Source organism: Lygodium microphyllum, chromosome 10, assembly GCF_053477565.2.
Source record: "Lygodium microphyllum isolate KBCC chromosome 10, Lygodium_microphyllum_v1.1.10, whole genome shotgun sequence".
In the NCBI taxonomy this organism is placed as follows: domain Eukaryota; kingdom Viridiplantae; phylum Streptophyta; class Polypodiopsida; order Schizaeales; family Lygodiaceae; genus Lygodium; species Lygodium microphyllum.
Genome location: NC_141144.1, coordinates 42,403,073 through 42,691,430, shown reverse-complemented (window position 1 = coordinate 42,691,430; position 288,358 = coordinate 42,403,073). Strand labels below are relative to the sequence as shown.

The 288,358-nt window shown below is 42.3% G+C and overlaps 3 protein-coding genes and 2 pseudogenes across 3 annotated transcripts; 2 read left to right on the top strand and 3 right to left on the bottom strand.

Annotated features, from left to right (window-relative positions):
- Positions 1 to 92,972: 92,972 nt before the first annotated feature.
- LOC148029936 (uncharacterized) lies at positions 92,973 to 226,851 on the bottom strand. The gene is made up of 24 exons (XM_087686218.1): positions 226,203 to 226,851; positions 224,923 to 225,329; positions 224,635 to 224,786; positions 224,203 to 224,418; positions 200,203 to 200,312; positions 200,020 to 200,097; positions 199,814 to 199,920; positions 199,116 to 199,210; positions 198,906 to 199,024; positions 165,140 to 165,243; positions 164,968 to 165,048; positions 132,278 to 132,356; positions 132,030 to 132,195; positions 130,907 to 130,977; positions 111,158 to 111,238; positions 110,991 to 111,061; positions 110,442 to 110,538; positions 110,292 to 110,351; positions 110,152 to 110,206; positions 109,622 to 110,067; positions 107,301 to 109,535; positions 106,575 to 107,168; positions 106,430 to 106,488; positions 92,973 to 94,193 (listed from the first exon to the last, which is right to left on the bottom strand). Exons 2-24 carry the CDS (start codon positions 225,288 to 225,290, stop codon positions 94,016 to 94,018), a joined length of 5,622 nt encoding a protein of 1,873 aa, XP_087542344.1. The 5' UTR covers positions 225,291 to 225,329; positions 226,203 to 226,851; the 3' UTR covers positions 92,973 to 94,015.
- LOC148029939 (uncharacterized) lies at positions 123,107 to 123,795 on the bottom strand (annotated as a pseudogene).
- On the top strand, positions 145,939 to 146,940 carry LOC148029938 (uncharacterized). Its single transcript, XM_087687090.1, has one exon. It carries the CDS (start codon positions 146,140 to 146,142, stop codon positions 146,938 to 146,940), a length of 801 nt encoding a protein of 266 aa, XP_087543216.1. The 5' UTR covers positions 145,939 to 146,139.
- On the top strand, positions 147,379 to 148,834 carry LOC148029937 (uncharacterized; annotated as a pseudogene).
- A 39,476-nt stretch (positions 226,852 to 266,327) lies between the features above and the next one.
- On the bottom strand, positions 266,328 to 267,816 carry LOC148029935 (carboxylesterase 1-like). The gene has a single exon (XM_087687155.1). The coding sequence runs from the start codon at positions 267,735 to 267,737 to the stop codon at positions 266,670 to 266,672; it is 1,068 nt and encodes a 355-aa protein (XP_087543281.1). The 5' UTR covers positions 267,738 to 267,816; the 3' UTR covers positions 266,328 to 266,669.
- Between the last annotated feature and the right edge of the window lie 20,542 nt (positions 267,817 to 288,358).

Sequence of the window (288,358 nt, the reverse complement as noted above, 5' to 3'; positions counted from 1 at the left end):
ATCACCTAATTGGCTAAAAAAGCAACTAACTTTTTGCATGCCATCCTAATCTAGAAGCTTTTTCTAACTTTTTTAGATTTTTACAATAAATAATATAAAAAATAGACTAAAATGATCCAAAAATCTAGTATTTTCAGATAATCCATATAACTCACACTAGTACTAATGGCTCAGATCACATTGATCTCTAGATCAATAGAGAAGTCAGATGATGATGCATTCCATACTTTTTCACACTGTGTCCTCATAACATCACGACAACGTGGTACTGGTTTGGGAGTAGCAGGCTGAGATTTGGGCCGATAGACTTGGTCGGTCTTCATGGGTATAATCAGTTGTGAGTCAAAGGGCTTGGTGTCTCAAGGCTTATGCGGTTTTAGGCCTTGACAGGTTGTATGGCTGGGTACGATTAAGAGTGAGGATGATGTTTGATTGGTGCCTTTGGATATTTTAGCCTTAGGGATCCATATCCAAACATTACCCTCATAATAGCCTTACACTTGCAATAGGGTCTTAGAAACCCATCATGGCTTAAATGTACATTGCTGTTTGTAGCTTTGTCTTGGTCTCCTAGGTTTTGAGGTTGCGTTCTTAGCCTTGCGAAGGCATGGCCAATTGCTCCTCAATGGAAGGCTCTGATGTTTAGGTACCCATCTAAACTAGGGTTCATGGGCATTGGCTTTGGCCTTAGCGGGTTGTTGGTGTAGAGGCTTGGCGGGTTGTAACAAGTCACAACCCCCCTCCTTAGACTTGGCTGCATGTATCTCTACCAGTGTCTTTGTGGATCTCGTAGGAGTCATGTAGCCCTTGTTGAAAGCTGCTACTATGCAGACATTGCCAATGGCTAGGTGGATACGATGCAACTCATAATGGACATTGCAGTGAGCTTGCTTTTTAAAGAGTAGTGATGCCGTGTCTACATCTTTAGTGTTTGCTAACATATAAAAGATCATTGGTATGCTCTCAGACTAGATAGAAACTGCGGCCCTACACTTCCCTAGGAGTGCATATGATCAGTCTTTGCATGGGCTTAGTTTGGTGGTAGTGTGCTATAATTGTGGTTTGCCAATGTGGGTCCAATGATAGTGGGTTAAGACATTGAAGTCTGCTCCCTCATCGATCAACGCGTTGAAAGTGCATGTCTACTTGGCAGTGACTGTGATGTGGAGGTAAGCAGGTTCTACAACTTCCTCATCTTCATTGTCAATCTCCGTGATTGTGGCTAGTCATACCTTGACAGGGGGTTCTAATATTGGTGGTTCATGCAAAGGATGTGTGGGAGGGTAGTACTTCTTGATGCGACTACCATTGAAGAAGCCTATGCACTCGCCTTCCAGAGTCTCGAGTTCGACATTACCAGTTCGGCTGTTGGCATGAACCTTGAAAGGCCCTAGACCTTTAAACTTCATTTTCTATTTATGCCCCTTAACGGAGTACAAGAGCACCAAGTCTCCTTGTTCAAAGTCATGTTGCTTGACATGCTTGTCAAACCAGCTTTTGCAACGTGCTTTCTTGCATATGAGTGCATGGGTAGCTAGAAGTCGAGTTTTCAAGAGGCGTTTGAGTTCAACTAGATGTTCTGTCTATGCTTTCTTCCCTTCCCATCATTCGTGAAGTGTGATCCTCAGGCTAGGAATGAAGAACTCTACAGGTAGAATTGCTTCAATTCCATAGGTCAACCTAAAAGTCATCTGGCCTACAGCCGTTTTATAGGCTGTGCGGTAAGCCCACAAGGATGCCATCAACTTGTTATCCCAGTCACTGTACGAAGCAAAGACTACCTTGGTCAGGACGTTACTAGAATTTTATTTGTGGATTCTGCCTGGCCATTTGCCTGAGGGTAGTATGGCAAGGATTTCCGATGGATAATTAGAAAGGTGGATAGAAGATGCGCAATCACTTCATTAATGAAGTGTGTGCCCTGGTCGCTAACCAATTCGATGGGGCAGTCAAATTGTGAGATTACCTGCTCCCATAGGAACTTGGCAGTCGTTCTAGCGTCATTCTTTCTTGTAGCTCTTGCTTCTGCCCATTTCGTTAGATAGTCAGCGGTGGCTACATTGATGTACTTGGCTTGTGAGTATTGTGCCATAGGACTAATGGGTTCTATGAAGCCAATTCCCCATTTTTTGAAGGGTTGTCATGCAATAATTGGGGTTAGCTCCATCTGATCCTTGTGAATCGAGACCTTTGTCCACTGACACTCGTCACAGTGCTTAACGAATCGTGCCTATCATATCTCCACTAAAGTGTCCTCCAACGATTCCGTTGTGTGCTTTTGAGAGTGTATCATGCAGCTCATGCTTGCATACACATCTACATAACAATCCATCTTGCCCTAGCCTATATAGCTGGCATGCTATTAGCTGATAGGGTTGGATCTTGAGGATAAGTCACCTAAGTTAGGCTTTCTCTATCGGTCGTTTATGTAGTCCATGCTCAAGCACTTGGACTATGTCGTCTGCCCAATATGGCATCAAGTTGGCTCGAAATAAATTTCTCTCACTAGATAGGCTAAACCGGTGCGAGTTTGGCAACTCATCGGTGATGCCTTGTCTATTGGCCTCTCCCGTGGGGATGCGCGACATGTGGTCAGCCATGTAGTGTTGCTTTCCTTGTCGTACAACCACGGAGAAGTTGAATTCTAAAAGCAAAAGGAGCCATTGAGCTATGCATCCTGTAGCAACACAATATTAGTGAGTTTGGGAATCTACTAATTCCCATTTTTTGAATAGTAAAAAGGTGGCACCCAGATAACATGACTATAAGTTTCTCAAAACCATATGATGTGACCTATCATTGGAAAGCGCTTGAAAAATGGAATCTATTGAGCTATAGAGTGCTTGATTTGGAGTTATAGTGTTCAAGTTATGACAAATCCAAATATTTGACCATTTGTCCCAAACTTATGGGAAATTTCCATATTCCCCAATATGGTGTTTATCACAAGGTTTGTTTACTAAATATGGCAAGGCTTGATGGTCCACAAGGAAAGTGAAAGGCGTGGCTAATAAACAATGTTGAAATTTCTTCACGGCAAATACCATGGCCAGACCTTCTCTTTCTGTCGTCCAGTAGTTCATCTCGATCTTAGTGAGTTGTTTACTAGCAAAGCTCACTAGATAGTCGAGATTGTGTTCACCAGGTTGGCACAACACTTCCCCCACAACGAATTTTGAAGCATCAATATGCACATGGAAGGTAATGGTCCAATCTAGGGCTCATAGAATTGGTGTTGTGGTTAGAGCCTTTTTTAATTTCTCTTATGCATGTTGGCATTCTTCAATCCATTCGAATATAATCAATAGCTTGTACTATAGAGGTCCAACAATCAATGCATAATCTAGCACGAATCGCCGATAATACCCTGTAGTATGACCTAAGAAGCATTGAGCTCCCTTATAGTTGATTGGGGGTAGAAGATCAACAATGACCCTAACTTTCGAAAAGTCCATGTGGCAATGTCGTTCTTTGACACCACGTGCCCTAGGATGCATTTGTGCTTTACCCAGAACTGGCACTTCGAGGGATTCAGAGAGAGACGATATAGGCGACACCGTTCAAAGACTGCTCAAAGTTTGTTTAAGTGTTCTCTCTAGGTTGAGTGAACACACAAGTCATCTACGAAGACTTATAACTCTTTCTTGAGCATGTCTTTAAATATAGTGCACATAAGGCATTGAAAGGTGGCTGGAGCATTAGTCAACCCGAAGGGCATGACTATGTAGGCAAAGACCCTCCACTTAGTGGCGAATGCAGTCTTATGCCAATTGTCAGGATGCGTCTGCACCTGATTGCATCCAGAGAAACCATCTAGAAAACTGTAGGCCTCTTTTCCCACCACTCTCTTGAGCATGTGCTTGGTGTATGGTGATGGGTAGTTGTCCTTCTTAGTGGCACCGTTCACCTTCTTGTAATTGACGCACACTCTAATCTTTTCTTTTTTCTTTATTACAATGACTATGGGTGACACCTAGTCTGTGTGCTCAATTTCGTAGATGAATCCCACTCTCACCAGCTTTTCAATCTCTTCCTTGACTGCATGAGCATGTTTTGGATTCATAGGGTATGGTCATTGCTTGACCGGCATTGCGTTTGGTGTCATGGGTATGTTATGAGTCACTACACTTGGATCTACCCCTTAAGCTCTTCTAAGGACCAAGCAAATACGTCTATATACTCTCGCAAGAGAGCAACGAGACTTGTCTCCTCTTCCTCTGTCAAGTCATCGGAAATAAAGACAGGTCGGGGTATCTCCCCATCCTGGGATAGGTTCACCTCCTTGACTTTGGTAGGTTCCTCGATGGCTTCACTTGCTTGCCCTTGACATTTGGCACCCAACAGGATCACTACCCTATCACCCTTCTTAAACTTCATAAATCTCTTAGGGAGGTCCTGTGGTTTTCGTTGTTCGTCTGCTCGTGCGTTCTTAGGCTATTTTGCCCTTTCTTCCTTTAACCGTCTGTGCCTCAGGTGGACAGGTAGGTCCCCCTTGATACGTCTAGTCTTGGGAGGCCTAGGTATTTCTAGGTCGCTCTCCAAACTCACTTCTGACTTAGAATCGAACTCCCCGTTTTTGCTAGAAGAGGTAGTCTCTCTCGGTGGGCAGCTCAGAGGGTGACTTAGTTCTAAGTACTGGCATGGTACTTGGTTGGGTTAGGCTTGCTTGTTCAAAGTCTATGGCTCCTGTATGTTCCAATCAAGCACATTCACAATCCACATGCATGACCCCTCACTCTGTCTTGAAGGTGTTCTTTCTCTCTGGCTTGGAATCTGCTCATATCTATTCTATCCCTCATCCTTCAGTGTTGTATTCTATGGTATCTATCTCACCCTCACTCTCGTCACACTGAAGGAGTGTTTGACTACTCATCGTCTCCTAGGTCATTGTATGTCTCGTGTCTTTGATCGGGGACTAGAGCCCAATTGTACATGAGGTTTAGGTCATGCACCTTAGTCCATTGCCACCTTGGTTCATCTAAGAGATCTTGGAGTGGCTTGAAATTTGCTATTGGATTGCTAGGTAGCTTGTCGGTCAAATACTCTAAAATCTCATGGAGTTCCCTCTCGTTGTTTGGCACTTTGAAAGTGACACAGCTGGGTCTTTTGCAAAGATTTCATGCCATCATGCAGATTGACACTGAGGGTATACCCTTGGGATTGCCAATCATTTTAGTGGCCTGTTTGTACTCCTCATTGTCTGAGAACGGCAGGTCAATGGTAGCAAGGATGTGCATCCAATCTCGCTCGTCTTCAGGACATAGGATATACTTAGTCAGGGGCCCATAGGATTTCTTAATTTGAGCATCACCCTTAAGCATCATAGAAATGGTGTCAAGGTCGACTGGTGTTGTCTTCTAGGAGTCCATTTCTAGCCTTATGGATTCTGTTCTATTGCCTAGAAAGATGAGACCATTCCCCCAATCTTCGATCACTCTGTCATTCTGCATCCAGGGTCACCCCATTAGGATATCGTAGTCCACTCCCTTCACGACTATAAAGTCAACTGAGAATTGGACTCCTGCGATTTTCACTGGCCAATTTTTTAGCACCCCGAATGGCTTCACTTTCATTCCGTTAGCTAATGTGACATTGAACCTAGCAGTCTCGACCAGTGGGTTGCCCGAAGTCCCGAGCACCGCGTGGCTTAGTACACTAACTCCCACCCCTATGTCTAAAATCCCTTTCCTTGTGTCGCCTAGGGATAAGACTGGTAAGACTGCATGCATCTTGGTGCCTTCCCAAAATGTATTAATGTGCAAGGACTTAGGCAAGGAGTGCAACATCAAACTCGGTATTTGCATCTCTACATCATGTTCTTGTAGGTTTGTAGCAGCTTGCTATCATGATCCTTCAACCCATTGCTTCAAGTTTGCCATAGGATCGGATGTTGCCTAAGCAGATCTCCCAGGCTTAGCGTCACAAGGGTGGTCACTAGAGTGGTTGACAAGGTCATTGGATGCTTGTCTTTCTCCTATTCTAGATTGTCTTGGCCAATGGCTGTGATTGATTTGCTGGCCCATAGCATTAAGGATTTGCCTAAGCGGTACTGCTTGTGGCATAGTCGCATCTCTTGATTTTGGTCGAAGGGATGAGACTGGCGTGCTTATGTTGGAGAGATCCTCGATCTCATCCTCTAAGATGGGCTCAACATCTTTCAGGTGTTCTTGGGCCTCCTTTACCCACTCCTTCACCTTCTTGATGGCCTCTAGTTGTCACTTCGGATTGGGGTACTCCTCGACCTTAGCACTTCCCTTTTCAACTGTCTTTGGGACTGATGTCTTTGCCTTAGTGTCAATGACTTTCTTCCTAGTAGGTAGCGTTGTGGCACTCAGTTTTGAGCATGACTTTAGGTTCGGGCCTCTTCTTTCTTCGCCTATGGCTCTTCTTTCCTATTGAGGCTGCATCAAGATTGCTAGGACCTGGCAGTGATATGCTGGCCTACTTCGTTTGTGCATGGGTCATGACATGCAATGGGATAGATATAGCCTCCCCATTGTGATTCTCGACACCGAACAACCTCAATGGGACGGATGGCATGTTAGCCAAGCTCAAGGATGGTTTTCACTTTGGACAATCAATGACGAGATGAGTGATTCTGCACTCAAGGCACCTTAGGTTAGCCTTGTCTCTATTTTGTTGCTCCCTTTCAAGACAGTGCGATGAGACGTGTCTTGGGTGATTGCAAGTCCAACACATGATTGGTTCTTGGGTCTGCTCTCCTAGGCATCTACCTCATCCCCTACCTAACACCATCACCAATACTGGTCTATAGTCCATAAGGGCTGCGTTGCCCTCATTGTTGTGCGAGATGTAAGGGTATACATAAGTCTCTTCCTCAATTGGCTCTTCCGGATTGGAGCGTCGCTTGGGTGGATGGGTCACATAGGGACCAGGTGGTCTAGGTATTCCAGTAGGATTTATGTCCATTCTAGGAATAGTAGGCTTAACGTCATTTGGCACAGGAAGCACCAATGGGGCTCACCTTTTAAAGAATTGTTGCAGCCTATTCACTAGATAAGGTTGACCGTATGGTTGTGAGTACAAAAGTTTTCTAGGAAATCTACAATGCGCAATGTCATGACCAAACCTACCGCAATTAACGCAAGGTTGTGACCTAGGGTCTTGACACTTGGCTAGTAAGTGGTTTCTGCCACAGTATGCGCACTGAACATGTGGGCGCGTTGGTCATCTCAGCATCTCTTGCATCATGGCTATTTCCATTTTCATATCAACTAATTCCTGGTTGGTGTCCATGGCCTTTCCCTTATCTTGGGTACTTGTGCCTGATTGCTCGTTGGATGCTGAAGCTCTCTCCAAACTTCTAGGGTTGATCTCTCCTTTCTTTGAGTTCCTGGAGCTCCTCTCCTTCAGCTGTTTGTCTACTCGAATGGCTTCTTTGAACACCCTAGCTAGCATGTCTCACTGCAAGCTTGAGTCGCTTGCCAAGGCTTTGTAAAGCTCCTTATTTTGTATTCCATTGATGAACACCGTCGACATTGCTCTTTCAGTTGGTTGTTTTCCCATTGGGATTCACTTGAAGAGACTCCTCACATGGGTCACATAGTTGTGGATGTCCTCTTTTTCTTTCTGCTTGACATTCATAAGCCGTACTAGTAGGTTGTCAAAGTACCCGGGCTCAAAAAATCTCTTAATGAAGAGGTTTTTGACGCCTTTGAAGTTCGCTCGCTCTATGGCATCTAAACTCCTGTACCAAGTCCGACCCTTGTTGCCTAAGCAAAGCCCGAATGAATGAGAGCATTGAGTCAAGTCGATGAGACCGTTGGCCTGGTAGACCGGCTCGAATTGCTTTATGAAGCTGTATGGACCGTCATGGGGCTAGTACTTATTGAGCTGCTTAGCAACAACTCGTATCTTAGGCTGGCTCTTGGAGCCTTAGTTTACCCCTAACCCTACTAATAGTGACGTGGCTAACGCTGCAATGCTATGCTCTACTGTTGTGTTGTCTAGCAATCGCTTCATGAGAAGCTCACTCAGCTTCAAGTCTCCTTCTAGCGCTCTCTCATGGTCAGTTTGATTCCTACCTACTAGGCAGCACTCGCTATATCTCTCGCATCTCTGCATTCTACCTCAGTCTCCTAGTCTGCTAGTCTTGGTTGTATTCCACTATGCCTTGCAATGCTTTGTGGGCTAGCTTCCTTTCCTCCTCTAGGTCAGCTATGATGGCTTTTGCTATTCTACCATGGTGCTCATACTGAGCATGAGAATCATAGATGTTCACCAACTACTTGATCTCTTCTAGCTAAGTCGAGTTCCTCGTTCTGCATGTGGTCTGAGCTCTCTTCTAACATGGTTGTATTCTTGTGCTCCACCAAGCTATCGATAAGGTTAAACAGGTCGGGTAGATCCACGTCTCTGTCGCTGTTCACTTGGTCCTACACTAGGCTCCGATTGCCCATTTATGTCTTGGGATCTTCTATTGGTGGGTTCCTTCAAGTTCTTTTATCTGAATGAGCTCCTTAATTATTGCATACAATCCTCAAATTACCTCCACTCAGTGTATGTGCATGTGTGTGTTCTTTTTCATGCACTTATGCTCAATCAAGCTTTCGGTTGTTCTTGGGTGTACTTGTTGAAGTGTCCATGCGACTTATACACCCTTGTTTCTTCTTAGGCTTGATAGGCTTGTTCAATTAATTTTTGGCCATCTTGATAGGTTTTAGGGTTCCTTACTATGTCATCTTACTCATTTTAGGTTTGTTTTGGGGTTTATGACTCTATTTACTGCCATTAAGGTGCTAACTCTCTCAATCACCTACTACTGAAGCTGCTAAGTAGATGCATCTTGCAAATTTACCTATTCCTTGTGCCAGAATCAAGTTCTGGGCTTTGAGATGGCTCACAAAGGTTTGCGTTGTTGAGATCTAGCTAGGTTTGGTGCAAATTTCCAAAAAATTTGCAAGACTCTAACTCGATCCAACTTGTCCGAATTGCAGGGGCGGAGTGGTGAACTCAAACAGGCTGAGGGCCAAATGGGAATAGCGGCTGAATTCGCAACTTAGATGGTTGAATGGACATGGCCGAGGGCCAAGTCAGGTTAGAGGGACGAGTCGATCGTTTGGATGGGCCGAGTAAAAAAGGGCCGAGTGGAAATGGCCGAGTGGTTTGGGCCAAATCAAGTTGGCCAAAGGCCAATCCAAACAAGGCCGAATGGTATGTTCAGACGGGGCCGATGCATGAGGGCCGAGGGTTGAATTTAAAGGTGTTGGCCAAGTTGTCCATTTGGATGGGATGAATTGACCAGATGTAAGAGGGCCGAGGGTCAATTCTAGGACTCGACAAGCCACTCAGACGGGCCGAGTTGCGCACGACGACACAACCCCGAGGATGATTTCGTTAAATCTAGCGATCCAAGAAATCACAAGGCACACCAACTTCCAAATCACAACAATGATATAGGAGGAAGGGTTTGATATACCTGACGCATGCATCTCTTTTTATTGTTGGCATTAGTGATGTCAGTCTATAGTTTTCTTGTAGAGGCAACCGCCAAGACCCATGGACCACTTATTTTTCAAGCATTTCAAGCGAACACCTATGGCTATCTCTCACTTAGCCAATGCACCTTTGATCCTACCGGGGTGTTGTGAGCTTACCTCGATGCCCAAATGAGTTGCCTCCTCCCTCAAGCACACTGGTAGCTCCACCTCCATGATCCATCCTCCATAGCTGTGCGCAAGAGAAGAAAAGAAGAGAGGAGATGATGGAGATCTTCACCTTCAAGGTCCCTCACCCTCACACACTCACTTTCTTACACTCTCACACTCCCTCTCTCAAGCACACATGAGCAAGCAAGAAGAGGAGAGAAGAATACGAGTCCACTTTGCCACACACCAAATAATGAGCTTCTCATTCACTTTTTGAGTTTATATACAAAATCCTAATTCCTTTTGGGAAGTCATCCCCTTTTTTACATGGCCTAGGCCCTCTTTCCCACTGTCCTCCTATCTTCTTAGCTTCCTTTCTACCATCCATCTATCCTTACAATTTGCATAATGGTGCTCTTTTATAAACGTTTCAGGGGTGTCTTGCATTTAAAAATGCACTTTTGCCTTTGACTTGGCTTTTGAGGCCACCCTTGCACTTTTGGCCATTTCCCTTTCGTTGTGTTTACTTTTCTTCTTGGCTGCCTCTTTTAGCTCCCAACTTATGCTTTTCCACTTTTTTTCTTTTTCTTGTGCTGAGGTTAACATTACCCCCCTCCTAGCCTAGTGCCAGTCCCATGGCACTGATGGTAGTAGTTGGAAGGTGGGATGGGTGGAGCCAAATGGCTTTTTGAGTTTATATACAAGCCATTGCGACGGATGGTGTTGGATGGATCAGCCCTTGAAATTGAAGATAGTGTTGGGGCTGGTCCCTCCTTGAAGCTGACGGTGGGTGGATCGGTCCTTTGAAATTGCAGATGGTATTGGACAGATCCGTTTTTGGAGAATGACAGGTGGGCGGATCTATCTTTGAAATTTAAGATGGTGTTGAATGGATCCCCCTTGGAGGATGGGGGGTGGGTGGATCTGTCTTTGAAATTGACGATGGTGTTAGATGGATCCCTCCTCTTGCTCTCTGAGGTTACTACAACGAGATCCTAACATGACTTTTCCTATTCCCTTCAAGTTGCCTTATACCTTCACCTATGTCTGTTTAGATTTTACCACTTGCAGAGGAGGAAACCTAGCAATCTTATAAAGTGAATTACATTGTGCCTCACGCTTTCCTTATGAGAGCCTTCGGAGGTTCTCCCTCATCCTTGAGAGAGCATCCTTCATCCTTGACAGGACCTCCCTCATCCTCGAGAAGGCCTAGTCAAAATATTCGGAGCTCCCCCACTTTTTTCTGAGCTTGCCATCTCCTACACTTTTCCTGCCTGAGCAGAATGAACTTCTTTATTCACTTTTGGACTTGGGCTTCCATGGTCTTCCTTTGCTTCATTTTGGTTGCATGGTGACATGTTGTACAACATCGTTCGTGTAAGTCAATGATGATGGGGTTTCGTGGGGATTGGTCTTGGGAAGAAGTTGATCAATTGGTTGAGGTGGTGGGGGATGAGAGTGAATTGAGTGGATAATAGGGCCTTCAAAGTTGGTGGGTTGCAACAGTTGTATTTACCTGTAAAGAAAAGAAAGTGCACTATTTGGGGGTGTGTCTACCTTACTGTGTGGTGCATTGTGCTCATGGTAGTGGAATTGGGAGTTGGGTCACGAACCACATGCAAGCTTGGGTGCTGTCCCACACTTGAGGACCCAATTCATGCATCGTTATAGGTGCATTGTGCGACTTAGGGAGACAAGTCTGGAAATCTTGCCCTTGAAGTGCCCTAAGCATGAAGTGGGGAATCAAAATGGGCTAGGGGGTCAAGGATGGAGTCGGTCGATTGAAGCCACCAAACGTTTCTAACTTGAAGACCCCTAGGTGCAGTGACTGTGACCTACATGCACTCTTTTGTTTGCCACACATTGATCTAGCCATTGCATAGGTATCTTTGCTGGCGTTGAGGTAAAAAAGAGTGGTGGGGGGCGACAATCTTGCGAAGTAGGGTCTTGTCCTAAAAACCTCCCACTAAGGAGCCGTAGATCATTAGGACCAAAAAATGTTAAAAATGGCACTTTTGTTAATCTGTGGATTAAGGAAAGGGCCAAAGAGATTTTGCCACGTGGACAAAAATATGGTTTTCTTGTCTCCTCTGCTTTTGAGATAGTAGAGTTCACTTTGTGGTTCTCCCCTCCTATTTAGCCAAAATATTCAAACCCTAACAAGTTTTGGTAGTCCCAACGGCCCCTATTAACTAATAAAAGCTGACAAAACCTCTGACAAAGACATGACAAAGTTAAGTTAATCAAGACCATTTTGAGAATCGAGAGAATTTTCAAAGTTCTTGGCGCTAGTAGTATTTTTAATCTGTCTCCTTGACCTCTCTCTTTAGGTTTCTTTCTCTGCACATTGTTTGCATACTCGTTGTCTTTTACATGGCATCCACAAGATATCCTTCTCGGGAGAAATTTCAAAGTTCTTGGCACTCGTAGTATTTTTAATATGTCTCCTTGACCTCTCTCTTTAGGTTTCTTTCTCTGCACATTGTCTGCATACTCGTCTTTTACATGGCATCCACAAGATATCCTTCTCGGGAGAATTTTCAAAGTTCTTGGCAGTCTTAGTATTTTTAATCTATCTCCTTGACCTCTCTCTTTAGGTTTCTTTCTCTGCACATTGTTTGCATACTTATTGTCTTTTACATGACATCCACAAGACGTCCTTCTCATTCTATAAACTCTTGCGCCATGTATAGCAAGAGCGTAAATGGAGAATGGGACCTCAAAACATTTACTATGAATGATTGGGTTACCATGCTACCATCTTGCAGGGATTCTCATAGAGTGAAAAAAACAAAACAAGGGGATATCAAATATCATTGGAAGGGATGTATCTTTGCCTTCAAAACCACGCCTCAAGGTTGGTTTTCTTCGGTGCAACATGTTTACATGGCTAGAGATATGCACTTAGCTCCACGGGAATGTTTTTTCCAACAAGTACACTATAAGTTTGAGTTGTAAAATATACGTGAGTATATGGTTTTGTTTGAATGATATGCTAAATAATGGATTATTGGTTGTAGATATCTTTCCATCAACAAGTTTCGAGTGGTAACCTGTGGAGAGCCTCAATGGAACATTCCATGCCATTCATAAAGAATTTGTAGACATTATTTATGCTAATCACACCATGAGTTTTTTTCATGAAAGTGAAATTTTTGTGCATTATGCACAATATCTGGTTCCTTCAAGAGCAGGTATGTATGGATACCTTGAAGATCTGCAGTTACCAAGCCTCTCATCTTTGGATTGGGAGATGCCTGATGAAGCAACAATGGAGAGTTTTAAACTCAAAATTGCTCAAGATATTCAAAAGGCTATGACTCTTGGAAGGATCTCAAGAAGAGTATGCTTATCATGGTATTTACCCTTGCATGTTTTTTGTAGCTTGCTTTAAAACATCATGTTTAAACATAATGTTTTTAGAGGAAGATTTGGACAAAATTTTAGGTCTATGTTGGAAAGTCAAGGAATCTGACCACAAAGGTGACTTTATAAGTGCAATGTGTGCCCTCAATCATTGGGTTTATCCTATAATATATCTCGACAATCTCTTATCATAGGTTTTGATTATAGAAGATACAAACTTAGATTGGGCACTTGGGTTCTTCTAGATTCAGATATTGATTGTAAGACATTGAAATTTACACTGCAAGTTACCGCACAAGAAGTAAAGGAGGTGAACATTACTTCAAAGTGGAGTCTTAAGGATGTAAGAGACACCTTGGAGTTTCTAGACAATGTTACTCCTAGATATAAGTTCAAGGCAAATGGTGTTGTAATTGGAAAAAGAGCTGAGAGCTCTGTATCATGTATGAGCTGTTTGCCTCTTAGTGTTGTGAGTTTTGGACCATAAATATTCATGTACAAATAATTCTAAATCTTTCTTTTACTCACAAATATTGCTGCCAGAAACATGGAATTATACACATTGAGAAATACTATCATAAAAAAAGTTTTGCAATGATTCTATGAATAACAAATCATCGTTTGTGGACCAAAATGATTTCATTATATCATGAGTTACAAAATTGCAGTACAATTTAATAAGAAAGAATTGGTACAAGCTTTATAATTCTCTATGATTCTATGAACAAAAAATCGTCTTTCATGGGTAAGATTAATATGACATATCATTACATTTTGGGTCAAAATATTGCACTACAGATGTATATACAAGGGGAATGTTACTTCAGTACAAATAGACAAATTGATAATTATAAGGCTATTCTTTAGCTTCTCCATCCTTAAGATTTTTCTCCTTCATCCATCATCACTAGTTTCCTCTTAGGTATTTTCTTTCATTGCTCAAAGAACTTAATTACCTCAGGCACTCTTTTCTCCTTAGGCTTTAGAGGAGATGGATTGAATTTCAATGGGGAAAGCTTAGGCATGCCCTTCATTTTGTGCCCCTTTTCTTTGGACCTTGGAGACTTCTTTTTCTTGGTGGTTGCCATTTTCTTGCCTTTGCCCTTCGTTATTGCGTGTCCTTTGGAAATTTTAGCTACTAGGAGAGGGGAATTTGGGTCCACCTGTGTAATTGCCCTATCTAAAACTAGTTCAATACACCTCTCCCGTAACCACCATATGTATGCCTCAGGGTAGTCTCTACACTGTAACAAAGCACACAAGTTATTTGAAGTAGCAAGAGACTTTCACTATAAAAAGGATAAAGCACAGGAGACTTACATTCACCCCCTTTACATTCAGTAACTTTGAATCTATTATCCTTGAAGCATTTGAAACCACTCTCCAGCCACAACTATGTACGTCATTTTGCAATGGGACCTCTTGAAGTAGAAACTTGCAAGGTCTCTAAGGATCAACAATGCTTTCAAAGCTAGTGTCCAAGTGGGTAGTAACAAGTCTAGCATCACTGCATATATTAACTTATTAGCGAATATTATAAAGTTTATCCAATAAAGATAAAATAAAAAGTTTTATTGACAATACATCTTTGATTGGCCATGGATTCCTGAAAGAGAATTCATAAAAATGACCTCTCTTGCAGGAATGTTGATATAGATTAGACTCTAGTGACCTCTGCAAACCAAAACTCAAGTGAGCAATAATAACCCTAAAGACAAATCATCAAGAGATAGAATGTTGAAGAAAGTACCTTTCAATATATGGAAAAAAAAAAGATGGTTTGTGACACTATTGAAGTCCTTTAAAAACCTTGCAGTATTTGAATCAGATTTTGAAAACAAATCCACTGAGAGAAGTGGATCAATAACAAACATACTCTTAGCAATATTAATGCTAAGAGAAGCAACATATGCCATGTATACAAAGTTAAAGACTGAATAAGAAAATGAGTACAATATAAGGACCCTAGGAAAAATTCATTATAAATAAAGAGAAGCGAAAGACCTTATCTCAAACATTAATAAACTACTGAATATGTAAGTTGAGTATCCTTTTTCTCAAATAAGATCTTATCCTCTGGAGAAATGCTGAGGTAGTCTTCTTTCTCAGGACTAATAGAAACATTCATGACCATTTGGCCGTACACTTTCCCCATCCTCTCGTTGTTCACTAGGCCAAGAGTCAAAATCTTTCTTTGGTAGATCAAATCCTCATTTTCTATTACATCTTTCCTTTTCTCTTCCATGACAAATTCTTGCTCACTTGCAAATCTTGTAGGATACAAATGGGTAACCTCTTCAATCTTGGGTGCTGGTGGCTCTTTCTGCTTTCTCTTGGGTGGAACATTGAGGATTTCAAATGCCTTTTGATTAGTCAATGGAAGAGGCTTCAAAACTTTTTCAAACCTATATCTAAGTCTGCTAACCATACTGAAGTCTTTATTCATTAATGTAATTCGATGTGCATGGGCAGCTACAATATAATCATCATTCATAAAATCTATCAAAAATTCATTTGCTGCCTCTTGCAAGCATAGGAGGGCAAACAACTGCCATCTCTTGTTGAGGCCATCCACAGAAGCAATAAGGGACAACCTATCAGATATCTCCTTGACCAGTCTAAAAAATGCAGCCTTAGGAATGAGGTGCATGGTTGACTTTTGAGCTTTCCTGATCTCTACAAAACACCTTTGCATGTAAAACCATCTTGACTTTCTCTTTTTCCTCATAGGGGCTTCCTTGGCAGGCTGAGAATGAGGAGAAGAGGAGGGCTCAAACTCACCAAATGACTTGTTCTTTGAGGGAAATTCACCTGAACTACTAGCTGGTGCAATAGGGACAACAATATTTTCAACTATCTCCTCAACAGTTAGCTCAACACCTTCTTCAAAAAATTTCTTCACCAATACCTTCCTTGGAGTTTGTTTTGTCCTTGCCATTGAAACCAACACAGCGTGATCAGGAAGCTAAATACAAAGGTGACTTGCTCCTTTCGCGAGATATGAAAGGCGAAATTATGATTGGCCCAATACAATGCGATAGTGTTGATCTGAGGTCTATCCTTTGACCTTATCACTTCGTATCGAAGCCGCAAGGATGCTGTCCCTTGAACCCATTCTCCCTGCTTTTGATTTCCAATATAACGCAATTAAGAAGATTTGACACCTTGCATTGACGTTATCGCTTCGTATAAGGCCTTGGACTTGTCTTCCTTCCTTTGCAAAAAATTGCCCAATACAACGTGATTTGGCGAATTTGATTTCCTTCTTTCTTCTAATCGCTTTGTATTGGGGGACTTCCAACAAACCGAGAGTGAATGAGAAGCACGGACATACGATACCTCTATTGATGGGATACGCCAGTACTGTCGGTTGTACGATAGTCATGACATAAGGTTTTGTCAGACGAACGACAGTGGTGATGTAAGTTTTGAATTTGTGCTCCTGCCAAATGAGAAGTTCTTATATACTTGGGTTGCTGATGTCCACGTGTCACATTCTCATTCACCTTGAAATTAGAGTTTCTCTGAAAAGTTCATTCTTCCCCCTTGCACCTATTTAAGCCCACTCAAAAAATTTCGCACCTTTTTCCTCCCAATTTCCTCCTGTGCTAAATTTCTTCCTCTCTCCTCGACTCCTTTCCCTTCCTAATCATAGACGCCCATCTCCATCTCTGTCCCCTTAAGGCTTAATCACAAACTCCCATCCATCCATTATCCCATTCCCCTGACGCCACCCACTCCGTCACCCCCACATTTTGCACTCCGTCCATAATCCATGTCCAATATCGTTCCCAACCCGCACGCCATTTGGTACACAATCTGCCGTAGAACTTCCTCATCCTCCACCCCTGTCAAAGTAACCTTCCATGTATGCCCGAGAAGATTCCCAAAGTCCATCCCCAAGGCAACGTATGGAAAAACAACGTGAGTTCAGGAAGGTAAAGTTCTTCCTCAATTTCCAAAATAACGCGATAAGGTGAATAAAAAGGCTTTTATCTTTCTCTTCTCATGTCATTTTGATTTTCCCTTTATCACATCGTATTCGGGTCTCGTCCTCCACCGCGTCATCCTCCACTCACATCGTCCTCCACCAAAACAATGCGATAGGGTTAATAGCAAGCCTTTCATTTCATCCTCCACTCGCGTCGTTAATAGCAAGGCTTTCATTTCTCTCCGCTCGCGTCGTATTGGCCAGACCTTGCTCAAGGTTTTTATTTCTCTCACAAGGTTTTCTCACACATGTGTCTTTGTTTTGCATTGTGTGTGTAGAATCCCAATCGACTTTTGAACCGAAACGGTGCGATGGTGTTTTTTGAGGCTCGTAAATGCTTCTACTTGCGTCGTAAAAATTGATCTTCCAACACAGAGTGAGGGTTGCACTTCAAGAGCTCTATACGTTTATATTCGCTTTGTGTAGGCAAGTAGTCTTGAAAGCTATTGATTCAAGATGTCAAGAATGGAAATGTCACACATATCTGCCTCCACATCTATAAAGGGGAAAAGAGTCCTTGAGCCCATCCCCCCCCCCCCCCCCCCCCCTGTTGCTGCAGATGCCACCATCCTGTCCAGCAACCCTAGCGCCCATAGGCCCCCTAAGTGATGATAGACAACGCCCCCTTGTGATTGTGTATGAAGGAGTGGGGAAGAGAAGGAGGAGGGAAGAGGAAGGAGGGAGAGAGAGAAGAGGTAGAAGAGGGAGAGAAGGAAAAGGAGAGAAGAGAAAGGAGGGAGAGAGAGAAGAGTAAGAAAAGGGAGAGAAGGAGAAGGAGAGAAGAGAAAGAAGGAGGGACAGCGAAAGGTAAGGAGGGAAGAGAAGGGAAGAAGAAGGAGTGGGGAAGAGAAGGGAAGAAGAGGGAGAGAAGAGAGAAGAGGGAAGAGAGAGAAGAGGGAGAGAAGAAGAGAAGGATAAGAAAAGAAGGAGAAGAGAAGAAGGAAGAGGAGAGGGAGAGAGAAGAGAAGTGAAGATGAGGGGATAAGGAGAGAGAGAAGAGAGAAGGAAAAGAAGAAGGAGAAGAAGAGGGAAGAGAGAGAAGAGGCAGAGAAGAAGAGAAGGAGAAGAGAAGGAAGAGGAGAGGGAGAGAGAAGAGAAGAAGTGAAGATGAAGGGGTAAGGAGAGAGAGAAGAGAGAAGGAGAAGAAGAGGGAGAGAAGAGAGAGAAGAGAGAAGAGAGAAGGAGAAGAAGAAGAAGAAGAAGGGGAAGAAGAGGGAAGAGAGAGAAGAGGGGGAGAAGAAGAGAAGGATAAGAAAAGAAGGAGAAGAGAAGAAGGAAGAGGAGAGGGAGAGAAGAGAAGAAGAGGGAGAGAAGGAGAAGGAGAGAAGAAGAAGGAGTGGGAGAGAGAAGAGAAGAGGGAGAGGAAAAGGGAAGGAGAGAGAGAAGGGAAAGAGGAGAAGGGGAGAAGAAGAGAACAAGAAGAAGAGAGAAAGAGAGAGAGAAGGGAGAAAGAGAGGGAGCGGGAGCTAGTGAGTAACTTTAAGGAGCCACACTCAAACCTTTCCCCCTCGGCGAAGGACCCCCATCCAACGATCTTTCCTACCGAACCTGTCGTCCTTGAAATCCATCGAACTGCCCGATCTCCACAAGGCAAATGGCTCCCAAGAAGAAAGTCGCGGGAAGAGTAGGCACCCAAGCTACCGGTAATGTTGGAGTGGTGAGCGGAGCGACCAACGCAACAAACACGAATCAAACCCAGGTTCTAAGTTTTAAAATTGATTGGGTATTATTTCTCATGGAAGAGATGAAAGGGTTGGTGATGTGCATGGAACAAGAACGAGTCTTAGGTTTTTGTTTGCTCTAAGCACTAAGTTGTATGCGTGAAATGGTAGAGTATGGAATTCGCATAAGATTATATGCATGAAATGATAGCTTTTATGCACATAAAATGATAAGGCCTTCGCATTATTTCACATAAAATAATAGCTTTTAACCCAGATCAGTGCATGAATAGTCATTTAGAATTCATGTTTCACAAACATGATTTAAAGAAACACATGAAATGATAGTTCCGATGAATAGAGACCTATACCTTCGTGAGATCCAGTGCATTAGGAATAAGTATAGTTGCCTGCGGATTGTTTTATTGGTCTTGCCGTAGACTATTGCAAATGGATACGCTCCTAGCCTAATTGAAGCTGGTGACCTGACCCTAAATGGATTGTTAACACACGTTATACTTGGCGGTTTGAAAAGGTTGTAGATCCCTTAAGCAAGTGTTTTGATACATCCAGTTAAAATTCTGATTGTGCATGCAATGGGATTGCAATGCCTTGAAGCAAGAGGTTGTGCATTCAACTATTTGTTAATGTGGTTTTGGATGTTAACCCAAGTGGGGAGTTTTTGATGATTTCATGGCCGGGTCTGAGATGACCGATTGCCATGGAAACGAAAGGGATGTTTTCCCTAGCAAATTGTTATTATGCTGGTTGCTTCAACTATGGTTGATTTCCTAAAGGGATAATTAAGGAAGGATGGAGCTAGCTACCCCCCACGAGCTGCCAAACCCTAACCAAGGGGGTTATGAATCCGCATCGGGAATGTGGACCGAACCCGCTGCGAGAGATCTCTCCAGGAAATCACTTGGCATAGGAGGACACTTGGGTTCTAGTGGGGGCTCTGGCTGTAAATCCCAATGCCTCTGGGCCCTACACAAGTGTTCTATGTGACTCGAGATAGGATCTCGAGGTCTTGATACTAGTTACAAGGCGAAATCTTGGAAGGATAAACCCTTGAGTTTTATTGCCGGAAGGCGGAAGGATTTTTCTGTGGAGGCAGAAAGGAGCACTTAATTCTCATGTATGGGCAAGAGACACACATTAATCCGAAGATAAGTTAAGGAAGTGTTTGATCTTGTTTTATCTTGTCTTCATGTCCGTGGCCCAAATTACGTAAATGAACTTGTGATTAACAGGTTAATTAAGGAAGCTCCCTTTTTATGTCAAACATAATGTGGTAGGTAATTAGATAACTAAGACAACCCTCAAGGGAAGAGTGGTGGATGTGACCAATTGGGTCTATCCTACAGAAGGGTGGTCTTGGTTAGCCGAGAGCTTTCCTCAAAGGAAATGTTAATGAGGAATGTTAGGAAAGGTCAGATGATGTCCTTAGATAATGTTGGCCAGGACCCTGGTCTTCAAGTCGATCCTAGCGGGAATGGTCGGATAAGTTCGGTTGTGGGGCAGACTCGAGAGACCCTAGTTGGCAAAACCCGTGTCATTCCTTGAGAGTGCCGGGCGGCATCTTCTAGATAAACCTCTCGATAGGCTACTAAGATGTGTCCCACAATTTGAGGAGCGGGCATGTTACAGTTGGTACAAAGGAGTCAGTTGCTTTAGATGTTTCAATAGCATCTCATATGTCAGTGATGACAGGTGAAGGTTTAAGGAAGGCTTCAAAGAAGGGAAAGGCTTCAAAGTCTCCTGTGAGGGTCCCAAGACTTTCTCAAATTATAGATGTTATAGCCTCTAAGAAGCTCTTGGATTTTCTCATAGAAAATAATATTGACCTTACATTCTATCAAACAGCTAGTCAATCCAGAGTGGGATCTTGATCAAGTTCTTAATTTCTCAAAGGACTTTTGCAATGAAGATTTTGCAGAGTTGGCATATCCTGTTGTTCAGTTGGATTCCAAGGAGTATGTTCACACCCCTGTTGGAAGGTCAGGCACTAAGAAGTCCTTGTTTACCAAGAAATGTGGTTATCATCCTCTTGATAGATCTTATGCAGCTAAGTTATGTTCTTTACACCCAAAAAAATGCAGGCTTATACTTAAGTCTACTGCATTCATTGTATTTGCCCTTGTGAAATACCCTCTAAAATCTGATGAAAAGCATAAAGAAACCTCAAAATTATCTAGTTGTTGCCTTCTTAAAGAGATAGTAGATGAAGTTGATATTGAGGAGCAACTAGACACCCAGATGGAAGCACTAGTTGCAAAGGACCTAGATGTTGCTTAATTTAAAGTAGAGATTGTAATTGAAGAAACCACTGTAGAGGTTGATGAGCCATCTGACAGTCCTTCAAGCCTTATTGTTCCATCTTTGCCTACTTTCCCAATTAAAGATAAGGAATACACATTATTGTCTGATCTCCAAACTCTTTTCAATTTGAGAGAAGATTATTGCTTGGTAGTTATTGCAGAGGTATCTGTAGATGCAAAAGGCATAGTGGATGTTGAAAATGAGTCCAAGGAGGACTTACTTAAATTAGATACTCAAATGTCCGATGATATGTTTATAGATGCATCAAATGCTTTATCCTTATGTTTAAGCAAGGTTAAAGATGCTAAGAGAGAGTTACTAGTTGCTGTTGACAAAGAGTTTGACCAATTTCAAGAGAAGCTTGGAATCTCCAATTTTGGAAGGGAGGAGTTAGAAGATGTAAAGGAGCTCAAGGATATCAAAGAGACATCAATCACTTATGGAATCCAAGAAAACTTGAGAGTGATGAAAATCAAATGGTAATGCATTCTTTTGTTTTTGTGGAATCACATACATAATTTCATTTTTTTCATTGTGACTGTTGCTTTTACAGTTGGAGATTGCAGACGAGGATAATTTCTTGGGAAGAGCCAAAGGATCAAGAGTTGGTGGTAGTTCCCTAAAGGATGTTGCACTTGGGCATTACATATCGAGGATTGATCCCAATATTTTGTTGGTTTTTCATAGCACTTTCTCAGAGAAGGCCTCATGACCAATTGTCTGTGTTAAAACACTTACAAGGCTTCTTGGATACTCAGTTTTGCAATACAATGCGCACAAAGTTATGTTTTGGAAAAGACAATAGCCAATCTTATGTTTTAGCAGCAAACAAAATAGATATCAAATCCATAGCTGGATACAATAGAAGAAAGTTTTTACGTTATAGAGGACAAATGCTTGAGGAGGAAGAGGATGTAAAGGCTCTTAAAAGTTAGCCATGTATATAACATTTTGAAAATAGTATCGGTATTTTAGATTCCACCGTATTTATTGTGTTCTTTGAAGTTGTATTTGAACAAACCAATTGAATAACTCCTGAAGGGCATTGGTTTTTGTTGCTCCTCCTCCATGTCTAGTGCTTCGAAAGAAACACATGCATGTTTGGTAGTGAGATTTCTCCATACCTTGGCTACTATAAGTTGCTAGGGGCCCTTGCTCTTGCACAAAAAAAGGCCCATGAATAAGAAGAATATGCTATGAAAACCCAACAAGCAATAATCAGTTTAAATCACTAAACCTTGTTTTCAAAATAGAAAGGTTCAAATTTATGTCCATTTCCCCAAGTAGAAAGTAATATCCTTTTCTCCCCAAGCTTCCTTGATTGCTTGAATAAGATTCACAATTGAACCTTTGTACTCTTCCGAATAGTTAGATGTTATCTTTTGTTCCCTGAGAAATTTTAAAAATGTGTCAAGGTGTCTCCAAACCTCCATTCGTAGGAATGCAATTTGTGGCCACATTTGTTGTGATTGCAGAAAACTCTCTCAAACACTCCCAGAATGCATTCATTTGTTTACCAATATGATTTCTTGGAAATCGTCTAGCTTTTGCATAGAGACATCTGCTAAGACCTCTCTTGTTTTCCCTAAGGCTTTTGGATCCTTTCTCATGTGAACTTGACCTCCATGAAAACCCATTTTTGATAGTAAAGCCTCACATTTATCAATATAGTCATCTGACAAAGATACTAGTTTTATTGAATATGAATAGTCAAGATGCAATCTACGCAACTTATCAATTATTCTAATCTCTGCATGTGATGTACAAATATGAATGTTCCTTAGAGAGATTGAGAGAATAGGATCCCATAAGCCATCCACGTTTTTGAACTTACTCAAATCTATAGAGTTTCGAATTAGGGCTCTTCTTGCTGGCCGCAAAGTACTCCATTCTTTGGATCCCAAACTCTCCATGCACTAAATACAAGGATATTTTGTATTGGCCCCATTACTAACTCCAAGCATACATTTGATAGTTTTTAAGTCAGCTCATATGCCATTCAACATTAAAACAACCAACACCATCAACTATCAACATTTCACCTTCACTTTGAGACTTTATATTATCAGGAATACCTGTATGAGAGAATAACCATTTCAAGATTTCATGACTTTCAATTGGTACTTGGGCCGCACCAATCCACCAAAGCTCCATCTCGGATTGTATCTTGAATTGTTGTTCTGGCTCCCTGCCCCGCCGGTACTGTAATCCAATGCCCTATTCATGATACAGATGCTGACTCTTTCCATCTTTTGTCCCTTTTGAATCTATGCTTCATCCAATTTTAGTGCAAACTTCAAAATACCACAACATTCTTGGACAATAAATTTATACATATGGACCATTGCAATCTGGACTCTTTTAAGATCAATTAAAATATTACTAAATGTGTTGTATTCAACAAAGGCCTTTGTTTTATGTTTTTCATAGGGCATGGATCCTTCTACATGAATATACTCCCCAAAAAATATGGAATCCTATGATTCATAGCTGTCCTAGCAATTGAAACTGCAAGAGGCCAAGGCAAACCAAATGCACTTATTCTATGATATTTAAGATTTGTAAACCACAATTTAGAGAGAGCACGATGACTGATACCCATACTGTCACATGTATACACTATTTCATCAGGTTTAACTATTCCTTTTAAAGCTTTCACTAACTCTTTTAGAGTTTGGCTTCTCAAGTCTACATTTTCAGGTGATTTAAGAATCCTTATAATGTCCTTCTTTGTCATGGTTTCTTTAATAAGCTTAATCCTCTCATTGTTCTCTCGAATATTAATACCTGAAATATTAAAGACACATCTCTTTGCAAGATTTAGTCTCCTTTTCTTCACCCGACTACACAAGTCCATTATATTTTTAAGTGGTCTTTTTCTTTGTCTAGACCCTATTGGAGTTTCTTGCAAGTGCAATAATTTTTCTTGCAATGACTGATTAGAGTTTTCTAGATTATCAACCTTGTCCATTAGCTCAGAAATAGTTTTTTGTGCCAATGTTAATACTTCCTTCATTTTGTGCATTTGTTCTGTAAATGTAAAAGATGCAGAATATAACCTCATGCAATAGCCAAGCATCCCATCACAATCATCTCCAACATACCTTATGAAGTTGTGAATATTGTAAAAAGGAGGATGCTTACATGTAGAAGGGTCCGGAGGATAAATATTACCATCCATCCATAAGTCTTGTAATTGCAACCTGTTAGCTTCATCCTTGTCCAACAATGCTCGATGGTGTATACTCCTCCAAGATGAATAGACAAGATCTAACTGAATAGTAAGTTTATACTTGCGTGGTGGGGATGTGCTTGTATTGCTAGAAGAGGTACTGGTAAACATTTTGGTAGGGAACCCTAAATGGGACAACAATATCATAGAGAAGGAAATAAGAACCACAGGAAAGAGAGGTGCAGAAAATGAACGTCGAGGAATACAAACGAGCGATGTCTTTTGGTGCGAAAATTCAAAAATACAAGATTTTGCAATTTTCAAGAGATTTAGATTGAAAAGGTGGCACTTAACATCCATTAAAGATTGAACATATTTAATACCCGACCTCTTAAATGAATCATATATTCTCTCATTAATCACGTCCAGGCAGCCAAATTTGGAGGGTTTTTCTTTTCTAAACCTCTTCTAATTAGCAACTTAAACATTTTCTTACGAGTGCCGTTTTGAAATGTTTTTGGCCCTAATGTGATGTCCCCTTTCAAAACTTGGCCCTATGCCTTTAGTTGGCCTTTGCCTCTATTCTCCCCTGTGCTCTAGTGGCTCTACTTCTTTGGGCTATGAAACTTACGATTGGACGTGTAGCCCATGCCTTAGAGCCTTGCGGGTGATCTCCAAATTTTTCCTTAACGACTCAATGGCCTTCTCTTCCTTAGATTGCATGGCATCCAAGAGAGTGTGGAGGAAGGCATGTTGTTGGGCTTCCAAAGTCACCTGTGCGGCCTTCGCCCTGCTCTCTACTAACACCCTGTCACCTTCTGCAAGGGCTAGCCGGTGCACTAAGTCGCTCACTTTTTCCTTGCTCCTCTCCACCCATTCATATGCTTTTTTCTTCATTTCTTCTAGGCTTTTGTTGTGCCTGCAGGAGGCTAATGCCCTTAGCCTCTTCTCATGTTCCTCGATTTCTCTTTCCAAGCATTGTTGCTCTCCAAGCTCCGAGGCTATCCTTTGTTCTAGATTTTCTATATGCTTTTGGTGCCGTCGGCCTACTCTTCTTCTATCGCTACTAGCTGTTTCGTAGCATTTCAGATCTTTTTATTTTCCTTTTGCAGGTCTTTATACAGCACCACCAACTCATCAAAATTGTGTTGTAGGCTCATGAGGTGTTGTGTTTCCGCCGTGAGTTTTGCTTTTGCCACCTCTCTTCTTCTCCTCCCCTGGCCTTGAGCTTCTCATTTAGCTCCTTGATCTCTCTTTGATACATGGCCACTTGACGAGTTCTCTCTAATTGAGAGACTGACATCTTCTCCCTTTTAGCCTCGAGCTCAAATCAACTACAGTTATTTTCTTGTCTTCCTTTTCCCGCTCTAGCTATGACAGGAGTTCTTATACATAGTCATCGTAGTTTGTGGACAATGGCAGTGCAATGAGACCAGTGGTTGTAGATGCTTCTATCTTCTACCTTTTAGGGTCTCGTGTCTAGATTTCACATCTGTAGTAGCTGCTTGTCTTTTTGCTCCCATCATAGGGGTTCCTGCACTTGCACCTTGAGTTGCCTCTTTATTGACCTAGGAATTGCACCCATGCCACAAGATTGCTGGCATCCACCGTGGTAGAGGACTCTTGGGTGGGTGCAATGATTGGGGTGGCGGGCAGTAGGACAGGTGGGATGGGGTTGATTAGAGTGTTGCTCTTTCCCTCGGTTTTATTGGGTGTGGCAAGCTTTTGAGTGTTTTGGAGCCGGTGCTTGCTGAGTGGACTCATAGCTGCCAACTCTTCTTGCCTTGAAGGTTTCTCCACTAAGAGGTAGATGGCTAGGGATATGTCTTCTCCCTCTTTCTTCCTGAGCTCTGCATCTTCCTCCTCAGCTCTTCTCTTTCTCTCCTTCTCAGCTTTTCTAGATTCCTCTTTTATTTTCTTTGCCTCATCCCTTTCTTTTCTCGTGCTTTTGGACTTGCTTTGGGCTCAGTGTAGGTCTGCTTGCTCTTTCTTCCCACTCTATTGTTTGGCCTTCTTCTACGGAGTCTCTTTCTTTGATTTCTTGGCCCTTTATTGGCCAAATTGTGCTTGTCGCTCTCCTTCTTCCTCACCCACAGAACCTTTGCTGGATTGCTCTTGTCCTTGGCATGGAGGTGACCTGTCTGGTGTCTCACTGAATGCCTCATCTTCTTGTGCTTTCCCCAGTGCCTCTCTTATGATGGCCATCAAAACCCCTCTGAAGCCAATGGTAGAGGCCTTTGACAATGACAACTTCCTAGCTTTGGAGTTCGAGGACTCTTTGCTCGTGGGTCTTCTGCTAGTGGCCAATGCTTTTGAAGATGTTTCTATCATCTTCCTCACGAAGCCATTTAGGTTTACCTCGTTGAAGGACTAGGCAACGATACTCTCTAGCATTGGCATGTTGATTCTATTCATCAATGGGTTGTACCTTTGGCTAGAGAATAGGGAGTGCATCATTTTGGCATGAATTTTGTTGAGATATTTGCAATCACATCTACTTCAGTCCCTTTGTGAGAACAGTGAGGGCTCGGGACCAGAATCCCATATGCATAGTAGGAGAAAGTACCACCACTCAAATCCGATAAAGCATTGTACTTGCACTCTTTTTCTAATGCAATGATAGTACTCTTTTCTTTCCAGTAAAGTGTCATGTCACTGTCAATACACAAGATTGTGTTTATGAGTCCAAGTCTCAATCTTGGAACGTAATTCACTTGTGTAACAATTTGTCCTAGTCAGGGTCAATGTCTTCATGAGTTTCTTTTTCCTCTTTCAACCTCCATAGCTTCCGCATCTGCCATGCTCTAGATCCCATGTATTTCACATGGTATCATAGCTCAGTTGAGCATGGCCTAGCTCTCCTTTCACTCCTCTTAGCTCCTTTCCATCTTTGCTCAGCTCAATTTGAGTACTAGACCCTATCTCCAACTTCATTTGCATTCCTACCTTCAATGAAGCTTCCATGGCAGCCATAGCCAGCAGCACCCTGTCAGCTTGAAGCTTTCATATCTCTCTCCATAGGCCAAATCTCTTTGAACTTTCTTCTAGAGAAGTGTTTCTCTACTTCTAGAGCTTATCCTTGGCACCTCAATCATTGAGATTGGGCAACTATAGCTTTAGCATTGCCTCTTTTCAGAGTTGCTGCCATAACTGTGTCTGTGGACAGCACCTACCTACCTCTATTGGAGGAGCCATATCTCTTTGAGCTTTCTTCTCGAGAGTTGTTCTTCAGGTCAAGGCACAACTTCTTGGCACAAAAAGCAAGGAGATTGATGCACACCATGCCTGGCATTTGCATTTTCCCAAATCTGGGTGCAGTTTTGACAATGACCAATTTGAAGGCTTAGATCTCTCAACTCGGGAAAAATGAGTACAAACCCTCTGAGGGGGGGTTAGAGCCATTAGTGAGGGTCCCCCATCTCAAAGGGTTTGAGAAGATTTGACCTGTGGAGCTCGTGGGACCTCATTTACTAGTCGCTGGTCCCTATTGTGACAAGACAGCCATAGCCAAACTTCACCAAGCTTAAAAATCTCATCATTTTCTCTCAACCCACTGCCACTCAGACCTGAAGGTCCCAACATCAAATCAAGAAGGGGAAGATTTGGATCTAAAAGAACTTGAAGGATTTTTGCAGGTTTGAAAGACTCAGGGAAGAAACATAATGTCTATTGACACTCATTTTTAGTGATCTAAACACTTATGTCTCTTGACACATCTCAACCAACTATTCTACTACTTAAATTTGATAAGTCTGAAGCTAATTTGGTGCTGGTCTCTCAAGTCGAACATGTGCAAAGTTTCTCCAACTTCCCATTTCAAAGGAGTTGGGTTTTATACCTGGCAGACCCGCATCAAACTGATCTTGATGAAGAAGGGCCTCTGGGCCATTACCACTGGAAAAGAAAAGAAGCCTCGTGATGCGGATCTTGCTATCACTTGGTAAAAGAACGATGATAAGGCTCAGGCCATTATCAAATTGGAGCTAGACGACAGCTATATCCACCATGTGGATAACTGTGAGACTTTACAGGATACATGGAAGAGACTTGACACTTTGTTTGGTGCACAATCTAAATCATCAAAGTATGGTCTCCTGATTGAGTTTTTCAAGCTTGAAATAAAGTCCAGCACATCACTTGCCACACATCTAAATTACATGGAAGGACTTCTAATCCAACTTGCAGGAATCAACATTAAAATGGAAGAAGATGTTTACATCGGTCTTCTACTTAAGAGTTTGCCTCTTGAATATAATAATGTATAAACAACTCTAATTAATATGCTGTGGGAGCTTTCGCTCAACCGCCAAGACCGACAGACCGCTTATTGTTTAAGCGTTCCAAGCGAGCTCTCATGGCCGACGCGCCGTCGATCCTACGAATGCAGTGAACTTACCTTGATGCTTGATCGAGTGCCCTCCTCTCTCTCACACTTTGGTAGCTCCACGATTTTTGATGCTAGCTCAAGCATCCTCAAGCCTCCTCCTTCGCCAAGCCTCATCCTTCATAGCCGCACGCGCAAGAGAAGAGAAGGAAGGAGAAGAGGAGAAGGGGGGAGGAGATGGTGGAGAGCTTCATCCTCTTGATTCCTCACTCTCTCACGTGCTCACTCCCTCACACTCTCACACTCCCTCTCTCAAGAGCACACACAAGCAAGAGGAAGGAGAGAAGAAGAGAGGAAGAAGAAGACTAGTTTTGCCACACCAAAGAATGAGCTCTTCATTCACTTTTCAACTTTATATACAAAACCCTACTTCCCTTTTGGGCGGTCATTCCCTTTTTCCCTTTTTTACATGGCCGGTCATAGCCCATAGCCCAGGCCCTTTTTTCCATTGTTCTTTTCTCTTCCTTGCTTTCTTTCCACTACCCTTCTATCTTTACAAATAGCACGGGTGAGAGCCCGGCACTCTTTTACAAGATTTTAGAGTGCGCTTTTTATGCGCCTTTCCCTTTTTATGGTTGCCTTGGTCTTTGACGGTTGTCCTTGCGCTTTTGGGCTTTTCTCCTTCTTTTCCTTCCGTCGGGCTACCTTCTTTTTGCCTTTGCCCTGCGTCTTCTCTGCCTTCTTTCGCTCTTGTCGTGTTGGGGTTAACATTGCCCCCCTCCTAGACGAGTGCCAGTCCCATGGCACTTACTAGCGGAGGGAGCAAGTGGTGGTAGGCGCTGAGGACGTCGGGGGAATCGGGGCTTGGGGTCTGCACTGGCGCCTGGGTATGCGGGGGTTGGTTGGGGATGCCGCGTTGGGTGATTTTGCCAGCTCGCTGGATGCTGGGTGGGCAATTAGAATGGGAGGTGGATGAAGAATGAATGCCACTTGGGTTGTGGTTGTCGATACCTGCAATTGAAAACCTGTCACGTGGTCTCTCCCTAGGGGTGGTGCTAGTCTCTGTATTGTGCACAAGACTTAGTTTGGGAGACAGGTCGAACTCTGAGCAAGCTGAGAGTGTTGTCCTGCACTTGAGGACCCAAACTGTGAATTAGTTCTGTGTAGGCATTATATGAGTGCCGTGTGTGTGCATACTTAAGTATTACGTAGTTAGGAGACTGGGCGACGGGGGCCGCGTGGAGCGGAAGGGTGGTAATGGGGAGATAAAGTACACCTTTGACTGTGTTCAGGTTTTTTTTTTTTTTTTTTTTTGCCATGGTTACATGGGGGCAGCAATACAAGGGATAATGGGAGTTCTACCCCTCATCATCCGAATTATGGGGAAGGGTGGGTGGAGGCCGTGGGGCCTTGTTGAGGAACTTCCGGCTTAGCAAGTAGCCTTTAGTATGGAGGCGGGTTTTAAGGGTGGTGGTGGAGAGAAAGGGGTGATTACACTATGTGAACTTGCTGTCATTCATGTCCTCCAGCAGTGCAACACAAAAGGATGGCAAAAGGGCAGCATGCATCATGAAACGAGTCATGGTGGTGCTGTTTATGGCGTTGGGATCAAAATAAAGGGGCGGAAGGTGGCACTCTTGGGGTGCAGGTTCCTGGTGTACTAGTATTCTAATTAATCTAAGGTAGTTACAGGTGGTGATGAAGGCTGGGTCAGGACAAGAAGAGAATTTAGTAAGGAATTTATTTATGGAGCTATACAAGTGGGGCAGGGTGAAGAGAAGGGCGCTCCTATGGGAAGTGGAGTTGGCATTGTAAATAATGGGAAAGTCAAACCTGCCGTGGATGGACGGGTTAAAATCCACTCCTACCCTTCGAGGAAACGGCATAAATGTGGGGTCGTTCCTTTTCGAAGGGAGGGTGTTGCAAAACGCCATCCACGCCTCCAGGTTGACATAAAAAATGCCCTGCCTCCAGGTAGGTTGGGAACTATATCCTTCCACGGTGCGGGGTATGTGGAGGACTTTGTCCTACCAAAATTCGCGGTCCTCGGTCCCCCAAGCAGTTGGGTGGGCCTCACGCTCTTCTAACTATCTAGCCTTGAGCCGGGCCCCCATGGCGATGACATCCTCCACCAACTGAATGGGCAGCACCCTATTCAGAGCGGTGGGCAACTCGAAGCGTAGGTCGAAGGGGTCCCGACTATACTCCTGCTGCTCCCAGATGATCATCTCAGCACGGTACTTAGCGGGTGAGTCTTGGGTGCGCAGCGGGAAAGGGGCGGGCTGTTTCAGGGCGGGTCTGGCCTTGAGTTTTCTTCTTGCCTTCTCCACTAGTTGCTTCCTTCGAGTGGTGTGGGCCACTCTTCGTTCGGCGGGTGGATCATGGGGTGGCACTTCGGTTTGTTGGGGTTGAGGGGGTGGCGGGGCATATTCCTCATCCTGAGGCCCTAATTCAAGCTCAGGCTCACCCCCTTCCGCTTGCTCCTCCTGTGTTTTTTCTTCAGTGAACCCCAGATCATCCATTTCCTGTGTTGTCAGTCCTGCTTGTGCCAGACATTTCCTTTGTTCCTCCAGGCTCTGCGGAGGGCCTCCTAGTTGCAGTGGTACGTGCAGGCCTGCCGCAAGGGCCTTGCGCGCAGTGGTTAGCTTTCTCTACAACTGATCATTGGTCTCTCCTGTTTCTGAGTGAGTGGTGTGGAGTAGCGTGTTGATGAAAGTGTGCTGCTGAGCCATCATAGCAAGTTGGGTTGCCTCTGCTTGGTTTTCAGCCATCACTTTGTCGCCCTCAGCTTTGGCCAGCCGGCGTGCTAGGTCTCGCACTCTCTGCTCGTTGTGATTTGCCCACTCCTTTGCCCGCTTCTCCATGTCTTCCAGGCTCTCTCCTTGTCGGAGGGTCATTGCCATGAGCTACTGTTGTTGGGCTTCGAGCTCCTGGTGCAAATGGGACTGCTCTTGGTGCTGCTCTGCAATCTGCTCGTTGAGTTGGTCCCGTGTCGCCTGTAACCTGCGCACCTGTTCTGCCCTCAATTGATCCAGCTCTGCAACGTCTTCTCTAATTTTTTCGAGCTGGCTCTACGCCTCCAAGTTAGTTGCAAATAGCTGGTCATTTCTGCACTGAAGGTGGGCATTTGTCTCCCTTTCCCTGGTGAGACGCTCCACCAGAATTTTCCTTCGTCCTTCCCAAGTAGCATCGCGCTCCTTCAGGGTTTTCAGCTCCTCCACCTCCTTGGTGCTGGCTTCCTCCTTAAGCACATCAATTTATTTTTGATATTTTGTTATTTGTCTTACTCTGTCCAGTTGGAGGGCAGCTTGAGATTCGCGCTCCGCTGCCAGCTCTTCCACCGCCACCCTCCTTTCCTTCCTGTTGTTTGCAACTGCGCGAGCAGCTCCTTTACATAGTCATCATAGTGGCCTGCTGGGGGTGGGGAGTGGGGCGTGATCGTAGTAGTGGCAGTCTCCTCCACCTTTTGTCTTTTCTCCTCCGGCCCCTGCTCTAGCTCGGTTGTCGCTGCCCTTTTGGCCCCTGAGACTGGGGTGGCCTTGGCTGCTTCCCTTGCCAACTCTCGTTCCACTAAGAATTGTAGCCAGGTAACTATATTGCTTTCATCTACCTTTGCGGTGTGCATCAGGGCAGCCGTGTCAGGGGGCGTCACCTTGAGGGGAGTGGCTTGCGTGGTTGGTGCGGGGGGAGGGGAGACGGGTCTGACCGGGTCTTTTCCCTTCCCTTCTGTAGGAGGCGGCGGCACGGGTTCCGGTGCACCAGTGCTGGGGCCGGGTGCTTCAGATTCGGATTGGTATGCCCTGCCCGCTCCCTCTATTTCTTTCCTACGCTGTTCCTCAATGGAGCGACGCGTTGCCAGCTCCAATTCTTCTTCTTCTCTCCTCCTCAGCTCTTCCTCAGCTCTTTTTCTTCTTTCCTCTTCTTCTCTTACCGACTCTCTTCGGGCCCATTCAAGCTCCTCTTGCTCTTTTCTCCTTCGCTCCTCCTCTCTCTTTCCATGCAGGGCTTTGGTCCATTACTCCACTTCCCTTTCTGGTGCAGCCTGGCGCTCTTCTTCCTTGTCAGTGTCCATCTCTGTTTCATCCGACTGTTCCTCCGGCCGGGGCTGGGACTGCGATGGCGATTCGCCTCCTTTTTCGTCACCTCCTTGTTTGTCCTCTTCAGCACGTCCCTGCCCTATTGCCTCGTGGAGGATCGCAGTGAGGACACCTCCAAACCCCACGGTGGAGGCCTTGGAGGACGAGGCCTTGCGGGTCGATCGAGGCGAGGGGGATTCTCCTGCCCCGGCCCTTCCTCCTGTTGCCAAGGCCTTTGCTGAGGCCTCGATTGTCCTTCTCATGAAGCCATTGAGGTTTACCTCATCCAGTGCCTAAGCCGCGATGCTTTCGAGTAAAGGCACATTTATCCTGGACATGATGCTATTATACCGTTGACTCAAAAATAGGGCATGCATCATTTTTGCCTGCAGCTGGATCTCTGGATCAGGGATGTCGGCCAAGTTGACTCCATCGTTGGTGTGGACTTTCACCTTGTCCATTCCCAACATGGCGTAGACGTCCCTTTTCGGCTTCTTCTCCACCTTGTTCGGAAGTTCCAGAGCTCGTTCTACCAGTTCAGGGGTTTGCTCAACCTGCACCTGTTTGGTGGCTCCTGTGTCCCGTACTGTGATGGTGCCTCTGTTTTTGTTGAAGGTGCGTAGGAACTCTGCGCACAGGGCATAGTCCATTCTCCGGCCCACTGCTTCCAGGTACCGTTGTAAGTGGCATTGTTCTATGATCCGTCGTACCACCGGTTCCTCAATAACCACATCCTCCAAGTTGAATATATGGCGGAACTTCAGCTGATTGAATGCTCTAGTTTCCACCGTGAGGCCGTACCGCGCCTGTTCCTCCTCCGAAAAAGGGAGTTTGCCCACTTTATCTTGGCCTGCCATGGTCACTACCTGTACATCCAGTCAACTCGCTCCTTAGTATTTTTGGCAACCACTTTGTAGGACAACCATAACAGATTTCATCATTTATAATCATGATTTATTTTTATTTTTTTTCAACTTCTATCACCTGTTCCTGCATGGCATTTTAATTTGGAGCTTTTTCATGCGTGGTTCACTTTTAGTTTTAACTTTCATGCTTGGTTTGCTTTTTAGATTTACTGATTTACTGCCCCACTGATTTCCTGCCCACCTTGCCCCGGAGGAAAAGAAAAATCCGTCCCAGGATTGGGGTGTGGGCTCCAGGTGTTCAGGTTGTTTTGTGGAGGAGCCAATTGTAGAAGTTGGGGTTATATTCGAGGTGTGCAGCGTGGTCCAGGTCACAGGGTCGGATGCCTACGTGGGTGATGTATGTGAGGACATCGGTAAGGAAATCTCTGGAGTTGATCCGACTTGCGATGTGGAGCTCTTCTTCTGTCAGGATGCGATCGAGATAGGGGTGTCCTAGGATATGATTGTCCATGGTTCGACCTCGAAGAGTGGTTAACACTCGATACGAGGTGGGCGTGACGTATGTGGGATCATACTCGACTGTCTTGATGGCTCGGCGTTGTTCGGCGTTGGTCATTGTGTGGCATCCTTCTGTTGCCTACTTTAATCGAAGAGTGTACCATTGCTTCAAGAAGGGAGATTCGGTGTCCGCGAGGTGGGACAACCTTGCTGTTTCTTGGTTAGTGAGGCTGGACATCGTGCGTGGGTCAAACGATGGGATGAGGCGTTGCCTAATGGCTTGCTCTTGGGAGACCTCGCGAGCGAGTAGCTTAGCGGGCAGAGCATGAAGCTTGTGCGAAGGCGAATTCGAAAGTCTCCCAAGAGCAAGGCATAGTGCGCACGTTCGTTGCAAGGGGTTCCGCTAACAGTTCCAAGTCTAGGCGGTCATAGCTAAGGGCCAGTGCCACAAAAGTGGCGTCGAGTTGTTTGATGCAGTCCACAACGTCAACCCCCGTGTCCTCCGCGAGGTCCGCGGCCAGCGTTAGGAATGACTTCCGTTCATAGGAAGGCTTAAGGCCGTCGGGTGGTTGAGGTTTGCTGGGGCTAGAGGTTCGATCGGCACAGAGCTGCCCGTGGGGGCCTATTTGAGTCAGCCGCTCGGCCAACGGTTGAATGGATGGGTCGGGGTTGATCTTAGGAACCGTGCTAGGGCGGTTGGCAGGGCTGCTGGGTTGCGGGCAAGGGTGGTTGGGTGATACCGCCGGCAGTAGTGGCCGGTGCTTGGGCCGTTGGGCGTGTATGACGCCTGTGGGATGACTCTCAAAGGAGTCGGACGACTGGGATGGATTGTGCGGTTCGTGGTCTTGAAGTGTCAAAGGACCGGACTTGGCGATTGATGTAGGAGCAGGGCCTGTGTTAGTTGGGACCTTGGGGATCCATAGCAAGGCATTCCCTTCATAGTAGCCTTGTGCACGCAGCAGGGTTTTGGGGACCCATATTTTCTTAACCACGCGGCGCTTGTGATGATGGCGTTTCGATCTTCTAGGTTTAGGTTTGTATGTGTTTCGCGGATCCACGCGTTTAGTTGTAGACTGATCCCGCGGCTTTTTCGGCACCCAGTGCAAGCGAGTCTGTTGGGACTTTGCCATAGGTTTGGCGGGTTGCGGTGCACGGGGATCTGGGTGTAGTAGATATGCACGGCCCTCTTTCTTAGTCCTGTGTGCAACTATTTCTAATGGTGGTCCGTTGAGCAATGCTGGGGTTATGAGGCGCTGGTTGAAAGTCGTGACAATTGCCACATTTCCGATTGTTAGGTGGATGCGTTGTAGCTCATAATCAACATTGCAGCGGGTCTGCTTTTTAAAAGTTCGCCCGAGCAGTGACTCTGCGCTTGCCTCCCTGGCATCGGGTAGGACATAGAACAACATGGGAATAGTTTCAGTCTCGATAGAAACTGTAACCCTGCATGTGCCCAGGAGCGGGTAGGATTGGGCCCCATATGGGTTCAATCTGGCTGCTGTGGGATGAAGTGTTGGAGCGCCAAGTTGGGTCCAATGCTCATGCGTCAAGATGTTAAAATCCGCCCCCTCGTCGATCAGGGCGTTGAAGGAGCACGTTTGCTTGGCCGTGACCGTGATGCGGAGGTAGGCGGGTTCTACGAGCTTGTCCTCATTTTCTTCGATTTCTGTAAGTGTGGCTACTCGTATTTTAACAAGCGTTTCCACCATTGGTTGTTCATGCAGTGGGTGCGTGGGTGGATAGTACTTTTTGATTCGACTACCGTTAAAGAAGCCGATTCCCTCTCCATCCAGTGTTTCCAGTTCGACATTACCAGTACGGCTGATTGCGCGGACCTTAAAGGGCCCAAGACCTCTGAATTTCATCTTCTGTTTATGTTCTTTAACTGAATAGAGGAGCACTAGGTCGCCCGGCTCAAACTCTCGTTGCTTGACGTGCTTGTCAAACCAGGTTTTGCGTCTAGCTTTCTCACAAATAAGCGCATGGGTGGCTAGCAGACGTACCTCCGATAGGCGTTCTAGCTCGACTAAGCGTTGCGTCCATGCCTCCCTCCCCTCCCATCATTCTTGTAGTACTATCCGCAAGCTAGGGACAAAGAATTCTAGGGGGAGAATAGCTTCGGTCCCATAGGTCTGAAAGGCGTTTGTCCGACGGCCGTCTTATAAGCTATTCGGTAAGCCCACAGGGCCGCCATCAACTTGTTATCCCAGTCACTTCGTGAGGTTGAGACAACTTTGGTCAGGACAGTGATGAGAATTTTGTTGGTTGACTCAGCCTGGCCATTAGCCTGAGGGTAGTATGGTGAGGATTTGCGATGGATGATGAGGAATGTGGATAGGAGATGGACTATCACTTCGTTGATGAAGTGCGTTCCCTGGTCGCTGACCAATACGATGGGGCACCCAAAACGCGAGATCACTCGTTCCCATAAAAACTTGGCAGTTGTCCTAGCGTCGTTTTTCCGTGTGGCTCTCGCCTCCGCCCATTTGGTGAGGTAGTCCGTGGCTACCACTATATATCTAGCCTGTGAATATTGTGCCGCAGGGCTGATGGGTCCTATGAAGTCAATACCCCACTTTCGAAAGGTTGGCGAGCGATGACCGGGGTTAACTCCATCTGATCTTTATGGATTGGGACCCTCATCCATTGGCACGCATCGCAGTGTTTGACAAATTGTGAGGCATCCCGGAAGAGCGTGGGCCACCATAGTTGGGACTGCAACACCTTCCATGCTGTCGTATCCCCGCTAAAGTGTCCTCCTGCAATGCCGCTGTGCGCCTCTGAGAGCACATCGTGCATCTCATGCTCACATATGCATCTACGTAGCAGACCGTCTTGCCCCAGCCTATAGAGCTGGCCTGCAATCAACTGATAAGGCTGGATTTTCAGGATTAATCGCCTAAGTCGTGCCCGTTCCATTGGTCGTTCGGGCAGCCCATGCTCGAGTATTTGGACTATGTCGTCTGCCCAATATGGTGTCAGGTCGGCTCTGAATAGGTCTTTTTCACTGGACATGTGGAATAAGTGGTTGTCAGGTAATTCGTCCACTATGCCTTGCCCAACAGCTTCTCCTGTGGGTATTCGGGACAGATGGTCAGCCATGTAGTGTTGTTTTCCCTTCCGTACTACCACTGAGAAGTCGAACTCTAGGAGTAGGAGAAGCCATCGTGCTATACGTCCTGTAGCACAAGGTTTGTTGACTAGGTAGAGCAGAGCTTGATGGTCGACAAAGAAGGTGAAGGGGGTGGCAAGCAGGTAATGCCGGAACTTCTTCACGGCGAACACCATAGCTAATCCCTCCCTTTCTGTTGTCGAATAGTTCATCTCTGTTTCTGTGAGCTGCCTACTTGCAAAACTCACTGGGTAATCTAAGTTATGCTCACCCGGTTGGCACAGCACCGCCCCCACGGCGAACTTAGAAGCGTCGATGTGTACGTGGAACGGCATGGTCCAATCTGGGGGTCGTAGGATAGGTGCTGTCGTTAGGGCTTTTTTCAGTTCCTCGTAGGCTCGCTGGCAGGCTTCGGTCCACTCGAAGGCAATTAACAGCTTGTACAATGGCCTAGCGATCAATGCGTAGTTTAGTACAAACCGCCGGTAGTATCCTATGTGACCTAAGAAGCATTGAACCCCCCTATAATTACTTGGGGGTGGGAGGTCCACGATAACCTTGACCTTTGAGAAGTCTGTGGCAATGCCGTTCTTGGACACCACATGTCCCAGGATGCAACCGTGCTTTACCCAAAATTGACATTTCAGGGGGTTGAGAGAGAGACGATATAAACGGCATCGTTCAAAGACCGCGTGGAGTTTTTCGAGATGCTGGTTCCAAGCCGAATGGACACACAGGTCATCGACAAAGACCTCCAACTCCTTGCGAAGCATATCCTTGAATATGGTGCACATGAGGCGTTGAAAGGTGGCTGGGGCATTGGTTAGCCCGAATGGCATGACTACATAGGCAAAGACGCCCCACTCAGTGGCGAAGGCGGTCTTGTGCCTATCTGCAGGGTGCACTTGCACCTAATTGTATCCCGAGAAGCCATCCAGGAAACTGTAGGCTTCCTCACCTGCCACCCTCTCAAGCATGTGCTTAGTGTATGGTAAGGGGTAGTTGTCTCTCTTTGTCGTTGTGTTTACTTTCTTATAATTGACGCACACTCGAATCTTGCCGTTTTTCTTCATCACAATGACTATGGGTGATACCCAGTCCGTGTGCTCAATTTCGTAAATGAACCCGGCTCGCATTAACTTGTCAATTTCCTCCTTGACAGCATGGGCGTGCTTGGGATTCATGGGGTATGGTCGCTGCTTGACCGGCATTGCATCCGTCGTCATGGGTATGTTGTGAGTCACCACACTCGGGTCCACCCCTCATAGCTCGTCTAGGGACCAAGCAAACACATCTCGGTACTCCCGCAAAAGAGTGATGAGGTTGGATTCTTCCTCCGTGGTCAGGTCCTCGGCAATGAACACCGGTCGGGGTGTTTCCCGTTCCAGGGCTAGGTTTATCTCCTTGACCTTGGCTGGCCCTTCGATGGGTTCGCGGATTTGCCCTTGGCGTTTGGCACTTAGCAGAACCACCACCTTGTCCCCTTTTTTGAATTTCGAAAAGCGCTTAGGGAGGTCTCGCGGCTTTCGTTGTTCTTCCGATCGCACGTCGTTGGAGCGCTCTGTTTTATTCTGTCGTAGTCGTTGGTGCGTCAGGTGGATGGACAGATCTCCCCTGGTGCGTCTGGCCATGGGTGGCCTAGGGATTTCCGGGCCATCCTCCAAAGTAACTTCAGATTCAGAGTCGAATTCCTCATTCTCACTAGGGGAGGTGGTCTCTCCTGGCGGCCGCAGTTCGGAGGGCGACTCGGTTCTAAGCAGGGCTGCCGCTTTTGGTTGGGTCAGGCCGGCCTGCTTAAAATCCACAGCCCCCATTTGTTCCAACCATGCATGATCGCATTTCGCACACATGACCCCTTGGTCCATCCAAAGGGCCGGCCTCGGCTGTGGTTTTGCATCCGCTCGGATTTGTTCAATCTCTCGCCCTTCGGTATCATATTCTACCGTGTCCATCTCACCCTCACTTTCTTCATCGAAGGGTTGGCAATCTTCGTATTTGTCGCCGGAATCCGCCTCATTGGACTGCACATCATTCTCCAAGGCCTGTTCTGCCTCATTTTGTTGGTCAAGGACCAATGCCCAGTTGTATCTGAGATTTAGTTCGTGCACTCTGGTCCACTTCCATTCGGGTTGTTCCAAGAGGTCTTGGAGCGGCTTGAGATTGGCGGCTGCGTTGCGCTCCAGTCGGTTCGTTAGGTGTCCCAGTATCCCTTGAAGTTCTCTCCTATTGGTTGGTACCTGGAAGGCAACAGGTTTAGGTCCGTCATGGAGGCTTGCTGCCATCATGTAGACAGGTGTGGGCTGTGTTTCTCTTGGCTTGCCAACTGTTTTGACAGCCTGCTCGTACGCTTCCTGATCTGAGAATGGCAAATCAAGCGTAGCGAGAACGTGCATCCAATCCCGCTCGTCCTCCGGGCAAGGGATATACTTCGTCAAGGACCCGCGGGGTTCCTTGTTATGGTCGGTTCCTTTGAGTAGAGTGGAGATGGTATCTAGGTCGACTCGTGAGGTCTTCCAAGTGTCCATCTCTATTCTCATAGCGTCAGCTCGATTGCCCAAGAAGATTAGGTTGTTACCCCAGTCTTTGATAACTCTGGCATTGCGCATCCAGGGTCGACCCAATAAGATGTCATAGTCTACTCCCTTCATGACGATGAAGTCGACAGAGAACTGGATTCCTGCAATCTTCACTGGCCAATTCTTCAAGACCCCGAATGGTCTTACTCACATGCCATTTGCTAGTGTGACGTTAAACCGGGTAGTTTCGACGGGCGGGTTTCCCCACTTCTGTAGCACTGCATAGTTGAGCACACTGACTCCTGCGCCTGTGTCCACGATCCCCCTTCTCGTTGTGTCCCCTAGGGCTAGGACTGGTAGGACTGCGTGCATTTCTGAGCCCTCCCAGAAGGCGTTGATGTGCAAGGACTTAGGGCTTGAGTGTAGCGTCAAACTCGGCAAGTGCGTTTCCGCATCCTGGTCTTGAGCATTTCCTGGCGTTTGCTCGTGCGGTCTGTCGATCCACCGATTGAGATCCTGCCACAGGGTCGAGTGCTGCCTGAGCAGCTCTCCCAGCTCAACTGTTACAGGGGTGGTCACTAGTGTGGTTAGGAGATTGCTAAACCCCTGTCCTGCTCTGTGTTCAGACTGTCCGGGCCAATGACCAGGGCTGTCCTGTGGTTCTGTTACGTCTAGGCCTGGCCTTGTCCTTGTCGGTACTGCTTGTGGCGTAGCCGCCTCGGCAGACTTAGGGTGGGGTAGCGATGATGGTGCACTCATGCTGGAGAGGTCCTCAATCTCATCCTCCGTGATGGGCTCGACGTCCTTGAGGTGCTGTTGAGCCTCCCTCACCCATTTCTTTACCTTTTCTATGACTTCCAATTGCCGCCTGGGGTGTGGGTATTCCCCCACCTTAGCGCTCTCTGGTTGTGCAGTTCTAGGGGCTGAAGTTTCTGCCTCTGCGTCTGAGACTTTCTTGCCGTGGGGCAAGGTCATGATGCTGTCTGTTTTTAGTGCAACCTTAGCCTCTGACCTCTTCTTTTTCCGCCTACGACTTTTCTTTCCTACAGAGACAACGTTGAGGTTGCTAGGTCCTGGCAGAGAGACGCCGGCCTACTTCGTTTGTGCTCGGGTCATCACTCGTAGAGGGATAGGTGTGGCCTCCCCATCGGGGTTTTCAACACCAAACAGTCCCAGCGGGACGGACGGCAAATTAGCTGTCCCAGAAGGCGGCTTCCGATTTGGGCAATCTATAAAAAGATGAGTGATTCCGCACTCTGCACACCTTTGGTCGGCTTTGTCCCTATTTTGCTGCTCTCTTTCTGGGCATCTTGACGAGACGTGGCCGGGATGTCCACATGTCCAACAAGTGACTGGATCCGGTGGCTGCCCTCCCAGGCCTCTACCCCGTCCTCGTCCTAGTGCCATCACCGGTACTGGTCGATAATCCATGAGGATTGCATTGCCCTCGTCGTTATGCGAGATGTGCGGGTATATGTAGGTTTCTTCGTCATTGGGCTCCTCTACGTAATGCACAGGAGCATTGCTCGGTGGGTGGGTCACATAGGGACTAGGCGGCCTAGGGATACCGGTAGGGTTTATGTCCAGCCTAGGGACCGCTGGCTTCATATCGTTAGGTGCTGGTAGGGCAAGAGGAGCCCCCCTTCCATAGAATGGCTGTGGCCAGTTAGCCGGATAGAGCTGGTCGTAGGGTTGCGTGTACGGTAGTCTTCGTGGTAGTCTGAAGTGTGCGGCATCATGGCCGGACCTTCCGCAGTTGGTGCAGGGTCTCGACCTAGGGTCCTGACATTCTGTTGGTAGGTGGTTTCCTCCGCAGTACACACACTGGGTATGCTGACGCGTAGGTTGCCTTAACATGTCCTGTATTTTGGCCAGTTCTGTCTTGACCTCGGCGACTGCCTCGGCGGACTTCCCCCTATCGTGGGATGACATGTTGGATCGCTCGCTAGAGGTTGGCGTTCGTTCTAAACTCCGTGGGTTGACTTCTTCTGGGTTCGAGCTCCTGGAGCTCCGCTCCCTCAGCTGGTCATTGACCCTAATGGCCTCCTCAAAAACTCTAGCCACCACGTCCCTTTGCAAGCTCGAGTTGCCCGCTAGTGCTTTGTATAATTCTTCATCCCGAATCCCGCTGATGAACACGGTTGACACTGCCCTGTCGGTCGGTCTTTCGCCCAAGGGGATTCTCTTAAGGAGACTTCTAACGTGGGTGATGTAGTCGCGGATGCCCTCCTTCTCCTTCTGCTTGACGTTCATCAGACGCACTAGCAGGTTGTCAGAGTATCCGGGTTTGGCAAATCTCTTAACGAAGAGATCCTTGAGGTTATTGAAGTTGGCTCATTCTACATTATCTAGACTTGTATACCACGTCCTACCCTTATCGGTTAAGCAAAGTCCGAATGCTTGCGAACGCTAGGTCTGGTCATTGAGGCCATTGGCTTCGCAGACCTGCTCAAACTGCTCGAAAGCTGTACGGGTCGTCCGGTGGTTGGTACTTGTCAAGTTGCTTAGCGACAATAGGTATTTTGGCCTGGCTCTTTGAGCCTTGGGTTGCCCCTAGTCCTGTAAGTAGCGAGGTTGCTAGTGCAGCGGCATTTTGTTCAGCCGCGGTGTTATCGAACAGCCGTTTCATGAGGAGCTCGCCCAGCGTCAGGTCTCCCTCGAGTGCTCTCTCCTGATCTGTTTGGTTTCGGCCAGCCAAGTTCAGTACTCGCTGCACCTCATGCAGCTCCATGCTTTGCCTTAGGCTCATGGCTTGTTGGTCCCTATTATAGTCTGCTATGCCCTGCAATGCCTTGCGGGCTAGCCTCCTCTCCTCCTCTAGGTCTGCAATAATTGCCTCCGCTGTCCTGCCATGGTGTTCGTACCGGGTGTGCGCATCGTAACTGCTCACCATTTGCTGTATGGCTTCCGGAAACGTGCTAACATCTAGCTCCCCCGCAAACCGATGATCTGGAACTCCCTCTGTCATGGTGAAATCCTCACGCCTGGTTGTCAGTCAAATCCTTGTCGTTGTTGCTCCTTGCTTGATCCTGCCCTGCGCTCTGTGCGTCTGTCACGCTTGGGTTTTCTCCTAGTGGTTTTGGCAATTTATCTGAGTGAGTTCTTTTTAATTTTTGAATGCAGTGCTCAACTTAAGGCCACTCGTAATTGTGCTATCCTTGTGTACTTGTGCTCAAATAGGCTTTCGACTTTCCTAAGTGTTCTTCAAGTGAGGAAATTTGATCAAAGTGCTGTGAGTGCTTTCCCTGTGTCTTGCCCACTCTTGTTCGTTTTGGGCCTAACAGGCCGTACTACTCTATTCGTGGCCGCCTCATGGGTCACAGTGCCCCATGCTGCTTCCTGTTGCGCACGTGGGGGGTGGACCACTGGGGAAGCGCCCCAGTGTGCTCCTAGATGGGTCAGGTTTTGTTCTGGGTTGACTCTGGGAATCGGACGTCCAATTTACTAGTGGTCCGATTTACCAGTGTTCTGATTGTGGGGATTGGACCAGGTATGTCCGGGCGAAGTGGGGGTCTTAGGGTCCGCGTGTCCGATTCTCAAGAATCGCCCGGGTGAGTGTGCGAGGAATCAGTCCGATTCTAGGAGGTCCGATTCTAGGGGGTCTGATTCTAGGGGGTCCGATCCTAGGAGGTCCAATCCTAGGAGGTCCGATCGGACATGGTTCGACTGGTGACGTGTATTACTCCGTCCGATCAGACTGGGTGGGTCCGAGTCAGGGCGTCCGAGTGGTCTGAGTGGTTGAGTAGGACGAGTTGGTCCGAGTGTCCGATTTTAACAAAAGGGACTGGTCGGTCCGAGTGCCACGTGGCACGTCCGATCGGACCAGTTAGTCCGAGTTAGTGATTGAACGGGAGGTCCGATCGGACGATTGTCCGTGTGTCCGATTCTGGGAATCGGACACTGGGCCGGCCGTCCGATTCCGCCAGTCCGATGGGTCGCGCACACCGATTTGCTCGATTTTCACTAGGTGTATTATCCTATTGGTCGTGCGATTACCCCGCGATAGAGTTGGAGTGGGGCGGACGAGATCGATTACCTGAAGTCGCCGAATGCAATGTCCTCCTAGCTCCAGTCGATCGGACAGCTGCCCGGCTCGCTCACTCTCTCACTCTCTGTCTCTTTCGCTCTCTGTTGGTTGGAAATGGGGTCCTCCTGCCCCCCCCCCCCAGAGTTTTATACTCTGCTAGTTCTGCCCTACACCCTCCAGGTTCCTTCCCTGGTGTTCCTTATGCCGTTACCTTGCATCTACTCCATTTTTTCCCTTTGTTCATGTGATTTCTCCCTTATTTCACAGCAGCATCCCTCTGCCTCTTCGTGTGTGATTTCCTATTGCTAATCTATCCTAAATACATCCTGAATCGAAAACAAAACACTGAACCAATTTCTCCATGTTTTCTAGTCATTAATAACCAGATTGTTCAAAAACACTTACCTATTCTGAAGATAAAAAACACCAGACTTCCTACCTACCTCAAGCTCCGTTTCAGGGTGAATGCCCTACTTCGGTGCTTGATATGGGGGGCGCGAGTGCTCGAGCTTGAATCCGATGTCCCAGCAATGGAACCAAAATGTGGGAGCTTTCGCTCAACCGCCAAGACCCACGGACTGCTTATTGTTCAAGCGTTCCAAGCGAGCTCTCATGGCTATCTCTCACCTAGCCGACGCGCCGTCGATCCTACGAATGCAGTGAACTTACCTTAATGCTTGATCGAGTGCCCTCCTCTCTCTCACACTTTGGTAGCTCCACGATTCTTGATGCTAGCTCAAGTATTCTCAAGCCTCCTCCTTCGCCAAGCCTCATCCTCCATAGCCGCGCGCGCAAGAGAAGAGAAGGAAGTAGAAGAGGAGAAGGGGGGAGGAGATGGTGGAGAGCTTCACCCTCTTGATTCCTCACTCTCTCACGTGCTCACTCCCTCACACTCTCACACTCCCTCTCTCAAGAGCACACACAAGCAAGAGGAAGGAGAGAAGAAGAGAGGAAGAAGAAGACTAGTTTTGCCACACCGAAGAATGAGCTCTTCATTCACTTTTCAACTTTATATACAAAACCCTACTTCCCTTTTGGGCGGTCATTCCCTTTTTCCCTTTTTTACATGGCCGGTCATAGCCCAGGCCCTTTTTTCCATTGTTCTTTTCTCTTCCTTGCTTTCTTTCCACTACCCTTCTATCTTTACAAATAGCACGGGTGAGAGCCCGGCACTCTTTTACAAGATTTTAGAGTGCGCTTTTTATGCGCCTTTCCCTTTTTATGGTTGCCTTGGTCTTTGACGGTTGTCCTTGCGCTTTTGGGCTTTTCTCCTTCTTTTCCTTCCGTCGGGCTACCTTCTTTTCGCCTTTGCCCTGCGTCTTCTCTGCCTTCTTTCGCTCTTGTTGTGTTGGGGTTAACATATGCCAAAACCTAAACTTGTTGATATCCAGGCATCACTGTTAGAGGAGGAAAAGAAGCTAAAAACTAAGGAAGAACCAAGTACCTCTAGAGATGAGCATGCATTATATGTTGGCAATAGGTACAAAGGCAAGAAGGATCAGCTCTTCTGTGATTTCTGCAGAAGGACCGGACACACCGAGAATTTTTGCCACTCTAGAAAGAGGTCCCAAAAGACCTATCTAGTGGCAATCAAAGAAGAAGAAGAAAACGGAGAAAAGGAAGAAGAATAAGAAGACCACCAGGAGAAGGACAAACCTCATCAGTTCTTCTATTTAGACATACTTTTTTAGTTGTGTATTTCCTAGCCCTAATGCCTTAGACATAAAATTGTAAACTCCTCAATTATCCTTGTACTACAGCCTTTGTACACTTTGTGAGGCCCCTGCTATAGCCTCTGGATGTCCATCATGTTTGTGGTATCCACACTTAGCCTTTTCTGCGACAGCCTCTGGTGTTTTGCCATGTTTATGGTGTGCCCACACTTTGCAGGTGTTGCTTTCACTAAAGCCTCTACACACTTTGTAATTTTGGTTGTGATTGAGGAGGGGTGTTGAGATATTTGCAATCACACCTACTTCAGTCCCTTTGTGAGGAACAATGAGGGCTCAGGACTAGAATCCCATATGCACAGTAAGAGAAAGTACCACCACTCAAATCCTATAAAGCATTGTACTTGCACTCTTTTTCTAATGCAATAATAGTACTCTTTTCTTTCCAGTAAAGTGTCATGTCACTGTCAATACACAAGATTGTGTTTATGAGTCCAAGTCTCAATCTTGGAACCTAATTCACTTGTGTAACAATTTGTCCTAGTCAGGGTCAATGTCTTCATAAGTTTCTTTTTCCTCTTTCAACCTCCATAGCTTTTGCATCTGTCATGCTCTAGATCCCGCATATTTCACAAATTTGGACTTCAGTGTCGGGGAAGCTAGCCAAGATGATGTCATCATTGGTGGACTATCACTTTTTTCATGTTCAACATGTCGTACACAGCCAAGATGATGTCATCATTGGTGTGGACTATCACTTTTTCCATGTTCAACATGTCGTACACATCCCTTTTTGGCCGTCTTTCCACTTTTTTGCGTAGGCCTAGTGCTTTCTATACCAACTTAGGGCTCAGCTCAAGGCGGGCTTTTTGGCTGTCTTTCCACTTTGTTGCGTAGGCCTAGTGCTTTCTATACCAACTCAAGGCTCAGCTCGAGAGGGATTTTTTCTCTAGATGTACCATGATGGTGCTGCGGTTTGTATTGAAGGTCTACCAAAGGAATCCTGAGCACTTCTCATAGTTGACGGCTTGGCCCACCTTCTCCATGTACTTCTACAGCTTGCATTGCTTCACCAATCGCTTGATGGCTAGCTCTTCCATTATGATGTCTTGCAAATTCAGGATGTGCTTGAATTTGAATTGAGGTAGGCCCTTGTTTCCACTGAGAGGCCGTACTTGACCTGCTCCTCCTCCGAGAATGGAAGTTTATTGCTTTTCTCTTGACTTAGTAAGTGGACTAGTTTTAGTTGGAATTAATTGTACGGGCAGATGATTTTGTTGTTGCTATGCTGTTGGCTAGCCAAATGGCCCCACTAAATAATGAAAACCAAATGACAAATTGTAATGTCATGCCAACTAATCTATGGTAGGTGATCAATCACTAATCAGATGGTTAGGCTAGTTGAATGACAAGTGGATGATCATGGCTATGAGTCTACTGCATCAAATGTTCTTAGCAAAGTTAAGGATATGATGAAGCATTATACTGATATGATAATGGAATATCATAAAAAAATAACCGTAGATGTTAATTTCATAAAGAAACAACAAAACTTGATAGGAAGTCAATGTCTTGAAGAGGGTAGTCCATCAAGATTTAGTTGTAAGTGGTGTGGTGGTTAGCACTTTTCAAGAAATTTCCCTAATGTCAAATGCAATATATGTGGGAAGTTTGGCCATTTAGCTAGTACTTGCTAGAGTAAGATAAGCTCTCTTTAGTAAGGGAGTAAGAAGCCAGGTCTGATTAATCATCAAGCATAAGGGAATAACCTTCAACAAGAATAGGGGACTAAATCAAATATTATAGAGAGGGAAAGCTATCATAGAAAAGCTACCTACTAGTAGTGGCATCAGTCTTATTAAAGCTGTGCATGTCAACACCACTGAGGCTTCCAATTTACAAGCCATTACAAGAGGATAGAAGGTTAAAGAAGGTAATAGTGATAATATAAAACCTCTTGAGGTAAACCCTAAACATGATGATAAGGGGACACAAGTCCTTAACCCCGATGTGGAAGCCTATCCTCTAAAAGTTGTTGATGATAAAGTTGACTCCAATAAGGAGCTGCCAAAGAAGAAGGTAAAAGCCAAGAAAGAGGCACCTAAGCCTGTTCAATGTGACCAAAAGAAAGAATGGTCTGGCGGGAGAAGAGAACCATTGCTAATTATCATGAATTTAACTTAGCCAATTATCCTTGCAAGGTAAAGCCTAATGTGAATCTCCTTGCAAAGTATTATTAGAAAGGCCATGGATCTTACAACTCAATTGTCAAGTTGATATGCCCACCTGCTGGTCATTGGATTTTTGGTAGAGGTGTGAGACGATGTGTCATAGTGGATGCATATCCCGAATCTCCTCAAAGTGAGAGAGTACCCTTATCTTTGACAGAATTAGATGCATTAGAAGATCCTTCTCTGGCAGTGAGACTTTGTTTAAGCGATGAATTAAGAGAGGGGTCCACAACAAAAGATGTCTACTAGGTGACTTTAAATGAGCCGATAGAAGCTCAAGTCATAATTAGAGATTCATATGTGATTGAGCTAGATCTCGATACATTGAATGATTTACGATAAATTAAAGTAGGATTTATACTTAATCTGAAAGAGAGAAAGGAATACCTATCCTTGATCCAAGAATTGTGTGAGATTTTTGTTTAGAGCTACGATGAGCTGAGGGGCATTCCTCCTTGTCTGGCTTTGCATACTATTTCCCTAGAGGAGGGTATTCATCATGTTTGGAAAAAAGTGAGGCATATGCCTTTTGAGCTAAGGGACATACTATTTGACGAGCTACACAAATTGCATAAGACTGGCCTAATATTTCCTATACAACATAGAGTAGTATTCACCATAATTATTAGGAAAAAAAAACGAATCCGAATTTGTCTAGATTTTAGGAAGCTTAATAAACATACAATCAAAGATTACTATCCACTACCATTTATTGATCAAATTTTAGATTAGTTAGTGATGGGTAGGGATATCTATTCATTTGTGGATTGCTTTGTCGGTTATAACCAAATAGCTATCGCGCAGAGGAAGATAAGTTGTAAATGACATTTATCACTATATTTGGCACCTTTGTGTATCATGTTATGGATCTTGAATTATGCAATCTGCTAGGGCCTTGGCAACATATGGTTGATAAAACTTTTAGTAATAGTTTCCTAGAGGAGTTGAAAGTCTTCATTGATGATGTGGGGGTAGCTACCACAAGCTTAGGGAGAGACAACTGATTATTTTGAGAAAATGTTTTGAGCATTGCAGGCAGTTGTGCATTGCTCTCAATCTACAAAGTGTGTATTTGGAGTGGCCTATGGATTGCTAATTGGGCCATGCGGTTAGCTCGACTGGTACTGCAACTCGATCCTGAAAAGATAAAGGTTATCATCGCTACGAGTCTGCCGTATAGTCCTAAAGAAGTGCATAAATCTTTGTTGCCAGTAATCGAATATTATCAACAATTTATTAATACATTGGTGGGGTTGAGAGAATATTGCCATTAAAAAATCTATTGTCCTTTAATTGTATGTTTGTTTGAAGTGATTTGTGTCAAGTATCCTTTGAGGATGTGAAGCAAGAATCAGCAAAAGGGCTAGTCTTGAAAGCATCTAAAAGGGGTGAGTTATTATATATATATTTTAGGTCTACAATGTACAATATCAACTAATTTTTAGCCCAAATTTGGGAGGAAAAGTGGTACCATTTGATTGCATTTACCAGTCATCGCAAATTGGGGGTATTCAAGATTAATTATACTTACATGGAGAAATTGTGCCTTGGGATGGTCTTTGCAATGAAGAAATTTAGGCACTATATCCTGTATGAAAATGTCTTTTTTTATATGAAGGTAGAGGGGTTGAGGCTATTGATGCATAAGTTGTAGCCGCCTAATCGCCTCTAGTGCAGTGGTTGATCATTTTGCAAGAGTTCAACTATGAAATTAGGAGTAAGCCCACCGAAGTTGTAGGGTATTGTTGAATGTCTTGTGGATTTCGTGGAGCCGAAGGAAGTTTTGGCTGACAGTATTGAACTCAAGGGTCTATTCAAAATTGATACAACTTTCATTCCATCTTGGGGTACTGCCATAATTGTAAAAATTACACGGTGTAGCAAATAGAATCTGAGAAAGAGATAGAGAGTACACAACAGATAAGAGGAGAATCAGTAAATTCTTTAGCTCCAAACAATTGATACAAAGATGGCTCTGTCCACCCATGCGCTTCCACTGTGTGAAGCTTAGATGGCGATCTAGACAAAAGATAGATGAAGAGCTTAAGGCTAGCTGGAACAACAACTCTGACTGGGTGAAAGATGAATGATCGATGGCTGTGAAGGGGTTTAGCTTTTATAGCCTGCGAAGGTCATTAAGTCAGCTTGACCGACCTACCATATGAGCCTCCACTAGTCAGCCAGGGAATATTCCAGGGAATATTTCCTTTACCATCGGGCCGGGGGCACTACCCCCGAACCCTCGCCAGGGGGGCCGTTGGCCCCCTTGGGACTCCCCAGCTAGGGGCCGCTTCCACGGACCTTGGACCCCAAAATAGGGGCCCCTTTTAACTCTCTTACCCCGCAACTCGATGCAATGTGCCTCGAGTTGCTACCAGCTTAATCACTCCATCTAACCCAAAGATTAGACCCACAACGGTCACCTTTTTGCCATCCGGTCACATAGACCTCATCTAATATACAAGTCAGGACTCAACCAATGTCCGGGCTCACATTTGGCTTCTCCTCATAATGGGGGCCTTACAACTTTGAGCACCATGGATCATTGGTGGCACCTAATGAGGGTGGGGCATTGATCATATCTAACACCCCCCCCTCAATGTCCACCCATAGGTGAACTATCTCCTCGGCCCAATGCCGAGTCTCTGAAGATGAACTTGAAGCGGATCCTTTGTAAGTGCTTTGGTGAAGATATCTGCTCCATTCTCCTCTATTGGACAGTAGACTAGTTCCACTATCCCATCCTCTATCAAATCACTCACATAGTGATACTGGATCTCTATATGTTTGGTGCGTGCATGAAACACTGGATTTTTGGCAATGGCGATGCAACTCTGATTGTCACATCTCAACACAGTTGGTTCTTCATCCTGTACTCCCATATGCCATAGAATCCTTCTCAACCATACTGCTTCACTTGCAGCAAAACAAGCTGCCTTGTACTCTGCTTCTGTAGAAGACAATGCCACTATTGGCTGCTTCTTACTAATCCAAGAGAAAATTCCTGAACCCAAAGAGAAACAATAACCAAAAACTGACTTCCTGGAATCACTGTCTCCTGCCCTGTCTCCTGCCCAATCTGAGTCACAGTTCCCCATAAGAGAAGTTCTGAAACTGTATGTGATACCATAGTCAAGAGTTTCCTTCAAGTATCTGAGCACCCACATCCCAGCCTTCCAATGACTCTCATGAGGTTTGTTAGAGAACCTGCTCAAAACACCAACAGCAAAATTGATATCTGGTATGGTGTTACACAAGTAGATCAGAGTGCCGACCAACCTCCTATACCTCCGAATGTTTGCTAGTGCTGATGTATCCTTGACGGATAACTTTGCATTCATCTCCATAGGTGTAGCTATCTCCTTGCACTCGGTCATGCCAAATGCCTTCAAGATCTCCCATGCATACTTCTTCTAAGAGATGAAGATCTTTCTTGGCTCTTGCCAGACTTCAATCCCCAAACAATAGTGCAGCAAGACCAAGTCTGTCATTTCAAACTCAGAACTCAAAGCCTTTTGAGTTTGATTGATCATACCTTCATAGTCACCTGTAATAAGAAGGTCGTCCACATATAGAACAATCACTACAGAATTTTTACCATCCTTGTAAACATACAAGTTAGCATCTGAGGCACATCTTTTGAAGTTTAGGTTTCAAAAAAACTTATCTATCCGCTAGTACCATGCTCTGGGGGCTTGTTTCAACCCATACAATGCCTTCTTCACCTTACACACTTTGTTCCCTGAATGGGGGGCCTCAAACCCTGGTGGCTAAGCCACGTACACCTCCTCCTTGAGGTCACCATTTAAGAACACTGACTTAACATCCATTTGGTACACTGGCCACTTCTTGTGGGCAGCCACTGCAAGTACCGTGCGAATAGTGGTCATTCTGGCAGTTGGGGCAAATGACTCTTGAATATCAAACCCTTCAACTTGTGAAAATCATTGGGCAACCAGTCTAGCTTTGTACTTTTCTAAGGTACATCAGCCTTGTACTTTACCTTCTAGATCCACTTGGTGCCAATAACCTTCCGCTTTGTTGGTCGATCCACTAGCTCCCAAGTGTCATTCTTCATTATGCTGTCATACTCCGCTTGCATAGCAGCCTTCCATGATGGATCTGCAAGTGCTTCTTCTAAGTCAGTTGGCTCCTTTACTTCTCTCATAATCTCAACCATCAAGGCCATATTGACTATGTGAGCAGAAGCCCGCCTTTGCTCCTCTATTCTGTAAGACCTCCTTGGTCCATCTGCCTTCTCCTCAATGTAGGCATAGGATTATTGTGGTCATAGAGCTGCTTCACCCAGCGTGGCAATGGCTTTTCCGGTGGGGTAATGTCAAGTTGGTGAACTTTTTTCTCATCATCTGAAGATGATGCTTCCTCCTCCTTAAGGATAGGGACAGCTCTTGGGACAGGTTCATAGTGGACTACTTCTTCACTTGATGATAAAGTGGAAGAACTTTCCTTCTTCTCCTCCACTGTATGCGGCTCCTCCTTGAACACCACATCACGGCTCGCGATGATCTTCTTTGCCTCTTGGTCATATAATTTGTAAGCCTTCTGCTCATCACTATAACCCAAGAATAGACATTTTCTGCTTTTTGGTTTTAGCTTGTTTCTCTTCTCATCTGGAACATGTGCGTAACATTCACATCCAAAAATTCTGAAATGTGAGATAGATGGTTTCTTACCAGTGTAAGCCTCATGAGGTGTTTTTCCCTTGAGAGCCTTTGTGTAGCTCCGATTTAAAATGCAGACTGCAGTATTAACAACCTTAGCCCAAAAATGGTTAGGCAATCCCTTGCCCTTTAGCATGCATCTTGCCATCTCCACAATGGTGTGATTCCTGCATTCCACAACACCGTTCTGCTGAGGTGTGTGAGCTTGATCTCTTTGCTCTTGCAAAAGTCTTCAAACTCTTTTGAGTTGAACTCACCACCCCCATCTGTTCTAAATTTCTTCACACTTTTCCCGGTTTCATTCTCAACAAGTTTTAGCCATTCTTTAAACTTACCAAAAGCTTGAGCCTTATCACGAAGGAAGTACACCCACATCTTCCTACTGTAGTCATCGACAATCAACATAAAATAAGAAGATCCCCCCAAGGCCTGTGTAGGCATCTTACCACACAAGTCAGCATGCACCAACTCTAGAGGAGCCTGTGCTCTATTCTTGCTTTCTTGTGGAAATGCCTTTCTTTGTTGCTTGCCCATTATACAAGCTTCACATGGTTCCTTCAATTTAGTTATTGTAGGCAGGTGAGCAACCATACCTTGCTTTTTCATCTCCTTCAACACTGCAAATCCGATGTGTCCAAACCTTTCATGCCAAAGCTTACTTGTACCCACTCCAGCAATGGCTATAAGAGCACTTAGCTCATACAGGTTGTTCTTTCTTTCTCCTTTGCCAACAATTGTGCCAGCACTATCAAGAATTTCTCCACCTGTCTTCTTGAACCTCACTTCATGACCAAGATTAGTTATGGCAGCAAAACTGATAACAGATTTCTCTTGATTTCGGGAACATACAACACATTTGAAAGCTTTTTGACTTCACCATTTGCAGCAACAAAAGAAATAGTACATGTGCCCGCAACAGGGCATTTAGCATCATTTCCAACCGTCACAGTGATGGATTCTTGTAGAGGCTGCATAGAACTGTATAGACCTTTCTTGTTGGTCATGTGATGGGAGGCCCCACTATCCAACACCCATGAGTCAGTGGTAGATTCTTCTTGCGCCGAGGAGCACGCTTCCTCAATGGTCACCATGAATAATTCCAGCTCTGCTTCAGCCGTATTGGCTGTCTCTTTCCCTTTACTTTTAAGGGTACCATTCTTTTCATCTGCCTTCTTGACACGACAATCTGCAATTGCATGTCCTTTCTTCTTGCAGTAGAAGCACTCTCCTTGAAACTTCTTCTTGCCGCCCTTCTTCTTTTTGTCACCATCATTTTTGGTGGAGGAACCACCTTTGCCTTTTGCATTGGCAGAGAATGCAACATCTCCATTGTTGCTTCCTTCTTGGGCTTTCAGCCTCAACTCCTCCTCCATTAGTAATGCACAAAACTCCTCAAAAGTCAAAGCTTGAGGTCTTACCTGAGTATTAAGGGCAGTTAGTAGTCCATCAAACTTTTGTGGACAAATCCGAAGACACCTCCGAGCTAGCTCTTCGCTAGTCTTTTATATCCCAGTGCTAGCCATCTGATCGTGCAGATTCTTAATTCGAGTGATGAATGCTTCAACTGTCTCTCCTTCAGCAAACTTCTCCGCTGCTAGTTGATTCTCCAAGTTTTGAATCCTTGTTTGGTTTTGTGTTTCATACTGACTCCTTAGTACATTCCAAGCCTCTGACACTTTGGTTGTATGCTGAATCAAAGTCAGAACAGCTTGTAACTAAGGCACACAATGCATCTGCATTCCTTCGTTTCCAAGCTCGTAGAAGATCTGCATTCGGAGGAATCATCACACTAGAATTTGATGGGTCGAGGGTAGGCTGTGGTTTTGCATCAGTCCCCAGCACAATCTCCAGAAGCTCATAAGAATCAAGGATAGTTGTAAATTTGAACTTCCACAAGGTGTAGTTTGTACCATCTAACTTGCCTTTTCTGAAGGTTGGTGGATGAATCCTCGGTGTTTGAATAGCCGGTACAGCAGCACCACCTCCTGCACCGCTTCTTGATGTGCCAAAACCGCTTCCGGAAGTCGACATAGTTTCTCTTTGTTGTTGAAGCCTTCGCCTCTTGCACACTCTTCAATCTCTAGATCCCCTTGGGCTCTGATACCATGTAAAAATTACACGGCGCAGTGAACAGAATCTAAGCAAGAGATAGAGAGTACACAACAGATAAGAGGAGGATCAGTGAATTCTTTAGCTCCAAACAACTGATACAAAGATGGCTTTGTCCACCCGTGCGCTTCCACTATGTGAAGCTTAGATGGCGATCTAGACAGAAGATAGGTGAAGAGCTTAAGGCTAGCTGGAACAACAACTCCGACTGGGTGAAAGATGAATGATCGATGGCTGTGAAGGGGTTTAGCTTTTATAGCCTGCGAAGGTCGTTAGGTCAGCCTGATTGACCTACCATATGAGCCTCCACTAGTCGGCTAGGGAATATTCCAGGGAATATTCCCTTTACCATTGGGCCGGGGGCGCTGCCCTCGAACCCCCGCGGCCCCCCTGGGATCCCCCAGCCAGGGACCACTTCCGCAGCCCCCGGACCCCAAAATAGGGGCCTCTTTTAACTCCCTTACCTTGCAACTCAATGCAATGTGCCTCAATTTGCTACCAGCTTAACCACTCCATCTAACCCAAAGATTAGACCCACAACGGTCACCTTTTTGCCATCTGGTCACATAGACCTCATCTGATATACAAGTCAGGACTCAACCAATGTCCAGGCTCACATTTGGCTTCTCCTCATAATGGGGGCCTTACAACTTTGAGCACTATGGATCATTGGTGGCACCTAATGAGGGTGGGGCACTGATCATATCTAACAATAATGCATTGTTTATCCACTAAGATAGGCTAGAGTCACTTTGTCAAAGGCTAAAAAGAGAAAAATTAGGTAGCAACACTTGAAATTTTCCTTGATTTGCAGGAACACTATATCGGTAAAGGAGAGGCTAGAGCCGCTTTGTCAAAGGCTAGAAAGAGGAAAATTAGGTAGCAAGACTTGAAAATTTCCTTGATTTGAAGGATCACTATATCGGCAAAGGGTGAATGATATTTATTTTGTTGACATTTTATGCCTGATGAGGTTTAATTTATCTTAGAAGAGTGTCATGACTTTGGTTGTGAGAGGCACTTTGCTGGATGGTTGACTACACAAAACTTTGAGAGCCAAATATTGGTGGTCGTCCATTTTCAAGGATACATTTGCATATATCAAGAGATGTGATATATGTCAGAGACATGATAATAGGGAGAATAGGAAGCACCCACTGACTCCTATCATGGATATACTACAATTTGAGAAGTGGGGCATTGATTTCATTGAACCTATACATCCTTCATCAAACAACTATATGAAAGCGTTATATCATTATGGTGACATACTATTTCACAAAGTGATTTGAAGGGTGTGTTATGATGAAGGATAATGCCAATGAAACATCTAGTTTTATTTTGGAATAGATTGTTTGCCATTTTAGTCCACCTAAGGAGCTTGTGTCTAACCATGGGACACATTTTTTGAATAAAGTGATTGAGGCTTTGATGGAAGCTTTGAAGATTAAACATAATAAGACCATACCTTACAACCCCAAGCTAATAGGTAAGTAGAGAGTACTAGTAAGCAACTTGTGGGGATTTATCTAAGATTGTATCCGAAAGTAAGCGTGATTGGGATAAGAAATTGTATGTGGCTATTTGGGCTTACGAGATTTAAAAGGGCTACATGTCACACCCCTTTTAAATCACTATATGGAAAATAGTATGTTTTACCTTTGGAGATTGAGCTGCCTATAGTAAGGTTTGCTCTAAACCATTCTTTGGGTGAATAAAAAGCATTGCAAGAAAGGCTCACTTCCCTTGCACATCTTGATGAGATTAGATTACAAGCATTGTTACATCAAGAAATACAGAAGAAGTGGATGAAAGAGCTCCATGACCTTTGGGCTAAGAAGTATAAATTTGCTAAGGGTCAATTGATTCTATATTATGATGCTCATTGTGAGATCTTTCCAAGAAAGTTGAAATCCAAATGGGATGGTCCTTATAAGACTGTATGTATAGGAAAGAATGGCTCTATAGCCCTTTTAGCAGATTTCCAAGGGGTAGATCTCAAAACTAAAGTAAACTTAAATAAACTAAAGCCTTATTATGTGTAGGGGTCAGCATTGGACTTGGTGTCTTTGTAGGTCCTTCAAGATCCAGCTTAAACTTGCAAAGGGTACCAAGAAATTGGATGGGAAAAGTCATTCCTTATCTTGAGCATTCATAATTAGAGCAACGTTACCACCAAGGTAAAGTGATTTGGTGGAGTAAGGGTTATCACATTATTGAGTAGCAATACGACTTTTTCACATGGGATATTTGAGTCTATTGCCATCATTGTCATAGAGTTCTTACTAGCATCCCTATTGAGTCTATTGCCATCATTGTCATAGAGTTCTTACTAGCATCCCTATTGAGTTTAGTGAGGAAGAAGGGATTGTACCTATCTTACAACCCATCTCTCGATTAGACTTTGAGTATCATAAGTACAAATATGTTGATTATCATAGTAGGTTACATTAATGAAGCTGTGGTTTACATACTATATTTTGATGGAGTTTCTTGAGGACCTGCTAAGCACGCGAGTGTAAAGGTTATCGTAAAAGACCCATCATCGAGCAGTTTTAAAAAAGGGAGTGTATTTAGGCACTGCTTTTATGAATAATATGGTGGAATAAAAGGCCTTGCTTATGGGATTAAATCTAGCTAAATGTGGTGGTATTCACTGATTATTAGTGAAAGGCGACTCACAGTTAGTGATCAACCAATTGAATGGGACCTATAGTGTGAGGAATCCCTTTCTAAGGATGTATCATTACGTAACCTCAACAACCTTGAGATCTTTGAGGTAGTGACTTGCCAAATGATTCCCCGATAGTGGAATCGTTTTGCAAACTCTTTGGCTAATTATGCCTTTGTTGAAGATGTATTTCTTAGCTGTGGTCCTGAGGGGATTTTACAATTCCCTCTTGATGTTAGTCTAGGGTTATTGTGGGGACTACTTGTTGACATGTCCTGTTTTGGTTGTCGATGGTTAGTATGGGATATGGGCTAGGTAGCACAATTGATCATCTTCCTATTTTGTCATGGACACATTAGATTATTCAATGGTATATCTATCAAACACCCGTTGCCATTTATGCAAGGCAATTAGCTAATAATTTGATGCACATTTAGTGTAGGGCTTGAATAGCCATCCCCTTGGTCTAGTTTTGTGCTCCAGTAAGATTTATGTGGGGACCAAGGGTTTTCTTTTAGCAGTAGGTTGTTGAATGGTGTACTTCATGGTTACATTTCATTAAGATAAGAGGGCCATTTGTTTGTTTGGTGGGGGTGCCGTTAATGGGTTTTATTTTAGTGCTGCACTAAATAGATTTGATGAAGTACTTGGAGGGAGTCTCTTGCTGTGCAGAAGCTTCTTGTGGCCAACTCCAAGTGATATATATCATTTACAGTTCTTTCCCTTTATGCTATATATATATATGCAATGGGAAATTTTTCTTTTGTTGGGAACTGACATTCAAGGCATGAAGTCCCAGGGTTAGGTTTGTTAGGCACTCTAAGAGTTGTTTTGAGGGTAGCTGCAATGACCTTGTTTTGCTAGCCTACTAGATATCTGTTCTTAGGAATCCTTGTTAGTTGTGAGGTAGCTAGGGAAGCTTGCCAAATAAAAGAGAAAAAAAACATGAATATATTTGAAATATATATAATATAGAGATGTGTAAAAAGAGATTCTCATGGTCTAGTTGTCTTAGGTTAGGTACACAGGTCATTTAGGTTAACTCCTTTGAGAGTTTTTTTAGTCGATTTGTGCTGGAGCATTTGGTTAATGACTAGCTCCAAATCTTTATCACTATGCTTGTCCTATCCCCTGGTGGAATTCATGCCTTGCTTGTTTTAGGGGGATTGTGTTGTGCTATGTTGTGTATTTTTATTTGAAGTAGCTTGATACTCTTTATGATTTATATTTAAGCAGATTAGCTCATGGGTTTGATGAGCTAAGTCACCCTATCTCGTGGTCACAAATGAGAGTTGAATTTAAACTTCAAAAGTGGCCAAAGAGCCGTAAAAGAGGTATTTTTGGTAAAACATGTGTTGATCATCATAGATCAAGGAGCTGGAGTTTTACTAGATGTATTTTGATATAGAGAATCCAATGCAAGTGTTTGTTCATCGATAAGAGTTTGTTTGATCCCCCATTTAATGGTGGTTGCAAGGTTTAGCATTATGAAGAAACTACATGTTTCAAAAGCCAGAAAGTAAGTGACGGATGCTAGTATAATAGATTTTGATGCTAGAAAGTTGCATGTCTAATTAGATCATGAATCCAATATTGTCTGCCTCTCCGTCCGGTCCGAAACCACTTGTGAGATACTGTGAATGCATGAGGGTGAAGTGACTTTTTTGCAAGTTAAGGCTTAAGCAAGTTAGAAGAAGCTTATGAACCAAAAAACATGATGAAGGAGGGGAGTGCCACTTTTTTGGTGCCTCTCCAATTCATTAAAAATTTGAATTTTGAGACTCTCTGCATCAGCTTCATGCTCCTGGCCATGGAATCCCTAAATTATTTGTTCCCCATCACAAAAAAGAGCAAGCAATTTGATGCATTGAATGAAAAGATAACAATTCAAACTTTCTCTCTCCTCTTTCTCTCTTGCCCCCATGGACATTGTTCATATGAATTGAGAGGATGGGGAGGGTGGGGAATGGGTATTGGTTTTTTAGGAGACATAAAGAATGAAACAAGGAAGTGAAAATAGGTCATTGATTGTAAATTAGCATCAACGGCTTCTCATTTTCGAAATACAATACGTGTGTATACAGATTGTAGAGTAATCAATCTTTTATTAACTTTTATGATGAATCTTTAATTCTTATTATAGAATGATTTGAAATGGTTGAATATGCTTGAATATGTCTAAAATTAAAGAATAACTAGTAATTTCTAGCAATTCATGTAATAAAAATCATAAAAGCCGCAATGTGGGATTTAGTAGAAAAATGATAATTTCATGGGTTTTCATTATTCAAATGGTGTTCCTTTATGGAGTTATATTGAATATAATGTTGAATCACAATCCACATAAGCTTTTATATGCAATTAATATTAAAGTAAATGAAAATAGAAAAAAACTAGCAATTAATATTAAAGTAAATGATAAAAAAATAATGAAAAATGTATTTTTTGATGGAAAAATGTAGTTTTTATATGCAAAAAATAACAATAAATTAGGTATATATGTGTGGATGTATGGTGAAGGTAGGGCATAGGGATTTTCCTCGGTCTATCTCCATCTTTATGTAAAAGTGTGTTTATCACTTTTCTACATGAAAAATAACACGAAATACCCTCTTAAACTAGTGCACAATTGCAAAATCAAAACAGTAGTAGGGAGAAAGGGGTTGTGGAAAGTTAAATATCAATTAAATTCTAATTTCCATACATATCATGATATATAGGACTCACTTCATTTAAGTTTAAAGGGACAATAGTAGGGATTAGTTCCGTGTTGTTTCTAAGCAATGCAACACCTCGTTATTAGAAATGAAATTATTGAAAGAATATTTTTTCACACGACACATTGCCTCATTTATAGTTAATTTGTTTGAGCACTATATGGCATTACACCTTGCATTTGCATTTTTACACATGGTATCAAGAAAGAGGAAGTCTCCTGAATGCATTGTAATTGGTTGCTAAAACTTTTGACTAATGATGAGAGTGTGAGAATCCTTGAGCTATAATACACTTTCCTTTGGGGACTGATTAAGTGAGGAAACAAAAGTATCTCCTAGAACATGTAGCTTAGAAAAGGGGGGACAATATTATGATTGTGTTTTATGCTTAGATGGTGCATCCTGGGGCCAATCCCTAGGGTGTAGGAGAAATGTAGGAGCCACAACGACTCAACTAGGGGATGCTCTGTATGTGTGTGCAATGAGGTGTTAGTCACTTGTATGTGTGGGGTACTCCCTTTGTTAGAGTTGGGAAGTGGCAAAATCATTGGACTACAAATCGATACAAACATATGATTTATTTAGAGTAGTGTGTAGCCTCCAAATACTCTTGGGGCTGCCAGGCTATGAGGGTGGTTTGGTGTGCATAGGAGCCTGTTGGCTAGAGCCTTAGAGCCAGTATCGGGCCCATTTTTTGTCTCAACACCTCCTCTTAATTCTTGATATTGCATCTTTCCCTTCTTAACCTTAGCATTTCTAGCTTGGTGACTTCTTCTTTCTCTTCATGAGCTTCCCTTTTTTGGACTACATCATCGGATTTGAAACGATGCCTTGAACATGTTGGTGCCATCTTTCTTGCCTAAATTTTTACAGTGAGCCAAGTTGACATAAATCGTCATGCAATAGATAGTCATGTGGCTTTTGTTGAGTGCCATTTAGCTTGCATGATGTCCTTCTTCTTCTTTTTTGAGTTTCCCCTCCATTATCTTTTTCCTCTACTTTTTCTTGCATAGCACTTGATCATTGCATGCATTTCTTGTTCCCCTAAAAGTGTGAACTCCCCTCCCCTAATGCTTTCTTTGTCCATATCATATAGAAAAAGCCATCTAGAAAGCATGGCTGCATGTGCTTAAAGTATGCTTTTTCTCCTCACACTCATCCATAAGCTCTCCTTTCTTGTTTCCAGTCACATTCGTCTACATCTTTCAAAGTGCCATATATGAGTTGAGTTCCTTGATTAAAAACTGCTTCTTCTCATTGAATTGTTTATTGAGATGTGAAGGATACTTTGAATCTTTCTCTTTAATCTCCTAATCAAAGTCTTTGATGAGGACGAGCCTTTAAAGTTTGAGATGTTTGTGCACCTACATTGATGGTATCTTCCACTACCTTTTTTTATCTTTCAGTTTCTTGGTTTATTTCATCCATGATCTTGTTTTTAGATTCAATCAATTCATGATTCGCCATTGTTGAGGCCATTTGAACATTTTTCTTCAACCAAAGGCTCTCATCCATCATACCCCAACTCTTCCTTTGGCTCTTACTCAAGCAGAAACATTTGTTAAAGCATTGAGAGATCCCTATCACCTAGACTTAATCATTCAATATATAGAGTAGCAATCAATCTTCTACAAACTCACACACTAGTCAAACTAAAACATATGAAAAGAATGCTAAGCTAATCAATCGATAAACATCCTTCTTTTGTAGCTTTTTAGGAGAATGCACAGTGTCACAACATTCACCCCCTCTAAACTTGCTTATCCTCTGGATAGGCCACATCTACCCATTCTCATCTGCTCTGAGTTTTACAAACAACTCGAGCTCCTTATCCTTAGTATCCAAAGTATCGTCATCCTCTTCTACACCATTCATTGTCTCTTCTTCAATCTCTCTAGCCATATGATCATCCTCTCCTAAACTTTCTATTGCATTTATGTCATCATCTCTCTTCTTGAAGATTTTGATCCTCTTTTCCATAATAGGTACCCTCAAGACTGTCCCATCAAGCTCAATCAACTCATAAGTAGCATTGGTGTATGCATGTTTCACCATGTAAGGCCCAAACCATCTTTTTGCCATCTTCCAAATAGTGCTATGTTAATTGTTTAGACTGCTATTATAAACCAATATCCGATCTCCCTCCTCCACTACTCTTGGCTATAGACTATGCCTACTATCAAACCTATCCTTATTTCTACATATATACATCCTTTGACCTTTAGTCAAGTCAGCAAATGTGGAGAGCTAAGAGCTACTCCCTAGACATATCCTCTTGCCAAGGTAAAACACTCCAAGTAAGTGTGCAAGTATTTGTTGGTATAACTGGCTTTTGGCCATACATCAACTCCGCAAAAGCATATATCAAGTGGTAACACTATGCGTATTGTAGTCCACCTAGAAAGCATAGGGCAATATGCTCAACCAATCCCTAATCTTGCCACCACAAGCTTTGGCTAAAGCCTTCACTATAGGTGGATGATCTCTCTCACTCTTTCCATTTCCTTCCAGATTATATGCTGAAGTCAAATCTAGTTTAATACCATGTTTAGAGAAGATTTATCTAGCCTCATCTACATCCAACTCTCCTCAATATCTAGTAATCTTTCCCACATATCCATAATTTCAAAAGCCCTGCTTAAGTATAAACTTGCATATGACACTAGTAGCCTTCATTCTTAATGCTCTTCCCTCAACCTGATTGATCTTCCCTTGCAAGGACTATAAACCTCATATATCAAATCCCAATACACAATAATCAAATCAACAACCCACTTGTAGTGTATACAAAGTGGATACATCGGATGAAGCTCATCCTTATGCCACACTGAAGAATACAACTATCACTCCTTGGATGTCTCTACATAACAAAATACATCTTTGTACATCCCTTTCCCTTGATTTTCTCATATGTAGCCTATACACCTCATGTATCCAGCCCATAGACTTTCATGAAAAAAAATCTGCAATTGCATATTCTTGTCATAAACTCCTTGTAAGGGAATCCCACCTCTCTCTTTTGGGATGCTTCTATAGCAACCCATCCCTCAAGAAATAACAATAGTTCTTATGCCTTATCTTCTTGTACTCCACATTGGACCATTCAACCCTCTTAGTTAGTGTGCTTAAATACCATTCAATCTGTAACTAGTCTCTTGTATAGAGCTCCTTTAAAAATGCCTCAAAAGAAGAGATATGACACATGCGATCAACCATAGTAGAAATCTTAGCTTCTTCATCCTCCACAAGAATTTAATCGTCATCCTCAAACCTAGCTCTAGAAAGCATATTAGCCATTCGATTGTCCCTCCTTGCAATATGCCTAATTTCTAGGTTCATAGACTTAATGTATGCAATCCATCAAAGCATTGCAATATCCGGGGTAGAACAACTAATGGTCATTCCCAATAGAGGCAAACGATTAGTTTTCACCACAACTGAAGCATTGGCAAAGTATTACTTCACATCAAGAGTAGCCATAATACCCCAAAACTCTCTTTTGATTTGTGGATACTTTCATTGCCTCTCATTTAAAATGTTTGCTCCAAAGCGAATAGTGTACCTCTATCCCATCATTATCTTGACCAATAGCCCAACCAATCCAATAGGGCTAGTGTCAATTGTGATCATAATAGAACTTCCACAAGTATAATTTGCCTTCCTCATAGCTCTAGCATGCCTCTCATCCCAAAAGAAAAAATTTCCCTTATGAAGCAACTGATACAACACATTCACCACATGGGCGAAATGCGAAATCCATTTCAGGTAAAACATACATGCTCTAAGAAACCTTCTTACCTCCAAATCTAAAGTACAAACCTCTATAATATTCTTAATAGCATCCACCTTAGTAGGGAAGGTTTATTGCCATAGTACCTACACATATATCCAACAATAAGCACTTTGTTCACTCCAAAAATCGATTTCAGCCCTGATAAGGTCAAATTCACCTCTTCTAATCTAGAAAAAATCTTCTCATAATCCATAGTATGGTCAGCAATAAAGCATCTACATCCATGAGCATCCAATGTCTCATTCTTTTCCTCTTTTATGCAACCTTTAATAGGCACATCATCTAGAAATGGCATGGTAAATTGAGAGACATACTCATGTAATACCCTGTTCATAGTATTCATCATATATTGAATTTGTAGCTCCATGTAGTAAAGTGCACATCCTAATAAGGCCCAACAAAGTTCTCATGGTGGACACGCCTCTACTCTCCAATGCAAGTTGAAACTAATCATACTATGAATACATATAACCAAGAGAATAGATAGCTTGACCTATAAAAGCCTTAGTAAAATCATCCACAACTAGACTTGCACCAACATTCTTGATAGTCACCAAGTTCACTAGTGGCTACAAATCCTAAATAAATCTAAGAGAACCATTCTTCTTATGCACTGTAAACTATCAATTTGAATAAGATGCTAAAGATGGCTTAAGGATCCCTATCCAAATCCTCTCATTTCACAACTCAACCAATTTCACTAGATGCACTTTAGGCATTGGAATAGGCCATAAATTCCAAGGAATGTGGGGAATCGTAAAGATAACCATCGATGCCACAACTTGAAGATCAACACACCCAATCTCCTACATGGGTAAAATGCAAATGCTCTACCATCCTTCTCCAACATATCCACAAAGCACTACCTTTTTGCAAGTAGCAATAACTCATCATTCCCAATCTTCAACACAGCTAAATGTAAAGACAACCATTGGTGCCACAATCTCAAGATCAACACACCCAATCTCATGTGGGTAAAATGCAAATGCTCTACTATGCTTCTCCAACATATCCACAAAGCAAAACCTTTTTGTAGAAAGCAAGAACTCATCATTCCAAATCTTCCATTCCATTAATGTTTCTATTGAAAACTTGTGATCAACATGTGCAAGATCCCTCAAGCTTGACTACTTTATGGCCCTCCTCATCTACTCATCGCTATCCAAATCTAATGGACCTATAATTGGCTTAACTTTCTTGTCCATAATTTTTTACTTAGTGTCAATCTTGGCCTCTTTTTGCTCTCTTGAAAAAATCAAATCATGTTGCGTATGCACGATACTAAACTTTGTAGGCTGAAAATAATCAACCTTCCACTCTTCAGACTACATAGAATTAGCTATACACTCTATTGGTTGATATATCTTAGCCCTCAAAAACTTTGTTGTTGGGGCTAAAAATAATTAGCCATCTCTCCTCTTTGTTGAAATATTTCATCACTCAACTCTATTTGTTGAGATGCCTCAACCTTTCACTACATAAATGCAGAAATCATACAATACATATCCAAGGAATGCACTAAGACAACACTAGAACAACTCAAATCCTCAGTTTTTGGCATCTCCTCAAATTTTGCCATAGTATTTGCACAAGTCAAACCATCATACATACCATCTATATACTCATCATCATGCAATATGCGTTTCTCCCTTAATGCTTTCATTCTCTTACATATGTATTGTGCCTAGCGGCTCTAAGCATATATGAAACTCTCTAATAAGAAATAGAACTAATAGTACAAAGTCCAACAAAATTAGAAGGAAAAACTCTACTACCAGGAGGCAAGAATTGATCCCACCCCATATCACCATCATCTTGCAAGGCAGTGTACCTAATAAAAATCTATATTTGCCACAAGTAGAGGAACATCTAGTAAAGAATCTTAGTTTCTAAGATGGTTAACACGCTATCATGAACTGAATTTCTCTTATCCCATCCTTGTTATGAACTCGTGCACAAGCAGAGCCATCATCCACCACTTTTATCTCCATACATGCCTTTGTAATAAATGCTGACCCAATAAAACATCATATGAGTAAGTATCTAGCAAAAAGAAATTAAAATCCTCTTGTACATCACCTATAGATATTGTGATATTCATGCATGCAACATACCATTTCCCTAAAATATTGTTAGTGGCTCTCATTCATCAATCGTGATCCACATCAACTAGCCACTTTTCACTCTCATAGACTCTGTGTAATTAATTTTTGACCCATGGTCTAGCAAAGCAATATATGGACTAGCCTTCTCACCTATTTTGATCATGGTCTCTGTGGTTGCACAACCCCAACAAGACCTCAAACAGTGACTAGGAGATATTAGGATAGGTATATCATCATCCACATAACACACTAGTTGAACTTCTTTTCAATATCCAAACATACTGTAGCATTCTCTTCATGAGCCTCATCCTTACATTCATCAAACAACTCATCAATCTGGATACCCTATCCTTCTACAGTTTGCACTCCTTGACTCTTCCTCTTTATGATATTAATGATCTCCTCATGGAATTCCTTGTTAGTTGTTCCCAAGATTTTGCCTAGAATGAGCTCCACTTTACTATTTAAAATCCAATCTTGAAGCACTCTCTTGAGTTCAATAGCATTCTTAATATCTGCAAAGAACTTATAGCTAGGCTATTTCTTGGGTCGCACATCCTACTTCCTGTTTCTTCTCTTTTATTCGTGCATCATTTATAACATGATCAAGAACTAGTATAGGAGGAAGAGCTATAGACTCACCCTCTCTAGTCTTTTTAGATGTACTAGGAGCATTATCATCCCATCTTCTCTTCTCTTCAACAAGTATCTCAGTCCCCTGGGTCTTTGACAAGTATAGACAAAATATCCACTGGTGCATCCCATCCAATCTCTTTTCATATACTCTTCTCTCACTAAACAACTCTTACTACTATATTTTTCCCTTATCTGTTGTATCTAATACAAAAGCCCATAGTTCTGACTTACTCTCTATGATCCCCTCTTAATCTGCATACCATGGACAAAAGCATCACATCTAGCCACATATGAGGTCCACATAGCCATGTCCTCAAGAGTCTGCTTCATCCCTCCTCTATGAAATTTAAGAGTCATAGGCATACCAGTCTCTATCAAGAATATTCTATTTTTCAAGCCCCTAGAATACCAAATTCTTTCTCTTTGCATCCCTGAATAAAAATTTGGGGAGTTTTGAGGTATCAAAAATGCCATGTAAACGATCCTAGAGAGAGAACACATTTTAAGAAATAAAATGATTTTTAGATTTTTAAAAACTTTTATATTTTGGTAAGTAAATATATAAAAATGGTTAATAAGTCATTGTGGTGATATTCTCATGTGGTCACATCAAACCTAGAAATCTAGGCTACCATAAAGGTGGCAAAGATTGTCATAATTAAGATCTTACTCATTCTCATTAAAGTCAAAACTACAATTCAATTTGAATTTTGTTCGATGTTTGATTACTTCTCTCCATTCTCACCCCTTTCTTTCCCATCCTTACTAGTTTCTTCTCATGTTCCTTCTTGTTTCTAATTCGCATAGTTTTTCAATCCAATCTTCTAATCACATCCTTAGCTATGGATCAATCATCCAATAATCTCTATATCTCTAATAAAAAACCTCTATATTATCTTCATATTGAGTTGGATAGTGAGTATGAACTAATAAGGAAGAGAATAGAACCCATTACTATTATAGAGTCTACAAAACATATATTCATGTTTGAAGGAAAGAATAATCTTGATCTTTGGTTAGATGGCAGGTTATATCCCAAAGATCCTAGCAAAAATAGCACTCTGTCTTTCTATAATAGCTCTTCATTGATGAGGTTCGTTGGTGATGGTTATAAAAAGTTTCTAGGTACACACTTAACTTGGTTGTAGAAAAGGATGTCCTCGGATTGGATTGCAGCTTCAATGGCATTGAGCCCTTGGCTCTTCCAAGAAAGTTGTCTACATCTTCAATTTCTATCTGCACAAAAAACCACAAGTATAAGATGTCAATAGATAAATATCCAATAATATTTGTCTATAATGCATAAGATACTTTGATATAAATCACAATCAATATCTTAGAATTATATTCCATACCTTAGGGTTTTCATCTTCTTCAAGAAGACTATCATTATAAAGATTTATTGAACTACTTTAAGATAGAGGTTTGTTGCAAAATAGTCCATTGATGATAATAATATAGTCAATTGTAAAAAAATCGCAATGAAATAAAAATCTTTTCTTACAAATGTATGACCGTTTACAAGGGATTTCTATACAAGTGAGCATGTTTGGTATATAAGAGCAAAGGTCATGAATGATCATTGTATGCAACCGACAAGAAAGGATAATAGTGGGGGCTTGGACATTGAAGGAGAGGAGGTGCATGTAACTGCAATAGGTGAAGCTATGCCTTCAATACCCAAGGCAACCCCTAGAAAATAAAAGAAAGGTGAAATGACTCCTAGAAAAGATGTTCCTTTCCCTAAGAAAAGTTCTCAAAAAATGAAGTAACTTTGCCTCATTGCTTGTAAGCCCTTATGTGTATAAGTCATGGAGATGGTGGTTGACAAAAATTTACCACAAAATTTGTACATGTATTTTATATTGATAGTAAAGAGATATTTTCTTCAATATCATTGCATTCTATATTCTTCTCTCTCCTCATTGATATCCGTAAAAAACATGTTATAAATATTTATTAATCAGGAAGTGGAATAAGATATACACGTAAGTGGATATAATATGATATAAAAACTTACTCGTCTGTTATTAAGTTGGAATACAAATAAGCATGGTAATTTAATATCTTCATTTTGTAGATCCACCCTCACTTGATATAGCATATATGATGATCTAACCTTTAGGATTGCAATAATATCCTGATTGAACCAAACATCAAGATCCACTATAGGATCTTTGCTAAAATTATCAAGATTTTGGTCTAAAACAACTATACTATCACCAACATAATGCCGTCTACTATAATAGAAGCTAAGGATGAAATTTTGAGTAGCAAGCATATATTTACAAGCTATAGAGTCTTGATCTATCTTACATATAATTTTTTCTTCTATCATCTTAGTGTCCCATCCTACATCAACAAATTGTATGATATGATCATATGTTATTCTCTTCACTGAAAGTATGGCCTTTGATCTTCTTATCTCAGCATTAGAAATAAGCCAACAAATATATTAATAGGCATAAGAAAGCATTAGAAAATAAGTCAACAAATATATTAATAGGCATAAGAAAGCATTAGAAAATAAGTCAACAAATAAGTCAAATTCTTACAATTTGGTCTATGCATTGGAAGATTTGAAGTTCGAGGTTCCAAATATAGCTTTCTATGAATAAACACATGTTGCAATAGTACCTCTTTTATGTTATTCTTATATACTTCAAGCTTGAAATATTGGATTCCACCCTTCCAAGCAGAGATGAACGAGCTCTCATATCTTTACCTTTTCCCACGTTTTGCCTATTGCATGGTGATCCAACAACCTTTCCTAATGATTGTAGGAATCCATCTTCCATCTTTTTGGAATTAGTCAAACACTGATATGGATGTGATTTGGAAGCTTGGATGACTTGTTGAAGGTCGAATTTTTGTATCCATGGCAAACAGAGAGAGAGAGAGAGAGAGAGAGAGAGAGAGAGAGAGAGAGAGAGAGAGAGAGAGAGAGAGAGAGAGAGAGAGAGAGAGAGAGAGAGAGAGAGAGAGAGAGAGAGAGAGAGAGAGAGAGAGAGAGGACTAGGCTACCACAAAGGACAAAAAAACACGAGAGGGATAAATGAAACGAGAGAAAAAAATAAGTGCCAAGCTTTTTACTAATTTGAATATAGATTAAACCTGTCATTATCATTAATCCAAAAATATCATTAAATAAAAATGGTCGAGATTGTATATCATTAATGCAAAGAATGTCATAATCATGAATACAAGTGGATAAAAATAGATATTGATAATATAAATTTATAATATTATTATATATATCTTTTTGTAAAATAATTTTTTACCTTTTGAAAAATAGAAGTTACGTTATGGAGGCTTTGCTCTATTGGTCTAGAGCACTCTCTCTCTATATCCTAAAAGGCATTTTTAAGACCTCAAAACTCCCTTAATGTCACAATCCTTACACTGGTTCTTAGGATTGTTACACCAAATACATCTCCTAACATAGCCCTTCTAGGAGGTGCCTGTGAAGGGCTTGCTCTTTTAGGTGTAGTAGATGGCCTTGCAATTTCAGAAACATCAAGCTTTAGATCTCTTAAAGTTTTATTTACTTCATCCATATCATCATTCTAGAGTGGCGGAGTCGTAGAAGTTGGTGGCATAGCCATAGGTAGTAGCACTTGCATAGGCATAGAGACACGTGTAGGTATAGAGGTAGATGTAGGCAAGACAAGTGTAGGCATAATAGGTGTAGGCATCATAGGTGTAGGCATCACAAGTGTAGGCATAGAGATAGGAGTCAAGGCTGGGATAATATAAGGCATAGAAATAGGAGGAATCATAGGAGATACAATACCATTCTGCAGTCTAAACTTCCACATCTGTTGCTTCACCAAAGTAGTGATAGCATCCTTTGCATCCTACCAATTAATCCTCGAGATCCATAGGTTGCAATTTATCTTCAAGAGCTCTCCTACTTGTAATTGAAGCATTGGATCCACTGCTTTCAGGAATAACTCCACCTTCTCAGGCTCTAAGGCCGCTTGACCTATAACATTCATCTCATTAAACATGGACTCAAACTCTCGTAGTAGCTTTGTTGTCACCAATACCTTATTGAGCTTGTGTATCCACTCATGGAAGCTGGATCTTGTATCCATTGCAGTATCTTCTATGAAATACCCTTCCTTCAAGGATTTCTTAAAGGCATGCTAAGGAGGACTCAAAGCATAAAGCTTGTTAATGCATGGCTTAAGGGATGAAGTTACTAGCTGCACAAAGTACTGGCTCATCATATGCACACACTCACACACACCAAAGAACTCAATCTTCGATTCATAAAGTTTCAGATAGCTTGAGACATCCCGACCTTGAAAGAGTTTCTTTTAGTTTTCCACCGCTTCCATAGCCTTGGTAGTCGCAACCGCGTACTATGCGTTACCTTGTAGCTACATCTATTGCAACTTTTGTTGCTGATGGTGTTGTTGCTATTGCTACATGTATGCATTAAAGGTCCATAGAAGCTACTTCATCTCATTACTAGAATTTGATACACCAATTGAAAGAGGTGGTTTTCCCATCTTATTGACAATCTGGATGTGGCTTTCATGTTGAGTTCACTAACAATGTCAAAGGGCAATCATGTTAAGCCACAAATCCATGGACGATAAGAAGTGAAGCAAGATAGAAGAAGATACATAATTAGCACTAAGAGAGATTCCTTAATAATTATGGCTACAAAGCTTAGAGAAAATAAGTTAATCATCTAGGTAATACATGAAGTTCAAGTCAAGCTCATCTTCCAACATATAGAAATCATGAAGTGATGCTCTTAAGGGATATCAATTAAGGCTTCATTAAGATTTGTACTCAAAGGTTTCATAAAAGAATAAGAATCACCTCTAAACTACTAGGAAAAAGGAGAGGTGTTGTTATGCAAGAGAAAGAGCCATTGCTGAGAGTAAGAGTAGACGAGGAGCTACAACTGTTACATTTGTGACCAAGGTATGAATTTATTGTGGCAAATCCTTCGAAACTTAAGATTTGTGTAGTTTCTATCATTGATTTATTGGGACGGGAGGAGTGCTAAATTGAAGAGAATGGGAGCACCACTTGACACCTTGGCATTTTTGACTCCCACCCTATTCATCGCAAGGGGGGAGGAGAGAGAAGATTTGATGGGTGGAGGGTGGCCAGTAATGCATTGATGACAATCACTAAATGGTGAATACTGTTTAATTGATTATGGTGATTTCAATTCTTGGATTTTTAAAATCACATCTAATGCATAGTGCATAACAGAAGTCAATATTCTCTAGTTGGTTGTGGTGCTTTAAATTCTTAACCTTTTCTTATCACTGTCCAATGCATAGTGTAGAGCACGCATGCGTGTGCACACACACACACACATGCGCATGCACACGCACGCACGCACGCACACCCGCACACACACGCACACGCGCACACGCACACGCACACGCACACGCACACGCACACGCACACGCACACGCACACGCACACGCACGCACGCACGCACGCACACACACACACACACACACACACACACACACACACACACACACACACACACACACACACACACACACACACACACACACACACACACACACATGCACAATGAATTTTTGCACACCCTACATGTACTATGCACACCATAATGCACTAGCCCTATCCTAGTGCACACGCACACAAAAAAAACCTCTTGGCACTAAGGATAACAATGCACTTGGCACTAAGGATAAAAACCTCTTGGCACTAAGGATAACAATGCACTTGTGCACTCATTGTTGCTTCTATTTTTTGCTCTCACTTTATGCATGCCCTATTATAAGGGGGAGATCAAGGAAAGGATAAGGAAGGAATGTGGCACCTTGTAATGCACCTTATTGCAATAGTACACCACCATACACTTGTCCCATCCTTAGACACTAAACCTATTCCATTGCATCACTTCACATATATACATGTGCACAATGTACAGTGCATTGGTGCACTACACCACTACACATCATATGTGCAGTAGTGTATAGCATAGTAGATTATCCACGCTCGTGCATTGAAATAGTACATAAAATACACCATACCTTATTGTACTACAGTTAGAATAAGTGCCATCCTTAAATACTAGCCCTCGTGCATAGTGCATGGAATTGGTACACACATACATGCTCACAGCCTAGCATGCATGCACTATCAAGTGTACTATCTCCTTTTGCATTGCACCTTTCATCCTAATTCACTTCATAATATATGGGACATAGCCATCCACCCTAATTTAACCCTTGTGTGCACTAACCCTTGTGCACTCACCCTAGTGTACATACATCAAATCCACTTGGAATACCATCTTGCACATCATCGTGCACATGGTTGTGTACCTATCATACATCTTTCATTGTTAGGATACCCCGACCATATTACACTATGTTGGGATAAAGGCTAATGGCCTATAGTTGGGTGGATACCCCTCTATATATAGACACTAGATATTTATATATAATTGAAGATAACAAAGAATTAGGGTACCATTCATTTTGCACCCACATAACTCTCTTGTGTTCCTCTTTTTCTCAACTCTCTTGTACTCCATAGCTTCTATCTCACATCCCACCATTGTTTACCTCTCAACTAATATTAGAATGGTATTTGGTATTCATGGGAGCTTATGCTTGGATCAAGGATTGTGAGGAGTGAAGCTTTGTTGTGAAGGTCAAGGATTTAAGCTTCTTCTTTGACATTGGTGCTTAAAGTCCGCATCTTGACAAAGAACTATTCTCATAACTGAGCTCTACATCTAATATAAATAGTTGATTTGTCTTGAGAAGCATTGAGGCTCGATTTGGGGGCTTTTGTAGCCCAATTTGATTGTATTTGGGCAAACCATTAGTAGCTAGAATTGATGAAAAAAATTTGGCCTTGAATGCTCAAAGAAAGCTCTTGGATGCTTAGAGAGATTGAGCACTACTAAAACTTTTCAAGAGAAGAGAGATTAGTATTCTCTTATGTTTTTCTATTCTTTGATGTATGCACAACAGAGGAGAAAGTGAGGATACATTTCAAGCATTCACTTTGGAGCCATTGTATTCACTTTGAATGAATAAAGAGCATCTTATAGAAGTCATGGACAACTATGGTAGTTTGATAGCAATTTAGTATTTTGGCCATAAGTTTTACATCTAATCTAATATTAGATTAAGGTGTTCTATAGATTGAACCAAAGATGTGATGAGAGATACAAATCAGGATAATTACAGAATTGATTTTGTGTAATGTTAAGTTTTCTACTTCACAAAGAACTAAACTATTTTGGTTTGGATAACACTTTTGGATAGCAACTCGTAGTTGGAGGTTCCTAGATTACTTTAACTTGGAAGTGCATATAGATTTCGATGGATTTGTTAACTTGAAGAAAAATGTACTAAGACACATATCATTTTAAACATTTTCTAGCTTTCGCTACCGCATCTATTAGAAGCAAAATGTAATAGATAAGTTACCATGCTAGCTTATACTCATTTTAAAGAGATTATATGGGCTAAAATTGATTTGTGAATGAATTTTCCATATACTTGGTCTCTGGTAGTCGTTTTATACTTAGAAAATAGATAGATTACTTAGAAAAGAAAGAAAAAATCCATATGTCTTTAGGAATATTGAAATATTATTTTTGCATTAGTTTTATGCTAGTTTCATATTTGGAAAGCCATTGCCTAGGCTTTGTGAGGCCCTCAGTTTGCAATCCATTGATCTATTTTGAGCTTGTAATTGGATATATCTTGCTAATTTTGGCATGCATACATACTTTTGTTATTATGCCTTCTTCATTGGGTCTAGATAATGCATTATTTAATATCACAAGACTTGATTGGACAAATATTTCATACTAAAAAAAACAAAACTATAATGTATTAGTCATGAAGAAGCAAGTCAAGCCAATCAAATGTAGTGGGATTAAAGCTAAGGACATGGGAGGAATTGGATAAGCTAGTATACTCCATTATTAGGATGACATTGTTAAAGTTTGTGTGGTTTAATATGAAAAATAGGGAAGGTGCATATGGTGTATGGAAAAATCTTAGTAACTTATATAAGAAAGAAAGTGCAGCCCTATAGGTTTATTTGGCTGAAAAAACTCATTGACCTCCACATGGGGAGAGCGGGGGGGGGGGGGGGGGGCCACTTTGATGTCTAATGAATTCAATGCTATTTCGTCCAACTAATATATCAAAATGATTATCTTTCATAATTTAGTGCAAACCATGCTCTTGTTCGTCACATTACTTGAGAGTTGGAATACTTTAAGAATTGCCATTAGTAAGTGTGCACCACAAGTGGTCTTAGAAGTGCTATTGTTGGGAGCAGTTTGCTCTTATTGAGAAGGTGAGCAAAAAGAACAATGCAAGGTCAAAGAGCTCTAGTGCACTTAGAGTGAGAGGAATGTCAAATGCTAGGGGGTACTCTTGTGAGAGACATAAGTCAAGGAGCAAGTCATGTAGCAAAAATAATGTAATTTTGTAAAAAGAAGAGACATATTTTAAAAAATACTACAAGTGGAAAAACAAGCGAAAAGGCAAATGAGGATGATGGAAAAATGAAAGAGAAAAGCAAGACAAAGATAGAGGAGTTAAATACGCATAGCAATAACAATGATGATGTTTTGTATGTATCCCCTTTTGGTGCTGCATTCTTGATTGCCATGGATAATGACATCTCTCAAAACTAGCTTTTGGATTCTAGAGCATCATTTCATATCACTCTGCATAGAGAGTGGTTTACTACCTATGATGCTAGAATGAGAGGATGAGTTTTTTTTGGAAATAACTATGCATGCAACTTTGTTGGCATTAGGGACATATACTTGTCATTGCCAAACATTTCTTCTTTAGTCTTGTAAAATGTATATTATTTTACATACTTAACAAAAAATTTAATTAGTACATGATAGCTTAATGATGGTGGTTATGTAGTGATCATGTGTAGAAGTTTTGCAAGGGATCTCTTGTTATGGACAAAGAGCCAAAATCTAGCACTTTGTATCCTTTGCACGATTCTAGTGTTAAAGAACATGTTATAACAACCCCATCAATTTCTTTATGGATTGTTTTTTAGAGCATATGTCAATCACATTGGAACGAAAGCATTATGCTATTAGAATTTTCCTTGTCTAGTTTTTTTGACCTTGATAATTGTGAGCATTGTCTCTATGGAAGCAAAGTAAAATGTTGTATAAGAGAGGTAGTGGGAGTAGAAGATTATAATGTCTTGATTTGGTTCATAATGATATGTGTGGGCTAAAACCCACGGTTTCATAGAGCAGAGCATCATAATTTGTCATTTTTATAGATGATGCCACAAGGAAGGTTTGGGCTTATCCTCTTCACAAGAAGAGTGATATGTTGGATGCATTTCAAAAGTTCTTGGTATTTGCAAATAATCAGTCAAGTAAGAAGCTTAAGTACTTGAGGAATGATAATGGTGGAGAGTGTACCTTACATAACTTTATGAACTTTTGTGCAAGTCATGATATCAAGAAGCTTAAGTACTTGACTAATAATGGAGAGTACACCTCACATGCCTTAATGAACTTTTGTGCAAGCCATGGTATCAAGAGAGAGTTTACAATTCCAAAGAATCTTGCTCAAAAAATAGTGTGGCTAAGAAGATGAATAGAATCATTTAGGAAAGGGTCCATAGCATGCTCTCTAATGCTAGTTTTACTAATGAATTTTGGATTGAAGCTGTAAACATGGCAATGCATTTGTTCAAAGGTCTCCTAGCAAGCCATTGGATGACAAGATATCAAAGGAGTTATGCTTTGGCAAGAGACCTAGTTTCAATCACTTGCATTTTTTTGCATGTAAGACATTTATGTATATACATAGGCACAAGTAGATTAAGATTGATTCTAAGTTTGAGAAATACACTTTTCTTTGCTATGGAGAGTTAGCTAAAATAGTCTATTGCTTTTGGGATCCTGAATAAAAGAAGGTAGTACATAGCATAGTAAGATGCATAAGCAACCTGTCAAAACTATTGAGATTTGTAAAGTGGTATTTCAAGAGGATGGGTAGCCAACACATGAACATAATCTATTGCTTGACATGAAGGACTTGAGGAATGTTGGTCGCATTTTTTATATGCATGCTATGTGAGATTGAGATAAAAAGATACTCTATTTGTCTCAAAAGGAATGTATTGAAAAGGTATTGGACCATTTCAATATAAAGAGGAGGAGAGCTGTCGGTGTTTCATTGCCTCTATATTTGAAACTTAGGTAGGAGGATATCCCCAAGTTAAATGAGAAAAATGATGAAATGGCCAAGGTTCATTATGCATCCACAATTGGTAGCTTGATGTATGCCATGATTGTTATACATCCAAATATTGTTAAGTTGTTAGCATATATATGGCCAGGTATATGGAAAACCCTACGAAAAAAGCATTGGGAGGTAGTTAAGAGTATCATGAGATACTTGAATGGAACTAGATCTATGTGCTAAAAAGTAGGTTACCACAATGTGTAGTTTTGGATAGCTTTAATGTTCTATCATATGGTGTTGATTGGGGAGCATCTAATGATACACAATATATCCAAGATACGTTCACACCTAAGGAAGATCCTTACCAAGTTTGGTAGCCAATGGAGTAAGTAAGCAGGAGGTACAAGCTTTGAAAGGTCAATGTCTATAGTAGATTGTGCACAAGAAAATAATACAGTAGGCTATGCAAAGTTTTTTTGGGGTAGAAGCTTATAGAATTTCTCTCTTGTCTTTATGTCATTATAATTTTGAATTGGGTAACAATTGGAAAGTTATGAGTAGTTTTATACATGGCTGTCCTAATTAACAAGTTTTTGAGAGCGGGGAGTGACTAATCATGGTGGGTGAAATGTAATGACTAGAAAGCATTAACCTTGAGATTGAGTAGTGTGGCACATACTAGATTATGTTGGTTAGGAGGGGGCAGATGTTGTGTGGTATCATGTTCGATGGATGAAATAGTGAAAGAGTTTGCCTTTATGGGGAGTTCACTTATACACCTACTTATAACTTTTGAGTCGTCTACATGAGGACTTGAGTTAGTTTAGTGACTAGACATGGATATTTAACAAGTGGCTTACATACTCAATGTAACTTTAGCTTTCTACATGTTACTTGACAAGTTCATGTGATTCATGCTTAAGTTTAAATGTTTGTACGACGCCTTACACATGAAGTGTTTTACCTAGTCTTAATATATGCTTTTGGGGACTTTAGAAATGACTTTGTGTGCTAAAGTTGGACAAGAATAAGTGTACATAATTTAGCACAACTTCAAGGAGAAAAAGGGCGCTATCGGTAGGGAATTTTCTTATAAAATATGGGAAGTAAAGGGAGTTATCTCATGCTTTTTCTTCATGAAGAGAGGCAACTGATAGCGAGATAACACCAAGAGAGAGAAAAGATTTACAAGAAAGAGATATTGGAGGTCTTTTATGGACTAATTTATAATAGCTCACGGGTCAAAATAGAGTGTAATAGGGGCAACACCACATCTGCCCTTATTTCCTTCAAATTTATATGCATTTTGGTGACGATATTAAGCATTTGATAGCAAGGAATCACTAAGAGAGCACAAGATTTGATGGAAGAGATTTCTTTGATGACTTTTGTGGCCTAATCAATTGTTTGAAAATTTCTTGATTTATCGCTGAAGTCTTGATGCAATAATCTATTTTGGGCTAAAATTAGTGTCTTTTCAAAGCTAACAAAGGCCTTTTGGATTTATGCGGGTTGCTTTGTCTTGAATGAAATCTATGTATATTTGAGTTTTGTTCATGGCAAAGGGGTCTATATCTTGAGTTTGGATCATATGTATAATAGCTAAATTGATACATTTAGAGTATTATTTGAGCTATTGCCTCAGGTTGAGCTATCGTCTTAGTGAATATACCATGAGCTAGAGTCTTAAACTTGTTTAAAATGAATACACCTAAGTTGTATAAGATTTGAATCAAAGACTTCACCAGAACCGAATGACAATATTTCTTGTGTCTCTATTATTGTATACTACATTCTTTCTTTTGTGGTTTGGTATCTCCTCTCTATGACTCTTCTCTACAAAATCCCCATGATCTAGGCCTTAGACTTTAATCCTCCAACCATGGTTGGATCATCCCATGCCCCCTTCCATATCCCAACATCATGATTGGCACTGGACTATATTCTATGAGGATGGGATGGCCTAGTTTATTGTAGAAGACAATAGGATTGGTGTACTTCTTATCTTTGATTGGTTTTTTAATGTATGTATCAAAAATGGAATTTTCCTTTATAATGGTGGCACCCATCAGCTATAACCCCACTTCCATGTAATGGTTGAGGAGTCCTCTCAATCATTCCTAGTCAAGTTGCAACTACATGTCTAAGTCTTACTTTGCATGTTATTAAGCTCTCATGAATCGTTTACTTTTGATACCCTATCATCCAAATCTCAAGGTGTTTGGGTGGGGAGAAGAGGGAGGTCATGACCCATAAGTATGTAGGTGTATCACAAGGGTCATCCAAATCTTGGGGGGGGGGGGGGGGGTTTACTCATAAATAGGTAAGTATATCATGTGGATTCAAAAAAAGAGATATTTTCAACAAATTTAACACCATTTTTACATATAGAAGGGTGCCATATAAAGGATAAGTTATAGAAATAGAAAAATTTTGTATTTTATTTAGGGAAAATTGGCGAATAAGGATATTTTTAAAAAGGCCTTGAACATATGTGACATAGAGGGTTTACATGTAGTGAACCATCTGAGTTATCTAATGTGACTTCCAAAATGATATTACCATATTACAAAAGTACATTTCAAGATCTTTCAACATGTAGTGAACCCGTGAGATCCAAATGCAACATCCAAAACGATATTTCAATATGCAATGAACTCTTCAAGATCCAATGTATCTTCCACTATAATATTACTATATTAAATAATACATTTTAGGATTTCGAATATTCGAGAAAGCCACTTGATTTTATGCTACTAATCCCATGTTTTGGAAATCGAGAAATAAGCAAAAAAAGTAGATAAGGGTAACTTGTGACTCTTTGGCATTGTATCACATTATGAAGCTCATGCATTGTGAATCTAGAGGCTATAATTCTAAACATTGTAAAGAGCTATGCCATTTGCATATAGCATGACATTTTTTAATTGTAGAGGTCTCTTCAATTATGTTTAATCTTCTTGGGGTTGTACTAGCACATTGACTGGTGCGCAGATCGGTCGCTGTATGCTCATGTAGTGAATCCCGGAAGGTCCCCAAGAACAATGAACTTTACTTTTTGCACAAGTTACAAGGTAAAAAGCATGAACGACAAGAGCAAGAGACCAATTGGATTCAATCTTCCCCCCATGCCTTGTGTGAGCGCTTCACAAAGCATGTATTTTATGTATATTTCTTCTTCATGCTCAATAATAGCCCAATTTACAAAAATATATCAAGCTTTTAGCTTTTGAGTTTGCTTTTACAAAAATAGGAATAAAGCTAATAGACGGTGCCCAAAAAGTCTGGCACGCCCAATACAATGTCCAAATAGAAATAACATATCCGTGCACATAGGCACATACAAAATAATGATAAATAATCGATGCCTCAATAGACATAACAAAATATAGGCGTGGCGCCTATCAAAATAAGATCCATAGGTCGAATACTCGCTAAACTCCAATGCTTTCCTCCGCCACTGCTGCTATCTCTACACATCAACTGAAGCATTCACAATCGTTAGTAAAATAATACAATTAAACCGACAAAAGTGAATACCTAGCAGTCTTCAGCTACATAAATAAATCAACTAGTTAGAAATAAATCCTAACCTTAATTTATTACGAGTGCGCACTCTAAACTCATAAACGTTTATTAATTTAATATGCATTTTGCGGAATCACCCGCTATGGAATCACCCATGTACACACTAAATTAATGAAACGCCCGAAATGGACAGGCGTCCCCATCAACTTCTAGCAGAAAGAATCCACTTTGTGTATGAGCCCCGGTCATCAACGTTTACGGAATCCACCGTAAAACCTCACGGAATCCATCATGGCACGAAATCCACCGTGGAATATGCCTCCTGGTATCATACCCCCGGGGTGGGATAGCAATTGACCTCAATTGCTATTAGCTCAATGTGGAGCTAACAGAGTGGGGAAAGCATTTAAATCTCTAAAGTGCATCCATTGTGCTTCCTCTACAGGATGGTTCTTAAATTTAACTAGATATCTAGAATACCTTCAGCCAGTTCTAGTGGTCATAAAGTCAATGTCTATGATAGCTTCTGGTTCAAGTATGTCAGTCTCTTCCTCTAATAAAGGTGGGTTTTCATAAACAGGGTGTACCGATAATTGGCCTCTAAATGGTCTCAATAAACTAATGTGAAATGTATTGTGAATTTTCCAATGAGATGGTAATTCTAACTTGAATGCATTGTCATTAACTTTATGAATGATTCTAAATGGTCCATAGAATCTGGGAGCTAATTTGACAACTGGATGTCTATCTACACTTTATAGTCTACGTTTTTCTATTCTCAGCCAAACATAATCATCAACTTTGAAATTTATGGCTTGTCTTTTCTTGTTGGCTTGTTTGGTATATGATTGCTGGGCTTTAGCAATCATATCTTTAACTTCATCAAATATACTGTTATGCATACTAGCAATATCATCAGCACTCTGAATTCTATTAGACAAAGATGCAATAGGTGTAGATAATCTATATCCATAAATGACTTCAAACGGTGCTTTCCTTGTAGATGTGTGCGGTGTATTGTTATATGTAAACTGTAATAAATGCAAATGAGTGTCCCATGTCTGAGGTGTAGAGATAGTATATGCATGTAAAAGATCTAGAATGGTGCTGTTTGTGGCTTCTGTTTGTCCATTAGTTTCTGGATGAAATGCAGATGAGAAATCAATCTTTGTGCCTAGGTTAGCAAATAGAGTAATCCAAAAGTTGTTACAAAATCTAGAATCACGATCTGAAATAATAACTTTTGGCAATCCATGGTTAGTAAAAACAATTTTCAAAAACAATTGTGCTGCTTGTAATGCTGTTAAAGTTTTCTTACATGGAATGAAATATGCTTGTTTACTAAATCTATCTACAACTGTCCAAATCATATCATGGTTAGATTTAGTATTTGGTAAACCAGTAATGAAATCCATAGAAATTTGTTCCCAACGTTTAGATGGAATAGACAAATGCATAAGTAATCCATACTGTTTACCATGATGTCTCTTAACTCTTTGACAAATCAAACATTTAGAAACAAAGTTAGATACATCAGCATCCATATGCGGCCAATAAAAATATTCAGTTAACATACGTAAGGTAGATATGATACATCTATGACCTTGATATGGGGGACAATGAATTTCATTCAAAACAAAAGATCGGAATGGAATGGTAACACACAGTCTCTTTTCATAAAACATAAATCCATCATTGTATGACAATGAATCAACAGGAATGAAATTATTTTGAACTAATTTATTCCAATCAGAATGAAAAGTAATATCCTGGTGATATGTATCTTTCATAGCAATCAAAGAATCAAAAGATATGACAGAAATATTATGAATGGCAGGTCTTCTACTCAATGCATCAGCCACTACATTTTCTTTTCCAGGTTGGTATTGAATGATAGGATGAAAACTTTGAATAAAGGAAGCCCATTTGATATGGTGGTCAGAAATTTGGGGTTGGCTAAGTAAATGTCTAATACTTTGCTGATCGGTCTTTATCATAAATTCTGAACCCATTAAGTAGTGTTTCCACTCTCTTAATGCTTGTACAACTGCTAATAGTTCTTTGTCATATGTGGAATATTTCAGCTTAGAGGGTTTCAGCTTACAACTAGAATATGCTATAGGATGATTGTCTTGCATAAGTACGGCTCCTATTCCTGATCCACTAGCATCGGTCACTACTAGAAAGAATGGTCTATTAAAGTCAGGCAACTGTAGAATAGGGGCATTGGTTAATGCATGTTTCAGTAAGTCAAAGGATTTCTGTTGATTTTCAGTCCATTGATAAATAATTCCTTTCTTCAGAAGTTTGGTTAATGGTAAAGCAAGTAATGAAAAATTACGTACAAACTTCCTATAGAAACTAGCAAGACCAAGGAATGAGCGTAACTCATGCACGTTTTTAGAAACATGCCAATTCAATATTGCATCAATTTTCTTAGGATCAACTTTAATTTCTTCAGATGATACAATATGACCTAAATACTCAATTTCTATCTTAAAGAATTCACTCTTTTCATGATTTGCATACAGTTGATTTTCTTTCAATAGCTGAAAAACTAATGACAAATGCTCATAATGTTCTTTCTCATTTTGACTAAACACCAAAATATCATCAAAGAAAACAATTACACAATACTAATATTTCAAAAAGATACGGTTCATCATTCTACTAAAGGTAGCAGGTGCATTAGTCAATCCAAAGGGCATGACCAAAAATTCGTAATGACCAAACTGTGTTCTGAATGCAGTCTTGAATATGTCAGACTTATCTAGCCTCACCTGATGATAACCAGACTTAAGGTCAATTTTACTAAATATAGAAGATCCTTGCAGTTTTTCCATAAGGTCATCAACTCTAGGAATAGGGTACCTATTTTTTACAGTGATCTTATTTAAAGCTCGATAGTCAATACACATACGATAGGTATTATTCTTTTTCTTTACTAACAATACAGGTGCACCGAATGGAGAACTGCTAGGTCGAATTAAACCTCTATTTAGTAATTCCTCATTTTGACTCTGGATTTCTTTTTGCTCTATCTGGTTATGCCTATATGGTGCTTTGCAAGGTGGTTGTGTACCAAGGATCAAATCTATCTTATGGTCTTCTGGATGTGAAGGAGGTAAACCTGGTGGTAGGTCTTCTGCAAAACAGTCCTTAAAATATGCAAGAAATTCTTTATGCCTAGGATGCATATGTTTTTCCTTTACTTGCGATTCATTCACCCAAATGAGATAAGATTTACTACTCTTGCATAATGCACGTTTAGCTTGAGTATGCGAAAGCAGTGCAAAAACATTAGATGCATGCATACTATATAATATAATAGATTTTCCTTTAAAATTAATATTCATTGTGTGTATGGAATAATCTATATCTGGGTTATGCTGGTGTCGCCAAGGCATACCTAAAATAATGTCACTCGACTGTAATGGAACAACTAAGAAATTTCTTCTTTTAGTGTATGAACCAATTTGAATCTCTAAGTCTTGCACTTCTTGTGTACCATTATACCTAGTGCCTAAAAATGTAGCTTTTATGCGATAATACGTAGGTACAGTCTGTAATTTCAATTCCTTTACCAATTTTGCTGAAATAAAATCATGAGTACTACCGTCATCATGCAAAATAGTCTTTTCCTTTCCATGCACCAAACATTTCATAGTCAATAAAGAATGTGGAGTAGGCATACCTGGTAAAGTATCGGAAGTAATAGTAGTGTCGCCCTCATCTTGAGTGAAATCAGGCATATCCTCATGTTCGTCTTCGTCCATGGCTCCAAGATAGTTGATATGAGCTGGTGGCTTCTTTGAATGACAATTTGCTGCTAGATGTCCAGGCTGGTGGCATTTATAGCATACTATTGGCTTGGCTTTGGTTACATTATTTGCAATGGCGAGAAGTCTAGGTACATTTGGATTTGGCTGTGGAATAGGCTTAGGGTTTTGATTGACATTGGATGGTAATGCAGGTGGTTTTGCCCAATTCTTGCAGAAAGATGGTGAAGAGAAACGACCTGGATTAAATCTTCTAAAATTGGAATTGAATTGTTTAGATCCATAATTACCATTGGCTTGGAATTGCTGTGGTCGTCTGTCTCTACCGCGTAGCTTATCTTCAGTGTCGTGAGCTAGTGAAATGGCGTCTTCAAGAGTAGCAGGCTTGAACATGTTAACTTCAGCGTAGTAATGCCCAAGGAGTCTAGACAAATACTTCCGCTTATGTGTCGTCTCTGGTACGTCTTCAAGCATGCGTAGCTGGAGAAGTGCATTCCAAAAATGCTCTGTATACTGAGGTATAGGCTCACAATCCCGTTGCTGGAGTAGATCCCATTGCTTGATAGCTTTCTCATGAAATTGCGGTGGAAGGAAATTCTGCATGAACTTCTTCTTGAAATCTTCCCAAGTAGCAGGACATTCTATGCTCTTGTGTACTACAGTCCACCAAAGTGATGCTCTATCTACCAAATGATTAGTAACACACTTGATTTTATCTTTTTCTGCATAGGTTTCCTCATGGAAATAGTCATCAAACTGACTAATGAATGCTAGAACAGTCTTTCCTTCTCGTATGCCATTGAAAGTACGAAATTTGAAACTTCGTTTACTTATCTTTGATTCCTTGCGAATGGTTTGAGCTTCAAGAGTGGCGTCGATGGTACGTCGAATCAAATCTTCAGCTTGAGGTTCTTCTTTGTCGATAGACGCTCTTTGTAATTTTGCCAATTGCGCTTGCAATGCTTGCCTAGCCCTTCGTTCTTCTTCCAATTGCATCATGATTAAGTCCAGCTTTTGCTCCATCGTAGGCTCAAGTAGGTCGTCTTCAGCCATAAGATCATCCATATGTGATTCCGTCATCCTGTAAAACTCAAAAGATCTTTCTCACTCAAAATCAAGTTAGCGGGATGAGCATAGTTCAAATTCGGGGTTACAAGGCTTATGTGTTTTTGGGTATTTCTTTCTCAATCTTCAGAAAATCTGCGATTTTTCCTTCTTCGTATGCTGAAAATGCTTCAGCAAACCTGCGTATGGATAGAATACCTTCCAACGAACAACTTTGCAGTTCGGAGTTTCTGCGCAGGAATAGCCCTTTTAAGAGTTTTGAGCACAAGTCAGTTCTGACTCCAGTTGACTAGTCTGACTTACAGAGTTGCAGAGTTGCAGAGTTGCAGAGTTGCAGAACTTAGCCGACTTAGTGAACTTGCAGAACTTGATCACAGATTACTTGCAGAACTTGATTTCTTTGGTGTGGGACCTGGAGTTGTTGACTTACAGAGAGAGAGATCACTTGTCTTACTTGATTTGAGTAAGCTTAATGGATTAAGCTTAGTGGGGGGGGGGGGGGACTAATCAGAAAACGGCACAGATTTCGTGGGGAGGGGGGGGGCGTTTTTTTCGCTGCCCGAAAAAATCGGAGGCCCCTCTGAGACCTCGATGACAATTTATGAAGCTTTTAAGCTTCTTTTAAAGCTTATAAGCTTTAGGATTAAACTTTTGAAGAGATAAGATATGGAGTTTCTCACTGTTTGCCCACGACTTGATAATGGAGATGAAGGAGTGATCCTCCGCCTGTACAGCCCGGCCCTTCGCGATCTGATGACAAAAACAAGGGTTCTTCATCGCCATAAGTCTGCATGTATCGACGGTTCGCGACGAGATTGACCGTAGAGCCCGATTGTTCCAGGAGCTCCGCCTTCGCACGAGATGGGTAGCGATTGGAAGCTCTTGATCTCAGCTCCGCTCTGATACCACTGGTGCACAGATCGGTCGCTGTATGCTCACGTAGTGAATCCCGAAAGGTCCCCAAGAACAATAAACTCCACTTTTTGCACAAGTTACAAGGTAAAAAGCATGAACGACAAGAGCAAGAGACTAATTGGGTTCAATCTTCCCCCCATGCCTTGTGTGAGTGCTTCACAAAGTATGTATTTTATGTATATTTCTTCTTCATGCTCAATAATAGCCCAATTTACAAAAATATATCAAGCTTTTAGCTTTTGAGTTTGCTTTTACAAAAATAGGAATAAAGCTAATGGACGGTGCCCAAAAAGTCTGGCACGCCCAATACAATGTCCAAATAGAAATAACATATCCGTGCACATAGGCGCATACAAAATAATGATAAATAATCGATGCCTCAATAGACATAACAAAATATAGGCGTGGTGCCTATCAAAATATAATCCATAGGTCGAATACTCGCTAAACTCCAATGATTTCCTCCGCCACTGTTGCTATCTCTACACATCAACTGAAGCATTCACAATCGTTAGTAAAATAATACAATTAAACCGACAAAAGTGAATACCTAGCAGTCTTCAGCTACATAAATAAATCAACTAGTTAGAAATAAATCCTAACCTTAATTTATTACGAGTGCGCACTCTAAACTCATAAACGTTTATTAATTTAATATGCATTTTGTGGAATCACCCGCTATGGAATCACCCATGTACACACTAAATTAATGAAACGCCCGAAACAGACATGCGTCCCCATCAACTTCTCGCACAAAAAATCTACTTTGTGTATGAGCCCCGGTCATCAAAGTTTACGGAATCCACCGTAAAATCTCACGAAATCCACCGTGGCACGGAATCCACCGTGAAATATGCCTCCTGGCATCATTGACATATAAGTACAAGTATGATTACATCATACCTTAAGATTTACATTTAAACCTAATGTCTTCACCCTATGCCTTTATATTTATCCATTGTTTGAATCAAGAATGATCATCTACCAATCATAGAATAAAAACTCTATATAAACATGTGAAGGGTGGCAATCCTCTACTATTGAGAGCAATAGTTAACACATGTAAGGGCATAACAATTAGTGATCTCTTAAACTCAAACCAAGGTCATTGTTGAATTGGGAAGTTGAGAACAATTGTAAGGTTCACATGATCGGTAATGTCCCAATATCGATGACATATCAAGTCTATAGCCCTAGGAGATATGGAAAGCATCCAATGTACAATTGAAAGCTATGCCTACCCTTACGATGCTCCATCATGGAGGCAATCTTTCATACATGCAAAAAAAATTACATCCTACACATCATGGTGCATCCTCCTCTCACCTTCTGCACATACATATGCATGTATGTGTACATAAGAAAGCACGTATATACAAATTCTCACATATTCAACTCTTATATCTCTTGGATGAATCCATCCATGTTAGTACCTTGCATAGTCTCTTTTATGTGGGTGAAAGAGCAGCCTAGGTTTGTGAGAGGTCTTTATGTAGGGCAAGAAGGCTATCATAGAGCGAGCTTAATTAAGGTGAAGGAGAGAGGGTTACGAAGAAGTGTGGCGGCAGATCTCATTGTTGTATTTAGAGTTCAGGATGTCGCATTTGAGAAGAGAGAGATTGTGTGCGATAGAAGGCATTTGAGCATGTATGCATGCGCGTGCTTACGTGTGCATGCACCTGTGCAATTACACGTGCGTGTGTGGAATCGGACAAAGCACGAGATCAGGGCGTGCCACAGATCTACACGCTTGCCTCTGGAGTCGGTAGGGATCGCCGTGACACGATCGTTTTGTGGGAGTTTTGGAGTGTGAATAAAGCCCTTTTGGAGGATGTACGCATATGACCTTCACCAATCTAGGTACATGACTTAATGTGTGATTATCTCACTTGCATCTCGAGATAATACTTAAAGGCTTAGCAAGGCTTCGCAAAGAGGTAGGCTGCCCATCCAAATTTTTGTCAAACTTCCAAGAAATTTGATACCTCTCTTGATCACATATTTCTATTGACGTCATTAGGCCACTTCACCTAAGTTGCCTTGAAACATGAAGGGTTGTACACCTTCCACTCTCACATTTGAGCACTCAGCTGACACAAACCCTTGGTACACGGAGCTACACTAATCACCGATGCCTTGCGAGTGTTTTATGTATACAAATTATAGGGCATTAGACTCGATAGCACAATAAATGAATTGGACTACTCTCAATTCTACATTTGCAAACATAGTTGTTGCTCGTTCAAACTTTGGTTAAGCTTCCAAAACATTAGGTGGCCTTGTTAAATACCATTAGCTCTCTTATTAAAGATAACATTAGATGGTCTTGTTCAATGTCATTAGCTCTCTAATTAAGCAATGTGCGCCATGGATGCTCAATGACTTGATGTTTCTTGTAAATGCACGTCCAAAAGTACACCTTTAGCCTTAGGAAATTTGGAATTTCAATTGGATGGATGGATGGGTGCAGGCTGTAGGAGATTTCATCTTCAACTCTGTTGACTCAAACAACGCATTGTAGCAGCCTATCAAGGCAAAAACCCAAAAAGAGTCTTCATGCGCATGAAGAAGATGGCAATCGAGGCCTTCCCTCATCGTCCAAGCCCAAGAACAAACCACAGAATGGACTATTATGAGTTACTCCCTAAAGAACCGGGCCAATCTACTGACATCTCATTGCATCCATCCATGTGAATGTATATTACAAGTTTGGACAATCTTGGGGCATATCAATAAAGCAAGCATCTATGCTAATTATTGTCTTAGTCGAATACACACAAAAAAATCTCACTTCTTTCATTTTCCAAACACTTACATTTGATTGCCAAACACTAACACTAGTCCAATAAGTGTGGACTTTTACTTTCAGAAGGGTTTTTTTCATTCAATTCTATTGGTTCTCAATGAAGTGTACCTCAATCATAAGATGGTATAGGAATGCAGTTTTATGCAATGCTAGCTAGCTAGATAATTGTGAGCTTTTTATTCTATGACATCCATGCTTTGATGGGTTCACTCTCCTCTCCAAGAATAGGGTGGTACGGAGTGTTACCAGTGAGAGTGGGAGACATATATGTGGTGTGTATTAGTAGAGCAGCAATAGGAAGTTAATGGGTTAGATGCGACCTTTTACATTTCAAGTTTTCCTATCATTGTCTTGCTTATGATGTCTCTTCCACGGTGGAGTATTCTTGCATCACTTTTGTCATAGTATTTTTCGTTGGCAAGGAAATCTTTGTCATTTCCTTGCTTATGATGTCTCTTTTATATGGTGGAGGATTGTTACATAACTTTGTGAGAAGTTATTTTTTTGGCCTTCGAGAGCTTGAAAAATTTGAAACCATTAAAACTATTCACGCCATGCATTGGCACCACCATTTCAAACCTTGTTACATAGTTACTAAGGATTAGAGAATCTAGCTACAAAAACGTTTCTAGCATTACTTGGATACTTGACCTCACTCCCTCACTGTTGGAGCAAATTGCTAATTGACTCAAAATGCTCATAATAATATTTAGATGTGAAATACCCCTTATTTTGTGTTTTAGCATCTTTTTTGTAACCCCAATAGCTATGACTAATGACACATGTAGGTCAATTGACTTGCTTGAGTCAATGTAATTGTAATGTATGGATGGGTGCTACAATATAGTAGGGAGCACATTCAACATGACTTCTTGGGGAATAATTGGAGTACCCTCCCTTAAAAACAAGGGTAGTACTCTTCAAGGAATCACCCCACATGGCTTGCACATTGACATGAATTTATGAGTCCTCTCTCTCTCTCTCTCTCTCTCTCTCTCTCTCTCTCTCTTTGTGTGTGTGTGTGTGCATGCGCGTGCGCGCGCGCAAACGGACTTAGAAGAGTATTGAGAGGCTACTAGTGATGATGATTGCTCGTATGATACGAAGCAAACCATTGGTACCTTATGAGATTATTATAGTAGAGATTGGAGTAGCACCTATTTGTCACAATGGCAATATTTTACTTTAGTAGCTTGCCTATAGAGAATATGGGAGCTCCCTAGAGATAGGTATCCACAATTGGCATTGACTTTCTCTAGACAATCAACAGAGAGTGTGGACACACATTACTTGTATGTAAAGGTGTAGTCATGGTTTAAGACATATGGATTATATGGATATACTCCCACCACTCCAATACAATTGGATTGTCATACTTTGATCCTACTCATATAGAGTGGAATCAATTTATCAAATTAGACATTGTGAAGACTGATATAGATTATAGATGTGTGCATCCCTTAAGAGCACCTTGGTATGAAGATGATGTAGTATTAATGTCATTTCCTACATGTGTCAGTGGAGGGTTTCATTGTGGGTAATGGAGTAGGAGGACCAAATATGCCTAGGACTACTTTTATTGGAGCTCCAAGCATATAGATATAAGCTTCTAAGTAGTAGGACAAAAACAAAGGTAGAGTCAACAAGCCAACAGGTTCTTATAAAAATTTTCGGTGCTAGCTCACTAAATGCTATAATGAAGATGTTACCACTACAATAATGCTACCACATACCATCCATGAGTCAGAGGAATCACATGTGACCATGCAACCACACTTCCTACAACATGCACCTACCACCCCGTTGATGTGTGCAACCCCTTACCTCTAGTTGATTTGAGCCATCATCACTCACCATTAGCAACAACTATCTCCCCTTAGTGGAAATGAGGTCATGACACATGTTCTTGCCTTCACGAGAGTACATTGTTTTAAGAGAGTCATGTTGATTAGGGTGGAACCCTCAAGTTAGTTGAAGGATGATCGAGAGATCATTTTGTACACGATGATAGCTTGTACTTGTAGTAGTCATAGTTAATCCTTTCATTTTCATCGTTCTTCAATGGAGACATGGTCAAATGTACTCATTTCTTTGTCCCATAGACTATTTTGCCTCTATATATAAACTAGACTTGCATGTGCCATCCAATTGTAATGATGGGCACATACAAGGCCATTGTAGGGCTTGTACCAATATCTATCCTTGCCCCATCCTGAGGTGGAGAAAGTAGATTTACAAGCATTGATGGATCTTTAGGTGTGATCCTTTTTTATCAACATGCTAAGCCATGCAAAGCTAGATATAGAGGCATATGTATCAATAGGGTGGGGAGAGCGCAAGCTAGAGAGAAGAAGAAGAGTACATGTAGGAGTTTTTTGTGAAGAGAAGAGCTACTTTATGGAAGTTTTATTGATGTGAAGAAAATGGACTATACCTTTGACTTGCAAATATACATTGAGACAATGTGTGAGAGAAATTGTAGTTGTTGCTTGAATATCTAAGCATGTGGTTCAAGATCATGACTATTCTAATTTTGTGAGATAGGTGGAGGCTTCTTGAAGGTGATTAGATGACTTCACTAGTTGTAAGCTTTGATCTACAAAGAGATAGTGACTTCTTGCTTTTCTTTGCACCTTGAAAGCATGAATGTAAATTTTTGCATCATTGGATCACCTTCAAAAAGAAAATCATTTGGAAGTTTGGATCATCCTCTCAAAAAGCAAAAACTACACTATTGTCTGATAAGGAAATGTGTTGCAAAATACCTTGGATATCAACCTTAATGAGACAAATCAAAGCATGGAATGGGAGAGATCCAAATTATTTTAAAATTCTACCCCATCATTGCTCACAAACTATACCATACATTATATCATCACATGGTTGGCTCCCTTTCCTCATGTGCCCAATCACATAAATTAAGAAACAAATTGATGGCACATGTAGCATAAAAGACACATTGACATGATCAATCTTACATCATCACACCATGTCACAAACATACAAATTTCCACTAAGAACTACATGCATGAAGAACCTTACAATGATAGATGATCTTGACCTTCCATAATGATAACTCAAATGTACACCCTTGACAAGAATCTAAATAAATCATGGACAACAATGAATGACATATGGTTGTTTTCTACTATGTTTTGAACTTTTGCAAGAATCAAATGTCAAGAATCAAACATTTGGACAATGGAACTTTGCCTTAAATGATTAGGATTTTTTTTTTCAATCTATGAGCCTTCATAATAAATACATAACTATAACATGGTTCTTGGAAAATTTAAGTGAGCTTCATGAACATGATAACCTTTCAATGAGACCTAGTACAAAACTAATGTCCAAGCAACATGTTTTAATTAAAGAACTTACTGCATATATTAAAAAAACAACTCAACCGAAAGCAAAATCTTTCAAAGCCTCCTCTCCTGATGCAATATAATGATAGGGTAAACGAACACTTCTTCCTGCACACACATTATTTACTTATTTCCATCTACATAGGGTAAAGGGACCAATAGATTGTCATCTAACAATCCTCCATTACAATTTATTTTTCCAAGTGAGTTTGCCTAAATGTTTTTTAATGGTCAAACTATTTATATTATATAGAGCTCAAAGAAAAAATATTAGGATATTTTGATATTTTTATGAAGTAGCCTTAGTTACAAATGAAAGATTCATAAAAGAGGGACAACAAGGGGCCAATAGAGTGACACTCGAGGATGCATTGCTTTAGGGTTTTACAAAATCTAAAATATAAAAAACTTTACATGGCTCAATCGTTTGACTTAAGTTAAAGCTCATTTGTAATTTTAAAAAATTCATATTATATTGTTAAGTGGCTTAAAAAACCACATCTTTCTTGTAAAATTGTCACTCAATTGGGGTGGGGTGTGTTTTCCTTTTGGAGGGCGCTACTTTATTGGCCCCTTTACCTTATTGTTTCTTTCCATGTTCATGTTACTTCTTTCCACCTATATGGTTTTGAGTTTGCCAAAGCACCAATATTTGGTTGAGAATGCTACCCTTACTCTTAAGGTATGCAACATGGAACTACATGTACTATTTCAAAGCTGAAATCACCAATGCATCCAGGCTTGGTTCTCAGAACCATCTGTGCTTGGTGCTCAAAACCATGCATCACAATTTTTTGAACCATATATGGACCCAAATAAATACATTTTCATCACACCAATTTTTTTTTGCTCTCTTGCTGAATTAGGAGCATAACCACCTATCAAATAAGTTGCATTCTCAGCATCAGTAACAATAAAAGCATCAATATCTTATCCGATATAAGAAGCCTGCAACAATAATCAGAAAGCAAACATACCAGCCAATACGAATTCCATGGTAAAAAACACTGTTATCCTTATGAAAGGGAATGCTTCTCATATACTGTGTTATTTATGCTCAACAGAATGAAAACATTCAATTTCCTTTAAAGACTATGCCACACCTTAAGCTACTACCTTCCAGAGAAAACACTGGCAGCATTGCATTGTACAATAATGCTCAAACCTAGTTGCTTCAAACTTTCCAAGCTTTTTTGCCTATGTAAAAACATTGCTTGCCAGGCTCAACCTTCTTCATGTCCATCATAACTACTTGTGTCAGACTTTCCTTCATAGCCACCTCTTGTTGCCTCCATGAATATACATTAGGTGAAACGAAAACCATTTGAGTAATCATAAGTGATGAGAATGATCTAAGTTGTCACAGATCTACCTCCACAATCACACAACTTAGAAACACTACCTTGACCTTTCACATAATGCCCATGAAAATGGGGTTGATGTTGCTCCATCGAATACCCTATGCACTTCAAGAAAATAGTGCCCCCAGTGTCAGCTCCTGAGAGCATGGAATTGTTGGTTAGAGGCTGATAATTGAAGCTGCAATCATGTCTCCTAGCTCTATTCCTCCACGCACAAGATTTGATGAAATGTTGGGTGACAGCACAAGAAGCTGTAACTGCAAATCTTTTACAAACATCCTAAGATCGCATGACCAATGGTTTCAAAAAACTCCGCTCTGCACATGATGTGGCATAAAAACCATTATGTGACAGATAACCCTCTGATGTGGTTACTGTTATACTTTGATCCTTTAAAACTGAACTTGAGATGCTGCGGTACAACTTTTAAGAAAACACATTGCCGAGTAAGAAGAATCACAGAACGAGACATTTCACCAATAGCCAGACCTTATATACACATGGTTTCACAATCATGGTGGCTACCATTTGCAGCAGTCTCCAATGTTCATCCTTTAATCAATGGTAACACCAACTTCTCTTGGCTTACTTTTGAAACTGTGAATTTGAACATGATTGACTATGAGACAAACTGGTATAATGTCATGCCACATAAACATCAGTGTGGCATGGTAAGCTTTTCTACAAGAGAATGAACGAAAAAATGCTTTCAGCCAGCTTTGCTGGAATAAATTAAAGGGATTTTCAAATACAAAGCAATGGACTGCACTACAAAATTGAGCAGCCTCGTAGTGAAGCTTGCTGGGTTTACACCAATGAAGGATCATCCTTCATCTCCTAAGAGACGGCTCGCCAACTTCTGAACCTTTGAAGAGAGCTCAGCATCAAATGTCACATTTGTAACAAGGAGTTCAATGTCATGATGCAGCGCCTCCAGGCTACGATAGTAATTATTCTCAAGCCTGGCCTTGATGGTTTCCAATGACAAAGGAACAAGGGTTCTGTATGGAGTAACAAAAGGTCAGAAATCTGTAACAGTATACTTCTCAAATAACAAGAGTGAAGTTCTCTGAAAATATAGCACTGGTGAAAGAGTGGACAAAATGCTTAGTTACACTAGTGATTTGATAATAAGAGAGCTGTGAAAGGAAGTAACTGAAAGAGCCCCTGCATCCCATGCCTTTCCCAGCAGCTTTTCCTCGCCTCTTGTGCCCAATTTAATGCAAGACAGGAGAAAGATTTATGAGGATCCCAAAACTAATAAAGTACTTGGTCAAACCCAGACATCAACAGGTACCAGGCCCTGCATCTACATCAATATAGTCCAAATACGAGTTTTTTCAACCAGAGTTGTTGTTCCTTAGACATACCTCATCTAATGGCATTAGGATTGATCCCAAAAAGGTGAAAATAATGCTCAATTTGCCTAATCTTTGAGCCGTTGTGCAAGTGAAATTGGTTTGGGTCTTTCCAAATTATTTTGGAAGTTTATAAAGCACTATGCTGATTGTAAAGTCCTTGAACCCTTGGCTTAAGGGCATCCAACGAAAACAAAACTAGTGAGGTTGATCCATGTTTTCAAACATTGAAATGGTTGGTCATGACTAAACCAATGTTGCAGATAGTTGGTCTGATTAGAGCTTACAAGGTTCATACAAAGGCCAGTAATTATGCCATAGGTGCCGCCTTATGTCAAATGAATCCCTGATGGATGCCCTAAGCTTACCAATACCCAGACACATTGTGAGGTTTTTCCCTAAGAGACTAAATGGGTCTAAAGGGATAGTGACACATGGACTAGCCATAACAAGAAAAGAAAGGGAATGCTTTGTGCCCTAAGGCCGGCAAGATGTAGAAAGCACTTGCTACTAGAAGATTTTGTTTACTAGGATAGTGTGGCATGGTTTTCCCTATTGGCTAGCAAAGGTTTTGCCTACCACTACAACAGTTGTGAGTTAAAAGTTGGTGTATCATCATGAAGTTGGCTTCGATAGCATAAAGGTCAATTTGACAGGCATAGAAGATCTGGTGTTTATCCAGGTACTATATCTAAAAAATATCTTGTATAGAGAACGCTTTTAGCTGCCTTGGAATGATCAGGATATAAGGATCTGTATGTTTTCTGGATCGAGATACAAAGGACCAGAAGCTATCTGATTAGGGGCATGAAACATCAGTTTTTGAGAGCATGTAGATGGGGTCTTACTAAGGAAGAAAACACTATGGTTAAAGATGATGTAAACCTATGTGAGGTGGCAAAAATGGCTACCCATGACATGCTTTAACTAAATGCCAATAAAGGTGGATGGCCATTTTTTTCAAGAATGTGGAGTACATGTTGTAATGGAAAATCAAAGGTGCTTTGGTGAGGTGACTGCAGCCAGAATAGCTGTCATTGCTACAAAAGCAGAAGTGTTGCAGTGCAGCCATGACAGGCGAAAGAATAAGAAATAATGAGTTGCTTCAAATCTCTAAAGAGCTTATGTCAAGGGTTGAAGGTGCTAATAGGGAAAGGAGAATTACAAAGGTGTGGAAGAATCGCTGGCTGTAAGCGAAGGGGATGTGGTGGTGCAAAGACAAAAGGAGAGCAGAGGGATGGTTGTGAAGGTGCTACTTTGGAGGTATTGAAGCTAGGTCTGTGGAGGCAGAGGATCTGAGATGGTTGTACTTGCAAAGAAAGACAGTGGAGAGGCTGTGAAGACAATGATAGAAAGGTGACAAAAGTGGAAGATAAGGGTAACAAATAAGCTAGTATCAAAGGTCCGACAACTTCAAAAGTGTGTTCGTGGAGATGTGGAGCCAGCTCATGGATTGAGATTGCCCTTGTGGATTGACGAGACTTTGCAGTTGAGGTCTCCCCAAAGGATTGTTTCAGAACTTCTAAACTACCTTGCAAGATCGAATAGAGAATTGTCATGCTGATGCTATTGCTTTGTCAACCCTGGGTAGAAAGTGTGATCTACTTGGATGAAGACCATGAGTACAGAGCTATCAAGTCTGAAAGAGAAAAATGTATTGTGTTTACAATGCTTGAGGTGATGTCCCTACCTTTTATTTTTGCAAGTGTGGCTAATTATATTACTAAAAAAAACTGATTATAACGGAGTGCTCATGCTCAACATACTAGCTGGAGCTGATGCAAAGTCACAAATACATAATGTATACAAGCCTCTCAAGGCAGTCTGGGGGGGATGGCGACAAGAAGCCATGGAGGGAGGGTGTATCGCCATCTGGGGCTGCCCGCCTGCATCATGAAGAAGAGGTCCTGGCCGCCCCAAGTGTGCAGGAAGTGAAAATGGAGCTCCTAACAAGCTCGAGACTCGCGCTGCACCTAGTCCCACAGTGGAAAGCTATGCCAAAGTCGTCTGTACTAAAAGGCTCTCCCCGCCGAAAACCTCCTGACAGCGTAGCGTACCTTCCAGATGTGCCATCTAGTAAGACCCCCTACAATCTCCCATACCTCAGAACAGTCTGCTATGGGCTCTAGTACCTGGTGGCTGGATAAAGCCTCCAAGCTGACCACTACGCAAGACCCATCGTCAATTATGAAAATCGTGTACTGCATCCCGGCCTCGTACAAAAGGTGACAGCCCTGATTGACTGCCTGCCAGCAAAAAGCTCCCCACGAGATATATCCAAGGTTGGGTGCTAGACAGCGGAGGATGCGGCATGCTCCTCTCCACACGAGATGTGCCGCCTCGCATGACCAAAGACAGTGCTTTGCAGTTTCCAAAAGCTGTTGTGGGTAGCGTTTACACCCTCCATCCTACTGCATCAAAGCTAGCCAACTCCCCACTACTAGACCTCCATGTGCCAAAAGCCATAGGAAATATGATATCCTCCTCGGCCTCCAGCTGTCCCATAGGCAACGCCAGAAAGTCCAACGGAAGGCATCCGTGATGCTCTGCTCCACCCAGTATCTGCTATGCGAAGGCGCCTAGTCCATGTCCTCCTACATCAGTACATGTCTCCCAATCCTAGTCGTGTACTCTAAGAATCTCAGTGGCTTCTTGGCAACCGCAATGGCCGGCCATAGCTACTCTCCAAGGTCTCACTCCAACTCATCAAGTGGCTTGCTCTCCCATATCCAGAGGTGCCACTCCCGAAACTCCTCCCAAAACACATAAGGGTCCAAATGCCATGTCTTCCCCTAAAGACCAACCACACGAATCCTCCTCCAAGGAAGGGCAACAATCTCCTCATCCTGCTACCCTCTCTCAAGGACCAAATGCCCCCCCTCCTGCACCATGAAGAAAATCCCATAGGGGGCGCCGCCCACTCTACCTGTCACACTTGTAGGGGGATACCTGCCGCTGAAAATCTAGCAGCCCATACCTCGCCAAGCTCTCGAATCAAGGGGTCAAGCCACCCCTGAGGTATCGCTACATTAATCTCTCTTCTCCTCAGCTCAGTTCCTCTCTAACAACCTGATGCCTACTGAAACACCTCTTGGTTCACCATCCTGTACACCTCCCGCCATGTCCTGATAGTATGAGCAGGGGCGGCGGCCTCCCAACCAGCCCATTGGATGTGGGGATACTCGCCAATCTGTATCTGTATCCCGTCTCGATATTTGATCTGGGGGTTCTAAACCACCGGCTAGCAGTCTATCTTCTCCTCGCATCCTAGGGAGCTTTGAATTAGGGCCTTACGGAGGCCTTGCCACACACGAAGTAGGCTGCGAAGGAAGGAGGATCTAGGGGGCGTGATCTGGACCGTCGTAAAGATCCATCTCAAGGATGGCCTCCAATCACCACCAAGCATCTGCACTCTTGGAAACCCTCTTGTAGTAGGACCTTCTAGGTCTGCCCTCCTAGTGTGAACCCGTGGACTACTAGCTTGCCCAAACGGGCCAGACTCTGGAACTCTGGGTCTATGATCCCAAGCCCTCCCTCAGACCGATGCTGGATAATGGTCACCCACGCCACCTTGGCCCGAGAATCCTTGGAAACGTCTGAACCAGCCAAGAGAAAATTCTCCACTCAGCGGCAAAGCTAAACTACATAAGACGAGGAAAAGCACCAACATGAGGCGATGTACAAAGCCATCACTAGGAGGACCTAGTTGATCACCAGGACTCAGCCACGAAAGGCGGGAAATACTCCAGTAGGTCAGCTTCTGCCTGATAGAGTCGAGAATTGGAAGAAACTACTGGGCAGGAGTGATGTCGAGTCCCACTTGGAACCCTAGGTATTGGACGGTCTGCCCACTGCACACCCATCCGAATCCCAAGTGGACGCCCCACTCCATGCTAGAGTCCGTGTCCGTAAGAAAACCGACTTTCACCAATTGATTTTCACTCCCGCTACAGTGCAAAACACCTCCAGAGCTAGTCTCACTCTCTCCAGTATTAGCTCATAGACCTCTATAAAAAAAGTGTTGTATCATCTGCATACTTTGAATTTAACAGCTCCGTCTCCTCTCTCATCGAAAGTCGAAGGCCATGTAGCCTGCTCACATGTGACTGGAGGAAGTAAGGCATTGCCTCTGCAAAGAGTAGGAACAGATACGAGGCCAGAGAACAACCCTATTGGACCGATCTCTCCAGCCGAAACTCCTGCCACCTATGAGAACCCTGCTGGTAGCCATCTGTAAACTGCAGAGACCTTGCGGATCCATGCCTGGGGGAAGTCCAACCTCACCATGGTGCCTTCTAAGAAGTCCCAATCAACCCTATCATAGGCTTTCTTGAAGTCCAGGAGAAGTATAGCCAATCCCTAACCACTGTGCTGGGCCCACTCAGTCACCTCGAAGAAGGTGAAGACATTGTCTAGGATGCTCCTATCCTAGACAACTTGTTTGTGTGTCATGAATGATGTCTGGAAGCACGGAGCGAAGTCACCTACCAATCATCTTGGCCAGTGCCTTATAGGCCACTGACAATAGGGTGATTGGTCTCCACCGGGATAGCTCCAACTGGTACTGGTCTCCCTTTCCCTTTTTGGGAAGGAGGCTGATAAGACCTGCCGATAGACTCCCTGGCATCCGTCCTAAGCTGAAAATCTCCTGAAAAGGCCAGCAGTAAGGGGTCCTTCACTTCCTCCTAGTAGGTAATGAAGAAGACCTTAGAAAGACCTCCCGGGCTTTTCTATCGGTCCTATGCATGGAAAGCCTCCTCTAGTTCCTTCTCTGTGAAGGAGCGTCCCATCTCCTCTATGACGAGGGACGGGATGTGGTCCCAGACCTGTTGTCTACAACGTTGTCCTCTAGCTGAGATTGCCTCCTGTTGGAAAAGGTGCCTGTAGTAGTTAGTGGCAATCTCCATCACCTCATCTAGGCAAGAGCGAATCCTCCCATACTAATCCTGGAGGTTGCAAATCAGATCTCTTGAGGTGCAAGACTAATGCACTTGGAAAAACTCCCTGCACATTGTGTTCCCCTTTCGCGCCCAAAAAACTCCTAAGGTACGAAAGGAAAACTCCGAGCGCCTGTCCTCGAGGCCGGCGAGGGCTGCCGGTGCGTGCACCTCCTGTGCGTGGAGAGTGGGATCCCGTGGTGCCTCTTGAAGTAGTCTCTGCGTGGCTGCTAGGTCTCGCTGGAGTGCTCTCTCCTCCTCCCAACTCTGCTATCCGGCCTGTAGGGCTGCCTCTTGGCAAATCCTGCTCGACTCGACTAGGACCTTTGCAACCTCCTTTGCGATCCGGTCCCTCTTGTCCCTCTCCCTAGTCCATAGCTGCTCCATCTGCCTCCTCACCTCCTCCCTCCTGTAGATCGAGTCAAAGATCCAATAGGATCGTGTGTCTAGGGCTAAAACTGGGGCATCAAGTGTTAGGAGAATCGGGCAGTGACCAGACAAAGTGGTGCCGGCCAACTACCCTACCTAGCCTCCGTGAGAGCACCCCCACTCTCCCACATAGAACCTGTCCAGCCGCTCCAACAAAACTCCACCTAGCCGCTTGTATCCCCAAGAGAAGTCCAGCGATGTCTCCCTCCCGTGGAAAGCCGGGTCCCTCCAAGCATCACATGCTCCTATTGCGAGGAGGAAGACTTGCCATGCCTCCTGCTCCTCCCCTGCCATACCCTAGTAATTTCTGCCTCTGCCCTGCTAGTCCTCTAAGGCTTCCAGGTTGTTGAAGTCTCCTCCAACAATCCAAGAGTCCACCTCTTGGGAGTCCAACTGCGATCTCCACCCAGAAACCTATTGCGTGCCCTAACCTCAATAGGGGAATAAACATTGAGGACTCCAAGGAACGAGTCCCCAATATCCAATCTAATCCATAGAACCCTCGTTGAAGTCTCCTCCAACAATCCAAGAGTCCACCTCTGGGAGTCCAACTGCGATCTCCACCCAGAACCTATTGCGTGCCCTAACCTCAATAGGGAAATAAACATTGAGGACTCCAAGGAACGAGTCCCCAATATCCAATCTGATCCATAGAGCCCTCCCTGCCACAATCATCCCGTGGTCACGTACACAGGCGGTGAGGGTCGAGCTAATAGAGGTGCATACGCCTCCACTCCTGCCATAGGCGCTGATGGCATACTCCCATTGTGTGAACTGCCTGGAAGTACCTTCCCTACTCGATGGGCCTGGGCGGGGGTGAGCTTATGCTCCTACAGAAGTAAGATGTTGATCTGTCCACCGGCAAGGGCAGGCTACAACTCCTACCAAACAATCAACTTCTTGGAACCACATGCCCCACCATAGTGGAGGCTATTCACATTCTAGGATGCAAGATGTAGACTCATAGGAAAACTTGTGACTGACCGAACAGGCATCTATTCGGTGTGGAAGTTGCTGAATAAGAAGAAGAGCTATGGGACATGCGAATACGCTTTGTCATAGGCTTGGACGGTGAACTCCATTCCCCCATGGTGGCCCTTGGGCGAACCATGGGGGTGATAGATGCTCCAGGTGGTAGCATCAAGGCATCTATCAGCCAAGCTAAGAGGCATGACTCTGTACATCGATAGACCACTCAATCACATCCATCGGTGCTCTGCACCTGTCTTAGGAAAGTGTGACGGACGGCAGGGACAAATGAGCTGGTGGCTGTGTCGGGAGGGGGGGGGGACTAGGCTGTTGGTGAGTGGAGGATGTAGGCATATGGGGCTCATCACCTCCTGTGGGAAGGGGGGGATGGGCGGGGGGATCACTCGTACTGGTGGGTGAGGATCAGGGGGACTAATGGGCGAGAGGGAGATGGTGGGAGGAGGAAGATCGAGGGATGGTGGGGTGGTTGGAGGTACGAGGTGGGTGTTGGGGAGGAGGGGGGGAGGCCAATGGCCCTAGAAGGGGTGGGCTATAGGCTAGGGTCGGGGGGCGGGGGGGGGAGAGGCATGTGGGGGATGTGGGATCTCATGTGAGGTAGCCTATGACGCCTCCATGGGTGGTGGATGTGGAGAAAAGTGGTCCTGCCGGGTGCGACAAGCACGAGGAGCTGCGGGATGCTCCGTCGCTCCACCCTGCTACTCCCTGCTATCATGGTTGTGTCTGAGGGGTTGACTAAGGCCCCCCTGCTGTCTCCCTCTCTGCATCTTTGGACCCATGTAAAACCATCAGCGTCCACCTACGGGCTTGTCACTAGAGCCGCCTTGGCTCCGAAGCATGTGCAATCTGCTACCTGGTGCGGAAAGTCATGGCGATGCAGGTACTGCCCTAGCTGCCCAGTCACAATAACCTGCTGCCTGAAGGAGTGTCTGCCTGCCTCAATCTCCAAAAACTTTAGTATATTCTTTGTATCTTTCAAAGCCGTCCATAACTTTGGGACTCCTACGGCTGTCACTGCATCTGCAAAAGGAGGCAGGAAGAATTGTGCCAAAGAGCCGTCCAAAGTCCACTAATTGGCGATACTCTACAGCCAGTGTTCGGAGAAAAGTAAGGTGACCGAATGTCTAAGAAACTTGTTATGGAGCGCAAATGCCTCCACTGTGAAGCCACTGTAACAAGGAACCATGTAAATGACCCCCTTCGTTGAGACATAGGGTGAGCTATCCACTAGCTCACGAGCTATGTCCATAGAGGTGAGTCGAACCATGAAGATCCCTTGACCCATGAGAACTGCCTCTGTGATATGCGTTGTGCCAATGCGCAGCGTGGAGTGAAGCCAATCCTGAAGCTGGGCCCTACATTGTTTCTTTCAGCTCCAGCTCTGTGGCACGAACAACTAAGAGCTATTCCTCAAAGAGAACAATGCACAAGGTGTTTGACTGGCACTCGCAGAATGCACTAGCGTCTGACCAGAGGTTTCCATTGCACGTCCTTGCTAAGAACCTACCGATCACACTGTTATGCTATCCAAGGGGGGAAAGTTACTGCAGAGGGAGGGAGCAACTCGAGAAAGGGAGGGGCAGGGGGCGGGTGATGGCAAGAAGGGGGAGATGTTGTTTTCTAATGGTGGGGAAGGTGTTGGACGCCACGGATGGCCGGCTCACGATGGACATAGTGTGGGTGGTGGGTCTATCAGACGAGGCCAGGGCCGCAAGGTGAAGGAGGCGGGGGCAGCACGCGGGGAATTAGGGTGAGGGAGAGCTGGCGCAGGAACTTGCCTGGCGGGGGGGGAAACAGTAGGGCGGGGACAGCGCGCCGCAGGGCAGGGGGGGGAGAACTAGGCGGGGGGACAGCATGCTACGGGGGCAGGAGGCGGGGGAGAGCTGGCGCGATGGCGGGGCGAGGCAGGGCAACAATGCGACGCGACAGGCAAGAGCTACCAAAATTAGAGGACAAGATTGATGTCCCTACCTAGGCGTTTCCCCCCGAGGTTATTGACATCAATTTCACATCTAAGCGAATTGTATGGTGGGCACACCCTTATATACCATATGCAAATGATCCTAGTCTAAAGACTAATGTTGTACCCAATTTTGAGCTATGAGGCTATATTTTCTATTCTATATGTGCACTAACCCTTTTTGGCTATCTTCAAAGCTGTGGTGTGGTGTGTTTTCTTGTGGATTTAGAGTTTCTTGCATGTGCTACTACTTTGGGGTTCTGCTTTGGTTTCTCTTTCTTTTTAGTGTCACATCTTTTGGTACCCTCAATTGAGGATCTTTTTCCAAGGTTCAAGTGGAAAAGATGGCCATGGAATTCAAAATGTTTTTTGGAAATAAGGAAGAAGATGTCATGCGGTTTATAGAAGACTTTGAGATAGCATAAAGGATGAGTAGATTGGACAAGAAGAGCCATTTGTAAATCTCTTATAACAAGATCTTTGAAGTGGCTAAATAATGGTCAGCTATGCATGTGGCCCAACAAGCTATGTTGGCCTGAAACCAATCTTCCTTCTTGGAAAGGGTGGTAATTCCCTAATATTACACAACTTTCATGTATTGAATTCAATATTCAATGCCTTCACCAATTGGCATGGGTCCTAAGATGGCTGTCAAACCCTAATTTCTGCAAAATTTAGGGTTTACAGCAGAGCTCTCTCTGCCATCCACCAAATTTGGCTGAGGTTTGCTCAAAATGGTTGAGAAATGTTGAGATCTCCTGAGAATGGGTTGGAGAAGGTGAGAGAAAGACAAGATGAGAGAGAAATCTAATTTCTTCGTGAGAAGATCCTAAATTCTGCCTACTGCCTACTGTCTACTCCAACCTATCTTTAATGCAATTACCTACTGCCAAACACCTCCAAGATGTTGTCACCTGATAACCAATGCTATTGCGGCCCTTGGAAGGTGACTCCTTGCTATTCCCTACTTGGTGAGGCCCCCCGATGGCTATCTTCTAGAGCAAATTGTTGTTCTCTGATCAAAAAATGGACTAGCAGCTCGCTCTCTCTCTCTCTCTCCCCCCCAAAGCTGTAAACTAACCGAATGGTGGGGACCCAACCCCCAAAAACGTTTTCACAATTTGCATGGACATTTTTGCCAAGTGGCAACCTTCTAAACCCATTTTTCAGCATTATCCAACCTTTTAATTAATTTTCAGAATTAAATAATCCTGAAAATTAATTTCAGCCCTTTCCACATAGAATGGGATTCCTCATAAGTCCCATTGAATTGATTGATCACTAACTGCGAGTAACAACTATCCCCATTTGCCTTGAAGAGGATATATGTATCCATGCTCCAAGAAAAAGAAAGCTCTTTGAGACAAAGGAATAAGCGAGCTGCTCAAGGAGAAATGAGTAGGGCACAAAAGAAGAGGACTAGGAGAAAGTTCAAGATGGGGGATTTGCCATTAGGGAAAGGACAAGAAAGCTATGACTTAAGGAGAGGCTTCCAACAAGGAGGTGGATTTGATGTATGGCCAGCTCATGGAATTATGCCCCAAGTTGCAGACTTTTTGGAAGAGGTTGGTGAATTAAGCCAACACAAAACCAAAAAAGAGATAGCACATATGCACAACTTGGAGAATCTTCTAGACATGTCATATAGTGGAAGCCTAGCATACTAGAGAGAACATTAGGGAAGTGTATATTGATGGTGGTGCTCAATGGTGTGTGATAGCACAACCTTGTGTGCAAATACTAGATTAGGAGATGACAAGCCTTTCAAGATTTTAGATCAAGCTCGCCAATCATCCGAAGATTGAATGCTTGGGGATTGTCCAATATTTTCAAGTAGAAGTTTTTGATGTTTCCACAATAATAAATTGTCATGTGATGCCTATAGGTTTGGGAGACTTTCTGTTGATTTTGGAAAGACCATGGCTAAGACTGGCAAATGCCATTCAAGATTAGGAACAAGGTTTGGGAGACTTTTTTTAAATTTTGAAACAACCATGGCTAAGACCGGTTAGTGCCATTCAAGATTAGGAATGAGGTCTTATTACTCTCTATGATAGGAAGGGATTGAGAAGGGAGATAGCATGATAACTAGAAAGCCAACAAAAGAAATGGAAAGTGAAACATCCATTTCAAAGGAGACAAAAGAAGAAGAGACATCACGATCAAAATTTGATTTCAAACATTGGGTATCTACTAGTTTCTTGACTTGACTCAGGAAGAGGAGAAGGCCTACGAAGATATGTGCTTAGCAAGTACCCGAACTTGCTCATCACTTCTTATGAGGCGATTCAATGAAATAAAGGAAAGGAATAACACATAGATATAAAGATGAAGCCAAGCATGTGTATCAAAGATTGGGACCCTTATATCAAACAAACAAGCTTCCGTATTGAAGGAGGAGGTGAGCAAACTTCTCAAGACGAGGTTTATCCTCATAATGGGTAAGTCCCATTGTTATTCAAGCCAAGTGGATTGCGAAGCTTTGAATGTGGCCACTCAAAGGGATCACTATCCTCTTATCATTCATTGATCTAATTTTGGAAGAAGTAACTAGTTATGAAAAGTATAGTTTGTGTGACAGATATTCAGGGTATACCCAATCTATTGCTCCTAAAGGTCGACCTTCATTACTCCATGGGGCTGTTTTTGTTATAGGGTCTTGCCTTTTGGTTTATCGAATGGGCTTGCATGGTATTTTGGGAAGTTCATAGTTCATTGATGATTTCTATATCTACAGGTCAAGAGCTACTCATTCTGCGAAATTGGACTTAGCTTTTAGCAGATTGGATAACTAAGGTTTCCAGTTTGAACATGAAGAGCTGCAAGCCAGCATAAGGTAGATAAAAGTCGTTTGGTCATGTGGTTTCTAAGAATGGAATAGAAGCAAATCCTGATAAGGTGAAGGATGTGATGTTGCTCCCTTCTCCTAAGGATATGAAACAACTAATAACTTTCATACAGAAGGTGAAGTACCTATACAAGTTTATTCCATTGGCAACGAAACTTTTATTCCCTCTTCAACAAGCAGTTAAGGTTGGATCCTTTGGTATGGATGGACGAGTGTGAGGAGGTGTTTCTCAAAGCAAAAGAGGTGTTGGGAAGTTTGGATAGTTTTGGGAAAAAAACTTGTGTGAATCTTTTGGTGGAAACAGGTGCAGTTGGGTCACTTTTATTACAAAAAGGGAAGGTTTGTCAATACATGAGGCTGACTTCTTACGCAAGCAGGGTGATAAGCAAAGCAGAAAAAGATTTTCTCAAAAGCGAGCAGATTATGGTTAGCATGATGTTTGCTTATCGAAGATTTCAAGCATATCTCTTACCCAAACCTTTTGTTGTTGGCAAGTTATTCCTTATTACCCCGATTGATGAGCAATACCATGCTGTCAAGAAGACGCATAAAGTGGGTGGAAGAAAATGGAAGAATTTCAATTCTCTTCTATTGTGGGAGAAAGTACCAGGGAAACTTTGGCGATATGCTCACTTACCTAGCAAACACTATAATGATTAAGGAGGTAAGGTTATTTATGCGACCATTCCATATTTTAAAAGTTGAAGAGAGCTCTCACTTGCTCAAAAAATCAACCCGATGCAGCAGTTTGCCAAGTCGATTTAGACCATAGTCATCCTGTGTGAAAATCCCAGCATAAGTCTCCCAACTTCAGCATTTAAACTGGTCAATTACATACTGGATCTCTTGAGATGGAAATATACCTCGCTGCTCCTGCAAGAGTCTTCCACCTCTTCAATAACAGACAAAACCTTATGCTTTTTAGAATCATCCAAATGTGCTGAAGTGACCTCAGAGCTTTCAATGTCAAACAGCTCCCAAGGGCTGTGTCGGTGTGGTCCTGTATTATCTCCCTTATACTGCACAATGCACTCTTCCCATGGACTGTCTGAAAATTGTTCTGATTTGGGTGTAACAGCCACAACTCTCCCTATGTACCACTCACCTGCTTTCTCGTCCCTGTTTTCGTCTACTGTGTTTGTCCTCCACCAGACCTTGCACTTATCTCTCTTTGTCCAATGCCTTCGCATACCAGCTTCATATCTACTTCTTTCAATCAAGAAATCTGGGAAATCTATTAACTCTGGAAGCGATAACATGAAGGTTTTTCCACAAGCTTTACATTCTTCATCAATCAATTTCAGGGTGAGCTTGCAAGTTACACCATTAAACCCTGCAAGACTTGCATACTCAAGCCCGACAACACGGCAAATTTCAACAGATCGCAATCGTACCCTCAAAGCCTTGGGGGGACCCTTGTCTTCAAGATGCCTTATATCAGGAAATTCATCCTGTCCCTGTTTTAAAAAAAAAAGAGAGAAATAGACTGTGTCATGCAAAGCATTAGATGCTTGAAGTTTGAATTTCTAGAACCTTCCAAAAGTACATCATGAATGTGTATAAGGGCTGAATTGCAGTAGAATGTAAACCTGTAGCACATATGCAACTTCATCACCTAGTTGAGGTATGTAGCGTGTGCCTTCTTCCACCTTTGTTAGCATTACCCAGGATGCTTTCTTTTTGCTACGTTTTTTCCCTTTCCATGAAAGGTCATCCAATGCTTTGTTACTATCCTTGTGCAGAGTCCCATCTTTCCAACTCGCATCACCCCTTGGCCTCAGTGAGAACCTTGACTCTTTTTTATCCACTCCAAATCCGTGATTGCCAGCATGAGTTCTATCATAATGCTGAGCAGTCCCACTAGTAGTTGCTTCTGCTGTCCTCCTTGTTCTGAATATGATTTTGGTCTTCTTCGGATCTAGGAGCCGCCCAATTTCTTCTGCCGCATATGCAGTATTTCTTACAGAATTTTCATTTAGTTTCTGCCCATTTTGCAGGGCTCCGGGTTCTATACTGCCTCCCTTTATGCACTTCAATGTTTTCCTCCCACTCCTCCTCAAGGTTGTTATCTTAGTACCTTCATCACTGGCTTCACCTTGTTCAGTCTTGTCGAGCAATTTTTCACCATCTGAGCTACCATCCAAAGATGGAGTCTGTTCTGCTACTTGAGCTTCAGTGTGCTGTCTTAGCCAAAGACACGTAGGGGAATCCCTTTGCCAACTTGTTCCTCTCATTTGATTCCTTCGGAAGTATACTGATGGAGTTTTATTCTTTTCAAAACTTCTTAGATAAGTATTGGAAAGCAATAGATCCTCCCCTTTAGGCACCACATGTTCTCTACGACTGTAGAACTTTTCTACTGTGTTGTTCGTTGCTATAGGAGTTCTTTCTTGGGACACTGTTGCTTCACTATGTGAAAATCCTTGCTCACCTTCAAGAAAACCCAACTCTTCTTTTAACAGAGTATCTTCTTCAGAGGGGCAGCCTTCCAGTTCAGTCCCAAGCTGTCTTTCCTCTCCAATGCTATCACTGTGACCAAGAAACTCATGCTGATTATGCTTGAGATAAGTATTTGTGATTCCCTCCAATCCTCCGTCTATATTGACCCCATTAGCCTCCTTTTCTAACCGGCTTCCAGGTTCTTGAACTGATTGTTCATCTGAACATAAACCAGAATGATTGAACATCCTTTCCACCTTGCTGGATACTTCCTCTTCTTCTGTATTGCAAATATCCTTTGCAGGTGCATGATCATAGCTGTTTACAACTTTATGTCTTATCTCTCCCTTTTCAGTGTCAAAATGATCACCTGCATCTGCTTGCAAACTTTGCACTGCTTCTTGGTTAACTCTTCTTGCTATCTCCGATGCCTCAAGAATACATTGATTTTTCCCCTGCTGATTACCTTTGTCCGATTGCTCTGAAGATCCAGCAGTTGATTGGGTCAAATCTGCCGGTATCCCCATGCCATTAGCATATTCCTTACTCTTTCCATGTGCCTTCTGACAATGATCATCAGAACGGCTACTTGAGGGCCCATCTTCATTAAACTGGCTAAATCTCTTCATTGAATCATTCATTCTAGCACGTTTCTTCAGCTTCCAATTAACATCTCCGGATGCTCTTTTACCAAGTAAAAATTCACCCTCAATTTCTATTATTTGTTCCCCATGTTTGCTGTCTCCAGAGTGAAGTGAGTCTCCTGAATGTTCTACAGTCTCTTTTACCTTTTCATTGCAAACAGTACTTGTGGCTTTTTCCTTAGGACTAGATTGATATAAAGCCGTAGATGTCAATGCAGACCCATGAACTGCCTGCAAAATACTTAATGGGGAGCTTGCAGCTCCTTCTGTGACTTTATCCAAAGCTGATTCTGTGTTCAAACTCTTGTGTCCTTCGATGTTGCCATATTTTGACTTACTTGATGACTTTGACCTTGTACGTCGACTGTAATCAACCTCTGAAGGATCCGTCTCTGCTGTTATGGCATGCTCATCTTTCTGGATTCCTTCGGACTCCTTTTCAGAACAGTCTGCTCTAGAAACCTGCTCCTCTCCTGAACTCTGAAAATTTTCAGATGAATCAGATGGAGTGTCCTGCCAAGGTGACACTTGATCATCCTCATCAGCACTAATCTGTGAGAAAATGAGACGAGCATTTCTGGCTGCCAATCTCTTGGGCCGCTTCGGTTGTTCATCATCTGACGAATTTCTTGAAGATCTTCTGCTCAATGACTTTCTTTTAAGACGTCGCTTTGACCTTCTAAGTGAATATTCTCCTCTTTCTTTGCATTTCCTCTTGGCTAACCTACCACTGGATGTACTCTGCATAAGACCAAAAAAAAATTTCTTAGATCTAAAATCATGGAAGTACAACATGTAATTTTAAGTGCAAATGGAATAGCAACTACCTCCGCTTTTCGCTTGTTCCTTTCTGATCGGCGAAGATGAGTCCTTTGATTTGTCTCTTCATCATCACTGGAATCTTCCTCTTCCAAACTATCCAAAAGTTCTTCAGTGGAAGAGAGACTGCCATCTCTTTCATCTTCATCGGTTGCATTTTCGTGACTAAGGGTGTAATCTGAACCAGCATCATCTACAGAATCTTGCTCCCACTCCATCACATCTTCATCAACTGGTTGTTCCACCCATCTGTTGCCGCCTTGATGAGCTCCTAATCGACTGTCCTCTTCATCAGGTGGCAGCAGCATTCCTGGCAGAATGGTTGGTACATAGCTACTATCATCCATTGTGCCTACTGCAAATGGAACTGATGGTGGTTGCCAGCTGATTCCTATTGCTCCAAGACGCCTTTGTTGGTACATGCTCTGATAAGGTTCTGCATATGGAACCATACCTGCAATCAAGCATTCAAGTTAATCAGACAATCACCTGATATATGCAGCTTGATAGACCCATCTTTAAGTCCATAAACACTTACTTGCATCGCAAAGCAAATCTTGTAGATTCCTTTGATGTGGTGGAAGTTGTGTTTCCTGCAATTAGATGAGAAGGTCAGCTATCCTTCATAAGCGCAATGGAAAACCTATGGAATTAGCATTTTCAAACCTATTTGATAACCTGATCCAAGACATTGCCATGCATGTCCCGCATTAATGGACGGTAATCCCCCAAGAAGAACTGGATGGGCATGAAAATATGGAGATCAGATAATTGTCATGCGTAAAATAATGATTTGAATAATGAAAAGAAAAAGTCTCTGCAGCCAACCTGATCATATTTTGCATCCTTCTGGGATTCTCCCTCCCCTGTTGCAAGAAGATAAATCTGTCCTACTTCATCAGAAACCACAATTGAGGTGCCATCTCTGCGAACATGCAATAAACACCACAGCTTGAGTGCTGCTGAAAAATCACTAGAAAAATGGACTGCTTGTGCATTTAAGTTCACACAATGTTGCAACACACAGACAATTCAAAGATCATCATTGAGGCATCCATCACATCAGTCAGCACATGCACATGCATACATAGACTTTCCTGCAAGAATGAAAACCCACATTCAGAAACATTAACTGCATGCCATAATTGTGCATTGGTGCTTCATGTGGAAAGAGGACTGCACATGCAGGGACAGTGACATAATCATCCCTTCTTTTTCTCCACCAGAAAAAAATTAGGCAAAAAAGGGACAAATTTCTGCTTAAATTCAGTAAAATCTTCCACTTTGAACTGGATGAGAGAGTATCCTGAAATGGAATGTCCTTTTCTTTCTGTTGACAGAAACAAGAAACATACAGAACTGGTGAGTGATACTTACGGAGAAAACTTTCCATCAACAAGATGGAACTCTCCAATCTCATACACATGTATTGTACAGCCCTCCCATATCTGTAAGACCCATTGCCGGTAGTCAGCAGAACATTCTTACCACATATGGACCATATCAATAAATAAACAAGTGCAAGCTTCAACCATACAACTTACATCCCAGATGATGACCCGCCCATCATATCCCGCACTCATAGCTAATCTTGGATCATATGGATGCACATCCAAAACAAATGTCTACAAAAATTTATTGACTATTGAATTGTTAGCAGTAAGCATGCCTTGGAAATTAAAAGGGCTCCTTGAAGTGTTAATGCAGTAATCCTTACCAGTAAATATTCGAAAGTAGAAAACAAACAATCATCTAGATTCATAACATAAAGAGAACTAAAAATAATGAGAAACATAAACTATCTGAAAATGTCATGCATTGACTCTCCTATATTCCATCATTTTATCTTATTCCTACATTTACCTGCATTGAATCAATGCTCTCTAGTCACGCACATTTCACTGCTGTGACTATGATTTCTTCCTCCTCCATTTCCAAACCTTCACTTTTAAGTACAAGAAGACTAAAAGGTAGGCGAAATATCAATCAAAATTGCAGTAGTGTATAATGATGTTACAGCTTTGCTTTGGCACTTTCTGTCAATTAAAGAAGTAACAAGTAACCATTTCCTGTATGTAGGTAACAATCAGGCCAAGTTGTGGTTATAAACAAGTCGCACACCGGGCCTTACATACCTAGTCTTGTCTTTTATAATGGTTCTTATTTTTCTTTGTTTATCATGATAAGGCTTCCTATGGATTAATTGTACTAAGGCATTTCATCTAGTCTAATTGTGCCAAGGTCCCTAATATTTGAGTATCTCAAAGGCCAACCTGAAATGTGCTTGCGCGAAGCAGCAAACAGCCATCCAAACACCCAAGTCGGTGGGTAAACACACTCACTAGCTAGCTAGGCCCAAACCAGTGACAAAAAGGACCAAATATGATGCACTACAAGGTGTGCAATAAGTTTATGGTGAAGGGACTTCCAGCTTGCAACACAAAAGAAGCTTGTCCAGCAAAGCACATCCCCAGTTGGTAACCACCCACCAAGTTCTCCATATAAAAACCTTAGCTTTGAATAGTAATAGGGAATGCCAGCCACAAAAAATTATTGTCTTCCTCCATGAGACCAACTTACGTTAGTCCCATGCTTTGTTAGCCTTGTTGTCCACCCATTTATTTGCTCTAATCAGCACATCGTAAATGTTATTAGTCGAAGTTGTGTCATATCAAAGCAGCCCTCAAGTATCCAACATCCATGGTTGAATAAAATCAAAACGTACGATGACTAAATGAACTCAAGCTACCTTGGAGCTTGCCACCAAAATGAGAAATGAACTTAATGATTTAATAGAACTCCACGAGGATTTTAAATTAAAATTAACTTTAATTCTAGTATCCCTAGCTCTTGGCATGGTGACCATTACACTGGTAGTGTGAAGGATTTGACACTGCGCATGTCGTGGACAAGTGTATAGGCTATGTGGTACAAGACCAAGGCACAAGTAACAAGGTGCAATGTGAATTGAAAGTTTGCACCTTAGAATTAAATTACATTGAAAGTTTTGCCCCGTAAGCATATCTTGGCTATTTGGGGCTCCTCCTCTCTCATTTGGAGCAGCCCAAGTTAGAGACAGCCATCCTTCTCTTCTTTGCTACAAAAGATTGCAAGTTTCAACCATTGAATATAAGCTCACAACATGGATGAGTGTGGGCAGTAGCCAATCTTCTCATCATGGCATGGAGAATCCATTGGGCAGCTTTGCAACTCTGTTTACAGCAAGGTACGCTACTATTTTTCAACTAAATATTAGAAAAAACGAGTTGTTACAGCACTATGGACTGAGATCCTTTCTTCTCCTCTAAGATTTGAAGCCTAGTGCAGTTTCTAGGAAACTTTATCACCACGCAAGTGATATTCTCACTGTTTCATCATGAGAAATCTCTCTATTTATGAGAGAAATGGCCTAGAATTGCATGGAAACTATGTAGAACATTTATCTAAGTGAATGCTCTACAAAAATGGGTTCAATGATGGTTGTAATATTTAGGATTTCGCAGGATGTAAGTCTTCATTCGCATTTTTTAACATTCCATACTTGGTTGGAGGCTAGTAGGAGTAGGTGGAGAAATTTGTACAAGCTGAAAAATTGCAGTAAAAAGTTGGGGATTTTCAGCATTAAGTTGCTGCATTTAATGTTTGGCACACATCTCGAGGGACATGCAATGGTACAACCCTGAATTGCTCTAAATTGCAGATTGGGTACTATTTTGTGCAAAGAGCACCCTTTTCAAGGAGATTGATAGCCAATCTACTTGTTGCAAAGGATCTTTGGGATTACATCACAAGTGATTTGCAAAGACCGGGTGAGCTTGCATCTCAGACACCTCAGCAGCATGGTGCTAGAGGATAGTTAGTTGCTGAATTTGGAATTCACTCCTAGAGTCTTATCTTGGCTTCCACACCTCGCTGAATTTATCCTTTTGGGGGGGAGGGAGTGGGGGCGTGTGCAGCAGCCCCTTTCATTTGTGGAATTAGGAGGCCTCTTATTACAAGAGGAACAAACTCAAAGGAATGTTGCTATGCATTCAGGGTTTGTAGTCATGCTCTCTAAATATAAAGGCAAGGGAAAAGCAAAGCAGTATGGAAAAAATCGCCCCAAGGCTGATATGGGACAGCCATCTAACAAGGCTGCCCAAAAGGCAAAAAAAGGGAAATGTACACTCATGGAGATGACCAAACATATGCTTAAGAGCAAAGGACTACCACATAAGTTTTGGTTAGAAGGACTTCAGTGCACTAATCATGTCTTGAATTGTACACCAACAAAGGCACTAAAGACTATCACACCTTTGAGACTTGGCATGGAAAAAACAAAGGTTGATTATTTCCGAGTGTTTGGATGCATAGCTTATGCATATATATCGAGGGAGCTTTGTGGCAAGCTTGATAATAAGGCCAGGAAATGCATTTTTATTAGCTATACTTCAAAAAGCAAAGGCTATCAGTTGTATGATCCATGCACAAAGAAAGTATTTGTTAGTAGAGATGTAATCTTTGCTGAAAATGCAGCTATTTTTTGCATGATCAGTTTGAAATGCCAACCACCTATGACTCGAGCAATATAGTTGAAGGCCTCTTACCACTTTCTTTGGGGTCCGAGCCTGCTGTAAATGGCCAGACTGACTTATTACAACAAGTTGTTGCTGCACCATGTGCTTCCAAACAGCAAGCACTTGATGATGCTTTGACTCCAACAGTGGAACATGCGATATAGCAAGAAAGGGTTGCTATGAATGCAGCAATAAGAGTCCCAAGATGGTTGTTACAAACTCTCCATGAGAGTCAAATGGATGCTCCTTTGCCCCATTGCACTAGAAGGGTTGCTAGACATATAGCATAGCATGCAGTGGTGGCTCATTTGGCTGATCTTTCACAAGTAGATTCTTGTGATGAATATGCATTTATGAGCTCTCTATTAGATGATGATAAGCCTACTTCTTTGTAAGAAGCCAACAAGATGTACATTGGATGCAAGCCATGCAAGAAAAATTGGATTCTATTACCACCAACAATACTTGGGATCTTGTTGAGTTGCCACTTGGCAAGAAAGCCATTGGAACCAAATGGATCTATAAACTGAAGTGCAAGGTTGATGGTTCTATAGATAGGTACAAGGCACGTTTGGTGGCCAAAGACTATGCATAGAAAAATGGCATTGACTATGAGAATGCATTTGCTCCTACATCTCGTATGAGTACAACGAAGTCTGTCATTGCTATAGCTGCAAATTCGAGTTGGAAGGTACATCAGTTGAACATCAAGATAGCATTTTTGAATGGTGACCTATATGAGGATGTTTATGTGTCACAACCCCTAGGATTTGTGGTGAAAGCCAAAGAGCACATGGTTTGCAAATTGCATAAAGCTCATTATGGCTTAAAACAAGCTCCTCGTGCATGGTATGCTAAGATTGATGCTTATTTGGCTATTATTGGTTTCACAAATAGTCCAACTACACCCACTCTCTACATTAACAATAAAGGGGGAACCTACTGATTATCATTCTATATGTAGATGATATGCAGCTCACCAAACCAAAAGAGCATAAAATTGCAGATTTCAAGGCTGAACTAAAACACATTTTTGATACGTTGGATACGGGCTATTTACACTACTATTTGGGAATTCAATTCACCTAAAATCAGCATGGAATCATCATGTCACAATCCCAATATATGGATAAGATTTTGCATAGGTTTAATATGCAAGATTGGAAACCTATGTGCATTTTTATGGAGCTACGGGTCAAGTTGTCCACACGTGATGATGAAGAGATCTCTAATGTTCCAATTTACAGCCATGCTATTGGTTATCTTATTTACCTTTGCAACATACGTCCTAATATACAATTGTAGTATCCTAGGTGAGCAGGTTTATGCATAGTCCACTAACAATACATTGGCAAGCTGTCAAGCGGATCTTCAAATATTTGCAAGGTACTCAATCATATGCTTTATTTTTTCCTAGGGGAAAGATTACACTTACACACTTACAATGATTTAGATTCGGTTGGTGATGCAAACACTAGGCAGTCTACTAGTGGACATTGCTTCTTTTAGGGCCCCTCATGCATTTCGTGTCTAAGTAAGAAACAACCTACAGTGTGGCTACCTCATTTACAACAACAATGGAATGTGTAAGGCTATGTAGATTGTTATCTAATCTACAAATTTCTTCAAAGGGTCCTACACCCATTCTTTTTGACAGACTATTGTGGTGGCATGGAATCATATGTATCATGCTTGCACGAAATACATTGAAGCACATTACCATTATGTCAGAGAGATATGCTATGTAGAAGAGATCAGTTTGACGTATGTTCCTACACAAGAAAATATTACTAACATTTTCACCAAAGAATCACATCGGCATTGCAAGGAGGTATTAGAAGCCAATTCTATGGGAAGTGCCCAATGTTTTAGTTAGTTAGTTTTTAGTACACAACTAAGTTAATAAGTTGTGTCACTACATTTAGAATTAGTTCTAGAGTTAGCTAACTTCAGTTGAGTTAGGGGTTTTGTCTACCTTAGACCTAAGGCCGTAGTTTCATTCGATCACTTTTAGTTTAGTAAGTACACTATCGTTTCAGCTCATACTATCTACTCTCTCTCAATCTCTAGTTTCTCTCCTCCATAGCTGTTCTATTTTCAAAAATGAGTGGTTCGAGGTGTGGATTTTTTTCTTGTTGAATTTACTATTAAGTTGAATTAAGTGTTTGTTAAAATGTGGTCTACTACCCTTTGGGCTCCAAAGGCTGATTTTAGAGCTAGCTCTGCGCCTAAAATGTGGCATGTTGAACAAAAAGACAGCCGCATGTTCCTTCTAGGAAGTAACACATTGGAGAGACTCACAATGCAAAGTCCTCACATGAATTGACTATGCATAAGATGTTTATCCATCTATGCAATCACTTTGGAAGATGCCAAAATTTTGAGTTGCACTAGGTTGGCATCTTTTTCTGGCAGTTTCCCAATGTTACATCCTTCTACATTGGGATGGGCACTAGCAACGCATCCACGGAAATCCGAATACTCAAGGATATAATATCAAGGAAACATCTAGATAGGCACTAGCAATGCATCCATGGACATCTAGATGCCCACAAATGTAACACCGAGCAAGCCTTTGCAAAATTTCTTGCCATGACTTGACAATGCACTGAGCAAAATAGAATTGAGATTCGAACTTTCTAATCAGCATTGATAACATGTTACCAAGAAGCTTGAATGCATCTGTTCCCATGTCTTTCAATGAGGTGAACAACAATATCCACCCATAGTTCCTTATCCTTACATATGGCTTGGAGCAAGGCCCACTTTGAAGCAAGTGTAGAAATGTGTATCAAGAATGCCCCCCTCCCTTTCCTCTTAAGAAATAATAGGGATATCTTTTTGTGTTTATGATGTTGCTTTTGCCAACATTCACTTGCCTAGGCTCTATTGGATTTCCCTTTTGCTCCATTAGCTTCAAGTTACAATGGCAAAACACAAGTCACTCCAACTATGCAGTAGAGAGCTTGTTTTCTTCTTTATATGAAACAAAGTCCATGTACTATAGTTCCTCTCACAAGGACCAAAACTATAATTCTATGAGAGAACCCTTATAGCAATACGTCTCTGCAATATCATTGGTACAAGCATTAGAATAACATACCTTCAATGCAAAAAAGTAAGTACATCATGCATCTTAATTCTTGATTATAAAATTACCATGGTAGGAGCTCAAGCTCGAAGTCCTATATTTCTCCCACCATGACATAGTTTGCAGCTATGTCCCCCTAAGTAATGCAATTGGCCATCCAAATAGCTGATTGCCATTGCAAAAAAAAACGCAGCTCATCTTCAAGCTTCACCATGAGTTATAAGTTATCACCCACAAATCTCTCAATGTACTCTATCCATCCTACTTCCAGTTCTCAATTTACAATAAGTGGGCAACTGCATGAATAGGCCTATGAAACCAATCCCAACAATTGTTCCATATCTGTTTTATGGCTTCAACTCTATGAAAACTCCAAAAGCATTCCAAGTTAAAACATGTATTATGCACATGTTTTAAATTATAAATTGAGATTAACAAATATCTATCAACAAACAAATAGGTGCATGTAGGTCTTCACCAATCTTGTCCATAAACCCATACAGAAGTCCAAGTGTACTACCCTCCATATATGTAATACGAAGGACACTATAGGTGTGTTGCAATGCCTTCACAAGTGTTTCTGCATCAATCCACTGATCATTCCCTAATACCATGTGTGCAAATACAAGAGACTTTGACTTTTCTCCATCTTCCCATTCATCCCATTCGCAACTAACCATGGTACATAGGAGTCCTTCGCATACTCTGATCAGCCTCTCCACAACAATGAATATAAAGGCAAATTGAGTTTGGGATGGCTTCAAGAGCTCCAAGTCATATTTTCCCTATATATGCTTGGGACCTTTGGTCTTTTCATAACAAAATTGACTATGCTTGTTGCAATCCAAAAAATCTTGGATGCCCAAGGTAAGTTCCCAATGTCCTAAATCATCAAATCCAAAAAAGGTGCTGCACAAGGAATCCAAACAATCTTTGGGAACTCATCTTCTAGCATCCTGCCCATTGAGAGACAATTTGAACCATTATCAGACAATCACTGCCTACACACCATTCTATAGACCTATCTCTTGGATACTCTCACGAATGTGATGCATAATGTGTTTAGTCTTCCAAGCCTTGAATGGCTCATAAACATGTTTGAGAACAGCTGAGCAATTTTCAATACCAAATCCCTTCATATGGGTGAGATGTGCCTTCAAATAATCAAAGGCTCAACATACTCATTGGCACAGTACTTGCACATCCACTTTGATGTACCGGAACCTGCAAACTTTTCCAACAATGTCACATGGCTCAAAAGGTTATCAAACTTTCAAGGTGTGGTGATCTTGCAATTCGGAAAGTTGCTACAAGCCACAGAAAAACACAATATAAAACAGCATACTAAGGGAGAAAGAGAGAAATTTTTGCTATATACAACAGTATTTACTGAAGAGTTCAGACTGCAGATTGTGGTCAATTAGAGGGGGGGGGGGGGGGGGGGGGGGGGGGGTGAGAAAGAAAGATATATTAACGTCTACATAAGGCCAATGTGGCCTATGAGACAAAATCCAGAGTACATCCATGTCTAATGTCATCTCATCAGTAAGGTAAAGATAACATTACAAATAAGTGGGTGGCCTATGAAACAATACTGAAAATAACTATACGATGGGACTATACTAGGGTTGAACCATGTGTAGTGTTGTTTCATCGATAGAAAAGAAAAGGAAAGGAAAGGAGAACCATATCTAATAGAACCATGTACAAAAGTGTGGTGGAGACTATGGGCTGTAGCTGATCTCAAGATTTGTACACAATCTCAGCTATGATGCGGTCCCTAGGTGCTTCACTGACATGCCTGGTGGTGAGTCTTCGGTGTCTCGTGATAATGGCTCTAATCCAACTGTGGTGTGGCCTCCTCGAACGTGGTCCTAGTAGACGGGGTTGTCGTGCTCGATGAAGGGAAATGGCTCTATCCAATGTGACTCCACGGTGTGGCCTGTAAGGTGTCTAGCGGGGTGGCTCTGTCTTTGCTAGGCTGGCAGTGTCAGTAGGGTCGGCTCTGTAGAAGAAGTCTATCACTGCTCTTAATGTGTGTCCCTCTGGGTGAGCTGGCCTCCTATCTCACAGTAGTGCAGTTCGGCACCTCTCAAGTTCCAGGAGGAAAAGTCCTGGGCATCTCTGGTCCTCATATACCATGATGCGACGAAGGGGTCCAAATCCATCACGGAAAAGGCAGTGGTACCATCCTCGTATGTCATAGTATACTATGCATCTACATATGTAGTGCTCCTCCATCTCAGACTCTCGACCACAAAGCTGGCAAGTCCTATCCTCTGCTAGGGTGTTTATCCATCTGCCTGTCTCCATCTGAAGCCTATGTGAGGAGGTGCAAATCTATCCGATAGCAACCCTACACTATGGGAGAGATGGATGTCCATATATGCTGGCCAAATAGTGAAACCATCATCAGAGAGACAAGAAATGACTCTTGTTGAACTCCATCCTCGATCCTAGAGGGAGTGGTGGATAGATCCATGTCCTTGCTGTCTCAATCCTCAAGATATCAGTTCTGATCACCTGGTTCAACTCTGATTGATTGAGAGAAAGTGTAGGGCAGTCAAGGCTATAATCCAAAGGTGGAAGACGAGCAATATCCAAACCATGTAGGCTCATCCAAATAGCCATCTGTGAAAACCAACAATTCTTCTCACCTCCTGTTGCTAGTTGTCTAGATGAGGTTAGTACCAATCTAGAGTATTCTATGGCATGGAAGTTCCCATAGTCTATGCCAAAAGGTCACTGCCCTAAAGAGTGCCTTTGTAACTATAGGTTTTGCCCCTAGCTCTATTCTGACAATGGGATGTGGGGTGGAGGGCTTACTCCTAATCATGCGTGCTATCATCATGATCAATGGCCTTTCCATGCTATCCCAATCATCGTAATAATCCCTCTCTACTCCAATCTCATCAGTGAGTGGGCTAAGACACGTATGGTACAAGCTGCAACCCCATACCTCTGCTCCATGTAGTAATGTAGGTGTGACTAGGGTGTCAAACAACCAGAGTTTGGTGTGAGGCTCCTGGAATTGTATGTGAGCACATTGACTCTCGAGTGCCCCTAGTGCTACGTATCCACATGCCAGACGTGCCTCTAATACCCCTCCCAACGAAAAACGTGGGCCGGAGAAGGTGACTCCCAAATAGACATATTTCCTGACTTGCTCCAGTATGTCTCTCCCAAATGTGAACTGGTACATAGATCTAGTCACCCATGCTGCCGAAGTATTGAAAACCATGGTTTTGGTCTTCCCAAGGTTCACTGTGAGGTCTTTATCTCTACAAAAGATGTGCAAAGAGTCTAGATGGCACTCAATCCCTCCGGTGAATCTGAAATGCGAACAATATCATCTGCATACAGTAATATCGGTATCAACACCCTTGCCAAGTTGGCTCCAGCTCCTCCTCCCCCGTCTATGTAATCAGTCACTTCATCTATGTAAAAACCAAACAATGTGGGTGAAAGTGAGCATCCTTGGTTCACTCCTATAGTACTGTCAATCCTCTCTGATCACCTCCCAAGTGCCCATACATGACCTATCATTGTCTCATATAATGCATAGACACCCCATCGTATACCCTTTGGTACTTCAATGTCCTGCAATCTTTGCATGATGCGTGTACGAGGCACTGTATCAAAAGCTTTGAGAAAGTCTACAAAACAACAATAGATCCTCTTGTCTTGGACTCAACCCTCCTCAATAATGGCTCTAAGTGTGAGAATATGGTCTAGCATGGTATATCCTCATCTGAAACCTATCTGTCCTTGTGCTCTCTTGCCTTGCATTTCAGCCCACTTACTGAGTTCATGCTGTAATATAGATCCATATATCTTGGCCAAAGTATGACCGATCATGATAGTCTTGTAGTTGCTAGGAATCAGGGGATCACAACCTTAAATAGCGGAATTATAGTGTTGTCCGACCAACTCATAGGGAAACCTTCATATACTGCTCTATTGAACATATGTGCTAATATGGCTGCTAATATGTCACAAGCATGTGAGAAATGTTCTGCTACTAGTCCATCCTTATCATGTGCCCTCCCACTTTGTAATCTATAAATTGCATTCCTAATCATTTTCCATGTGAAGAAAGACGACTGTTTTGGCCTACAAGCTTATGGGGGCTGCATAGGTGGCTGTCCTACCAGGTCATACAACTGTCTCCCATAGTCAAGCCAAGCATCTGGTGATGTAATCTATATGGGGGGCTGTCTTTCATGAAACATCTTCCATGCACTCTTGCTATCCCGCCCCAAAAATAGCTGATACATCTCTACTTTTGCTTTCGCTAAGTAGTCTCATTTCTTATTCTGCACAAGGCGTTTGAAGAACGCCTTTGCTTAGCGATGTGTGTGAGTGCCTAGCTCCACTTTGTTGAGATATCGAGCTCCACTCGTGATACGCCAGGGTGACCGTTGTGTATTTATGTCACCGACTTGTCAGTTGCAGACGCGGTTGGTACACCGCCCATGAATAATAGCTACATGATAGCTATCCTTATCTACTCTAGTTCGTGGCTCAGTTAGTATGCCACCTTAGTTAGTTGAGTTTGGTTTGAGACCCATATATAGGGTTCTTCTATTTCTTTGTACTTGAGTTCTTTTGGCTTACACAACTAAGAAGAGGAAAACTGTTTTCAGCCTCCACCCTTGTGTGTCTTCCCCCATTGTGCAAGCAAGAAAGCTTCAAGCGAGACTCCTTTCTTCTCTCCCACAATCTTGACACACTTCTCTCTGTAAGTGAGCTCGGGTGACTCTACACTCATCATCATACCAGCTATTTTGGGGAGTAGTAGATCATGTGGGTCTACATCAGGGCAAGGTGTGTGGGAATGCATACATGGCTGATCCATGTATGGCCTCTGCTAAATCCCTTGTACATTCTTCCAACAATCGACTCAAGTCCAATGTATGTAAACTGGTTTGTAGAGAACCACTGTAGATGTGTGAGGTGTCATCTGTAAAGTAGTATTTGGGATGTTTAGGGAGGCATGGTGTTTCATGTTTCATATGTACACACGAGAGCATAAATGTCAAAATAGCATGATCTGCTGCTATGCCAATTGGTCTCTTAGATATCTTAAAGTTTTGGATGTCTGGTATCAATGCTGGTGAGCCTATCAAGTAGTCCACAGTACTTGCCCCTCTTTTGTGATTCCAACATGTCAAATTGTCAGATCTTGGCCATTGTGGCAGACCATTAAAGATGGCTAGTCTATGTGCACTTCCCAAAGCCAATAGGTGTATCCCATAGGTACTCACTTCTTTATCCTAGGCTTTCCTGCATAGGCCTATTTCATCTATGTCGATCTCTTTGAACATGGCATTATCATGCATATAAAAGTCACTCTGTCTATCTCCAGTGCGTGCATTGAAATCTCCTACTAGTAATGTCCCCAATGCTAGCATATCTCATGATATCCTCATAAAGTACATCAAAGGGAGATCCATCTCGTGTGGCATAGGTAGAATTTGCAGGAGGGAAGTAGCATATTGCGATGAATATATCCCGTGGTCTTCCTGTATATATCCTAATCCATAAATATCGTGCATCATCATCTCTTTTCATTACTTGCACTATCCCTTTGAGGTCTTCTTGGTATAGCATGGCCACACCTCCAAAACCCTAGTGCTTCCTAGTTTTCTAGCTACTGGACGAAATGCACTTTCCCACCTGTATCCCTGCATGTCTAGTAGTCAGCTACCTTTACATTGGTGTGTTTCTGTGTACATTGCTATATCTATGTTTCGGAAGCTATCTTCAAAGTAACCAGCATCCAAGCATAGGGCTCCATTACAATTCCATATTGGCATCCAAAGTGTCTCATAGGCCTCATACCATCATGAAGTCCTTTTGTTAGTGATGATGACTCATCTATCCCTATAAATAGCCCACTTTCCCTCTTTGCAAGCCTCCAATACCTTGGGCATGTGTTCTCTGCGATGCGCTATTTGTGTTGGGGTAAGGTCCTCATCCAAATAAATCTTCTCACCCTTGAGGGCTCTCCTCTTGGAGAGGAAGGCCTTTTTTTTCTCTATGTCCCCAAAGCGAAGAATTAGAGCCTTGGACTTAGAGTCCTCTTTCACCACTCTCCAAGCACTAACGATAGGTACGTCTGAAGCCCCAATTTGTCAGCAAGTGTCTTAGCATCTTCCTGTGGACTGCTCTTCTCCTCCCATCCTACTACCCGTACATGTAAAACCCTAGCCCGTCTCCTAGCCTCTTTTTCCAAGGTAGCATTCATTACTTCAGTCTTGTTCACTGATGTTCCCTTATTCTTTTTTACTACCTCAATCCATGGGCTGGCTTCTTCTATCTGCTTCTGTGTTATCTTTGCCACTTCTGCCCATGAGTGAACCTTCCTTTCACATGCCTTCAAAGCCTGTTTCTCTTTTTGTAGTTCTTCTTGCACGTTCATTTCTTTTTTCTTAAATGTATTCAATTCTTTCCCCAGTTCTAAGATTTCAGATTTGTAGGCATCTACCACTTTCAGCATTTCAGTTTTCAGCGTCTGCATTTTGAACAGCATTTATGCCTATAAGTCATTCTTAATCTTTATCTGCATGTCTTGCATTTCTGCCCTATGGCTTACTATCAGTTCGGCTTTGACCTGCTCTTGTATTTCTTTCTCCAGTTATTGTCTCATAATTCGTAGTTCAGAGTGAATCATGAGATGAATTTCTTCGTATTTCTTTTCATTCATGGTGCATGAGGTCTTTCCATGCCTGTCAGATGCTAGGGAGACGGTCCAATCACAGACCCTATAACCATATGTCTTGTACCATGTGGAGTAAACCCTTCTAGACCCTGCCTATCCACATGCCCGATATTGGTGCTTCTCTACCCATCTGCTTAGCTCATGCTCTAGTATTGATTCATAAAGCTTGGCTAGCACATTGCCAACCATGACCATCCTATGGTTTGTAGGAACCATGGGGTCTCCAGCTTTCACAATTAGTACTATAGTATTAGCTAATCAACTAGTAGGGAAGCCTTCACATAGGATCCTATTGAATAGGTGGGCTAAAAGGGGTGCTAGGATGTCTCTGGCATGTGACAAGTGCTCTGCTACTAGTCCATCATGGTCTTGGACCCGGCCGTTCTGGAGTTGATCAATGGCATCGTGAACCATCATTGTGTTGAAGAAGGTAGATGATATGGGTGTCTATCCTTTGGTGGTAGGGGCAATGGGGGCTGCCCATGTACTCGGTATAATGAGGTAGCATATGCATTCCTTGTGTTTGGGGAGGTGATGGGTGTATGGGCTCGGGGTGCTTGAAATGCTTTCCACGCCTCTTGCAATCATGTCCCAAGAATAGCTAATAAAACGTATGCTCCAATCAGGATAGAAATACCCTCTTCTCTTGCTGCACTAGGTGGTGAAAGATCAAGCATATCCGGTTGTGCTTCCTTGCATTCCTCATCATACAAGCTATTCTATGGGACATTCTTGCTTGGGGGGGTGGTAGAGGTGTGTGTGTGGGAAAAATACATAGCAGCTGAGGTGTGAAGTGCTCTTGCAAGCTATCATAAAATCCTCCAGGGGTATGTGAGGATCCATCTCCTACAAGCTCCGATAGAGATGATCTGAGTAAGCACTCGCCATCACTATGGTGAAGTGGTATCTGGGGAATCTTGGGTGGCTGCTCACTGAAGGAATCACCCCATCTTTGTAGGTGATTGATAAACTATAGGTAGGTGTGGTTGGCTGCCACTACCAGGGGACGAGAGAGGGACTCTGAAGGATTGTATGTCAGGAATGAGGGATAAGGGCCCTACGAGATAGTCCACCATGCTTACCCCTAGTCTCTAATGGATCCTAGAGAGGGGACTCCTCTTGGACATCTAGATACATGCTTATGTGGAAAGCATGTGAGAGCATCCGATCCAAGCCATCTAGCCAACAAGCCCTTAAGGATGGCTACTCCATATGCGCCTCCCAAGACTAGGAGGCGGTCACCATAATCTATGCACTCAGCTATGTCTTGTGATGTTGGACCCCCATCTCCTTTGGTGCTATCTCCCTGTACATGTGATCCTCACTCTCAAATAAGGGAATTTGTCTTTGTGTTGTGCGAGCATTGAAATCTCCCACCAACAACACATCTCCAATGTTGGAATAGTGCATAATGTCTACATATAATGGTAAATATGATGACTCTCCCCCCTACGGTGCATATGGAGAATGTGCTGGGAAAAAGTAGCACATTGCCATGTATATATCACCGGGGCAATCTATATGTATCTAGGTCCACATGAAGCGAGCCTCCTCGTCTCTCCTCATGACCTTTACCATGTGTTGTAGCTCCTCCCAATACAACATAGCTACTCCTCCCAAACCTTTGATCCCCCCTCGTGATCTAGCTCCAGGGTAGTATGCAATCTCCCATCTATATCCTCTCATCTTTGGCAAGTGTGTGTTTCTTTGTATATAAGATAATGTCCCTATCAGTGAAGGTCTCCTGGAATAGCCTTGCATCCGTCCTCATGGCTCCATTATAGTTCCACATTGTAAACTTCAAGTATGTCTCATAGGCCACGCCCCATCATTGGCACCTCTTTGTGATAATGATGCGCCAATGAGAGAGAGAGAAAGAGATCTTGAAAAGGCATTTGATCATGTCAGCTAGTCTTTCTTGCAATAGCTAATGTCTACCATGGGCTATGGTCCTCGCATGACTTCTCTTGTTGATACCATTAGTCAGGATGTTTTGGCATGTATTATACTTAATGGGGGAATCATTGATGAAACTCCCTTGTCTCGTTCTCTTTGGTAAGGCTGCCCTCTCAGTCCTTTCCTATTTGCCTTAGTCACTCACCCTATGCTCTCTTTGTTGGATAAGTTGGCTGATAGAGGCAAGATTGTTGGTTTGTCTCTTCCCAATGGTGCCCAACTTTTGGGTCAATCTTTGGCTGATGATTCATTTATGTTTCTCAAGACTGATCAACCTAATTTGAATTGGGCAATGGTTACATGGAATCTCTTTGCTTTAGCTTCAAGGCTTCATATTAATGCTTAGAAATCTACATTGATTTTTTGTACGGAGAGTGATTTGCAAGCTTTGGATTGGTAAGGAGCTGTGATTTCTAAAGGAGATATTACCTGACACTTGGATTATCCTATTGGTGTGGATATAGCTCCTCGTGCCTTGCTTGATTGGATATCATCCCGCATACATGATCGGTTTATGTACCGCAAATCTCAAGGCTGGCCTCTTCATGTGAGACTTAAAGTTGCTCAGTATGGTCTGGTTTTTTCTACCCTTACTTCCTTGGACTAAGAAGTCTCTTTTGGAACTAGTTCAACCTATCTGCTTCATATTGTGGAAAAAGAAAATGAATCGTTTGGGCTAGGTGTGGATTTCTTGGCAACATGTGAATACTTCTAAAAGGATGGGGGGAGCAGCTTTATTGGATATTAGTTTGCATATGGTTGCTTTGATATTGGCACTTTTGTAGGCTTTATGTGTGCAAAGTCGTCCCTCAACAGATATTGCAAAATTTTTCATTGAAAAGACTGGTATCTCACATGGTCGCATAGTTATTCAAGATTCTTGGTGGCATGTGCTGAATTCCATGAGGCATGTTAAGGTCTCCCAGTCTTTTCTCCTTTCTCATTTGATTGCATCCTGACAAGAGATTTTGCGTTTTGAAGTTTGGCACCCTCCTAATCTTCGTAAGGAGGAGAATTCGCTGCAAGGAGAACTGCTAGCTATCTCCAAGTTGTTGGACTGGCTTGATAAAGATATGCAATGAGATAAGTTTAATCGGATGGCTCACTTGGGGTTGCAAACAGTCCATGACGGTGTCATTCCTGGGCAGTCCCGTCTTTATCCTTTCCGGCACATTCATCAATACTTTCGGGTGCCTCATGGCTATCATGACATTTAGTCATCCTTATAGGAGCAACTTTTGAGGTACTCTCCATTGCCAACTTTACAACCCTTGTCTCCTTGGCAGGATTGGATGTTTGTGCTACCTGATGATTTCGAGAACAAGTCAACTAATCAAATTTATCATCAAATGGTCAAGGTCAAGAGATAGGTCACTGGAAATGCCAATAAAATATGGCATATTCGAGAAAGAAAAAAGAAGTGGCACGAAAGATTTCTCCAACTCTGGAAGTCTAAGATTCCTTATCAAGGTAGAGTTTTCATATGGATGTTGCTTATTAGGGGTATTCCAACTAGGGATGTGTTGCGTACGTGCAAGATCTCCTGTGGTCGGTGTGTTTTTGCACTATATGCGATGAGACATAGCTTCATCTCTTCGTCTCTTGCCCTCTTGCTCGACAGATTTTTGGAGTTTTGTTTCCCCTGTGTGGTCATCGGTGACTCAGCAGTGGATATCAACTCATTCATGGATTATGGGAAGGATGCCTTCTATGTTCACCTTGCAATTAGATCATTTATGCCTTTTCCATTTCCTTCATTGGAAAGCTTTATAGCATATTTGGCATACTCGGAATGCCTTCATTTTTTATTCTACCTTGGGTATCCTTAGTCATGTGGCCCGTGTTCGTGGTTTATTGTTATGGCAGATCTCCTCTATGGTTTCAGCTAACCTGGTTCTTCCTGACATTGCTGCTCCTTGGCTGGATATTGTTCACCCCACTCAAGCTGTCCTTTTAGTGTGATATTTGTGTGTAATGGTCTTAGAAGCCTTTCGGCTTGATTTGTGTTTGTTCTATTTTTCTTAGCTAACCTAATGGTTTGATGTAAATATTGTCATTTAATTCAATCATCTTCATGGAAGAGAAAAAGAAAGAAAGAGTATATTAACGTCTCTAAAAGGCCAATGTGGCCTATCAAACTGAAATCAAACTGAAGCAATACATACAATGATGGTGTGTTTCTCATTTGGAACAAGAAAATATTAAAAGCATGCCTACAAGACTGAAAAGTGAAATAGTGTCCTCTAAAAAGAAAAGAAAACATGTCAATGAACTGAAAGTAAAAGTAGAAAAAGAAAACTCTCCATCCATGAGATGTTTGACCTCTAAGAAGATGTATCTCTACATGGCTGAGGTGTCTTGGCATCTCTCCTGTGGCACTCAATGATGACTCTAATTTGTCTGTGATGAGGATGTCTAGGCCTTCGTCTGTGTGGACGTGGGCACCTAGACCGATTGCAACTTCTCCAAAAGGACACCTACAGAAGATGAGGTCCAATGATGATGTACTCCTGTAAGCTATGTGGAAGTAGTAGTGGTATGTGCCATACTTGGTTGTGTAGCAATGAAAAAGTTAGTGATTGCTCTCTATTTATGTGAGCTGAGCTGTGGGGGCCTCCTACTTCGTAGAATAGCTGTTATGCGCCTCTAGAGCTCCAAGAGGAGAAACCCAAGCATCGCTAATCCTCAAACTGCATGATTCGTCTCAAGGGTCCAAAACCCTCTCAAAATAGACTATGGTATATGCCTTGTATATCATAATATATCGTGCATTGGTAGATATGGTGTTCCTCTGTCTCTAGCTCTCTGTCACATAGTGGGCATATGCATTCCTCTGTTTGTATGCCTTCCCATCTACCTGTCTCAATCCTCAAGTGGTGGGATGAGGTGCGGATCTGACCAATATAACTGTGTGTAATCCATGAGGTCGTTGCGTATCCATGTAACTGGGTCGAGTGATAAAACCATCCTCAAATACATGAAGGAAGTGGGTCTGGTAGTGTGCCATCCTTGTGTCACGGGGGGAGGGGGATTGGGGATCCAAGTCTTCTCCATATCTAAGGCCAATGTGGCCTGTGAAACTAAATTCAGGGTACATAGATGTATTATGTCATCTCATCAGTAAGGTGAAAATAACAGTAAAATATGCAGCCTATGAAACAATGCTGAGAATAACCATATGATGGAGTTATGTGAGAGTATAGCCATGTCCAGCATTGTCCCGTCGGTGGAATGAAAAAAGAGACCTAATTTGACAAAAGCTATTTATAGAAATTGTGGTGGGGATGATCTCGAGATCTACACATGACGTCAACTATGATGCGCCCCCTCACTGGTTGACTAATATGTTTGGTGGTGAGTTTCCAGTGTCTCATGATGATGGCTCTAATCTAGCTATGATGCAGCTTCCTTGTATGTGATCCTAGTAGAAACAGTCATAGTGCTCCGTGAAGTGAAACGGCTCTGTCCAGAGTGACTCCATGGCGTGGAGTGGAAGGTGTTTGGCAGGGTGGCTCTATCTCTACTAGGCTAGAAGTGTTAGTAGGCTCTAATCTATGAAAAAACTCTGTCACCAATCTCTGTGTGGATCCCTTTGAGTGAACTGGCCTCCTATCTCTGTGTGGCACCCTTGGAGCTCTAGGAGGAAGAGGCCTGGCCCTCATACGCTATAACACGATGAAGAGGTCCAAAACCATCATGGAAGAGGCAGTGGTACCATCCTCGTATGTCATAGTATACTGTACATCTGCATATGTAGTGTTCCTCTATCTCAAGCTCTGTGTTACAAAGCTGGCAAGTTCTATCCTCCACTAGAGTATCTCTACATCTGCCTATCTCCACTTGTAGCTTGTGAGTCTGTCCAATAGCATCCCGTATGTTGTGGGAGAGATGAGTGTCCAAGTAAGTATGGTGGCCTAATAGTGAAAACATCATCAAAGAGATGCAAGAAGTTCCTCCGCTAGAACTCCATCCTTGATCCTAACGGAAGTGGTGGGTGGGTCCATGTCCTCACTGTCTCAGTTCTCAAAATAATAACCAGTTAAGCTTGCACATTGACATACTAAATGGCAGGATCGTCATGCAAACCATACAGTTACTGCTCCACCATATCAAGCATATTAAGAAGATCAAATATATGGGCATGGCAGCACTCCAGAACATTTGTGAAACACAATTTACAAGACTGAGAAATGGAAAACATAAAGAAACCATGAATAACCTGTGTGGCAAGGTAATAAAACATATTTAGAAAGAAATGCACACAAACTACAATTTCAGCATAGTCTAGATGCGCTCCACTATCTAGGTCAGCCACATTGAGCTGAACCACATAACAGGATGGACATCAGTTAGAAATGAAAGTGCATGGGATTTCCCAAGCAGACCCATGGCATGAAGACGGCCTTCTATAAATACCATCTTCTCCAGCTCAAGTAAAGTTGGAAGTGAGCAAAGGTCATGCGTGTGCAAGTACTTTCAGTATCTAGGAGAAAGGAGTCATCTCGCTGTTGGGCATGTGGTAAAAGGGGGCATTTCACTTGAGAATCTCCTCACAAAAATATGTCAATTATTTCCACCAGAAATATTTGATGCCTACATCTTGAGGGTGCCTTCATATCTTGTTTTCATTGTGATGCATGGGCCCTCAAGGGGCGTCTCATTAGAGAGTTTCCTTGGAGAACCCACCGGAAATATCTGACAACCATGTCTTGAGAGTGCCTTGAATGAATCTTTTGATGCATGGGTCCTCATGGTTGTGGCCATAATAGATGCACAATGCAAGAAAAAGGCTTGACATCTCTTAGGTTGTGGCCATAATAGATACACAATGCAAGAAAAAGGCTTGACATCTCTCAGGGTAAATGGAGAACGTTTATTTCAAACAGCAAAGGAAGATCAACATATCAGAATATGTGTTGCTAAGAAATCAATCTTTTGTTTAAACCAGAATAAGACTTGTACACACCGATTTTGTATGGCCAGTTAATGAATGAACTAGGCTTCCATCAACTGCATTCCACACGCAGATTCTGCAATCTGAACAACCCAAAGCATATGTAATGCACAAGATTCACACAATCCTATGATTGAAAAGACAACAACAAGCAGTCATTTTAACTTGCACTATATATTTTAAACCATGCATATGTTGTTTCATCTTGTACTTGCTTTAGCACTGCTACCGTTATGAAACTACAGCATATTTCAAACATAAAATCCAGCTTTCACGATCAGACAGAATCTTATTATAGGAAAGATATATCTAACATACATTAATTGCTTTAGACTTGCAACATCATTAAGCAACCTTAGGACAAACTACTAACATTTCCAAAAAATCATAGGCAAACACTGTTACACCTTCCCATAGGACCTTTCTCTGATTATGTTCCATCCGTTCCCCCCCTTTTACTGAATACTTCCTATGCATTACTCGCTTTGAAGGTGACAAATGAGATACCTGTTAGGATCTCTATCTTTGTAGAGGAAGTATAAGCTCTAACTTTCTGTGAAACCTTTTGTGTATCCTTCATAAACTGTATGTCTGAGAATCTTTAACACTACCATCAAGATCTCAGTCTTTCTGCTTGAAGGAGGATAAATATCTAAGTCTCTAAAGTATATAGACCTTAATGCAACTTACTACTTGATATTTCCTTTATGTTCTCCTGAAAAACACATCATTATTGTTTGTTGACTACAAGTGCCTTCTCAACCATCTGAACTTGATTCTTACAACTTTTCAATGTCAGCAATGTCAAGCCACTAGCTTTTCTTACCAATATATTCTTTGTATTCTTGATGTTCAATGTTACCACCCCTGTCGTTATATCTATTGCATCTAGGCAAGAAAGATGTACAATGTATGCAACAGCAGAAGTATCTCTATAAATGACTAGAGGAGCTGAAACATTAGAGAGAGAGAGAGAGAGAGAGAGAGAGAGAGAGAAAATTAAGACTAAGGTTTTTCCTATAAGTATTTGTCTTCCATAAGCCAAAAAAAAGATTGACAGTTTCATGATGTCTAACTATTACTTTGTCAGTTGAACATCACAAAATCCTCGACTATTGATCCCTTGAAAACCTACCCATAATTGCTGCCAGCACGTAACGGTTGTCCAAGCTCCAAACAATCATGTTCACTCCACGGGGAGTTGGAAGTAGCCTTTGACGTGGAACACCTCTAGGTGGTTGCGGTGGCATGGGTGGTGGCGGAACACGCAAATGATATGCTTTCGTCCATTTGCTCTTCCCCTAATGTTGGCAAGGAATAAATACTATGTATAGAATCACATAAAAAATCGAACTTGAGAACCATTGTCAAGTGCTAACTTACATGATACTTTCGAGGACGAGGACCCCAAATAATTGCACTGCCATCACGAGAACAAGTAACTATGCTCTCATATCCATACCTGACAACAGCAGAATTTCAGTTATACAAACTCCCAAATCTGTCAAAAGAGCTTATGGACTTGATAAGTGAAAAAATATGCACTTCTCAGCCTGTCATATCAAGAACCTAAATAAACTACAACAAGGAATTTAGTAAACCCAGAATTTAAAAAAACAGAGAGAATTATTTGGGCACGTGTCCATGTGTGTGCATCACATGGTAACTCTGAAAGGCATTTCGCTGGCACTAAAATGCGAAATGCTTGAAACGTTTCATCGAAATGTGTCATGCCATTAGTGAAACAGTTGACTGGAACATGATTTTTAAATGGAATTTTTTTCTTTTTTCTTGCTTTTTTTAGCGTTTTTGCACACACTGCATACAGACTACTATTTGAAAAGAGACCTTATTTATTGACATGAAAGAATTTGTCACGAGAATGTGAAATTTTATTGCTTTGCTCAGCATTTGATTAAAAGTTAATCAAATGTGCTAATGTGACTTGCACATGTTTCACAGTGTGGGTCCCAAGACCTCGAGATATCAATTGTGGTGACATTAGAGACTAGGCATTATTTAATTAATTAATTAATGTCTAAGGGTCAATAACTGGTCAAGGATACTTGGAAGACAAATTGGCTTAGCCACTTTAATAATTGGTTGGTGAAATTGATTTTTTGAGCATTGGAAAAGTTATTAAGTTGATTTTCAAAATTAATATTCTTAAAATCAATTTAATAAGCTCGATAATGCTAGAAAATGGGATTAAAAGGCTGCCACTTGGCAAAACTTGCCCATGCAAGTTGGGGTTGGTAGAGTCTATTCCAACCATTGTGAGAGAGAATGAGGTTGTTAATGAGTAAGGAGAGATTGTTAGTGTGATTTCAGCCACCAAGGATCAGTCCTACAGCATGTGACTGCAGTTTGAAGCCCTCCAAGACCATGTGATACCAGCCCAAGGTCCTTCTAGTGCGGATGGCAACATATAGGATGGGGTAGCACTCTTTCTAGTGGTCCTAAGCTATAGGTGACAGCTTTCATGGCTATTTGAGTAGGGCAACAATAGCTGTTCAGCGTTTCTTGCAATGAAACTTTGAAATTTCTCTACACCATTCTCTCTCATCCCCCAACCATCTCTCAAGTTATCTCAACATTTCTTGGTGCTTGAGCCATCAAAGGAAGAGATTTCAGTCAATCTCTATTGTAAACCCTAATTTACACCAAAAACTAGGATTTTGACAGCCGCCACAGGATGTGTGCTGAGAATTGAGGGCCTAGGACTTGAATTCTAGCAGTTGAAATTGACAAATTTCAAGGAGATTCAAGAGGCCAGCCAGCCAATATTAGATTTGGGGATGAATTTGTCTTTCAAGGAGTAGGGTGAAGGCTAATCCCCAAGCAAACCAAGGTGCAAATTGCTTTGGAGACTTGCCAATCAATTTTGATAGCAAGAGGCACTTGGATTAGTGGAGAAGATCAGAGGATCTCAATTGTACTTCTTCCATTTGCAATATAAGATAAAGAAATACCAAGGGACACCAGTTTTGCAACCACCCCAGTATCCAATATCCAAGATTAAAGAGATAAAGTGTGCATTTTCAATTTATGTGAATTTTATACTTGCTGCAATTAGTACTTAATCAGGTTATTTACCACCCTATCCGAGGAAGAAGGCTGATTTCAAGGTTCCATCGCCAAGATACCACCAATTCCCTCAAATTGGTGGGCCCGAGGTACCTGATTGAAGGTCAAAAGCTTTGCTCTAGTGTTGAAATTGTATTCAACTGAGCATTACGACAAGAATGTGTTTAGATAGTGAGATGGAATCAAGCAAAGATGATGCCTCTCAATTTGAAAAATCACAAAGTGTTGGGAAAAATGCAATGCTTAATATTGGACAAGGCACGTAGCATGGACAGCAAGCTGATAATGTTGGTTTATACCAAAATGTGGGCCCTTGTAAACCTTTAGAAGCTGATGATCGGCAAGAGGAAGAGGAATTTGATGACGAGTTTAAAGATCAACTAAGGATAGCAGCTGAAATGTTTATACACTTGGCAAATGATCCTCAATTCATGCACTTTTTGAAGCCTTAAAGAAGGGTAGCAAAGGCAAAAAGAGAGGAGCATAGATAGCTCTTTCCTCGATCGGCCTTCTCCAACAGTCACGTCGCGCTGCTGTCCCCCCGCCCCGACTATGCACGCCCGTCCGATCACGCCATCCAACTAATCGCCCGTTGTCCGATCACTCACCCCGCCCAGACTGATCACCCTCCTGCCCCGACTGATCGTGGTCGTCCCAGCACTGTTCGCACCTCCCAGCTCTATTCGCGCGCCCCCGCCCCAACGTTGTGCAACGGCTGCCTGTCTACCATTTCTCCCTCTTGCCTGGCTGTCCCCTTGATTGGCCGTCCCCCCCCCCCCCTTGCCATCGACAGCCACCTGCGCCCAACCCCCCCCCCCCCCGGCCTATCTTTGCTCCCCCCTCCCAACTCCCCCCCTCCCAACTCCCCCCCCCCCCCTCGAGTGCTGCCTTGACGGGAGGACTGGCCCGCTATCAGGCTGCAACACCACCACCATTGAAAACAGAAAACCCCTCCCCCCTTTTTTTTTCTCCTCCAGTTGCTCCCTTCCCCTGCAGCAACTCCCCATTCAGCAACACAGCAGCGCGATAGGTAGGTTCTCCCAAAAGGGACACGCAATGGAAACCTTTGGTCAGACGCCGGCGCACTCACCGAGTGCCCCCCAGTCGAACACCTTGCGCGTAGTCCTCTTTGAGGAGCAGCTCTTAGCCGTCCAAGCTAAGGAGTTGGAGCTAATGAAAACAGCAATTGATGGTCAAGTAGTAGAACATTCCCCAGCCAAGGCTCAGCTTCGGGACTAGCTCCACTCCACGCTGAACATCGACACGGCGCAGATCATGGAGGCGGTCCTGTTGGGCCAAGGGATCTTCACGGTCCGCCTCAGTTCGGCAGTCGCAGCTCACGAGCTACTAGCCAGTTCACCATATACATCCACGAAGGGGGTCATATACATGGTCCCTTGATACAGTGGCTTCGCTATGGAGGCATTTGCACTCCACAACAGGCTTCTTCGGCACCTGGTCACCCTTCTCTTCCCCGGCCTGGCGATTGAGTACCGCCAGTTGGTGGAAGATTTTGGGAGGCTCTTCGGCACTGTCCTTCCCGCGTCCTTCGCGGATGCAGTGACAGCGGCAAGGGTCCCAAAGATACGAGTGGCAGTGAAGGAGGTCAAGAATATCCCACAGTTCCTAGAGATTGAGGCAGGCGGGCATTCCTTTAGACAGCAGATCATTGTGGCTGGGCAACCAGGGCAGTGCTTGCGCTGCCACGACTTTGGGCATCAGGCAGCAGTTTGTACACGGTTTGAAGCCAAGGCGGCTTCGCCCACAGGTCCGCAGGTGGATGCTGACGGTTTCACAAGGATCCAGAGACGACAGAGAGGGAAACGGCAAGGGGGGGCGCAGCCAGCCCCTCAGGCCCAGCCTCGTCAGCAGGGTGATGGCAAACGAGTGGCCCCCTTTCAGCAGAGCACTCCACAACTCCCCCTATCTGCCCCACCCGACAGGACTGATCCCCCCCCATTTTCTCCACATGCACCACAAACTGCCTCGCCTGAGCCCCCACAGGCCCCTCACCCACCCAGCCCCCCCCCCCACATCCCATTCCCCCCCCCCCCTCCACTGACCTTGGCCCACAACCCCCCCTTACCAGGGCTACCACCCCGCCCCCACACCCATCATGCATCTCTAGCCATCCCATCATAGCTCGATCCACCCCACATCCCATCCCCCCCCCTCCCTCCATTGACCTTGGCCCACATCCCCCCCTTGCCAGGGCTACCACCCCCCCCCCCCCCCCACACCCACCATGCATCTCTAGCCATCCCACCATAGCTTGATCCACTCCACCCCCATCACCCCCCCTACCAAGCAACCCCCCCTGATCCGCACCCAAGTCAGGTGAGCCCCCCACACCCACCATGCATCTCTAGCCATCCCACCATAGCTTGATCCACTCCACCCCCATCACCCCCCCACCAAGCAACCCCCCCTGATCCGCACCCAAGTCAGGTGAGCCCCCCAGACCCACCCCCCCCTCCTCCCACAGGAGGTGATGAGCCACACACACCTGCCTCCTCTGCACACCAACAGTTCCCCCCCATCCACACAACCACCAGCTCATCTGCCCCTGCCACCCGCCATACTTTCCCGAGACAAGCACAACTGCTACCACAAGAGTTTTTCCACACTGGCCCATGGTCTTACTTGCGAGTTGCGGAGCGCAGAGAGTTCCCACTACCTCTAGAGGTGGGGATCTTTGTGGTTCGTAAGTCAAGGAGGGGCAAGGTCCACCTACTAGCACCATAGGATGGACCAAACTACGCTTTCTTTTTTCAGTCATCTTTCTCAGAGGAGTGGACGACTATACAGATTGAGGAGGAATTGAAGAGTCAGGTGGCCGATCGCATCTCTTAGTGGATGGGAGATGAAGGACTAGCACTGTTCGCACAACAATGGCCAGGTTGCATGATGGACATTAACTGATGGGCTGGCGCCAACGTCCCGCATTTGAGCATTATCTTTCGAGCCCCCCCACAGTGGAGAGCGCCAAGGGACGTGATCAAGTGGCCCCCGGCACAGGCGGCCCGCTTCTACCAGTGTACAGAGTCACATTTTTAAGCATGGCTGATAGATGCATTGATAGTACCACCTGGAGCATCTATCACCTCTATGGTCCGGCCACCATGGGGGACTAGAGCTCACCATCCAGACCGGCGGCAAAACGCACCTGCATGCTTCGCAGTCTCTCTTCCTCATCTGTAGCTTCCACACCGAACAGATGCCTGTTCGGTCAGTCACAGGTTTCCCCATGAGCCTACATCTTGCATCCTGGAATATGAACAGTCTCCACTACAGTAGGACGAGTGGCTCGAGGAAGCTGATTGTTCGGTAGAAACTGTAGCCTGCCCTCGCCGGATGGATAGACATCTTGCTACTGCAGGAGCACAAGCTCACCCTCGCCCAGGCTCAGCAGGTTGGGAAGGTACTTCTGGGCAGCTCGCATACTTATTGGGAGCAAGCCATAGGTGCCCACAATAGGAGCGGAGGCGTATGCACATCTATTGGCCCGAGTCTCACCACCTATGTACGAGACCACGCGACGATAGTGGCAAGAAGGGCTCTATGGATCAGATTGGATATTGGGGACTCATGTGTTGGAGTCCTCAATGTCTATGCCCCTACGGAGGTTAGGACACACACCAGGTTCTGGGTGGAGATTGTAGATGGACTCTTAGAAGTGGACTCCTGGATTGTTGGAGGAGATTTCAACAATCTGGAGGCTTTGGAGGACCAGCAGGGCAGAGGAAGAAACTACCAAAGCATGGCTGGGGAGGAGCAGGAGGCATGGGAGGTCTTTTTGCTTGCAATCGAAGCACAGGATGCCTGGAAAGACCCTGCCTTCCACAGGAGAGAGAGAGGTCGTTGGACTTTTCCTGGGGTTACAGGCGGCTAGGTAGAGCCTTGCTGGAGCGGTTGGACAGGTTTTATGTGGGAGAGTGGGGAGGTTCTCGTGGAGGCCAGATTGAGCAGTTGGCAGGCATCACATTATCCGATCACTGCCCGGTTCTCCTGGCACTTGATCCCCCAGCATCCACCCTAGATACACGATCCTGTCGGATCCCTGACTCGATCTATAGGAGGGAGGAGGTGTCGAGACAAATAGAGCAGATCTGGACCAAAGAGTGGGTCAGGAGGGACAGGATAGCAGAGGAGGTTGCAGAGGTCCTAGCCGAGTCAAGCAGAATTTGCCAAGAGGCAGCCCTACAGGCCAGGCAACAGTGCTCGGAGGAGGAGAGAGCACTCCGGCGGGACCTGGCAGCTACGTAGAGATTGTTGCAGAAGGCACCAGGGGACCCCATCCTCCACGCACAGCAGGTGCGCGCGCGTGCAGCCATTGCTAGCCTAGAGGACAGGCGCTCGGAGTTCTCTTTCCGCACTTCAGCAGCCTTTTGGGCGCGGAAGGGAGACACGATGTGCAGGGAGTTCTTCCAAGTGCACCAGCCCTGCACCGCGAGAGAGCAGATACGCAACCTTAGGGACCAGTATGGGAGGACCCGTTCTAGCCCTGATGAGGTGATGGAGATTGCCACCGACTATTACACGCGCCTCTTCTAGCAGGAGACAGCTTCAATTAGAGGACAGAGATGCAGACAGCAAGTATGGGATCACATCTTGTACCTCGTCACAAAGGAGACAGGACACGCCCTCCTAGTCCCCTTCATAGAGAAGGAACTAGAGGAGGCTTTCCATACACAGGATGGGCAAAAATGCCCGGGGAAGGATGGCCTCTCTAAGGCCTTCTTCACTACCTACTGGGAGGTGGTGAAGGATCCCCAACTGAGGGCTTTCCAAGAGATATTCACCTCAGGACAGATGCCAAGGAAGCTCTCGGCAGACCTTATCAGTCTTCTCCCCAAAGGGGGAGACCGGTTGGAGCTATCCGAGTGGAGACAGATCACCTTATTGTCAGTGGCCTATAAGGCTCTGGCAAAGATGATTGGTAGACGATTACGCCATGTGCTTCCAGATATCATTCATGACACACATACAGGCTTTGTCCAGGATAGGAGCATCCTAGACAATGTATTTACATTCTTTGAGGCGACAGAGTGGGCTCAGCACAATGGGCAAAGACTAGCAGTACTACTCTTGGACTTCGAGAAAGCCTATGACAAGGTGGACTGGGATTTCCTAGAGGGTGCCATGGTGAAGTTAGGATTTCCCCACGCTTGGATTTGCAGGGTCTCCGGCCTGTACAGATCAGCCACCAGCAGGGTTCTCATAGGGGGAAGGCGAGGAGAGGAGTTCTAGCTAGAGAGATCGGTCCGACACGGCTGTCCCCTGGCCCCATACCTGTTCCCACTCTTTGCAAAGGCGATGTCTCACTTCCTCAAGTCACATGTGAGCGGACTACGCGGCCTCAGACTTCCAGTGAGAGAGGAGACTGAATTGTTAGACTCAGAGTACGCAGACGACACAGAACTCTACATAGAGGACGATGAGGTGATGCTGGAAAGAATGAGGCTGGCTCTTGATGTGTTCTATGTTGCAGCGGATGCGAAAATCAACTGGCGAAAGTCGGTTGGTTTCCTCATAGACCGGGACTCCAATACGGAGTGGGGAGTCCACTTGGGATTTAGATGGGTGAGCAGAGGGCAGACCGTCCGATACCTAGGGTTCCAGGTGGGACTTGATATCACTCCTACCCAACAGTTTCTTCCTGTTCTAGATTCTAATAGGAGGAAACTGACCTACTGGAGCACGGTTCGCCTCTCACTAGCCGGTCGAGCCCTGGTGGTTAACCAGATCCTCCTAGCAACGGCCTAGTACATCACCTCGTGTTGGTGTTTCTCCTCATCATGCGTAGGGCAGCTTCGCCGCCTGGTGCAGAATTTCCTTTGGTTGGGGTCTAATGGCTCCAGAGACTCCAGGACCAAGGTGGCGTGGGCGACCATCATACGACATCAATCAGAGGGAGGCCTTGGGATCATAGACCCAAAATATCAGAGTATGGCCCTCTTGGGCAAGCTAGTTGTCCGCGGTCTCACTCCAGGCGGGCAGACCTGGAAGGTCTTACTACAAAAGGGCCTTCAGGACTGTAAACCGAGGCTTTGCGGGGAGTGGAGGCCGTCCCTGAGATGGATCTTCACTTCAGCCCAGGTTACCCCGCCCAGATCACCTTTCCTGCAGAGCCTACTCCGCGTGTGGCAAGGCCTCCGTAAGGCCCTAATCCAGAGCCTCCCAGGTTGCCAAGATGAAATAGACCGCCAGCCGGTGATCTGGAACCTCCAGGTCAAAGATAGGGAAGGGGTATAGATAGGTGAGCGCCCCCACATCCAGTGGGCTGGGTGGGAGGCCGGCCCGGCTTGTTCCATCAAGACATGGCGGGAGGTGTATAGGATGGCAGATGAGGTGCTACAGCGAGTATCAGGGTACACGAGAGGAGTGGAGTTGAGAAGAAGAGAGATAGACGCAGCAATACCTCCGAAGTGGCTTGACCCCCCGATACGAGAACCGATAGAGGCCGGGGAGGTATGGGCAGCTAGGTTCTCTCCAGCAGGCATCCCTCTTTGGGAGGCAGGTAGAGTGGGTGGCGCCCCCCAGGGGACCTTCTTTGCCGTTCAGGAGGGGGGACGTCTGGCCCTTGAGAGAGGGCAATAGGATGAGGGGATTGTCACTCTTTCATGGAGAAGGATTTGGGTGGTGGGTCTTTAGGGGAAGACTTGGCGACTAGACCCCTATGTTTTCTAGATGGAGCTCAAGGAGTGGCGCATTTGGATCTGGGAGGGTAGACCACTTGATGAGCTGGAGTGGGATCCAGGAGAGTGGCTATGGCCGGCCTCTGCGGTTGCCAAAAAGCCACCCAGGTTCCTAGAATACACTGCTAGGATTGGCAGACATGTACTGATGTAGGAGGATATGGACTGGACGCCGTCACGCAGCAGGCACTGGGCAGAGAACAACATCACGAAGCCCTTCTGACGGACCTTCTGGCGCCGCCTATGGGATAGCTAGAGGCCGAGGAGGGTGTCGTATTTTTTTTGGCTAGTGGCACATGGAGATTTAGCAGTGGGAAGCTGGCTTGCCCAGATGCAGAAGGAGGGAGGTTGTAAGCGTTGCACACAGCAGCCTCTAGAAACCCCAAAGCACTGCCTTTGGTCTTGTAAGGAGGCGCAGCTAGTGTGGAGAGGAGCATGCCGTATCCTTCGACATATAGCACTAGTCATGAGGCAAAATCAGCTAGTAATGCTTGCATGAGGAAAAATGCAGCTAGTAATGTATGCAATGTACGAAAAATGTATCTTGGTATGGCTGGTAGTATGCAAATTCCCATGCAAGGTCACATTGCAATGGTCCAAAGTATGCAAACAAAAATGTTTCCTATTGCATCTGGTGCTCCTAGAATGTCAGGTACAAATGAGAGGCTAGTCAACTGGATGTAATGTTGCATCTTAGTTAAGTTGTAATTGCACCAATGTGAAAGTATAAAGCATCGCAATGCTCAAGGAAAAGAAAAGCCTACAACCTAGAGGACGTTTCAAGACAAGTAAAGTTAGAGGTACAGTTTCCATATGGTTCTTAGGGAAGCTTTAGCATTGTTTCACCAATAGATGCAAAGTGGATGAAAAAGGATGACTTGGCAGAGCATCCTCAGTTATTGCAACTTTACCGAGATGCCTTTAAGCTAGAGCCAACTTTAGTTCAGGCTCAATCAGGTTCAGTAGAGCAAGGGTCTAGAGCCTTGCCTGATGCTCAAGGGGGTGATAGCACTTCCACTCCGCTAGTTATGGATAGCTCTCGTATGTAGTGGATCTCGGATATATTTAATATGCATCCAAGATACTATGCTAACAGTATGTCTGCCATGAGATCACTACTTAGTGTATTAGTTATTTTGAGATATATGCAGATAAGTATGAGTTTCATCCTCGCACTGAAACTATACTTTTGTATCTATTTATGATCTGCTTCGCATGAGTTTTTGCCTCAGTTTTAAGACAAAAATTCTAATTAGTTTCAACTCAGTTTTTTATCCGTTTGAGAACAGTATATGGTGACTTTTGGAATCAGCTTTGCATCGGTTTTTGCATTAGTTTACTGATCAGTATTTGCAATCAGTTTAGAGTCCCATTTGCAGCGATTTGTGATCAGTTCTCAGATCAGAAAATGATTAGTTTATTATCAAATCATGCTTAGTTTTCAATGGTTTACAGCTGGTTCCATGACAACAACATGTTGGTAAATGCCATTGATAGTTTTAGCCATGGTTTATGCTAAGAATATGCTTTCCTATGGTTCAAGAGTCAAAACAATTGAGAAACATGAGTTATGGATACATCCAATGGGTTTCTAGCAACAGTTCTGGACTGATTTGTAGTTTCATGTTATGTGTATGTTGGCTGGAAATTTTCAGCTGGTTTGGGACACATGGCATAATTGGATAATAGTGGCCAATATTGTGATTGTAATGCCTTATGGAAATTCTAGTACAGTATGCTTTTCCTTTGGCACAATGTAGTGCAATCGAGGACGATTGCAAATATTTCAAGAAGGTGGTCTGTTACGAGGACGTGAACTTTTATTGCTTTGCTTAGCATTTGATTAGAAGTTAATCAATGTGCTAATGTGACTTGCACATGTGAGGTGCAAAATAATTATTTCACAGTATGGGATTCAAGACCTTGAGATATCAATTGATGCCAACAGCAAAAATTGTAATAAGTTATGTCTAACAAGTACTAGGTGGTACCTAGTGTCAGATTTGGGCCTAGACCAATTTATTACCCACTAATGTTAGTGGTGCCATCAAAGACTAGGTATTAATTAATTAATTAATACCAGTCTCAGGGTCAATAACTGCTCAGGGATACTTGGAAGACAAATTGGCCTAGTCAATTTAATTATTGGTTAGGAAAATTGATTTTTTAGCACTAGAATAATTATTAAGATCATTTTCAAAATTAATTTAATAAGTTGGATAATGCTGAGAATTTGGATTAGAAGATTGCCACTTGGCAAAACTTGCCCATGCAAGTGGAAAAAACGTTTTTAAGGACTAATGGAGTCTATTCCAACAATTATGAGAGAAAAGGATATTGTTAGAGAGAAAGGAGAGACTGTTGATGTGATCTGCAGCCACGAAGGATCAGTTCTACAACATTGACAGCAATTTGGAGCCCTCCAAGAGTAGGCAACAACAGCCCAAGGTCCTTTTGGTGTAGATGACAGCATAAAGGATAGGGCAATAGTCTTTCTAATGGTCCTAAGCTATAGATGACAACTTCCATGGCTGTTTGAGCAAGGCAGCAATAGTTTTTCAATGTTTCTCTCATGAAACTCTCAAATTTCTCTCTCTACAATATTCTCTCTCATTTCGTAGCCATATCTCAAGTTCTCTCAGTATTTTCCAGCAATTTGAGCCATCAAAGGAAGAGATTCTAGTCAATCTCTATTGTAAACCCTAATTTACAGCAAAAATTAGGATTGTGATAGCTACCTTGAGATGTGTGCTCATAATTAAGGGCCTAGGACTTGAATTCCAATAGTTGAAATTGAGGAATTTTAAGGAGATTCAAAAGATGAGTCAACCAATATTAGATTTGGAGTCGAATTTGTCTTTCAAGAAGCAAAGTGAAGGCCAATTCCTAAACAAACCAAGGAGCAAAGTGGTTTTGACGCTTGCTGGTTAATTTTAACAGCAAGAGATACTTGGATTAGCGAAGGAGATCAGAGAATCTCACTTGTACTTCTTCCATTTGCAATATAAGATAAAGAAATAATGCAAGGGACTTCAACTTTGGGGACAACCGGGTGTCGAATGTCCAAGATTAAAGTGGTAATGTGTGCATTTTCAGTTTATATGAATTTTATGCTTGTTGCAATTAGTGCTTAATCAGGTTATTTACCACCCTATCCGAGAAGGAAGGCTGGTTACAATTTGCATGGTATAAATATATAAGTTAAAACTAATTGTTTATAAATAATCTATCTCATATACATTACTCAATCTTGTCACTAGGCATTTCGCTTGGGACTTACGTGTCCAACCTTTTGCATATAAATTGCTACCAAGACATACTGGCTCAACGATTCAAATTAATTTGATGCTCATATACTTTGAAAGGCGATTTGTATTACGTGAGTGTTTTAAAATATGGATATTCTTTAGAGCAGAAAGAGTGTCGTTGTTAAAACCCTGTCACAGGTGAGTTTAGAGTGAGCAGGGAATTATTTTTTATGAGATAAGCAGTTGGTATGCACCTATTGGTAATGTATTAGATGATGATAATGATCGTGATAGCTATTTGCAAAAGGAAACGTAAGAATCACGGAGTCTTAGTGGACTAGAAACATCATCTTGTACTACACCTATAGTGAGCCCTAGGTCCGGGAGACTAAGGAGTAGCCCCACATCTTTTGTAACCCACTTGTTCCCTTCAGGGTACGTCTTAGCTGTCCATTGGAAAGGAGGTCTAGAAAGTTCCGCCCAACACTCCCATGGAATGTTACAGGATTTGCGATCTAGGACTTTCTGCGTCTACTACGTAGCGGAAGTATTCTGGCCGTTCCCACTTAGGACCAACCTGAATCAGTGTTTTCCCTAATGGTCATTTCCTAAACGGCAACTAGTGTCGAACCCCGAGCGAACTACTTTACGCAGAAACTCTAGGGCCGAAGTGGATTCACAGTGCACTTCGTTCAAGGAGAATGGGAAACGAGAGGGATGCAAGGCTCGACCTCTTTGCCATAAGGCATAGTCCGACTCCGTTCCCCTAAAACAGCGTAAATCCGGGATTATTATCACCTAGACTCTAGGTCAATGCCCTTGCTATTCATTTTCCTTGAAACAATCTCCTTGCTGTCCATTATGGTTGAGAAAAGTTCCCGGCCAACCGGGACCACCCATCTGTAGGACGGACCCATGGCCACATCCACCGCACTTTCCTCAAGTTGTTTTAGTTTTCTAATTACCTACCACATTTAGTTGGACGTGCATCAAGCAGCTTCCTTAATTAGCCCACTAGGCACCAATTCCTTCACATAATCTTAGCACTCGACATAGAAAAGTAGTGTCAAACCAGTTCCTTTTCAACAGTTTATCATATTTATCTTTGGAATACATTTATAAAGTCCAGCCCATAGGTTTATATCCATAATCCGCCCAAAGGATTTCCAGCAATCTACAGGGATTACTAATCCAAGATTCCGCCCGTAGACTAGTATACGGGTCTCGCGATCCAATCCCGAGTCACATTGGCCTCTTGTGCAGGGCCCGAAAGGCGAGGGATTTACGGCCAGAACCCCCTGGCACCCAAGCGTCCTCTTGCTCAAAGTAGCGCTCAATGGAGAGACCTCACGCGGCGGGTTTGGTCCACCTTCCCGGCACAGCTAACAACCCCCTTGGTTAGGGTCAGGCAGTCAATCGGAGGTAACTGAGGCTGTGGCTCCCTTCAGGCCTTCAACTTGAAGCATTAGATATCTTTTCATCCTTTAGTTCATTGAGCAAACAAAGTAAACAGTGCTCTTTAAACTGTTACAAGCACAATCATTTCCAGTGGTCGTTATTTGGCCAACTGCTAATGAGGAGGAACAAAAAAAGAAAATGAGAGCACTCCATGTTCGGGTGACAGGGCTGAAGATGCATGAAAAGGTGGATGAGGACACCAAGGTGCTATACATGTTAATGAATATTAAGAAAGACAAGCATATCTCCGAGAGTGAGCAAGAAAAGCACAAAAGGGAAGAGCTCAAAAGAGTGTGCACTCATTCTCCGCTTCCCCACCATGGAGGCTAGGAGAGACTTCCTAGCTCAACGCCGTACATTGAAGGGGACCGGTGTGTTTTTGGGAGACGATCTCACACCAACCCAACTAGCCCACATGAGAGAGTGCATGCCAAAAATTAAGACAGCCAAGGAGGAGGGCAAACTCGCCTTCTACAGAGAAGGGAGAGTGGTAATCATGGAGAGGCGCCACAAATGACAGTGTGAGACCTATGGAACCAGCCTTGCAGTGGCAGTTTGGAACTGTAATGGAGTCCTCCGATTGGATGTGGGAGCTTTTAAGGACACAATCAGAGGGAGAGATATAGTGTTCTACTCCGAGACACATCAGGGACCACATACTACATTTCCATGGGTGACAGGCTATAGGTGAAAGTCAACTTGCAGGAAGGAGACACGTACAAACCACAGTAATCGCGTGTCGGGAGGAGTGGCAATGTTATTCAGGGAGGAGCTACAACAGATGATCCAGGTAGTCCGCAGAGATGGGCAGGCCAGATACATGTGGGTGAGAGTGCGTGGTGAGGAACACACTTTGTATGTTGCCATATGCTATTTCCCCCCTCTGACGTCCCGATACGCCCCACCCAAGGGGCAATCACCATATGTGGCTTTGGATGAGGATATTTGGGAGTTCTCGAAGGAGGGAAAGGTTATCTTACTAGGAGACTTTAATGCCAAGACAGCCTCCCATCAAGTGTCTTTCTTTGATGCATCTGAAGAGATGCTACAAGAGCAGGATGTGTTAGAGCTACAGCTGGAGAGGACATCTCAAGATATGGGGGAAGTCACCGAATATGGGAGATACCTTGTGGAGATGGGCACAACACACAGGTTGGCCATTCTCAATGGCATGGCTAGATACCCCCTATCCAGCGCCTTCACATGTTATCCTCACCGACACGGTGCCAGCACAGTAGACTGTGTTCTTACCCCACCAATGCTGATATCTCACATCCAGGACCTCTCAGTATCCCCACACCTTCTCGGAGTTGCAGTGGATCATGCCTACCTATTATTCACCATTGACCCATTTGAACCTTGTCCAGAGACCACCACTTTCTTTACAGAAAGTAGGGTTCGAGAGGCCATTGATAGACTTAGCAGAGGAAAGACACAAGATCATGATGGACTAGTAGCTGAGCACTCGATCCATGCTAGAGATTTGGTGGCACGATTCCTAGCTTACATGTTTAAGAGAGCCATGTGTGAAGGCCTACCAAAAGCTGGAGCATGAACACTATTGTGCCTATCCTCAAGTCAGGGGACCCTACTCTACCCAGTAACTATCGAACTATCATGGTTGGGCATACATTGGCTAAGTTATATGCTTTCATCCTTAAGCATGAGTTAAGCAGGTGGGCAGAGATGTGGGGTCTTAGAGCACAATGGCTTTAGGAGAGGCTTCTCCACGTTGGATCACATCCTCACACTCCGAGCGATCATTGAGGAGGGAAGGGACCCATGGTCAACGGACCTACTGCTGCTTTGTGGACTTCCACAAAGCCTTTGACACAGTACCGAGAGATAGGATGATACATAGATTACATAACATGGGAGTACCAAAAGAGCTCAGTTGAGGTATTTTGGCACTATATGAGAGAGTTGTAGGCAGAATCCGGACGCCTGAGGGCATTTCAGCACCTATTTACTTCACCATTGGGGTGAAGCAGGGATGCCCCCTCTCTCCACATTATTTGGCTTGTACATTGATGGGATTGCTGATTATATTTCACAGGAAGGAGATAGAGGAGCTCCACTAGCTAGCACTTGGATACCTCTCATGTTGTATGTAGATGACATTGTATTGATAGTTGACTCTCCAGAGGGTCTACAGAGACACTTGGATGCATTACACTCCTATACTTTGGACAGTGGGCTTTCAGTGAACCTTGGTAAAACCAAGGTGATGGTATTTAACACTACACCACAGTGGGTTAGGAGATCAGTACCTCAATTCACATATGGATCTAAGGAGCTGGAGTTTGTGGATTCTTATACATACCTGGGAGTCTTATTCACAAGGCCCACCTTTTCTATGCGAGAGGCAGCACACACTAGACTGACTCACGGATACACAACACTAGGTGGTTTGGAGAGGATGTGCTCACAGGTGCAATTCCAAAAACCCCGTACCAAGCTATGGCTCTTCGATACACTGGTCACATCCACACTAGTTTATGGAGTACAGATATGGGGGCCCAATCTTGACCACCATATCAGATCAAGGCGCACTTATGACAAATGGAGGTCAATGGAGAAACCCCTAGTGTCCATGATATCTAGGATGATCAAATGTAAGGCCTCAGTGCCACATGAGATCATCAGAGCCGAGCTAGCAGCTACACGGATTGTGGTAGAGGCCCTCACCCGATCGGTCACATACATACATAGCCTATGGGACTTACCCAAACACAGCCCTTGAGTCCTCCAAGCAGCTTGCCAGAGAGGGTGATACTTCATGCTGGTATGCACAGATGTCGTCCTGGTTTGAGCTACATGGCTTTAGCATGGACAAGTTACCACCCTTCCACTACTCCCTTGAAGCACCATCTCTTGATATGAGCAGGTTAGAGATTCGCAAGATCATCAGGATGCATCTTACCCAGTTGGATATCAAGTGGACATGGTTTATGCCATAGAAGGAGCTAGGGACAAAGATGGCTTTCTACTGCAAGCATTTCCTTCATACCACAAATGATGGATTTATTGTTCGCCCGAGATACATGGACACCCACCTTTCCAATGGGATCAGATGTACTATTGGCCAGTTGTGCACCTCCTCACATCAGCTAGAAATTGAAACTGGCAAATATAAATCCATCCCACCAGAGGAGTGCGTATGCCAGATATGCCAATTAGAGCCAGAGACAAAGGAGCATTATATCTGTCGTTGCCCAGCGTATTATAAGGTCCGTGGTCGTTTCAACTGTCTCTTTAGAGATAGATTTGGACCACTATCCAGAGTCATGGATTTTACCGATCAGCGATGCCTTGGTCTCTTTCTTCTCGAGATACGACGGCTTCGTGACATGCACCTCAGGAGTACAGCTGCTCCAAGACACCGAGGCCCTTCACAGAGGCAGCTTACAGACTTCTTTGCAAAGGAGACTCAGAAGACTTCAATGTAGTTACAGCCACAGTCCACACGAGAGCCTCTCTCACTGCCACAGTCCACACATAGACAAGTAGTACTGAGTGATCGAGTCGTTCAGCTTAGCCGATCCAAATGTCCCAGGCCTTGACACAGACACCGACGACACCTTCATAGGCGGATACAAGGGATTATTACTCAGGCTAGAGCTAGGCCCTCCATACCCACATGAGATTGTACCGTTTTGAAGCTCATTGTTATTAGATAGAGCTCTATGTTTTACACATAGCCATAGTTAGCTTCCTTTCTTATTCTGCTTGTGCTACATATTTTGCCCAAACAGTTGTACCATCATACACATGATTGTAACTCATGGTCTCATAGGTCATTTTGGCCTTTTGTAGACATTAATATATCATTTCATCTCTCTCTCTCTCTCTCTCTCTCTCTCCTAATTTTCATAGTGAAAATTGATCGAGTTGGTTAGTTCAAAGAATTGTCATTTGTTTTTCGTCGTGTTTACAATGGTATCAAAGCAAGGACTTCTTCTTCTTTGCAAGAACTTTTCTCGGGTGACAAGATCTTTAGGCCCAACTTTCTCAACATGTCAAAAGGCAAAGAGAGAGAAATTTGGTGAACAATCGGAAGCCTCCCGCCACTCTTTATCTGTTTGCTTCTTTGATTATGAGAAGATACAAAGATACAAGGAGTTGGAAGCCGATCCAGAAATTTAAGCGTTGATGGAGTTAAATATATAGGAGTGTTGGTGTAACCATGGTGTCAAAAAGCCATAGTTTGGTACGCAGTTCATGAAACTATATGTGAGCACATTGCCTCTCCAATGCACCTAAGGCTACATATACTTTTGCCAAATGAGCCTCTAATGTCTCTCTCCAAGAGAACTGTGGTCCCTTCAATGTGACCCCCAAATAAACATACTGCCCGACCATCTCCAATGGCTCTCCATTAAAAGTAAATTGGTGCTCAGCTCTTATCACCCAAGCTGCTGAGATGTTAAATATCATAACTTTAGTTTTCCCAAGGTTCACCTTAAAGTCTCTATCTCTGCAAAAAGCTGCTAATGCATCCGAGTGTCTATTTAGTCCCTCAAGTGAGTATCATTTGCATAAACCAGTAATGGTATCAGCACTCAAGCCAAGCGGCCCCAGTAGTTCTGTCCACATAAAGTAGTACTGGTATCAGCACTCCAGTCAAGGCTGCTCCGGCCCCACTAGTTTTGTTCACATATTCTGAAATTTCGCCTATATACAGCTCAAGAAGTGTCAGTGAAAGTGCGCAACCTTGTTTCACCCCAATGGTACTATTGACTGTATCTGAGATGCCTCAGGTGACCATACTCTATCTGTCATTGTCTCATACAAGGCATAGATACTCCACTATATCTCTACGGGCACATCAATGTCTTGCATTCTTCTCATGACTCTAGCACATCGCACTATGTCAATGAAAGTCCACAAAACAGCAATAGAGCTTTTTCTTGAATGCCTTGCCTTCTTCAATGATTGCCCTCAATGTAAAGATATAGTCTAGAGTTGTATATACCCTTCTAAAGCCAGCCTGGCCTTTTGATCTCAAGCCATTCATCTCGGCCCATTCACTCAATGCTTGTTCCACAATAGAGCCATATATTTTGGCCAGTATGTATGCAATCGTGATAGTTTGATACTTACTAGGTAGCGATGTGTCTTTTACTAGACAATTTGATGCTATTTTTGATGGTGAAGATTATATAGAAAAATCAAAGATTAGAATGGTTAAAATGAATCTAAAAGATGTTGCTTTGAATCGGTCGCTCAAAGTTGTTCAAGAGAGAAAGGAACCCAAGTCTTGGAAAGAGTTTAAGGAGACGTTCAACAAGAAGTTTCTACCTTCATCCTTTGAAGCCAATGTGCAACAAAAATGAGATGAGATGAAGTAAAGTCATGGAGACAATATTGAAACATATATCAACAGGTTTGCAGTTGTTTCTATTAAATTTACATCTCTTAATGAAGTCCCATCCAATATGGAGATGAGAAAGTTTATCCATGGATTACATCCAACAATACAACGAGACGTCAAGATGACAAAGCTTGATACTCACGAAGCAGCACAAGATGTAGCCCTAGAAGCTGAAGGACTACATATGCCATGGATGCTTGGTAAAGCCTCAAAAGAAAAACCACAAAGGAAGAAGACCCAGATATTTGACCAAAAGAAGTCAAATAAACAAGAACCAAAGCATAAGGATGGAGGTATACCACCTTTGCCATCCAAAAAGAAGCTAACATATCAGCAGTTAGCAGAATATACAAGAGAAGGAGAATATTTCTCTTGTGGTGAAAAAGGACACATGGCTGGTCAATGTCCTAATAAGGCAAAGAAAGAAAACCAGCCCCAAAAGACACCTCAAGAGAATGTTTTATCTAAGGAATCCTTGCAACAGGATAAAACTCCATCAGAGAAAAAGAAGCTTTTTATGGCTTGGGGTAAGATCACTAATCAACCTTTTCTCATTCATTTCGATACAGGGACTACACATCATTATATCCATCCTCATATTGTTGAAGCTCTACATCTACCAAAGGAGAGGTTCGAAACACTAGAAATGTTAGGTGCTACTTTTTAAGGAATTGAGTCTGAAGTTACTCCCATTCTTGGAAAAGTACAAATTGAGATAGGAGATTATGTAGATCATGAGAGTTTTGTCATGGGAGATCTTGGTCATTGTGATGTTGTATTAGGAATACCTTGGCATAGAAAAATAGATCCAGCCATTGATTGGAATCAAAATAAGTTTAGATTCCCTTTCAAGGGTAAAAATATATCTTTTGATGTGAAAGTGGAAGGAAACTCTATTTCCATCTTATCCCATGTACAAATTTGTAATGCAATGAAAAAACCTATTTCCTCGTACTTGATTTTAGTCAAAGATTCTAACAAAGAGTCTAGAATTGAAGAGTCCATCTCACATATGAATAAATAGTGAATGAGATTCTTAAAGGAGTATGAAGATTTTTTTGCATACACTTGACCTGAGAAGTTACCACCACAGAGGCCAGTAGATCATTGCATTGATCTCATTCCTAGGAGATTATGAAGCAAGTGAATGATGATAGCCGCTGGGACAACTAGCGACCCATCTTCTTCATCTCAGCTAGGCCAAGTGTTAGGTTCATACAACCCCTTTGAGTCATATGAATCAAAACTCCCTTGTGTTTCTCCATTTGGTGTGTAGGATCCGGATCATTTTCAATATATAAACTTCAATAGAGAGGGCTCTTGAATCAAACATCCTTTCATCACGTATATCTACATCTTCTATTTCATTTGAGCATGTAAACCACTCTTCTCAAATCCCTCCCATCCCATCCTCTTTTGATCCACACCTCAATTTCCTCTCTTCTTCATTCCACCATCGCATGTAAGCTTATCAAAGTTGCCACTTGTGAGTACCAACATTCCCTCTCATCCCCCTTTGCTAGCTGTTTGAAGAAAGTCAATGCCGATTTGGGATATCTTTTGTGCGACAACTCCCATATCCTGTGTAAGAAAGTTACTAGTCTGAAGAGTGCCTCTAGAACCATCGGGACTGCTCCTAACTATGCTTTGATGATAGGGAGTGGGTTGGAGGGTTTACTCCTAATCACGTGTGATATCATCATTGTCAATGGCCTCTCTATGCATTTCTAACCATTGTACTGGTCTCTCTCTAGGCCACTCTAGTCAGTGAGCGGACTTAACCCCAAACCTCAGTTCCATACAAAAGAGTAGGTATGACTAGAGCGTCAAACAACCATAGTTTGGTGCAAGGTTCCTTAAACTGTATGTGGACACATTGTCTCTCAAGGGCCCCAAGGTTGCATAGCCTCACACTAGTCAGGCATCAACCCTCCTCACTGAAAATCTTGTACTGGAGAAAGTGACTCCCACGTATACATATTCTCCTCACTGAAAATCTTGTACTGGAGAAAGTGACTCCCACGTATACATATTCTCTCACATACTCCACTACATCTCTCCCAAATGCGAACTGATAAATAGATTGGGTCACTAGTATACGTGAAGTGTTGAATACCATAACTTTAATTTTTCCAAGGTTTACTATGAGATCTCTATCTTTGCAAAAGGTATATAGTGCATCCAAGTGGCGTTGCAAGCCCTCTGGTGAGTTTGAAATGAATATAATATCATCATCATATAATAGTGTTGGTATTAACTCTCTAGCTAGGCTAGCTCTAGCTCTACCTCCCCTATCAATGTAGTTGGAGACCTTCTCCATGTATAGTAGAAATAGTGTGGCCGAAAGTGGGCATCCCTATTTTACTATTTTGGTGTTGTGGATCCTCTCAAACATCCCCTTAGGTATGTACATACGGCATGTAACTTTCTCGTACAATGCATAAATATCCCATTGCGTATCCTTTGGCACTCCAATCTTCTACAGTCTCTATATGAAACATACTTAAGGTATTGCATCAAATGCCTTATGGAAATCCATAAAGCAACAATAGATCCTCACATCTTGGGCTCAACCCTCCTCAATGATAGTCTTGAGTGTAAGGATATGATTCAATGTGGCATATTCATGTCTAAACTACCTTGTCTCTATGCTCTTCCGCCATGCTTTGAGATCAGGCTCTAGTATTGATCTATCTATCTTAGCCAGTGTGTGGTTGATCATGATGATCGTGTAGTTACCGGAGACCAAAGCATTGCCACTCTTAAAGAGTGGGAGTATAGTATTGTTTGACCATGTTTCCACCCGAGGTGCCGCGGCGGCCCGGGGGGGCGGCTGCTACATATATACGTACACTATTATGAGGACATGTATTTTTGAAATCTTAACATGTGGATTAATTTTTCATCACATGATTAAGTAAATGTTGCACATGCGAGATGTAGTTGGGGTAAGAGTAAATTTATGAGGTCGAGAATGGAGGAAATCACAGGATGTCAAAGGCAAAAGTTGCTATACGTTATGTTGTACAGGTACTTGGTGGTATCTCTAGTGCCAGTTGTTTACCTAGGTCATTCATTTGGCCATAAGTGTAAGTTGGTGACACTAGAGAAGTGATGTTTAATGGTACCTAACGCCAATCTGATGGTCAAAGATGGCGCAGAGACACTCAGGAATGGAAGTTGCCTAGCCAATTTAATTATGGCTAGTTAAATTATTTTTTGGGCACCAAAATAATTACTAGATTAATTATGGATAATGCTGGAAAAACCATTTGGGAAGGTTGTTGGAAAACTTGCCTATAAAGGCTAGTGGGAAGTTGAAGAAGAGAAAAAACGTGACCAATATGCTGTTGTGAATCGTGGGGAGCTGTTGGAGCTGATAGAGATTATTTGTCCTCCATTTCCTAGCACAAAACAACAAATTGGCTACAAGTGACAACTCCTAGGGATCCCCAAACTGCAAGCGATAGCATCTCGGCTGCTCACAGCATCATTTATTGCAAGCGACACCAGGGAGAGGATTCCCAATAACAAGTGATAGCATCTACGTGCTGTTGAGACAAGGCAACAACAATAAATGACTGATTTTCTTCAGTTCTTCGTGAAGAAAGTCTAAATTTTCTCTCTCCTCAGCATTCTCTCTCATCTCTCAGCCTTTCTACAGCCTTGCTCTGAAGATTATAGCATTGAGGTCACCAGAGGCTGAGAAATTTCAGATTTCTCTATTATAAACCCTAATCTACAAAGCAAAAATTAGGGTTTAGTAGCAGCCCTTGGGAAGTGTGCTAGAAATTGAAAGCTACAAAACTCGGATTCAACAGGGCTAAAGCTATTTTCAGTAAAATTCAAGTGGAGGGACCAGCAAATCAATGAATTTGGGGCATTTTCCATCTCCATCAAAGAGGGTGAAGGCCAATTGATTGGGCAAATCAAGGTGCAAATCAGATTGAAGACTTGTGGTCATTTTGGACAGCAAGGGAAGTTGAAATACCAAAAGGGATTGGAAAGATCCCATTGTGCATCAACTTCTTATTTAATTAAGTTAAAATTTTATTGAAAGGAGCGTCAGTTCTGAGACCAACAAGGTGTTCATTGTCCACAATTATGAGTTAATTTGCATTTCTAAGTTTTGTAATAAATGTTGCTGTTGTAACTAAGTTATAATCAGGAAATTACCACCCATCCACGGAAGGAATGTTGGTTTCAACTGACAATACCATAGTAGCGAAATAAGGATATCCACTTTCACCCACATTATTTGGTTTATATATAGATGAAGTATTTGATTGCATTGACCAAGGAAGAAAAGCCAACGAAGCTAGCCTAACAAAGGTCTTGATACCGATATTAATGTATGGAGATGATATTATTCTCATTTCAAATTCACCAGAGGGATTATAGCGCCACCTAGATGCTTTGCACGTCTTTTATTGAGACAAAGACCTCACAGTAAACCTTGGGAATACCAAAACCATGGACTTCAATACTTCAGCACAGCATAGGTGACTAGATCTTTCACGAGAATGTGAAATTTCAAGATGCTTTAATCTTGTCGATAACATTTGATTAAGTTATTAATCAAATGTGCAAGATTTTTTAGCACATGTGACGCATATGGCAAATATTTCCTAGTAACAAGCCAAGGATCCCAAAGATACAGTGGTTGTCAAAAGCAGAAGTTGTAATAAGTTATGCCTGACAAATACTAGGTGGTACTCAGTATTAGACTTGGCCCTAGACTAATTTATTGGCCACCAATATCAATGGTGACATTAGATACTAGACATTGATTAAATAATTAATGTCAATCTAAGAGTCAATAACTGCTCAGGGATACTTGGAAGACAAATTGGCCTAGCCAATTTCATTATTGGCTTGTGGAATTAATTTTCTCAGCACTAGAAAATTTATTTAATTAATTTTCAGAATTAACATTCTGAAAATTAATTTAATAAGCTAGATAATTAGATTAGAAGGCTACCACTTAGCAAAACTTGCCCATGCAAGTGGAAAAAACGTTTTTAGGTCCCGATGGAGTCTATTCCAGCCATTGTGAGAGAAAAAGAGGCTATTAGAGAGCAAGGAGAGGTTGATGATATAATTTGCAACCAACAGGGATCAATCCTACAGCATGTGACAGCCGTTTGGAGCCCTCCAGGAGTAGGTGACAGCAACCCAAGGTCCTTCTTGTGCAGATGACAACATATAGGATAGGGCAGCAGTCTTTGCGGTGGTCATAAGTTGTAGGTGACAGCTTCCATGGCTGTTTGAGCAGGGCAGTAACAATTTTTCAGTGTTTCTCATGATGAAACTCTAAAATTTCTCTCTCTACAACATTCTCTCTCATCCCCTAGCCATCTCTCAAGTTCTCTCAAGATTTTCTAGTAATTCAAACCATCGGAGGAAGAGATTTTAGTCAATCTCTACTGTAAATCCTAATTTATAGCAAAGATTAGGGTTTTGACAGTCTTCCTAGGATACGTACTCAAAATTGAGGGATTGGGACTTGAATTCCAGAAGCTAAAATTGAGGAATTCCAGGAAGATTCAAGATGCCAGCCAGGCAATATCTGATTTGGGGCTAAATTTATCTTTCAAGGAGCAAGGTGAGGGCCAATTCCCAAGCAAACCAAGGGGCAAATTGGTTTGGAGACTTGCTCATCAGTTTTGACAGCAAGAAGCACTTGGATTAGCAGAGAAGATCAAAGGATCTCAGTTGTACTCCTTCCATTTGCAATATAAGTAATAGAAATACCGAAAGGGGTACCGGTTTTGGAACAACAGGTTGTCCAATGACCAAGATTGTATGGTAAAGTGTTTTGGTTTTGTGAATTTGTGAATTTGTTAATTTTTGTAATTAAGTGCTTAATCAAGTTTCGCTACCCTCTCGGAGGAGGAAGGCTGGTTTCACGGTTCTATTGCCAAGATACCACTCAATTCCTTTACTTGGCGTCCCCGAGGCACCTTATTGAAGGTCAAAAGCTTTGTTCTAGTGTTGAAATTGTATTCAACTGAGCATTACAACAAGAATGTCTTTAGATAGTGAAATGGGATCAAGCAGAAATGATGCCTCTCGATCTAAAAATTAACAAAGTATTGGGAAAAATGCAATGCCTAATCTTGGACAAGGCATATAGCATGGACAGCAAGCTCATAATCTTGGTTTAGACCAAAATGTGGGTCCTTCTAGGCCACCTTTGGAAACTGATGATCAACAAGAGAAAGAGGAATTTGATGACCAATTTAAAGATTAGCTAAGAACAGCAGCCGAAATGTTTATGCAATTGGCAAATGGTCCTCAATTCATGCGCTTTTTGAACCCTTCGAGGAGGGCGGGCAGCAAAGGCAAGAAGAGGAAATCGTCTTCAAGAGCTTCAAGACAACAAGATGCATCGGAGAAAAAGCCAATATAGCAGCATGATATTTCAAATATGGGTAGTGACCATCAGCAAATGATGCCAATGGGGCAATTTATGCATATACAAGGCCAACTTGCAAGTACCAATCCAATATTTTTAGAATACCAAGGCATGCATGCATTTATGGGGCAGCCATGATACTTTAGTGGTGGCATTGGTTTCCATGCTATGGTGGGTCAGGGACCGCATATGAGGATATATGGCACAACTCATTATGGTATGTAGCAACCAATGTGTGGTGTGCAAGACCCAATGTATCCAGATATGGCTGGTTATATACATAACCCTATGTATAACAATGTTAGCATGATGTCGGGGCACAAAGTGGCAAGTTTAGCAATGCATACGTGCAACCCACTGTATTGGGACTCATGATATTAATGTTGGTCATGTACATGAAGGGCTAGTCAACTAGATGCAATGTTGAATATTAGTTAAGTTGAAATTGCAACAATGTAAAAATATAAAGAATTGCAATGCTTAAGGGGAAGAAAGCCCTACAACCTAGTGGAGGTTTGAGGCAAGTTAGAGGTAAAGTCTCCATATGCTTCTTGGTGAAGTTTCGGCATTGTTTCACCAATAGATGCAAAGTGGATGGAAGAGGATGACTTGACAAACCATCCTCAGTTATTGCAACTTCACCTAGATGCCTTTCAGGTAGAGCCGACTTTAGTTTATCGGGCTCAATCAGGTTCAATAGAGCAAGGGTTTGGAGTATTGCTTGATACTCAAGGGGGGAGGTAGCAATTCCACTTCTCTAGTTATGGATAGCTCTTGTATGTAGTGGATCTCAGATGTATTAAGAATGCATCCAAGGTATTATGCTAACAATATGTCTACCATGAGGTCACTACTAAGTGTACGAGTCACTATAAGATGTATGTAGATGAGTATGGTTGCTACCGCGGCTCGGGGACTACACCTTTGTATCAGTTTGCGATCGGTTTATGATGAGTTTGACATGAGTTTTTGCCTCAGTTTAGAGACAAAAATTCAGATCAGTTTCAGCTCAGTCTTTGATAAATTTGAGAATCGTTTATGGTCACTTTTGGGATTAGTTTTGTATCAGTTTTTTGCATTAGTTACTGATCACCTTTTACAATCAGTTTGGGATCGCATTTGCCGCAGTTTGTGATCAATTCTCAGATTCGAACGTGATTAGTTTATGATCAACTGATACTTAGTTTTCAATGGTTTATAGCTAGTTCCATGGACAGCAGCATGTTAGTAAATGCCATTGAAAATCTCAGCCATGGTTTATGCTGAGACTATGCTTTACTATGGTTGTGAAGTCAGAACAGATGAGAAACATGAGTTATGGATGCATTCAATGGGCTTCTACCAATAGTTCTAGACTAATTTTCAGTTTTATGTCATATTTATGCTGGCTGGAAATTTTCAGCAAGGTTCAAGGCATATAGCATGGTTAAACAACAATGGCCAATGTTGTGGCTATGATGCCTTATGGAAATTTCAATGCAATATGCTTTTCCTTTGGCACAATGCATTGCAATCAAGGATGATTGCAAGGATTTCAAGGGGAAGGACTGTAATGGGGACATGAAATTTTAAGATGATTTAATCTTGTCGATAACATCTAATTAAGTTATAAATCAAATGTGTAAGGTTGTTTAGCACATGTGATACACATGGCAATTATTTCATGGTAACAGGCCAAGGACCTCAAGGATGCAGTGGGTGTCAAAGGCAAAAATCCCCAAGGACCCCAATGATCTTCATTAAGAGGGGTATCAAAGGCACGTCTAGAATGAGGTTATGTAGAACTAGGGGCACTTGAGAGTCAATGTGCTCACATACAATTCCAGGAGCCTCGCACCAAACTATGGTCGTTTAACACCCTAGTCACACCTACACTACTGTATGGAGCAGAGATGTGGAGCTGCAGCTTATATCATAGGTGTATTAGCCTACTCATTGATCAGACCAGAACAAACAGAGATTATTATGATGGTTGGGATAGCATGAAAAGGCCATTGATCATGATGATAGCACGAATGATTAGGAGTAAGCTCACCACCCCACATCCCATTGTCAACGGATGAGCCTACACGGTCACTATTCAGCCAGCATGCATGGACATCCATCTCTTCTATAGCATATGGGCTGCTATAGAACAAAATTGCACCTCTCATAGGCTACAAATGGAGATATATTGATGGACAAATACTCTAGCAAAGGATAGGACTTTCCAGCTTGGTGGCTAAGAGCCTAAGAGACAGAGGAGCACTATATATGCAAATGTACAGTGTACGATAACATATGAGAACGGTATCACTACATCTTCCGTGATGGTTTTGGACCTCTTCGTCGTGTCATGGAGTACGAGGACTAGAGATGCCTCGGTCTTTTCCTCTTGGAGATCCAATGGCACAGCACAACACTCGTACAAATAGGAGACTAGCTCATCCAAAGGAACCCACACAGAGAGCAGTGACACTTTTGTCACAGATTAGACCCTACCGAATTAGCCTAGCAAAGACAGCGCCACCCCACCAAACACCTCCCATTTCACGCCGTTGAGTCACATTGGATAGAGCCATTTCACTTTGTTGAGCATGATGACCCTGTCTACTAGATTCATATCCTAGGAGACTACACCATAGCTAGATCAAAGCCATTATCACGAGACGCCAAAGACTCACCACCAAGCATATCAATGGAGCAATTAGGAAATGCATCATGGCTGAAATCATGTGCAAATCTTGAGATTAGCTAGAGCCTATAGTCTCCATGACAATTTCTGTGAATAGTTCCATTAAATTAAACCTCTTTCCATCTTTTTTGTCTTTTCTTTTCTTTCTATTGATGGGACAACATTAGACATGTTTCGACTCTAGCTCAGTTTCATAGGCCACTTACTTATTTTAATGTTATCTTCACCTTACTGATGAGATGACATTAGACATAGATGTACTCTAGATTTTGTCTCATAGGCCACATTGGCATAAAGACAAATAAACGCATATGCCCACTATGCAACAAACAGCCAGAGACAGACGAACACTACATTTGCTGATGCACACTATATTTATGATATACGACGTAGATACCACCGTCTATTGTTCGAGACGGTTTTGGACCCTTGAGACAAATCATGCAGTTTAAGGATCAAAGATGCTTGGTTTCTTCCTCTTGAAGCTCCAAAGGTGTAGAGCAGCTATTCTAGAAAACAGGAGGCCCCCACAACTTGGCTCACAAAGACAAAGAGTGGTCACTGACTTTTTCATTGCTATACGATTGAGTGTGGCACATATTGCTACTACTATCATAAAGCCTACAGGAGAACATCATCATTGGACCTCATCTTCTTTAGTAGGTGTCCCTTTGGATATAGCAATGGCACTCAGTTGGTCTAGGAGTCCATGTCCACCAGGATGAAGACCTAGATATCCATGCCATCATTGTACACCATTAGAGACAAATACTGAGATGCCTCCATCATGCACAAATACATCTCCTTAGAGGACTAATATCTCATTGATGGAGAGTTTCCTTTTCCTAATTTTACTTTTAGATCATTGATATATTTTTCGTTTTATAGAACACTTTCACTTTTCAATCTTATAGGCATGGTTTTTCATCTTTTCTCGTTCCAAATGAGAAACACACTATCATTGTATATATTGCTCTGGTCTAATAGCATTGGCCTTTTAGAGACATTAATACTCTCTCTCTCTCTCTTTTTCTTTTTCGTAAAAGGTACTCTCTCTCTCTCTCTCTCTCTCTCTCTCTCTCTCTCTCTCTCTTTTTCGTAAAAGGTACTCTCTCTCTCTCTCTCTCTCTCTCTCTTTTTTCGTAAATCTCTCTCTCTCTCTCTCTCTCTCTCTCTCTCTCTCTCTCTCTCTCTCTCTCTCTCACACACACACACACACATTCTATACACACTGGCAGACCCACCCAACCTGGGACCATGCCTCAAAATAGGTAGTATGATGACCATACAGCCACCAATTCCTCACCACCCAATGCTTTGCCCCACCACATCCACTTTCTTTACACGTGATATGGTGAGAAGAGTGATAGAGTACCTACAACATCGACAATCGATGAATCACACAAGTATATAGGGTGAGCACATCATTTATGCAAATGACATTTTTGGCTCCTCTCCTTGCTTTTATGTTTAATAGGGCCCTAGCCATAGTTGAGTGAAATAGGGAAACAAAAACGGAAATGGAAACAGAAATTTTCGAGAAGGGGGAGGCAAACGCCACGTCATCGTGAGAGAGAGAGAGAGAGAGAGAGAGAGAGAGAGAGAGAGAGAGAGAGCCTAGAGCTTAGGTACTTAGAAGTTATAACATAGATTACAAGTTTCATACTCCAAATGAAAGTTTTTTATTTTCCAAGTTTTGAAAGAGTTCTACAAAAGGCATAAGCTCAAAGGAGCTTTCTAATGTATACAAGGATTTTGAAAACATAATCCATATACTAGTTACAAAAAAGAAACAATTCTAAATAAGTACATAATTCAAAAAAAAAGTAATCGATAACTAATTATCATCTCTTAGTTTCTCTTCCTCTCCATCTCCCTCATCCTCATCCATTTCACAATCTTCAATTCTTATAGACAAATCTTCTTCATCCTCCTCATCCCCTGCATTTCACAGACCCAGAATCCTACTCACTTTAATGAAAGCCTATATACACATCTTTGGAATACATTGACTTTATTTTTATCAATAAGCGTAGGTTTCTATTAACAAAAATAAGATCATCTGCTCTTTGAAGCCCTAGGTGATTCCTTTTCTTTGTGTGGATGTGACTGAAGATACTGCAAAGCCTCTCTAATGATGATGAGTAAACTTAGCTAAAAATCATAATAGCTAAGTTTTTAAGCTCAAGTGAGTCTGTTCCATAGTCCTCCCATCAAGTCATAATATGAATATGAATCTACAAGACAAAAACATCATTGAAAATGATGATGTATGGTATGCTGAGTCAAGTGCATCTAATCATACGACCAACCATGTTGAATGATTTGGAAAGATGGAGGATTTACAAAATTCAAGTTATGTGTAGATTTGTGATGATTCATACCACCCAATTTCACACATTGGAAAAGTTCCCTTGTCCTTACATAATGGTCAGATAAAGAGTCAATCAGATGTATTACATGTGCTATCCATCACAAAGAATTTAGGATCTATTGACCAAATAATAGAGAAAGAGTTGCAAGTTCAATTTAATGCAAAATATTATTTTTCAAAAGACGTTAATGATAAATGTAAGTTGATCACGAAAGGAAGTAGAGTTGGCCATATGTTCACACTTTAAATATTGAAATTCCTACTATAAATAGTACTATGTATGGTAAAGAAAAAAGAGTGGTTAAAAACATTGAAATATGACACAACCATATTAGACATGCAAATGTGCAAAGGTTGAAATTAATGCAGTCCAAAGGATTGGTTACAAGGTTGCCTGCTTTTAGAGTTGCAAAATTTCATAAAGTGTGTGAAGCATGTCAATTTGGTAAGTAGACAAGATTACATTTTCCGCATGATCAAAATGTGAGCATGAATATACTTGATGTTATGCATATAGATGTTTAGGGGTCTACACAAAACACATCTCTTAGTGATAGCAAATATTTTATCATGTTTATTAATAATTGTTCAAGAAAGCTATGGATATATTTCATGAAGGAAAAGAGTAAAGTTAGAATAGATATTCTAGCAACTTTGGTAATATTTGTCATTATTGTGGCAAAACAAATCATATTGCAACCCACTGTTATACTAGGAATGATGATATTCATAGTGATAAATTGCAGCAAGGAAACTATGTATCGTTTTCATGATAGAATAAAAACAAAAATGATAATTTGTTTGCTATGCATCATATGATGATTTGTTACAGGAGATTCATGGTCAAAATGGCGAACCAGCAAAGATTGAGACCACTTGGTATCATACATTTTGTACTTTTGGAAATTACTATAATTCAATTATTGGTTTCATTAGTTGTATTAAATATAAAGCATGTAGGAAAAGATTACCCCCTATTGTTGGGAAGGCCTTGGCTCCACCCAACAAGAGTAACCCATAATTAGGATAAAGACAAACTCACAATCCACAAGAATTAGCATAAAATGACTATTCTTGAAAAATATTACCCCTCCCTCGCCACAATACAAACCGTGGTTATGGCCGAAATAGTCAATATGGTAGAAGGCTTATGCAATGAGGAGGAGGACATAAGCCGCCCCCGCCCCCCCCCCCCCCTACACACAGTGACCTTGTGGTCACTAGCCTAAGATGCAACATAGGCAAAGGAGGATTGTGGCAAGAGAGCGGCAGTTGATGTTTGAAACAAATGACTTCAGTGGAGAGTGACAGCTGGACAATAGCCCAAGTCTTGGGCTTGAGCTTGCCCAATCATTAAGACTGCATCTGGAGTCATGACATTTAGCAAGTTGGAAGGAGATGATGATGATGATCAAAGTGCAGAGTAATGATTGGGATGAAGAGTGGCTAATCCTCTTGAGTCTTCACCCATTTAGTAGAGTTTTTGGAGACTTTTGTCGTACCAAAACTGAAATTTAAAAACTATTATTGGAATATGTCAATTTGCCCTTTGAGGCTGTTCTAGAGCCAAAAAAATTGGCCAATAATCTCAGAATGGATTATGGCCTAATTTTCCATTGCTCAACACTGCTCCCGTCCCTGCGGCTATCTCCTGGTGCCATCTTTCTCTTCTTTGCCTGTTTTTAATTTATGAAGCAGCATGTCACTTGCAGCAGTCTAACCATTGTATGTACACCTTGTACCTTCAAGTACAGTTCTATCTACATCGTTTTTTTGTGCTCAGTATATGAAGCATTGAACAGCAAAGTTGCATTCGGTTTTGGTGCCTTTCATTACATGTTAAATCTTTACAAGATCATAAAAAGATTCCTTGCACATGCAGTGGACAAGTCTGTGAGACACACTTATAAGTGGAACCTATGCCCACAGGTTGAGCTGCTAGACAGTTCTTTATACTCCATCAGTTTAAAGTAGATATTTGTGAACAAGACTTTTCTGGACAGTCCCATACAGAAACTGACTTCTCTCAAAAATGAACTGTGTTTATTTTAGAACAATCTGCATGCAAGTTGAAAAGAGGAAGCATTGCAGTCACAGGGTGACAGATTAGGAATGGGGTAAAAGTTTGGCAAGTGACTTAGATCAATTCTGGGTAAGAAAAGCAATTATCAAAAAAAGCAAATCCCTAGAACTGATTAAGCTTCAATCAAGGGCTTTTAAACTCTTCCCAGTGCTGATTGAAGCTTGTGCTGCTAGAGACAGATTAGGAACAGGGTAATGTTTTGGAGAGCAATTTCGATGGACTCTGGATTAGAAAACCAATTATCAAACAATGCACTTCCTTAGCACTCATTAAGCTTCAAGCAAGGTCCAATTCTGCACAGACAATCAGTTTCCTAAAACACAGTTGATTAAACAAGGCACTTTCCTACTGCTGCTCTTCCTCTTCCACCACAGTGCTGAAGAGCATGTCTTCGCATCGTACACCTTGTGAGGACTTCCAAATAGTCACTCAGCCACCAACATCAGGTCCCCTACTATCCTTTCACAACATATAGACTGTTTTGGCTGCCCACATATTTGTCCTACTTCAGCATGTCTATTTGTTCCTATGTACATACACATAAGGAGTACAAAACACACCCATAAGACTGGCTGCCAATTATGCTAGCCTCATTTGGTGAATTATAATATGTTCATGCTCAGTCCACTAAAAAGTTTCATGGCAGAAGAATCACACACCAGGAATTCCGAAACCTTGAAATCCGTTCGTCTTTTGTTGGAGCATCAGTATTTATAGGTCTGGATGGGCCTGCACAACCACTTACAGATGCGAAAATATGTATTCAAACATCTGCTTATTCCAAGTCAAAAGTGTGCTTAATCAGGGATGGAAATCAGTTAACACACTCACCTGAATTGAACATAATTCACATCATCTTCATGCCCCTTCAAAGTGTCAAGTTCATGATTAGGAGCCCCATGGTGTTCATCCGTCCATTTACAAGCATCCCAAACCTGTACAGGTATGGCAAAAGGGATGACATCTATCTTAGCACCTGCTAAAAGAACAACTTGTGCTAAGGTACACCTTAAAAATATGAAGAGATAGGATAATAAATCATAACTTAACAGATCCACCAGATTATTTAATCAGAAGACCGTAAAACTTGAATGTTAACATAAGCACATAGAAACAAATATGAAGCAGCAAAAATTATTAGCATATTATGCCGGAAAGAAACTGCATTGACAAATAGGAAAACTGCTATTTTCATATCCCACATTGAAGAGCTATTGAACTACCATTGTAATTATCAATGTGGAAAGAGTGCAGCCAGTTTTGCCTTATGTTACTAGCATAGCTAACATCCAAAGGTCTGGTTGATTATGTGGGCAGCTACACCAGACCTCGAATTTCCAAGATTAATACAAATTATCTAAAAAACCACCATTGTAAGTACATAAGTAAACGAAACCTTTTAGTAGTAATTGTTCTTTGCATTTGAAGCAATTGTCATGGAAGAAGTTTGAATCTTCTTTATACCTACTCTATATGTCGTGGTTAAAGCTCCCATATAATGTATTTCTTCTAATATCATACTTTGGCTGGGCAATCCAGTCACTTTGTTATTTATGACATCTATTATTTTGGTCTAGATCATTCTTCTAGTCTTGCAATGCTGGTAAATCATAACCTTAATGTTGGTTTTAAAAAAGGGGCTGTATACTTGCATTCTTTCAATGGTCAATCTCACCTCTTTTGTTTGTTGAAGGAAGAAGGAATGTCATTAACTTTTCAAGTTGCTAAACTCCTTATGGAAGAGTAAAACAAAATATCCTACTCTAGTTGTTATTTTTGGGAAGAGGGGTTCCTTTTTCAAATGAAGGGAGAATACCCAAGTCCTTATGTCAATTTGAAGGACTTGTTCAACTAATCATGTGGGCAATAAAACCACCTTGTATGATAAGAAGACAAAGGACTTATGTATCTTGTAGTGTGTCTTGAACTGTTACAAGAATTCACCATAGCTTAAACAATTATTGAAGAAAATTGAGAAATAAACAAATTACAAGAGAGAAGAGTTGAGAGAAAAATCATGCACCAAATACCAATTGGATACAATCTTCCCCCATCATTGGGAGGGTACTCTTTAATGTATGTATTTGTAATTTTAGATTATCTTCTAGCCCAAGATACATGCTAAGCCTCACTTTAGATCTCAGCATTTGGACCCTTGGAAATTGCGGAATTTCAGTTTTCTCTATTGTAAACCCTAATTTAGGGCAGAAATTATGATTCAACACTACCTCAAGTAGCGTGCCAGACATTGAAGACTCCAAGACCTGAATTATTCACGGCTGAAGGTAATTTTCAACTAAAACTAGGTGAAGGTCGAACCAACCATCAAATTCGGGGCATTTCCACTCTTCTCAAAGTGGGTGAAGGCCAACTGACTGCCAGAATCAAGAGGCAAACCAGATTGAAGACTTGCTGGTCACATTAGATAGCAAGGGGAGTTTGGATTGCAAAGGGGATTGGGAGAATCCCATTGTGAATCAACCTCTACTTCAATAAAGCTAAAGAAATACTAAAAGGGGTGCTAGTTCTGGGGCCAACCGGGTGTCTATTGTCCAAAGATTAGTAGGTAAATTTGTATTTTCAATTTTGCAATAAATGCTTAGCGCTGTAATTAAGTGTAATTAGGGAAGTACCACCCATCCATTGAAGGAAGGCTGGTTTCAACAGCCCACATACGTACTCTTTCCCTTGCTCATGAAGGGGTACCGGACAATAAGAAGTGACCAATAGCACTACATCCCAAAACTTCTTTTTGTATTGCTTTAAATTCTTGCATTCCTTTGCATCAAGCTTGTTCCAAGCGGCCATGATGTCCACCTCAAAGGGGCTTGTGGACCAATTTGATGCAAACATTTGCTTAAATTGTATCCATGTTGATGGTGCTCTACCTTGCATCAAGAGTGTGGACCACCCTGCAATGCATTCCTCTTCAAGAAAGTGATTGCCTTCCAAATCTTAGACGATTCAGTGAAGTTTCCCCCTGAATAGGCTGCATCAAACTATTGAACGAAAGTCAAAGCTTTCAGCCTATCTTATGCACCACCGAAGAACTCAACCTTCACTTCTTTTCCACCCTCATCATTGTCTTTTGCTACCCCTTTTGGGAGTCAAGTTGTCATACACTAGCTGCTGCAAAAAGGGTGCATTTGCCATATTTACATAATGACCAAGCCCAAACGAAGCATTTGCATGACCAATACTCATTCCTTGAGCCCCGTACACATTCCGGGGTGCAAATGCATTATTCAACATGCCACTTTGTGGCCCGGGCATCAAACCAATGATCCCATATATAGAATTATGCACATTACCAACCATACCCGAATACATTTGGGCCTTGCACACCATGCATTGGCTACTACATATCATAGAGAGTTGTGCCATACATTCCTATAGGGGGTCCTTGTTCAACCATTGCATGAAAAATAGTGCTACCACCGAAGTATCCTAGCTGCCCCATCATAGCATGCATGTCCGGATGTCCAAAATCCATTGGATTGGCACTTCCATGAAGGCCTTGCATTTGCACACCTTGCGCCATAGATACCAACTGTTTCTCTTCATTGCCTTCTTTGAGAGCTTCAAGTAAAGGCTTTGACACTACATTCAGTGCACGGTGTTGTCTCGAAGGCGTAGAAAATGACTTCTTCTTCTTGCCCTTGCTGTCCTTCTTTGGAGCATTCAAAAATCCAACAAACTGAGAGTCCTTTGCAATTTAGCAAAAAGATTTGCTGCTGTCCTCATCCGATTTTTGAACTGGTCATCAAATACCTCTTCCTCTTGCTAGTCATGAGACTCATTTTGCCTTGAAGGCCTTGCATCTTGTCCAGCAACAACATTTTCAGTTTGTTGTCCATCCTGTGAGCCTTGTCCAAGATCAAGTATTGCACTTCCAACTTCCCCATGTGAATGTCCATACTAAGAAGCATCATCACTACTTGATTCCATCTCACTATATGAAGACATATTGATGCAATTTCTCAGCTGAGCACAAAAAACAGCACTAGCACAAAGCTTTGTCTTGCAATCACATGCCTCATGCCCACCAAATCAAAGGATTGAGTGATGTCCCAGCAATGGAACCATAAAACCAGCCTTTGTTCTCCAATAGGGTGAAAATACCTAATCAAGCATTTAATTATAGCAATTAATAAAAGAGTATAAACCGAAATGCACACTTTACCTCACAATCTTGAACGTCGATCCAAAAACCTGCACCCTTGCAGTATTTCTTTAACTTAAATTGATAATGGATTCAATACAAGCTGAGATTCTACAATATCCTTTGCTAATCCAAAAGCCTCTTGCTATACAAACAATCAGCAAGTACTTCGAGCCAATCGCCCCTTGATTTTCACCCAAGACTTGTACAAATGGAAACCTCAACTAGCCAAATGCTGCCCCAATTCAACATGGATGAACCAGCGTTTGAAATCCCTGATAATTCCTTGAATTTCACGCACTGATTTCAATGTATGATGCCCTTAACTGATACCACAAGTCCCAAGGTGGCTATTAAACCCTAATTTCTGTAAATATTTAGGGTTTACAGCAATTCTACAATCTCCTTCGCAGATCCAAAAGCTCCTTGTTGTACAAACAATCAACAAGCACTTCGAGCCAATTGCCCCTTGATTTTCACCCAAGACTTACACAAATGGAAACCTCAACTAGCCAAATGCTTCCCCAATTCACAATGGATGAGCCGGCATCTGAAATCCCTAACAATTCCCTGAATTTCAGGTGCTGATTTCAATATATGATCCCTTAATTGATACCACAAGTCCCAAGGTGGCTGTAAAGCCTAATTTCTGCAAAAATTTAGGGTTTACAGCAGAATTCTCCTTGATGTTCATCAAATCTCATTGCGAACACCTTCAATTGGCTAAGAAATGCTGAGCACAAGCTGGAAAAGGTGAGAGAATGCTAAGACGAGAGAGAAATCTTAGATTCTTCACAAGGAAATGCCCAAAACGGATTGTTAGTCTATCAATTCTACAATTAATGTAGTTGCCTGCTCTCTTTGAGGCATGCTATCGCATAATTAGCCATGTTGTCACTAGCCCCTACAGAGAGTCTCTCTATTGTCGCTTGCCTCTTGAAGCCCTGTGATGGCTGTCGCCTGCAACAAAGCTGATTTGCTCTCTTCCATAGCCTGCATACACCAAATGGCTCTCCACCAACCCCAAACAGCCTTCTCTCCCATTGCATGGTAATTTTGCCAAGTAGCAGCCTTCTAATCCCATTTTCCAACAATTTTCAGCCATCAATTCTAAAAATTAATTTCAGCCCTTTTGACCTTGTCCAAAATTAAATGTGCCCATCCATAATTAAATAGTCCAGGCAATTTGCACCTTGGAGTGGTCCCAAATCATCTTAATTGACCCTTAGACTTGCATTAATTAATATACTAATGCCTAGTTCCTAGTGTCACCACTAACACTTAATGGTCAAATGACTATCTTCCAGTCAAAATTGACACCAACTAAGAACCAAAGCCCAACTGGCGTAAGTTACAACTTTTACCTTTGACTTCCACTGACTCCTCGAGGTCCTTAGTCTGTTACCATGAAGTAACTGCCATGTGCATCACATGTCCCTTACAACCTTGCACATGCCTTACAATCTTGCACATTTGATTATTAAAGTAATCAAATGTTACCAACAAGATTAAAGCATTTCACAAATTTCGTTTCCCCTTGACACTACTTATCCTCTTGGTAATCTAGAAAAGAACCACAATACCTTGAAGATAATTTATAGCACTTGTTGGTAGTCATTGAATCGAATTCCTTTGACCCATATGCCTCCCCAGAGCTCCCTAGGAGTTGATTACTATAAAACCTGGCACGATCCTGGGTCGTTTTAATGCTTTCCCTCACTACATAAGCATAAACGAGTTATAACCAATGGCCGAATGCTCAACACTATTATAAGCAAACTAAATCTGAGGAAGATAATGCTCCCAATTAAATTGTCTACGAGAGACATATGCACAAAGAATATCCTCCATGGTTTGATTCGTCTATTCAGTCTACCCATCAGTTTCAAGATGTTTTGAGGAAGACATGGACAATTGGGTTTCCATTTTTTAAAAGACCGTTAACCAAAAATGGTTAGTGAACTTAGAATCCCAACCACTAACTATTTCATCGAGCAAACCATAAAGTCTATAAAGATATTCAACAAAGAGATCAACCAATTCATAGCTTTTCACGGTTGTCTTTGTAGGAATGAATCAAGCCATTTTCGTCAATCGATCGACCACGACCCAAACTGTATCATGACCTCAATTTGTACAGGCAATCCTACTAAAAATCCATAGAAATGCTACTCCATTTCCTATTAGGGATTTGTAAAGCATGCAACATCCCCGACTGTTTGTGGCATTCAGCTTTGTTATGCTGACATTGCGACACTCATGCATATAAGACTCAACTATAGTCTTAATATACAGCCAATCAAAATACACGTGACCAAGGCCAAAGTCTAGTGTATGCCAAGGTGTCCAGCACTCGGTGCATCATGACACTCCTATGAAATTTTCTTGCAAATATCTTGATCATCGAACACACATACTTCGTCTTGTTTAAAAAGTAATACATTCTAAATGGAATACTTTTTCACCATCTTTATCTCCATAGGCAGCCTTCAGGCGTCTAGACCACCTAAGCTTCCTACACTACCAGTTTCCTCTTAAACTAGTTTGAAGATCTTACCAAAGTGAAGATCATTTTGGCAACACCCTTTAAGAGAAAAATAGAAATCAATCGGAACTCTGGAGAAAGATAAAGCATTGACTTTAGGAATTCGACTAAGAGCATCGGCAACCAAATTAGTTGTGCCCTTCTTGTAGTGAATTTCAAAGTCAAACTCTTGCATAAGCTCTGTCTATCTCGCCTTAGGGAGATGGAGATCAGTTTGATCACATAGGTATTTCAACGAATGGTAGTTTGTCCAAAGAATAAATCATACGACGTACAAATAATGACCCCATACTTTAAGCACATGAATGACCACCAACAATTGCTTCTCTTAGGTGGTATAACGTGTTTAGGCATCGACGCGAGCTTACAGCTCTCAAATGCAATAGGCCGGCCATCCTAATAAAGGACAACACCTAAAGCATAGTCACTCACATCTATATGAATTTCAAAAGGTTTATTTGAATTGATAATCTACAATATCTATGCAATGGTAGCAAGCTCTTTCAATATTTGAAAACATTAATCGAGCTCACTAGTCAATAACTGGTCAACTAAAGTGCTCCTTCCTACTTCAAATACCCTTAAGCAAACGTGTTAAAGGTTTAGCAATATAAGCATAGTCCTTAATGAATTTTAGAAAAAAAACCCGTAAAATCTTAAAAAGATTTAACTTGCTTTATGGTCCCTAGAATAGGTCAATCGAGCACTATTGGTATCTTGCTAAAATCAATCTAAATGTTATCAATCGAGATGACATGACCATGGTATAAGAGCTTCATACGAAAAAATTTGCACTTAATAGTTTAGCAAACAATTGCCCTCGACTCACTATAAATAAGGATATCATTGAGAAAAACAACTATCCACTTTCCAATATACGAACAAAATAAATCATTCATCATATATTGAAAAGTTGTGCAAGCATAAATACAATGTGTCATAAATCTCATCTATAAGGTCATTCAACCCAGCCACATATATTTATTCTTGATGGTCATCTTATTAGGACCTCTGTAATCGACACAGAAGCTTATGCCATCCTTTTTGCTAGCAAGAAGGACAAGTGCACCCCATAGAAACATATTCGGCTCAATATAACCCTTAAGCAAATAGTCTTGAAAATGTCTAGCTATCTCCTCCTCCTCTTTCGGGCTAAACCTATAAGGTAGTCAAGAGACAAGATGGCTACTGGGCAAGGTTTCAATCCTATGGTTTAAGATTCTGTGAGAAGGTGGAAGTCCATTAGAAAGCTCGGACGGAACAGTCAGCATACTCATATCATATCGGATCTAAATACTCACTTACATTTAAATTTATATTAAGATTATTGCTTTTTTTTAAATTACATTGATAATCAAATAATTGAACTTTTTTAATGAAACAAATATAAGTAGTAACAGTTGGATTGGAAAAACAATGAGTTAACTCCATTGTTGAAATCATATATACATTATTTTCTATAATTCCCAAGTGTAAATAACCCTCTATCACATGAAAATGACCATCAAGCTCAAAAGAAAATACATGATTTTTATAATCAAGATATAAGGAGTATTTTTTAAAGAATCATGGCATGCCAAGAATGACATCAACATGGTCAAGGCTCACAAATCCATAATCTAATGGTACTATTGAATTGAAAGATCCAAGTCCCCTATCACGTGATCCCAACAATCCACTGTAGGGCCCTTCCTCAGATACAATATACTCAGTCAGCGCCACATATCATGTGCAATCTGTCAAGATAACAAGTATGCTCTGATACCATATCAACATATTCAATGGTGCAGAGAGACAGTAGGGTTTGCGGGGAGAAACACAGTGTGTATGGCAAACACTGGGAGAGAATAGAAAGTCAAAAACACAAGAACATAATGATGATACACTGAATCATGCTATGAGAAGAAAAGCTGATACAATAGAGCCAAAGCTTAAAAGGTGGCTACACTATCCTGTCTAACTCAAGCGGCAACACCTATGGGGAATATGCACAATGAAGGGAGTGAAACGCGGTCCTCCACGCAATGAGCCATCAAAGTAATCACTAGAAGGTGAAGGACAGATATTAAGGGAGCGAACTGCGGTCCTCATATGCTATCAAAGATGAGCAAGTTGATAATCAAATATCGAGGAAGCGAAGTATAGTCCTCAGACTCCAAGAAGATGGCTTGGGCAGCAAACAAAAATTCCAAAGGCCTGAATGCTAACAACACTTACTGTAGGAACCTGGATGTTGATGCCCATATGGAAGATCACCAAATGTGGAGGCAATGCTAGATGATGACAAACACAAGATATAGACACTTCTTGTCTGCCAAAATGCAATGGTGTATGATGACATCAGCTAGTGAAGCAAACACAAGTTGTACATGTGCCGACATGTAACAATGATGGCACCAAATTGAGGGGAACACTCCAAGAGATGAACGCAAGTGTGAAGAAGTGACGCCAAGTGTGTAGGACTGATACCTGATATGGTAGATGTGGTTGCTAATTGTAGGAGAGAGATAGATGCCCATCATGAACCACAATTGCCACCTGAAGGTGTATGAGGGCACTAGAGAGGTAGGAGAGAAGAGGGAGGAACATCATAGTGATAGAAAAAAAGGAATGAAGAATAACTAATGTGGTGAAGAATGAATGAAGTCACGGCCTATTTATAGGCCTCAACTATCTAGGATGGTGCACCATTGTGTGGGAGCCCACTAATGAAATGGCCAAACATGGACAGCATCCCTTTTTGAGGCTATGAGTATGAAACCCAACGAAAGTGTGGCAACTGAAGGAGTGGTTTCTCAGCACCCCCTCTCACGCCCAAAAAGGAGCAAAGAGAGATTTGAAGATGTAGAGGATCCCAGAGATCCAAGATTTTCATCTAAAAGGTAACCTATAGTAAGAAAAAGTAGACGGGATGAACTGTACAACCCAACTCCATCTCGAGAGAGAAGCCACCAACTCTGTAACTCCATCCTAGAAGGAAATCAAAGGCCTCATCACCAAGTCATGACTGAACCTCCAAGGCCTTGATCTACGTGGTCTCGGAAGATCTTAGATATCAATAGGAGAAATGGCTACTTGAAGACAGTCATCCCTAAAGAGTATATGATGGGGAATAACTTCATGATGAGTAGATGCCCCCCCGAAGGATGGTGGGGAAGAAGTGTCCCTCTAAAGCTGAAGAAGAAGTAGGAGCCCCCTCTGAGAACAACGAGAGTACATCCCCCTCTAAATCCCCCCGACGAGAAATAGGAAATCTAAAAACTAATGAATCACAAACTTTGAATTATTTGATGAAGAAGGAAGTGCCGCCAGTCGTGCTGAAGAAGATATCTGGGGTGTCAAAGATGTCAGAGAACTCCCAGAGGTAGCCTCTCGAACTAGAGTAGTCGAGGATGAGGAAAGGTAAGGCTCATGTTGAGCCAAGGGTGTGGGCAACAATCAACGTCTCTCAATGGAGTGGACTGCGAAGCCGAGGTAATGGAAGGTGTTCAGTAGCCATTGTCTCTCGAAGGAGAGAACTACCAAGAGAACGGTAGCCAACAATCACCGTCTCTTGGTGAAGCAAACTGCAGAACCGCGGGTTGTCGAGGTGGCATTCCTTAAACCCTAGAAGAAGTAAAAGCAACCTCCGTAGCACATTGCAACAGTCGCAAGGAGACCATGATGCCTGATGATCCTTCTATTGCTTGAGAGGACTTAGGGTGCATCATACGCCTCTTATTGCCTTGAGCATAAGAATCTGAAAGCTGGTGCAGAATAAACTCTGTGCCCCAAAAGGGAGAGGTGACACGAGTGCCTAGGGTTAGATGCATGTACTGCGGCGATGTAGGGAGCAAAGGTCCATATCAGCAAGGATCAGTCAGAGTTCCAGTAACGCCGAAATAAGAGCACCCAATGGTCTATCCATCTGCCTATGGAGAAGGCATAGCACCAAAGGATCAACCTGTAAAAGGAAGGGTGGGTCGTAGAGGAAGAGAAGGGTATCTCTATCTCCCTAGTAATATAGCAAAAGGGAGAAAATCAATAGATGATGCCGAAGCCACAACCTGCCTTTGCCTTCTCTCATGAACAAGGTCTTTAGCTCTCTGAGCTCTTGTGCTTTGATACCATGTCAAGCTATCAAGTATGCTATGATACCATGTCAAAATATGCGACAATATACAGAGACAGTAAGGCTTGTACTAAATCGTACTATGAGAAGAAAAGTTGATACAGCGAAGCCGAAGCTCAAAACATGATTGCACTCTCCTGTCTGACTCAAGCAGCAATACATGCGGGGGAAATCTGCACAGTGAAGGGAGCGAGACGTAGTACTCCGGGCAATGGGCTATAGAAGTAATCACTAGAAGATGAAGGACAACTGTCGAGGGAGCGAACAAAAGTCCTCAGATGTCATCATGAGGGAGATGATCGCTAGTTGTCGAGGGAGCAAAACGCAATCCTCGGACCCCAAGAAGATGACATAAGCACCAAACACAAATCCTGGAGGCCTAAATGCTGAAAACGCAAACTATAGCAACTTGGATATTGAAGCCCGTGTGGAAGAAGATCACCAGATGTGGAGGTGACGCTAGATGATGACAAACACAAGATACAAATGCCTCCTGATTGCTAAAGCACAATGGAGACTGTTACCTAAGTGAGGAAAGCTAACGCCTATGCCCCTAATCAGTAAATGCAAGTTGAAGATGTGCTGCTAGGTAACAATGATGATGCCAGATTAAAGGAAGCACTCTAGAAGATGTACTCAAGTATGAAGAGGTGACACCAAATGTGTAGGATTGATACTTGATGTGGTAGATGTAGTCGCTAGCTATAGGATAGAGATAGATGCCCACCACGAACCACAATGTCCACCTAAAGGGATGTGAGGGCAATGGAGAGGCAAGAGAGAAGAGGGAGGAATGTTGGAGTGACGAAAGAAAAGGGGTGAAGAATGACTAAAGTGGTTAAGAATAAATGAAGTGATGGCATATTTATAGGCCCCGACTATCTAGGGTGGTGCACCAATGTGTGGACCCACACTAAACGAAATGACCAAAATATGGACACCATCCCTTTTTGGGATTGTCAATGTGAAACCCTAACTAAAATGTGGAAACTAAAGGAGTGGTTTATCAATAGAGTCGCAGTCTCTACATCAAGTGAGAAGAAATAAATTATGAGTAGAACTGTTATCAAATAAAACTATAACCTCTTGGCCATTTATACACCCAGTGACCTTTAGAAGATCATGCAAGCCAAAAATAGTTTTACTAATGAGACTATTATTGCTATTGCTAGCATTAACAAAACATTTTTCGAATAAAATGTCAAAAGAAATACCTAGAGCCTCAAGAGTATTCATCGAAGTCTTGGAAGTAGAATTTACCTTTTTGTTCTGGGAGCACTCACAATCACCACCACAATGACATGTCTGATGGCAAGGGAAACAAGTGCCCTTTGAGCAATACTCGCTACGAGTAACCTTACACTTGTCATCCCTTTTCTTATGCAACTCCAAAGTCGGCTTACAAGTTACTGCCGAGGTAGACTTCTTTGACTTAAAGATTGAGGCAACTCCATGGGAATCCCTAGTCGATTGGCTGCTTCTACTTGCAACCAAAGTGTTATCAAAATTTTTTGCATACATATAATCGTCCTTGACCAAATTAAGAGGATTGTGGACCACCTCATTCTCGTAGCCTTGTGGCAATGCAAAAAAGTATCACATGTAGAGCAACGCTTGAGAATTGTCCAAGGCCTTTGTTTTATGCAATAGATCTTTAAGTACATATCGAAGCTCTTCTTCCCTATATCAAGCTCAAATAATTTTTGAAATTTCTCAATCCGATCATCGGTCATGAAACATTTCCAAAAAGACATTGAAAATCAGCCCCAAGTCACCGGCTTAGGGTGTAAATCCATCCATTAAGCATACGCCTTTCCCTATAACATGATTTATATCTACTCAATGTACTGGGCGTCATCAAATTGATACAAATTAAAATACACCATCCATTTAGCCAGCCATGAATCAATGTTCATCTCATCGCATTCCTTTTCCCCTTCAAAGGGATCAGGTTGAACTTGAAGAGACAACGTTCTCATGGCTCCAGGCACAAATGAATGGGGAGTACGGAGCTCAATCAATTGGCACTGCATTGGAGAATCGCCACAATGGACAAATCTCCTTCAAATTTGAAGCAAGAAGAGGTTTCGGGATGCTGCACCTGCATGCATTCAGATTCAAGGGAAGCCGAACAAGCATCCTCCATGTGCTAAGGTTCAATGGGAATGGACGTATCAAAGGAAGATACTTCGCGAGAAGACATGATGGATAAGAGAATATATTAAGAGAGATTAAGAAATTTGAGAGAGCGCACAAAAACTTGTGCAATTTAGACTTGAGAGAGAAACAGAGAACTGAAGGAAATAAGACTGTAAACAGAGTACATTAAATGCAGATCTGTTCAATTCTCTCTTCTTTTTTCTTTGTTTTTGGGTGAAGTGTAAGGTTGGGGGTAGCTTAAGGGATCAGCCCATTCGTCTCTATCCACTCCTTCCTACACATTCCGTCGTCATTATATGTCACCCTGTTTGAATGTATTCAACCCCCCCTCATTTCAATTCTCACCAATGACTAAAATCTTTAACATTGTGCCTTCTATTGAAGACACCTTTTTTTCTCTATCACTTCCCCTTAATCACGATCGTTTTCTCTCTCTCCACAACTACCAAACATCTTCCCTCTCTCCACGATTATCAATAGTCATCTTCCTATCTAACCTTTTGGAGTCAGTAGGAATCGATCACAATTACCAATCGTCATCTTCTCCCTCCCTGATGCCCACATTCACTACAATACTAACAATGTTTAAGTAACATTTAAAGCTAATGTTAAGATTTAAATAAATGCTAACCTTAAATGATAAAATAACAATAACATTTAATGTTATACAGACATTTAACATTAACTTTGAATGCTAATACAATAGGAATTACTATCAACCAAAACTCTGATGCTTATCATAGCTACAAAATTTCAGCCTCCAATAGCACTTTGCCATAGCATCAACTCGACACAAAACCCAAGCACGGGTACAAAACAAAAACATACCTTGCTTTCGTACTATCCACCCGCAACACGTGCCCCCCATGCACGCCTCTCCTGCCAATAGTGTCCCATACCACCCTTAACAACAAGGTGCACCTCATCTCTTAGCCATAGAGCCAAATAGGCTCATCCCTAAGCCTAGGAGCTAGCAACACTCTAAATCACAACCACATCCCAAGGGTTGGTGTCCCATACCACCAACCCACACAATCCATGTGTACAGATGCTTCATCCAACGAGCCAAGAGTCCAAGAGTGGTTATCACACAATAATGAATGTGCACAACAGGGCCTTGAGTCCTATTTATAGGACTCGCCTGCCCTAACCCCCAAGTGCCCTTAGTGCATTCACACTAAGTCACTTCATAACCACAATGATCCATGCTATAGCACCCATCCGAGTATCCAAAGACATAACAAATTTGGCTTGGAATCCTATTTGTCAAAAAGATGTGGGATTGTATCCACAACGCACTAATGAATTGTTATCAACGGTGACATTGCCCCTCTATCATGGAGATCCTAGATCCAATTACGACAGTATGTCATATGAGAGGACATGTCGCTATGGCTTCTCTAAAGAATAAGCTAAAGTTGTGTCTTCCACCTCATAGAGATAGACGAATATGGACTCTGTAGTCATGGACAATATAGCCTTTGCTCCAAGCCAAAGATGGGGATACCTCTTTCAACACTTCTCTTTTGGGTCGTCTTCCCATAGTGTACACACTTGGGATGACCCTTGGAATTCTTGTCCTTCCTCTTCTACTCTTTCTTGCCTTTCTTTTCCTTGTGACTACCACCCCCTATAGATGTCCTAGCTGCAAAAGCATGGTTGGGGGTTCTAGCTACATCAATATTGGTCTCCCTATGGCGCCCTGTTAGAGTTCATAGCCTGTTTTTTAGGCAGCAGCACAGTCGGTCCAGCAATCGGACCAGCTGCACAGTCGGACTGTGCAGTCGGACTGCCACGTGGCAGTCCGACTGCCTGCAGCCATTTTTATCAGGCTGCGCCCCATTTTTGAGCCCCGTTCTAGGTGATTTTTCGCCTATTTATTGCTGACGTTTTCAGCAGTCTGGCCATTCTTCTCTGTCGCAGATTACAGACCGGTGCCGTGCAGATTTCTGTCTCTGTTCACAGATTTCAGACAGCAGACAGTGCAGACTGCAGCAGACTTCGAGGTGGACAGCAGGTCGCATCGTCGAGGTGGAGACACGCAGTCCAGCGCACTGCGCCCGTGTATATCTTTGTATTCAGCATTCTTTATACAGCAGATCTTCATTGTACACTGTCTCTTTCTCTCCCTTTTCTCTCTGCGTTCTCTCTCTCTCAGTCCTACGCTTCCGCACCGCTGCACTCTGACATGGTATCAGAGCAGTGTTTGAGGGCTGACTGAGCGCAGAATCAACCTGAAAAGGAGTTTCCATCGCGACACAAATTTGCGTTTTTTGCGTTTAAGGGCAGACAGGAGGGCTGCGCCTTGGAACAAGGCTGAAACGAGTGTGGGCGCACAGGAAAGGAGTACAGGTGGTGGATTTGCTGCTGTTTACTGCTGTTTTACGCAGAGAAAGTTTGAGTTTTCAACCTAAAAGTGCAGGTTTTGCTTTTTCATCGCCTCCGGCGGGTGAAGAAGCTTCGGGACGCGGAAGAGCCTTAGCAGGCTGAGTTTACCCAGTCAGAGGGGGCTGCTTTTGCGTTTGAGAAGGCATTGCAGGTGAAGATGTCTACAGAGATGGACTTGGAGTTCCAGGCGATTATGGACCGGAAGGTGCCTGTCCTACCGGCTCTTCCTACAGATCAGAAGCTCGACGGCGACAACTACCGCATTTGGCGCGTTATGATGTTGGCTATTCTTGAGTCCTATGATTTGGCGGAGTTGGTACAGGAAGATATTGACCGGCCTTCGGTAAGAGATGAGTCCAAACTCTCTTCCGATGCTCGTGCGGAGTTGGCCAGGGCCCAGTCTCATTGGGACAAACTGAATGCCAAGATTCGATCCTTTCTCTTTCTATCATGCACTACAGCCGTGATCGCTCACATCGAGCACTTGACGGTGGCTCGTGAGATATGGCTGGAGCTTGATCAAATGTACAATCGGATGACCCTGATGAAGAGGGTTTCTTTGGAGGTACAGATGCGGACCTTGTCCGTAAATAAGTCTTCTTCGCTAAGGGAACACATTAACAAGCTAAGGCAGCTACAGATGCAGGTTCAGAATGCGGGGAAGCCGATTTCCTCCGAAGACATGGCGATCACACTACTGTCCCAGTTGCCGCCACGATTCGGTACATTTTACTCTGCCCTTATTGCTTCGGGGCGAGAGTCTACTCTTCGGTGGGAAGAGTTGGTTCCTATGGTCCTGGACCAAGAGGAACAGTTAAAGGGACAGAATGCTTCCAAGACGGAGGCGTTGACAGGTCAAGCCTCTCAGAAGAAGGGGAAGGACCAAAAGAAGAAGAAGGGGGATAACAAGTCCAAGAAGGACAAGGAGAAGGACAAGGACAAAGACTCCACATGCCATATTTGTGGAAAGACTGGCCATTGGAAGAAGGATTGCCCTGACAAAGACTCGAAGGACACCAAGAAGAAGGAAACCAAGGATTCTGGAGTGGTGGCTGCACCCTCATCAGCTGCATTTCTACATTTAGTTGTCATTGAGGACGCTTCACCGAATGCTTCTGATGCTGCGATGGCGGCTCCCCAATCTCGAGAGTGGATTATTGATAGTGGTGCCTCACGGCACATGACTCCTTCATCAGATGGTGTTGCCCAGCTGCGACCTTCGCGTGGGCAAGTTCTCATTGGAGACAGCTCTTCAGTTTCTATTGCAGGTCGGGGTAAGATGCAGCTTATTCCGGATGGACGAGGTGGCACCCATACCTCAGAGGTTTTGCATGTATCAGGATTGGGGTGCCATCTCCTTTCAGTTCATAAGATTTGCTCCCTTGGTCTTTTGGTGGAATTTGACAGTTCTACTGTGCGAATCCTTGATCGTGAATCGAGGAAGGTTCTATCATCTGGATATGAGGAGAACGGCATTTACAAACTGAAGTCTTCCACTGCCCTCTGTTCTCTTCTTCTTACCTCACAGTCACAGTCTGAATTATGGCATGCTCGGTTTGGTCACCTGAACTATGACTATCTTCGGAAGGCGTCACGTGGACAGCTTGTTCGAGGGTTGCCGGATATACTGGTGGGCCAGCAGCCATGTGTCTCCTGCATACGGGGGAAGCAGCATCGGGATGCCATTCCCCACACAGCTTCGCGGCGGTCTACTTCACCGATGGAGCTAGTATCTACGGATCTATGTGGCCCTATGAGGAATGAGTCCCTGCGTGGGAGCTCGTACTTCATGCTGATCGTGGATGACTACGGCAGGATGACATGGGCCTACTTTTTAGCACTAAAATCAGAAGCTTTCTCGCACTTCAAGGATTGGCTTCTCTTTGAGGAGAACCGATCAGGCCGGAAGTTGAAGACCTTGCGATCCGACAAGGGAGGTGAATTTGTGTCTAATGAATTTGCTCGGTTTTGTGCAGATAGAGGAATTCACCAGGAGTTTGCCAATACCAATACTCCTCAAGAAAATGGTATTCTAGAACGGAAGAACCGCAGTGTGATCGAGATGGCGGGCACCATGATGGAGCACCGACAGACCCCTCAGGTTCTGTGGGCCGAGGCTGTGGCTACTGCAGTCCACATCCTTAATCGATCTCCTACTTCGGCCGTGGAAGGGATGACTCCATTTGAGGCTTATTTTGGGACGAAGCCAGATGTTTCTTACTTTCGGGTCTTTGGGTGTGATGCCTATGTTCACATTCCCAAGGCTCACCGTGACAAATTTGAAGCGGCTTCCCGAAAACAGGTATTTGTTGGCTACAGCTCCCAGTCCCAAGGCTACCAACTGTATGATCCCATCAAGCGGGATGTATATACTAGCCGTGATGTGCGGTTTGTGGAGGTTCCGGCTTCTTCAACGGGTGAGGAGCATCCCGTTCTTGGAGATCCAGGGGAGAGTTTGGCTCCTTCTACAGTTCCGCTGGAGCCTGTGCCGTTTGATTATGATTCTGTTTCTGACACAAAGTCTACTGTTCCACCGGATCCTTCTGAGGAGTTACCACCGGTGGACATTCCAGAGTCTTCTACTGATGGAGAACGACGAGGGGAGGTTCGGCCTCCTCCTCGCTGGGCCCGTGACACACTCCGTGATTCAGGGATCGAGGGGGTTCCTGAGGAGTGGGGACTGCAGGATGGTCCGCGGCGGTCACGGAGGCACCAGGCGCATTCTTCGGAGCTTGTTTGCTCCAATTATTATTTGATGTCCCGAGTTATGCAGGATCGAGAGCCCACCTCCGTGAAGGAGGCTTTACAGTCCGCCCCATGGAAGAAAGCTATGGAAGCTGAGTTGGAGGCTATTGAGAGGAATGGCACTTGGTCACTTGTGCCACGCCCCCCGAAGAAGAAGGTGATTGGAGTCAAGTGGGTCTTCAAGACCAAATATCTCAGTGATGGTACTTTGGATAAGCACAAGGCTCGCCTTGTTGCTAAGGGTTTTGCCCAGCGCCCAGGGATTGACTGTCATGACACCTTTGCCCCTACAGCTCGTATGGCAACCATTAGAGCTGTTCTTGCTTTGGCTGGCCATAGGAGATGGCCTGTTTATCAGCTGGATGTGAAGTCGGCCTTCCTGAATGGTGATTTGAAGGAGGAGATCTACGTTGAGCAGCCTCCTGGCTTTGGTTCTTCGGATGGGAAAGTCTACAGGTTGAAGAAGGCCCTGTATGGTCTCAAGCAGGCCCCGCGAGCTTGGAACGAGAAGATTGATTCGTTCCTCCAGACTCAGTTGGGATATCGGCGGTCCAAGGCCGATCCGCAGCTGTATGTTCACACTTCCGGGGAAGGTTGTGTGCTGTTTGTATTATATGTTGATGATTTGATTGTCACAGGTGATGATGCACAGCAGGTCCAGGAGACAAAGTCAGCTTTACATCGGACGTTCGAGATGACGGATTTGGGGCTATTCCATTTCTTTTTAGGACATGAGATTTATCAGTCTCAGAGGGGGATTTTTCTCTCCCAACAGAGATATGTACAGGAGCTCTTGGTATCTTTTGAGATGGAAGATTGTCGGACCCTCTCTACTCCTATGGATCCGAACTGGAAGGCCACTTCCCACTCAGCTTCTCCTTTGGCGGATGCTTCCCGCTATCGACAGTTGATAGGGTCCTTGATTTGGCTTCTCAACACGAGGGTTGATCTATGTTTTGCTGTTGGGCTCTTGGCAGGGTTCATGAGTGAACCTAAGACGGTGCATTGGCAGGCTGCTCAGAGGATACTTCGGTATCTGAGGGGGACGTCTGATTTGGGGATTCATTACCCCGCAGGGACAGATGGGTCAGATCTTGTACTTGCAGGTTGGAGCGACTCGGATTGGGCCGGTAACGTGGACCACAGGCGGTCTACAACAGGTTACTGCTTTACTTTGGGTGCAGGTGTTATTTCATGGAGTAGCAAGAAGCAGCCCACGGTAGCCCTTTCGTCTACTGAGGCGGAGTATCGGGCCGCATCTTCCACCACATGCGAGGTAGTGTGGCTTCGGAGATTGTTGGAGGAGCTTGGGTGCCCCCAGACTCGTCCTACATTGCTGCGATGTGACAATGAGAGTTGCATTGCCTTGGCAAGGAACCCTGTTTTTCATGCCCGGACGAAGCACATTGAGATTCAGTACCACTTCATCCGAGAAAAGCTTCTGGATGAGACCATCACTGTGGAGTATTGCAAGACGGAGGATAATCTTGCGGATTTGTTTACGAAGGCGCTTCCTCAGGCTCTACTTCGGCAACATTCCAGATCCCTCAGGCTTCTGCCCTGTCCAGGCTCTGAGAGGGGGTGTTAGAGTTCATAGCCTGTTTTTTAGGCAGCAGCACAGTCGGTCCAGCAGTCGGACCAGCTGCACAGTCGGACTGTGCAGTCCGACTGCCACGTGGCAGTCCGACTGCCTGCAGCCATTTTTATCAGGCTGCGCCCCATTTTTGAGCCCCGTTCTAGGTGATTTTTCGCCTATTTATTGCTGACGTTTTCAACAGTCTGGCCATTCTTCTCTGTCGCAGATTACAGACCGGTGCCGTACAGATTTCTGTCTCTGTTCACAGATTTCAGACAGCAGACAGTGCAAACTGCAGCAGACTTCGAGGTGGACAGCAGGTCGCATCGTCGAGGTGGAGACACGCAGTCCAGCGCACTGCGCCCGTGTATATCTTTGTATTCAGCATTCTTTATACAGCAGATCTTCATTGTACACTGTCTCTTTCTCTCCCTTTTCTCTCTGCGTTCTCTCTCTCTCAGTCCTACGCTTCCGCACCACTGCACTCTGACATGGTATCAGAGCAGTGTTTGAGGGCTGACTGAGCGCAGAATCAACCTGAAAAGGAGTTTCCATCGCGACACAAATTTGCGTTTTTTGCGTTTAAGGGCAGACAGGAGGGCTGCGCCTTGGAACAAGGCTGAAACGAGTGTGGGCGCACAGGAAAGGAGTACAGGTGGTGGATTTGCTGCTGTTTACTGCTGTTTTACGCAGAGAAAGTTTGAGTTTTCAACCTAAAAGTGCAGGTTTTGCTTTTTCATCGCCTCCGACGGGTGAAGAAGCTTCGGGACGCGGAAGAGCCTTAGCAGGCTGAGTTTACCCAGTCAGAGGGGGCTGCTTTTGCGTTTGAGAAGGCATTGCAGGTGAAGATGTCTACAGAGATGGACTTGGAGTTCCAGGCGATTATGGACCGGAAGGTGCCTGTCCTACCGGCTCTTCCTACAGATCAGAAGCTCGACGGCGACAACTACCGCATTTGGCGCGTTATGATGTTGGCTATTCTTGAGTCCTATGATTTGGCGGAGTTGGTACAGGAAGATATTGACCGGCCTTCGGTAAGACATGAGTCCAAACTCTCTTTCGATGCTCGTGCGGAGTTGGCCAGGGCCCAGTCTCATTGGGACAAACTGAATGCCAAGATTCGATCCTTTCTCTTTCTATCATGCACTACAGCCGTGATCGCTCACATCGAGCACTTGACGGTGGCTCGTGAGATATGGCTGGAGCTTGATCAAATGTACAATCGGATGACCCTGATGAAGAGGGTTTCTTTGGAGGTACAGATGCGGACCTTGTCCGTAAATAAGTCTTCTTCGCTAAGGGAACACATTAACAAGCTAAGGCAGCTACAGATGCAGGTTCAGAATGCGGGGAAGCCGATTTCCTCCGAAGACATGGCGATCACACTACTGTCCTAGTTGCCGCCACGATTCGGTACATTTTACTCTGCCCTTATTGCTTCGGGGCGAGAGTCTACTCTTCGGTGGGAAGAGTTGGTTCCTATGGTCCTGGACCAAGAGGAACAGTTAAAGGGACAGAATGCTTCCAAGACGGAGGCGTTGACAGGTCAAGCCTCTCAGAAGAAAGGGAAGGACCAAAAGAAGAAGAAGGGGGATAACAAGTCCAAGAAGGACAAGGAGAAGGACAAGGACAAAGACTCCACATGCCATATTTGTGGAAAGACTGGCCATTGGAAGAAGGATTGCCCTGACAAAGACTCGAAGGACACCAAGAAGAAGGAAACCAAGGATTCTGGAGTGGTGGCTGCACCCTCATCAGCTGCATTTCTACATTTAGTTGTCATTGAGGACGCTTCACCGAATGCTTCTGATGCTGCGATGGCGGCTCCCCAATCTCGAGAGTGGATTATTGATAGTGGTGCCTCACGGCACATGACTCCTTCATCAGATGGTGTTGCCCAGCTGCGACCTTCGCGTGGGCAAGTTCTCATTGGAGACAGCTCTTCAGTTTCTATTGCAGGTCGGGGTAAGATGCAGCTTATTCCGGATGGACGAGGTGGCACCCATACCTCAGAGGTTTTGCATGTATCAGGATTGGGGTGCCATCTCCTTTCAGTTCATAAGATTTGCTCCCTTGGTCTTTTGGTGGAATTTGACAGTTCTACTGTGCGAATCCTTGATCGTGAATCGAGGAAGGTTCTATCATCTGGATATGAGGAGAACGGCATTTACAAACTGAAGTCTTCCACTGCCCTCTGTTCTCTTCTTCTTACCTCACAGTCACAGTCTGAATTATGGCATGCTCGGTTTGGTCACCTGAACTATGACTATCTTCGGAAGGCGTCACGTGGACAGCTTGTTCGAGGGTTGCCGGATATAGTGGTGGGCCAGCAGCCATGTGTCTCCTGCATACGGGGGAAGCAGCATCGGGATGCCATTCCCCACACAGCTTCGCGGCGGTCTACTTCACCGATGGAGCTAGTATCTACGGATCTATGTGGCCCTATGAGGAATGAGTCCCTGCGTGGGAGCTCGTACTTCATGCTGATCGTGGATGACTACGGCAGGATGACATGGGCCTACTTTTTAGCACTAAAATCAGAAGCTTTCTCGCACTTCAAGGATTGGCTTCTCTTTGAGGAGAACCGATCAGGCCGGAAGTTGAAGACCTTGCGATCCGACAAGGGAGGTGAATTTGTGTCTAATGAATTTGCTCGGTTTTGTGCAGATAGAGGAATTCACCAGGAGTTTGCCAATACCAATACTCCTCAAGAAAATGGTATTCTAGAACGGAAGAACCGCAGTGTGATCGAGATGGCGGGCACCATGATGGAGCACCGACAGACCCCTCAGGTTCTGTGGGCCGAGGCTGTGGCTACTACAGTCCACATCCTTAATCGATCTCCTACTTCGGCCGTGGAAGGGATGACTCCATTTGAGGCTTATTTTGGGACGAAGCCAGATGTTTCTTACTTTCGGGTCTTTGGGTGTGATGCCTATGTTCACATTCCCAAGGCTCACCGTGACAAATTTGAAGCGGCTTCCCGAAAACAGGTATTTGTTGGCTACAGCTCCCAGTCCCAAGGCTACCGACTGTATGATCCCGTCAAGCGGGATGTATATACTAGCCGTGATGTGCGGTTTGTGGAGGTTCCGGCTTCTTCAACGGGTGAGGAGCATCCCGTTCTTGGAGATCCAGGGGAGAGTTTGGCTCCTTCTACAGTTCCGCTGGAGCCTGTGCCGTTTGATTATGATTCTGTTTCTGACACAGAGTCTACTGTTCCACCGGATCCTTCTGAGGAGTTACCACCGGTGGACATTCCAGAGTCTTCTACTGATGGAGAACGACGAGGGGAGGTTCGGCCTCCTCCTCGCTGGGCCCGTGACACACTCCGTGATTCAGGGATCGAGGGGGTTCCTGAGGAGTGGGGACTGCAGGATGGTCCGCGGCGGTCACGGAGGCACCAGGCGCATTCTTCGGAGCTTGTTTGCTCCAATTATTGTTTGATGTCCCGAGTTATGCAGGATCGAGAGCCCACCTCCGTGAAGGAGGCTTTACAGTCCGCCCCATGGAAGAAAGCTATGGAAGCTGAGTTGGAGGCTATTGAGAGGAATGGCACTTGGTCACTTGTGCCACGCCCCCCGAAGAAGAAGGTGATTGGAGTCAAGTGGGTCTTCAAGACCAAATATCTCAGTGATGGTACTTTGGATAAGCACAAGGCTCGCCTTGTTGCTAAGGGTTTTGCCCAGCGCCCAGGGATTGACTGTCATGACACCTTTGCCCCTACAGCTCGTATGGCAACCATTAGAGCTGTTCTTGCTTTGGCTGGCCATAGGAGATGGCCTGTTTATCAGCTGGATGTGAAGTCGGCCTTCCTGAATGGTGATTTGAAGGAGGAGATCTACGTTGAGCAGCCTCCTGGCTTTGGTTCTTCGGATGGGAAAGTCTACAGGTTGAAGAAGGCCCTGTATGGTCTCAAGCAGGCCCCGCGAGCTTGGAACGAGAAGATTGATTCGTTCCTCCAGACTCAGTTGGGATATCGGCGGTCCAAGGCCGATCCGCAGCTGTATGTTCACACTTCCGGGGAAGGTTGTGTGCTGTTTGCATTATATGTTGATGATTTGATTGTCACAGGTGATGATGCACAGCAGGTCCAGGAGACAAAGTCAGCTTTACATCGGACGTTCGAGATGACGGATTTGGGGCTACTCCATTTCTTTTTAGGACATGAGATTTATCAGTCTCAGAGGGGGATTTTTCTCTCCCAACAGAGATATGTACAGGAGCTCTTGGTGTCTTTTGAGATGGAAGATTGTTGGACCCTCTCTACTCCTATGGATCCGAACTGGAAGGCCACTTCCCACTCAGCTTCTCCTTTGGCGGATGCTTCCCGCTATCGACAGTTGATAGGGTCCTTGATTTGGTTTCTCAACACGAGGGTTGATCTATGTTTTGCTGTTGGGCTCTTGGCAGGGTTCATGAGTGAACCTAAGACGGTGCATTGGCAGGCTGCTCAGAGGATACTTCGGTATCTGAGGGGGACGTCTGATTTGGGGATTCATTACCCCGCAGGGACAGATGGGTCAGATCTTGTACTTGCAGGTTGGAGCGACTCGGATTGGGCCGGTAACGTGGACCACAGGCGGTCTACAACAGGTTACTGCTTTACTTTGGGTGCAGGTGTTATTTCATGGAGTAGCAAGAAGCAGCCCACGGTAGCCCTTTCGTCTACTGAGGCGGAGTATCGGGCCGCATCTTCCACCACATGCGAGGTAGTGTGGCTTCGGAGATTGTTGGAGGAGCTTGGGTGCCCCCAGACTCGTCCTACATTGCTGCGATGTGACAATGAGAGTTGCATTGCCTTGGCAAGGAACCCTGTTTTTCATGCCCGGACGAAGCACATTGAGATTCAGTACCACTTCATCCGAGAAAAGCTTCTGGATGAGACCATCACTGTGGAGTATTGCAAGACGGAGGATAATCTTGCGGATTTGTTTACGAAGGCGCTTCCTCAGGCTCTACTTCGGCAACATTCCAGATCCCTCAGGCTTCTGCCCTGTCCAGGCTCTGAGAGGGGGTGTTAGAGTTCATAGCCTGTTTTTTAGGCAGCAGCACAGTCGGTCCAGCAGTCGGACCAGCTGCACAGTCGGACTGTGCAGTCCGACTGCCACGTGGCAGTCCGACTGCCTGCAGCCATTTTTATCAGGCTGCGCCCCATTTTTGAGCCCCGTTCTAGGTGATTTTTCGCCTATTTATTGCTGACGTTTTCAACAGTCTGGCCATTCTTCTCTGTCGCAGATTACAAACCGGTGCCGTGCAGATTTCTGTCTCTGTTCACAGATTTCAGACAGCAGACAGTGCAAACTGCAGCAGACTTCGAGGTGGACAGCAGGTCGCATCGTCGAGGTGGAGACACGCAGTCCAGCGCACTGCGCCCGTGTATATCTTTGTATTCAGCATTCTTTATACAGCAGATCTTCATTGTACACTGTCTCTTTCTCTCCCTTTTCTCTCTGCGTTCTCTCTCTCTCAGTCCTACGCTTCCGCACCGCTGCACTCTGACACGCCCTACTCCAATTTTATGGGCAAGAGCTCCTCCCATGTGATCGTGTCTTGAACTCTAGAGGTGCAAAGGCTAGTATAGAAAACATCATATTTGGAAGACGGGAGATGTAACAAGAGTGTTACAAATCATATCTTCAAATTTTGCCAAAATATGCTAACTCATCCTGAATCTCCTCCATCTTACTGATATTTTCCTTCATATTCGGGGAGTTAGCTATAGAAAGCTAATGCAGCCTCATCTGGAGGGTCATGCGATCACAAAAGTACCAACTTGGTAGAGAGATGCCGATGGAGTCCATACCTTTGCTTTGCAGAGTGGATTCTTCTTACATACATAGTGACCAAATCAAGGCAGCTCATGAATAGAAAGGAACGGGCTCAAGAATCGAGGCTATCCCAAAAGGATGCCTGATCAACAAAAGAATCAATAAGGGGATCACAAAAGGACAATGGATAAGGATGGTGATGAAGTCCCATAAATCAAATGTATCCAGTATACACTTTACTTTGCATGATCAAAGGCAGTAGTAGTTAGAACCATCCAAATGCTCTTTCTCAAGGAGAAAAGGAAGTACATGCACTTGCACGGATAGTGCCATGATAGCCAGGCAAGGTCCCTCGGTAGCTATAAGGGTAGAAACATGAAGGGATGGGGGTGTGGATAGTGCCTAATCATGATTTGAAGCTCATTCCAATCTTTGATCTCCTTCCAAACTCCAATTTCTTTGAGGTCTCCAATCTCTTTTGCATCTCAAACCTTGTTCAGATCTCTAATCTCTTTCACCTTCACCACAATCCTTGCCATCTTCACAATCCTAATAGGCTTCACGATGATCATCTTGACGTTTGTATCATCAATCTTCACAATCATAATCATGGCTTCTTCAGTCATCATGGTCAAGGTAACTATGAAACATTTCATCCCTAAAACATTCCCCCTTGAAAAGTTGTGTTTCCTCCTAAAACATTTCACCCTTGGGTACATCCTAAGTGAAATGCCACATGAAATGGCAAAATAATATATTTAAAATACTATATTCAGTGAATATTTCGTAGAGCTATTCTTTTTTCTTGTAGTGAAACGGATAGGCGAAATGTTGCATACTGAAACATTTTAGTAGTGAAACATGTTTCAATCCTAGTGAAACATGTTTCATGGTTGCCATGCTCACAGTCATCATCTAAGTATCTCGCCAATCGTACCAGTTTGCCAATTGTCCCTTACTAATACATGCAAAAAATGCAAAACAAACAGAAAAGAAACTGTTGTGTTTTGTTGTCAGCACACTCAGGAAAGTGAAGAAGACTACTGTCAAGGCTGTGCTTTGTGGGCAGCAGGCTGTAGAAGCTTTGTCAAGGCCAAAACACTTGAATTCATTGCAAAGAATCCTGCATTTTGATGTTTCCCTGTTTATAGGTGCTGTGGATGCAGCAAATCTGATCATGAATCAGCAAAGAATCATGAACACAAAGAAAGAAGGGAAGAGAGAGACAAGAGAATGCAGAGAATGAAGGAATGGGACTGTAACTGATTTGAAAATGATACTTGACACAAGGCTGGCCAGATTAGCTCCTATACACAGCCGCTATGTATCACTGGGGGTGCCGGAATAGGCAGAAGAGAGTACAGCAGGCTCTGTGTATGTGTCTGTGTGTGTGTTGGCAAAGACTGACTGAGTGAGCAACTTCAAACCTATTTCTACTTCCAATTTCACAACCAAGTGTTTAAAGTGCATAAATACATCCGATTTGGCCTTCAAACCATACACCCAAGTGTACCTAGAGTAGTCATCAATAAATGTAACAAAATACAAATGACCACCGAGTGCTCTCATCCACATTGGACCACACACATCAAAGTGTATGAGCTGCATTTTTAAGACAGCACACACTGCACCATCCCTTTGAAAGCAAATCTATGTATTTTTCCAAGAATGCAACCCTCAAAAGCATGGGGAGGTGGAGTATCCAAAGGAGGCAAAGCATCTACCATCCAACACCTCTAGAGAGTCATGAGACTACTAAAGCTCATGTGACCACAATGAGTATGCCAAAGCTCCACATTTTGCATAGCAAGTGTAGGAGTGCTAACAGCCAGAGCATCATGGGAACTCATCTCATATGTGTCCAACGTAATAGGTCCTTATATAAGGTACTTGACAATTGAAGAGCATATGTGGTCCTTATATAAGCCACTTCTCTTCCAAAATAACAGCTCCTCCTTCCAAAACTGCAGCTCCTCTTCCTTTGTCGGCTAAGTAGACTTCACGTGGGTGGCACCAACTGGAGCGATGGAGACAGAACCCACGTGTCTAGCTCTGATACCAACTATTGGAAATGGAGAGAGAGAGAGAGAGAGAGAGAGAGAGTGTGTGTGTGTGTGTGTGTGTGTGTGTGTGTGGACAGTGTGAGCTGAAAACAATAGATTGTACTTGTTGAACTGAAAGTGATAGAGTGGAAATACTACCTTAGGACTAAGGTAGACAAAAACCCCTAACTTAACTCGAGTTAGCTAACTCTAGAACCAACTCTAGAAGTGGTGACACAACTTATTAATGTAGTTGTGTTCACACTACAAACCAACGAACTAAAGCTAAAAAAACTGACTGACTAAACTGGAAACTGAAATGCAAATGTACTAATGGCTATCAGAGCTCCTCTGTTTCTGTCACACTTTGATGGAGATCGCAACCAGAAGATAACTAACATGAATACAAGAAATGTTAACAAATGTTAGCATCATAATATGTAGATAATTAGAAGTGTTGATACCGATACTATTATATGTCAATGATATTGTACTCATTTGAGACTTACTGAAGAGCTTGCACAGCCACTTGGATGCACTATATGCCTTTTCCACAAATACAGAACAGCACTCTTTAGAGTACTGACCTACTTACACAAGTTATAGGAGATCTTGTACCAAAGAAATCCCAAATTGGCATTGACCTCCTCCAAACAATTAGCTACAAAGGGTGAGAGTGAATGTTGGTACTCGCATATGGTGACTTGGATAAGCTTGCATGGACTGGATATCAACCTTTTGACTAAAGTCTGGACTGTCCCATGCTCCCCCTCAACCAAGTGAGCTAAGCTGAATTCAGTCATCATGACCAGCGATCTGAGAGTTGAGATGGGAAGGACTTGGATCCAGCTGCATCTTCCTGTTGGACAGAAGATGGAGTTCTACAGTATCCAGTTCCCACCTCGTCCAACCACAATATGTGGATGGGCACCTCTCCCACGGTACTGGGGCTGCTTTCAACAAATTTTCACCTCCTCCCATAGACTAAGGACAAAGACAAGCAAATAAACAAACATTCTAGCACAGGACAAGATATGTCACTCTATGGACGAGAGCCCGAGACCAGAGGTGCACCACATATGCAGAAGTAGAGCGTACTATGGCATACAAGGAAGAACCACTACCTCTTCCGTGAGGGCTTTGGACCTCTCCACCATCTCATGGCATACGAGGACTGTAAGTGTAAGCTTTTCCTCTTGGAGCTTCAAAGGTACCACATGGCACTACTACAAGACAAGAGACCAACTCACCTAGAGGGACCCATGCAAAGAGCAATGACAAGTTATTTCCACAACATAGAGACTAGGGGTACTAGTAGGTCAATAGACACACAGTCATTCTGCCAAACTACACCTATCCCAAATTACACTGCATGCATCTAGCAAGAATGACCTCTCTCCAGCCCTTAGCCAGCCCCAAAAGCCTCCGACAAACTTGCATGGCAGGTTCTCTCTCTATTTGAAAAGTGGCACACCTTCCAATGCAATGTTGGCCTCTACACTCTAATTTCCAGCAATTAATATTATGGAAATTAAAAATCCTATTGTCCCTACCCATAAAATTGCCTGCAGCCCATACACTTTTAATGTGCTAGGCCCTTTGAACTTGAAAGTTGTTCTAACTTACAATAACCTTAGTCTAGGCATTAAATGTTTAATTCTTCCTAGCCCAAATAACACCACAAGTCATTTCTAAGGGCCCATTTAATGTCCAAGACCAAGATTGTCACCAAGCACCCACCAGTACCTGTCCAGCATAGCCTAACACAACTTTTGACAATGTCCCCTACTGTCCAACTTGGCTTTGGACTGTCATCGTGCCCCAAATAACTTGCACTTCACATGTACACAACTTATTTATGGCAAAGCAAAACAATAAAAATACAAGCCCCCATCCAAATCTACATAAAGTGAGACTCCTCATCATGACTTGCACAATATGATGTAGTTCCTCCCCATATTACAAAAACAACTCCTAGCCCTCTAGTCCCTCCTCTCATAATGGTGCCCTTGTATGTCATCTCTTATCTATAACCCTCACCTCCAATAGACTGGTGCTTGGGCTCTAGTGTGTCTTGGCACATAGTATGATGTCCCTCCCTCTAAAGGTCTCCTCAAACAAGCCCATACCTATCCTTATTGCTCCATTGTAGTTCATTGTCCCACACTACAAATCTCCAATGTGCATTAAGTGTCCCCAATGTTAAGAAACCATGTCATTCGATACATTTTCCCCTCCATTGGTTTCCATTTACAGCACCAAAAAAGGCTTTCTAGGTGCCTACCAAGAGAGTCAGGGGGCCAACCGTGAGACTTCAATGGGCAAGACTCTAGAGTCAAAACACCACCCAAGAGACGCTCTAGACAACATATTAAGGCATCGACTCCACCCATTTACATACCCCCCACTCTTTCCTTCCAATATTCTCTCTCCATCATCTCTCTCCAACCTCTCCATTGCTGTTCACACCCCTGCCCAAAGGACATTACAGTTCATGGCCCCACTCACCTGTCATCAGGTGCCCTATCTCCATCAACTCCAAGCTTGCATTTTGGTGGCAGCTCCTGCTCGCGTCAACATCCATCACTTGGCGACAACTTTCCTCTACTCGCTAACCATCTTCTAAAGTCGGTGTCAACATTTTGGCTATAGGCATTTGTATTTTGCACCTTCGCCGTTCCACCTCTATCTAGCAACAACATCTACCCACCTTGTGTCAATTTGTTGGCCGTGTTTTGTAGCTTGCACTCTCCCAAGCTTCCAGATCAGCTTCAACAAACACTCTACACCCTTCTAGAGGCTGTGTTTTTGTAGCTACTAGGCTTCTACTGGTTGCATTCACACTTCCTCCTAGCCGCCCTGCTACTAGTACACTCCAGAGATCGACTATTGCTAGTGATCGTCTTCCTCCTCTCAAAAAGAGATTTGAGGATTGTTTGAGATCTGAGGACTGTGTTCCACGCCCTCGACAACTTTTCTTCACCTTAAGCATACATCTTCGACATCTTTCTGCCCAGAGGATTGCATTTCACTCCCTTCACTATGCAAGTTTCTACAAGTGCTACGGCTTGATTCACACAAGTCAGTCTAGTCATCTTTAGAGCTTCGGCTCCACTATATCAACTTTGTTCACTTAGCATGATTCAGTGCTTCATCATCTTCTTCTTCTATGTTTTCTAAGTTTTTCTTCTCTCTCAGTGTTTGCCGTACAGACATTGTGTTTCTCCCACAAACCCTACTGTCTCTCTAGTTTGCTTTCACAGGCAATCATTTCTTGACATGGTATCAGAGCCAAAGGTACTCAAAGAGCCGCAAAGATCCTTTGCATCACAGAAGGCAAAGACAAGTTGCAAGTTCAGCATCATCTTCTTATTTCCCTCCTTATTTCCACTGTATTATTGGGAGATACATTTCTCTTCTTCTCCCTCTCACCCTCTCTCTTCCAAGTTGACACACTAGTACCATGGCTTCTCTATTGACATATGGTAAGTCTACTAGGTGCTCCTACTACGACAAGAACAATCATACCACTAAAGACTATCAACATTGACCTTTGCTTCCCACACCCCCAAAGTATATGCATCTACCACTAGGCACTCTTTGTGCCACATCTCCCTTCTAGGCCACAGAGATTGTCTTGCATCAGCTATCAAAGTATTATGCTCAAAGCAATAAGACACATCCAATGTGCACTAAGTCTTTCCAAGAAAAAGTAGAATCATCAGACACCACGGCCTCCTAAAGACTGCTGCAATGTGCTACGGAGGTTTCCCATGCCTATTTTCAAGTCCAATGGCTTCCACAGCCACAGCGTGCGGTTCTACAGTCCGGTCCATCAAGAGAGAATGATTGTTGCATAACGTCCTCTCGTCAGTCTGCTCCTTGGAGCGACAAAGTCTGTTTGACTTCTTTCTCTTCTTCCGCTATGCAATCCGCTCCGCTAAGAGACAGTGATTGTTGTCCACCCATGGCTCCACAAGAGATATCTATTACCTATCCTCCCTTGTCTTGCTCCATGGACAACAACTCCAATACAAGCATCGAGAAGATTCTGTGTGCTACCCCTCCATCCACTTCCTCTTCTACTCAAGTTCAAGAGGCCACCTCTAAGAGTTACCATGCCTCTATTCCATTGGAGCCCCAAATACCTTCTTCAACACTGTTGGCAACATTTCCTTCGTCTTTCAATGTTTTGAAGGCCAAGATCCATGGGTTTCTTGATTCCCTACCTCTCTCCAAGGGGGATTTAGAGGCGGCTCATCTTTCTCCTTCAAAGGTGGATCCCATTTCTTCAACTTCAAAGGGGTTCCCTCCTCATCCTACAGTTCTTCTCGCACCCTTTACCTTCTTGAGGTGGTTAACATCTCCCCATCATTTCATCCATTAGTTTCCCTTCCCCTTACTTTCCAATGCTACCTAGGATCTACAAGTTCCTCCTAGTTCAGGGCTTTGGATGTTTCAACCATGGCTTGGTGGCTAGGCCTGCATATACCTTCCAATATGGAGTAACGGGGCTTGTGGCTTCTCTCTCGAGGTTGAGTTTTGGGTTCTATCAGCTCATCATGTCTACTGTTCTTCACTACAAGTTACCTTACTGGTGGAATACTAGGATTTCCATATTGATCTTCTTCTCTATCTCACTCCTCTTTTGTGCTCCTTTTTGGGCCTGCGAAGGGTGTTGAGAAACCAAGTCATTCAGTACACTTTTTCCTCCATTCCTATTTTGGTTTCCATATACAGCCCCAAAAAAGGCTTTCTAGGTGCCTTCCGAGAGAGTCGTGGCACCACCCAAGAGACTTCAATGGGCAACACAAGCACTCCAATGTTGTTCACACCCCTACCCGGAGGACATTACAATTCGTGGTTGGCTCTTCTTCTACCCACCTATCATCACCCATCTTGTCTCCATCAGCTCCATGCTTGCGTTTTGGTGGCAACTCCTACTGGCGTCAACATTCATCACTTGGCAACAACTTTCCTCTACCTGGTGACCATCCTCTATAGTTGTCATCATTCTCGCTACAGGTATCTGCATTTTGCAACCTTGCCCTTCCACCTTTACCTGGCAATAGCAGCTACCCACCTGGCATCAATTTGTTGGTTGTGTTTTGTAGATGGCACTCTCCCCGGCTTCGGATCGGCTTCAGCAGACACCACACATTGCATTTTGCAGTTACTGGGCTTCTACTAGCTGCGATCACACTTCCTGCTGGCCGCCTTGCTGTCTAGCACACTACAGACTGTTGCTGATGATCATCTTCCCTCTCTCAGACAGCATCTAAGGACTGTATTCTGCTCCCTCAACTACTATTCTTCACCTTCAGCATACATCTTCAACATCCTACTGCTCGGAGGACTCCATTTCGCTCCCTTCACTGTGCAGTGTCCCTACAGGTGCTGCCGACTGATTTAGACAGGACAGTGCAATCATCTTGAGAGATTTAGCTCCGCTGTATCAGCTTTGTTCACTCAGCATGATTCAGTGCTTCATCATCTTCTTCTTCTGTGTTTTCTAAGTTTTTCTTCTCCCTCAGTGTTTGCCGTACACACTCTGTGCTGCCCCCTGCAAACCCTACTGTCTCTCTGGTTTGTTTTCACAAAAGTCATTTCTTGACACCCAATTGATCTCAACAATTAGTATTTAGTTTCTTGGGACTCCATGTGATCGTGTAACAAAATAACTTCATAGTGATTGTAGCACAATCGATTGCATGTTGCAAGAGGCATGCGAGAGAATGTACATGAAAGAGGTTCAACCAAAATATATACACTATGGAGATGTACAATTTTGGAACTTCAAGTGTTTAGTCATATCTTTCAAGGGATCGCTTACCAAACATGTTGCGGGAATACCTATTACTAACTTGCAAGTGGAAGAAGCAAGTGCTAAGCTGCAAATGACATGACATTTCCTATGGCTCTATTGGTTGTGGCATAATGGGTCGCAGGTTGCAAGTAGCATGGGAGAGGTTCAACCCATATACATACAAATCACATGGTCATGCTCCCTTGGACCCATTGAAGATATGTTCACCTTGATATGGCATTACTTGGTGGATTACAATCCCGAACCTTCTTTAAGCAATAAGATGACATATCTAGCATGAGGACTTCATAATAATGCTTCCAGATTACAAGCAAGAAGAAGTTTTATCTCCTAGCAAGAAGACGTTTTGTCTCCTGAACTTGCAGTGTGTAGCTTAAAATAATGGTGTGAGTCAACCAGTGATCAGCGACTGCTCAGTTCTCCCTGCTGGAAAAAAATGCATTTTAAGAAAGCTTTACCTGCCCACTCCATTGTTGAGGAGGATCTTTATTCAACTCTACACCCTGGTTTAGTGAACTGGATTTGTGAACTCCTCTTGCCTTTTTATGATGGGTTTTCAGCTTTAAGGTTTCCCAACTGTAATATATTGTACCAAACAAAAAGAAGTGTGTTGGCATGTATGTGCATGCACCATACCCACACAAGCATCTGCATGCAAAAGTGCACCCCCCCTTTTTTTGCAGTTCTTTATGTTACCATGTGGGGAACCTCAACAGGATGGGAAACCATCATGCTTACAAAAACACAATTTACAGGTGCCTACACACACGTTATTCTTACTTATCAAGATGCATATTTATGCAACTCTATCCATGTATATACTTTAACTGGTCCATATGGACACACAATGCATATACATAGCATTTGTGTTTTGAATGTGTAAACTAGAAAGAACATTTCACTGCTTTTGAAACAACTAATTGGCAGATCTTACAGAAACTTGAGTGCATTTTAATTGCAATTAGAAAAGGCCGTTAGAGAAAACTCATATATTCTATTTTCATGCGTGGCATTTTCTGTCAGTGATCAGATCTGTAAGCACAACATTTGCCATAAGAAATACACTGAACAACAAGACAAGCTGCAACTTTAGTTCCAGGAACCAGAAAACTTGTTGGCTACCAACAATAACAGTTTGTGACTTCTTGGCAGTAAATTCACACCATCTAATAATTTCTGATTCATTATGTCTAAATATAAATATGACTCAATCATCAAGCCCACCATCACAAAGAAAAAACGTTATTGGATAAAGGATGAGGAAAATTACTCTCGCAAGTTTGTCTGCACTCCCAGTGACAAACACAGTACCACTAGCATTAAAAGCACAGCAGAGGATTTGAGTTCCTGATTGAGAATTTTGTGGACCAGAAGTGGAAACCTTTGATCCTGTTCAGAAACATGCAATCATCTCATTTAACGAAAATGAACTCATGAGAGCAGCTGAAAATGTCAAGCTATCCGCTTTCCAGAGACTTGCCAGTTTCCTGACCCTCTGACTTTGGTGCATAAATCCGTGCATTTACCGATGAATCGCGTGCATCCCAAATGCGACAAGTGCCATCATCAGAAGTTCTGATAAGGATCATTGATGGTTAAAACCCTGAAATTTCAGTGCCTTTGAAAACAGAAACATAATCAAATACAATTTAGCTGATAAATAAGCCTTATATTCAAGTAGTGTCACAAATATGCTCAGCTAAAACAATAACTCGGGGGGTAGCACAGATGTTTTTAAAAGAAGGCAAGGAAAGAAAATGGTGCCGCCAGTGTGGTGGGGGGTAAGAAGGGGATTGAACATCTACTAAATGCCCTACATGTTGATTGGCACGCTTACTTCTGAGTCAGATAGATATGAAGCACCTACTAATCAAACATCATCTATCTAGAGAAGTGAGCAAAGAGTATGACTGTCAAGTGCACTTTTTATTGCAAAACAATCAAGCATTCATAGGCAAGAAGGAAGATACAGTGAGGGTAGGATATGCAGTGAAGCAAGCTTCCTTTCTTTTCCATTTTATGTGGCGGAAGAGAAGAGAAGGCAGGGGGCCCCTAAACAGTAAAGACCATACCATCTTCACCTATCCATAGCTATGCAGAGGCAGAGAAACATAGATTTGCCCCACTGACGTAAGACCAAACATACATCTATAATATCTTAATGTTAAGGGTACTCACGAGAGAAGATGATGCTCACAACCCAGACGTGGACTAAAAGCAATTGCTGTCACTGCACTTGTATGACCCTTCAGGACAGATACAGGTAACCCATCTGGAAATCGCCACTAGAAAATGACAGTTTTGGTACAGCTAGTTAGCTACAGTTGTTAAGTTCAATAAAGGTAACACTGTTTGGATTTTGAACCATTAAAGTAGAAGCTTACCACGCGTATGAAACAATCATTAGATGCAGATGCCACAAGAGCATTGTTTGCACTAACAGCAAGGTCAGTAATGTCACCCTGGAGAACATTGGGTTATATTAAGACTCTCAAATTTTCTCACATTCTGAAATCAGAAGGAAACCATGCCAAGCATAAAAAATGTAAAGAAGAGAAGTGCAACACCTCATGACCACGACAGCTCCGAAGACAAAAGCCTGTTGCTGTAGACCAGATTTTGACCAACCGGTCATCAGAACCAGTTATAATATATTCTCCAGACTTGTCAAAAATAGCTGTCAGATCTCAGAACATGTCAGTACCTTTAGCCTCTCCAAAAAGTCAAGTCAGTTGATAAATAAGAAATATTCTAGCATAAACAAAAAAGATGCAACTTGAAAAGACATGGAAAACTTTTGTTCTTAGTGAACCATTTTGAACAAAAACCTTGAAATGAAGGAAACCAATCAACATGTACATCAGACAGTACAATTCCAGAATTAACTGGGTAAATGCCATCTATCAAAGGGGATAGAGGCACATTCATGGAAGGATGGAAATATCCTCTTAGCGGTTTAATTAAAACATTTCTGTTTTTCCAACTTGATCCAATGAACTTGGAAGCACATGCTCACTATTGGAGCATTGGTTCATTGTAATTCCCATTTTCCTAACATTTATAAATCCCTATAGGGATTAGATCGCCTCCATGGCGGCATCACAAAGCCCTCAATACTGAGCCTCAATGGAGGACGGTGGAAAATCATCCTCAGTATTGTACTTTAACTTGATACGTCTCAATCAGAGCCTACTTTGGATCAGGTTCATCCAAAATCAGCAAAGCAAGAGGGTTCACAGTATTGCCTAAAACTCAAGGTGGAGGTAGCACCTCCACTCCTCTAGCAATGGACAGCTCGGTTATGTGCTGATCTTGGATGCATTTGGTTATGTAGTGATCTTGGATGCGCTTGGTTTGCTTCCAAGGTGTCACAAGGACGTAACTTTTAACTTACTACCCTTTGCATATTTAAATTGTGCACATATGAAGTGCACAGGTGAGATTAAGTTGCATGTGTATATCAATGGCAGTGGGGGATACTGCTACTATTTGTGGACACGTGCCAATGGGATACCTAGGAGAGATCTTGATCAAGGACATTGAATTTTCCCTTGTAAATGGCTTCTAGTGTCATGGGTGTTGGGTTTGACTCACACCTACGCTCACATAGAAGTGTCAGTGATCTGCATTAGGACACTGGGGCACTTTTTACTCTCTGTAAGAGAGGTTTCTTCCCCCAGTTACATTATTTTCTATTTGTGTATTTATGTTACATAGTTCAGTCACTTACCGCACTTCCGGGTGTGGACGCACCTTAAGGCACTTACACAACCCTAAGGTCTAAGGGTTGTACTTTGTACTTGTCTTACACACTTGTGGATCAATCGTGTGTGTTGAGGTATCTCTACACTCTTACTCTCTCTCTACTGTTCACACTGTGTACTAAGCTTGGAGCTGCCATCTCCATCTTCAACATTTGATATCAAAGCTCAAGGTTCGTCAAGCGAGCCTCCGTCAATTGAAACATTCTCATTAGCCTCATCAGGCTCGCCCAGTCCAGCTCCTCCTGCTGACAAGGATGGCCAACTAGCACCTACCCAGCCCAGTCCGCCACTAGGCTCGCCAGCCCTGCACCTGTGCCTACAGCACCGCCCTGTTCAGCACCGCCCTGTTCAGCGCCGCCTCCCTATCCAACAGCGCCACCCCTCTGCTCCAGCAGTCGCCGCCTGACTGCTTCACCTCCACCACCCCTTGCTCCACCTGTGCCGCCGTGTTCTACCTCCTATCTACCCTCAGCCAGCTTCGCCACCAGCTCGGGCAGTTCCACTTGCAAATGGACAGTGGGATCAAGAGGTGTGGCCACAAGCCGTGTCTAATCTGTGCAATACCGTTCCACCAAAGCTAAAGGGCATACTTCTGCAATGAGCTACAAATACTTCCCCTAGAATGAACTACCTCCATCCCCAAGAAATAAGATAACAGAGACTGAGGTCAGTCATCTCAAAGGTAGCACAAAGCTTGGCCTTAATTTTTGCTATGCAGCAAAATCTGAGCCAGTGATAAGTAAGTCATCAACGTACAACAGGATATAGCTGAACCCCCCAACACATGTAGTGCAAACATAGAGATTTGAATCATAGGGGGTAGAATGATATCCATGAGTCTGTGAGAACTCATCCATCCTCTGGAACCAAGACCTCGGAGCTTGCTTTAGCCCATACAAAGCTTTCTGCAAATGGAACACCTTATCCAAACAATCAAAAGGACACCCATGTGGTTGCTCCACATAGACTTCCTCCTTCAAATAACCATTCAAAAAGGAGCTCTTAACATCCATCTAGTTTAGCGGCCAACTGTGGTGAGCGGCAAGTGCAACTAGCAAACAGAAAGATGTCATCCGAGCAGTGGATGCGAAGGTCTCCTCATAATCAATACCTTGCTTCTGACGAAAACCTTGCACTACAAGGCAAGTCTTGTACTTGTCTAGAGCCCCATCAGCCTTTAGCTTGGTCCTAAAAATCCCCTTTCTCCCAATGATCTTCTTATGACTAGGACGCTCCACCAAGGTCTAAATCTCATTCCAGTCAATACTATCCAGTTCCTTCTCCACAGTCTCACGCCACAGGAGGGTCCTAGAGAGCCTCCTGCTAATTGTTCAGCTTGAAATGTGCAATATAATCAGCCGTAAAGATTAAAGCATATTAAGGGGCAAGCAGAGCACATCTTCTAGGGCCCTTTGCAGAGCAATCCGATGGAAGGATCCCGTAATCCCGCATAGTCTACTGGTACCACCGAGGTAATGGGTCTCACCAAGGGGGCCTGGAAGTGGAAGAATCTACAGAAAGGTCAAGAGGGGGTAGTAGACCTGGCTCAGAAGGCACAATGTCAGATGATGTGGGCTGAGGTAAGGACTCTTAAGTCCGGTGCATAAGACTGCACACTGTGCCTATCATCAAAGACAATAACCGGCCTTACCATCACCTTGTTAGCCTGAGGATCAAACAAACGATAGGCTTTTGCTTCCGAAGAATAACCCACAAAGGTCAACAAATCAGCTCGGGGAGTGAGCTTTCCTATCTTATGGTCAGGCATGCACGACTCCCAAAGACTCTAAAGTGGAAAATAGCAGGCCTCTTGCCAAAGAATCCTCGTAGGGAATCCGCTAAGAGACTGTTGCGGCCGAGCATCAATTGAGGATGTACACTGCAGTGCTAACAACCTCAACCCATAGACGATCGGGAAGCTTTGCTCCAAATGACATAGAGCGTGCCATGTTCACTATTCGGTTCCTACACTCTACAACACCATTCTGAGAAGAGGAGTTGGTAGAGGTCAGCTGGCGAGAAATGCCATGCTCTTGTAGAAACTCAAAAAACTCATGGGAGATAAACTCGCCACCACTGTCACTCCTCATGGTACCTACACGACGTCCAATCTAGTTATGAACCAACATCACCCAAGCACCGAAATAGGTGAAAGCATCAGACTTGTGCTTGAGAAAGTACACCCACATGTATCGAGAGAAATCATCCACTATCAAAAAGAAGTAAAGCATGCCATTTAAGGCGGCTATGGGCATTGAGCCACAAATATCAACGTGAATCAATCTCAATGGAGCCTCAACTCTATGAGTGGACTACAGTGAGAATGGGGTATAGTGTTGTTTACCTAGCTAACATGCTTTAAAGACCTCTCAAGATAGCTTCAGGTGGGGAATGCCATCAACCATCTAGGGATGTGACAACTCATAAAGAGAGTCATATCCAAGATGTCCCAAGCGGTAATGCCAAAGATGCTCAATGCTCAAGGGCTCCCATGCAGTGGCTAAAGCCTGGATGTGATGAAACTCCAAGTTCTCGACTATCAGCACGGTAAGAAAGTGCGTTAGGTGATAGAGGCCATTAGGCTATGCCTTCTTGCAAGCAACGACTAAACCAGTCTTGTCATCGATGACTTCAATTGCAATCGACATAAAGAAGATTGCTCGCCCCAACTGGCAAAGCTATTGAACAGACAACAAGTTCACCCCGAGCTGGGGGACACGATAAACATCGTCCAACATAGCGCGATCCTAGCCCTCATCAATGGCAAAACTAATGCGACCACAAGCCTAGATCTTGAATAAGGAGTTATTCCCTACTTTGACTCTCCGAGCTGCAGGATGTCTGGTGAGAAAAATGTCATCTATAGGGATCATGCGATGAGTAGCTCCACTGTCCACAATTCACGTAGGAGCAAAAGTGCTCGGCTGTGACAAGTGAGCCTTTGCAACCGTCTTCGCGGAAGACAGCTCACATATATGGATGAGACTCATATCTAATACCTCTAAAGAGATGATGTGGACCTCTGCAAACCAATTAGACAAGCCCTCTAGCATCGAGAACGTTGTCAACTGTGATGGCTGACTGGTGGCAACGTGAGACTGAGCTTTCCATGGCCCCTGAGATTGATTGCCACCACCCTGCTTCCCTTGCTGGGGGTTACCATATTGGGGTGCAGGAGGTCTAAGACTTGGATTTTGGCTATGTACCTCTTGCCTTAGATCAATGCTCATCATCAAAATGGCCAGCCTTCTAATAATATTAACAATACCTATTTTGCTTAGGTAGATTCTGTCACCCTGGTTTAAGAGAGAATTGGTTGTTCCCCTAGGTCTCACTAGATGAGGTCTAAGTGGAATTTTGAGGCTTCTTACCCTTTCCTTGCTACGCCTTCTAAGAAGTGGCAACAAGAGCCCCTGCTATAAGAGATGGCCCATGAAACTCATTGAACAATCTAGCATAATGCAAGAGCTAACACTCAAATTCATAGAACGTGGGCATAGTGGGCTCTAAGATGACCTACTGCACAAAGTTAAAGTATTTCCCTAGAGGCTTGTTTAGGAACAGCGTGACCTAGTCATCAAAGGACTTAGGAGCCCCCGTCGTAGAGAACTTAGCGAGAAGTCACCAATACTCAGATAACTTGACCTTAAGGTCATCGTTATTATTAAAGGTGAAAATCTTAAGTGTTGAGAAACATGGATCCTTCAGCAAGGTCTAGCTATGGAAGAAGGAAGTCAATGACAAGAAGCATAATGACTGAGACTAGACACACTGACTATTACTCAAGTGAATTAGGTTCCAAGATAGATTGGCTTGGACTCATTAACATAATCTTGAGTAGAGAGGTAAGACTGAAAGTACAAAGTAAAATAGTATCCATCCATTTAACTCAATGTGAAGTACATGCTTTTATAGTTGTAGGATGGTTCCCCTTTTCTCACTGTGCCTATGGGATTCAAGCAACTTCTCCTAGGTTGTTACATGTCCCTTTCCCTTCTGCTCCATACAAAGAGGCTGTCTTAGGAGTGTGATTGCATAAATCTCAACATCCCTCCTCAATCATAACCATAAAAAGCACTTTGTATACAAAGTTGTCATGAGTAGAATCTTACTAAGTGTAGACATGGAAAAAACCAACCATATAAAGCTAGAGGCTATCACAAGGCCTCACTAAATGTGCAGAGGCTATAGTGCGTGTTGAGCTAAAATATGCATTACTTGCTGATTAGCCTCTTAAACAGCCCTAAAACACACTAAAAAATACTCTTTTTGAGTAAAAACCCTAAAACAGGGAGCGGTTCGAGAGAGTTCAGTGGAGACCCTAAAACGGGGAGCACTTCGAGAGAGTTTAGCGAAAACCCCAAAACACACTAAAAAATGCTCTTTTAGAGTAAATACCCTAAAACGGGGAGCGGTTCGAGAGAGTTCAGTGGAAACCCTAAAACGGAGGGCGGTTCGAGAGAGTTTAGTGAAAACCTTAAATTTTGGGACACCCTCCCACATCTATAAATAGATAAATTGCCCCCATTCAAATTTATTCCATCTGTGCAGGTTTCTCACTCCACATGCAGATTTCAGCTATCAACCTCCTCCCACGTGGCTATCCAACCCTCAAGACTACTGCCACTCCATCCGTGTTTGCTCCAGCTGCTGGCGCCTTCATCCATGCTGACATCAGCAGTTGCTGGCGACATCATCATCTACTATGATCTGATTATCCAATCATCACTAGCCACATCTGACATTGTTTCAGCCTGTTGTTTACAGGAGACTGTGCGCAGTTTCTAGCCTCCGATCGACAGTACACTGCTGCATTTACCAGTTTCCAACCTCTAGACTGCTGTATTTTGGTGACCAGCCTGCTGCCATTCGCTATTCAGCACTCCTACATTCAAACTGGTAGTCACAGACTTGGGATCCGTCTCCAGTGGACGTCACACTCCGACATTGCTTTGCCTTTGAGCACACTGTACACTCTTACATTCATTTACACTGTATAGCATTCATTCACTTCAGAGTTGTGTTCTCTCCCTTCGTTCTTTTGTTTGTGTTTGAGTTTCTGTATTTGAGTTTTGAGTTTTTGCGTTTAGGGTTTGAGTTTTGAGTTGTGTGTTTAGAGTTTGGAAAAAACCCTTTGTGTCTGTGTCTGTTCTATCTCTCTGTGTTTCTGTTGTGGTCGTACACTCTGTGTGTCCTCAATGCAAACCCTAGCAATTTTTTTCATAGTGCGTAGGTTACATAAGGATTACAAAGCTCATGATTGTAGCATGCAAGTATATACAAGGCTTAAAAAAGTCGGTTTGAATAGTGGGAATAGATGGATTGATGAGGCTTGTCCTTCTACTCTTGAGTGTCTTCTTCTTCTTCTTCTTCATGGTCTTCTTCTCCTTTGACTACTTTGATCTTCTTTCCATTGTTCTTCTTCTCCACTTTGCTTGCTTTGATCTTCTGGTCCCCCTCAAGCAAAGAGGTCACACACTTAGAAATTGGCATGTTGAGTAGAGTGGCTAAAACATCTTCAAGGTCTTCAGATAAAATCATTGATTGCACTTGGATGTAGGCAACTTCATTTTCTGCTGCAAATAGAGCAAAAACATCTTCTATGTAGTACTAGTGAGCAAGAAGTGTTATGTTATTCTTCATAACAGGTATCCATATCAAAAACTTCATTCCCATGACTAAGGATCGGCCTCAAATCTCTGAGTTTTAACCAGCAAAAGAGTTGAAAGCAATTGTGTCAAAGGACACAAGTAATGGCAATGTCAGATAACACTATGTAGTATCAAAAGATACTAGCTTGGATCTTAATGTTGGATTTTTATGCTTGATCTTCAACTTGAATCTTCTTCTTGCTAATGTTGAGGGTTGCACTTGTTGGAACTTCAACGGTACAGTGGATCAAAGTTGCAGTGGGCTGTTTGAGTTAAGGGAGTGAGAAAAATGAAGTAATTTTTTAGCTTGAGATCAAAATGGCTATGGTTGTCGTGTCAAAATAGGGACCAACAACTGGTAAATCAGCACCTACAAGCTCCACAGGTCGAATCTGCTCAAACCCTTTGAGATGGAGAACCCTCACTAATGGGTCTAAGTCTCCCTAAGAGGGTTTGTACCCGTTTTGCCCGAGTTGAGAGATCTAAGCCTTCAAAGTAATCGCCGTCAAAACTACGCCCATATTTGGAAAAATGAAAATACAAGGCATGATGCGCATCAATCTCCTCAATTTTCGTGCCATAAAGTTGCACCTTGACCTAAAGAACAACTCTTGAGGAGAAAGCTCAAAGAGATATGGCCTGGTTGAAGAGATATGGCTGTTCCAACAGAGGTAGTTGCTGTTAGCTATGGAGATCAAAAATGGTAGAGTGAAAATGAAGTGAGAGATGAAATATTTTTATGGAGCTGAGCTAAACACAGGTTGTGGAGAGTTGGAGAAGCCATGAGCTGAGCTAAACCGAGCTCACCATGGCTCTAATACCATGTTGAGAAACACAGATCCTTGAGTAAGGTCTAGCTATGGAGGACGGAAGTCAATGACAAAAAGCATGATGACTAAGTGTCATGAGGACATGTATTTTTGAAACCTCACTTAACATGTGGATTAATTTTCAATCACATGATTAGGTAAATGTTGCACATGTAAGGTGCAACTAGGGTTAAAGTAAATTTACAAGCCCGGGACCCGAAGAAGTCATGGGATGTCAAGGCAAAAGTTGCTATAAGTTATGCCGCATAGGTACTTGGTAGTATCTAGTGCCAGTTGTTGCCCTAGGTTGGCCATAAGTGTCACTTGGTGACACTAGAGAAGTGGCGTTTAATGGTACATAACGCCAATCTGATGGTCAAAGGTGGCACAGAGACACTCGAGAATGAAAGTTGCCTAGCCAATTTAATTATTGGCTAGTCAAATTATTTTTCAGGGCATCGAAATAATTATTAGATTAATTTTCATTATTTAAAGGCTGAAAACTAATATTTAATTATGAAAAATGTTGGAAAAATCATTTGGGAAGGCTGCCACTTGTCAAAAATGCCCATGCAAGACTAAAAAACGTCTTTAGAGGCTGGAGAGAGGCATTTTTATAAATTCAGCTTGCAAGAGAGAGGGAGGGGAGGTTGTTGGTCTGATTTACAGCCGTTGGATCTTCTGAGGCTGCCAAGGGCAGGAGAAGACCAATCAACAGCAAGAGACAACATCTACAGGCTGTTGAAATAGGTCAGCAACAATAAATGACTGATTTTCTTCAGTTCTTTGCATCTACAAGCTCTGATTTGCAACCATTGGAGGACCTTCTAAGGCTGCCAAGGGCAGGAGAAGACCAATCAACAGCACGAAACAGCATCTACAGGATGTTGAGACAGGGTAGCAGCAATAAATGACTAATTTTCTTCAGTTCTTTACATCTACAAGCTGTTGTGGCAGGGCAGCAGCAACTGCATTTAACTGATTTTCAATCATTCTCTTTGTAACAAAACTCTGAATTTTCTCTCTCTACAGCTTTCCCTCTCATCTCCCAGCCATTTCACAACCTTGCTTCGAAGATCTCAACATTTGGACCCCTGGAGACTGAGAAATTTCAGATTTCTCTGTTGTAAACCCTAATCTGCGCAGAAATTATGGTTTAGCAACAGCCTCAGGAAGCGTGCCACAAATTGAAAGCTCCAAGACTTGGATTCAATAAGACTAAAGCTGTTTTTAGCCTATTCAAGTAGAGGAACTAGCAAATAATTGAATTTGGGGCATTTTTCATCTCCATCAAAGCGGGTGAAGGTCAATTGATTGCCCAAATTAAGAGGCAAATCAGGTTAACGACTTGCTGGTGATTTTGAACAGCAAGGGGAGTTGGAATACCAAAAGGGATTGGGAGAATCCCATTGTAAATCAACTTCTTCTTTAATAAAGCTAAAGAAATACCAAAAGAGGCACCAATTTTAGGGCCAATCGGGTGTGCATTGTCCAAGATCAATAGATAAATTTGTATTTTCAGATTTGCATTAACTGTTGCTGCTGTAACTAAGTTGTAATCAGGGATTTACCATCCATCCACAGAAGGAAGGCTGTGCAGCAAAGCATCGGCTTAGAAAAAGGGTTGATTCAGCCCAGCTCATCTCCTTTTTGTTCTCTAGTGCTTTTGGTGCAAAAAAAGGATGGTTCATGGCATATGTGCATTGATTATCGTGTTCTGAACAAGATCACAATAAAGAATCACTTTCCGATTCCTCGGATCGATGATGTTATGGACAGATTGCAAGGGGCAGCCATATTTAGCCGTATAGATTTGAAAAGTGGGTATCATCAGATACGCATTAGACCAGAAGATGTGCCTAAGACAACTTTTAGGACATCTTTTGGATTGTATGAGTTTCTTGTTATGCCTTTTGGATTTACAAATGCTCCTGCCACTTTTAATTGGATGAGAGATCGTATCTTCAGGCCACATAGAGGATTTGTGGACACTTTCTTTTTTTTACATGATTGTCTATTCAAAGAACGAGAAGAGCATAGAAAACACTTGGACATTGTGTTCAATGAACTGCGTGAGCATAGACTGGTTATCAATGACAAGAAAAGTGAATTCTTATTGCATGAAATCCACTTTTTGGCGCATATTGTATCAGTCGATGGTATTCGCATGGACCCTGCAAAGGTTGAAGCAATATGATCATGGCCACCTTTGAGGAATGTGCATGAGATCCGCAACTTCTTGGGTTTATGTTCTTACTACAGGAAGTATGTACGCGGGTTTGCTGAAATTGCATCTCCATTGCATGCCTTGCAAAAGAAACATGTGCCATTTAGATGGACAGCAATGGAAATTTCAGCATTTGAAAAGTTGAGGGAAATGATGACTTCAGACCCTGTGCTTTTGTTGCCCGATCTGAGTCATTCATAGTTCGATGTGATGCATGTGGTAACAGCATCGGGGCAGTTCTTATGCAAGACAGCCGAGTTGTGGTTTATGAGAGCCGAATTCTCTACAATGCAGAAAAGAATTTGCAGGTCTAGGAGAAAGAGCTCTTGGCTGTAATTCATGCACTGTCTACATGGAAACATTATTTGTTGAGGGCTGATTTTACAATGCAGACAGACCATCAAACTTTGAGGTACTTTCTGACACAGACAAAGTTGTCGGAGAAGCATACGAGATGGGTAAATTTTCTCTCTATGTTTCATTTTCAGATTGTACATATCAATGGCAAAAAGAATGTTGTGGCTGATGCACTGTCACATAAGCCACAAATTTCAGCCGTCAGCATGGTTTATCACACTAAGTTAGATGCCATGAAAGAGCAATATGTTGCTGATTCGGACTTTGCTAATGTTTATGATCAACTTTGCAATGGCCAAAGGCATGAATACTTTTTTGTGCTAAGAGATGGATTTCTGATGATGCATGGATGACTATGTGTCACAAAGCAGTTAAGGCCTAGAGTTATCACTAAAAGTCATATTCCTCCGTATGTAGGACACAGAGGTATTGATGCCACAGTCAAGGCAGTGGAGCATTTCAGAGATAGGCCTCGACAAAGCATTGCAATGAACTTTATTTTTGAGCTTCCTAAGACACCTACAGGGAATGATGGGATATGGACTCTCATTTGCAGGCTTAGCAAACAAGCCAATTTCATTCTGGTAAGGAAGAAAATAAAGGCTCATCATATGGCACGATTGTTTTTGCATCACATCTTTAAGTATCATGGTATGCCAGAGTCAATCATCAGTGATGGAGACCCCGAATGACCAATTTATTTTGGAAGGGCTTGTTTGAGAATATGGGTACCACGTTGAAATTCTCATCATCCTTCCATCTGCAAACAGATGGTCAGTTTGAGGAAGAAAATTCCATCGTGTTAGATCTTTTGAGGTGCTATGTTTCAGACCACAAGACACAGTGGCAACAGTATTTGCCCTTGGTTGAGTTTCCTTACAACAACACAGTGCATAGTTCTACGGGCAAAGCTCCATTTGAAGTGGTTGAGGGTGGCAAGAAGGTACCACCTATTCTGCAAACTAAGGATAAGATCTTTGAGGCTGATCGTTATGTAGAAAACTTGGATGTAGCCTATGCAAAGATAAAATATGCACTTCAGAGATCGCAAGAAAAGCAAAAGAGAACAACTAATCACCATAGACGTGCTTTGCAGTTTGCAGGGGGTGATTATGTATTGCTGCATTTTGAAAAGGAAAGGCTGAAAAAGATGAAAGGAAGTGAAAGATTATATCCGAAGTTGAGTACGAGATACTATGGGCCCTTCCAAGTATTGGAGAAGATCAATGATGTGGCATATCGGCTGAAACTACCTCCATATTGGCGGATCCACAATGCCTTTCGTGCCAGTTTATTAAGGCCTTTTCATGGTGATATGCCAGAGAATATGCCTACTGAAATTCAACCTAAGGTTGAGGAGCTAGATGAGATTTTGGTACTTGAGCATATTTTGGCACATAAGGAAAGAAAGGTCAAAGGTAAAGTTTTTAGGAGATACTTGGTGAAATTTCAAAATTATTCACCAATGAATGGAAGAGGATGACTTGGCAGACCATCCTCAGTTGTTGTAGCTTTACCTAGATGCCTTTCACTTAGAGCCGACGCTCAGGTTCAGCAAAGCAAGGGTTCGGAGTATTACCTGATGCTCAAGGGGGAGGTAGCACTTCCACTCCTCCGGTTATGGACAGCTCTTATATGTAGTGGATCTCGGATGTATTCAGCATGCATCCAAGGTATTGTGTTGACAGTATGTTTGCCATGAGATCACTACTTAGTGTACTAGTCACTGTTAGATGTATGCAGATGAGTATGAGTTTCACCCGGGCACTGAAACTATACTTTTGCATCAGCTTATGATCAATTTAGCATGAATTTTGCCTCAATTTTGAGACAAAAATTATGATCAGTTTTTCATTAGTTTGAGAACTGGCTATGGTCACTTTTTGGATTAGTTGTGCATCAGCTTTTGCACTGATTGCTGGTCAGTTTTGGCAATGAGTTTGTGATCAGTTTGGGGTCACTTTGGCAGCAGTTTTTGTGATTTCTCAGATTAGCAAGCAAGTGATCAGATTATGCTCAATTTTCAATGGTTTATATCTAGGTTCATGGACAACAACATATGTTATGATGCAATTGATGTTTTAGCCATGGTTTATGCTTGGTTATGCTATACTATGGGTTGGTTTCGCCATATGAGTTGAGCTCATGAGAAATGGCCATGTCACATGATAATCTAGCAATGTTTTTAAGATTCTTTGTGAGTCTTATGCTATGTTATTTTGGCTAGTAATTTTCAGCATATGTTGGGCATAGAAATGGTTGAACAACAGTGCGCAATGTTGTGTTGACTATGATGCCCAATGGAAATTCCAATGTAGTACTTTACTTTTGATGCATTTGGCAGTGCAATCGAGAACAATTGCAAGGATTTCAAGGGGAAGGGCTGTCATGAGGACATGTACTTTTGAAACCTCACTTAACATGTGGATTAATTTTCAATCACATGATTCGGTAAATGTTGCACATGTGAGGTGCAACTTGGGTTAAAGTAAATTTACGAGCCCAAGACCCGAAGAAATCATGGGATGCCAAAGGCAAAAGTTGCTATAAGTTATACCGCATAGGTACTTGGTAGTATCTGGTGCCAGTTGTTGGCCTAGGTCATATATTTAGCCATAAGTGTCAGTTGATGACACTAGAGAAGTGGCGTTTACTGGTGTCATGAGGACATGTATTTTTGAAACCTCACATAACATGTGGATTAATTTCTAATCACATGATTAAGTAAATATTGCACATGTGAGGTGCAATTGGGATTAAAGTAAATTTACGAGCCCGAGATCCGAAAAAATCACGAGATATCAAAGGCAAAAGTTACTATAAGTTATGCCGCACAGGTACTTAGTGATATCTGGTGCTAGTTGTTAGCCTAGGTCATCCATTTGGCCATAAGTATCAGTTGGTGACACTAGAGAAGTGGCGTTTAATGGTACCTAACGCCAATCTAATGGTCAAAGATGGCGCAAAGACACTCAGGAATGCAAGTTGCCTAACCAATTTAATTATTGACTAGTCAAATTATTTTTTAGGGCACCGAAATAATTATTAGATTAAGCAGAAAAAACCATTTGGAAGACTGCCACTTGTCAAAAATGCCCATACAAGACTGAAAAACGTCTTTAAAGGCTGGAGAGAAGCATTTTTATAAATTCAACCTGCAAGAGAGAGAGGAGAGGCTACTGGTTTGATTTGCAGCCATTGGAGGACCTTCTAAGGCTGCCAAGGGTAGGAGAAGACCAATCAACAACAGGAGGCAGCATCTACAGGCTGTTGAGACAGGACAGCAGCTGTAAATGACTGATTTTTTTCAGTTCTTTGAATCTATAAGCTGTTGTGGCAAGGCAGCAACTGCATTTAACTGATTTTCAGTCATTCTTCGCGACAAAACTCTGAATTTTCTCTCTCTACAGCTTTCCCTCTCATCTCCCAACCATTTCACAGCCTTGCTCCGAAGATCTCAGCATTTGGACCCGTGGAGGCTGAGAAATTGCAAATTTCTCTGCTCTAAACCCTAATTTACAGCAGAAATTAGACTTTAGCAACAATCTGGGGAAGCATGCCAGAAATAGGAAGCTTCAAGACTTGGATTCAACAAGGCTGAAGGTGAATTTCAGCTGAATTCAGGTGGAGGACTAGCCAGCCATTGAATTTGGAACATGTCCATCGTCTATGAAAGGTGAAGGCCAATTGAGTGCCCGAATCAAGAGACAAAATAGATTGAAGACTTACTGGTCACTTTGGACAGCAAGGGGAGTTGAAATACCGAAAGGGATTGGAAGAATCACATTGTAAGTCAACTTTTTCTTCAATAAAGCTAAAGAAATACCGAAAGGGGCGCCAATTTCGGGGCCAATCGGATGTGCATTGTCCAAGATCAATAGGTAAATTTGTATTTTCAGATTTGCATTTATTGTTTGTTGCTGTAATTAAGTTGTAATCAAGGACTTACCACCCATCCACGCAAGGAAGATTGGTTTCAACTAATACCTAATGCCAATCTAATGGTCAAAGATGGCGCAGAGACACTCGGGAATGGAAGTTGCCTAGCCAATTTAATTATTGGCCAGTCAAATTATTTTTTAGGGTACCGAAATAATTATTAGATTAATTTTCAGTATTTAAAGGCTGAAAATTAATATTTAATTATGAAAAATGCTGCAAAAATCATTTGGGAAGGTTGCCACTTGTCAAAAATGCCCATGCAAGACTAAAAAACGTCTTTAGAGGCTGGAGAGAGACAATTTATAAATTCAGCCTGCAAGAGAGAGGGAGGGGAGGTTGTTGGTCTGATTTGCAGCCGTTGGAGGACCTTTTGAGGCTGCCAAGGGCAGGAGAAGACCAATCAACAACAAGAGACAGCATCTACAGGCTGTTGAAACAGGGCAGCAACAATAAATGACTGATTTTCTTCAGTTCTTTGCATCTATAAGCTGTTGTGGCAGAGCAGTAGCTGCATTTGACTGATTTTCAGTCATTCTTCGCGACAAAACTCTGAATTTTCTCTCTCTAGAGCTTTCCCTCTCATCTCCCAACCATTTCACAGCCTTGCTCTGAAGATCTCAGCATTTGGATCCCTGGAGGCTGAGAAACTTTCTCTGCTGTAAACCCTAATCTGCAGCAGAAATTAGAGTTTAGTAGCAGCCTCGGGAAGCATGCCAAAAATTGGAAGCTCCAAGACTTGGATTCAGCAGGGCTAAAGCTGTTTTTAGCCTATTTAAGTGGAGGGACCAGCAGATAATTGAATTTAGGGCATTTTCCATCTCCATTAAAGCAGGTGAAGGCCAATTGATTGCCCAAATCAAAGGGCAAATCAAGTTAAAGACTTGCTGGTGATTTTGAACAGCAAGGGGAGTTGGAATACCAAAAGAGGAGCCAATTTTGGGACCAATCGGGTGTGCATTGTCCAAGATCAGTGGGTAAATTTGTATTTTCAGATTTGCATTAACTGTTTGCTGCTGTAATTAAGTTGTAATCAGGGATTTACTACCCATTCACGGAAGGAAGGCTGATTACACTGAGACTAGATACACTGACTGTTACTCAAGTGAATTAGGTTCCAAGATAAATTAGCTTGGACTCATAAACACAATCTTGAGTAGAGAGACAAGACTAAAAGTACAAAGTACGATAGCATTCATCCATTTATCTCAATGTCAAGTACATGCTTTTATAGTTGTAGGATGGTTCCCCTTTTCTCATTGTGCCTATGGGATTCAGGCAGCTTCTCCTAGGCTATTATATATCCCTTGCCCTACTGCTCCATATAAAGAGATTGTCTTAGGAGTGTGATTGCAAAAATCTCAACATTAATCTCATGGTCAACATTAATGCGATGGGTCCTATCTCAAGCCACATGGCGGTTAGTCAATTGTGCCCAACACTCTTTAGGATCATTTTGCTTTGCTAAAAGCATCTTTGGAGATTCGGCTACCATGAAAATAGCTAGTTCTTTGACTTTCTCCGTACCCTTCTCCATGGAGGGATTCTTGGGACAAGAGTAGGCAACTTGTGTATGATGAGACTTTGAAGTCACCACTGGGGTGAATCTTCGAATGATAGGTGATATGATACCTTTCATAGACTTAGTTGCATTAAAAATATTGATACCTTTCATGCTGAGATAGGCCTTTGCAGCCATAATACCATCTATCTCAAGAGCCTTATCCCTAAGGAAATCTTTAAAGACCTTTGCTTCAGCCCATGATTTAGCCATTCTCTTCATTAAAGCTTGAATTTCTGAATCGGCTTTCAAGTCCTTGTATGTTTGTATCTTCTCATAATCAGAGAAACATACAAATACAAAGTGTCGGAAGCCTTCCGGTTGTTCACCAAATTTCTCCTCTTAGCCTACTAACATGGTACTCATGAGGGCTTAGGATTTTAAATGAGAGTTTATGTTTAGTTATTGGACTGTGTTACTCTAGTATCTATTCTTGTCTCAAGAGTTGATCATTGTCTCAAGAGTTGATCATTATATGGCTTTGGTCTCATTTATGAGTTATTTATGATACATTATAATTCATTTTGGATTTTGACATTTTGTCATTTTGTCATTTTGCTTTGGAATTAGAATCATGATGTTGCAACTTGACCCATTCCATACTATACATGGGCTATTAACATGTTTATTTCAGATTTCTTTGTATAATATGTATAAATTATAATGTTTGAGGTTTGAACCATAGTATAGCTTGTCCAAACACTAGCTTTGACATAAGTCAATAATGGATCAGGGATATGTCATCATCATCATGTTTAACATTTCTCAACACTTTTTTGCCAAAAGCCATGTTTTCATCATCAGAAATGTTTCTTACTTAAAGAAGCATTTTGTAAGTTTCAAACTCATACAAACACATTTCTTTGTTACTATGCTAGAGAGTTTCTATGTCCTACATGCAAAACCCTAATTTGGGAGGATCCTTCCACGTATATAAATAGATAGGCTGCCCACCATTCAATCCCACGCTTCTGTGCACGTTTCTCGTGTTCACATGCAGATTTCAGTCATCGGCCTTCTACTTAGTGGCTGTCCAGCCTTCACAACTACTGCCACCTCTCCATCAACCTTCCAGCACTTGCCACCTGCCGCCCCACTTCATTGTGACTTCCCTCTAGTGCATTTGGTGTACTCCTACCATTGCCAGCTCCTCGAGCACCTATCTCTACTTGCACTTGCTGCCCCAGCACCTAGAGTCGAATTTCTCTATCTAGTGACTCCCTCTAGAGCTGCTTTTGCAATCTAGGCTGCCCTCTACATCATCTTCCATCACCTCTATTATCAACTAGTGCCCCACAATCTCTAGTGATCAGCATTTTCATCTTCTCCATACTCTAATAGCTCCAACTGGTGGTTACAGCACTCAAGATCCATCTTCGGTGCGCGTCACACTCCAACACTCACTACTCTACCCTTAAGCATTCTGTACACTCTTACATTCATTCATTGCATTGATTCATTCAATTTTGAGTTCTCTTCTTTCTATGTCTATTTACATTTTTGGGTTTTGAGTTTTGAGTTTTGAGTTTTGCATTTTGCGTTCAGGGTTTGAGTTTTGCACATCACTATCTAAGTCCTTGTGTTTCAATCGTGGCCATACATTCTATGTTAGCTCAATATAAACCCTAGCATTTCTTCACACGGTATTAGAGCTAGTCCTCTTGTAAAGAGTATCATGCCGATATTGTGGAGGCTTGGATTTGTACAAGGTACACAAATGACACGTAACTGATTCATAATGTCTCAAACACCTTCTCGAGTTCCCACTATGTCTTATCAAGCTTTTCCATCATTGGAGGTCCTGAGGATGCATTATGGACTCGGCAAGGAAGACAACACCCCACCTTCACCTTCACCTTCTCTTTCTTCTCATGTTCCAATTTTCAGTCTCATGACAAAGGAGGAGTTTGGAGAGTACTTGCGCATCACATATAGTCAAGCTTACACCCCCTCCTACTAGCTTTGCTACTACATCCCAACCAATTGGTGAGACTAATCACCTCTCCGATCATGGAGGACATACGACGTTTGGGACAACTGGTGACCCAGGCTCAGTGTCAAGTTCATACAACCCCTTCAAGTTTTATCTCTCAAAGCAAACATCCTTCATTAGGTATATCTATATCTTATGTTTCATTTGAGTACGTAAACTACTCTTCTCAAATCCCTTCCATCCACCCTCTTCCAACCCACACCTTGATTTCATTCCAAAACCTCGGATTGCACTCCACTTCTGCATCTAGCATACTAGGAGTTGGATCCTCCATCTTCGCTCCTAGCACTTTTTCTTTCTCCACACCATATTCCACCTACCCTAACTTCACTGCCACTTTACACCCTGGTACATCATTAGGGGGAATGCCACCCTTTAACTCTGTGCCTTCCACATTCCCACAAGCAAGCACTTCTTTTGATCCTAGGATGGCAGTGATGGGTATCCCCCTCACTTCCCCCAGCACTCACCTCATCATTTATCGCCCTCTCAGACGCAGGGATTTTCATCCTCCCTTTATGATGTACTATCACGCACTCCATGGGTCACTCCTACGCAAGGATTTCCATTTACTACTCAACGTGTCCCTATTCCTCCTCCATGGGCTACTCATACGGTCACCATGCCCATGCCTAGTCAGTCCACTCCCACTTTTGGATCCATTGTACACACTTCATGCATGCATAGTGGGCACTCTCAGATTAATTCCCAAGTGTATTTCACTCCCTCACCCTACCCACCCTATCTCCCTACCCACACTATGATTCCTACAGCACTAATACCATTGTTGCTACAGCCAAGAATGCCTTTACGAATAAGAATCATTTTAACGGGTCAAATTACCACTTGGTCGAACTCCGCAATAAGTGCTTAAATATCCCAGTCTTTGAAACCTAGTAGTTAGTCTTGAGCCTATACCAAACCCTCAACTGGCTCACCCTAAGCACATTTGTCAATGGACAACTTGCAATGCCACAACCCATGTTGAACTCGTGCAAGAGTTGCTTCTTGAGTTCCACTCTCAGTTAACAGCATTTTTCCCTTGCATCTGGGCATTGGAGTCATCTCATTGACCATGCAACACAAGATCGCACTCGACATATAAATCTTGACTTTGAGCTTCAAGAGTTTTCCATCAAGAAAGGGGATGATCTAAAAGTCAATTTGGCTGAATCTAGATGGTTACTCGCCAATTTCACCACTATTGGCTCTCCAAAGTTAGATGGCAATCAAGTTACATTCTTTTTTAACAAGCTTCTTGAAAATACTTCCACTTCATTCAGCACGCATTTGCCCCAATTGCCAATTCTATAAGTTTGAGTATCAATTCTTGCGTTATGCAAGGCTATACAATCAAATCCACAAGAAGTCATCCACATACTCTTAGGGATCAGGTTGCCTCTTGTTTGCAAGGGAAAGCTGAAGATAGCAAGAAACATCAAGATGTGAAGGCAACTCAAGCACAAAGAAACAAAACCCATCTGGCATCAACTCCCTAAGAAAAATAGGTTTTGCACACATTGCCAGAGATCAGGCCATTTGGACGAGGAGTGTCATACCAAGGCCCAAGGTCTTCCTCCTAAGAAACCTCAGCAAACCACTACGACTGCCCTTCATCCGCCACCCTATTGCCTGTCAACTTCCCTCTACTACATTTGGTGTCTTCCTACCATTGCCAGCACTTGTCTCTGCTTGCATTTGCTGCCCCAACACCCCACGTTAAGTTTCTCTATCTAGAAACTCCCTCCAACACAACTACGTTTTGCACTCTCGGCTGCCCCCTACATCGTCTTCCATCACCTCTACTATTGATCGGTACTCCACAGTCTCTGGTAATCAGCGTTTTCATCATCTCCACACTCTAACAGCTTCAACTAGTGGTTACAGAACTCGGGATCCATCTTGGGTGGACATCACACTCCGACATTCACTACTCTGTCCTTGAGCATTCTATACACTCTTACATTCATTCACTGCATTGATTCATTTACTTCTGAATTCCCTTAAGCATTCTATACACTCTTACATTCATTCACTCCATTGATTTATTTACTTCTAAGCTCTCTTCTTTCTTTGTCTGTGTTTATGCTTTTGTGTTTTGAGTTTTGAGTTTTACATTTTATGGGGCTTGAGATTTGCATGTCACTATCTAAGTCCTTGTATTCCAATCGTGACCGTACATTCTGTGTTTCCTCAGTGCAAATCCTAGCATTTCTCACATTGTCCACTGTCACAATATTTTAATTTAAATTTTGTACATTGTGCATATTGCACTTTTGTTCTCTCGAATCTGGACATGTATTTTTATTTTAAAACTAGCACATAGTATCTATTATGGTTTATCTCAAAGTTGTTTTGAAGATGCTTGTAAGTTTAGTACTTTTCTCATAATTTATTAAAAATTTTTAACACTTCTATTCTCTCGAATCTAGACATATCTTTTTATTTTGGAACTAGCACATGGTATCTATCATGGTTTATCTCAAAGTTGTTTTGAAGATGCTTGTAAGTTTAGTACTTTTCTCATAATTTGTTAAAATATGTTTAAAACTTAGAGTCACATATAATCCACGTCTAGGGTTTGAATCATACTCAAATCATACTTTCATATGTGTTTGCATTTGATATTTGATTCATGTATGAGAAAACTATGCATGATTGCTAGCACCCCCTCTCAGATCATGGATGTGGCTGAAGGCCAAAGAAGATGCGGATCCAAGGGTAAAAAGAAGAGTGTCGATGCCAATGTCCGTCAATGTAGATCGTTGATGAAGAAGCTTCTCACTATCCTAGAAATCCCTCTCTACAACACTAGCCAAGCACCAAAGAGGAGAAATTCAATTCCAATCCTCAACGTGCAACCCATGCAAAATAGGAATTACATAAGTATTCAAACTAAAACAATAGGAGTGAAATGATTTGGAGAAATTAACAAATATAGAGTCCCTATAGAAACTACAATGCAATTGAAAATCACAGAATAACACATGTTTAACACAACGAATAAATCACAAATAGAACATATTTAAGATAGCAAGTAAATTGAAGTGGAAGCACATTTATTTGCATGTTTACAATCATGTTTTATCAGTTTAGCAAGTACACTCTACTCTCTTACTTCAGCTCACTCATTGTCACTATCTCTCATTTCTCTCTCCTCCATAGATGGTGCATTTCTCACATTTGATATTAGAAGAACTTGTTATCTATCTCTACTTTTAATAAGCATGGCTTTCAGATCATCTTTGAGGGTGATAAATGCATTGTCAGAGACAGAGAGGTGGACTAAGCACTTCGGCTGTCCGGCACCCTGTATAACGGCCTCTTTTTGTTGAATACCTATAATAGACATGGCACAACATAGGGAATTGATGACTGCAAATAAATGTTTTATTTGTCAACAGGAGGGTCACATTGCAAGGGACTGTCCCAATAGGTAGCAAGCTGGAAAATCAAAAAATCAGGGAGATTCTAAAGGAAAGCCCAAAACATCATTGCGATTGGTGCCCGATGTTAATAATTAGCCCAAATGATGATACTACTAAGTTGTGCAAAGCATGGGATAAAACTAGAGATCAGCATGCATTGATTTTCTTTGATAATGGTGCACGAGCCAACTTCATCTCTGTTGACATGGAAGTTGGAATGGCATGTAAAGGCCATGCAGAGCCCGACATATCACTCATTGAAAAGCTTCGATTGCATATACAAGGATGTGGACAGCGAAGAGTTCTTCATTGCTCTACTTGAGAGTTGTGATGGATTGCTCGGTATGCCATGGTGTCACCGTATGCATGCAGTGATTGATTCTTGTGCAAAGAATATCACTATTCTACATAAGGGAAAGGTACTCACACTTGATGTAAAGTTGAAAGGTAAATCTGTCCCTATTGTATCTGTAGCTACCATTTCTAAAGTAATGAAAAATCATCTTTCAGCGTACTTGGTTTTTACTAAGGATAAATATAATAGTAAGAATGTTGGGAGCATGTCTAAGATAGAGAGGGATCGCATGTCATTTCTGAAAATGTATGCTGATTGCTTCTCTCAGTCACTTCCAAGGCAGCTACTGCCTGAAAGGCCAGAAGATCATGGCATAGATCTTATCCCTGGAAGAAGCCCACCTAATAAGCCACCCTACAGAGTCTGCAGCCCAACAGGAGGAGATTATGAGTCAGGTAAATGAGCTGCTAGAAAAAGGGTTGATTCAGCCCAGCTCATCTCCTTTTTGTTCTCTAGTGCTTTTGGTGCAGAAAAAGGATGGTTCATGGCGTATGTGCATTGATTATCGTGCTCTGAACAAGATCACGATAAAGAATCGCTTTCCAATTCCTCGGATCTATGATGTTATGGATAGATTACAAGGGGCAGCCATATTCAGCCGTATAGATTTGAAAAGTGGGTATCATTAGAAGATACGCATTAGACCGGAAAATGTGCCTAAGACAGCTTTTAAGAGAAAATGACTAACAAGGGCAGACAGAGTAAATCGCAATCTGGGAAGGCTGATCACAGCCTGCAGGGACTGCACAAGCAGACAAGCGCCTAGCAAAACCAAGAAACGCACATCAAAACACTAAGAAAAGAAATGCATGCTCTGAATAGCATTGGCTCCTCCATCAAAGCACATGACAGACGTGTCAAAGCTCCTAATGTCCCCATCTGACTCAGATTGAGGGTCACATGTAGGAGATAACAGTGCATGACAAACATGACTGCTAACAGGTACAAAGGGTTTAACTAATTTTAATCACCCTTTTGCAGCTCATTAAACATCCCAAAAACTCAAAATTACATGTACATAAAGTGTCTGGGCGCCACCTGAGAGTGTCCAAGCACCACCCAAGACATTTGGATGTCTCATGTGTCTATAAATAGGGAATCTCTCAAGCCACTCTGCATCACACACAGTTGCTACCAGCACCCTTGCTTTGTGCCATCTCCAACTATTGGCAACTGCTGCCCTGACCTGCTACCACATCATCATTCACTGCTGGTGGCTGCATTATCCTGCATAGCAGGCACCCCAGCTGCCACATCATTATTCATCAGCTGGTAGCTTCAGCCATCTGTCTGGCATTTCCAGCATCCAAGTGGCTGCATTTGCTACTGTTTAGGCAACCATGACTGACATCATCATCCTGGAAAGACTGCTGGCTGTATTTTCATCAGATCTGTTGCTTCCTCACTTCCCGGAATTCTCCAACTGCTGCCTTTTCTCTGCTAGTGGCTGCACTTGCTGTGGATTGCTCCTACGGGACCATTACAGCTGAGTTTTCTTAATCTCCATCTACGTGGCATCCTCCAACATCCAGGCCATGCTGCTTCAAGATCTTCTATAGGCCATCTCCATCGGCTCCCTCCACTCAACCCACTCCTTGAGAGAGAGTGGTTTGAGTTTTTCTCCACCATTTGAAGATACATTGTATCATTCAATTCATTGAGTTATTCATTCACTCTACACTCTGTGTTTTGTGTTTTTGAGTCTCTCCCTCAGCTCAATTGTTAATCATGTTCATATATGTGTTGTGATTTCTCTACAAACCCTAGAGTGTTCTCCTCACACTCCTTCCTGACTGCATGTGCTTACCTAGGGTTCATCAAGTATGGCAGTTGTTTGACAGGTTTGGTTTCATGTGCCATCAGTACCACATGAGAAATCATGTTTGCTCAATTCATTGAGTTGCTCCACTCTACACTGTGTGTTTTGTCGTTATTCAGTTTCTCTCTGAGTTCAGTTGTGCTAGAACAAATTTTCTGTTCTCTCTGCAAAACCACAGTGTTCTCCTCACACCCTTTTCTGACTACACCCATATCCAGGGTCCATTGAGTATGACCGTTGTTTGACAGGGTTGGCTTTATGTGGATCAACATCAAATGAGTAACCATGTTTGGGGGTACTCCCTTTGAATCCAAGTAGGACGAAGCAAATATGTTTAGCTTATAAATGGGGTGAAAGCTAAGCAATCTTATCCAGTGCACAAGGTCCAAAGGATGTGTAAGTTGGCCTAAATTTCTGCAACTACAGAGCTGTGATACATTTGTATTGGCTATTGAGGCAGAGTTCCAAAGCACAGTGTTCTTCTGAGTGTACCTAATGACCAAAATCTCTAGTTCTCATGTGCTGCATCCTCTAAAGCTCAGATAACGGTTGAGGGATGACTCTACTTCATTTGTACTATATGAGAATACTTTTAAACCTGTGCAAATGATATATTCACAACAATTTAATTTGGAAAGTGCCTGCACAAGAATCAGAGACTTACCACAGTATACAGCATTTCGATGACCTCTGAATGTTTTAATAATTTTGATCCTGTCTACTAGAACCGATGGCTTCACAATAGCATAACTCGCAGCCCGAATAGATGGTGACTGATGGTGTCGAGCCAGCCCCCCACCTAATTCCCGCAAAGTCAAGCCACGGGTCTGGCCTGCTGGTTTCCAGAGACAGCCACCCTGCTTTTTCTTACATTGATCACCTTGAAGAAACAGGACAGCAGTCAGCCAAACAAAATGTCGAAAAGTAATGCTCTGTGACAGACAAAGACCACAAACACCAGAAGACCAAAATGCTTACTTAACATTTAGTTTACAGTGATATGTATGCATGATGTCTTCTAAGCAAGCTCTGTTTGCTGATACTGAAAAACCCCCCAAAAAATGAAAAAACAAAGGGAAAAGAGAACACCCCTTACTGTTCAGTATAGACACCGATCCAATTCCCAGTAGGGTTGATGCATCAGCTGCTGTTGGATTTCTTGCATCATAATGCAATCCCCATTCTGGATATCTATTGTATAACTGTTCAAGCAATTTCACTAGGTGGTTTCTTTCGATAAAGGAATACCTATGGAAGAAAGAATGCTAGTATTAGCGGAGCAATATTTAGGAAAGACCAAGAAAAACATTTCAAATTGAAGCAGCAAATCCATGTTGACATCCCAAAGTGAAACTACAAAAATCAGTCATAGTGATATGCACACCTTTCAAGCAACTGTGGATAGCTTAAAGGCACAGAAATCCCATCATCTGCACTGTCTCCACTGCATGCACCTGCCCGTGAGTACCATGCATGGTAGCGCCGAGGAAGAAGATTGTGCTCTGAAAGCTCATCCAGGAGCTGGGCACATGTCTTACGACATGGACCACTGGACAGAAAATGCATGATCAAGAAGTAAACTTCTCGAAGATCCACCTCTGCCTGCATTCTTTTCTTGGACATGCCACATATGACCTCATGGCTCGTTGTCCCAACTACAGAGGGCTGGTCATTATTATTCTGTGAAGGTGTCCCTGACAAGTTTGATACAATGAGACCTGCACCAGATGACTTTTTGCACTCTAGCGCCATCTTACTAACCTCATATAGCTACATAACCTGCCACAGATCCTGCAGACATTACCCACATATATTTAAGAAAATTTGACATTGCAGGTGAACTTTCAAAATGCCTAAGAAAAAGGTTCTAGCATTATTTAGGAAGTATGAACAGAATGGCAAGTCATGACTTTTGAGTCGCCATGCTAATGCACTAGATGATTACAACAACCATATAATGATGAGGGGACCTTAACAAATGCTCTCATCCCAGCCCTCTTTTGATGACAGCGTTGTTACAAAAATATGGAGACTCATGTGTAGGCTGAAGTAACAAAATGAATGCAGTGGTTTATAGTGACTTCACTTTTAATAAGGTATTTCTATGCAAAACATCAGCCTACACTAATCAGCATGGTTTCCACAACAAACCCCTATGACAAAGGTACAAAGGCTGCACTAGACAGTGGTCTAGCAACCACATTCCCACAACATCTCCTGTAAATGCATTGATGAGATGGTTGTGATTCAGTGCCCTTCGATCACTCTACCATGGTTCAATACTCATCATCGAGTCTGAACACTGTACCACAGACCCTTTATGCAGATCTCCCCAATGTCAGGTTGCCTTGTTTTCAAGATCTACTCCCAATGAATGTCTTCATACATAATCAAAGTCTAATGTACTGAATTGATCTACTTCAAATCATTCAATCATCCAGAATCATCATCAGTATCAAAGATTGCATAGCAGCTTCTCTTTTCCAATTGATCTTTCATATATACTATGCATATGGAGGATTGGTCTGAAAAATGCAGATCATGGAGTCATGAGCCCATATATCCTTCAGGTAAGTTACTGCTTAGAGCATCAGCATGATTGCTCTAAAAGATTCAGATCATGGCTCAGGGCCTCTCAACAAGACCTATGGAAAGAAACGCCACCTGTAAGTGTGAAGGCATATTTGCGTGTTCACCGAGTCTTGGCTTCTGTGACAATCCGCTTAACACGCTGCTCTGGCTTGCACCTGAAATTAACGAGCCAACTCGAGCTAACGAACCTGCCCCAAAAGAGGGGCGCACAATTCTGTCCCGGATTCGATAAAATCTCTCCTCTATATTCTTCTTGCCCTGCTCCTAAAAAGGAGCCTCCTGCATTAGTATTCCATGGATCACAGCTGCTGCAAGGGCCAAATTATGGAAGGCCCAAAGCGCGAAGACGCACGGCAAGAATCCCAATGAAGCAAATTGGACGGAATTGAACGGAATTACGGGGGGTCGGGGTCCGTGCGCGTGTTTGGGGGAATTCGGCAGCAGCAGAGGAGAAGATTTGGTGTGTGGGTCTGTTCGGTTGTATAAAAATTCTTCTTCTTCGTGTTATTTTGTTGCTTGGTGTTGTTGGGTTGAGTTCTTTTGTTGGTTGACGATGATGAATGATGATGGAGGAGGAGGAGGAAGAAGGCGTGTAACTTGAGCTCCTGTCCCTCAATCCGCCTCAACAAACCCTTGGCATCCGCCACGATTTATAGTTTTGATCCTCTTTCTCTAGAGCTCGCTCTCTCTCTCTCTCTCTCTCTCTCTCTCTCTCAGACTCTCTCCCTCCCCATATAGACCACTTATCAGACACTAAGGCTAATTTTCCCTACCGTCTATATTAGAGAGCTCACAAAAACATGTCTTTATTACGGACATTCCTTTGCTTCATAACTAAAAACCGTCACTTTTTTTTCGTTGAATTTTATAAATTTGTTTGACACCAAACCTTTAGTTTCTCATGAACTCTAACCACAATCCTTATCTAGGGTTTTCGTTCCGAGCAACCTTAATAGATAAGAAATAACAATGTAAAGTCTCTACATACCATCCTAGAGTTTTTTTTATATCCGCATTGCTCGTGGCCATAGATAGTTCCAAGGTTGGGTCAACATTTCATAGCACATAACATGATAACTAAGGATGACCTTGTTACAATATCATGAGCCGCTATACTCTTCAAGCAGGCTACTACTGAGAGCATTGGCATGATTGCTCTAAAAGAATTAGATTATGAGGCACGAGGTGATAGAGAGACTTGGTGCCATGTGGCGAGAGAGAGAGATTGTGTGTGTGTGAGTGAATGAGAGAGAATGAGAATTGGGGAAGGGGTGAGAGAGAGAGAGAGAGAGAGAGTACAAGCAAAGGAAGCAAAGTTTTTATTTAAGGGATGAAGAAGCAAGGGAAGCAGAGTTGCTTTGCAATAGCATGAGAACTTTGCTTCTCTAGCAGTGTTACTTTATGGTAATTTCACATGTTAGCACAAAGCTACAATGAAGCGGCCTAGCGTTCCTTACACAAGTCACATAAGAAACACTAGTATCCCATGAAAAAAGGGATGATACTTGATCATGTGATTGCTCAACAAAATAACTTTGATATGATACAAAAAGGTTTGTCCTTATATAATATCAACCCACATGTCTATGTCTAGTATAGCCTCAAATTATGTACTCCCTCCCCTAACTATTGTTGCATATCGATTTCAACTTATATATGATTGCAACTTACTCTCTTTCAGGCACAATCATTGCACAGTTGATTAAAGGGTCTCTCTCTCTCTCTCTCTCTCTCTCTCTCTCTCTCTCTCTCTCTCTCTCTCTCTCTCTCTATTCTCATTGTTTTCAATAAAGAATTTTTTCATTTCCTATCAAAATGATAGAATAGTACATGACCACAATGGTTGCTTTCCAGGAATGTTCTAATTACAATTGAAAAGAGCCAAACAATGTATGGATTTTCTAATATTGTTTGATTGTATCACTTTTATTACTTAACCAACTTTAGCAATATTAAGGAAAGCTTGTCTTTGGTAATATGATTTCCTTTCAATGTACTCCATGTATCAATTACAAAAGAGTAGCTTCAAAGAAGTGTGCTTAATGCTTGTATAGTGAGCTTAATTCTTGTAGCAATTGGAACAAGGATAACATTTATATCTCATTTTTCTTTAATGACTTATTGCTTACAAATTTTTCGCATTGAGCCTTTGTATAGACAAATGATATTTTTCCTTATTTGTGGCACATAGATGCATATAAATATGAATTGATAGTTATTGATGCATATAAACCATGTATCATGATTAAGCCCATATATTTACAAACAATATTTTTCCTTTTGTGGCACATATATGCATACAATTATGGATCAGTAGTAGGTATTTGTCGATATTAACCATCTATCATGTATTTAGTTATCCTTACATTAAAGGACTCTAATTTTATGTACATGCATATCACATTTATATTTCTTAATAAGGTTGAACAAATATTAAGTTATCTCTTTTACTTAATTATACATGAAGTAGAGAAAACTTTTAGTCCCAATCAACTAGTCACTTTATCATGAACAACTCAATGTCATAAGTGTGAGCTTTTATGGAAACTTCTTATGTTTGCACAAACTAGCCACTTTGACTTGAACAACCTAATTATCTGATCATCAACTCAAAATTCAAATCATAGATATGTATGCCATGAAGTATCATAATCCCTATTAAACTAGTTACAAGATAACAAGCCACAATATATTTGCAAGCAAGCCTTAAAGTTCAAAAATTTTTATTGCTCCAAAGCATAGAGAAACATTAACTCGACTAATCCACACACTAAGGTTGATTAACACTTAACTTGGCCAACAAGTCAACATGTGCAAATGATACCACTCCAATCTTGATATCTCCAGAGTGTCTCCATAAATAAAAGGTTTATGAGAAAGAATACTCTTCAATACCATAGTTCTAATTCTAAAAATTTTATTGCACTTTCTTGTATACTATTGTAGAGCAACATAAAGCTAACCTTATTCAACTCAAGGAGTCCTTGTTGAAAAATAAATATACGAGAGTGTAATCGAGAAAGTCTTAGCACATCAATGCCTTTTGGTCTAACTACTATTTTTGCAATCCTAGCTCCTTATGTAGAACTTATTGTTCGATAGTATTGTCTCTTAAAAAAAACATGAAATCCTTGTAAATGAAACCCCATCGTCCTAAGATTGGAAATCAAAATATGCATCATGGAGATTTATGCATGGCCATAACTTTTTTTTCTTCAAATTTTGATGTATTAAAATTAGATGAGCTAAGAAAGCTTATATAAGTGAGACAGATCCATCTTATGACAATTTGCATGTAAAATATCATGTCAAGTCTATTGTTGATTTTACTAAATCTATTGAGTTACATTCAATATTAACCATGCATTTGTACATGATCACTTCTACTACAAATTTACTGAGTATACGAGATTATGTAGGTTTGTACTTACATTAAAACTTGTAAAAGTGTGGACAAAATCCACACATCATTTTTTTGTGTCTTGAAAATTATTGAGCTTAACATGTTTAAGTCTCATTTAAAGTCAGATATAGTAGAGCTAATGTTTTAGCACTCCAATTGTTTTTGTAAATGCAAAAGACATTTGAAACTTTTTATGCTAAAGGATGAACACTATTAAAAGGGTGGTTGATTCTAATGAGACCTTCATCTTTCTCACCACAGAATTAAATGGGAGGTAAGTTGAGTCAAAGCTTAAAGATCATCTAAGATTATTTGTTTGAAGAAATAAGAAAATATGCTCCACCCTTATGCAAATAGATTAGTTGCATTGTACCCTTGAGCATGTCTCTTGCCCCTTTGGCCTTTGTGTCTATCTAGGTTGTACATGGAAAGGTAATGTGCACACTTAGGGTAGTCAATGTTCTAGTTAAAATAATTAGAGTATGGCTTTTAATGGCATTGGTTGACAAGGCCTACTATGGGGAGGTGGTGGTTGGGTAGGGGTCTTGGCACTCTTGCTAATTTAATCAAATAATTACTATAGATGAGTACTCCATACTTTTCTATATAGATGAGTAGTCCATACTTTTCTATATCGAGTCTACCTTGTAGTGGAAGTCCCAACCATTCCCATGAGGATCGCTCGACCTAAGTTTTAGGCTCCTATTATGGATCAAGTCACCTACTAATGGTTGGTTAGTGTGAGTAATCCGAGTTCCCGCTTCTTAAAGGATTACTTGAACTGAAGCGGACTTGTATTACACTTGGTTTAAAGAGAATGGGAGACGAAGGGGAATGTGGCACCTCGACCCTTTTTCCCATAGGGAAAAATCCCATTCTGGACCCCTAAAACGATGCAAGTCGAGTTTCCTAATATCTAGTGGTCATTCAACTACCTATTCATGAATGCAAGTTTTTCCTTTAGAAGAAAGCTCTCGGCTTATCTCCACCCAACTGTAGGACCGGACCCGTCGAGGATCCATCCTCCCACTTCCCTTGATAGAGTATTTTTAACTACCTAATTACCTACCACTTTAGGTTCAACATATAAAAATAGCTTCTTTGATTATCTCCTGACACAAATTCGTTATACCTCTTTATTTCACGACACAAAAACAGTGTAAAGCAATTCTTTCTCAATAGTTTCTTTAAGAAAAATATCTTTTTACAATGTTTTCTGTCTTGGCTGGACATAATGTCAACCCGAAGGTATTATTCTCTCCAAGTTTAGTTCCTAGACTAGCATTGGAATGTTGAGAATATTATCTGGGTTTTCGAAGGGTAATTGATAATTCATAAGAGTCTAAGGAGTTTGTGACCAGAGTCCCCCTGGTGTCCTCACCTCCTCTAGCCAACTAGAATTCCCTACAATAGGACCTTTCACACCGAGATTGGTCTATACTCACTAACATGAAAACAAAAACCTCTTGGAGTATGTTTTATTCACGTTGACCTTGGGGAGGTCTAGTGCCATCAGAGAACACTGCCTTAGTCGGCATTCTGTGCCCATCGGAATACTACCTAAATCAACGATTTGTACCTGATTAGGAAAGATCAGTACCTAGTTTAGAATCACAAATAGCTTACTTCAAATGCATTCTGTGCCCATCGGAATACTACCTAAATCAATGATTTGTACCTGATTATCCATCTTTTAGCATGATAATTTAGGAAAGATCAGTACCTAGTTTATAATCACAAATAGCTTACTTCAAATGCATTATACACAAACTTCAATGAATTTATTTCCAAGACAAGCCCTTTTTCTAGGATAACAATGTTAGGGCTAAACTTAGCGTAAGTGGCCATATCTTCCAATAATCTTCTTTGATTATTCTCCCCTTGGGATCTAGCCTGAGATAAACTTAAACAAAACTTTGTTTTTCCTAGACTTCTAGTTTTGGGAGCATCTCTCGTGATATTCTTTTCTTTTTCTTAACGGAGTTCTATGGGTCCTTGTTTAGTGATAATTTGAAATTATTTTTAACAATTTCATCTCAATGCCTTATTTTTTTACTTTTATAGAGAATCAATGTTCATGTTTAAAAAAATTAGTTCAAGATAAATAAAAAAATTTAACTCTTTCGACAAGTCAATGCCTTATTTTTTTACTTTTATAGAGAATCAATGTTCATGTTTAAAAAAATTAGTTCAAGATAAATAAAAAAATTTAACTCTTTCGACAAGTGCAGTATCCCTATTTCCAATATATCTCGTATAAACCCAAATTATTACTTGGAATTTGTGGTTAAGAATTTCTCTAGGATTTTTTTAATGCAAGATATTTTAAAAAAAATCCCTATTCTTATGAATGCAGCTTTTCATTACCGACCCATAGGATGATGATCTATTTGTTGCCTTTAGTATTTAAAATAATAATCAAATATGGTACCTGAGGATTTATGATGAGTGCTTGGTTGATGTTGGTATTTGCAGCTTTGTTTGTAATCCCAACACTCATCATTTCATTTGCTTCCGCAACATTATTAGTAGCTCCTACTTTCATGACCTTCATAATCTTCTTTTTCGGGGCCATGGTCGTTGATCACAAGATTGTGGAGAAGACTTTTACAATAGAGCTTTTGGTTGTCACAATTGGATTGATGGAGATGGCAATGATTAGAAATTGGGAGAAATTTGAGTAGAGCCACAATTCTATAGGGGGTGAAGGTAGAAGAGATGGGATTTGATTTTGAGAGTTGGCGGAGTATCCTCCTTGTCTTTATGACAAGAATTTTCCTCGTTGCACTCCTCTTACCTCTCTCCCTCTTGCTCTTATCTCTTGGTTTGAGAAGAGTCTCTTCTCTTCATTTGGGTTGCTCTTCAACAGCTCCTCATGCCTCATATTTATAATTAAATTGAAGAGGAGGGGATTTTTGGGTTGTGGCCAGGAACAGGAGTTCTTTATGGAGGGCATCTTGCCAATGAAGCTATCTAGAAACTTTCAAGATGCCATTTGATACTGGTGATTTGATCTTTGAGGTCCAAAGAGACCTTTAGATATGCCATAACTAATTCGCATGGCTCTTGAGTGATCTTGCTCCAATCTAGGCCTCTTGTCGAACTGAGAAAAGGGGGAGATTTTCGAAGTCTTACGCTAAGATTGAGGAGGAGAATTTAGGCTTTTCAGTTTTATTGGTCCTTGAAGGTGGGGTTGTGGAATATGGATTATTTTATTCAAAACTCCGCTTTTTAATGGTCTAAACTCTAAAATACTAATTATGAGAAGTTGAGAAAATAAAAAATAAATGTCGAAATATCACATCCTCTTCCCCTTAGAGGAATCAAGATGTTCTCATCTCGAATGAAACTGGGGATATTGGTTATATAGTGATTTTTCGTCAACCCAAGTGGCATCCTCTTTAGGTATCATCTTTCCACTGGATGAGATACTCCTTAAGGGTTTTGCTTCTTAAAGTCTTCTCTCGCGTGTCGAGTATCTTCTCTGGTTGAAGTTGACTTGGCATCACAATTTGTTGCTCGTTAAGTATATGGTCAAGGTTGGAAACATAAGCTTTCAATAGACTGACATGAAATACATTATGCACTTTCAAGTTGCTAGGGAGTTGTAGCTTGTAAGCATTAGGTCCTAGACACTTTAGCATCTTATATGGTCCATAATACCTTGGACTTAGCTTCTTGAATTCTCCCAAGGATAAGGAACTTTTCTTTGGGTGAACTCAAATGAAAACCTTGTCACCTTCTTTGAAAATGCATTCTTGTCTTCGTTGATTGGCATATGCCTTTTGTCAGATCCTTGGCGGCTTGAATATCTTGCCTTATAGGCTTTACTTATTGCTGATCCATTTCTTTCAACATTTTCTTATATGCTTCTACCCGTAGGGTAGGATTAGAAAAATTTAGTGGTGTAAGACAACCTTGCCCATACAGTGCTTGGAAAGGAGTCATTTGAATACTTTGATGGTATGATATATTGTAGGCGAATTCAACTAAGGGTAGGTATTGGATCCACCGCTTAGGCTCCCTATTCAATAAGCTCTAAGTATATCTTCAATAACTTGATTGACCCGTTCTGTTTGCTAACCATCAGTTCGAGAGCCTTGTAATCGGTTTTTATAGGAATAAGGTGTGTAACTTTTATTAGCATATCAATAACTACCATTATTGAGTTATATCCTCCTTGTAATGGGGGTAATCCAATTATGAAGTCCATGCTGATGTATTCCCATTTCATTTGAGGTCAAGTGGCTGGAGCTTTCCTGGCAACAATTGCAACAATCAGACCATAGAATCAGACCAACAGACTTGTCCGATATCGGGACATACCTTCGAATTAGACCAAGCACCCATGTCCTATTCCAAGAATCGGACATACCCTAATCGGACCAACTCGAGCAATCCGATCGGACACACCTGTCCGATTGTGACAATCAGACTCGGCCCTGCCCGATTCTTAGAATTGGACACTGGTAAATCGGACAGATCCTGAGAAGGAAAATCTGGGAATTTGATGAACGCCGGCTAACAAGAAGCATGAGTCATGCTAGAAGAACCCACTGAATGTCTCACAAGTAGTTACAAACCTAGAAATTGTGGCCGAATAGTCTAAAAGGGTGTCTGGTGTTGCGAACTGATTGCAAGACCCCAACTTGACCCTGAATGAGCCAAACGGGACAGCGTAGCAAACAAACCTGAGAAGTCGATGAGAACAACTAGGAATCGAATACATGACCCTATCAAGCCAACCCGTAGACAAGAGCGCTGGAGATGCACACACTTTGTTTTCTCACTTACTCTAATTTCCATAACTCAGAGCAAACTTGAAAGGAGCTAAAAGCCTGATTTCGCATAGTGCACGGAAATGAGCACACACATGCACACTCACAGAGTGAGGGTAAGTTGAGGACTTGTTGTAATTAATAAGGAACTCACCGAGACTTAAGAACTTGAAGGAACCCACCAGTAGGAGAAGACCCAAAGACATAGACGAGTGATTGAATTAGGACCAAACGAGGAACATAACTGAAAAACCAGATGCACACTATTGTGGAAGTGGATCTACCTGGCCTTATCAACTTGATCAATAAGTTGGCAAAATAGGAAGCCTTGGACATGGAAGAGGGTAGCTCAGGTCGTAGAAACAACGAGGAGCTTGACCTAAGAGACTTTCCTGAGGCTATCCACCAGCAGTTAGTGAATAAATACGATGCTCAAACTTGATTAGAGTATCACGGTAGACGTGTAGAGGACATCATAGTAGATCTCGAGGAGGAGAGGAAGCTAGCACGTAGGGCTCTGCAAGGCCTAGCCACATTGTTGGAGGGGTTTTTGTCGAAAGGCCGAATCCATCGGGGATCCAAAGTAGAAGGAAATAGAGATAGGAGATGGAAGAGAAGATAGAGAATACCCAAGTGGTAAACACAACAAAAACAAATCACAATGAATTGAAACAATATGTATTGAAAGAACCTGGAATCTTTGCTCTACTCAGAAGCAATCTCCAGGCATTAGTTCTCTTGGAGCTCCTTCGTAGACCAAAAACATGGATCAGAAAAATCAGCTCTTTCTCTATTGTTCGGAACCCAAATCTGATGGCTCCGTTGGCTCCGAAAGAGCAGTAAAACTCCAAGACACATGGTCACGGATCTCCCAAATCATTCCTTCTTTTTCTTTCAGTTCAATCTACAGTTTTCAGCCTGTTTACAGCGATTGCGATACACACAATTTCGTCAATCTGTCCTTCTTGTGAAAATCCCCTAACTGGCTGAAAAAGCAATTAGCTTTTTGCATGCCATCCTAATCTAGAAGCCTTTTCAAAAATTTTTGGATTTTTACAATAGATAATATAAAAATAGACTAAAATTATCCAAAAATAAAGTATTTTTGGATAATTCATGCAACTCGCACTAGTAATAATGGCTCAGATCACATTGACTCTCTAGATCAATAGAGAAGTCGGATGATGATGCATTCAATACATTTTCACATTGTCCTCATAGCATCACGACATCCACCCCCTCTGAACCTGCACATCCTCCGGTATGTGCTAAAATCCTAGTTGTCACTAGATTTTGAGTCCTCCTCATCCTTTGCAACTATATCCTTTACTTCTTCATCTTCCATATCTTCCTGGCTAGCCCCTGTATCATGCCCACTATTTTCTTCCAATTCTGGCAACTCATAAGTAGTAGATTCCCACCTTTTGAATAATTTGATTCTTTTTCCTGCTACCGGAAGTTTTATGGCTGTCCCATCCAGCTCATTTAATGCATAAGTAGCATTATCAAATACCTGTCTTACCACATAGGGTCCAAACCATCTCTTGGAAACTTTACGCATGGCACTATGCGATTGGATTGAATCATGCGATGGCTTTCTCTCTCTCTCTCTCTCTCTCTCTCTCTCTCTCTCTCTCTCTCTCTCTCTCTCTCTCTCTCTTTCTCTCTCTCTCTCTCTCTCTTTCACTGAAATGATCACAAATGAGCTCTCCCTTGGCCTCTTGGCTCTTATACCCCTTCGTGGGTATGGTGTTGATCCCCCCAATCACTCACTTGCTGATCTTAGGCATCACAAGCGAGCTTTTTACCATTTTTTTGACAATTTTTGCCCTGTTTTGCAACAATAAACCCTATACTTCTTCGGTGCAATTTCCTAATCCTAACCTACGGCTATCATAAACCAATACCCAATCCCCATCTTGTATGGTTCTTGGTCTCAGTCTATGTCTTTTGTCAAACCGTTTCTTGTTCTGTATCCTTGCTGCCCTTAACTTTGTATTTGTTGTCTCTATGTCTTTTGACTTTCTTTCCAATTGTCTAATGCGTAAGGCCAACAATTCCTCTCGATTCAACTCCTCCTCCCAAGGTAACACACTCCATGTGACAGTCATCTCTTCTATCGGCATGATAGGTTTTTGATCATACATCAATTTTGTAGGCATATATCCTGTAACGGCACTATGAGTTGTTCTGTCAGCCCACAAAGCATAAGGGAGCAATCGTGGCCACTCTTTTATCTTCTCTCCACATGCTTTTGCCAATGCCTTCACAATAGGTGGATGACCTATTTCACTTTTGCCATTTCCTTCATGGTTATAGGCTGAAGTTAAAGCAAGCTTTATCCCCAACCGTGCAAAGAAATCATGAGCTTCATCTGCATCCAACTCACCCCTATCTGCTGTAATTTTTCCCACACAGCCATATCGACAAAAGATCTATTCTAAGAGAAAAGTACATACGGCATTTGTCGCCTTAGTACGTAGAGCTCTCCCTTCCACTTGATTAGTCAATTCTTCACGAGCAAGCACAAGATACCTCATTTGCCAAAGACCTGTAGGCATTGTGACCAAATCCACCACCCACTTAAAATGAAGAGACAATGGATATGTGGGTTGCAATCCATCCCGATGTCTCACAGTTGAATACATTTGACATGTCGTACATGCTTCCATAAAGTGAGCAACATCCTTATACATACCCTGCCACCAATATCTTTCTTTGATCTTTGTAAAAGTACCCCAAACACCTTTATGACCAGCCCACAAACTTTCATGAAATTCTTGCATTACTTTTACTTGTGAAGCTGTGTCACCCAAAACTCGCAATGGCATACCCTGTTTCTTTTTAGCATGTTTCCATAAGTATCCATCTTTTAAGAAAAATCCATAGGCTTTCCTCTTGATCTTCTTAAACTCCTCATCTGACCATTCATCTCTCTTTATTAATGTACTGAGATATTGACCAACTCTCAGCCATTCTCCTGCATATTTGTCTTCCAAAAACACTTATGCACAAGATGCAAAACATCTAAAGTGTCTTCTCTTTGTTGTCCAAGCTTCTGTTAATGCTGTAGAAACACTTTGCATTACTAAATTCACTCTTGCAACATCATTTTCAGCCATAAGAAAGTCATCTTCTTCCTCCTCATCCATCATCCCATCTTCATTCTCATAGCATGCTCGAGATAACATGTCTGCCACTGGGTTATCTCTTCCTGCAATATGCTGAAATTTAGGGTTCAAAGATTTGATGTATGCAATCCACCGGAGCATAGCAATATCCGGGGTAGCACAACTAGTAATCATACCCAATACTGGCAAACAATCAGTCTCAATGACTACACGAGCACCCATAAAATACTCCTTATCACATTTAAGGGCTATCATAATTTCCCATAATTCTCTTTTTACTTGTGGATATCTTCTCTGTCCTTCAGTCAATACTTTTGCACCAAAGCCTATTGCATATCTTTCCCCTTCCTCATCATCTTGCCCAATTGCCCATCCAATCCCGATTGGGCTTGTATCAACAGTAATAATGATAGGCTTCCCATGTGAATAGTCAGCCTTTCTCAATGTAGGAGCAGATTTTAAGAGTTGCTTCAATTTCTTCATTGCTTTTTGATGCTTCCTTTCCCAATGAAATTTTTGACCTTTCCGTAGAAGGTGATAAAGAACATCGGCTACATGTGCAAAGTGAGGAATCCATATCAAATAGAACACACATGCACCCAAGAATCTACGCACCTCTGATATGTTCATGCATACATCTCACATTCTATAAATCCCATCTATTTTTACTGGTGATGGTCTTCGCCCATAAGGCCCACACATATGCCCAACAATCAAAACCTCCTCAACTCCAAAGATAGACTTTTGTCAAGAAAGAGTTAAATGCACCTCTTCTAGATGTGTCAAAATCCTCTCACAATCCACAATATGATCTGCAACAAATTGTCTACATCCATGAGCATCCATCTCTTCATTCTTTTCATCCACTGCACACCCTTTGATTGGAACATCATCCAAGAAGGGCATAGTCAATTGTGGTATAAAATCCCTAAGTACCCTATTCATAGCATTTGTCATGTGTGCCACTGAGTTTGTTGCACCCTGTGGGAGAGTACACATCCGTACTAACCCCAAAGGAGTCTTCATGGTTGTGATATCCCTACTTTCAATTGCAAGCTGAAACTGATCATACCCCGAGTAAAGATCACCCAAAGAATAGATTTCTCTGCCTACAAAAGCCTCTGCAAATTCATCAACCACAGGATCTGCACCCACATTTCTTATGGTCACTTTATTGAGCGGTTGCATGTCTTGAATAAATCTCAAAGCCCCATTCTTTTTGGGCACAGTAAACCAACGATTTGAGTACGGGGTTGAAGAAGGCTCCAAGATCTTCATGCGAATCTTTTCATTTAGCAAATCCATTAGCTTTGGCATGTAAGCTTTAGGTACTGGAATAGGCCTCAAGTTCCATGGTACATGTGGCACAGTAAATATGACCATAGGAGAGACAACATTTGGATCCGCACAACCTATTTCACTTGGTTGAAATGCAAATGCCTTCCCATGTCTAGCCAACATCTGCATAAAACAGTTTCTCTCAACAGGCAAAAGAAACCCTTCTGCACCAACTTTCAATTCCTGTAATATTTCAGATGTAAGCTAATGACCTATATCTTTAGGATACCGTAAGCTTGGCTGCCTTGACACTTTTTCATACATACCCTCACTCTCTGGCGGAAGTGGTAAAGCAATTGGTTTCACCTTTTTGTCAACTGTCTTATACTTTGTCTCCACAAGTGCTTCAGCCCATTGTAATCCTTCCTGCTAAGCAAACAATGCTATAACATCATACATATCCAAAGAACATACTGACAACACTCTGTTTTCAGCCTCATTTTCTGCATGTATAGTTGCTGAAATTTCAGACATAGTGTCAATAATATTCAGCCCATAAAAGATGCCTGAAATGCCATCATTTTCAGCTAACATCCCCAATGATCTCAGTTTCTTAATAGCCCGTTTCATAGATATGCGTTCAGCCCTACACATAGCTTCCATAGGCTTAAACCAACATGAACTGTTTGTTGTAAATTGAGAATTACCAATAGTAAATACATGCTTCATTTCATCAAGAGGCGAGTACACCCTCTGATCAGCACTACTGTAGCCCCGCATTACAACAGTGCTTAATGAAAATCCAGGTCTTTGAATTCCCTTGCATTTGGAACCAAAGGAGACTCTCGAAGCATATCACGATTTCTAGGATGATTAACACAAATAGTAAGAAATTGGACTACTTTCCTCCCATCTTTGCTTCTGACTCTTGTATAAGCAGAACCATCATCAAGCACCTTTGTTTCCATACGGACACCTGTAATATAGGGCTATCCCAAAATCATTGCATATGAGGAATTATCTTGTACAAAGAAGTGTTGCTCTTCCTGTACATCACCGATTGTCACTTTTACATTAGGACATGCAGCATAGAGCTCCCCTGAATAATTATTTGCAGCCCTCATATGCCAACCATGATCAATGTCCACAGGCCATGCACCATTTTCATACAATCCCCGCTCAATGACATTTATCTCAGACCCATGGTCAAGTAAAGCAACACAATGAGTTTCACGCTCCCCTATTTTCACTACCGTTTCAGTGGTAGCTCTAGCCCAATGATTTCCTGTGTAGTGACTTTGAGGAATAAATCATAGAGTCTCTTCTCCATATTGTTGCATTTGCCTTACTCCACCATGCATATTGCTATAAGACAATGCATTTTCAGCCACTTTCTTCTCTTTTCCACTTGTTGTCCATTGATTAGTAGCATCCTGCATAGACAATCCTGTACTTACTTCATGCTCATATTTAGCACGAATACCCAACAAACCAGTTTCCTCTTCAAATTGTAGCAATGCACTAGTGGTATCACTAAGAAACTGACGCTTCCTTTTAATTATGTCAATGATCTCATCATAAAATTCTCGCTTGGCAATGCCAGGCACCTCTCCCAAGGTAAATTCCACCCGACTGTTTAAGATCCATTCTTCAAGAACTTTCTTAAGATCTGTGGCTGTCTCAATGTCAGATTGCATCTTATATCCTTGCTGCTTTCCCTTCTTTTTGCCCTCTTGTTTGTTATCCTGTTTTTGCTTTTGAACTGACCTCTTCCATAACATGCTCGGGAGGTGGTTGATTTGCAGCTTTAGGCTGATCCATACTTCTTTTTGTCATTCTTTTAGATGTCCCTGCAATATCTTTATCTCTTTTTCGTTTTTCTTCCACAAGTACATCTGTGTTTTGTACCTCTGCTAAATATGCATACACTGAATATGCATCTACCGGTGATTCCCAACCAGTTATGCCACGAATGTCTTGCCATGCATGAGACATTTCACTATCAGTAATCTTTCTCTTTTCAGCTACATGTAAAGCATTTGTCCATATTTCAGCCTTTGGACCAACCATCACTTGGCCATGCATTCTATCCAACTGTAGACCAAAAGTAGAAGCATGTACCGCCGCATAAGCATTTCGGACAGCCAAGTCTTCCAACAACTTCTACATACCTCCCTTTTCAAAATTCAAAGCAAGAGGAAATCCCGTTTCTTATGCATGGATCTTGCCATCTTTCCAAAAGATAAGCTGTCGTGCCAAGGCCTCCTGATAGGTAGCACAATCCTTTCTCTCATGCTACAAATTGTCACACCACATACATCTTTTTCCAGGCTTAGGAGCTGCTGCCCGTCCCCTTTCCTCTTTTTTTATCCAATTTTGCAACCTTCAATTGAAGATCTTGCATCCCTTTGACCAATTCATCTAAGACATCTTCCCTAACAGAGGGAACAATAGCAGGTACATCCATAGGGTTAGCCATAGAAGTGGGTGGCTTACTAGATACTTCAACTGTTTTACCTGTAACAGTGGGCAAGCTAGAGACATGCAATCTTTCTCTTCTTCTATGTTTCTTCACAAGCACAGTAACAACTTCCTTGACATATCGCCACTCTGTTTTCAAACCTGTCTCTGTAGTCTATAGTCTGATCCTCCAGCAAATCATCAAGCTTCTCTTGAAGCTTAGGATCAGCTGCCTGTAGAAACAATTCAATTTTCTGACTTGCAAGAGCTTGCTGTTCTGCAAGATCCAACTGCTCAAATCTACTTTCAAAATTCTCTTAACAATTCTATAGCCACGAGATCCTTATTAGGTTGTATAACCCACTCTTGAAAAGTCTTGCGCGTAATCAAATTGGTGTCCTCAATGTAAAATTCTTCCCTGAGTGTCTTCTTGAAGGCTACCCAGTCAGTATCCTGCAAGTATAATTCAGTAATCTGTGCTTTCAGTTCATGAATAGTAACACGTACAAAATACCGGCTCCATGCAGATTGAGCCACTCCAAAGGATTCTATCTTCTGAACATAGATATGTACATATGCAGATACATTCCTGCCATTGAATAACTTCACCTCACGCTCAACTGCTTGCAAAGCATTCATCACAACACTTTTTGTTTGAGCTTAAGCTTGCATCACCTGTTGTTGTTGTTGTACCTGCATAAGCATATTCATATTTTGCACCAACTGTTGCAAAACATCATTGGAGATTGTATTTGAAGGTTCTCCCATCTTATTTTTCCTTCTTCTGTGACGACCTTTCATGTCGGGTTCACCAATGTCAGAGGGGTTTTTGTCGAAAGGTCGAATCCACTAGGGATCAGAAGTAGAAGGAAGTAGAGATAGGAGATGGAAGAGAAGATAGAGAATACCTAAGTGGTAAACACGATAAAAACAAATCACAATGAATTGAAACAATATGTATTGAAAGAACCTGGAATCTTTGCTTTACTCAGAAGCAATCTCCAAGCATTAGTTCTCCTGGAGCTCCTTCGTAGACCGAAAACGTGGATTAGAAAAATCAGCTCTTTCTCTACTGTCCGGAACCCAAATCTGATGACTCCGTTGGCTCCGAAAGGGGGGTAAAACTCCAAGACACCTGGTCAGGGATCTCCCAGATCACTCCTTCTTCTTTCAGTTCAATCTACAGTTTCCAGCCTGTTTACAGTGATCGCGACGTGCGCGATTTCATCAATCTGTCCTTCTTGTGAAAATCCACTAACTGGTTGAAAAAGCAACTAGCTTTTTGCATACCATCCTAATCTAGAAGCTTTTTTTAACTTTTTCAGATTTTTACAATGAATAATATAAAAATAGACTAAAATTATCCAAAAATCTAGTATTTTCGAATAATTCATGCAACTCGCACTAGTACTAATGGCTCAGATCACATTGACTCTCTAGATCAATAGAGAAGTCAGATGATGATGCATTCCATACATTTTCATACTATGTCCTCATAACATCATGACAACATACAACCAGGATAAGCAAAGTAGGAACTTATGCCAGAGCTTAGAAATGCGAGAGATCTAGAGAGTGCTAGCCCTAGCACGAAGAAATTGGTCAGAGAGTGAGAGAGCGCTAGAAGGAGACCTCATGTTGAGCAAGCTCCTGATGAAGCGGCTGCTAGATGACACGGTCATAGAACAAAGCGCTGCAACATTGGCAACATTGTTGCTACTGACAGGGTTGGGAGTTAACCAAGGCTCTAAGAGCTAATAAAAAATCCCCGTGGTAGCAAAGTAGCTAGACAAATACCAAGGACAAATACTAAGCAACCCGACGACCCATACAGCTTTGTGGAGCAGTTTGAGTAGGTCTGCGAGGCCAATGGCCTCAATGAGCCTATTCAACGCTCCTAAGCCTTCAAACCATGTTGTTTAAGAGACAAGGTTTAGGTGGACCTGGTACACAAGTCTAGATGCTACGGAGAGTGCCAATTTCAATGGCTTGAAAAATCGCTTCATTAAGAGATTTTTCGAACATAGGTACTCTGATAACTTGCTAGTGCGACTCATGAACGTCAAGTGGATAGAGAAAGAGGACATTCGAGATTATGTAACCCATGTGAGGAGCCTTTTCAAGAGAATCCCAATGGGTGAGAGACCAATTCAAAGAGTGGTATCCACGGTATTTATCAGCGGTATACAAAGTGAAGAGCTTTACAAAGCCTTGGCCGGCAACTCGAGCCTACAGTGAGACGCACTAGCAAGAGTCTTTGAGGAAGATATTAGAGTGGACGACCAACTCAAGGAAAGAAGCTCTAGAGGCTTGAATCGAGAAGAGTCCAATACCAAGGGTTCTTAGAGGGCCTCAATGTTGAGTGAGAGAGCAGGTCCAAGTGCGCAGGACAAAGGAAAGGGCACTAACTCGGGACAAGAGCTAGCACAGATTAGAATGGACATAACCAAATTACAGGAGATGATAAGATGACCAACGCGCCCACATGTCCAATGTGTGCATTGTGGCAGAAACCACTTGCCAGCTGAGTGTTAGGATCCTAGGTCATGACCTTGCGCTAATTGTGGTAGGTTTGGCCATGACACCATGCACTGTCGATTTCCTCAGAGACTCCCATACCTAGAACCTTATGGTCAACCCTACCTTGAGAATAGGCCACTGAACTTCCTTGGAAGGGGAGTCCCATTGGCTCTCCCGGCACCTAATGATGCTAAACTTCCCATCCTTGGGATGGAAATAAATCCTATAGGTATCCCTAGACCACCTGGACCCTATGTGACCCACCCACCCAAGTGATACTCCAGTCCTCTATGTGGATGAGCTTAGCGGCGACGAGCCTTATGTAAGCCCATACATGTCGTATGATGAGGAAGGCAATGCAGTCCTTATGGACTACCGACTTGTGCATGTGGGAGGCCTAGGATCACAAACCCAAGAGCCAATCATGTGTTGGAGTTGCAGTCACGGAGGACACATTTCTTCGTGCTACCTCGAGAGGGAGCAAGCAAATAGAGATAAGGCTGACCTGAGATGTGCTGAGTGTGGAATCACTCATCTCTTTGTTGATTGCCCTAGGCAGAGACCATCCTCTAGTTTGGGAAATGAACCATCGATTCCGTTGGGGTTGTTTGACATTGAGACACTCGATGGGGAGACTACCTCCTATCTTGTTGCATGTCATGATTCGTGTGTAGACAAAGCAGGCCGACATATCATTGCCAGGGCCTAGCAACCTTGATGCAACCTCAGTTGGAAAGAAGAGTCAGAGATGAAGGAAAAAAAGACCAGACGCTAAGGTCACCCTCAAAATCAAAAGTGCCACAACACTACTTGTGGGGAGGAAAGTCATTGACATAGGGGAAGAAACGTCGGCTCCACGGATGCTTGAAAGGGGAAGTGCTAAGGTCAAGGAGTACCCCAACCCGAAACGCCAACTCGAAGCCATTGAGAAGGTGAAAGAATGGGTGAAGGAGGCCCAGGAGCACCTAAAAGATGCTAAGCCCATACTAGAAGACAAGATCAATGATCTCTCAAGCATGAGTGCGCCAATCTCTCTACCACAACCAAAATCAAGAGAGGTGATAACACCATAAGTAGAGCCAACTAGACAAAGGCTAAATGCTTCGAGCCGGAAAAACAATCAAGGCTATTGGCCAAGAACCCCAGACTTAGGAGAGAGGCAAGTGACTAGTAACCTCCTCAATACATTGGTGACCACCCCTGTAACTCTAAGCTTAGGGGACCTGCTTAGGCAGCATCAAATGCTATGGCTAGAGCTGAAACAGTGGGTTGAAGAACCAAACGAGTCAATTACCACAGACTATGACATCTTGCTAGGCCGACCCTAGATGTGCAATGCAAGAGTCATAGAAGACTGGGACAACAACCTCATATTCTTAGGTAATCGAACAGAGGCTATAAGAGTAGAGATGGATACTTGGAAGACTATGCTAGTCAACCTAGATGCCATCTCCACCATGCTGAAGGGTGACAGACAGTAGACTAGGGGATCCTATGGGGCCCTCACCAAGTATATCCCATGCGTTGAGGATGAGCGAGACTGGATACATGTTCTTGCTACCATCGATCTGCCATTCTCAGGCATTGAGGAGTATGAACATGCCATCAAGGCAATTGGTAAGCTCAAGGACACACCTTCAGTGCCAATCTACATGATGACCGGGAGCCTACATGGAAGGCCCAATCATGTTGCATTCCAAGTCCCAAACAATAGACAAGAGCTCCTGGAGATTCTAGGGTACTTGACCGACAAGTCGGCTGGCAATCCAGCAACAAATGTTAAGCCACTCCAAGACCTCTTGGATAAGCCTGAATGGCAATGGTCCAAGATACACGATTTAAACTTGAGATACAATTGGGCTCTAATCCTCGATCAACAAGAAGAGAATTATTAGAACCTAGAAAATGAGGAGCAACTGGACAAAGACAACTTTAACAATGAATATGAGAACTGATGTTCCTTTAGTAACGAGAGCAAAAGGAAAATCGATACTCTAGAGTACGACAATGGGGGGTGTATAATCGAACAAATACAAATAGACCCCATACCACACAAGCAGAGTGCATTTAGAGTAGAAAAAGAAGTTAGACGCAAGGACTGCGATCGAACTTGGTTAGAGCACACTAATGCAATCGGCTACGAGTAGGCAGGCCTAGCCCAACCGAGTGACACACGACTGCTGTGAATGGACTCATCTTTTGAGCTATGACCACCAGGAGAGAGCCCCTCTTCTAGCGAAGACAGAGAGTTCAATTTCAAATTGGAAGTTTGCCTAGATAGTGACCTTGAAATACCTCGGTCTCCCAAGACTAGACACATTAAGGGTGACCTACCCATCCACTTACGATGCTGATAGGTAAGGGAAGATTGACAGATGTTGAGCAATGAAACACGGACACAAGAACAACGAAAATTGCAAGACTTGCTAAAATGATTCACAAAGTTCAAAAAGGAAGATAGGGTGGTGATCTTGTTGGGAGCCAAATGACAAGGGCAAGCAAACGAACCAATCGAGGGACCCACCAAGGTCAAAGAGGTCAATTTAGCCAAGGAGGGGGAGACCCCACGGCTTGTCTTTATAGCTGATGACTTGGTTGAGCAAGATGAATCAAGTCTCATTACTCTCTTGCGAGAGTATGTAGACATCTTTGCTTGGTCCCTAGAAGAGCTCAAAGGGGTAGACACTTAGATAGCTCTGAGTGGTCTTTGAACAATGTTGGTTATACTGTCTCTCATTGAACCCCTTGAAGTGACAGTTCTGGGTGAAGAATGGATGTATCCTAGGACACATGGTGTCGAAGAATGACATTGCTATAGATTTCTCAAAGATCAAGGTCATTGTCAATCTTCCACTCCCAACTGATTACAAGGGTGTTCAATGCTTTTTAGGACATATAGGGTATTATCGACGGTTTGTGTTAAACAATGCATTACTTGCTAGACCTCTATACAAGCTGTTGATTATATTCGAATGGATCGAGGAATGCCAACCCACATAGGAGGAACTAAAAACTGATCTAACCATAACACTGATACTACGAGCCCCAGATTGGACACACATTTCATGTGCACATCAACACTTCAAAATTTGCCGCAGGAGCTGTGTTGTGCCAATCTAGTGAACATAACCTGGACTATTCGCTAAGCTTTGCTAGCAGAAAACTCACTGAGACTGAAATGAATTACTCGACAACGAAGAGAGAGGGCTTGGCCATGGTGTTTGCTATAAAGAAATTTTGACATTATCTCCTAGCTATGCCTTTTACTTTCTTTGTTGACCATCAAGCCTTGTTGTATCTGGTTAACAAACCATGCGCTACAGGATGCATTACTAGATGGCTTCTTTTGCTTTTGGAGTTTGATTTCTCCGTGATGGTGCGTAAAGGGAAACAACATTGCATGGTTGACCATTTGTCTCGCATCCCCATAGGAGAAGTAGCTAGACAAGGCATTGTGGACGAACTACCAAAAGTTCATCTATTGCGCTTATCCAGTGAAAAAGATTTGTTTAGAGTTGACATGACGCCATATTGGGCAGATAATATAGTTCAAGTGGTTGAACATGGACTACCAGAATGACCGATAGAAAAGGCTTGACTTAGGCGGCTCATCCTGAAAATCCAACCCTATCAGTTTGATAGCTAGCCAACTTTACAGGCTAGGGCAAGACAAGTTACTGAGCAGATGCATGTGTGAGTACGAGATGCATGACGTGCTAATGGAGGCACATGGTGGAATTGCAGGAGGACATTTCAATGGAGACGCGATAGCCCGCAAGTTGTTGCAGTCCTAGTTGTGGTGGCCCACCCTCTTTCGAGATGCGGCACGACTTGTGAAACATTGTGACGAGTGCCAAAGGACTAAAGTTCTGATTCATAAGGATCACATGAAGCTAGCCCCAATTATTGGACGATAAATCTTCGAGAAATGGGGGATTGACTTCATCGGATCCATTAGTTATGCATCACAATATTCACAAGCCAAATACATCATTGTGGCTATCGATTATTTGACAAAATGGGTAGAAGGGTGAGCTATGAGAAAGAATGACGCTTGGACCACTACTAAGTTCCTATGGGAGCAAGTGATCTCACGATTTGACTACCCCATAGAACTAGTTAGCAACTAGGGCACACATTTTATCAATGAAGTGATAGCTCAACTTTTGTCCTCCTTCCTAATCATCCATCGGAAATCCTCACCTTATTACCCATAGGAAAATGGTAAAGCCGAATCAACAAATAAAATCCTAGTAAACATTGACCAAAGTCATCTTTGCTTCACGCAGTGATTGGGATAACAAGCTGATGGCGGCCTTGTGGGCCTACTGCACGACTTACAAGATGGTTATAGGACAAACTCCCTTTAGATAAATATATGCTACATAGGCAATCTTTCCCTTGGAATTCTTCATACCAAGCCTCAGGATAGGCCTTCAAGAAAGATGGAATTGGAAGGAGGCATGGACGGAATGCTTGATTGAACTTGAACGCTTAATGGAAACCCGGCTTTAAGCCACCCATGCGCTCATACACGAGAAGGCAAGACACAAAAGCTGGTTTGAAAAGCATGTCAAGCAACGCAGCTTCGAACATGGTGACTTAGTACGGCTATACTCAGTCAAAGGACATAAGCAAAAATTGAAGTTTTGGGGGCTAGGACCTTTTAAGGTTTGAACCATTAGCCGAACTAGCAACATAGAACTCGAAACCCTGGAGGGTGAGGGCATAGGATTCTTCAATGGTAGTCGCATAAAGAAGTATTTCACTCCCACACATCCATTGCAAAAGCCCCCAATGCTAGCACCCCCTATCCACGTGCGAGTAGCCACTATCACTGAGGTGGATAATGAGGATGAGGAAGCAGTACCACCAGCTTACCTACACATGCGGGTCACTGCTAAACACACGCACCATCAATGCATTGATCAATGAAGAAGCTGATTTTAATATATTGACTCATGACCATTGGACCCAAATTGGCAACCCGCAGTTGCAGCCCACTAATGCTAATCTCACCCCTTATGGAGGCCAACTCTACACGTTATTAGGAAAGTGCAAAGTTGCAGTTTCTATCGAGTCTAAAAGCATGTCGATAACCTTCTATGTGTTGCCCAATACTAAGAATGTAGGCATGGAATTGCTATTAGGATGAACTTTCAAGAAGTAAGCTTGTTGCAATGTCAACTATCAGTCACATCATATCCACCTAGCCGTGGGCAACATCTGCATTGTTACAACTTTCAGCAAGGGCGGCATGACTCTTTCCAAGACCACGAAGCCACTGGTAGAGGAACCCACTGTCAAGAGTAAGGAGGGGAGTTATGGCTCATCGTAACCTACCAAGCCTTGACACCAGCAACCCACTGGAATCAATGCTGAAGCCTATGAACCCTAGTTCAAATGGATATCTAAACACAAAATGTTGCCTAGAAATAGTAAGCCATGGTCTCGCAAGGCTAATGATTCGCACCCAAAACCTAGGATGCCATGACAAAACTATAAACACTTGCGTATGATCAAAGCTGCAATGGGTCCCCAAGGCCTTATTGCAAGCACAAGGCTACTATGTGGGTAACACCTGGATTTGGCTGCCTAAAACCAAAGCAACCAAAGACCCTACACAAACACCGCCCTCAAGCTTGACCACGTGAAACATCATGCCAAACACACTCACAACACAAGAGAAGGCTGCTAAGTCCATAGAACCTCCAATGCCTAGCTTAGCAAGGCCTGAACCAAGGGCCTAAACCAATCTATTGTCCAAAATCGTAGCCTGCTACTAACAAAATGCCTAGTTCTAGCACTGATGATACCCCTCAAATCTTAAATGCATCTAGTAGCATGACAACCATAGCTACCTACCAAACCCATCGAACGTGAGGCCAAGCTCCAACTGAAAGAGCAAACCAAGCTGCGACCATTAGCTGCTGAACTCTCTAGTCCTGTCAAGCCTCAACCACCCACCCACTGGCTTTCAACCTTCTTATGAGCAATGATCAATTCTGTCCTTGGCTGTGGACTTAGTTGGAAATGCATGAGGGAGCGGGAACTCGTTAGGTGCAGTTTGAATTGACTCTGAAGTTGGTGGAAAAGGCATTGGGCTTGGCAAACAAAGTAGAGAGGAAGCCAAAAAGAGATGCATATGTCTTGCTAGGAATGGACAAGGTAAACTTCCACACCAATGATGGCATAAGCTTGGCAGATATCCCTGATCCCAAAATCCAACTCCAAGCCAAAATGGTGCACGCATTGTTTTTTAGCCAAAGATACAACACCATCATGATCCGCATCAATGTCCCCTTGCTAGAGAGCATCATACCAAGGTCACTGGATGAAGTGAACCTCAACGGTTTTGTGAGAAAGACCATTGAGACCTCAACAAAAGCCTTGGCAATGGGAGGACAGACTACCGGAGGAGAATCTCTCACCACCAAAGCTAAAAGGAAAGCCTCATCTTCAATGGCTGCAACCATTGGATTTTGAGGGATCCTCATTGCGATCATCAAGGAAGCCTTGGAACAAGGGCAAGAAGAAGAAGGAGAAGGGGTGGATGAAACACCAAGCAGCTTGCCACCTCATTAGGAACAGGAGGCACAGTCTAGTGAAAGGACACTAAGTGAGGAGGAAGAAGACAAGTAACAACAAGAGCAAACTAGCCAAGGAAAGGCTAAGAAGACGAAGAAGAAAATTACACAAGAACAACAGGAAGAGAGGAGGAAACACAAAAAGGCAAACTTGCAAAAGACCCGCAGAGAGTCCAAAAAGACAAAGGAGGAAAGAAAGAGAAAGCACGAAGAGAAGGAGGAGGAGTTGAGAAAAAAGGAGGAGGAAGACATAGTCCTCACTACGCATAGGTCCACTGAGCAGTAGTCCAAGCACGACGAGATCCAGAACTTGTGAGCCCAATCAGAAATGAAGGGCCGAGCTCAAGCACCCAGGTGCCAAAATTTGTGCCATTACAGTGCAAGAAGGCAAGGGCGAGGCCCCAATCACCCCTATTCCCACTCTCCTGATGCCCGCCATCACCATCGCTATCTCTGCTCCGCTCCCAGTTCTATGACTCAGGTGGATGCCAGCAACCTAATGGCTTGGGTCCAATACTTCGTGAATAAAGAAATGGGCCAAGGAGTAGGAACCAAAAGGCTGGCTGTGGCAGACGTTGAGTCAAGGCGAGACCCTAAGAGACAAAAGGTGGCAAGCTCTACAACCTTCGTCCCTACAACAAAGAGGCCGCCCGAAGAATATGATGAGTACGTCAAGGAGCACCTCTCTCAATTAGAGAGAGCCAAGGAGGAGAGGAGAACTGCAGTAGTAGAGCTCAAAGCGGAAAAGGAGGCTAGGACTACATCCTAGTTGGAGAGAACACACCAAATGGCCATGGCATAAAGGGAAGTCAATGAGTTGAAAGAGTAGCTACAAGCTAAGGAAGAGATAGAAGCTGAATGGCAGGTGTGCTTGAAAGAAGAAACATAGGCCACATGATGCCTACGTGGTAGCACAATGAAGAGATTGTGGCACACTATGAATATCTACAAGGCGAAAAGGAGAAAATCACTAAAGCCACAGAATTGCTTGAGGAGCTGAGGGAGGAAAGAGCTCACAAGTATGAAAGAGAGGTGGAAAAACTAACCCACGAGACTATTGTAGCACAACAAGAGCACCAAAAGCTAAGGATAGAGATGGAAGACCAAGAGCACAGACTGGCAGTGCTAGCTCGGAGACAGGGGAAAGCCTCGAAGATATGAATAGGAGGGCAGAAGAATGGGCTAATCATAACAAAAAAAGAGGTAAAGCCTTGGCACACCATCTCGCTCAAGTAGAAAAAGAAAAAATACTTGTTGAAAATAGAGCAAAGGCCATCCAAGTGAGCTTCCAAACCCAGCAACACGTCTTCTTGGACATCCTATTGGATGTCACCCAAACAGAAGAGGGAGAGTCCATAGAGGCAATGAAAAGGAACCTGGGAATGGCTCATAGAGTGCTGAAAGCAAGACTGCAGATGTCGCCACAACCTAGCGGGGTTGGCCCAAGACTAGAAGAACAATACCATTATCTCCTATTGGCAGGCCTAACCTCGCAGGAAGTGGATGCACTCGGGTTCATCAAAGGAGAGCAGCAAGAGACAAGCTAGGAAAGAGAGGTGGATGTGAACTTGGAAATGGGACCATGCTAAGAGGAGCTTGTCCCACCAACTCCTTTCTCGCAGCCTGAAGAGCAGCAATGCGCATACATTTTCACAAAAAGAAAGGCGGCACTGAGGGAAAAAAGAAAACAAATGGTGGAGGAGACAAGGAGAAAATGGAATGCCAAGGAAGTGAGGGCACCCCAAGCACCTATCCCACCATGTGAGGACAATGCCCCAGCAAGCTTCCACGTTGACCTTGTAATCTGGGAGATGCAAGAAATGTCCAGAAGCCCCTTCGATTTTAACTTCTAGTTTCCCACCACCTTACGTAGGATCTTGCCCATCAAGGTGGTGGAGGAGGTAATTAACATTGGAATCAGGCTCAGGCAAAAATGGATGGAGGAGAGAGCACAAAACTCCATATTATGGGTCACTGAAGATGCCGAATTTTGGCAAAATAAAGTTTTTGAAGTACCAAGGTCTGTGTTCGGCTGCGAATTCTAACCTACATGGAGAAGAAGGGTCTGTGACACCAATCTGGACAATTGGATGGCCTTTTGCAACACTCCCCTTTGAGCGGAATGACCCAACCTTTATGTCCTACCCTTGAAGGGTAGGAGTGGATTTTGACTCTAGTGTCCACGACTGCTACCACTTTCCTATAATCTATAACCCTCATTGTACTACATATGAAGATGCCCTTGTCTTCACATCAGAAAACTTGTATGGTACCCTAATCCAATTTACTAACGAATTCTCTTCATGCCCCGACCTCGCCTTTATTACTACTTGTAATTACCTTAGATTGCTTAGGATACTCCTTAGGCAAGATCCCACCCCACAGGAGTACGGCCTCCAAGTACTCCATTTTGATTCTAACGCTATAGATAGTTACGCGATGGCTCGACTAATGATGCGAGCTACTCTATTGCCTTTATTTTGCTTAGCTCTACTAGAGGACATGAATGATAGCCGCTTCACCTATTGCAATCATCCATTCCTCTCCACTACCATCCTTCAAGTCTGCCTAAACCTCAAGGGGTATCTCCAAAGACACTGATTCCTTAATAAATCTATTAATCCCCCTTCTCACCTCACTCCAATGACGAAGATTAAGCTTCTATCACGACTATGTAACTTTATAATTAAAAAAAGAAATGAAATGAAAAGGAAAAAAAAAAGAAGAGAGAAAAAGAAAAAGACAAAGGAAAAGATATCACACGTAGCCACCGCAAGTTGCATATCGACCACAGTCACAGCACCTAGGGGTCCTCAAGTTAGGTATGTCTAATGGCCCCGATCCATAGCTGACTCCATCCCTAACCCCCTAGCCTCATTTTAATTCCCCCCTTCACGCTTAGGGCACATCAAAGGCAGGACACACCCAGGGAGGTAATACTCGTCTACAGTTAGACCTGTCACCCTAAGCCCCCTGCAGCGCACCTTCCTTATGTACCAACTGGGTCCTCAAGTGTGGAACACCAACCGAGGGCTTACACATGATAGACCCATTTCCCAGTTCCACAAGCACTGGCATCACGCACTCCACGGTAAGGACATACACACCCCCAGGTAGTGCACCTCCTTTTCTTTCCAGGTACAAACAAAGGCTCCCACCACCAACTCTAGAGACCCCAACATCCATGCAATGTCCTCCCCATCTTATGCGATATGTCACTATGTAGGCACAACAAAGCAAGGGCAGATGGAACAACCCTAATCAAAAAGTGAACAAAGAAGCTCATTTAAAACCACGCCGAAAACGACAGCCACCAAGGAGGGGCAAACAATAGATATGTTCAACTTTATCTTCAATTTCAAAGCCCCACTAGCCTCCCTCCAGCACCAGGGATCATATCCAACGCAAGGGCATTTCAAGTCCACAAATCCCTCCAAGACTAGGGTTCATTCCAAACTCTAGGGCCTTTCAATTCCATAAATCCCTCCAATAGGTCCATAGATCCCTCTAGCACCAGGGATCATATCCAACGCAAGGTCCTTTTAGTTCCATTAATCCCTCCAACACCCCGGCTCATTCCCAACTCAAGGGCCTTCCAGTTCCATAAATCCCCCCCACATGGCTTGTATACAAACTCAAAAAGCCACATGACTACCCTAGCAACACCATCTGACTCACCACCCACCACCAAGTGCCATGGGATTGGCACTCAACTAGGAGGGGGTAATATTAACCCTCATATGAATAAGGTGGAAAATCTAGAAAATCTAAAGTAAAAGACAATGCCAAGGCAAAAGCAGAATGGAGGATGAATGCATGTCAGGAAAAATCAAGAAACATAAGAAGTGTGAAAAAGTTTTAAATCAAGGAGAGGCACACAAGAAAAAGCACAAGTCAATACTTTCGTAAAAGAGTGCAAGGCGCACCTTGATTTATTTTAAGAATGTTGGGGCTCTGACCCGTGCAAATTGTAAAGGTAGATGGGCGATAAGAAGGAAACTAGGAAGATAGGAGAACAATAGAAAAAAGGGCTTAGGCTATAGTTGGCCATGTAAAAATGGGATGACCGCCCAAAGGGGATTTAGGGCTTTGTATATAAAGTTCAAAAGATGAATGAGAGCTCATTCTTTGGTGTGTGGCAACAAGAGACTCACCTTCTTCTCTTCTCTTCTCTTTGCTTGCTTGTGTGTGCTTGCGGGAGGGAGTGTGAGAGCATGAGGGAGTGAGTGTGTAAGGGTGAGGGATCAAGGAGGCGAAGCTCTCCATCATCTCTTCTCTTCTTCTTCTCTCCTCTCCTCTCCTCTTCTCTTGTCTCGTGTGCGGCTATGGAGGATGGAGCTTGGAGGTCGATGCTTGAGGATGCTTGAGCTTGCATCAAGAATCGTGGAGCTATCGGAGAGTTTGAGAGAGGAAGCAACTCAATCGGGCATCAAGGTAAGCTCGCTACACTCATAGAGAGGGATGGTGTGTTGGCTGTGTGAGAGGTAGCCATTAGTGCTTGCTTGAAATGCTTGAACAATAAGCCGTCCATAGGTCTTGGCGGTTGAGCTCAAGCTCGCTTCTACACCTATTCTTATAAATGTAGCTTTTTGTTACCAGCCCGTACGATGATGATCTATTTGTTGCCTTTAGTATTTAAAATAATAATCAAATATGGCACCTGGGGATTTATGACGAGTGCTTGGTTGATGTTGGTATTCATAGCTTCATTTGTAATCCCAGTACTCGCCATTCCGTTTGCTTCTGCAACATTATTAGCAACTCCTGCTTTTATGACTTTCATAATCTTCTTCTTCAAGGCCATGGTCATCGATCACGAGATTGTGTAGAAGAATTTTACAATAGAGATTTGGGTCGTCATGATTGGATTGATGGAGATGGTGATTATTAGAAATTGGGAGAAAATTGAGTAGAGCCTCGATTCTACAGGGGGTGAAGGTAGAAGAGATGAGATTCTATTTTGAGAGCCAATGGAGTATCTTCCTTGTCTTCGTGACAAGAATTTCCTTCCTCACGCTCCTCTTACCTCTCTCCTTCTTGCTCTTCTGTCTTGGTTCGAGAAGAGTCTCTTCTCTTCGTTCAGATTGCTCTTCAACAGCCACTCATGCCCCATATTTATAGTTAAATTGAAGAGGAGGGGGTTTATGGGTTGCGGCGAAGAAGAGGAGTTCTTTATGGAGGGCATCTTGCCAATCCAGCTATTTGGAAGCTTTCAAGATGCAATCTGATGTTGCATGATCTAATCTTTGAGGTCTAGAGAGGTTGCCAAAATTGATTCACCTAGCTCTCAGGTGATCTTGCTCCAATCTAGGCCTCTTGTCGAAGTAAGAAAAGGGGGAGAATGATGGAGTCTTATGATGAGATTGAGGAGGATAATTCAAGTTTTTTCCTGTTTTCAATTTCTCCCAATTTGGGAAGGATGCACCATTTTTTTAAAATGAAAAAAAGGGGGGGGGGGGGGGGTAACGACCAGATTCATTGACTTCTTCTTCATTAACAAGATTTTTATTAAAGCTTAAATATATATTTTTTTCTTTCTTCCTTAGTCCCCCATTAGTCAAGCCAAGTTTTAAAGGTGTTTAGTCAATTTCGGACTTATGAGCCATGACCACTGTGCGTATGAAAATTTTTGTGAAAAGATGTGGGTATGGATTATTTTATTCAAAAATTCACTTTTTAATGGTCTAAACTCTCAAATCCTAATTATGAGAAGTTGAGAAAATAAAAAATAATAGTCAAAATATCACAAAGAAGAAGAAGAGTTCTGGTCAGATGAAGATGACGAAGAAGTAAAGGGAGAATATGAGCTTAGCCTAGATCTTGGAACACCTCACTCCCAACAAGAAGGAGATGACTGCTACTATCTTGACTACTATCTTGAAGACTACTACCAAAAAGGCTACCTTGAAGACCAATACCTCTACAACAAGTATCCTCGAGAAGGAGATGGATACTACTACCCCGAAGATTTCCCCATTGACTACCATCGAAAAGGAGAATAGCTCTACATCAACTACTTCTATCCCAAAGAATGCCAACCCGAAGGAGTCCAAGAAGAGGAAGAAGTGATTGAGTATTATGTGAAGGGAGAAGGATGTAGAATGGATGTGTGTTCAAAGGTAGAAAGTATTATGATGGAGTTAGGATACGAGAAAGAAGACAAGATAGGTGGACATGTCAGAAGGATGAACCCTTGTAGCCACCACAGGTTGCAACTCAAGAAATGGAGTTTAAGAAGGGGGAGAATGAGCTCAATCCTGATCTTGGAACACCTCCACCCATTGAGATTGAGGGTGAGGCCAAGTTAGCGCCCTCTTGTGAGGCACGTGATGTCTTTGATAAAGAGAATGATGAAGAAGTAGATGAGGAGATAGACTTAGAAGATGAGAATGGATTTCCTTGGGCAAGGCATCTGCTACATGGATCCAATACTTCTACTTTAGATGATGAGGTAGGTGAAGAAGAAGAGAAAAATGAAGAGTTAGAACATAAAGAAGAAGAGAAGGAAGATGATAAGCTCACACTAGATCTTGGAACACATCTACCCAACAATCCAAGGAAGAAGATAAGGGCGAGGAGGAGCATAGCCTAGATCTTGGAACACCTTGGTCTCAGCAATCCCAACCCCAACAACCAATCAAACCCACAAGATTCAATGATGATAGGATAGGAAGAGATTTGAAGGAGAGAACCATGAAAATATGTGAGGAGATAGAAGAAGATGACAGGGAAGAAGAAGAAAAATACTTATTAGATGGAGCCATAGAGAAGATAAAGGAAAAGACGAGACAAGAAAAGAGATAAAAGAACAAGTAGAGTTAGCTAGGAAGAAGCTAGAAGAGGAAGAAAAGCTAGAGAAAAATATGTGAAAACAAGTAGAAGAAAACAAGAAGAAGAAATTTAGGAAAAATATTGAGCAAGTAGAAAGAGGCGGAGGAGCCAAGCTAGAAGAATGAGTGTGGAGAGCTAGGAAGCCAAAGAAAGAAGATAGGCTAGAACAAGATGAGTCAGAAAAGATAGATCAAGGCATGAAGGCCAAGGAATAAGAGATAGAAGATGACTTAGACTTAGGTAAAAACGAGAAGGAAGAAGCAGAGCTCAAAGTCCCTACTACTCTCTATATAGGTGTTTTTGGATTCAACGGCATGGTTTAAATCTTACAAATGTCCAAACACTCCTCTAAAAAGACTTGAATAAGTTTGGGAGTGAGCAGAAGATCAATGAAACTTATGCATACCTTAGGGTCTTTGAGTGCCATGAAAACTTGAAGCTCTGCTTCTCAGGCCTAAGCAAGTGATGAAAAAGCTCCTTGAGTAGTACTTTTTTTAATTGATTATATCTAGCTTCACTCTTCTTCTTGAGCCTAAGCAAGTGATGAAAAAGCTCCTTGAGTAATACTTTTTGAAATTGATTATATCTAGCTTTTGCAATCAATGGATTCCTTGTTTTTAGAGAATTGTGCACACAATTTTTGGACGTTAGGTGTATGTTACATTGGTAAATGAGTTATGCAAGAATATTAAGTGTATATAGGTAGAAGGATGCCACGGTTGCATGCCCTGCCACCTAAATTTTATTCCCCTTTGTAACCTTCATTATTTGCATCAAAAGTTTACTTTGTATAATCATCGCCATTTGCATCATTATATAGCAATGCTAATAGCAACATAAATAGAGATGCTAATAGTGATAGATCTATTGTGTCACTAATAGAGATGCGAATAAGGATAATGGGGGAAATTTTATCCATGAATAATTCTATTAATTTAAACATCGGTATTGGGTCTATATGTTGTACAAAATTTAACCTTTGAAAAAATTTTAAATTTGAAAAAAATTTAATTAAAAACTTCAAAAACACATCATTACTATTGATGCCATCACCATCTCACATTGTCGCCATCACCATGAATGTAGAGAGCAGAACAAGACAAGATCTAAGAAGGGGCAAGGGAAGTAGAGGGGAGTCTATAGGCCTCACATTTGAAGGGTGGAAAAATTTTCACTTGGAAGGTCTCAGAGTAGTGTCTCTTTTCTTTCCAAAGCCATTGGAAGGGCATGTAACTATTTTCCTAAACTTACTATTATTCATTTGAATGGAAATATTTTTATAATCCTTCTCTAGAAGGGTTAAACCCTCTAAGAATGATGTTCCAACCTTCAAAATTTAGGCCTTGAGATTGGGGTAGAGAAGGGGGTGATGACAATGATGCCTCCCCTTGCATATATATAATAACTACCCATTGCCTTCATCATTGGAGTGTCCACCCCGCTTTTGACATCATTGTTGCTAGGCTCCTCACAGAGAGAGAGAGAGAGAGAGAGAGAGAGAGAGAGAGAGAGAGAGAGAGAGAGAGAGAGAGAGAGAGAGAGAGAGAGAGAGGAGCCCCTCATCTATTTCTTCTCCTTAATCGAGAAAAAGGTCACATCCAACCCCTAAAATCTCCATTAACTACTATGTATATATATAGAGAGAGAGAGAGGGGGGAGTTCCTCATCTATTTCTTCTCCTTAATCAAGAAAAAAGTCACATCCAGCTCCTAAAATCTCCATTGACTACCATGCTGCAAGGAAGGAGATCATGGATGGGGAAGTTCCACCAATGTGGAAGTCTTTGATCACTCCTAAGCACCATAATGCTGCAAGGAAAGAGATTATGGATGGGGAAGTTCCACCAATGTGGAAGTCTTTGATTATCCTAGATCCTATGACTTTGTCGAGGTTCCCTCTTTGATCATCTGATTTAAGCTCATCATTGGTAAGACAAGTGCAATGACTAGAAATATTTAGGAAGCTTTGAGGATGTTTAAAGTCTTGCTTGAATTGAATAATTGAAAGGCTAATAGGATTTCGTGTTTTATTACTTATTTGGTTATTGTGGTATGCCACTTTCTCTTCTTAAATTGTGGACAACTAAATTGGGAAATAAACAAGAATGTGAGGCTATGAATGATAGGGTGAGAGCCTTAGATTGTGGTTGGAGCATATGTGTGGATAATGGCATAGAAAATCCTAGAACAAATCTATGGATAGTGACATATAAAATCCTAGATTGTAGATAAAGCATATAATCAAAGTGTTGAGGCTTGTGGAAAATGGTAGTGATGAATCCCTAGATTGCGATTGGATTATGAAAGCATGTAAATGATGGGGTTAATGGAGCTCCCGGATTGTGGACCTAATTGTGTTGTGATTGTGCATCTAAACAAAGTTGGCAAATGCAAAGTAAGCCAAAAACATTGGATGAACAAGTTGCTAAATGGTTAGGGAAAATAAGGCTATCTATGGGCAACCTCTCAAATGGATTTGATTAACTTCCAAAGAGGACATGACAAACGAATGGATGTCTACTTTACATATGGTATCAAACAAAGTTGCATGAGATTCATCGGATTGTCTAGGTTTTGTTTGTGTATAAGCATGATTCTTGATACATGATTTGTGGTCTTAGAAGTGCATCTAGTCTGTAATTGGTTTGCTAGACACAAATGAAGCATATTGTAGCTTCCTTGTGTTCCAAATATGTTTATAACGGCCTAAGAGTCCTTAGATAGTGAGTTCCATGAGAGGATAAGTTGGAGACTAGAGTCATTGACTATTGACATTTAGCATGGATGACACATAGGATTGGGTTGGAAATGCACTATCTATTATTCCTTTAGCCAAATTGCTATGCTCTCCCCATTAATCTTAGATAGATTCAATGGATAGAAGACCTCATGAGTGCAATTATTCCTATTTTTAGAGGTCACACACTCAAGTGATAATTACAATTGATGGCATTAGTATGAGAGTGAAGTAATGGTGGGATGCAAAGTCAAAGCTATGGAGTGCAAGATGGTTCATACATACATACATACATACATACATACATACATACATACATACATACATACATACATACATACATACATACATACATACATACATACATACATACATACATACATACATACATACATACATACATACATACATACATACATACATACATACATACATACATACATACATACATACATACATACATACATAAGTATAAGGCATGTAAGACAGTTTTTTGTGGGTAAATCAATAACCATGACTTAGTCTAGAGATGGTGTAAATCTCTATGGCAGTCTAGAACTCTTGTAGAGCATCTCAAACCTAGCTCAACCTAAGACCTTGGTTGTCCCCTTGTCTATTAATATCAATGTGACATTGCCCATTTGCTCCTAGTGCTCCCACCTCAACATTTGTTAGTTGTCCAAGCCCTATATCATGTGGAATAGCTCGTACATTTTGCCCATGTGATGGTTGTTCATACACTATCCTACATATCTCAACTATCTTAATGGGTTACTTATGCATTTTGTCCTTATTAAAAATAGCTTCATTGCTGCATATTACCTTCTTAGGTTGATGAGAACCCATCTCACTTGAATCATCATATCCAAGAAAGATGAACTTCTTGGATTTAGGATTAAGCTTGTCTCACTTGTTCTTAGTAATATGCATATATAGCTCATAGCCAAACACTGCTGTGACCACATCTCATTTGGAATATCTCCATCCAACAACTTGTTAGATGACATGCTTACCAAGTGAATAGTTATCTTAATAGCTTTAGCCCAAAAACCATGAGTGATACCTACATTAAATGGCATGGTATGGGCCCTCTCTTAAATAGTCTTATTCATTTTCTCAACCACCGCACTAAGAGCCATGTTTTTTACCTATCAATTCTCTTTTAATGCGATCCATGTCACAATTTTTTTTGAAAATCATGAGAGGCATACTTCCTTGTATTATCAGTCCACAATCATTTAAGTTACTTTTGTGATGATTGATTCTCAACACAAGCCAATATCTTTTGGAAGAGATCTAAGATGTCACTCTTTGCACAAATGGGAATCATCTAATTCTCAACACAAGCCAAGTTTTTTTGGAAGATATCCTAGACATCACTCTTCATATGAATGGGAAACATCCACATCTTTCTTGTGGCATGCCAATGAAAGTGACAAAATATAAGCTTCACATAAAGATACCATGGGCATAGAAGCACATACATCATTGTGTACTAAATCTAGACATCGTGATGCCCTTATGTGAAACATTAGCTTGTTTAGCAAACATAAAATCCTCACAATCTCCAAGATGAGAAAAGTTAAAAGATGGTAAGTACTACAAATGAGAAAGATGTTTCATTCTAGTAAATAACATGTGGCTGTACTGGTGATACTAAAGTGGTACTGATGGTTGTTTTATGACTACAACATTTTCTTTTAGATTATAGACCCACAAAGAGTACAATGCACCACATTTTGGCCCTTTAGCAACTATGAAAGACCATTTACTTATTTTCCATGCATTGTCACCAAAAATGTCATGGTAGCCATAATGGTCTAGTTGTCCAATGCTTATCAAAAGACATTTCTTAAGGTCTGATCCATGCCACACATTCTTAAGTATAAAGAAAGAACCATTGGCCAAAGATAAGTGTACATATCCAACATCAATAATGCTATAAGCAAAGTTATTTCCCAAATGGATGCATCCCTTTCTACCACCACAAATGTGGTAAATCAGTCCTTATGTGGAGTGAAGTGAAATGATGCACTAGAGTTAAGAATCCAATCTTGACACATCCTATCATCTACAACAACCAAGATGGCATCTTAAGATGAAGAGATATAGGGCACATCACCATCATTACTACTACTTTTATTGATCTCTTCTATCTTGGCCTTCTACTTCTTCTCTTTCTTGCCATCATCATCACATTTTTGCTTTTGCTTATGGAAACAATCCTTCTTTATATGACCCTTTTTGTCATAGTAGTAACATTTCACATTCTTTTTATTAGGTAACTTGCTCTTGGAGTTGCCTTTATCTTGGTGACTACTAGAACTATTAGTACCTACATTGTTTTTTAATTCACTTCTTCAATGAGTAAGTTACTCTCCGCATTTTTACTCACATGTGCTTAGTTACTAATGCCAATTCTAAATTATCCCAACTTTCAAGTAAGGTTACAAGTAAGAACTTGGCTTTGAGTGAATCATAAAAGGCGATCTTTTGTGATGTCAACAACTGACTGAAAATGACATTAAGCTCATTGAGATGGACATAGAAGTTCCCTCCATGTAGATTTCAATGAGTTTTTTCATCCAATATATCTACAAAATAACAATCTCTTTTTCATATAAGTCACATAGCTTCTTCCATACCCCAATGCACCACCTTTCCTGTCCTTAACATTGAAATACACAGATTTAGAGAGTGTTAGCATGATGTTAGAACATGCAATTTCATCCATCTCATTCCAAGCATCTTTTTCCAATCCTTATGTTTGCAACCCACAATTTCATTAACTTGATTTACCTCTTTTGAACCAATATACTATAAACTTACTATTTTTTAATACAAAAAATTTGTACCATCAAGATTTTCAATATTGAACGATGTATTTTGTGAAGCCAAAGAAGAAGCCATAGTCACTACAATATGTGCAAAATACCAAACTAAGCACAATTGTAACCTAAGTGGCAACCAAGGCTAATGTTGGGGGTTAAATGTAGCCTATGTCTAGTTGCCTAAGTCTACTTCATATAGAGTGCTCACACACTTGTACATTGCAGGTGGTAGTGGCCACACATAATTGTCACTTGATTCTTTATTTTTTATATGACAATAGACTAAGAGAAGGTAGGTCACACATTATGCTCTTGCTTGAACCTCCATAGCTATTGCTTCCTCTCCCTTTCGATTGTGCTCTCACCCTTGCTCCACCTTTCAATTGGTATTAGCGCAAGTGTTCAAGGAGCTTCATCAACCTTTGTCTTAGCCCAAGAAGAAAGCTTCACACACAACTTCATGGCAACCCATTCTTCACTTGCTTGATATACATGTCAACTCCCTCTTCATCTTGGCTTGTTCCTACCTTGTTGAGGACCTTCCAAGGGATCATTGGAGCCTTGCCAAGTGAGCTTTGGGCTAAGTAACCATAGCAGTAGGCCAACAAAGCTAGCTTGATTTGTGCTTGTTGCAACATGCTCTAACCTGGATCACATCTTCTAGCTCCTCCTGGTTGAGCTCGAGCATCATTGACCACTTATTTTGCATCTTCTCCCCAACATTGAAGGCTTCTATTTAAGCATTGTTTTGAGTGGTTGAGGCTAGTTCTTTGCTACCATAGTATACAAACCAATTTCATATACTTCACGATAGCATAATCTTCATTGTTTATAGTCTATTGGCATTTATACACTCATGTATTGATGCTTGGATAATGTATGGATCATTGAGGATGTTCTTTGGACTGAGTTGAGCTCATTTTGCTTAGGCACTCAAGGGTTTATTATTATGATAAAGTCTAGACAACAAGCTCATAGGTTGAAGGGTTATGCATTGAATGCCTACAAGTGCTCTGGGGATGCTACATGAGTTTCTTGATGCTTGGCATTGATTATTATGCCCAAATATACTTACATTGAGCTCTAAGCTTTGGATTTGAGCTCTATTGGATACATACTTGCAATGTCTATTTGCTTTAGTGGTTTCCTGTTTATAGGCTCAGTCACTTATGTTATGCATATGCTTCTGGGTGTACATTTGATGCCCTTTGGATTCCCAAATGTTACGACATTCATGAGCTTGTATTACTCTTTACTATTTCAAATTTTGTTCCAATGGGAGTACTTTGACATTCTTGTTGCAAAGCTTGGTTTATTTGAGACTGTGGGGGTCTCTTGCTTATGTGTATATGCTCAATTGGTTTCGATATACAATATCCTTGTAGAGATTGATGATTGTGGGCTAATTTAGCTTTGGCTTCTATACATGGTACTTCCTCCTTTCAAATGGGTTTGTTAACTTTGGATGCATTCTTGGTTATGTTCTTGACCTTCACTGTTTTATGCAATGAGTTGGTTGCAGATTGGTAGAGATTGATGATTGTGGGCTGATTTAGCTTTGGTTTGTATAGCTGGTACTTCCTCCTTTCAAATGGGTTTGCGAGCTTTGGATGCATTCTTGGTTATGTTCTTGAGAGTCACCGTTTTATGCAATAAGTTACTTGTAGATTGGTAGATCTCTATTGCTTTTGGAGATTTCTCATGCATACTTGGCTTATGTACATGTACATGCTACTCTTTTGCTTAGGATTGCATCTATGTATTTGACATCTCTGGGTCTCTGACATCATTTGGTACCTTGGTGGTTTATGCCTTTTCTCTTGACAATCCCAATTGCATCGTATATTCTGGTTGCTAGTCGGATATCCTTGGCTATGGGAGATTTGCATTTTAATCTTTCTCCCATATTTATATACTCATTTATTGCACTTACATGGATAGTCATGCTGAAATTCAGTTTTGAGCAGCTTCTTTGAGAGCAAACACTTGTATTGAGCACTCTACTGCTTCCTGCTTGTGGATAGCAGTGTACTAGCTTAGTCTTCCTCAAGTTGCATGTTTTTTGGCTTAGATTTGGGGCTAATTTATTGTTATTACAATACCCCGTACTTTGTTTGGTAGGTACAATGACTAGTGTTTCAAATGCTTTCAATGACAATGCTACGTTTAACATAGAGAAGTTGGATGGCAATAACTTCTAGTATTGGAAGACCGAGATTTGGCAAGCATTGGTGCAAGAAAAGCAACTTACCTATCGAAAATCGAGGGAATAAAGTTAGAATATTGGCATAGGGAGGATTGGGATGAGCTTGATGAGCTATGCAAGTCCACCATTATCTTGTCTTTGTCTAAGCAAGTTTACTTCAATGTCATTGAGAACTGAAGTTAGTGCTTATGGTTTATTGAAAAAGATATGTGATCTTTATGACAAGAAAAGTCATGCCTTATAGTAATTTGGCTAAAGAATATTGTGTACCTTTGTATGAAGGAGGCCATTCATATATCCACTCATTTGAATGAGTTTCACTTCATTTTCAGCCAACTTATCTTGTAGAGCATTAAGTTCTTAATATGCCATCTATTAGTTAAAGTGAAGATTTATTCCAGGGTCCAATTGCATTGTAATTGGAAGGATATCTTGTTTAGTAATGCAAGGAAATTTAAGATCCCACAATCTTAAGTAGCTCAACAAATTGTTAGTGGATGACAAAAAGCAATTGGACATTCTAAGTGTTTAGGTGAAGTAGTCATGAAAGGACACTCTTCCCTACAAGGCAAATGTGTGGACTCAAGGAGTTGCTTTAGAAACCAGTTTTGTCCTTGCAATGAAGAAGCCCAAAGGTTAGTACAATTATTGATAGTAAGGGAGTTTGTAGATGGGTGGTTACTCGAGATCAAACTCATGGTCTGATTAAGGATTAGAAGGAGATTGATTGACGTATGATTTAGTTCGTATTGTGGGCCAATGCCGATTTTGGCAAAACTAGAAAGGTATACCAACAAATGGATTAAAGAGTAGGAGGAATTTTGAAGAGCCAAAGGCTCATTGGGTCCTCAAGAAAATGCAAGCCTAGTGTTAATCCATGCTCAAAGGGACATTAAAATTAGAAAAATTTGCTGAAGTCTGTAAAGAGACTAATTCACATAAGTAAAATGCGATGCTTTGAGGAGTTGTGGCACATAAGCTTCGAAGATAGATCAAGGAGACTTAAGTGCATTTCACTGACATAATCCTTATGTAAGAGAAATGAAGAGAATGATTTTAGGATTTTAGGGAGAACGTTGTTATAGTAAAGGGTGATAAAGGATGTTGAAAACAGAGCGACATCATGATGTTGGTTGGAAACAAGCCTTGCTAAGTGCTAAGGGTCATCTTAATGAAGAGTCATATAAGTATGGTAGATAATAAAGCCTATGGTGTTTAGCTTGGTGTAGGGCAAGCTCTTTTGCCTACTTTAGGTAGGAAGAATAAAACCTAGATGATTAGTACTAACCTTTTTAAGCTTGTTCAAAATCAGAGAGGTTTTCATTGAGGATAGTGAAGAAATACACATATAAATTGTCTTCCCAAAGCAAAAAGCACTTGAATAATTAGACACAAATGAGAAAAAAGGGGTCACCACCTAAGCTCTAATGAAATTATATTTCCATATAAAAAACACTTCAATTGTTAAATGAAAAACAAAGGAAATAGGTAGCCACCTAAACCATGTCATTCATCATCATCCCTTTGGGTTCATAGCAACTATTCTCATAATTATAACATCAGAGTTAATAGAACTTATCCTTCATCACCTTAGAGTTAATAGAACTTGTCCTTCATTCTCATCATTATAACGTCAAGTTAATAGAAATTGTCCTTCGTCACCTTAGAGTCTATGGTTATCACCGTAACCTTAGGGTTTATAGAAATGTAAAGACCAATGCTTGCTTAGACAATGGAAGCATGTCTAAGCAAATAAGGAACTCACTAAAGGTGTCATGCTAGTTGCAAGTCAACTGGTTGATGAACTCGCTAATGTGATTGAGAAAGGCGTTGAAGTTCTCTGAGGCGGGGTTGAACAGGTAGAAGCCATGGTCCTCTCCATGGGACACGAAGAGCCGAGCCTGTATCCCGGCGTTCTGCAAGGAACGAGAGAAGGCGACTGCCCTGTCCAGTGACAGATCCTCGCTCGCAACGACAACCAGGGCCGGAGGCAGCGCAGCCTCCGCCATTGCTGATGACGATAGCAATGGATTAGCATACGGATGATCAAGGCTGCTTCCCTCAGGCAAGCAGCATCTCCAGATCTTCTTCAGATACTCGCAGGCCTCGCGCTTCCGTGCCTCGGAGTCTGTCATATCCTCTCCCATGAAGGAAGGGTGTGTCAGGACGAGCCCTGACAGATGCAGACCGTGATCTAGCCCCGACCCTAAGCCTGGTCCTGCCCGATGCAGGCCTGGATCTAACCCTAACCCTAGCCCTAGCCCTGACTCTGATGCTGCCGCTCTCAATGCCACGTGATAGGCCAGCACGGCCCCCGCGCTATCCCCTCCCACCAGCACCTTCGAGAGATCGCCGTGGCTCGCCAGCCATGGCTCCGCCGTTTCTCCCTGCTGCTGGCGCAGCCACTGCAGGGCCTCCATGCCGTCCTCGAACGCGCAGGGCAGCCGGTGTTCGGGCGCGAGGCGGTAGTCCACCGACACAATCAGAATCCTCGCGTCCCGTGCAAGCCTGCAAAGGAAGTTGTGGTAAACCGGCACGGCTGTCGAGAAGTAGACGAAGCCCCCGCCATGGAAGTACAGCAGAATAGGCAGCCTCTGCTTCTCATTCTCTTCTGTCGTCGCATCAGAGATGGAATGAGGAGGGGAGAAAGGGAGAAAGAGGCGAGCGGAGGTTCTGTGACTGGAGTTCAAGGTGAGGTCCTTGGTGAGCACTTGATCTGGTTCGTCGGCGAGGGGCGATGGAGACGCAGGCACCGGAGGGGGGTCGTAGGGAGCTCGCGAGCAGGAGCCATCGTTGAACACAGTGAGTGTCAGAACGCTGAGTAACGGAGTTTTAGATTCCTCCATGGTTTGCACTTTGCTCTCTCGCTCTCTCAAGAGCGCGGCAATCCGACCCTACGTACGTTTGTTTCGCAGGTCTCTCACCCACTCTCCTCTCCCTTCCCTCTCATACCTCGCTCTCATTGGACCACGTGTCACTGGACTTCTCTTATCGCACCACGTGTCATTATGGATTCGGGACTGCCGTCGTTACTCACTGCCATTGCTCGCTCAGATTGTGCTCAGCCGGTGGGCATAAGAACAGTTGACTTGGGCAAGTTACACATTGGGTGGCGGACACTTGACTTGGGCAAGTTACACACTGGGTGACGGACTCTTTTTCTAACCAGTAATTTTCCATCCGTTATTTGTTCGCAAGTGTTTACACATCGGCCACCACCTTCTCTTGGACACTTCCTAGATTAATCCCTCAAAATCAATGTCCATGAATTAACACTAAGGATGTACATTATTTTATCAATTATTAGTGATATATTATCAATATTAATGATAACAATTAAAATTAAAAGATTTGATTAACTCAATCATTGATGATAAATAGCACAAAGTGATGCTATTAACACAAAAAACATGGGGAATTAGCAAAATGAACAATTAATTGCAAGCATTGACATATTGCATTGATATTTGATATTTAACAATCGTAATTGAGATTGATTGATTGATTAATTATAATTGAGCCACTCATTTTGCCAAATAATAAATAGGGAGTAGGGGAGTTGAACCCCTTCACCATGCTGTTGAGGCACAAATCTACCAAGCTCTCTGCAAGAAGGTGGAAAGAGGGAAAATTAATTGATACATCACCCCTCTTTCCACCTCACCTACAATATAAATGCAAGAGAATTTTAATCTTTGTCGTCGATCTCCTCCACAAAGTTAGAATCTCCAATACCAGTCTCGCATTAGCATTCTTTTCTCAACATGGTTGAATTAACCTTGTTCCTTCGAGCTAATCCTCCAAGTTAGTAGGATCCTAGTGCCAACTCTGTTGATTGAGCTCTTTGAACTACTTGCATAGTATCTATGATGGTTAATGTAGCAACTATTTTGTTGGTCCATGTTGTTAGATATGATCAATGCCCCACCCTCATTAGGTGCTACCAATGATCCATGGTGCTCAAAGTTGTAAGGCCCCCATTATGAGGAGAAGCCAAATGTGAGCCCGGACATTGGTTGAGTCCTGACTTGTATATCAGATGAGGTCTATGTGACCGGATGGCAAAAAGGTGACTGTTGTGGGTCTAATCTTTGGGTTAGACGGAGTGGTTAAGCTGGTAGCAACTCGAGGCACATTGCATTGAGTTGCGTGGTAAGGGAGTTAAAAGGGGCCCCTATTGTGGGGTCCGGGGGCCGCGGAAGCGGCCCCTGGCTGGGGGGTCCCAGGGGGGCCAGCGGCCCCCCTGGCGGGGGTCCGGGGGCAGCGCCCCCGGCCCGATGGTAAAGGGAATATTCCCTGGAATATTCCCTGGCCGACTAGTGGAGGCTCATATGGTAGGTCGGTCAGCAGGCCGACCTAACGACCTTCGCGGGCTATAAAAGCTAAACCCCTTCGCAGCCATCTCACACTCATCTTTCACCCAGTCAGAGTTGTTGTTCCAGCTAGCCTTAAGCTCTTCACCTATCTTCTGTCTAGATCGCCATCTAAGCTTCACACAGTGGAAGCGCACGGGTGGACAGAGCCATCTTTGTATCAGTTGTTTGGAGTTAAAGAATTTTACTGATTCTCCTCTTATCTGTTGTGTACTCTCTATCTCTTTCTCAGATTCTGTTCGCTGCGCCGTGTAATATTTTACATGGTATCAGAGCCCAGGGGGCTCTAGAGATCGGAGAGCGTGCAAGAGGCAAAGGCTTCAACAGCAAAGAGAAACGATGTCGACTCCGGGAAGCAGTTCTGGCGCATCAGGAAGCGGTGCAGGAGGTGGTGCTGCTGTACCGGCTATTCAAACACTGAGGATTCGTCCACCAACCTTCAGCGAAGGCAAGTTAGATGGTACAAACTACACCTTGTGGAAGTTCAAAATTACAACTATCCTTGATTCTTATGAGCTTCTGGAGACTGTGCTGGGGACTGACGCAGAACCACAGCCTACCCCCGACCCATCAAATCCTAGTGTGATGATTCCTCCGAATGCAGATCTTCTACGAGCTTGGAAACGAAGGAATGCAGATGCATTGTGTGCCTTAGTTACAAGCTGTTCTGACAGTGTTTTGACTCTGATTCAGCATACAACCAAAGCGTCAGAGGCTTGGAATGTACTAAGGAGTCAGTATGAAACACGAAACCAAACAAGGATTCAAAACTTGGAGAATCAACTAGCAGCGGAGAAGTTTGCTGAAGGAGAGACGGTTGAAGCATTCATCACTCGGATTAAGAATCTGCGCGACCAGATGGCTGGCGCTGGGATACAAAAGACTAGCGAAGAGCTAGCTCGGAGGTGTCTTCGGATTTGTCCACAAAAGTTTGATGGACTAGTAACTGCCCTTAATACTCAGGTGAGACCTCAAGCTTTGACTTTTGAGGAGTTTTGTGCATTATTAATGGAGGAGGAGTTGAGGCTGAAAGCCCGAGAAGGAAGCAACAATGGAGATGCTGCATTCTCTGCCAATGCAAAAGGCAAAGGTGTTTCCTCCACCAAAAATGATGGTGACAAAAAGAAAAAGGGCGGCAAGAAGAAGTTTCAAGGAGAGTGCTTCTACTGTAAGAAGAAAGGACATGCAATTGCAGATTGTCGTGTCAAGAAGGCAGATGAAAAGAATGGTACCCTTAAAACTAAAGGGAAAGAGACAGCCAATACGGCTGAAGCAGAGTTGGAATTATTCATGGCGACCATTGAGGAAGTGTGCTCCTCGGCGCAAGAAGAATCTACCACTGACTCTTGGGTGTTGGATAGTGGGGCCTCCCGTCACATGACCAACAAGAAAGGTCTATACAGTTCTATGCAGCCTCTACAAGAATCCATCACTGTGACGGTTGGAAATGATGCTAAATGCCCTGCTGCGGGCACAGGTACTATTTCTTTTGTTGCTGCAAATGGTGAAGTCAAAAAGCTTTCAAATGTGTTGTATGTTCCCGAAATCAGGAGAAATCTCTTATCAGTTGCTGCCATAACTGATCTTGGTCATGAAGTGAGGTTCAAGAAGACAGGTGCAGAAATTATTGATAGTGCTGGCACAATTGTTGGCAAAGGAGAAAGAAGGAACAACCTGTATGAGCTAAGTGCTCTTACAGCCACCGCTGGAGTGGGCACAAGTAAGCTTTGGCATGAAAGGTTTGGACACATCGGATTTGCAGTATTGAAGGAGATGCAAAAGCAAGGTATGGTTGCTCACCTACCTACAATAACTGAATTGAAGGAACCATGTGAAGCTTGTATGATGGGCAAGCAACAGAGAAAGGCATTTCCACAAGAAAGCAAGAATAGAGCACATGCTCCTCTAGAGTTGGTGCATGCTGACTTGTGTGGTAAGATGCCTACACAGGCCTTGGGGGGATCTTCTTATTTTATGTTGATTGTCGATGACTACAGTAGGAAGATGTGGGTGTACTTCCTTCGTGATAAGGCTCAAGCTTTTGGTAAGTTTAAAGAATGGCTAATACTTGTTGAGAATGAAACAGGGAAAAGTGTGAAGAAATTTAGAACAGATGGTGGTGGTGAGTTCAACTCAAAGGAGTTTGAAGGCTTTTGCAAGAGCAAAGGGATCAAGCGTCAATTGACGACGCCTCACACACCTCAGCAGAATGGTGTTGTGGAACGCAGGAATCGTACCATTGTGGAGATGGCAAGATGCATGCTAAAGGGCAAGGGATTGCCTAACCATTTTTGGGCTGAAGCTGTTAATACTGCAGTCTACATTCTAAATCGGAGCTACACAAAGGCTCTCAAGGGAAAAACACCTCATGAGGCTTACACTGGTAAGAAACCATCTGTTTCACATTTCAGAATTTTTGGATGTGAATGTTATGCACATGTTCCAGATGAGAAGAGAAACAAGTTACAACCAAAAAGCAGAAAATGTATCTTCTTGGGTTATAGTGATGAGCAGAAGGCTTACAAGTTATATGACCAAGAGGCAAAGAAGATCATCGCGAGCCGTGATGTGGTGTTCAAGGAGGAGCCGCATACAGTGGAGGAGGAGAAGGCAAGGTCTTCCACTTTATCATCAAGCGAAGAAGTAGTCCACTATGAACCTGTCCCGAGAGCTATCCCTATCCTTAAGGAGGAGGAAGCATCATCTTCAGATGATGAGGAAAAAGTTCACCAACCTGACATCACCCCACCGGAAAAGCCATTGCCGCGCTGGGTGAAGCAGCTCTATGACCACAATAATCCTAGGCCTGGATCTGTTGAGGAGAAGGCAGACGGACCAAGGAGGTCTCAGAGAATAGAGGAGCAAAGGAGGGCTTCTGCTCACATAGTCAACATGGCCTTGATGGTTGAGATTATGAGAGAAGTAAAGGAGCCAACTGACTTAGAAGAAGCACTTGCAGATCCATCATGGAAGGCTGCTATGCAGGCGGAGTATGACAGCATAATGAAGAATGACACTTGGGAGCTAGTGGATCGGCCAGCAAAGCGGAAGATTATTGGCACCAAGTGGATCTGGAAGGTAAAGTACAAGGCTGATGGTACCTTAGAAAAGTACAAAGCTAGACTGGTTGCCCAAGGATTTTCACAAGTTGAAGGGTTTGATTTTCAAGAGTCATTTGCCCCAACTGCCAGAATGACCACTATTCGCACGGTACTTGCAGTGGCTGCCCACAAGAAGTGGCCAGTGTACCAAATGGATGTTAAGTCAGCGTTCTTAAATGGTGACCTCAAGGAGGAGGTGTACGTGGCTCAGCCACCAGGGTTTGAGGCCCCCCATTCTGAGAACAAAGTGTGTAAACTGAAGAAGGCATTGTATGGGCTGAAACAAGCCCCCAGAGCATGGTACCAGCGGATAGATAGGTTCTTTTTAAACCTAAACTTCAAAAGATGTGCCTCAGATGCTAACTTGTATGTTTACAGGGATGGTAAAAAGTCTGTAGTGATTGTCCTATATGTGGACGACCTTCTTATTACAGGTGACTATGAAGATATGATCAACCAAACTCGAAAGGCTTTGAGTTTTGAGTTTGAAATGACAGACTTGGGCTTGCTGCACTATTGTTTGGGGATTGAAGTCTGGCAAGAGCCAGGAAAGATCTTCATCTCTCAGAAGAAGTATGCATGGGAGATCTTGAAGGCATTTGGCATGACCGAGTGCAAGGAGATAGCTACACCTATGGAGGTGAATGTAAAGTTATCCGTTGAGGATACATCAGCACTTGCAGACATTGGGAGGTATAGGAGGTTGGTCGGCAGTCTAATCTACTTGTGTAACACCAGACCAGATATCAGTTTTGCTGTTGGTGTTTTGAGCAGGTTCTCAAACAAACCTCATGAGAGTCATTGGAAGGCTGGGATGCGGGTGCTCAGATACTTGAAGAAAACTCTTGACTATGGTATCACATACAGTTTCGGAACTTCTCTTGTGGGGAACTGTGACTCAGATTGGGCAGGAGACATTGATTCCAGGAAGTCAGTTTCTGGTTATTGTTTCTCTTTGGGTTCAGGAATTTTCTCTTGGATTAGTAAGAAGCAACCAACAGTGGCATTGTCTTCTACCGAAGCAGAGTACAAGGCAGCTTGTTTTGCTGCATGTGAGGCCGTATGGTTGAGAAGGATTCTATGGCATATGGGAGTGCAGGATGAAGAACCAACTGTGCTGAGATGTGACAATCAGAGTTGCATCGCCATTGCCAAAAATCCAGTGTTTCATGCACGCACCAAACATATAGAGATCCAGTATCACTATGTGCGTGATTTGATGGAGGATGGGATAGTGGAATTGGTCTACTGTCCAACAGAGGAGAATGGAGCAGATATCTTCACCAAAGCACTTACGAAGGATCTGCTTCAAGTTCATCTTCAGAGACTCGGCATTGGGCCGAGGAGATAGTTCACCTATGGGTGGACATTGAGGGGGGGTGTTAGATATGATCAATGCCCCACCCTCATTAGGTGCTACCAATGATCCATGGTGCTCAAAGTTGTAAGGCCCCCATTATGAGGAGAAGCCAAATGTGAGCCCGGACATTGGTTGAGTCCTGACTTGTATATCAGATGAGGTCTATGTGACCGGATGGCAAAAAGGTGACTGTTGTGGGTCTAATCTTTGGGTTAGACGGAGTGGTTAAGCTGGTAGCAACTCGAGGCACATTGCATTGAGTTGCGTGGTAAGGGAGTTAAAAGGGGCCCCTATTGTGGGGTCCGGGGGCCGCGGAAGCGGCCCCTGGCTGGGGGGTCCCAGGGGGGCCAGCGGCCCCCCTGGCGGGGGTCCGGGGGCAGCGCCCCCGGCCCGATGGTAAAGGGAATATTCCCTGGAATATTCCCTGGCCGACTAGTGGAGGCTCATATGGTAGGTCGGTCAGCAGGCCGACCTAACGACCTTCGCGGGCTATAAAAGCTAAACCCCTTCGCAGCCATCTCACACTCATCTTTCACCCAGTCAGAGTTGTTGTTCCAGCTAGCCTTAAGCTCTTCACCTATCTTCTGTCTAGATCGCCATCTAAGCTTCACACAGTGGAAGCGCACGGGTGGACAGAGCCATCTTTGTATCAGTTGTTTGGAGTTAAAGAATTTTACTGATTCTCCTCTTATCTGTTGTGTACTCTCTATCTCTTTCTCAGATTCTGTTCGCTGCGCCGTGTAATATTTTACACATGTCCTGACGAGGTGCATTACTTTCTTTATCAAGTTTCGTTATCGCTTAATGTATCCATGCATAATCAAAACTATCTCTATGCACAATGCATATATTACGTAGAACAAGGCATGCTACTACCATCTTTGGGACATTTTGTAGAAGCATGTCACATCTCTTCAATAATATGCGAAATCAAGCAATGCGAAATCAAGCTTTAAGGATTCCAAAGGTATTTTCGATTGGCATATGACTACTTAATTGTATGTAGTTTTAATAATAAGGTTCCACTAATAGTTTATCCTTGATATCCTTGAAAGGAGATAGCATCTAGAAGCGTGCAAGATAAGCATAGTCGCCTAGTAAATAACATTGACTCAAAGCTCTGTTCACACATTGTTTTTCTAAATCTAGGATTCTTGCAAATCTATGCAATGAGATCAAGGTTTGGACTTTTAAGAGACGTGGATCATTAGATGTATCCCTTAGCAATTCACACGAGATTCATATAGCTTCAGTCTTGAATAGAGAAGATAGGAAGGTGTAAGTGCATGCATGGAATGATTAGTTGCAAGTGATGTTACCTAATGTTGTGTGCCCTAACTTGGAGTGTGTAATGCATAAGTGGTATGCATCCATGTGAATACATTGTGTGTGCTCTGTAGCTTGGCAGGTTATGATAGTAACCTAGCACGGGGTCTAAGATTTGAAAGGTAGAGCCCAAGTGAAAGCACACAAATGGAAGCAAGAGCTATAGCGGATGGAGCAAGAGAGTAAGAGAGAGAGACACCGTATGTGGGAACTTTAATAGTCACAATGTGTGATGGACCTTCCCTTATTCAATAGTCACTAAAAGAATAAGGAATAAAGTGAAATGAATGAGTATCCATTACTTGCAGTGTACATGTGTGCGATCACAATGTGTAAAGTAAATATAGGGTGATGTAGATACAGGTGCCTTTACCCCCAATAACCTTCCACTTAAAGGTGAATATGCCTCTAGTGTTAGGAGAGAATAAGAAAAAAGTGACAAAGTACAAATGTACATAAAGTACACCAGGATGAGGAATAGAAAATCTTATTCTATATCCATCATTCTACATGATTCTTATCAATCGAGATCTTGATAAGCTCAATACTTATCCTTTACCACCTCCCTGATGAAGTGATAATGCACCTCAATGCGCTTTGTCTTCGCATGGACGATGGGATTCTTAGCCAACTGAATAGCACTCATAGAATCCAAATGCAATATAGGAGTAATGGTAATACCAAAGTTTGTCACTAGATGATTTAACCATAGGGCCTCCTTGAAAGCCTCAATGGTTGCAACATACTTTGCCTCAGTAGTAGATAAGGCCATGCATTTCTACACCCTAAACATTTAAAAAACAGCACCTCTAGAAAAAGTGAATATATATCCATGAGTAGACTTCCTATTATATTTGCATGTCTTGTATAGTCAAAGTCAATGTAATCCACAATTGTAGTATCCTAACCATCATAGCAAATGCTCATATTTACAGTGCCTTTTAGGTACCTCATAATACCCTTCACAATGTCCCAATGTCACAGGCCAAGTGTAGCCATATAGCGTGCCATAACTCCCACTACAAATGCTACGTTTGGATGGGTGGCTATTATGGTATACATTAAACTACCCACTACGGATACATAAGGAATCTTGGTTATCTCGACCTTTTGCTCATTTAACTAAGCATAATTTGCTTGACTGACCTTCGTATGGAAAGGTAAAGGATAGTCAATAGGCTTAACATTTTGCATATGGAACCACTCAAGAACCTTCTGTATGTAGTTCTTCTGTGACAAGTAAAGGAGCCCCTTAGAGTAATCGAATGTGATGCGCATGCCAAGAATATGTGAGGTATGTCCCATGTCCTTCATCTCAAAGCTATTCTTGAGTTGACCTTTTTAAGGCATTCAACTCATCATAAGCTCTCCCAACAATCAACATATCATCCACATAAAGTCCTAAGATAATAAGGCTACCATAATGAGCCTTCTTCCTATAGAGACATGGATCCATATCACTACATGTATATGCATGAAAGCATCAAACTTGTGGTACAATTCCCTAGGTGCCTACTTAAGGCCATAAAGGCTCTTTCTCAACTTGTACATTGGGTGTTCCCTATCTTTTTTCTCAAAGCCCTTATGTTGCTATATATAAATCTCATCGTGTAGATTTCCATGTAAGAAAGCGACCTTTACATCTATCAAATAAAAGTCCAAATCTAACTGAGCAACCAAAGTCAATACAAAGCATAGGGTAGTCATCTTGACCAAGGAGAGAAGACATCATCAAAGCCAACATCATGATCCTACTTAAAATCCTTTATAACCAATCTGGCCTTATATATCAGTTTGGGATATCCAAGGGTACTCTTTAACTTGTACACCCACTTGCAAGGCAAAACAAGCTTTCCACTAGGCAAAGGAACCAAATCCCACAATTGATATTTCTGCAATGAGTCATACTTTGACTGCATGGCCCTCTCTCAAGAGTGATTGTCACCTATATGCATGGCCTCATCATAGGTAAAAGGCTCACCAACATCTATTATCATAACATAGTCTGTGGAAGGTGCAAATCGATCAGGTTGACCTCTATCTCTAGTAGATGGTTGCAAAACAGGCTGGGGAGCTTGTACGTCCTATCCAACATCATGATCATGGACCTCTAGAATATCAGCTAAAGGCTATCTAACTAGCTATATGATAACAAGAGACTCCTCTTAAAATATCAGTCTATGTACTTCAAATACATACTTAGGCTGTATATGCATCTTTTCCTCATGGAAAACAACATCATGGCTATGGATGACCTTTCTAGCCTATGGATCCCATAGACGATAGCCCATCTCACTTATATTCCCATAACCAAGAAGGATGCATTTCATTGATTTAGGATCCACCTTATTGCATTTGTCCTTGGGAACATGGCAAAAATTCTCACATCCAAAGATATGAAAATAAGCATATGATAAAGGTTTTTCAAACCATACATCCACTGCAACCTGACAACCAATAATAGTTTATGAAAATTTGTTTATCAACTGTATAGTAGTAGTAAGTAGTAGTAACTGCCTCGGCCCAAAAATACTCTGGTAATCCTGCTTAGCTAAGCATACTATGGACTCTCTCTCGAATCATCCTATTCATGCACTTTGTAATACCATTCTAGGGTGGGATGTAAGGGGCCTAACGCTCAATAACTTGCTTATCTCAAAACTGCTCAAATGTTTTAGAGACATATTTACTCCCATCATCTGACCTAAAGCATCTTAGCCTATACCTAGACTGGTTTTCAACAAGAGCAAGCCAATGCTCAAATGTAATCAATACATTCCATTTCTGCTATATGGGACATGCCTAAATCTTATGCAAATAATCATCAATGAAAGTCACAAAGTACTTCGCGCCACCTAGTAATTGACATGGCATGGGACCACATATATCAGAATGAATAAGAGCAAGAGGCTCACCCATGCGCATAATACCAGATTTCTTATGAGATTTGTTTTTCTACCTGCCATAAAGACAATGATCACATGAATTAAAATATTTGTAGTTAGGGTGCTCAAGATAGTGGAAAAAATAAAGCACTTTCATTTTTTTAAAGGCCATAAAGAAACATATGGTATTTAAGTCATTGCCAAAACATGGTCAATAGGGCCAGATACAAGCAAGGGATAGAGGTTGCTAGCCTTGGCACCTCAAGCAAAGATAAGATTCCCATGGGTAATCTTCCACACAAAATTATCAAAAGAGACATGATACCTTGCATCATCCAACTATCCAACAAAGAGTAGGCTTTTGATCAAAGCTGAAACATGGCATACATCATGCAAAACAAAAGTACCGCATGAAGAAAACTTAAATCTAACATCACCAAAGCCAATAGTATCCAATGTCAAGTCATTTTCTAGTCTCACAGAACTTGTCATACTGCAATAGGAATGAAACCAAGTCTTATGCGGGGTAACATGAAAAGAAGCCCTTGAATTAAGTAGTTAATATTGAGAAAAAGTGGACAAGGCATTGGCCAATTGACTAGCATCAAGAGAAGAAGCTATCAAGATGTAATCATCATCAGCTGACTTTTATTCTTGCTTTTCTCCTTGTGCTTAGCACCATACATCTTATAACAATATGGACTGGCATGATCTTGCTTCCAATAATAATGACATGTAAGAGAGGCCTTACAACAATGATACTTACTACGAGATTGCACGCAAGACTGAGATCTCTGTGAGTCTCTACTATGATGATCATTACTGCTCTTACTATTATGTTTACTTCTAACAATCAATGTATGAGAAGTATAAGCTATATCCATATTCTTTTTGTTTATCTCCTCTATAATCAAGGCACCCTCAATATCTTGGAGTTTCAAATCATCCTCAGGCATATTAGCACACATGGTAGTACAAAAAGTATCCCATGACTCAAGAAGTGTCACAAGTGAGAACAAGGGGGAAGATTATCCTTAAACTCAATGCCTTGTAAAGTCAAATGATTGAAGATTGAATGAAACTCATTCAAATGCACGGGCACACTAATTCCTTCATCAAAGTTCCATGATTTGTTTTAGCCAATACATATATGAAGCAAGACTTTGCTTGTCATAAAGATTACATATCTTCTTCCATAACTACCAAGCATTATCTTGAAGTGTCATAACATTGAAATAGACTTGTTTTGACAATGATAATGTAATAGTGGATTTATATAGCTCATCCAATGTATCCCAAGTACCTTGATCAATGTCTTTGGGCTTTACACTCTTGATTTTTAAATAGGCTTGTTTTGGCCTAGCTTGCTTCTTTTAAATTAGTACCTGCCACATCTGCATCTTCCAATAGGTGAAGTTTGCGCCATCAAGCTTTTCAATATTAAAAATAGCACTATCATTCAAAGAACCAACCATAATAATAGTATATGTATAAAATCCAAGAGAATGGGTATTTTAAATGATTGCAAATTATCCCCCAAAACTCATCTAAAACAAATGCAAAACAAGAGAGAATATCAAAGTATATAATTACAACAATGTTGAAATAAATACAATAGTATATGTCAATCCAACTATGAAAAAGGTAAGTATTGGTGTCCAAAGCATACGTAATCAAATCAGTCCACAAGAGAAATAGATGGATCTGATAGCATATAATAAGATATATACATAAACTAAGAGTCCCACTGTCTCAAAGAACCAAGCTTTGCTAAGTAAGTAAAAGCGTCTCCCATTGGAAGTAAATTTGAAATACAAAGTGAACAAGCAAAGCTTAAGACATATGCATCAAAGCATTCGAGAAGCCCAATTGTATCACAAATATATCCGAGAGCATGTGTCAAATAAAGCTTCAATATCTAAAAGTGAGTAAGTATAAAAGCTCAAAGCAACTAACCAAAGCCCAAGTACATAAAAATTTCATAACCATATTCAAGCTCATACATCAATACTAGACATCATAAACATGTAGCATGCCTACATTTTATATAAGCACAATATACATTCAAAGCATCAAGCTCATTGTTATATGCTTGTTGTTCAAATTGTTATAATAGCAATAAACCTCTACAAAATTGAGCTAATCAAGCTCTGAACGATCCAAGAATCATCTTAAAAGCATAACCATACTATTTGGATATCAAAATAGCATCATTGAAGCATCAAACATGCATTATGAAAATTATTATTTGTTGTCCAAACCAAAACTATTCTATTGTGTATGAAACATAGAACAAAAAAATATATAGAACTAAGTCTAAAGTGCTTAAACTATACCTCTCGCCGTACTCTTCGTTTCTAGCTATAGAATACTTGAATCCGATATCGTATACAAAAGTTATGGGAAAAATATGAAAATGCTCCAAGTTGCCATAGCTATCTACAACTTCTACAACATACTATATATCCACATCGATAAAATGGCTAGCACTAAACTCAATAAGTACTCAGCAAGGCTCAGCTAAGCCTTGGGAAGCTCCTTGACAAATAAGGAGCAAGCTAGAATAATCCGAGAGAAGAGAAGACTCAATGCATATCTCGAGATGAAGAAACAATGACAATCATGAAACCTTGAGCTAAAGCTTTGAATCTAGACTAAAGCAAAGGATAAAGAAACTCCTTAAATAGTTGAATTTGATACTAGTTAAAAGATAGAGCTCAAGTGAAAGGAAACAAGCATAAGTAAGAGTTATGGTGGATGGAGAAAGAGAGCAAAAGAGAGAGACCACATGTGGAAACTCCAATAGTCATAATGTGTAATTTGTCTTCCCTTATTTAATAGTCACTGAAAGAATAAAGAATAAAGTAACAAGGATAGACGCTCATCACCTATATTGTACAGACGTGTGATCAGTGTGAAAAATAAATACATGGTGTCGTAAGCATAGGTGCATTTATTCCCAACAAGATTCAATATGTATGATATCCCAATTATGCATAGAACTTGCCCAACCAATGTCATAGTCCCAAACAACACAATTGACTGCCACAACGATTTAAAGAATCACTGAGTGGAAACCCTTCATGTTAAAATAATCTTCATGAGTTTCTCTTGGAACAATGATCCATATATGACTCCCATCTATTGCACCAACAACAAATGGTATATCTCAAATGCCTTAAAATGCATTTGTAAATGTTTACATTTGTTTTGGTGTTGACCACTTTGTATATGTACCATGCAAACCAGATGAGACCAATGCACCACAAAAGTCTTAAATAGCCATTTGTGTAAATGGCATTGAGGCCATATACAAATTTGCTATAAGTCCCAAGTCTAAGCCACTTGCAAGGCAATGTAGAGCCACATAAACTCGCTTCTCAATAGGTACTATTCTTTGATAATTATGTACTTCGATCACATATGTGATACTAGCTTTATAACAAGATATTTGAATGTGCTCTTGCTAATTTACAACCTACTTTTGGACATATGGTTTGAATAACTCCCCAAAAGCCCCCCCTCCATAAAAATTTGTGGTCTAGAATAAGCCCAATATGATCAATGAGCATGTCTTCAATGAGCGATCCTAGCTCGACAAGCAATATAACCTTAGATCATGCGCTCTGTCAAATTATGCAAATTTATAGTGTTCTCATCATCGTCATCCAGATCACTTAATAGTAACTCAAACATTGCCATGATAGCAATCACAACTCCAATGACACAAATTATCAATAGACTTTCAGTGTCCATTCACTTGTAGAAAGATGTAATTAAACATTATTAGACAATTGAGGAGAGATGTATTATTAGTATTAAAAATAATTTTGCACAACGATCTAAAGATGTAATCTCAATGAGCAATTTGATATTTGTGCCAATAGCTAGCAACCCCCTCCCCCTACTTCATTTACATCCTATCAAGGCAAGATGCTCTTTTGAGTTTCCCTTTTTTTAAAATTATACCATGAGGATTGAGGTAAGATCCATCATTTCTCATCAAGGCCACAACTTGAAGTTCATGCCATGATTCCCCCAAAATTTTGCCTCACTTTCAAAAACATGCAATATGATTTGTGAAATCTATTGCACTCTACCAATGTTATATTTTAGGTCCCCACCAAAAGGATACACCTTTGAGAGATTGTCCCCTTTACTTTAATCCAACGGTTTTCTCATGACAAGGATACTTTGAGAGTGTACAATGAACATATATCCACTTTCTCCCTAGCAACTACTATAATAATCACTAATATTGACTTGTCGTCTCTTGACCCCAAACTAGAGAAGGCTTTAGATCCCCCTTGCAATCAAAATAGACTCAAGATTCTAAGTGTAACTCTTCAATCAATCTTTTTTCAAACTATTGATTATATCTAATATACCAGATATAGAGGAGGCAAGTGTATCCATGATAATAAGCCTATGCTCCTCAAATGCTTTCTTTTCCTTGGAGTTTACTTTTTGCTGGGCCAACATTAATCGAGTGGTACTAACCATATCAATGAGAGACTCCTCTACCTTTCTACCCTTCTTTTGGTACGCTCCTTGGGTGGTCACTTGGCCTTGCCCAATCTTTGGAGACTTCATTGGAGATAATGTCTTCATGAGTACTTGCATCTAGATCATTGGAGATAGTTTTAGTATTGTCTTCAGATGAAGACAAACCGCTCATGATTGATGCATGTGCATCAATGATAACATTGGTACGATTCCACATATATTCATCCACAAGGTCATACCATTGGCAAGTGATCTTTTGATAATTGCCTAATATAGAATTGTGAGTCTTATCCTTTCTATATGGCTCATAGACATGTCCTCAACATTTCCCACATGCCTCAACATCCTTGTCAAACTCTAGAAACAATGATGCTAGTTGTAGCTACCTTGGATCAAATGTCCACTCCTTGCTTTGGTGGTTTAGAGAACTCTGGTCTCATGGATCCTCGATTGTGAATGAGCTGTACCAACCATGCATCCTTCCATTGAGTAACTTTAAAAAAAATTGTTGTTGGATCTTGTGCCTAGGGTGGGGAACAAGTTTTGGCACTTGAAACAAGGCTCAATGCGTATAATTCTTACTAATGAGTGTGTTAATTACAAAATTTGGATGTTTTGACTTTTTTATCTGAGATGAATTTTGCTAATAGTTCACACATCTGATCTATTGGAAACTTAATAAACTTAGTAACAAATCTATTGGAAACCTAATGAACTTAGTAACGAAACTATGGCATTATCCATAGCCTGTACATCATCTTAAACATCACTTTATGCATAATCCACACATCATTCCATACATCAATCTATATATTGGTTCATGCACAATCCAATGGCTCAATTTATGCATAATCAAATTAACTTTAAATGTTCAATACAAAATTGACACACAACACGCAGTTCAAATAATGCAACATGTAAATGAGATCGACTACTCACATACTACCACGACTCAATTTAATGAGATTCATGTTTAAAAAAACCTAATCTCTGATATATTTATATTATCCAAAGTGCATATACATTATGGTAGTATATATATGTACTATCATATGATAGATATATAGGTATATATATACTACTATGGCATATATATAATATGATACATACATAATATGCACTAGCTTATACCTAATCAACACATCAACTTATGCCTAATCAATGATTGGTTTATGCATTCCAATCTATACATTAGTCTTTGCATTCCATTCTACATATCAATTTATATGCACCAATCTATACATCGGCTTATGCCTACTCAATGTATACAATATCCATACATTCCAATCTACACATATGTTTACGCGTAACATCAATTTAATCATCAATCTATATCCAAAAAAACTAATCTCTTTTGTATTACCACCATGTATGTATAGTTTATGCTTGAACTATATATCAATTTATGCCTACTCAATCATTGGCCTATGCATAATCTATATGTCAATCTATACATCACTTTAACCATCAATCTATATTCTAAAAATACTAATCTCTTATATATTCAAAGTGGCAAGCATATGTATAAGCATCACACTTGACTTTCTGATCCAACCCCTTGTCAGCCCCCTCAGCATCAGAGGGGTCTCATCTATTATGGGCTTCAATGGAACCTCTATGGATTACATCCATGTTGATTGCAAAGAGACATGCTTCGGCTAAAATATTGATGCTTAGGCATAGCAACTTATTTTGCAGCAACATCAGGCTAGATTTCAACTTCATTCACTGGTAACATCATTAGCAAGTGTGCTTGCTTCTAGAAATCTGTCTCACAGCCTCTTCGACTGCAAAATTTATATGCAACAATTGAAATGCACCTAGCTGTTATACACTGAGAATTTGACATATTCACACAAACACCATATTGGGAAATATGGAAATTTCCCATAAGTTTGGGAGACGCGGTCAAATCTTTGGATTTGTCATACCTTGAACACTATAGCTCCAAATCAAGCACTCTATAGCTCAATAGATTCCATTTTTCGAGTGCTTTCCAATGATAGGTCACATCATATGGTTTTGAGAAACTTATGGGCATGTTTTCCGGGTGCCATCTTTTTAGTATTCAAAAAATGGGAATTGGGAGATTCCCAAACTCACTAATATTGTGTTCACAGTAATGCTAATCCATACTTAGTGATCGAAAACTGACTGAAATCGTACAAAATCATCACAAGAAATGGTGGGTTGGCACCTTGGGCGATTTGTGGAAAAGAAACTATAGTAGCAATACATGCATTGTTTATGGGCACCAGTCCAAAAGTTCCTGATCAATCTGGCTGAAACCAGACAAATTCTTCACAACAAATAGTGGGTTGGTACCTGGTGCAATCTCTGAAAAAGGAACTACATCAGGAAGGCATGCATTGTTTAAGGGCAGCCCAAACAATTCCTAATCAATTTGTTGGAGGAGAAAAAGGAAGAAGAAACATGTGATCAAAATCACCGAGGATGAATCTATTGGAGAGGAGGAGGAGGATGAGGAGGAGGAAAGAGAACTGCATGCCTAATCTCTATTATAAATCCATGCAATTTTTACCTGCTCAAACGGTGATAGCAGCAGTCCAAAAATACGCGATGAGCAACATATGTCCGATGATCCACAAGAAATGGCAGAATCTGAGACGAGCACAACAGCAGATGAGCAAGGAAGGGGCAACAAACCTGGGAGGGTGTGGATCTAGAGTCACGATTTGGTGTGCGATGGGAAAGGACAAATGAGGCACAGTCGGCGGACTGGACTCCCCACGCAAACACCCTGATTGCCCTATTCCAAGGCGGTGGGGAGGGGAAAACATTCAATGCTCTCCCCAAATAGCAACTTGGTGTGTAACCAACCTTGGTCACTACGGCAGCATGGCTCCCTCATATATCGCAATGTTTTTTCTCTTTTTTTTTGGGGGAGGGGGGGATGAAAGCATTAAATCATACTACTGTCAAAAGAAGTTGTATAAATATCTACATCATGGTCAGGGGAAGAATCCTTTGCATTAGCTGGCCTACTAACTAGAGCCAGCAGACAAAAATGTTACAAAAGTTTCTCCATTTACATAGGTGCTTAATCTGGGAGTTGAACCTATGTGTGGGAGAGAAAAGCACCCGAGTTCTTGGCTAGATGTGGGACCAGACAGAGGAGGTTGGGCCCTTGGGCAGCATAGCCATGGCTATAATTTGGATGTTTAATTGCTTTTGTCCTTGACGCTTTCGCAGCGCGTAGGGTTGAAGGTCACCATAGGGGTTTGGAAAGAAAATTGGACAAGATAGATAGAGATGTGTCTTCAAGAGATAAGTAGATTACAGTGAATGTTTAAAGTTTCAAGAGGTACTTCACGGCCAATCACAGGGGTTTGAGAGAGAAGAATGTATGGGGGGGTTCAAGAGCTTAGACTCCGGAGATGGTAGAGATAAGAGAAGGGTTGAAGGTTTCAAGCCAAGTTCCTAAAGATGTTAATAGAGCTTCCAACTGCATGTTCTTAGCAAAGATCACAAGAGTATTATCTCATAAGTTCTAACTCAAATCAAGCTTGTTTTCTTGACTGTAAGAGCAATCACAAATTATAAAATCAAGTACAATATGTTGTCATGTATCATAAACAACTCTGCATCCCATCATTCATACACGATGCCATAGCACGAATCAACTTTGCATGATTACATTCAATGTAGACCATTAGGGACAAAAGCTTATGAGTCAATTACAAGGATTGTAGGGCAAAGAGACTTCCTTCAAGAGAGCTTCAAATTGAGTTCTTGATAAGGATAAAATACCACATCCAAGAAATAAGAGAAAAAGCTTCTCTTAATTCAAGTCAAAGCATCTATGAATGATTTACAAACATTGCCCTGCTATAGGGGCGCATAATACTTGCATATTTTAACAAGATGTCTTCTGTAGAGTAAGAAATGAATTAAAAGAACATTGCTATAGCTAATTCTCTGAATATGCTGAAGATATCAGCCCCAAATTAGCCCACGGAAGAGAAGGCGTTCGAAGAAATAGAAGACGAAGAAGAATACTCACAGAAAGAAATAGAAAATGTATAAGAATACTAACAGAGATGAAGCTTGTCAATTTATTCATGCATTATAAGAAGATAAAACTCTTGTAGACAAAAATGTGTATAAAATAATACCTTCCTCTATGCTGCTCAGATCACCAATCTGATGCCTCCATTGGCTTTGAAAGGGGGATAAAATACCAGGACACTTGGCCAAAATTTAGCTAGATCACTCCTTCTTCATCTCCCACTTTGGAGTGCTGTTCACTGCCTGAAAACAGCGATTGCGCGTCACGCGATTTCGTCAATCTCTCTTTTTACATAGAATCCTTTGGATTTGGCTGAAAGCTAAATGCATTCTTTTACATGTCATTCTAATCTAGAAGTTGTCTATAGTTTTATGGATTTTTACAAGAGATAATATCTAAAATATCAAAAATGGGCTAAAACTTGTCTAAAAATCTAATATTTTTGAGCCATGGACACTAACACTAATGCCTAAAGTGGCATTGGCTCTCTAAATCTATAAGGAAGCCACACTCTAGATTTTTTTACACAGTGTGCACGTAGCGGCACGACATCGACCTCTTCCTAACTTGCACATCCTCTGGCATGTGCCAAAGTCTTACGGATCTGCACTGTCATAAGAAGTATCTTCTGCCATGTCAATATCTTCACCTTTTGCCTCTTTTTCTTCCTCTATGTCTTCATGCTCTTGAATTATATCCAAGTATTCTAACTCATATGTTGAACTTTCTCTTTGTTTGAAGAGCTTGATTATTTTTCCAGCTATAGGTATTTTCATGCTTGTTCCATCCAATTCAACCAATGAATATGTGGCATTGTCATGAACAACCTTTACCACATATGGGCCAAACCAACTCTTTTACTATCTTCCTAGAAGCACTGTATTGATTATCCAGGCTGCTATCATAGACAAGCACCCAGTCATTTCTTGGATAACTCTTGGCCGAAGTCAATGTTGCCTATCGAATCTTCTTTTGTTTTTTAGTCTTGCTGTTTTTAACTTCTTAATAGCTACTTGAACATCTTCATGCCTTCTTTCTAGATGTCATAGTGAGCAACTCTTCTCTACTGATGCCTTTCTCCCAAGGTAGAAGACTCCATGTGAGAATAGATTCTTCAATTGGCATAATTGGTTGTTGTCCATGCATAAGTTCAGCTGGCATATAGCCAGTCATTGTACTGTGAGTAGTCCGATCAGCCCATACTGCAAAAGGTAGCATTTTAGGCCATTCTTTGATCTTTCCTCCACAAGACTTTGCTAGAGCTTTGAGAATAGGTTGATGTCCTCTCTCACTCTTTCCATTACCTTCAGGATTGTAGGCTGATGTCAAAGCCAACTTGATACCCAATTGAGCAAAGAAGTTGTGTGCCTCATCGGCATCCAATTCTCCTCTATCTACGGTTACCTTGCCAACACAACCATATATACAAAATACTTCTTCAAGCAAAAAGCGCCAAATAGCTTGAGTAGTCTTGGTTGTTAAAGCTTTACCTTCAACTTGATTGGTTAGATCTTCTCTTGCAAGCACTAAATACCACATATTCCATATCCCTATAGGCATGGTTACAAGATCAATAACCCATCTATAATGTATAGACAAGGGATAAGTCAGTTGTAACCCATCTTGATGCTTGACCATATAATACATCTAACACACATAACATGTTTCAACAAAATGCTCTATATCTCAATGCATGTTCTGCCACTAGTATTTTTCTTTGACTAAAATAAAGGTTCCCCATATACCTCTATGGCCAACCCACAAGCTTTCATGAAATTCCTTCATTACCTGCAGTTGCAACCTTTTATTACCTAAAACTCGGACATGCGCTCCTTTCTTCTTCTTTGTGTGCTTCCATAGATGCCCATTTTTAAGAAAGAAGCCAT

Coding starts and splice junctions, on each gene's coding strand:
- LOC148029938 (XM_087687090.1), top strand. CDS start 146,140: ATGTTATTCAGGGAGGAGCTACAACAGATGATCCAGGTAGTCCGCAGA.
- LOC148029936 (XM_087686218.1), bottom strand. CDS start 225,290: ATGGCGCTAGAGTGCAAAAAGTCATCTGGTGCAGGTCTCATTGTATCA. Junction 165,049..165,139: donor GTGAATTATGTTCAATTCAG/GTGAGTGTGTTA, acceptor CGCATCTGTAAG/TGGTTGTGCAGGCCCATCCA. Junction 111,239..130,906: donor TAACTGGCCATACAAAATCG/GTGTGTACAAGT, acceptor AAATTTTTGTAG/ACATTTGTTTTGGATGTGCA.
- LOC148029935 (XM_087687155.1), bottom strand. CDS start 267,737: ATGGAGGAATCTAAAACTCCGTTACTCAGCGTTCTGACACTCACTGTG.